The sequence below is a fragment of the Kogia breviceps genome, chromosome 18 (assembly GCF_026419965.1).
Source record: "Kogia breviceps isolate mKogBre1 chromosome 18, mKogBre1 haplotype 1, whole genome shotgun sequence".
In the NCBI taxonomy this organism is placed as follows: domain Eukaryota; kingdom Metazoa; phylum Chordata; class Mammalia; order Artiodactyla; family Physeteridae; genus Kogia; species Kogia breviceps.
In genome coordinates, this window is record NC_081327.1 from 57976438 (window position 1) to 58218475 (window position 242038).

General features: G+C 53.8%; 2 protein-coding genes, 1 non-coding gene and 1 pseudogene across 23 annotated transcripts; 1 reads left to right on the forward strand and 3 right to left on the reverse strand.

Moving 5' to 3' along the window:
* Positions 1-17365: 17365 nt before the first annotated feature.
* LOC131745485 (small ribosomal subunit protein eS6-like) lies at positions 17366-18529 on the reverse strand (annotated as a pseudogene).
* A 5170-nt stretch (positions 18530-23699) lies between these two features.
* ANKRD11 (ankyrin repeat domain containing 11) lies at positions 23700-194064 on the reverse strand. Of its 21 annotated transcripts, XM_067019502.1 has the most exons (18): positions 193170-193260; positions 121406-121487; positions 107644-108874; positions 105255-105544; positions 101989-102274; positions 93507-93714; positions 54903-55044; positions 48935-49073; positions 41372-41542; positions 41056-41259; positions 40226-40368; positions 37562-37709; positions 30827-37281; positions 28534-28632; positions 28319-28462; positions 26886-26978; positions 26619-26693; positions 23700-24669 (listed from the first exon to the last, which is right to left on the reverse strand). In XM_067019502.1, exons 7-18 carry the CDS (start codon positions 54987-54989, stop codon positions 24484-24486), a joined length of 7944 nt encoding a protein of 2647 aa, XP_066875603.1. In that variant the 5' UTR covers positions 54990-55044; positions 93507-93714; positions 101989-102274; positions 105255-105544; positions 107644-108874; positions 121406-121487; positions 193170-193260; the 3' UTR covers positions 23700-24483. The 21 variants fall into 21 exon arrangements, 20 of the variants coding, with proteins under 20 accessions (XP_066875603.1, XP_066875601.1, XP_066875600.1 ...); XM_067019500.1 differs by lacking the exon at positions 93507-93714 and having other exon boundaries at positions 101989-102702; XM_067019499.1 differs by lacking the exons at positions 93507-93714; positions 101989-102274 and adding an exon at positions 114632-114811 and having other exon boundaries at positions 54903-55047.
* A 13986-nt stretch (positions 194065-208050) lies between these two features.
* On the forward strand, positions 208051-238901 carry SPG7 (SPG7 matrix AAA peptidase subunit, paraplegin). Its single transcript, XM_059045897.2, has 17 exons — positions 208051-208297; positions 210659-210761; positions 211936-212025; positions 218991-219232; positions 221746-221885; positions 222861-222963; positions 224069-224194; positions 224449-224611; positions 224843-225016; positions 231078-231202; positions 232526-232628; positions 233240-233350; positions 234498-234613; positions 235711-235867; positions 236373-236539; positions 237048-237125; positions 238577-238901. Exons 1-17 carry the CDS (start codon positions 208115-208117, stop codon positions 238847-238849), a joined length of 2454 nt encoding a protein of 817 aa, XP_058901880.1. The 5' UTR covers positions 208051-208114; the 3' UTR covers positions 238850-238901.
* LOC131745676 (U6 spliceosomal RNA) lies at positions 210330-210436 on the reverse strand. The gene has a single exon (XR_009332409.1). It is a non-coding gene; the product is annotated as a U6 spliceosomal RNA (small nuclear RNA).
* Positions 238902-242038: the final 3137 nt, after the last annotated feature.

The following is a 242038-nucleotide window of genomic DNA, read 5'->3' on the forward strand; positions in this document are numbered from 1 at the left end:
TTGCTTTACAATGGTGTGTTAGTTTCTGCTTTGCAACAAAGTGAATCAGTTTTACATATACATGTGTTCCCATACCTCTTCCCTCTTGCGGCTCCCTCCCTCCCACCCTCCCTATCCCGCCCCTCTAGGTGGTCACAAAGCACCGAGCTGATCTCCCTGTGCCAGGCGGCTGCTTCCCACTAGCTATCCACCCTACGTTTGGTAGTGTATATATGTCCCTGCCACTCTCTCAGTTCGTCCCAGCTTACCCTTCCCCCTCCCCGTATCCTCAAGTCCATGCTCTGGTTTCTCTTCAGAACGCATAAATCTTTCGCCTTTTTCTTACTCAGGTTTTGATTTGCATTTTCCTAATGGCTAGTGAGATGTCGGGCATCTTTGGATGTGTGTGTGTCTTTGGAGAAATCACTCTTCAAATCCTTTGCCCGTTTTTTACTTGGGTTACATGCCTTTTTGTTGTTCAGTTGTAAGAATTCTTTAGGTGTGCTGGATACTAGACATCAATAGATACATGATGTGCAAATAGTTTCTCCCATCCTGTAGGTTGTCTTTTCACTTTCTTGATTGTGTCCTTTGATGCACAAAAGTTTTTAACGCTGATGAGTTTCAGTTAATTTTTTCTTTATGCTCATGCTTGTAGTGTCGTATGTAAGAAGCCATTACCTAATTCAAGATTATGAAGATTTACACCTATGTTTCCTTCTAATCGTTTTATAGTTTCAGCTCTTAGATTTAAGGCTTTGATCCAATTTGAGTTAATTTTTATATGGTATGTGATAAAGGTTCAGCGTCATTGTTTGGCATGTGGATGTCCAGATTTCCCAGCACCATTTGTGGGAAGGCCTGCTCTTTCCCCGTTGAGTTGTGTTGGCACCCTTGATGAAAGCAGTTGTATGGTTAATATCTGGACTCTCAATTTTATTCCAATGATCCCTATGTCTGACCTCATGCCAGAAGCATAATGTCTTGAAAACTGGAGCTTTGTAGTATGTTTTGAAATTGAGAGGAGTGGGTCCTCCAGCTCTGTTCTTTTTTAAGATTGTTTCGACTATTTGACTGTTTTTCACTAGCAACTCCATATGAATTTTAGGATCACTTTTTCTATTTCTGCAAAAAAGAACGTTGGGATTTTAGTAGGGATTGTGTTGAATCTATAGAATGCTTGGGGAATATTGCCATCTTAACAATATTAAGTTTCACAAAATGTCTTTCCATTTATTTAAGTCATCTTTAATGTCTTTCAGAAGGGTTTTGTGGTTTGGGGTATACAAATCTTGGACTTGACTGAATTTATTCCTAAGTATTTTATTATTTTTGATGCTATTGTAAGTGAGGTTATCTTATAAATTTCCTTTTCAGATTGTTCATTGCTAGTGTATAGAAGTACAAGTTATTAAAAAATACTGGTCTGGTATCCGACAATTTTGCTGAATTTCTTTATTAGGACTTTCTACATATGACATCAAGTCATCTGCAAATAGAGATAGTTTTACTTTTTCCTGTCTAATTTGAATGCCTTTTATTTCTTTCTCTAACTAGAACTTTTACTATAATAGTGAATAGAAGTGGTGAAAGTGGACATCCTTGTCTTGTTCCAGATTTTAGAGGAAGAATTTTCAGTCTTTCATCACTGATTATTATATTAGCTTTGGGTATTTGGGATATTAGCTTGGGGTCTGCTGAGGTATTCTCCTTCTATTCCTTTTTTTAAAAAAGATTTATTATTTATTTTATTAATTTTGGGTTGTGTCTGTTCTTAGTTGCGGCACGTGGGATCTTCGTTGAGGCATGTGGAATCTTTCGTTATGGCACGTGGGCTCTTCATTGCGGTGCGTGGGCTTCTCTCTAGTTGTGCTGTGCGGATTTTGTCTCCTGTAGTTGTGGCGCCTGGGCACCACGGTGCGTGGGCTCTATAGTTTGTGGCACGCAGTTTCTCTAGGTGAGGCGCTCGAGCTCAGTAGTTGTGGTGCGCGGGCTTAGTTGCCCCGTAGCATGTGGGATATTAGTTCCCTGACTAGGGATCGAACCTGCATCCCCTGCATTGGAAGGCGGATTCTTTACCACTGAACCACCAGGGAAGTCCCTATTCCTGGTTTTAAAATGTTTTATCATGAAATGATGCTGAATTTTATCGAATGCTTTTTCTGCATTAATTGAGATGATCATGTGGTATTTTTTCCCTTCCTTCTATTCATGTGGCGTATTACACTGATTGGTTTTTGTGTGTGGAACCACCCTTCTAATTCCTCAGATAAATCCCGCATGATCGTGGTGTATAATCGTTTTAATGTGCTGCTGGATTCAGCATGCTAGTATTTCCTTTCTTTTTTAAAAACTATCTTATTGATTTATAGCTGATTTACAATGTTGTGTTAGTTTCGGGTGTACGACAAAGTGATTCAGTTATACATATACATGTATCCATTCTTTTTCAAATTCTTTTCTCATAGAGATTATCACAGAATATTGAGGAGTGGTCCCTGTGCTATACAGTAGGTCCTTGTTGGTTATTTAATATATAGTAGTGTGTGTGTGTTAATCCTAAGCTCCTGATTTATCCCCCCGCCCTGTTTCCCCTTTGGTAACCATAAATTTGTTTCCAATATCCGTAAGTCCATTTCTGTTTTGTAAATAAGTTCATCTGTATCATTTTTAAAAATTAGATTCCACATATGAGTGATATTTGCTAGTATTTTCTTGAGGATATTTGCATCTGTATTCATAAGATACTGGTCTCTAGTTTTTTTCTCTGGTGTCTTATTCTGACTTTGGAATCAGGATTATGCTATCCTCATAACTTAGGGCATGTCCAATACCTTCAGAGGTGTTCCTTCCTCTTCTGCTTTTTGCAAGAGTTTGGAGTGGATTAGTGTTAATTCCTTAACGCTTGGTGGAATTCACCTGTGAAGCCATCTGTCCCTGGGCTTGCTTTCTTGGGATGTTTTTGATTACTGACTCAATCTCTTTATTTCTTACAGATCTATTCTTATTTCTTCTTGGGTCAGTTTGGGTAATTTGTGTGTTTCTAGGTATTTGTCCATTTCATATAGGTTTTCTAACATACTGCCGCTGTTTATTGTATAACCTTATTTCTGCAAAACCCATAGTAATGTCCCTTTGTTCACTACTGATTATAGTAATTTGAGTCTTCTCTTTTTTCTTAGCCTCCATAAAGAATTGTCCACTTAATTGATCTTTTCAAAGAACCAGCTTGTTTTGCTGATTCTGTTGATTATTTCATGTATCTCCACTCCAATCTTTATCCTTTAAACTAAACCCGAAGTCTCACTTCTACTGGCTTTGGGTTTAGTTTTCTCTTCTTTTTCTTGTTCCTTAAGGTGTGAAGTTGGGTTATTGATTTCATTGTTTTTTGTGTAGCAGACATTTACATCTATAAGATTCCCTTGGAGTACTGTATTCACTGCGTCCTATAAGTTTTTCATTTTCTGTAGTCTCCAAGAATTTCCAAAATTTCCTTTGCGATTTCTCCTTTGACTCATTGGTTATTTAAGAGTGTGTTCTTTAATTTCCACGTGTTTGGAATTTTCCACTTTCCTTTCTGTTACTGATTTCTAACTTCATTCCAATGTGGTCAGAGAAGATCATTTGTGTTATTTCAGTCTTTTCAAATTTACTGGGACTTGTTTCATAGCCTAGTGAGTTATCTATTCTTGAGAATGTTCCATGTACATATGAAAAGAATGTTTATTCTGCTGTTGTTGAGTGAGATGTTCTGTGTATGTCTGTTAGATCTAACTAGTTTATAGTGTTCAAGTCCTCCATTTCCTGACTGAATTTGTGTCCAGTTGTTCCATCCATTATGAAAGTGGAGGAGTGATGTTTCCAACTATTGTTGTACGACTATCTATTTCTCCCTTCGATTCTGTCCGTTTTTAGATCATACGTTTTGGGGCTCTGTAATTTGGTGTGTGTATGTTTATGATTTTTATATCTCCTTGATGGAGATATATATATATAGATATAGATATAGATATGTACTCTTAAAAAGTCAATATATAATGTCTTTCACTGATTCTTGTAACAAATCAATATATAATGTCTTTCACTGATTCTTGTAACAATTTTTAAATCATCAATGTATAATGTTTTTTTAAAAATCAATATATAATGTCTTTCATTGATTCTTGTAACAGTTTTTAAGTTACATATACATGATAATAGTATAGCCACCCCAGCTCTCTTTTGGATTTACTTCTACATTTATTTGTTTTATGTATGTCTTCTGTGTGTGTGATTTTGTTGTTGTTGTTGTTCCTTAGTTCTTCCATTACTGTCTGCTTTTGTATTTAATTTTTTTAAGCATACCATCTTGATTCCATTTTCTTTTTCCATATGTTTTTTAGTTATTTGTTTGTGGTTACCTTGGGCATTACAGTTAACGTCTTATGACAACCTAGGTTAAACTTATTTAAATAATACCATTTAAATGGCATTTAATAATACCATTTTTGTATTATATAAATAATACCAGTTAGTTTCAATAATATACAAACACCCTGCTCCTGTATATCTCTGTCCCTCCTTTATTTTATTTTTTAAATTATTTTTTTAAATTAATTAATTAATTTGTTTGTTTTTGGCTGTGTTGGGTCTTTGTTGCTGCGTGCGGGCTTCCTCTAGTTGCAGCGAGCGGGGGCTACTCTTCATTGTGGTGTCCGGGCTTCTCATTGCAGTGGCTTCTCTTGTTGTGGAGCATGGGCTCTAGGCACACGGGCTTCAGTAGTTGTGGCATGCAGGCTTTAGTAGTTGTGGCACACGGGCTCTAGGCGCGCGGGCTTCAGTCGTTGTGGTGCCCGGGCTTAGTTGCTCCACGGCATGTGGGATCTTCCCGGGCCAGGGCTCGAACCCGTGTCCCCTGCATCGGCAGGCGGATTCTTAACCACTGGACCACCAGGGAAGTCCCTCTGTTCCTCCTTTAGATTGCTATTTTCACAGATTACATCTTTATATATTGTGTTCAAAGATTTATAATGATTATTGTGTGCATTTGTCTATTAAATAATATTAGAAAAAGTGGAGTTATAAACCAAAGTTCAATAATAGTGGCTTTTATGCTTACCTATGTATTTACCTTTACTATTTGCTACTGACTGAATTGTGTCCCCCAAAATTCATGTGTTGAAGCCCCAACCCGCAGTGGGATGGTATTTGGAGGCGGAGCCTTTGGGGGTGAGTAGGTATTGAGGGTAGAGCTCTCAGGATGTGATTAGCGCTCTTCATAAGAAGAGACACAAGAGAGATCTCTTTCTCTCACTCCACCAGGTGAGGACACAACAAGAAACTGGCCTTTTGCAAGCCCGGGAGAGGACCCTCACCGATCTGCCAGCACTCGGATCGCAGGCTTCCCAGCCTCCAGAACTGAGAGGAGTAAATGTTGTTTAAGCCCCTCAGCCTGTGATAAAATGTTGTGGCATCCGAGTTGACTGAGACACTGGTGTTCCTTATTTTACTTATGGCTTTGAATCACAGTCTAACATCCTTTCATTTCACCATGAAGAACTCCTTTAACATTTCTGTAGAGCAGGTCTGCTGGCAGTGAACTATTCCAACTTTTGTTTATCTGGAAGTGTCTTAATTTCTCTTTCATTCTTTTTTTTTGGTTTATCAATATATTTTTTGTTGAAGTATAGTTGACTTACAGTGTTGTGTTAATTTCTGCTGTACGGCAAAGTGATTCAGTTATATGTATATATACACACACGCATTTTATAGCATTCTTTTGCACTGTGGTTTATCACAGGATACTGAGTGTAGTTCTCTGTGCTATACAGTAGGAACATGTTGCTTATCCATTCTCTATATAAAAGCTTACCTCTGCTCACCCCAACCTCCCACTCCATCCCTCCCCTATACCCTTCCCCTCTGGCAAACACCAGTCTGTTCTCTGTGTCTGTGTTTCTGTTTCTGTTTCATAGATAGGTTCATTTTTGTCATATTTTAGATTCCATATATAAGTGATATCATATGGTATTTGTCTTTCTCTTTCTGACCTACTTCACTTAGTACGATAATCTTTAGTTGCATCCATGTAGCTGCAAATGGCATTATTTTGTTGTTTTTTTACAGCTGAGTAATATTCCATTGTATGTATATGTACCACACCTTCTGTTCCTCGGTCAGTGGACATTTTGGTTGTTTCGGTGTCTTGGCTATTGTAACTAGTGCTGCAGTGAACGTTAGGGTGCATGTATATTTTCAAAGTATAGTTTTCTCTGGATATAATCCCAGGAGTGGGATTGCTAGGTCATTTGGTAATTCTATCTTTAGTTTCGTGAGGAACCTTCATACTGTTTTCCACAGTGGCTGCACCAACTTACATTCCCACCAGCAGTGTAGGAGGATTCACTTTTCTCCACACCATCTCCAGCATTTGTTGTTTGTAGACTTTTAAATGATGGCCATTCTGACTGGTGTGAGGTGGTACCTCGTAGTTTTGATGTGCATTTCTCTAATCATTAGCAGTGTTGAGTATCTTTTCATGTGCCTATTGGCCATCTGTATTTCTTCTTTGGAGAGATGTCTATTTAGGTCTTCTGCCCATTTTTCAATTGGGCTGTTTTTTTGTTGTTGTTGAGTTGTATGAGCTGTTTGTATCTTTTGTAAATTAAGCCCTTGGCAGTCACATCATTTGTAAACATTTTCACGCATTCTGTAGGTTGTCTTTTTGTTTTATTTATGGTTTCCTTTGCTGTACAGAAGCTTGTAAGTTTGATTGGGTCTCATTTATTTATTTATTTTCTATTGCCTCGGGGGACTGACTTAAGAATAGGGTTAGGGTTGATAGGGATCGCACTGAATCTGTAGGTCGCTGTGGGTGGTCGTGACATCGTAGCAACATGAAACCTTCCAACCCCTGATCATGGGCTTGTGTGTCCATTTATTTATGTTTTCTCTCATTTCTTTCAGCAGTATTTTATAGTCTTCACTGCGTAATTCTTTCACCTTCTCGGTTAAGCTAATTCCTAAAAATTTTATTCTTGGCGAAGCTTTTGTGAAAGAAATCTTTTAAGTAATTTTCTTTTCAGATTGTTCATTTCTTTTTCTTTAGCTTTCACTAGTTTGATTATGATTTGTTTAGATATGGCTTTCTTTCGGTTTATCTTCTTCAGGGTTTTCTTAGCTTCTTCAATCTGTAAGTATATATCTTTTGCCCAACTTGGAATGTTTTTCAGCTTTTTATTTCCTCAATTTTTTCAGCACCATCTTCTTTCTCTCCTCCTTCTGGGGCTCCGGTCACATGAACGTTAGACTTTTTGTTTATGTCCCCCAGGTATCTGAGGATCTGTTCATTTTTAAAATTTAAGTTTTCTCTTTGTAGTTCAAATTGAATAATGTCTATTGATCTCTCTTCAGGTTCACTGAATCTTTCCATTCTGCTGTTAAGTGTATACAATGAGTTTATTGTGCTTACTTTATTTTTCAGTTCTGAAATTTCAACTTGGGTATTCCTGATATCTTTTATTTCTTTTATGAGACGTTCTATTTTTTAGCCTTTGAAGAACGTTCGTGATTGCTTCTTGAGAGTATTTGCATAATAAACACCGTATTTGTCAGATAATTCCAACGTCTTTGCCATTTTGGCCGTGGTATCTGTTGACTGTGTTTTCCTCTGTGAATTGAATTTTTGTGGTTTTCATATGCTGAAGAATTTTTAAACTGTATCCCAGATGTGTGAGACCCTGGGTCTTATTTAAACACTATGCAGACAGGTACTTATGTTTCACCAGGCAGCCCACCTGGATAGATTCAAGCAGTAAGTTCCAGCCTGCTTCTGTGAGCGGTAGTTCGCTGTCAGCTCAGTTCAGAGCCTTTGTGGTTTTCTTCTGATCTGTCCCAGGTGTGCGTCACGTGATGGCAGTTTGTGGTCTGGGTGTGCGCGGTCTCTGTGTTCCCAGGGTTTGTAGTGTGCTAATTAGAAACAAACCCATGCGTGTATGAGTGGGGCTGAGCCCTGGAGTAAAAAAAGACACTTTACGGCATCACTTTCCTGGACTGCTCTCCATCCCCGATCTCCTGGCGCTTTCTGCGCCGCCCCTTTTTGGATCCTCTGGGCAGAAAATTGGGCCTCTAGTTACCCTGCTCTGCTTGAACGGTGTTTGGGTCCGCATCCAGGCCCACGTAGTGGGAGGAGAGAGAGGGAAAGACGCAGCGGGAGTTGACCCCACCCTCTTGGTCTCAGAGCTACTCTGAGCGGAAGAAGTTTTCCTTCCTCAGAATACTGACCCCGCCCCCGCCCCGCCCCGCCCCCGCACCAGCTGCAGCCGGTCCTGCCACAAAATTGCCTGGACCTGGCACCTGAGAGGACGGAGGGGAAAGGGAACGGAGGGCTTTCCGTGCTCACTTTGAGCGTCCTCCAGCCAGAAGGGAAGGTTTCTCGTGGATCTCTGTCTGCGCCACCTCCTGCCTTCTGGATTTCAGACCGCGTTAAGTTGAGGCTCGGTGACCCTGGGAGAAAAGACCGTCGTGAACTCAGTGCCGGGTGAGCAGCACTTCAGACCGTGGTGTCTGCCGGCTGCGCTTGCCGCCGTTCCCTTCTCCGCCCTTAGCTCGCTGTGCCGTCGTCCGGGCTCAGCGCTGCTCTCAGCTGGAGGGAAGGGTAAGGCGCGTCCGCTGCGTCTCACCCGGAGCCCGAAGCCTCTGTTCACGGCTCTGGCCCCAAGGATGTCCTCCGGCCCAGGCCCTGCCCTGGCTGCCTCACTGGCTCCGGGGTCTCAGTGGGCACCCCGCCCACATACTTCTTTTGCTAATTATGCAGTGAATTAGCTCAATTTGTTTTTTCTGTCAAATCACCTCAAAGTATTTTCTCATTTCCCTTTTAATTTCTTCTATGAATATTTATGAGTGTGATGTCTAATTTCCACATATGTTTTGAATTTTCCAAATTCTCTCCTGTTATTGATTTCTGATTTTATTCCATTGTGGTTGGAGAACATACTTTATATCATATTATCTCAGTCCTTTTAAATTTACACAGCCTTGATTTATGGCCTAGCATATGATCCTTCCTGGAACACGTTCCGTGTGCACTTGAGAAGACTGTATGCTTCGCTGTTGTGGGTGGGGCGTCCTGTAGGTGTCTAGTTCGTTTATGGGGTTAAGTCCTCTGTCTCGTTGTTGATCTTCTGCCTACTTACTCCAGCCGCTGTGAAAATGAGAGGAATGAAGTCTGCAGCTACGACGCTTGCCTGTCTGCTTCTCCTTTCTAGACTGCCAGTTTTTGCCGAGTCTCTTGGAGGTAGCATATAGTTGAGTCATATTTTTTAAAAAATCAATTCAGTCACTCTCTACCTTTTAATTGGAGAGTTTAATTCATGTACATTTAAAGTACTTACTGATAAGACTTCTGACATTTTGCTCTTTCTTTGTGTTGTCTGTTTCCTTTGTCAGTTCCTCCACCACTGCCTTGTTTTGTTAGATAGTTTTTGGTAGTATTCCATGTAAATTCCCATTTCTTTTACTATATTTAAAAAAAACTGGTGTGGGGCTTGCAATTAACATCTTAATGAAAATAACCTAGTTTGATTGAACAGTAAGGGAATTTCAGTAGCATCCAAAAACTTTGTTCCAACATAGCTATCTCCTTCCTACCTTTGTGCTGCAGATTACATACAAATTACATCGTTATACATTGTAAATGCATCAACAGTTTTATAATTATTGTTTTATGTGGTTGTCTTTTAAATAAAACAGAAGAGTTTAAAACAAAAATGCATTTATACTGTCTTTTGTTTACCTGTATAGTTGTCTTTAGCAGTGTTTTTTATTTCTTTATGTGAATTCAACTTTTTATTTAGTGATTTTCATTTGAGCCTGAGGGGCTCTTTTTAGTATTTCTTGAAGGGCAGATATGCTATAGCAATAATCTCTGTTTTTGTTCATCTGGAAATGTCCTGCTTTCTCCTTCATTTTTTGAAGGATGGTTTCACCAGGTAGAGAATTCCTGGTTGACAGTCTTTCAGCACCTTGAATATATCATCCCACTGTCTTCTAGCCTCCATGGTTTCATTTTCTTTTTCAGTTTATTTTTTGTGTGTGTGGACCATTATTTTTAAGAAGTCTTTATTGAATTTGTTACAATATTGCTTCTGTTTTACGTTTTGGTTTTTTGGCTGCGAGGCATTTGGGATCTTAGCTCGCCGACCAGGGATCGAACCCACACCCTCTGCACTAGAAGGTGAAATCTTAACCACTGGACCTCCAGGGAAGTCCCTGGCCTCCATGGTTTCTGACAAGAAGTCAACTGTTAATCCTATGGAGGGTCCATCCGGTGGCCTGAACTGATTTCTCTTGCTACTTTCAATATTTTTGTTTTTTGCTTTTGACAATAAGATTCTGATGCATCTAGGTGTGGAGCTCTTTGAATTTATCTTCTTGTAGTTTACTGAGCTTCTTGGAGATAGATTAATGTCTTTCATTAAATTTGGGTAAATTTTGGCCATTATTTCTTCAGATATTCTTTCTGCCCCATTCTCTCTCTCCATCTAGGATTCCCACTATGCATAAGTTGGTACACTTGATAGCAACCAACAGGTCTCTGAGGCTCTGTTCATTTTCACTGTTTTTCTTTCTTTTCCTCAAATTAGACCAAACTAATCGACCTGTCTCCAAATTTGCTGATTCTTTCTTCTACCAACTCAAATTTAGCTTTTGTACTTTTCAATTATGGAATTTCCCCTTGTGTCTTTAAAAAATTTTGTTGTCTCTCTTTATTGGTACCCTGTCTTTGGTGAGATACCATTCTCTTAACTGTCATATTAATTCTTTAGACATGATTTCCCGTAGTTATTTGTACATATAAAAGCTGATTTTGTCTTTGTCTGGTGTATTACGGTTCTCCAAGGAAACAGAATCATAAGAAGATATGTAGCTGGATGGATAGCTCAATGGTTAGGACTTAGTTTCTCTGACTGTGGAGGTTGGCAAGTCCAAAATACCCAGGTTAGGCTGGCAGGCTGAACCCAGGGCCAGGGGATGCTGCATTTTGAGTCTTCAAGCAGTCTGGCTGTCAGAATTCCCTCCTCACTGGGGGACATCAGTCATTTTTGGTTAAGGCCTTCAAATGAGTGGATGAGGCCCTCACGTGACCTCCATAGTATGGAGGACAGTCTGCTTTGCTCAGCTTCTAGTGATTTAGATGTTAACCACATCTTCAAAAAAACCCTCACAGAACATCTAGAGTAATATTTGACTGCAATTCTGTGTACTGTGGCCCAGCCAAACTGCCATAAAATTAACCATCTTTCTTCCCGTTTCTCCCTTTCTTTCTAGGACTCCGTGTAAGCATTATTGGTGCCCTGGATCATACCCTGCTGGTCTCCGAAACTGTTCACTTTCCTTGATTCGTTTTTTTTCCCTGTTCCTCACATGTGATCATCTCAATTGACGTATCTTCGAGTTTGCTGGTTTTCTGCCCACTCCAATTTATTTGATGTACTTTTCAACCACGGAATTTCCATTTTCTTTTTGAAACAATTTTTTTCTTTACTGGTATTCTCTATTTGGTGAGAACCATTCTGTCATATTAACTCCTTAGACATAATTTCATTTAGTTCTTTGAAGATGATTTATGAAAACTGACTTACCTCGTATGTTTAACATCTGGGTCTACTCAGAGATAGTACCTATTAGTTGATTTAAAAAGTATATAAATTTACATACATACACACACACGTTTATTTATTATTTATTTATTTATTGTTGGCTGCATTGGGTCTTCGTTGCTGTGCGCGGGCTTTCTCTAGTTGCAGCGAGCGGGGGCTACTGTTTGTTGCCACGTGCGGGCTTCTCATTGCGGTGGCTTCTCTTGTTGTGGAGCACGGGCTCTAGGCACGCAGGCTTCAGTAGTTGTGGCATGTGGGCTCAGTAGTTGTGGCTCACGGGCTCTAGAGTGCAGGCTCAGTAGTTGTGGCGCATGGGCTTAGTTGCTCCGCGGCATGTGGGATCTTCCCGGACCAGGCCTCGAACCCGCGTCCCTTGCATCGGCAGGCGGATCCTTAACCACTGCTCCATGAGGGAAGTCCCCTATTAGTTGATTTTTAAAAACGTTCCCCAGTTTCTGGGTCGTACTTTGTTTCTTTGCATGTCTCCTATTTTTTTTTCCAAAAGTAGACATTTTCTTTTTTCTTTTTTCTCTTTTTTTGTGGAGGCCGCACTGTGTGGCATCTTAGTTCCCCGACCAGAGATTGAACCCGTGCCCCCTGCGCTGGACGTGTGGAGTCTTAACCACTGGACCACCAGGGCAGTCCCCAAAGTGGACATTTTAAATAATATAATGTGGTGACTCAAGAAATCAGTTTCCTACTCCCCAGACTTTCCGCTGTTGCTGTTGTTGGTTGCTCTTGCTGCTGTGGTTAGTGACTTTCCGGAACTAATCCTGTAAAATCTGAGCTCCCTGTGGTGTGTGGGTTGTGAAGTCTCTGCACACTTAGCTTGTTACTCAACTAATGATTAGACAGATTTCCTTAAAAACCTTGATCCAGTAAGTCATCTACCCTTTACCCAAAGACTCTTCAGTATTCCAGCAGCTTACAGCTCTGCCTTGGCCTTTACTTCCTGCTTCCACAAGCCCTCACGGTTAACCAAAAATGAGAAAATAGGATGTTCTCAGTTATTTCCTATGCATGCACACAGACCTGCACATGTGCATGGACCTCTGTGTCCCCAGAAGTATGTCAGAGCATTTAAGAGTATTCATGGGCATTTTATTCCCCAGATCTTCCTTTTTTTCCCCCACTTTATGTGTGTATGTATTTTAATTGAAGTATAGTTGATTTACAATGTTGTGTTAATAACTGCTTTACAGCAAAGTGTGTCAGTTATACATACATATTATTTTTTTATATATTATTTTCCATTATGGTTTATCATAGGATATTGAATGTAGTCCTCTGTGCTGTACAGTAGGACCTTGTTGCTTATCCATTCTGTATATAAAAGCTGACATCTGCTCACCCCAACCTCCCACTCCATCCCTCCCCCAGCCCCTCCCCCTTGGCAAACACCGGTCTGTTCTCTATGTCCATGATTCTGTTTCTGTTTCATAGATGGTTCATTTTTGTCATATTTTAGATTCCACATGTAAGTGATAACACATGGTCTTTGTCTTTCTCTTTCTGACCTACTTCACTTAGTGTGATCATCTCTGCTTGCGTCCATGTTGCTGCAGATGGCATTATTTCATCCTCTTTATGGCTGAGTAGTACTCCATTGTATATATGTACCACATCTTCTTTTCCGTTCATCTGTCAGTGGGCCTTTTGGTTGTTTCTGTGTCTTGGCTATTGTAACTAGTGCTGCAGTGAATGTTGTGTTGCCTGTGTCTTTTCAAATTATAGTTTTCTCTGGACATATGCCCAGGAGTGGGATTGCTGGATCCTATGGTAGCTCTATTTTTAGTTTTGTGAGGAACCTCCATACTGTTTTCCATAGTGGCTGCACCAATTTACATTCCCACCAACAGTGCAGGGGGGTTCCCTTTTCCCCACACCCTCTCCAGCATTTGTTATTGTAGACTTTTTAATGATGGCCATTCTGACCGGTGTGAAAGTGGTACCTCATTCTAGTTTTGATTTGCGTTTCTCTAATCATTAGCAATGTTGAACATCTTTTCATGTGCCTCTTGGCCATCTGTATTTCTTCTTTGGAGAAATGTCTATTTAGGTCTTCTGCCTATTTTTGCGATTGGGTGGTTTGTTTTTTGTTGTTGTTGAGTTGTATGAACTGTTTGTAACTTTTAGAAATTAAGCCCTTGTCGATTGCATCATGTGCAAATATTTTCTCCCATTCTGTAGGTTGTGTTTTCATTCTGTTTATCATTTCCTTAGCTGTGCAAAAGCTTGTTAGTTTGATTAGGTCTCCTTTGTTTATTTCTGTTTTTATTTCTATTGCCTTGGGAGATTGACCTAAGAAAACAATAGTACGATTAATGTCAGAGAATGTTTTGCCTGTGATCTCTTCTAGGAGTTTTATGGTGTCATGTCTTATGTTTAAGTCTTTAAGCCATTTTGAGTTTATATTTGTGCATGGTGTGACGGTGTGTTCTGATTTCACTGATTCACATGCGGCTGTCCAACTTTACCTGCACCACGTGCTGAAGAGCCTGTCTTTTTCCCATTGTATCTTCTTGCCTTCTTTGTTGAAGATTAATTGACCGTAGGTGTGTGGGTTTATTTCTGGGCTCCATATTCTGTTCCATTGATCCATATGTCTGTTTTTGTTCCAGTACCATGCTGTTTTGATTACTGTAGCTTTGTAATATTGTCTGAAGTCTGAGAGGGATATGGCTCTTGCTTTGTTCCTTTTCTTCAGGATTGCTTTGGCAATTCTGGGTCTTTTATGCTTCCATGTGAATTTTAGAATTACTCATTCTAGTTCTGTGAAAAATGTTATGGCTAATTTGATAGGGATCACATTAAATCTGTAGATTGCTTTGGGTAGTATGGCCATTTTAACAATATAATTCTTCCAATCCAAGAGCATGGGATATCTTTACATTTCTTTGAATCAGCTTCAATTTCCTTTATTAATGTTTTATAGTTTTCAGTGTATAAGTCTTTCACCTCCTTGGTCAGGTTTATTCCGAAGTATTTAATTTTGGGGGGTGCAGTTTTGAAAGGTATTGTTGGACTTCCCTGGCAGCCCAGTGGTTACGACTCCATGCTTCCACTGCAGGGGGCACGGGTTCAATCCCTTGTTGGGGAACTAAGATCCTGCATGCCAGGTGGCACAGCCAAAAAAAAAAAAGAAATAGGTATTGTTTATTTAAATTCCCTTTCTGATATTTCATTGCTGGTGTACAGAAATGTGACCCATTTCTGTGTGTTAATGTTGCATCTTGCTACCTTGCTGAATTCGTTTATCAGTTCTAGTAGTTTTTGTGTGGAGTCTTTAGGGTTTTATATATATAGTGTCATATCATCTGCATATAATGACAGTTTTATCTCTTCCCTTCCAATTTGTTTACATTTTATTTCTTTTTCTTGTCTGATGGCTGTGGCTAGGACTCCAATCCTATGTTAAATAGAAGAGGTGAGACTGGGCATCCTTGTTTTGTTTCAGATTTTTAGTGGGAGGGCTTTCAGCTTTTCACCATTGAGTATTACGTTGGCTGTGGGTTTGTCATAAATAGCTTTTATTATATTGAGATATGATCCCTCTATACCCACTTTGGTAAGAATTTTTATCATGAATGGATGTTGAATCTTGTTAAACACTTTATCTGCATCTGTCGAGATGATCACGTGGTTTTTGTTTATGTGGTGTATCGCATTGATTTCCATATGTTGAACCATCCTTGTGAACTTGGAATGAATCACACTTGGTCATGGTGTATGATCTTTTTTATGTGTTGTTGGATTTGGTTTGCTAATATTTTGAGAATTTTTGCATCTATATTCTTCAGAGATATTGGCCTGTAACTTTTGTTTTTGGTGGTGTCTTTGTCTGGTTTTGTTATCGGGGTGATGGTGGCTTCATAGCATATCTTTGGGAGTGTTCCCTTCTCTTTCATTTTTTTGGGAAGAGTTTTAGAAGGATCAGTATAAGTTCTTTTTTGTATGTTTGGTAGAATTCACCTGTGAGGCCATCTGGTCCTGGACTTGTGTTTGTAGGGAGTTTTTTAAAATTACAGATTCTGTTTCACTTCTAGTGATCAGTCTGTTCAAATTACCTATTTCTTTCTGATACAGTTTTGGTGGGCTGCATGTTTCTAGAAACTTGTCCATTTCTTCTAGGTTGTTGAATTTGTTGGCATACACTTGTTCATAGTAGTTTCCCTTACGGTTTTTTATATTTCTGGGGCATCAGTTGTTATGTTTTCCTATTTGGGTTCTCTCTCTCTTCTTTTTGGTGAGCCTGGCCAGAGGTTTGTCCATAGCGTTTATCCCTCCAAAGAACCAACTCATGGTTTTGTTGATTTATTTCTATATTTTTAATCTCTATTTTATTTCTTTCTTCTCTGATCTTTATTATTTCCTTCCTTCTGCTGAATTTAGGTTTTGCTTGTTCTTCTTTTTCTAATTCTTTTAAGTGGTAGGTTAGGTTGTTTGAGGTTTTTCTTGTTTTTAGAGGAAGGCCTGTACTGTTATGAACTTCCCTATAACAACTGCTTTTGCTGCATCCCATAGCTTTTGATGTTTCTGTTTTCTTTTTTTAAAAATTTTTTCAAGGTATTTTAAAATTTCCTCTTTGATTTCATCATTGACCCATTGGTTTTTTAGTAGCATGTTGTTATCGTTTTTTTCCTATTTCTTTTTTTTCTTTTTTTAAAATTAATTAATTTAGTTTTGGCTGTGTTGGGTCTTTGTTTCTGTGCGAGGGCTTTCTCTAGTTGGGGCAAGCGGGGGCTACTCTTCATCGCAGTGCGCGGGCCTCTCTTGTTGCAGAGGACAGGCTCCAGATGCGCAGGCTCAGTAGTTGTGGCTCACAGACCTAGTTGCTCTGAGGCATGTGGGATCCCCCAGACCAGGGCTCGAACCCGTGTCCCCTGCATTGGCAGGCAGACTCTCAACCACTGCGCCACCAGGGAAGCCCCCTCTTTTTTTTTTTTCTAATGTCTGATTTTATTTGTTAGAACATCTCATTTAAAAAAAAATTTGGTTAGTTTCATGTTAGATAATGAATATTTTCTCAGTTTTATTTCTTGTTTTAAATTTTTATTTTATTTATTTGGCTGCATCAGGTCTTGGTTGTGGCATGCAGGATCTTTGTTGCAACGCACGGGCTTCTCTCTATTGGCACACGGGCTCTCTAGTCATGGTGCGTGGGCTCCAGAATGCACAGGCTCAGTAGCTGTGGTGTGTGGGCTCTGTAGTTGTGGCGCACAGGCTCCAGAGCACGTGGGCTTAGTAGTTGTGTCATGTGGGCTTAGTTGCTCTGTGGCATGTGGGATCTTAGTTCCCCAACCAGGGATTGAACCCACATCCCCTGCATTGGAAGGTGGGTTCTTTACCACTGCGCCACCAGTGAACTCCTAGAACATCTCATTTTTTAAAAATAAATTTATTTATTTACTTTATTTTTGGCTGCGTTGGGTCTTCATTGCTGTGCACAGGCTTTCTCTAGTTGTGATGAGCAGGGTCTACTCTTCGTTGCGTTGTGCAGGCTTCTCATTGCGGTGGCTTCTCTTGTTGCAGAGCACAGGCTCTAGGCACACAGGCTTCAGTTGTTGTAGTACGCAGGCTCAGTAGTTGTGGCTCGGGGGCTCTAGAGCGCAGGCTCAGTAGTTGTGGTGCATGGGCTTAGTTGCTCCGCGGCATGTGGGATCTTCCCAGGCCAGGGCTCAAACCCGTGTCCCCTGCGTTGGCAGGCAGATTCTTAACCACTGCACCACCAGGAAAGTCCAAACATCTCATTTTTGACTGGACTCAGAGGTCGAAGCTCTCAGAGTCAGGACAGCCTCCATCTCTTGACAGTCTGTTCCCAGCATTTTTCTTTGGCCTTCTTCATTCTCTTGGCCAAGAGTCTAGCATATTCTGCAGTCTCTGCCTTAGTTTTCCTAAAATGTTGTTTCTTCAGAGCAATACACCGACATTTGTGTTGTAGAACACATGGAGCAAAAAGACACTGAATCTTGTGTGCTTTGGTCCTAGATTTCTTACCTTTGTTTAGGGGGTTTCTCACAACATACTGGTGGACATCATCATCTTCAGAGAGAGTGAAAAGTTTGCGAATTCTGCTAGCTCTTTTTATTGATTGATTTTTTATTTTTTGGCTGTGTTGGGTCTTTGTTGCTGCATGCAGGCTTTCTCTAGTTGTGGCGGTGGGGGGGCTACTCTTCGTTGTGGTGCTTAGGCTTCTCATTGAGGTGGCTTCTCTTGTTGCAGAGCATGGGCTGTAGGCGCGTGGGCTTCAGTAGTTGCAGTAGTTGTGGCTTGCAGGCCCTAGAGCACAGGCTCAGTAGTTGTGGCTTGTGGGCTCTAGGTACGTGGGCTCAGTAGTTGTGGCTCGTGGGCTCTAGAGCACAGGCTCAGTAGTTGTGGCGCACGGGCTTAGTTGCTGTTAGTTGCAGTATGTGGGATCTTCCTGGCCCAGGGCTCGAACCTGTGTCCCCTGCACTGGCGGGCGGATCCTTGACCACTGAGCTACCAGGGAAGTGCCTCTGCTAGCTCTTTTGGGCCCCAGGCGATGAGGCACAGTATTAACAGTGAGTCCAGTGATATTCTTCTCCCTTTTTTTTTTACGAAGACCAAATTGAGAGCACTCAGATTGGCGTCCACAGTGCAACCCCATATGGACTTGTGAATTCTTTCTCCAGTTCTCCTTGGTCTGTAACAGGAATGTCCCTTACTCAGTAGCAGGTGGATGCGGCCATGGGTTAAGACACCCTACTTTATGGGGAAACCCTGTTTGTCTTTCCCACCACTGATTCGGACCACATAACCCTTCCATTCTTCACCCAGAGCGTCAGCAGCAACTTCTTTGGCTTCTCATAAAAGGTACGGAGTTTTCATTCCTCATCCACTTCAGTGAGTTTCTGGCAGCCAATGGCCAGGAAAGAAATGTTCAGCTTCATCCTGAAGTGGCCAGCTGCATCCAGGGCACCACGTAAAAGAGCTCTCATTTCTTCTTCTGTGGTTAATTTCTAGTTTCATGCCATTGTGGTCAGAAAAAATGCTTGATATAATTTCTGTACTCTGAAATTTGTTGAGGCTTGTTTTGTGCCCTAGTATGTGGTCAGTCCTATGTAATGTGCCATGTGCCCTTGAAAGGAATGTGTATTCTGGTTGTTTTGGCTGTAATGTCAGTTAAGTCTTACTGTTCTGTTGTATCATTTGGGATCTCTCTGGCCTTACTGATTCTGTGTCTAGAGGCTCTGAGTGGGGTGTTAAAGTCTCCTCCTACTCGTATTATTGTATTCCTGTCATTTTCTCTCTTTATGTCTGTTATTTGTTTTACGTATCTGAGTGCTGCTGTATAAGGTGCATATATGTTGACGGGTGTAATATCCTCTCCTTGTATTGATCCTTGTATCATTATATAGTGTCCTTCTTTATCTTTCTTTATGGCTTTTGTTTTGAAGTCTATTTTGTCTGATATGAGTATTGCGAACCCCCACTTTCTTGTCATTTGTTTCCATGAAATATCTTTTTCCATCCCCTTACTTTCAATCTGTGTGTGTCCTTTGCCCTAAAGTGGGTCTCCTGTAGGCAGCATATTGTAGGCTCTTTTTTTAAAAATCCAATCTGCCACTCTGTGTCTTTTGATTGGAGCATTTAGTCCATTGACATTTTAAGGTAATTATTGACAACTTTTTGTTTCTCCTTTTGTGGTTTGATGATTTTTTTTGTTTGGCCATGCCATGTGGCTTGTGGGATCTTAGTTCCCCGACCAGGGATTGAACCCGGGCCCTTGGCAGTGAGAGCTCAGAGTCCTAAGCACTGGACCGCCAGGGAAAACTCCCCGATGATTTTCTCTTGTATTATACTTATGTCCTCTTCTTTTTGGTTTTTGTGAATCTATTGTATGTTTTTGACTTGTGGTTGCCCTGGTTTTCAAGTATGTTAACCCCGTCCTATATCTACTTGCCTTAGACTGGTAGTCGTACAGGCTCAAACACATTCTAGAAAATGAAAAAAAAGTCTACATTTTGGGATTTCCCTGGTGGCGCAGTGGTTGAGAGTCCGCCTGCCAATGCAGGGGACACGGGTTCGTGCCCCGGTCCGGGAAGATCCCACGTGCTGTGGAGCAGCTGGGCCCATGAGCCATGGCCACTGAGCCTGCGCGTCCGGAGCCTGTGCTCCGCAACGGAAGAGGCCATGACAGTGAGAGGCCCGTGTACCGCAGAAAAAAAAAAAAAAAAAAAGTCTACATTTTCTTACTATCCTCCCCCCACATTTTATGATTGGATGTCCCTTTTTACATCTTTATGTTCAGCCTTTGCTGTTCATTCTGGTTATCATTCACTTTCACAGAAATTGTTTGATTTTTAAAAAATCGGTGTACTGGCTTATTTAAGTGATTTACTTTCCAATTGTGATTTTTCTCTTTCCTATAGATTCTTAGTTCTGTTCTATTTAGAGAGGACCTTTCAGTATTTCCTTTAGGATAGGTTTAGTATTGCTGTATTCTTTTAGTTTTTGCTTGTCTGAGGAATTCTTTATCTCTCCTTTATTCTAAATGACAATCTTGCTGGGTAGAATGTCCTAGGTTGCAGGTTTTTCCCTTTCAGGACTTTGACTCTGTCTTGCCACTCCCTTCTGGCCCACAGTGTTTCTGTAGAGAAATCAGCTGATAGTCTTAATGGGGGTTCCCTTGTCACTAACTCTTTGTTTTTCTCTTGCTGCCTTTAGAATCCTCTCAATCTTTAACTTTTGCCATTTTTATTATAATATGTCTTCATGTAGGTTTATGTGGGTTTACCTCGTTTGGGACCCTCTGTGCTTCCTCTACCTGGATGTTTCATTCTTTAGATTTGGAAAGTTTTCAGCCACAATTTCTTCAGATACATTTGTGATGCCCTTTTCTCTTTCTTTCCATTCTGAAATCCCTGTTATGTGTAGATTGGCATGCTTTATATTCTCCCATAGGCCTCTTATATTGCTTTCTTTTTTCTTTCTTTTTTTTTTTTTTCATTTGGCTTTCTCTGCTTTTCTGATTGGGTCATTTCCTCATTTGCATTGTTCTACCTTCACTTTTCATTCTTCTGCATTATTCATTCTGCTGTTCATTGCCTTTAGCTCAGCTTTTGTCTCTGCAAATGAGTTTTCTAATTTTTTTTGGTACCCTTCAGAGTTTGTTTCTTTTTTATAGTACTCTGCATTTCTGTCAATAGCCTTTTATTTTATTTTATTTTATTTATTTATTTTTGGTTGCGTTGGGTCTTCGTTGCTGTGCACGGGCTTTCTCTAGTTGCAGCGAGCGGGGGCTACTCTTCGTTGCGGTGTGCAGGCTTCTCATTGCGGTGGATTCTCTTGTTGCGGAGCACGGGCTCTAAGCACGCGAGCTTCAGTCGTTGTGGCTCGCGGGCTCTGGCGCGCAGGCTCAGTAGTTGTGGCGCACGGGCTTAGCTGCTCCATGGCATGTGGGATCTTCCCAGACCAGGGCTCGAAACTGTGTCCCCTGCATTGGCAGGCAGATTCGTAACCACTGCGCCACCAGGGAAGTGCCCGACAGCCTTTCTTATTTCCTTAATTTCCTTTTGAATCAGTGTCTATTGGAGTGAAGAGGTCTGTGTTGTTTCTTTCAGCAGAATTCTCTTGGTCTTCTAACTGGGAGTGGTTCCTCCTCTTCTTATTTCTCTTACTCCGTGTGTTTAGGAGAAAGTTATCTCCGGTGGTTTTGGAGGGCTGCTTACGTGGGGGGCATCCCTGTGCAGCTCTCGTGGCTTTACTGCATTTGGCGCCAGGGCTGTTTTTAGCACGGATGCCCGTCGGCTCTTGCCTCAGTGTGCGCTGGTGGTTACCCCCGTGCTCGGGCTGTGCAGATGCGGCGGCTGGTGACCGGTCCTGGGTTTCTCGACAGTGGTGGCAGCTTAGGCACACCCCCAGAGTGTGCGATGGGAGTGGAGGTGGCTCGCGACCGCTCCTGAAGCCCGTGCGGTCAGCATCCCGCTCTCTGCGATCACACACGCGGGGGAAAAGGCTACCGTTGCAGGTCCCGCTCCTCCTCTCACGCGCCCCGCAGACAGTGGTGCCCGGACTCCAAGGCAGCCCAGGCTTCCTCTGCAAACACCCTCAACTGCAGGTGCACCAGATTCCAGCCCCACCCCCCAGGCTGTTTCCGCACAATCAACCCAAGTTTTCTTCCCGGGTCTGACCTCTGAAGCCCGAATTTCAGCACCCATTCCCCCCTGCCCAGGTGACCACCGTGATATTTTCTGTCTCTCTGATTTTGACTACTCAGAGTACCTCGTATAATTGGAATCGTACAGCATTTATTTCATTTAGCATAACCTTGTAAAGTTTCGTCCATGCTCTAGCATCTATCAAGTACCTCCTTCCTTATAAAGGCTGAAAAAATACCAGTGTCTATATACGCTGCCTTTTCTTTATCCGTTCATCTGAAGTGGGTAGCTGGGCTTGTTCCATGTTTTAGCCGTTGTGAATAGTGCTGCAGTGAACGTGGGTGTACAGGTATGTCTTGGAGACGCTGGCTTCAATTCCTTTGGGTATGTACACACAAGCGGGGCTGCTGGATCACATGGTGAGTGTACGTGATGAACCCCACGCTGTTCTCCACAGTGGCTGCCGCGCCGTTCTACGTCCCTTGTGCACCAGCAGTGCACAAGCGTTCCACCCTCTCCGCAGCCTCAGCAAGCGCTTGTTGTTTACTCTTGTCGTCGTTAGCAGCCATCCTAACGGGTGTCGGGGGGCATCAGATTGTGGTTCTCCTCTGCGTTTCCCTAGCGATTAGTCGCGTTGAGCATTTGTCCGTGTGCTTATTGACCATTTGTATATCTTCTCTAGAGAAAGGACTATCAAGTCCTTTGCCCATTTTTGAATGTGTGTGTGTGTGGGGGGGGGGGTTGAGTTTTACGGGTCCTCTGTTTACATCCTGGATACTAACCCCTTTTTGTTCTCTGGGGCCGTTGTCTCTCACGGCAGGAAGTTACACGCACAGCCAGGAAAGGGACGCCGTGATGTCACAACGTCATCGTGGTGTAGACGCGCCAGAGCATGGGGCACACCTCCAGACGCGCTTGCTGCAGCGGGACCAGCTCCTACAACGGGCGGGACCTCTCTGAGTGCGCGGTCTCTGCGGGGCGGCCTGAAGTTGCTGACGCCAGGATGTGCCAGATGAACAGGTGCGACCTAACTCATGCTGTTTAGAAAGTCGCTGGGCAGTGACGGCTCTGGCCCCACCCCAGGGTCACTCGAGGGACCAGCGGGGCGGTCGGGTGGGGATTCGCACAGGGGAGTGCAGAGTCGGGGCGTCTCTGAGGCAGAAACCGAGAGCCTGGGTCGGGCCAGGCAGCCCAGAAAGAGGAAACCACCTCCAGCTGGTCTGGGGCACCGTCAGGGCTGCTCTGTGGGGCATGCTGGCGGCACAGGGCTGGGCTCTCACTCCCGGGTGGGGTCCCGTCTGCAGCTCCCCCCACCCCCAGCCAGGTACAGGAAGCACGGGGAAGGGAGCGAGGTGCCCTAGGACTTGGGCAAGGGCTAGGGCCACCCCAGCCCCCCTGCCTGGCCCTGCAGCCTCCACCCCTGGCCCCCCAGCTCGAGCCAACCGTTGGGCGGGAACCGTGGATGGAGCGGGCGGGGCGGACGCCTCTGCTCAGAAGGGGCCCCCGGTCCGGCCCTGTGCACGCCCTCCTTGGAGAGCAGCACAGACCCCAGGTCACGCTGGGCTCAGATCTCCGACTCCTGCCCCCCGAGCTGGTTTTCAGGCGGAACACGCGTCCCGCGTCGGGACTCCCACGTGGCAGCCCCACGGGGTGTCGGGGACGGTGGTCCCTCCACAGCCACCACCCAGGGGACCTGCTGCCTCAGCGCACTCCCTGCCCGTCTCCCGCCCGCTCTGATGGGCCCTGGGAAAGAGCCTCTGGGCAACCCCTGCCGTCCCGGCCAACAGCCCCAGTCGTTCGTTGAGTGGAGACCAGGAAAGGGGTGGGGGGTGGGGGGGAGTATAATTTGTTCCAAAATTAAAAGCGACTCATTTGGTAGGAAAAAAGTGGAAGGCACTGGGATCCCCACGTCGGGAACCGCCCCCCTCACAGCCACGCCCACCCTCCGGAGGGGCCTGTCGTGTACGAAGAGCATTTAATTAATTTATTTATTTCTTTACACATAACTGAAGTGATGTTACAGTACATAAGTTATTTACAACTGTGCAGTAATGTGTTGCAAAATAAATTATCTAGAAGGCAGCAAAAGTACATTGTGAACGTGTATAAAACTGTACAGCGTTTACGGGTACACTTTTTATATGATTATTGGCTCTGTAGTGTTTCAAGTTATGTTCTCAGAAAGAGAAACAAAATGCCCAAGATTAAAGGAAAAAGTATACAAACCACGTGGATTTGACTCCATTAAAAACACAACCCGGAGTCCTGCCTGCGTGTCCCTGTGAGGCGGGCGGGCGGCGCAGCCAGGCCCTCACCCGGCCCGGCGTCCCAGCCCCGGTCTCGGGCCGGCACCGTTGGCAGCTTCGTGGCGACGGGACGGCAGCCGGCCCGAAGCTCTCCCCACCCTCCGACCCGAAGGCCGCTGTTGCTGAGGGGTGGACGCCTTAATTTATTCTCTTTAGTCGATCAGAAATGGAACAAGGAATTTAAAAAATGCTCTCCGTCCTGCAGCTCCTGAGATGCCCGTGCAGCCGCCGGAAAGGGCCTGAGGCTGCCGTGTCCGTGCCCGCGTCCCCGGCTCCTCGTCCTCCCGCGGCGGCGGGTGTTAAGAGAGCCGCGTGCCAGGGGCCCAGCGCGGGCTTCTCCCTGGGTGTCCCCACCGGGGACATGGTCTCCTTCCACCGCCCGGACTCGGCGGCGGACTCGGGGGGCTCGCCTGTGACCCGGGCAGCTGTCCCACCGCGTCAGGCCGGAAGGAGCACGAAGTCATCGTTGACGTCGACCATGGGCACGTAGAAGGACGGCACCTCGTTCACACACAGGGACTTGTGCCCGGCGGGGTCCAGCTCCTGCACCTTCAGCTGCCACTCCATCCTCTGCACGGCGTTGAGGGCCGCGGCCTCGTGCTGCTGCCGCATCAGGAGACACGTCTACGCGGGAAACGCAGCAGGTGAGGGGAGGGGAGGCAAGACCCCGACCGCCCCCCCGCCCCCCCACTCCCCCTGCCGCAGCGCCTCCCGGGAGGTCGGGGCGGGGGACCCATTCGCGCTCTGGCCTCAGGATGACCTCTTGCGTCTGGGTCTCGTCCTGCGCGGTGAGTGGCCCCGGTGACCACACGGGGGTCCGTCCATCATCCCTGCTCTGTGCCCCCACCCTGGGGGTTTCACCACAGCCTCTAGCCGGAATTTATAATAGCTGTGCCCTTCTGTTTTCATTTTCCATTTTATCTTATTTATGGTTGGTGACGTTGGCTTCACTTGCATTCACAGTGGAAATTAGGCCTTTTAGAAATGCACTTAGTTTTTAAAAATTAATGTTCACGTGTTTACTCTTAAGCGAGTACTAAGTAAGGTAAACAGTTATACTACTCTAGGGGAGAATGGGGCTTCCCTGGTGGCGCAGTGGTTGAGAATCCGCCTGCCGATGCAGGGGACACGGGTTCGTGCCCCGGTCCGGGGAGATCCCACGTGCCGCGGAGCGGCTGGGCCCGTGAGCCGTGGCCGCTGCGCCTGCGCGTCCGGAGCCTGCGCTCCGCGACGGGAGAGGCCACAACAGTGAGAGGCCCGCGTACCGCAAAAAAAAAAAAAAGGAGAATGTTGAAACTGAAATAATGACGGTACCTGGGTTACCGACAGCACGTGGTGTGGGGGTGGGGGGTGGGCAGTGTTTGGGGTACAAGGCGGGCGACACAGGGCGCAGCGGGTGGAAGACCAGACTTCAGGTGAGCGGAGTTAACGGCGTGACAGTGTGTGCGGGAAGACCATCTTATTCTCTTAGATGTGCACACAAGCCTTGTAGGGCCACGTATCACAATTTCTGATTTGCTTAAAATAGTTCAGTTTAAAAACGTGTTCTGAAAACAACCCCACGTGCTCCAGCGGCCAGCCGTGTCCTCCTCGGCCCGCCTGGGCACTCATCACCCGCAGGGAGACTTGAACAAAAAGCGTGACGGCTCCGACACCCTCAGGAGTCCGGCGGCTTTCACCTAATTTAAAGTGTTACATGGTGTTTCCCTCTCTTGACTAGATCTCGATGGGCCGCTGGGTTTCCGCTGTACTGAACTGTACGTACCCGTAAGTACCCCTGAGTTTCCAGTGACTAAAAGGAAATTGCTTGTTAGGCTAAATCCCGTGAAACATGACCGGCATGTCCGGAGAGCTGTCCCAGGGCTGCAGGAACTGAGGGCGGGCAGCCTGTCTCCTGAATTTGTCCACCCCGTGCTCTGAGGCCAGTGGCCACGCGGGTGGCCGTTCCGTGCCCCTGCACTCTCCGTACTTCACCAATTCCTTTTTCTATCCATCTGTTGCGCTTATTGGTTTGTACGTCCTTGGCACGTTAAGGAAATGAGACTTACGTTGTCTTTGTAATGTACCAAACCTAACGTTACTTTGGTCAGAAATTATTTCTCTCTCTAGCAAAGTTTCCCGTGCAGCTCCCTCAGGCTGGCTGGCGGTGGGAGGAGTGGCCGTGGGGCCCCCCAACGGGCACCGTGGAGCTTGTTAGAACGGGCCTGGGCCGGGCCTCAGCAGGGCCTGCACGCCCTGTAGGCTGGTTCCTCTCTGCTCTGGCCTCTGGCCTCCCGGCCGCCCCTCTGGGTGCGCTGCCGCAGGGCCGGAGGCAAGGGGTGAGCCTGGGTCACGCCTCCAGCAGCTCCACGCAGCGGGCCCTGCCTCCTGGGGCTTCCCGGTGGTGCCGGCGTCTAGGCGTTAATTCTGTAACGGGCACGTCACTGCCGGTCAGCGTTCACGGGGGACCCCGGGTGCAACCCTCGCACCTGCAGACGAGGACTTGCTTCTCACTTGCTATCTCTCTCTATCCCCCCACCCCGTCCTCTGCCCGCTGCACAGCCAGGGCAGGGGCGATGGGTGGATGCTGTGACCTTTGAGGAGGGCTCAAGGTGGGGTCCCACAGAGGTCTGACCGCCAGCTGGTGACAGGAGCTGCTCCCCGCACACCTGGACAGGAGGGAAGACACTCTAAGAGGCAACATGTGGGCGGGGAGGCCTCGGCTCCCTCACTGCCAGCTGGGCTCAGAGCGAGTCTGAAGCTGCCTCCTCCGAGCACGGCCCCGCCGCCGCCGCCGCCGCCCCCGCCCCGAAGAGCCCTGGCCGCGCCGCGGCCGCCGCCGGGGCCAGGCCGGCGCTCACCTTCATGCGGTCGTACTTGTCGTCCACGTCCTGCAGCCACGAGATGAACTGGCGGGCGTTGAAGCGGTCTCGCACCGACTTGTTCTCGTCACCCTGTCGGGAGAGCGAAGCACGTGGGGGCGGCCGGAAGGGCCGGCCTGCCCGGCTCGGCGCTCAAGCCCCGTGTCCCCCGGTCAAGGGCCGACCAGCAGGGCCTGCCCTCCCTCCCCCACCGTGACTCGGGACCCCGGCGGCGCCTCCGGGCTCCCCTCTGTCTCCTGGGGAGGCCCCAGGGCGAGCCGGCGAGGGTAGAAAGCGCCAGTGACCTTTCCTTTGAAAGGACGCCTGCCAGGTGGCAGCAGGCCGCCCACAGTGGACTGTGGTTACGAGCAGGGCAGCCTCGGGAGCAGGAGGTCCCCACGGGCTCCGGCTGGGCCTGCAGGGCCTCCCGGGTCTCGGGGCAGGAAAAGGCTCCCTCTCGCCCTGCCACACGCAACCACCCGCTTCCCCCAGGCCCCACTGCAAAGGGGCTTGAGGGGAGGAGGCTGCAGCCTGAGAGTCCTGTCTCCTTGACGTTCAGAGGAAACCCACAAGGAAACCCAGCAATCCCTTGGAGGTGAGCAGATTCATTTTTTTTTTTTTTTTTAACATCTTTATTGGAGTATTCTCTCAGATGCAAAAAGCAAAAAAGCAAAACTTCCACCCAATCCCTAAAGTACTTTGTGGACAAATGTTTTTGCTTTAGGGAAAACTCGTCGCTACGTATGTTACACGCGTATCCTTAAAGGTTACGTGTCAGGACCCTTCAACGCACTAGGAAGAAATAAGGTTTAACTGAACCACCGTCCGTCACCACGCGGCCAGCCTGGGAATGCCGCTCAGACACCCGGGGTGCACGTGATCCACCTGTGGGCCTGGCGCCACGAGGGGCCAGCACCGAGGCCCGGCCCAGGCCCAGAATGACACACTCTGGGCTGAGAGTCACAGTGGCTGCGGGGGAGGAGGGAACATCAGGGAGGACAGGAATCGACTTGCTTTCTGCACATTGTAGATCTGCCGTGTGTCAGCGGATGGGGTGGGGCCCTTAAGGGCACAGGTACCACGGGGTCGGCTGGGGAAGGCTGTGACCTCACCGGACAAGCACAGCCCTGGGGGCGGAGGGAGGCGGGCTGGACTCTGGAGTGGACAGACGAGGCACACCGTGCGTTTCAACTGATGGGCGCGCCCTGGGCCCGCATGCCCTTTGGGACGGCGGCACTGTGGTCCCCGTCCTGACAGCCTCTCTGGGGCCTTCGCTGAGGAAGCCCTGGGGCAGCAGCTTCACTGCTGCGCGTGCACATCGCACGTGAGTTTCAGGCGGAACTCTCAGTAGAGGCCCAGCCCGTGACCCCAGCGCCCCCTCCAGTGCCGAGCCGTCACCCGGCGGGGGCACGCCCCCCCCCCCAGGCACCCACCTGGCTCTCGAGTGGCATGTTGTACACCTCCGAGTCCAGCAGCATGGTGCAGGCGCTGAACGGCACCGCCTGGTTTGCGATGGTCCTCGCCGCCCGGCAGTGAACCCGCAGGATCTCCTGTTCGCAGGAGACGATCAGCTTTTCCTGGAGGAGAGGAGCTGGTGAGCTGAGACCCACCCAGGCCGGGCGACCTGGGCCCGCGGCTGCCCGCTTACCCGCTCGATGCTGTGCTGCAGGCGCAGCTTCCCACGCACGGCCTCCTGCTGCTTGAACAGCTCCTTCAGGGGCTCCGCCAGGGAGGGAGGGGGCGCGATCTGCAGTCACAGGGGGGAGACGGGGGTCAGCGGGGGCCGTGAGTCACCCTAGCCGCCCGCTCGCAGGAGTCACCCCGGAGAGGTCCCGTGAAGACGCAGACGCGCTAGTCGATGCCTGTCCCGCAAAGGAGGTGAGCGCGCGCCCGCCCCGCGTGTAGCTGGGAGGAGGGCGGGCCGGGAGGGGCGGGCAGAGATGGGGGAAGCGAGGGAAGCTAAGAACAGAGGAACAGAAGGCACCTGCACCGGGGCCCAGAGGGGACGGGGGAGGGGCAGGGTGTCCTCTGTTTACCGAGGGCTTCACGCACCCTGAGTAACCAACCGTGAGACCCACCGGGACAGCTGCCCAGAGGCCTCACGAACAGGACACCTGGGCCCGCCCGGCTTCCCAGGGCGTCGGCCAGGGAGAGGGCTCGCCCGGGCGCCACCCCCAGATGCCGGAGACCACCCTTGAACCCGGGAGAAGAAGCCGGTGCTTCCGAAACACACAGGAAACGTGTCACGTGTCACAACAGCACCAGATGGGCTGGAGCCTCTCGTGCGGCCAGGAAGCAGGGGACTGCCGAGGAGCCCCTGGTGGCCGAGGCCAAGTAGGGCGCGGTGGCTCGTGTGGCCACGAGCGTGGGCTGGAGGGGAGGAATAAATAGCCCACGGTACGGTGGCCGCCACAGACAAGACCCTCTGAGGGGCTGGACTTCGAGGCCCAAGCTCAAGGTAGGTACAAGCTCGTCGGTCTAAAATTCTCAAAACCCAAGATGAAACCACCCAGCCGGGTCTCTCTGGCCGCACGTCCAGCCCATCGTGCCCCCGGGGCCCAGGGAGCCGGCCTCCCCTTGCCTCTTGGGCGCCTGCGGTGCTCTCTGTACGGGGGCCTTGCTTGGGGCTGCCGTGGGTCACCTCCGTTTCACCCTCCCCGGCTGCGGAGGGTGTGGGAGTGAGGCCTGCCCTCACCCCCGACAGCCTGGGCCTGGCTGGGGGGCGAAAGGCTGTGAACCGGAGCCCGCTGCCAGAAAGGGCTGAGCCCCAGGAGACGCACAGGCTGCTGCGGGGCGAGCTCGGGTGGCGGGGGCCCAGGGGGAGGCAGGAGCACAGCTTTCCCTCTAGTTTCCAAATGTTCTACGGTGGCCACGGTGCTGTTTGTCTCAATTTTAGTTACTGAAACCAAACAGCAAAAAAGTCTCACTGACCAGGGATCCCCGGCCAGGTTCCCCCGAACCCAGTGCCTCGGGCTCCCCCTCTCGGCTCCACTTCCTGCCTGGGAACAGGCAGCGCCGGCCGAGGTCTGACAGCAGGTCCCACGCGTGTGACGTCGCCCCACAGAGGGGGCCCGTCCTGTGCAGCACTGACGGCCGTTACGGGGGCTTCTTCCAGGCCGGAGAGACACAACCAGCAGAAAGCTGGGCTTTTCCTCACCGGGGTGGGGGTGGGGCGGGCTGGTCAAAAAATAAGGCAAGTCTGCCCCACGGGTGTGGATGGGCAGCCCCTGGGGAGCATCGCGAAGCCTGGGGGGCGGGGCCGGGGGCGGGGCCTCTGGCTACCACTGAGCACAGGTGGCTGAGATCAGCTTTACTGGCCGCCACGCCGGTGCCTGCCGGGGGCGCGGGGGCGGGGCAGCAGCACGTGGAGGAGGCGTGCTCGCCGCGCGGCTTCGCATAACAGGACCTGCCAACGGCCCGTGTCTGGGCGTGAAGAGGGGGTGGGGTGTGCACAGCGGGGCTCGGACAGGTCACATCTGCACAGACGTGGGGCGAACCACCCAGGGGAGGGGCACACGAACAGACGGCCGAGAGGTGGGGCGCGGGCCCGACCGGGCGGGGGCGGGGGGGGAAGCCCGGAAACCCAAGGAAGGACCCGCTCTGAGGAGGCAGGAGCTCCGAGCGGGAGAGGTGCCCTCAGGCCTCTGGGGGAAAAGGACTGGGCTCTGGCCTTGGTTTGGCCCCGTGGGGCCGCTGGGGGCCAGGGCTGGAGCCTGGGGAGCCCTCGGGCGACTGAAAGGGGTGGAGGGGGCACTGAACCGGAGAGGGGGCCAGGCGTGCCCCACGTGGGTGGAGCCTGGGTCAGCCGAGGTCCAAGCACGCGGACCGGGTGGGAGCCGACGCGGGGCAGACGGGGAATGAGCGGGAGGGCGGCGCAGCGGGTCCAGGGTCCCGGGCCCTGGGCGGAGGCGCCCCCACCCCCACCCCGGGCGGGCACTCACCACGGGGATGTGCAGCTTGCTGAGCGGCTTGCCGTCCAGGAGGTAGGAGCCGGTGTAGGTGACGTACTCGGCGTAGCACTGGGGCGCCTGCGGGCTGATGTAACAGAGGATCTTGCGCTTCTCCTCAATCTTCTTCCGGATCTGCAGGTACTCGAAGTACGGGTTGGACCTGTCGCTGTGGTAAGGCTCGATGTCGTCCAGCTTGATGGCGTCCACGATGGCCGCCAGCGTCTGCTGGATCACCTCCCGCGTCTGACGTGTGGACGTGTGCATCTGCTGGGCCAGCTGCTGGCTGGAGCGCTGGAAGCGGCGTTTGCGCGGGTGCTGGGCCTGGGGGTCGTCGTCCTCCGAGCCACGGCCCTTGGCCCTGGGGGCGGGCGCGGCCGCAGGCTCCTTCTCGGTGGGCGGCGAGCTCTGCTTGTGCTGGTTGGCCAGCATCTGGGCCCGGGTCCTCGTCATGCGCTGGGGGATCTCCTCCACCTTGGGCGCCTTGGGGGCTTCAGCGGTCGCCTTGGGTTCCGGTTCGGGGGCCTCAGGCTGGACGCCGTCCGCAGGCCCCTCGAGCCCTGCACTGTCCTGGGGGCCGGCCCCATCCGCCGCGCGGGCCTGGGCCGAGCCGTCCCCGGGGGCGTCGGGAGCACTGTGGGGCGTGGCCGAGGGCTCGGGGCCCCCGGCCCGATCGTCCCCACTCCCCGGTGGACGCTGCTCCGAGGGGGCTGGTGCGGGGCCAGAGCCAGGGTCGGAGTCCTCGGGGGCCCTCCCCTCCGGCCCGGCCCCGGCCTCCACCGTGGCCTCGGGCAGCGCGGCCGGCTTCGGCTCCGCTGGGGGCTCCGGTGCAGGCTCGGCAGCGAGCCGGGCGGCCACGTGGTCGGGAGGCAGCACCAGCTGTTCATCAGCAGCTGCCACCGAGGCGTCCCCGCCGCCGGGGAGCGCGGGGGTGTTGTCCAGAGCAACGAGAGGACTCTCTTCCACAGGCTCTGCCTCGACGTCAGAAACATCCTTCGTCTGGAGAGGAAGCTCCGGCAGCGAGAAAGGTCCCAGGTCGAGGTCATCCTCGGTGGCGGGGAAGGCACCGGGCCAGGGCACCGGCTCCACCTGGCCGAGGGCAGGCAGGTTGTGGCCACTTTCCAGGAAGTTACTCTCCAGGGGACCCAGGGCCTCCACCTGAGCCACGGCCGTCGTCACACACGCAGGCTCGGGGGGCGCGTCGGGGGGCACCTCCGGAAGGGACTTGCAGTTACTGAAGAAGGACTCCAGCCTGGAGGGAGGGGCGAACGCGGCCGGCTCTTCTGAAGCAGAGACCGCGCCCGAGCCCGCCTCCCCGGCCTCGTCCTTGACTTCCAGTCCCGGCTCGGGGACCGACAGAGGGTATGAGACGGGGGACACCGGGTAAGGGGGCTCCGGGGGGAGGGACTCGGCAGGGCAGAAATGTTTCGGGGACTCTGGGAACCTCTGTGGGGACTTCAGCAGGAGGTCCGACCCCACGGGCCAGCTGGCAGGGTTTTCGGGGGCGCCCCCGATGAGGCCAGAGGGGAGGCCCTGCTCCACAGCGGCGGGGTGCGCCCACGCCACTGGCTCCTCCGTGATGACGGTGCTGAAGGGGCCCTCGTCCAGGGGCTCCAGGAAGCTGGGCTCTGGGGGGATGATGGCCGCGGTGGCCTGCTGGTCCTCCGTGGCATCCAGGGGAATGCCAAGGTCAGGGGGAAGGGCGCCCTCCATGGACGGGGCCAAGAGCTCGTCTCTGTGTGAAGGGGGGGACTTTGTCGGCAAGCCGGAGAAGGCGCCCTCGGGGGAGGGGGTGATGTTGGCTGCGGCCGCAGGCGGGCAGTGCAAGGCGTCCGCTTTGGGGGAGGGGATGCCATAGTCCGGGGAGTAATAGCCCGGAGACAAGCAGGCGAACTTCTCGGTGGGTGCTGGGGGCCCCGGGGCCTTGTCCTCCGGGTGCTGCCCCGGCGAGCTGTAGCTGGGCGCAGCAGGGACGCTCTGCTGTCTGAACAGCTTGTCCCCGAGTCCGAACTCTTCCTCGGGGGTCCTCCTGATGTCCACGGACACCGAGCGGTAAAGGTTCGTGCACAGCGGCCTCGTAGGTGTCTGGCCCGGGGTTTCTGACATGCCGCTGGCGGCCACGGAGAACCTGTCAAAGAAGGAGGGCGAGCAGGCGCTGGCGGGCGTGCTGGACGCGGGCTGGGGGTCCGGGCAGTCGAACACGAGGTCGGGGTAGTCCTCGGCGCTGCAGGACGGGGTCCGGGGCGTGTGCATGGCCTCCTCGTAGCTGGGGCAGGACACCACCGAGGCGGGGGTGGGGACCCCGGTGGGCCGGCCGTGGTCTGGCCTGGGGGAAGCGGGCAAGACCTCTTTCATGTGGGGGCCTGCCAGCCAGTCTCGGGGGTCCACAGCGGGCCCCGGGTGGGGCTTGTTCTCGGCGGCAGGGGCGGCAGGAGCCGACTCCTTGAGCTTCCTGTCCTTCGGGGCAGGGTCCAGCACCAGCGGCTTCTTCGGCGGGCCGTCCAGGCCCTTCTTCCGCCCGTCCTCGGCGGGCCTGGCCTTCTCCTTGAGCTTGGGGTCACCAGACCGGTGGCGCAGCTTCTCCATCTGCTTCATCCTCTCCTTGTGCCGCTTGTGGCGCTCCTCGATCTCCAGGTCCTTCTGGGAGAGCATGCGCTCGAAGCTCGTCATCATCAGGTCCCCGTCGCCCAGGAGCTTCTCCCGGGGCCGGGCGTCTTTCTTCCCGGGCTCTCTGAGTGGGAGGAGCCTGTCGTTCCCGTTGCTGAGCTTCACGGGGTCGCCCTTTTCTTTCTCCAGACTCTCCCTGACCTTCTCCTTCAGCCTGGCCTCGCCGAGCCTCCCGCCCTCGTCCTTGGGCTTGTCCCGGAAGGGGCCGGGCGCGTTGTCCCTGTCCCTGGCCGCGGCCTTGAGCTCCTCCCGGTGGTGCCGCGGGGGCCGCTCCCTCTCGTCCCGCCACCGCTCCCGGCGCTTCTCCCGCCGCCGCTTCTCCTTTGGGAGGCTCACGGTACTAGAGCCGTAAGGCCTCAGTTCCTTCTCGACCTTCTTGGGAGCTTCTCTTTCGGCATCATTTTTCTCCTTCTTTTCGGAAGAGAACAGCTCGATGGTCTTCTCTAACTCGTCCTCTGCGTCGGCCTTGATGCTGTAGGAGAGGCCGTAAGCGTCGGCCTCGGGGACCTCCTTCTCGTACTGGCCCGCGTCCTTCCGGCCGGCCGCGTCCTTGGCCTCGTCGCTCTTCTCCTTCTTCTCGGGCTTGTCCTTCCGGACCCGCTCTCGGTCGTGGCTCTTCTTGGAGGAGGACGAGGCGTGCCGGTGCCGCTCCCTGTCCCGCGCCCGCTCCTCCGGGGGCTCCGGGAAGGGCACCTCCAGGAGGGCGCCGAGGCCCGGGTCGTGGCCGCGGTCGGGGAAGCCGTCCGACGACGCGTCGCTGGCCTTGTCGTTGGAGTCCTCGCGCAAGTCCTGCAGCGCCGCCTCCTCCAGCCGCTCCAGCAGGCTCTTCTCCGCGTCGGCGCCCTTGCTCGCCTTCCTCTCGCGGCCCTGCTCCCGGTCCGGCCGCTCCCGGTGCCTGCTCTTGGCCTTGTCCTCCGCGGGGGGCCTCTTGTCCCCCCTCTCGGGCAGCTTCTGCTTGGTCCTCCTGTCCTGGGTGGAGTCCGCCGACGCGCGGTCCTTCCTGTCCCTGTACTTTTCCGCGGACTCCCTGTCCTTCTTGTCTTTGTGCTTCTCCGAGGTCTTGTCCTTCTTGTCCTTCCCCCCGTCGGCGGCGGCGCCCTTCTCCTTCCTCTTCTCTCTGATCTCTTTGTCTTTCTGCTTCTCCGCGTGCTGCCTGTCGGCCGAGGCCGAGTGCTTCCGGTGCCTGTCGGGGGCGTGCGGCTCCCGCCCGTCCTCCCTCTCGGGGGGGCCGTCCCCCCGCCCCTCGCCGGCCTCCCCGACTTTGAATCCGCTCGCTGTGTAATCATCTTTTTCATCTTCGCTCTCATCAGTGAAGATATCTGCAATGTACCAGCTTTTCTCTTTGCCCTTCTTCTCATCTTTTTTTTCAGAGAAGTCCTCGGAGAGAATTCCGGGGAAAGTCTTCTCCCGTTTGTCCTTACCTGGGTCGAGAGATGCTTTTCTCTCTTTGTCTTTGCCATGCACGTCTTTATGCTTTTCCTTGGTGTCCTTTTTCTCTTTGAAACACTTCTCAAACTCTCTGTCCTTCTGACACTTCTCCGGGATCAGTTTCTCGTTTCTGTCCTTGTCACTGGGCTTCTCTTTATGCTTCTCGAGCTTTAGCCTCTCCTTCTTCTCCTTCTCCCTCGCCGGGTGATGCCTCTCCCAGGGCTCCAGGCTCTTCCCGAAGTCGCAGTCGGGCCTGTCCTTGAAGACTCCCTCGCAGCCGTACTCCTTCAGGTCCTCCCTGGGCACCTCGTCGGGCTTCGCACGGCCCTCTCTCCGCTCCCTGGCAGCCTCGGGGGGCTCCTTCCTGTCCCGGCCGCCCTCCGCAGACTCTCGCCGCCTCTTGTCCTTCTCGCAGAGGTAGCCGGGCACGGCCCTGTGCCTGTCGGCAGCGTGCTCTCGCCTCCGCTCCGAGCCCCGTTCCAGGCAGTCCCTGTCCTTCTTCCGAGAGAAGATGTCCTTGTCCACGCGCTTCTCCCGGGCCTTGCTCTCCCGCCTCTTCTCCTTACTGTCCTCCTTCACCGTCTCCAGGATCAGCCTGGCCACAGACTCGCTCTTCAGGTCCCTGTAGTCCGTCACCGGAGAGTCCCAGCCATCTTCCCCTTTGAAATCGAAGGATGAATCGGAGAAGTCAGAAAACCACCGACCCTGATCATCAGAAAGACTGAACTTAGTGTCTTCGTTCTCCAGAAACTGACTTTTGTTGCAGTATTCGTCAAAGGCAGAATCCTCCCTGTACACTTTTTTGAGTTTGTCTTTATCCTCTTTGAAGGTCTTCTCCTTCTCTTTTGAAATTTTATCCTCTTTAAAGTCATTCTTCTTCTCTAATTTTGAGGGCCTGTCTTTGGACTTCTTCTTCCTTTCCTCTTTGTAGAGCCTCAGCTTGTCCTCTTTGGGAGATTTTTCCTTCAGCGATTTCTCCTTGTCGGCTTTGATGGAACGGTCCTTCTCCTCCCGGAAGGCCCTGCCCCCCTCCTTGTTCAGGTCCCTGATTCTCTTGAGTGACTTCTCCTCTCGGGAGGCCTTGATCATCTCGTCCTTGAAGAGCCACTCTTTGTCCTCCGCCTTGCTTCTGCCGAGCCTCTCCTCTCTCTTGCGATGCTCCCGCTCGTGCTTCGGGCCCTTCAGCTTGCTCTCGGCGGGCGCGTCATCCACGAGGGCCGCCTTGTCTGCCCTCTGCTTGGAGTCCTCGTACTCGAAGCCGAGGCTCCGCAGCTTCAGCTCCTGGCCGACGGAGCACAGCCCCTTCTCCTTGCTCTTGTGCTTATGTTTCGTCTTGTGTTTCTTGACGACTTTGCCCTCCTTGTCCAGCTTGGGGATGGCGCCGTCCCCGCCGGGATGGAAGGAGTTCTTCCTGTCGGGCAGTGTGCCCTGCAGGCCGGCCCTCTTCCTGTGCTCCTGCCTCTTCCTGGCCGGCTTCAGCGACTCCACGCTGGAGGCCTCGGAGCAGCCGTCAGACTCGCTGCTCAGTCTCGTCCTCGTGGAGTCTGATGAGGAGCTGACCTCGGACCAGGCTGGAGAGGAGATGGTTTTCCAATTGTCTGTCCGCCAGTGCTTGGCGTGCGGATCCGCGTGGCTGGGGTTATGCTTCGGGGGGGCGGAGCTGCCGTGGGACGAGGTGGAGGAGGCGGACAGGGAGCTGAACAGGGCAGGGTCCTTGAGCACCAGCGGAGACCCCTTGAGGCAGCCGGGGCTCCCCGCCGAGTCCCCGCCGTCCCCGCCGCTCTCCGAAGACTCGCTCTCGGACTCGGAAGAGCAGAACTTGTCGCTCCTCTTCCCAAACCGTACTTCTTTACCCTTGATTTCTTTCTTTCGCTTCTTTTTCACTTTATTTTTCTCCTTCTGCTGCTTGGAGTTGGAAGGCTCCCGTGTCTTGTTACCAGGCAGCATCGTGTGAGCCGAGAGTCTCAGCTTCTCCCCGGTCCCCACGGCGACACCGACGTCCTCCTCGTCTGACGTGTCCGACAGGATGCGATGAGACGCCTTCTTTGGTGCAATCGTGCTGTTTTTAGTGTAACTTTTCACTTCCATTTTGGGTATAGAAATAAAACTATTGGACTTGGTTTCTTTCCTGTAATCCTTTTTCAGCAAGTGTTTGTCGTCCACGGGGGGGATTCTGTCCTGCTCGTCGTCCTCGTCAAACTCATACTCGTCCTTGACGGGGGTCACGGTTTTCTGGGGCTCCGGATTCTTAGTCTTGTGCTTCAGGCCTTTCTCAAACTCGGAGTCCGTGTTATTGCCATCGACTGAGCTGGAAGGTGCGAACGAGGGCGCGTCGTCTTCCTCCTCAGAGCTCTCTGCGGGGACAGGGAGGAGGAGGAGGAGGTCAGAGGGGCTGCAGGCAGGGGCTGCGGGCGCCCGCCGAACAAGCGCATCCCCTGGCTTAGTTCACGATGAGGCCGGCCCCGGGCAGAGGGGCTACACCGAGGTCTGCACGGACGCCCCCCACCCCAGCTCAGGGGGGACTCCTCCCGGTCCGGAAGCTCCCGTCAGCAGCAGGCGTCCAAGCAGGCTGCCAGGAGAGCCCTGCTGACCACGGCGGCGCCACCTGCCCAGCCCGCTGCCCGCAGCACTGACCGGCCGAGCTCTCCTCGCTGGACGTGTAGGTGCCCTTGCCCAGCAGCAGGTTCACCATGGTCGGGGAGCTGGCCACCTTCAGCGGCGTCTCGCCCTTCCTGTTGCTCTGCTGAGGGTTCCCTCCATACCGGAGCAGGAGCTTCACCACCTGCGGAGCAGTGAGAGGCCCATCAGGGACCCTGAGAAACACTGAGCGGCCACCACGCCGCTGCCCAACTGCGGCCCCTTCGCAGGGCCAAGGGGTGGAGGCGGTTCGCGTCCGCGCTGCCTGCGAGGCCCCTCCCACCACAGACCCACCACTCACACAGGCTGCTCCCCTCGCGCTGCCGGGTTCCTGCAACTCGGGGGGGAGGCTTTTATGGGGGGTGGGGGGTTGGCGGGGGCATGTTACACGGTAGAGAAAAAAAAGACCAAGCTAGTGCAAGCAGGTTTATTGCATGTTTTCGTTTATTGCAGAAAATAAGATCACCTGTCGCTAAGCCATGCCTAGGACCCACTGACCGCAAGGACGGCAGCAGACCTCACTTTACTGCGCTTCAGATGCCGTGTTGTCTACAGACTGAAGGTCTACTGGCGCCATTTCCCCAATAGCATCAGCATCTGCTCGCTTGGTGTCTCTGTGTCACATTTTGGTAGTTCTCGCCGTACTTCAGACCCTCCGCCAGCAAAAAAGATCACGACTCCTGGAGCTTCAGGTGACAGTTACATTTTTTAGCAATAATGTCTTTCTTTCTTTTTTTTTTTTTTTAAGGCCGCATGGCACGGCATGCAGGATCTTAGTTCTCTAACCAGGGATTGAACCCGTGTCCCATGCAGTGGAAGCGTGGACTCTTAACCACTGGACCGCCAGGGACGCTCCGCAATAATGTATTTCTTAGCGAAGGAGTGCAAACTGTTTATAGATACCGCTATTGCACACCTAACAGCAACTGTCCAGTGCGGACAACGTCCAGATGCACCGGGAAACCAAAGAATTCTGTGTGACTCGCTCCATCTCGATCCTCGCTTCACTCGGGCGGCCGGGGCAGAACCCACGGCCTCCTCCAGGGGCCTGGCAAACGGGACGGCAGCCTCCACTTCAGCCTGGACCGCACGCAGCTGCACCTGGGTCTGCGTGGTGGGAGCAGGACGCTGCTTCCTGGGCAGGCGCTCCCCTGCCCTCCGACGAATCACCGCGGTCTTGGACAATCGTGGGGCCAGGGTCAGGGCTGTGGTCCCGTGTCCTTGCTGTCTGTCAGCCGAGGAACACCCCAACCGCTGGAGGCCACCACATTTCCCGGCTACGGCCCCTCCCTCTGAAACCAGCGACGCAGGTTAAGTCCCCTCACGCTGCCCTCCCTCCGGCCGAGAAAGGGTCTCTGCCGTATGCAGCCCTGGAGGCCACCAGCCCGCTCGGACAGTCCAGGGTCACCTCCCACCTCCTGGCCCTCAGCCTTCTCCCCTCTGCAGAGCCCACACCTGTCCACGGCTCTGACTGCTCCCTAATAAACAAATTTAAAGACAATTACAAAAGCAGAGATTCGGGTGGCGGCCCTCTCCCTCCCAGCTTCATCACCTACCAGCCAGCCAGCCTCATTTCACCCATACCCCAAACCTGCCCACTACCCAGGGTATCTTTTTTTTTTTTTTGGCTGTGTCGTGTCTTAGCTGTGGCAGGTGGGACCTTTCGTTGCAGCGTGTGGGCTCTTTGCTGTGGTGCGTGGGCTTCTCTCTAGTTGCGGCACGCGGGCTTAGTTGCCCCGTGGCATGTAGGATGTAGGATCTTAGTTCCTTGACAAGGGATCAAACCTGCATCCCCTGCACTGGAAGGCGGATTCTTAAGCACTGACCACCAGGGAAGTCCCTGCCTGCCCCGGTTATCTTTAGCAAATCCCAGATATCTCATAAAGTTTTTCAGCATACTTCTCTAAAATGGCTCTTAAGAAACAGTAACAACAAAAACCCCATAACACCATCGTCTTCCCTAACACGTTAACTGATTCCTGATGTCAGCTCTGTAATCAGTGCTCAGGTGTCCCAGGTCTCTCGGCACCCTGAGCTCAGAGCACCTCCCAATCTCTCCCCGCGCCAACGCGTCATTTTCACACTGGCCGCACCGCCGGTTCCCTGACGGCCGCCTACAGTGACCAGCGGGGCCGCCACGACAGACCAGACGCACTCAAACAGCTGCCATGTGTCCTCGTCACGCGCGCCGTCCCGTGTCTGGCCAGGGGCCCCTCGGACGCTGTGGTGATGACCGCGGCCAGACCCTCACCTACACGTGCGGCTCCTGCATCGGACCCAAGGGGCCGTGCCCCAGGCGCTTGCGGCTCCTGGGCTGCTCACCCCACGTCGTCTACCCCCGTCCAGGCTGCCGGCTCGGGCAGCAGCACAGGGACGAGGACAGACAGAGCTCCCCTTCCTCTGGGTACGGGTACGACCACTCTTGCCTCCTGACGGCCGACCGCATGTGAGCGGCCGGGGCCCCGACACGCAAGCCACAGGCGGCGCGAGAGGCCTCCCAGGTGCTGACCCAGGATGAGAAACCTGGCCGGGGGGGAGGCGGGGCCCGTCAAAGAGCACTTCCTGGTCACTCCGCAAACAGGAAGGACAGAGACAGGCGGCTGCGGGCTGGTGCGCAGTCCACCGGCGGGCCTGCCGTGGGGTCTGCGGGGAGGCACCCACCTTGTAGTGCCCATTGTTGGCGGCGTCGTGCAAGGGCGTGTCGTCATCCAGGCCCTTGGTGTTCACCTCTGCGCCGGCGGCCAGCAGCTGCTTCGCGACATCGTAGTAGCCCCGGTTACAGGCCTCGTGCAGCGCAGTCCAGCCTGGAAACAGACACTCGGCACGTACGTGATTTAACCCTCAGGAAGGTTACTCCCGCCTCTGGGTGGCACTCGGGAAGCGCTAAGGACAGGACAGAGGCCTGGTGGGCACCCAGCCTAGAAACGCCGAGTGGTCTTTACTTGGGCGCCTCTGGGTTGCCGGTGACCTCCAGCGGTTAACCCTACAGACTGAGAATCTGCGAGGGGGACGTGGCCCACCGGGCTGACAAGGGCACAGGATCAATGAACACAGGGCGTCGGGCACCAGGGGCAGCCTCAGCCCAAGTCACCTGTCAACACACAGGGAGGATGGGCCCCGTCTGCAGACAGGGAGGCAGGCAGAGCGGTGGCCACGGCCGCGGGTCTGGAAGGGCCTCCGTGAGCACGCGCTGAGGCCTCGCGGGGAGCGGCTGGCGCACGTCGGCGCGCACACAGAGCTGCCCCGTGGACAGACCCCAGGGCTTTGGAAAAATGCAACTTAGGAAAATCGCTTTTTAAAAAGAAAAGAAGTGCTAAACTAGGTTTAGGTCCAACACCCAGGGCCGTGGGAAAACCTAGGATTCCACACGGGAAGGTCTCCTGGTCTCACATACGCTCCTCTCTCAGTGCACAGCTCTGGACACACAGAAAGAGCAAATCATCCTACGTAAGAGGGGGTTCTGCCCCGCAGCCCTCCCTCCGAGCTCTCACCTGCGAAGTCCTTGACGTTGACGTCCGCCCCCTCGCTGATGAGCTCCTTGATACGCCGGGCATCCCCCCGGATGGCCGCACGGTGTAGGCGGGTCTCTCCACGCTCATTTCTCTTGTTCACTTTATCTTTGGTTTTTGAGGCAGAATTGGGCGTCCCCTTCTGACACACTGTCGACTGGGAGGGGTGCTTTGGTGTCGTGTCCACTGCAGGCCGAGGAGAGGATGGGCGGAGGTTACCGGGGGGGAGCTGAGGGGCTGGGCCACTGGCCCGCGGGAGGGCCCCCCGGCCCCAGGACCACCCGCCCCCGGGGCTCACCTGGGCTGTTGGCAGACTCCTCGGCCGTCATCTGCATGAGGAGGGCCACCTGCTGGCGCTCTGAGAGCGGGTAGCCGGCGCGGATCCCGGACAGCCCCATGCCGAACAGCAGCCCGGCCTTGCGGGTGACGGGCTCCTTCTTAATCCTCTTCCGCTCGGGACCCTGCTTCTCTGCGAGGCGTGGAGGAGAGAGGGGAGACTTCATGCCACGGAGCCCTCGGACTCCGGAGCCTCACCTGCAGCACGGGGCCCCCGCCTCACAGCCTGCGGGGGAGGGGAGGGACAGCTGGCGATCCCGTCATCACCTCTTCCGGCGGGAGCTGTGCTGGGGACACGATTCCGACACCTCGCCACCAGCCACTGAAGCCAAGCCTGGCCCCCACCGACCGTCCACTGCTCCAGGTGCCTCCCCGGACCGTGCCCTGCGCGCCAGGCGGCGGGACGGACGACCCCGAGTCCCGGCTCGCGCAGGACGGGCCTCGGTCTAGCAGCTCCTAGTGTCTGTGATCCAGGTCCTCCTCCCCACCCCGCCTCCAAAGAGTTCAGATGTAAAATGCAAACACAGCTTAGAGACCCGCGGAGAGGTCAAGGCTGACTGGGCGGTACTGTACCTTTCTTCTTGCTTCTAGGAGCCTCCATCTCATGCCATGGCGCTTCGAGGAGCGAACCAGCCTTGCAGTACCACGGCGTGGACTGAGCTGGAGGCATCTAAAGGCATCAACACAGAGCACTAACGAGATACGGGGCCAGCCCGGCGCCCCTCAGCCTCCTCACAACAAGCGTACTGCGCTCCTCTGGCCCCTCACCTAACACCCTGCCGGCCTCAGGCAGGAACACTGCGCTGTTTCCTTCACAGGGGCAGTGGGGACGGAGAGAAAAGACACCCCCGACTCCACGGATCAGGAGCCAAAAGCTCACTCTGCTCCACACTCACCCTCCTACTCACAGGAACTGGGGCTCTGTCGAGTCTCAGACCCCTCCCCTGCTGCCCTGTGCGTTCTGGGGAGCCCGGGGATGCGGGGGCGCCTAGGTCATGGGGGCGGACCACGGGGAGGGAAGCTGGTTCGCCACGGGGCCCGGGTCTCTGAGGGGCTCTCCCTGCTCTCCGCGTCCCCGGGCTGGGCTGCTCTCCACCTCGGGCCCCACAAGCGTGTCACGCTTTCCATTTTCCATTACCGAGGGTTTTCTGTAAACGGTTATTTCCTTAAAAAGTACCTTAAAGCTGCCTTTTTAAAGACTAAAGGGGTGCCCTGCTGACAACGCCGATCTGTGCGTCTTAGGTGATCAGCCGCAAGCACCCCAGGCCACCCCGCCAGCAACAACTGGCGTTTAACCAACGCACGAGGCACAGGCCCAAGCGAGGAGGAAATTCAGAAACGATGCTCCTCGGGGGTGACCAAGGACACCGCTCGCCTTCTCCCCCGCCCCCAATTCCCCCACGACCCGGCAAAAGCAGAGAGGAAAGGGTGGCACGTGGCCCCGGCTCTTCGGGGAGGCCTCTGCACAGGGCACAGCTGGCACCCGGCAGCTTCAGGGAGCCCCGAGAGACCCGGGCAGGGGCCTGGCACAGCAGCTCTCCCAGAGCCGAGCGCCACGCAGACGGGTCTGGGCGTCGGGGCAGGGGGAGGCCGTGTGGCCCCGCCCGCTCCCTGTGACCTGGGCCCTGCTCGGCCCAACCTCCCAGGAAGCACAGCCTGGCCTCAGACACTTGGGGCAGATATCTGGCCTCTCAGGGGCTCCCCGCTCAGCCCTGCCCAGGGGAAGTGGAGACACGAAGCCCCCAGAGAGGAGGACGGAGGCAGGAGCTCAGCGAAGCGCGTGACCCCCGCGGCCTCCCGCTGGCTACACCGGGTCACCTCAGGGGTGGGAGCAGGCAGACCAGCCCCCTTCGCCGCGGCGCATGGGTCTTCAGGACAGACGCGCCCGTGATTTGAGACGCCAGAGGAAGCCAGCAGAAGGGCCACAGCCACCTCTGTCTTCAAGTGACCGTGCAGGCAGTGGGCGCCCAGGGCCGGGGAGGCGCCTCGGAAGTCTCGCCTGCGCTGCCGTCGAGTGGCGGCGAAGAAGCGACTTCTGCCCGGAGACCCTGATGCCAGCGGCAGAGCTGGGCCCTGTGGCACCGGCCTGTGGTCTCAGGAAGGGGCTGGGAGAGCTGTAAGGCTCAGGCGCGAGTCCACACCCGCCCAGGGGCCCCGCTCACCCCACACGTGGAGGAGAACAGGCTATAATCCTCTGGCCTCCCCAGGCTCAACACAGGAGAAACCCCCAAATGGAACCCCACCTCCTCAGACGCCAACTGCTCGGCGGCGGAGCACACTTTTCTACAGGTGCCGCAGCTGCTGGGATCTGCAGAGCCCACGCCTGGCCGGGCTAGCGGTCCTGGGCGGAGCGGGTACCCACGGAACCCTGGCCACAGAGGAGCGGAGGTTGGGGCGCTGGTGCCGCAGAAGGGTCCCCCTTCCCAGCCACTGAGTCCTGCTGGCAAGGGCCAACCCGGGGGTCAACCCAGGTGAGACCTGCAGAACCTCCTTCCTGCCCTGCCCTGAGGTGGGCGACAGCCCCACCTGCCAGCGCAGGGATGGGGACACGGCAGAGGAGGTGCCCGGGCGACGGCCCGACTCCCTCAGCGCTCTGCGAAGGTTTTGTTTCTCACATCCAACCGGAAGCGGAGCAGAAGTTACGCGAAGCCCAGGCGGCGCGTGTCAAGCTGTAGACTAGAAAACCTGCAGGTCCGTGTGAGTGGCGAGCGAGGCCCAAGGGTGCTGTGGAGGCGCAGGGGCTGGAGCGCGCCCTGCCCCCTCGTTCGCCGGGGGCGCCAGCTGTGCCGTGTCCCCAGGGCAGTGGGGGGAAGGCGGTCTCATGAGCCTGGACAGTCCCCCCCACCGTGAGGAAAGCAAAGCACAGCCCTGTGGCTCGGCCTGTGTGTCCACGGCGCCTTGGTTCCCGTGCTCGCTCCCCTTGCTGGTCCTCTGTGAACCCGGGGCCGTGTCCGTCACCTCTTCCTGGGACACGGTCGCCCAGCAGCAGACGCGGGGTCCCCAGCCCCCCAGGCCGTCCCTGGGTCTCCCCCAATGCCGTGCCTGTCACCCCCGGGACGCGACGCTGCTCCCCTCCCACAGCCCCCGTGGCCTCTTCTGGGGCTGGGCCTCCGTTTCATGAGCCAGCAGCATCCAGAGTCCACTCCTCCCGGGGAGTTTCACTCCCCAGCAAAACCGACGGCATCCAGTGGAGACCCTCCCCAAGTCACGGCGAATCCTGGCAGCAAAGACACAGAGCGAGCTTCTGGCTTCCGGGACGTGGTCTGCAGACACCCTCCCAGCCGCCTTCTGTGTCCCCTCGGGCGGTCCCGCGGTTCCACACGACGCCCTGTGCGGACCCCGGCGGCGCCGTGTGCTCCTCCCGGACCCCGGCCGCAACTCTCCTGCTTCCTGCTGCGCCTCAGCCGAGGCGGCGTCTTGAGTTTCAGCAGCTTCCAGCTCACTCATCCTGCTCACGGTGGACCCGGGAAGCGCCAGAACCTGTCCCCCAAAAGCTTCGTTTCAGCCATCATTCCTGCTGCCTTTTGCTCCGTTTTACATCGTGAAGACCCTGCCTGATCTTCTGGACGCCGTGCTGCGTCTGCTCGGGTGTCTTCCTCGGGCCGCGGCCATCTCTGGGTCCGATCCTCGTCTCCGCCCTGGGGCCTAGGAAGGCGCACGGAGGCCCAGGGAAGGCCAGCCCCGTGGGGGCCGGACGGTGTGAGCCCGGGGACCCCTCTCGGCGCCCAGGCTGGGGGACGGCGTCTTCCAGCCGGAGGTGTCGGCAGGCACGGCTGCCCTCAGCCCGTCCGCTGCCACCAGAAGCCCCGTGGCGGACAGCCAGGGCACGCCACGCTGCTGCCAGTGGGAAGTCTATGACACTGCTCAGCTGTCACCATCGTCACGGCTCTGCCCCGTGGTGAGGAGGGGGCGGAGGAGGTCCTTGGTCCCCCACGAAGTTGCAGGGCTCGGCCCACGGCAGGCTGACGGGAGGTGGCTGGTCTGCACTGGGACCTGCTGTCCCAAGAGCGTCCCCCATCCCTCGGCCTCAGAGCACACCTTCCACACCACACAGGGCCTGACCTCCACGGTCAGTCACAGACACAGGCTTCTGACCAAGAAGCCGGCCCAGGCACAGTCCACATGTGACAGGTACCCCGTCAGGCAACGGGCCGCACGGGGTCCTCCCCGCATTACACTCCAAGCCTCCAAGTGACACTGGGCCCACACGGGCACCGTCATTCAGGCTGTGGTGACGACCGGCTTTCCTTCCGGTTTCCTGCTCTGTATCTCCTCCTTTTCCTTTCTGAGAAAAGTTCCAGCGTTGATCATTTAAAGAAAGCGGTCTGTGTGGCCTTCAGCAAGTCCCCGGGCTGAGAGGGACAGGCTGGACGCCCACGTCTCACTCCCCCCGCGGTGGCTGCTCCAGCTCCAGGTAAGGGGGACCACAGAGCCACCCCACGGGCGACCGTGATCAGGAGGCCAGAATCCACGGAGGTGAGGGGGCAGAAAGGGCCCAGACAGAAGGGCTTCCCAACCACTGACCCCCGCTTTCACTACAGCAGCAAATCACAATCCAGACCGCCAGCAACGCACGGACAGCATCGTCCATCCCGCTGGTCCCAGCCTGCCTGGGGGCCTCCGACCACCCCTCAAGCTCCCCACACCCACACCCGGGACTTCATCGGGTGCAGTGGCCACCCTGACCCAGACCGGAGAGAAGTGGGCCCAGCCACTCCCTCTAGACTTGGCCCGGGATGGAGGTGGCCAGCGTCCTACACCAGTCCTGCCCGCTCTGGGGTCCCGAGAGCTCCAGGGTCACAGTGTGGGCGGCACATGCCCTCCCAACCAGCGACTCACAGCGTGTCATGCCTGGCAGGCGGCCAAGCCCCTGCACGGTCACCCACGTGGCCTCCAGCACTCGGCAGGGGGCGTGCTCAGAACCCAGCGCCAGTGAATCCCCGCACGCAGGGCACCTTTGGCAGGAGTCCCAACAGGCCCTGCCCACCAGCGAAGCTGCGTGCCCACCGCCTCCATCCCCAAATCCCAGCCCTAGACGGGTGAGCTGCTTACACATCCTCACTGCAGAGCCAGCACGAAGTAGAAGCAAAGAAACGTTGGGAGCTGAGGACAGGCCCCTCTCTGGAGGGCCCTGGGGGCTCCCGGTGGGAGGTGGGGAGGGCTGCTGTCAGGCTGAGCGAGCAGCCTGCAGGGCTGCATCCACACGGACCTCAGCAGGAGGTGTGTGGGTGTGTGTCCGTTTATGCTGCGGGGATATTAAACACACAAGCAGCAGGCAGCAGAGCAGATCGTGGTCCCACCAAGACTGGCACCGGGCAGGAGGGCCCCCTCCCGCTCCCTGCCCGCAGGTGCCCGCCCACTGGTGGCCTGAGCTCCAGGGAGGACACCCCAGCCCAGACTAAGCACTGTGGGCCTCCTGGCGACCAGGAAACAGGAGGATGCTCCCGGGGAGCCCGGGGTCTCTGGGGGAAGAAGCTCATCAGCCTGCCCCTCTCAGCACAGCCGGAGAAACTACTGGCCACTTGGAACCACCGCGTGAGCGCCAGGCTGCATCCTCCCAGCAGGGGGCGCTGCAGGGACACGGCAGCAGCCAGTAGGCAGGGAGGGAACGTGGGAACACGGGGACCTTCAGCCGCCCTAGCTCGGCGCTCACCAGAGTTGGCACTTCCGTACAAGAGCCTCCCCATCTGCCCTGGGGCGGGCCGGCAGATGGCACCTGGTGGAAGCACGGCCTCTCGGGGGAAGAGCTTCACTCCGCCCGGCCCGGCGGCTGGCTGCTCACCAGGAAGGGCAGGGAGGGGGTCAGTGCCCAGCGCTTCAGGCGAGGTGCCCAGTCCTGGCCCGAAGGATGAGACGCTCCCAGCTACTGGAGACCAGTTATGCCACATGACCAAAGCAGATGTACAAGAAAGCTGCACGGTCGGCCCCTGAACCCCGGGGGGCCGGATGGGCAGGACACAGTCACCCGGTCGAAGGCCCCTCCTCCTCCTGCACTGTGTACTACTGAAAAAACCGGCACAGAAGTGGGGCCATGCAGCTCCCAGCCGTGCTGTTCAAGGGTCAATGGTACAGTAAAACTGGCCCCCAAAGGGACAGACAATCAACAGTAAGGGGACAAATGCTGTACCTTCCATATATTTAGACTTTGTCCCTGCCTGGAAAATCCCACTTGCAAAACGTTCTTCAGTTTCCCACCTGCCTGGAGCCTCGTGCTGAGGTGCCAACTGTCCCCCAGGTCTGCTGGAGGCCACCTTCACACCAGCACACCGCAGAGAGCCCCGAGGACGCCCCGCCCGCCTGTGCTCGGGCAGCAGTTCCTCCCGGGAGCGGGCAGGAACATCCCGGAGGAGGACACCGACCTGCCGACCCCCAGCATCCAGGAAGCCCGCAACCAAACAGCGACGCCACACCCTCCAGGACCAGAACTGGCTCGGGCACCCAAGCCTGAGCTTGGCCTGTCTCTTCTGCACCCAGAGCCCGAGGCACAGGGTCCCTGGGAGGACTCCCACCTCCTCTGTCCTCCTCGCTGGCCCACCCCCTCCCCTTGCGAAGGACCCCGCAGAGGTTGAGCCTCCTGCCCCGGACCCCAGCCATACCCCAGCCATACCCGTCGGCACCACCAACCCAGCCAACCTGCTTCACCAGCCTGCAACTACCCCAGGTCTCTGCTCAGTGGCTGCGGGCGCGGGGGGCACCCGCCTGGGGGGAGCCGCGTGCAGGAGGCATTGTGAGTGAAGACGTTCATTCCAGGCTGTCCCCTGCCATTCCTCCCAATTCTCTCACATTTTTCTCGTTTCTGTGCCTGCCGTTTTCCTGAGACCTGACAGAAACCTCACGTGCAGCCGAGCCCCCCCGCCCTCCGCCCGATCACGGCAGGACCTCTGCTCCTTCCCCCGTGGCTGCATCCTGGGGGACCCGGGCCCCCCTCGCGGCTCTGCGGATCCAGCCCACACCCGCCCTGGCTTAGGGGGTCTGCAGTCAGATGACCAGCAGGCAGGGAAGGCCCGGGACACCAGGACCCAGAGGAGGAGTGTGAGCCGGCTGGCTCTGGCCTGGACCCAGCACGTGTCCCTGCAAGTAGCTCAGATGGAACCAAGCTGAAAGCGCGCGCACCACGTGGTGGTGACCAGCACACCCGCAGCGCGCACGCGCAGGAAGGCTGCATGGCTCCTGCTCATTTTCACAGCCCCCTCTGGCCTCTATTTCAAACAACTGGGTTTAATTTACGTGCTTCTGTAGCTCTGAGGGGAAACACGTTTACCCTCCCGTGTAAAGCTCTCCAGAGGCCCTCCTTGAGGGAGAGGAGCCGCTGTCATACGCATGCACGGGAGGCCCCTAGGCAGGCTGGGGCTGGGGGACGTGGCTTCTCTGCACACTTGCGGGAGCTCTCTGCCAGGGAGTCTCCCCTGGCGGCCCGGAGCCGCCGTCCAGGGTCTGCGCGGGGCGGGGGCGGGGCCGGGGGCAAAGGCGGGGCCGGGGGCGGGGGCGGGGCCGGGGCAAGGGCGGGGCCGGGGGCGGGCGGTACCTGTGTCCGAGTCCTTCTGCTCTCCATTGGCGCCCACGGTGAAGGGCAGCTTCCGCTTGGTCGCTCGCTCTCTCACCTCCTTCCCGCCATCACTGCGGTCCAGCTTTGGGGTCTTGGTTAGAGAAACTTTATCTTTATCCTGGAAAAGAGAGTGACGCTTTCAGCCGTTGGCCCCCAAGTTAGACTCTCAAAGTCCTCAGGTCTGCTAGGACTTCACGTGCCAGGAGAGCAAGTCTCTTATGTGGGCAGTAGACACCCTCCTGCCCACCAGGCTCAGACGCACCCACGGCCCTGCCACCTTGCTGCCTCCCGCCTCGTGTTCCCAGAGACGTACTCAGTAACGGGGAAAAAGCACCTTCAGAGGGGCCTGCTGACAGACGGAGCCCGCCCTCCACTGCAAACTCTCCCCCCGTGGCCGTGAACGAAGGGGCCCAGTCTCCCACCGAACGGGAGAGTATGTCTGCACTGAGACGCTGGCTCCCCTCCAGCGTGTCATCCCTCGCCTGCCCTGTGCCTGAGCCACCTCTGGCCACCACAGGCCTGTGACACTGCAGGGCCGTCTTTGGGACGGATCCTACAGCTGCAGCAGCCCTGGAGCAGAGCCCAATGCAGGCGGCCCAGCCCAGAGCAGGAGCTGGCTGGAGGGCGGCCGGATCGCGCCCGGCCCTGCTGACCTACAAGGACCCAGGAGCCCGAACTCCAGCCTCAACCTGGGAGGTCCAGCCGGGCGTCTGCCTCACCTGCCACCTTGGGGGGGTCAGGGGGGTCAGGGGGCTCGGGACGTGACATGCCCCGCCCAGAAAGGGCAGCACGCGGAGCCCTGAGGGTGGGCTGCGGGCGCTCAGCGGGGCCTCAGGCTAACCAGCGCCCGGCTCGTCAGCCCGCGGCGCGGCGCAGCGCAGCGCAGCGCACCGCACGGGCCGGCCAATTTGCCTTGCTGACGTGGAGGACGGCACTGCTACTGCCAGGTGGCCCCTTCTCCAGCGGCAGGCTTTCTTTCTGGAATCCACCCTGGGGAGGCGGAGGCAAACACACGGCCCTCACGGCAGCCCTCACGGCAGCCCTCACGGCACTGGGGGATCGGGTGCTCCTGGGAGGGGAAACCCAACCCTGACTTGACTGCCACGCCGTGCCCTCCAGTCTCCGCAGGCAACGAGACACCCTTGGGTGACCAGGAGTACCCCGCTACAACACGCCTCCAGCTCTGAGGGCAGCTGGAGCGCAAAGAGGGACCGGCAGGCAGAGCCCGAGCCTCGGCCGAGCCGGTGCCAGGAGCACCAGGACACAGGCCCGCTTGTCACCACCTGCACGCACCTGTCCCCCCCGCCGCCCCCCCCCGCCACCCCTGCCAGGAGAGCAGCACCCACCAGTGAAAGCCCCAAACTGTAATAAGAAACCTGCCACCAAAAAAACTCCTGGCCCAGTTGGTTAATCTGATCGACAGACACAAAAAAAGATAACACAAATCACAATAGCAACGTATTCAGAAATGCAAGAAATTTAAAAATCAATGTAATTCACCACATTAAGAAAACAAAGGACGGGGACACTTCCCTGGTGGTCCGGTGGCTAAGACTCCACACTCCCAATGCAGGGGGCCCAGGTTCGATCCTTGGTCAGGGAACTAGATCCCACATGCTGCAACTAAGAGTTCGCATGCCACAACTAAAGATCCTGCAGGCTGCAACTAAGAGCCGGTGCAGCCAAATAAATAAATATTTTAAAAATGCTTTAAAAAAAAAAAAAAAAAGGCTGGAAAATTATGATCATCTCCACAGCTGCAGAAAAGGCCTGAGGTCTTGAGACCAACTCCCAGCACACCGTGGGGAAGGACGTCCCCCACCTGACACAGGTTTGGTGCAGAAGATGGGGTGCCGCCCCCCGAGAAGGAGTTCAAGGCAGGAATGCCTACACTCACCACATCTACTGAAAAACTAAACCTTTTTTTAATGAGCAAAAGATCTGAAGCCGCACTTGTCAGAAGAAAACATCCATACAGCCATTTAACGTTTGGAAAGGTGTTGGGCGTTGGGAAAACGCCAATTAAAACCAGGAGGCCACGCCAGCACTCCCACGAGAACGGCTGACCGGACCGGCAGAGCAGTGGCCTCGGACGCTGCCTGGGGCCACTCAGAGCTTCTAACAAGGTCCAGGGAGTGAGTGACGTGCCACACAAACTCAGTTTTGTTCATGACGGTAAAAGAAAGAGCGAGCGACCGCCCATCAAAAGGCAGATGGGTGCATCCCCTCCAGGGCAGCCACAGACGGAACATCCCACAGCTGTGGGAAGGTGCCACCCGCCGCGACAACACGCCTCGGGGGGCGGGGTCTCCCCCACGGTCAGACGGGGCCAGCCCCGCCCCCTCTTCTTCCTGAGGGCTAACAAGGAGTATTCACCTTACCATGCTGTGGTTTTACACAGGAAAAAATCCAGAAGAATTTACAATTAAACTCTTCAAATCAGGAAGTGAATGAGCAGCTCAATCACACAGAAAGTGGTTGGTTTCTATATACTACAAACCACTAGGAAATCATGCTGAAATATGACGTATTAATATCGAAAGACATTAAATACATAGGAATGAATCTAACAAAAGGTGTTCAAGCCCTCTACACAGACAATTACAAACATTACTGAGAAAACAGAGATTAGACTGATAAAAATGGAGGCCCACTTATGGGACACTGTTCAATACTGTTAGCACAGCAAATCTCCCCAAACTCATCTTTACATTCAAAGCGATCCCATCAAAATCCAGTAGGCTTTTCGTGGAGATCAACCAGCTTTTTCCAAAACGTACATGGAAACGCAGAGGGTCAAAAGTAGCAAAGACAATTCTGAAGAACAATGCAGATGGGCGAATTAAACTGCCAGGTGTATCAAGACCGTACAACTACAGAGTCACAACAGGTGGTGCTGGACCCAAGGGCCAGAGGTTCAGAGCAAAGAGCAGAAGCTGAGCCCCACCTGACTGGTGACAAGGGCTCCGCTACAACCCAGCAGGAAAGGACAGTCTTCCCAGTGACAAGGACCACGTGGATATCCACAGGGAAGAAAAGAAACCTTGACCCTCCCTTACAGCACAAAACAAAAAAATGAGTCCAGATGGATCACAGACGGAGAGCTTGCAGAGGACGGTACAGGAGACCAGTGGACGACAGAAAAAAACACATTAAACTGACATCACCGAGTGTCAGCACGGATGGGCCCACCTGACCTAGGCTTTGGGGGTGCAGAACTGTGCAGTCATTCTGACCAACTATTAAACTCTTATCTGCTGCCTCCACAAAAAAACCCCAACGTTATGGATGTTCACATCACACCCGGACTGGAAAGAACCCAGATACGTATCAGCACAGGAATCGGCAGAGAAGCTGCTTGAACGTCCTTCCGACGGACACCGCGCAGCCACACTGGAAGAGCCTCCTTCCAGCAGCGAGGGCCTGTCCGTGGGAAGGAAGCAGAGATCCCCGCCACGAGTCCGCCTCCCCTGTGGGCGGGGGGTGGGGTGTTACCGCGGGGGCTGCTTGCAGGGGAGGGGGGTGTCCTGAGAGCCTGGTCTGGATCACCGTGATCCCAGGCTCTAGAAAGGAAATGTGCATTTCTACTTCACTAAAGGGGCTCACAGAAAGCTTTTAACCCTCAGCCAGAGCAGAGCAGGGCAGAGCTCGCTGAGCCCCCCTCACTAGTACCCAGGCACCATCACAGGGACCAACCGTACACACTCCACAGTGTGTTTATTTCCTCAATGCTAAAAGGATATCTAGACGTCAAGTTCGACCTCTATCAGGCTCGACCTCTATCAGTTCAACCTCCGTGCCAGACCCTGGCACAGCCTGCAAACTGCCGGGGCGGGGAGACAGGTGCAGCCCGCGGCCCCAGCCGCCAGTGTCCCCACGGATGCTCAGTCAGCTCCCACACACCACGTACAGACAGATGAGGGCTGGCTGTTAGCCCGCACCCCACACGCCTGCCCTGGAACCACCTTGACAATGACTAACTGAGTCTTACCTGTAAACGACCGACAACGACAGAACCCAGCAGGAATGCGGACTCTACCAGCCACCCGAAGCGGCACAGAGAGGCGGATCCGACCGTCCCACCCTCGTGTGCTGAAAAGATGACCCTTTCCCAACGGAGCGGCCTCAGCACCTTGTACTCAAGCAGCTGAGCACACACTTGGGTGCCTGTGGGAACCCTGCTCCCCAGGACAGCTGCGCACCTGTCCCCACCGCCCCGCAGCTTCACAGCCAAGGCTGAGGGCCTCCGACTCCCTCCTGCCTCTTCAAGGTGGCTGTGGTTGTGGCCAGGTCCTCTGAATGTCCACGCACACTTCGGAAGCAGCTTATCCGTTTCTCCCCAGAAGCCCTCAGGGGCTCGGGGCGCACCACCACGGCTCTATGAGACTGGCTGGGGGAGCGCTGGCATCTGAGCACCGCGGAGCCGCCCGTGGCCCGCGAGCCCTGCTCCATCCCCGCGGCTCGGCTCGGCTCGGCCTGAACTTCCCACAGCGCAAAGCTCTACAGGCCTCGGGTGCACATCTTTCATCCGGTTAAGCCCTAAAGGGTCTGTAGCTTTGCCGCCACGCTACCACACGCGTGTTTTTAAACTTCCACATCCGACCGCTGGCTAACAGAAAAGGCGCTCCGCATGCTGCTCGGGCCGCAGCCTCGCTCCCCGGGCCTCGCTCCCCGCGGCTTCCGTGCGCACCTCCGGGGCCTCCTCCACAGACGGCCCTGTCGTCTGCGGGCACGCAGCCGCCCTCCCCGCTCCAGTCAGGGCGCTCCTCTCTCTCGAGGCCTGACCCGTCCCTCCCCTGCGAAAGCTGCGTGCACACCTGCGGTGTCACACGGCCACGCCCGGGGAGCGCCCAGGGCGGACAGCACTGCCCTGTGGGGGGCGGGAGTCGCGGGGGGCGCGCAGAGAGCGGGGCGGGCGCGGGGCCGACGGACGGGGAGCAAAATCCCCCAGTGTCACTGGGACCGCAGGAGTCCGCCTGGGGCGGCGACACCCTGACCCCTTCGCTGCCACCAGAAGGCCTGTCTGGGGCCCTGAGAGGAGCCGGGGCTCCCAGGGGCTGTGGATCCACGGACCCCAGCCCCTACCACCCTCGCTGTGAATTCAGCATCTAGACGTGGCCTCCTACTCTCTCCTCGGAGGACTCCTCTGCGATCCCGGGAACCAGCGCTCCCAGAGTTTCCCAGCGCTGGGAGGAGCCGGGAGCCCGAGGCCTCTTCCCAGACCTGCTCGTAAAACCACGGGGCAAAGCAGCAACAAGCCACACCCAGCGTCCTCCTCCTGTTTCGAGGGGGGCCAGGGCACGGGTCACAGCACCCCACGCAGAGCACGGGCAAGGCCGCCTTTGCAGGTGGGCCCTCGCTCAGGAAGCCTGTGAGTCTGTAACTCCTGCAGACCAGCCTGGGGGTCCCTCGAAGAACAGTCTGGAGGGAGCACGGGGTGTCACAGCTTGTGGGGCACACAGCACACACCCCCGGGCCCAGGGCACCAGCACATGGACAGGACACCGTGATGCGTATTTACAACCCATTCTCCTGTTCATGTGGGCCGCAAGCAGAGGGGGAGCACCATTACCCAGCAGCGTCTCAGGTCGGCGCCACTCGCACGGCAACCGTCAGATTCGGTCTGCCAGCAGCCATGTGACAGGAACCCACGGTCCTGAGGGACAGACCGTGGGGCCGAACCGGGGTTCTCTCAGACAGCAACTTCTGTCCACGGACCTACTGGTTAAAGCTCCACTTTGGCCCGCAAATAACAAACACATCCTTAAAAAAAGCCAGACGTGTCCTCCGCGGCCACCCAGACCACAGCAGTTCCTCCACTGCCGCCCGAAGAGGGTCTCCGGGCACAGACGTTGCCCGCTGCAGAGGGACAAGCGACAGTGGCAGCCCTGGCCCTCCCCCGGTCCAGACGAGGCCCACGCGGAGGGGCGCGGGAGGACGAGCTCACCTTTTTCCCGGGCTGCTTCTCCACCATGTCGCTGCTCAGGGAACGCTCTTCCTGCTGTGGGGTTCTAGAACACCCACCCTTGGGCATCGTTTCCTCCTCACCAGGCCTTCATTCACGCCGCCATCGCGTCATCGTCAACCGTCTGCTTCAAAACAGAGGACACGGGGTTAAGGTCCGTGAAACACACGACACCCGGGTGCTTCCAGCCGGTGATGCGTGATGCACGGACGCAGCAGCCTTCTGCAGGGGCCGCTCGTGACGCGCCGGCCGGGCAGGCAGCCCCGGCAGCGGCACGTCTAGCCTCCGCCACGGAGAACAGCAGAACCCCGGGGTGTGCACGCGGGGCCTGCTCCGGGGGTCGGGCGCCACACGTGCTCGGCGGCGGCACCCTCTGGCCACGGGCAGGCTCACACCTCGAGGCCCAGGGGATCACACCCACCACCCTCTCGGCCACCTGTGTCACCTGCGGAACAGCCCCCTGCCCCCACCCCCAACAGAAGGTCAGGATGAGGGCTACTCTGCCACCCAGAAAGCAGCCAGCACCCCGAACTCCCCAGCTCCCGCGAGGAAAACGCCCAGAAGGCAGGCAAGTGACACCGCTGGGGAATGTCAGGGCCCTCGGGCTCTACCCTACCCTGTGCCCCTCCGCCGGGCGGAGGATGTCAGGCAGCTGTGGTGCCCAGTCCTGCACGTGGGCCTGAGGCCTCGGCCCCTGCATTTTCCAGGACACGTGCTGTGGTTATCGTGTTTTCCGTATTTTATGATGTTTTGGCACCTTCAGTTTGCTTTCTGGGGACAGACCACCCTCCCACCAGGGCCAGCCCTTTCTTGGCAATGGCGAAGAGCCCCCCACAAAACCACCCACCACCCCACCTACCTCCCACACACAAGCCGGCGACTCCCCCAAACAGAGGCCACCCCACAGCCTGCGGAACCGTCCACTCCGTCCACCGCCTTCCCCGCGGAGGCCCCAGCGGAGGCTCCGGCCGACTGGCCTCTCAGTCCTGCCTGCCGCTCCCGACAAGCCTGGTGCCTCCCTGGCGGCCGTGCCGGCACGGCCAGGCTCTCGGCACCTGGGCGTGGAGTCCTCGCTGCCTGTGGCCACACTGACCCGCCCGCCCCTGCCCGACGTGGACAGCCCCCCCCCGCCCCCGTCCTCCTGTGCTTGCTCCACGCAGCACATCCGGGGCGACTGCTCCGCCCTCCTGAAAGCCTTCCTCTCAGACGTCCTCCGTGCAGTCAGGGTCGGAGAGCAGGTCACACTAAGCGGGTCACACCGCTGGCGCCTCGCAGCGTCGGATGAGGTGTTTTGTAAATAGCTCGGCCGGACTTAAACAGCCCCTCCTCTGCTCGGTTTTGGAAACCCACTGCTCAGAAGCGTTCTGGAGTGGCAGCTCCGAGCCGCCCTTCCCCAGCCTCTGGAGAACGTGTCTCCTTTTCCACGTTAACGGATAAAAGGTTCCCAGAGCGTCCCCTTGGTTCTTCACTGGCCAACACACATCTAAGTGCAGTCGACGGAGGGACCACGCCAGCTCCTGACGCTGCCTCCACCGTGCACCACGCAGGTGGGCCGGGCTCTGCCTCCACACGTTCCCCACGGCTGCGGCCGGAAATGATGTTTCCTATCTGTGCTTGAAACTGTGAACGCCAAGCTCTCTTCCAGCCTTCCGCTACAAAACTGGGCTGTCTCAGCCCGAGGAATGGCATGTCAGAGCCTGACTCAGGACAGCTGCTGGATCTCAGGGCTATCGGGGAACTCATCAGCAATGTTTCCATAGAAATTCAAAGATGATCCGGAAGTTGAATTTTTAAAAAAACTCCTGACTGCCTGCTCCCAAGATGGACACTCAAGACAAGGAGCCATGGGACACTCAACCCTCCTGCTCCCAGACGCGAATGCCCTGAGTCTGTGGAGCGCAGGCGGTGGACGCCGGGCAGAGCCACGAGTCCTGGAGCCTGACCTTGCCGCGTCCAAACCAGGAGGGCACGCGGAGGGCCGGTCCAGGCCTCAAAAGCTGACGTCACCAAGTGTCCCGTGTTGGCTCTGGCCTTTCCTGGGAAGCCCTGCACGAGCTGCCCAGAGGCTGGGGGCAAGAGGGGGGCCCTGCTCCTCCAGGGCCGCGGCACCCAGAGCGGCCCCCCCAGGCGCACCCCCAGCTTCCGGGAACACCTGCAGGCCCGGCGGCTCCTCTAGCACCTCCTGCTCCGCTGCTGTCGTCGGCGTGAAATTTTAACACTACACCCGCGTGCAAGTCTCCAAACCGGGCTCCGGCACGTCCCCGCCACCAGGAGACAATCGCCACTGCCGTCACTTGGGGTGCAATCCACCGGCTGACAGAGAAGGCCCGCGCCTCACCGGAACGTCCGTGTCGGCTGCCGGCCCCAAGTGCCAGGTCTCCACTCACTCCGGAGGAGGGACAGGGATCGACGGGCCCAGGTCCGCCCCAGCTGTGTCCCGGTCTCACAGGCACACTTCTGTCCTCTCCCTACTTGCCCAGCGGGACCCTCCCTGAGGCTTCCCAGTCCCTCGGGCTCTACCCCACCCTGTGCCCCTCCGCTGGGCAGACTCTCCTTCCTGCCTGCCTGTCCTGGGCCCGGAGAGATGTCGTCCATTCAGAGGGGCCGGCAGGACAGACATCCCTGTCAAGAGGCTCGTGTCACAACGAGGCGTGTCCCTCCCCAAAGGCGCCCTGAGCGCTGCGGGCAGACCCAGCCCCTCGGGCACCGCAACAAGTGGCTGCCCCGACCGTGGAACCCTCCTCCTTCCCGACACAACACGACCCTGCGAGTCCCTCTCCGTGGGCAAGAGGCGCAACTCTTGGGGAGGAGGCTCCCTCCAAGCTAACCCTGAGGAGGACGGGAGCCCGCACCCTCGCCACGCCGACCGTTCAGCAAACTCCTGCCTTTGCAAGCGACCAGCTAAAAGCAAGACACGAGCGGGAACCTGAAGGCAACTTTGCCGGCCTCATGGGGATCAAAGCCGGAAGCCGAGTGGAAGAGGCCACAGCACCGTGGGCCCCAAATCCACGGGCAGGGAGAGCCCGGCCCAGCAGCTCCAGGAGGGAAATCGCAATGGGGAGGCCTGCCGACCTGTGCCCGCCCCGCCGTCACCCCCCACCCCAGCGGCCTCTTCCCCGCAAGCTGCTACCACAGGGGCAGAGACGGCGGCAGGGAGGGAGGCTGAGCGCACAGCCCGCAGCAGGAACCGCCCCACCCCTGCCCGCCCGCCAAGAGCGCGGTGAGCAGGCGCTACGAGAGAGACAGAGTCAGCAGCAACCTTCGCTTCAGGAGAGTCTAGAGAAATTCAGAGACAGAAGAAAAGACTCACAAATTTTAAAACGAGAGAAAACGCTAAGTCCTAGAGAGGCGATCCAGAAAGCCCACTGTCACAGCCAGGCAGAGCGGCTGCCCGAGGAGGAACCAGAGACAACAGCCCTGGACAGGACCCCAGCCGAAGGTTAGGAGCCCCCTGAGCCCCGCCTCTCCCGCACACACGGGGGCCTCTGTGCGGCGGACGCGGACACAGCGCGGCGGCGGTCCCGAAAAACGCTTTCCAGACTCAAACACCAAATGTAGCCACAACAGCAACCAGGGTAACAGCAAAAGAAAGGCACTTCCAAGCCTGCAGAAAAGGCCCCCTGCCCCTCCCCTCCTGCGAGCCTGGGGGTGGGGGGTTGGTCAAGGGCAGCCGCAGGCCCAGCCCAGCCTCTCCTGCCGGGTCAGAGCTGAGCTCCAAGAACGGTTTGAATTTAAATCCTTGGGGGACAAAGAAAATCAAGACTAATAGTTCGTAAACCAGAAAAACTGCATGGAATTAGGATTTCTGTGTCCGTAAGTGAGGTCTCCCTGGACAGAGTCGGCACCCAGAGCGCTATCCTGGGCTCCGCAAGGGACACTGTGGCCTATCGGTGTCGCCCGGGGGCCCCAGGACGCCCCCAGCCCTCTCCGGCCGGCGTGGCCCAGCGCCCGCTGCCACATGGCCGCGGCGAGCCCGCCGATGTCGCTGTCGCTGCCTCTGCCTCGATAAAGCAGCAAGCGCCGTCTACTCTGTCGCTCTGCAAACCCTGCCCCCCTGTCCTCCTGACGCTCTGAGCAGACAGACGGTGAGGCTGGCGGGGCCGCGCTGGGCTCTGCAAAGGCCCCTGCGGCGGGGCTGTGGCCACACCGGCCGCGTTTTCATGCGGCACAATTGCCACTTGAAAGACACTCTCAGACAAGCTACGGTTATTAAGGACTGGTAGGTGTTTTCTCAAAAATGAACAAACTGAGGCCAGTGCTCCAAGGAAAACTAACCGTAGTTGTGGCCAGCAATAACATCTGAGCTTTCACATGAATTATGGGAAACTCGTATCCCTTCCATTGGCTTCCTAGCACCCAGCCTGAGGATGGGTCAAATGAGGCTGGTGGTGGTCATGGACCGTCCACATTTGGGAGACCCACACACCTCAGGGGACCAGCGCTTCACAAGGGAGCCCCCAGGGTCTTCAGAAGCCCCGAGTCCAGTCGGGGGAGAGCCCACCCTCACGTGGAGGCTCCCAGGAGACTCCCTGTTCCCTATACATGTCTGTGAGATGCTGGATCGTTTTCACACACTTTAAGCAAAACCGCAGAATGCAACAGACGGAGTAAAGGTGCCAGGTATTAGAAAGAGCTACAGCTATATGAAACAATGCCACTCTTCTCACTAAACTTATGTTTTCTTTTATAAGATACTTTTCAGTAAAAGTTCAGTAAAGTTTGCTGTGGGGTCCTCACTGCAAACCCCCCGGGTGTGTAAGGGACTCAGGGCCCAGCAGCTGAGCACCGGTACAGAGGACCCCAGGCACAGGGAGCCCAGCTGCAAGTACTTGCTGTCAGGAAACCATGAGTGCAAACCGGGAGCAGGGGCTGGGAAACCATAAAATGACTCCTGTACAGAAGCCCAAATTGGCATAAGAAGAAAAAGGAAAAGGTCATTAAAAAAGAAAGAACTTGGAGCTTCCCTGGTGGCGCAGTGGTTGAGAGACCGCCTGCCAACGCAGGGGACACGGGTTCGTGCCCCGGTCCGGGAAGATCCCACGTGCCGCGGAGCAACTGAGCCTGTGTGCCACAACTACTGAGCCTGCGCGCTAGAGCCCATGAGCCACAACCACTGAGCCCGCGTGCCACAAACTACTGAAGCCTGCACGCCTAGAGCCTGTGATCCGCAACAAGAAGCCACTGCAATGAGAAGCCCGCGCACCGCAAGGAAGAGTAGGCCCCGCTCGCCACAACTAGAGAAAGCCCGCGTGCAGCAACAAAGACCCAACGCAGCCAAAAACAAACAAATAAATGAATCTTCCTTCAAAAAAAAAAAAAAAAGAACTCATGCTAATAAACTTAAAATAAAAAGGACCTCAAATTGCATAAATAAGTATTAATTTAAAAAATTAAAGTTAAAAAGCTGAAGAACAGTACTGACACAGCCTGATGCTGACAAGGGCCGACCAACAGGCCAAGCGCATGTGCACGGTGACCTGTGTTTCAACCAAGGACGGCAGAGTCCATGCAGAGAAATGAAGGTGATTCCCACTCACCCCGACACAGAACCCAAGTCCAGACACCGAAGACCAGAGCAGAACAGGCTGCTGGACAACAGGGTAGAGAACACCTTCACAACCTCAAGGTAAAGAAAAAGCCCACACAACCAGAAACACTAACCGTAACAGCAAAGTCTGAAAATTCTGACTTTATTTTAAATTTTTATTTATTTATATATTTATTTTTGGCTGCATTGGGTACTCGTTGCTGCACACGGGCTTTTCTCTAGTTGCGGTGAGCGGGTGCTACTCTTCGTTGAGGTGCGCGGGCTTCTCATGGCGGTGGCTTCTCGTTGCAGAGCATGGGCTCTAGGCATGCGGGCTTCAGTAGTTGTGGCACGCGGGCTCAGTAGTTGTAGCTCACGGGCTTCATTGCTCCGTTGCATGTGGGATCTTCCCGGACCAGGGCTCGAACCTGTGTCCCCTACATTGGCAGGCGGATTCTTAACCACTGTACCACCAGGGAAGCCCAGATTCTAACACTTTAAAAACAAGTTTTGTTCATTAAAGGTCACCTTCCCACAAAAGAGAGTATTTTCTACACACGTAACTGACAAAAATCTCTTATCCAGCATCTATAAAGAACTCCCACAAATCAGTAAGGAAAAGAGAAAACGTCCACTACAAAAGATGGAAGTGAGACTCAGGCCTTTCACAAAAGAGGAAATAATGATCAGCTTCTTTAACCCACAGGAAAATGCAAACAAAAACTAAAAGAAGCTACAGAGCAACAGCGAAGATGCAGAGGAAACGACGCATCCTGATGGGAGCGCGAGCGGAGCCACAGGACCCACCGTGCAGGCGCGCCCAACAGCCCACAGCTCCTGGGGCGACCCCCAGAGGCCACGCCAGCGCAGGATGCAGGCCTGTACCGCATGCGCCAGCGGCCCCTGTGGGAGCCTGCAACTAGCCAACCATCTCACAAGTCAAGGCAAAAAAAAGTTACATTGTATGTTTCCCTAAGTTCCTGAAAACAGTGCTGAGGGATGCACGCTCAGCTGACAAGACTATTAAAAACATCAAGCAGTGAGTCATTCCTGGGAGTGTGACCTGGAGTTTTCTACACGAAGGTCACACGCGTATGTTCTTTGTGAGCATGAAATTGTACATTTTTATTTTGCAGACTTTTGGATATTATGTTACATTTCACAATAGTAAAGTTTAAAACGCGGGGTATGTACCTGCTACACCCTGGCAGGTGCATAGAAAATGGAGGGCTAGTTACCAGACCCTGTTCCCGGGACCGTCTCTCTTCACGGGGCCCCGCGCCCTGTGCAGAAGCGCAGCTCCCTGGACACAACGGGGCAGCAGCTCAAGGCTCCCAGCCTGTGGCGAGACCCCCCCTCCCTTGCACAGAGCACACAAGCCACGGGAACTGCGCGGCCAGAACGGAAATGAAAACCTGATCAATTAACAGTGCACTAGAAAGGCAGGGAGGTGGTTTAAAACAGAGGAGGAAAAAGATGTCTTACAGAGAAGGGACCAAGCTGCAGAATAAACGTGAGGAGAAGACAGGGACAGCCCGGCACCCCGAGAGCCCCACAACCTGGTGACCAAGAGCACAACAGGGGACGAATCCACACGCCTCCACGGCCGCTCCACAGACACAAAAGCACAAGCCAGAGAAAGAGCAGCCTGAGAACCCAGAGGAGGACATCCCCGGGCAGGGACAGGGTGGGCCAAGTGGCCCTGGGCCGGCACTACACCCACCCAGCCACCAGGCGGTCCAAAGGGGGAAGATCCAGCACCAGCCGCCACGTGGAGAAGGCGGCTGGAGAGGCCGGTGCAGCTATGCTCGTGTCACAGACACGCAAACCTGGCTCTGTGTCTGCAAACAGATCAACGCCATCGACCACGTTAACAGGCCAAAGAAGAAGCATCACACGACCCTAACCACTGGCGCAGAGAGAGCGTTTAACAAACATCACGGCTCTCGGCACGACAGGGCTCCAGGGAACCCCTGAGTGAGCAAGAGGGTGGACGGCATGGTCGGCCAGCATCACCCCCAACCGCGAGACACGGGACGCGGCTGCCCTCCCACCACTGCTCCGGGACGTCTTACTGGAAGCACTGGCCAGAGAATGGGGAGGAAAGGAAATAAAAGGCAAACAGCCTGGAAGGGAAGAAATAAAACTTTCTAGGTGATAATGATGTGACTGTCTAAGGAAAAAATTGCAAGGAATCTACCAAACTCCTGGAAACAGTGAGCTCAACAAGGTTGCAGAAACCAGATCGACACGGGAAAATCCACCACATGTCTATGAATTAGCAAGAACATGTGGAAATAGAAATAAAACACAATACCATTTACAAGTGCGTCAAATAAAAATGAAATACTCAGGTATAAATTTAAAAAAAAAAAAATTATGAAACCTGTACAAATTGTAGGAAAAAAAAGAAGAAAATCTTTAAGACCTCGGGCTAGGCAAACAGTTCTTAGACACGACACCAGAAGTACCGTCCATTCACAAAGGGAAAAACTGGTCAACTGTATCTCAGCAAAATTAAAACCTTCTGCTCAGTGAAAGACCTAGTTCACAGGATGAAAAGGCAAACTGCAAATCACAAGTCAAAGGACTTGTATGAATAAAAAATAAACAACAATCAAAACTGTAAACAACAAACATCCAATTAGAAAACGGACAAAAGACATGAAGAGACATTTCATCAAAGGAGAAACATGAGAGTGAGAGCAACTCTGGGAACGTGCCCTGCAGACACAGCTCACCTACTGGGGGTTTCCAAAACCACACTCAGTCCCACAATGGTTTTAGCATGTTCAATAGCCACTTGCTAGAAAGTGAAATAACACAGAACAGAAAATATCAGGAGGCACCACACACACCATCCCATGAAGAGTTATTTTGTGAACATGTTTCCAGGGTGTGTGTTAAGGGCAAAGACAGAAATAGACTGTTTTCCTAAATGATGAGAAGTTGTCAGGACACTTCAGAAACACTGGCCTAAGTAGTTAAGGACACAAATCTGTTGCTTTTCTATACACTAATAATGAACTATCAGAAAGAGAAAGCAAAAAAAAAAAAAAAAAAAAAAAAAAAAGTCCATTTTGAATTGCATCAAAGAGAATAAAATACTGGGTTGCCCAAGAAGTTCATTCAGGTTTTTCGGTAACATCTTACAGAAAAACCCAAACGAACTTTTTGGCCAATCCAATACCTAGGCATAAGCTTAACTATGGAGGTGAAAGGTCTATACTCTAAAAACTATAGAACACTGATAAAGGAAATTTGAAGATGATGCAAAGAAATGGAAGGATATCCCATTCTCTTCGGTTGGAAGAATCAACACTGTTAAAATGGCCATATTACCCAAAGCAATCTACAGATTTAACGTAATCCCTGTCAAGATATGTCTGACATTTTTCACAGAACTAAAAGAAATAATCCAATCCTAAAATTTACATGGAACCACAAATCTTGCCTAATTGCCAAAGCAATCTTGAGGGGAAAAAAGAACAAAGTGGGAGGTATCATGCTCCCTGACTTGAGACCATACTATAAAACTCCAGTAATCAAAACAGTATGGTACTGACACAAAAACAGACACTTAGGGACTTCCCTGGTGGCACAGTGGTTAAGAATCTGCTGGCCAATGCAGGAGACATGAGTTTGAGTCCTGGTCTGGGAAGATCCCACATACCTCAGAGCAACTAAGCACATGCACCACAACTACTGAGCCTGCGCTCTAGAGCCCGCGAGCCACAACTACTGAGCCCGCGTGCCACAACTACTGAAGCCTGCGCACCTAGAGCCAGTGCTCCAAAACAAGAGAAGCCACTGCAATGAGAAGCCCATGCACAACAATGAAGAGTAGCCCCCGTTCGCCGCAACTAGAGAAAGCCCGTGCGCAGCAACAAAGACCCAACACAGACAAAAATAAACTGATTTTTAAAAAAACAGACACTTAGATCAATGGAACACGATAGAGACCTGTGCACCTATGTTCAATTAATCTACCACAAAGGGGACAAGAATATAAATGGAGAAAGGACAGCCTCTTCAATAAATAGTGCTAGAAAAACTGGACAGCTACATATAAAAGATGAAAGATTAGAACATTTCCCCACACCATATACAAAAATAAACTAAATATGGATTAAAAAACCTAAGCGTAAGACCACAAACCATAAAACTCCTGGAAGAAAACGGAGACAGAACTTTCTTTGACATATATCATAGTAATATTTTTTCTGGATCTGTCTCTAAAGGCAAAAGAAATAAAAGCAAAAATAAAGAGGATCTAATTAAACTTAAAAGCTTTTTCATAACAAAAGAAACCATTAAACAGACAATCTACTGAGTGGGAGAAAACACTTGCAAATAATACAACTGAAAAGAAGTTAATATCCAAAATATATAAACATGAACTCCCTCGCAGTCCAGTGATTAGGACTCTGTGCTTTCACTGCTGAGAGCGCAGGTTCAATCCCGAGTCGGGAAACTAAGATCCCACAAGCCTCGTGGCATGGCAAAAAAATATATACGTGTGTGTGTGTCTGTGTGTGTGTATATGCACACGCACACACACACACACACCATGTACATACAGCTCACACACTTAAATATCAAAAAAAACCAAACCAACCCAATCAAAAAATGAGCAAAAGAACTGAATAGACATTTTTCCAAAGAAGACACATATACAGCCAACAGGCACATGAAAAAAGATGCTCAACATTGCTAATTATTAGAGAAATGCACATCAAAACCACAATGAGGTATATCCTCACACTGGTCAGAACGGCCATCACCAAAGCCTACAAATTACAAACGCTGGAGATGGTGTGGAGAAAAGGGAACCCTTTTTACACTGTTGGTGGGAATGTAAATTGGTGCAGCCACTATGGAGAACAGTATGGAGGTTCCTTAAAAAACTCAGAATAGAGCTACCATATGATCCAGCAATCCCACTCCAGGGTACATATCTGGAAAAAAATGAAAACTCTAATTTGAAAAGATACATGCACCCCAATGTTCACAGCAGCACTATTTACAATACCCAAGACATGGAAGCAACCTAAGTGTCCATCAATAGATGAATGGATAAAGAAGATGTGGTGTTTATACACACAATGGAATATTACTCGGCCATAAAAAATAATGCAATTTTGCCACGTGCAGCAACATGGATGTATTTGGAGGGCATTATGCTAAGTGAAATAAGTCAGACAAACAAAAACACACACTGTATGAGATCACTTACATGTGGGAATCGACAACAAACTAGTGACTATGACAAAAAACAAGCAGACTCGCAGACACAGAGAACAAACCAGTGATTACCAGTAGGGAGGGGGAAGGGAGAGGGGAAAGATAGGGGGAGGGGGTTAAGAAACACAAACTACTATGTATAAAATAAATAAGCTACAGGGATATATTGCACAGCACAGGAAATTAGAGCCAATATCTTACAATAACTTCAATTGGAGTGTAATCGGCAAAAATACTGAGTCACCTGAAGTATATATAACATAACATGGCAAATCAACTATACTTCAATGCAGAAAAAAAAGAGCCCTGGGCTTGTGGTTGGATGTATCTGTTTCTCCATCTGTAAAATTTGGAAGTAAACCTCCCTCACGTTAAGAGCTCAGGATGACACCTGCCACCTGCCCAGGGCTCCATCAGTGACCGCTGGCGTCTCTCAGGCTGGGGAGGTGGGGGCTGAGGATGGAGCCCTTGAAGCCAGTGCTCCTCCAGGGCACTTCCAGATGCTTCTCCCAAAGGAACACCTGGTTACGGGCTTCTGCCTGAGAGCCAAGGTGTGCCCCCCTCTCCGAGGAACCAGTCTCCTCCTGCCATCACCTCTCTGCCCCCGAAGGGTGAGGCCCCACCACTTCCGGAGAAGAGCCAGAGCCGTGGCAGTGACAAGGGGCGGGCAGGCACAGGCTCCGCCCACTGTCCGGGGGGGGGGGGGGGGGGGGGTTGTCGCCCGCGTCTGCCCCAGGCCTGCACGTGCCGACGGTGGGGAGCAGACACGCAGCAGTGGGTGGCTGGACGCTGCCTCTGCCGCGCACCTCTGTGAATGCGACCGTGGGCGCGCCCCCCTCTGCCTGATGACACCCGTGGGTAGATCTTTTATCAGTTTCTAAATTAAGACGTGATGGCGACGTCACAGGAAACTCGACACTTTTCCTGCCAGTTGGTTCAAAAAAGCCTTAATTGTTACTTGGAGAATGGGTTTCTGGCCACGTGACCATGCAGCCAGGAGGCCTGAAGACTCAGAACCACCGTCCTGATGGGCGGTGGAGGCCCAGGCCAAGGACACTGCTTCCACCAGAGCCTGAAGCAGCCTGGCTGAATACACACACGTTCAAGAGCACACAGCACACTCACCCCTGAAAGCTGGACAGCCAGGCCCCGTGTGAACATGCTACCCCCTCCCCACCTCCTGGCACTGCCCCACGGGGCTCAAATAATAGCCACCACCACCGTGGGAACCCAGACTTCCACGAGGCTGCAGGCACCCTGCATACAAAGGTGCCTTCCCAGGAAAGGGAGGGGGCCGCGGCTGACGTGGCCCTGGGGGTCCTCTCACTCTGCACAACCCTCAGCACCTCCGTGTCCCCCCAGGATGGTCTATGTGGCCAGAAAAACCAAAGGGCAGGTGACAAAAGGATTTCGTACAACTGTAACATTTTGCATATAAACGGACATCTTCCCATCAGGAAACAGGACAGATGGATGGAGACACCAAGCAGAGCATCAAGGTCAAAGTCGAGGTGCTCGCACAGCTCCTGCTGCGCAGATGCACCGAGGAGAGGGACCCCGGCTGTCCTCTCCCTCCTCCGGTCTCGGCCCGGTGCCCACACACGGGCAGCTCTGAGCAGGGGCTCGTTTCAGGAGACCGGGGAGCCATGCATCCTGTCCTGCAGCCCACGCCCCGCAGTGCGTCCCACAGCACGTCCTCACCGAGGACGTGAGGCGCCCAGGCCCCGCTCCTCCAAAACCGCTTTTTAAAAAAGGTTGTTCAGGGCTTCCCTGGTGGCGCAGTGGTTGAGAGTCCGCCTGCCGATGCAGGGGACGCGGGTTCGCACCCTGGTCCGGGAAGATCCCACGTGCCGCGGAGCGGCTGGGCCCGTGTGCCGTGGCCGCTGAGCCTGCGCGTCCGGAGCCTGTGCTCGGCAACCGGAGAGGCCACGACAGTGAGAGGCCCGCGTACCGCAAAAAAAGAAAAAAGGTTGTTCACGTCAGCCTGCTGGGCCACACGCTCTTACGGGCACACGTGGCCCGTGTGGCTAGCGCCCCGCAGCTGGTTATCGGCTCCGCACGTGCAGGCGCGGGTGTGTGTGCGCACTCGCAGCGTCTTAGGAAGGACTGCAGCTCTGCCTCTGAGCCAGTCCAGGAGGGCGCCCTGGCCGGCCGCCAGAGCCGGAGAAGGCCTCCTCCCCTTCCCTCTGTTCTCAGCCCACAGCACAAGCTCGGGCCTGGCGACCGCGGCCGCCGAGGCGCACCTGCCGCCGGACACGCTCGGTGCGACAGCGTCACGAAGTGGCCTCACGGTGTCACGGGACCAGCACCAGCACCCGCGTCAGGGGTGGGCGATGTCCCCAGACGCGTCCTCCGCTGGGCCCCACGACACACTATCCCCTGTAGCCCTGCCCGTCCGCCCGTCCGGGCCGCGCACCGCCGAGGCCGCTCACCCCACCGGGTGCTGCTGAGGTCTCCCCGGGACACAGCCCACCCCAGCCTGGTCATCTGTCACAGGGGACACAGCGGCTAAAGTCACACAGCAGCCTGGAAGAGACCTGTCTGTGCTGGCAACACTGTGTCCGCCATACTCTCTGGTTCCTGCAACAGAAAGTCTTCTGCAGAAGGCTACCAAAAGAACGACTCTTCCCTTACGTTTAAATAATCGGCTGGTAATTTCCCTCTTTGAATGGCAAGTTTGTCAAGGGGATGCTTGGAGCAAAACAAGCCTAATTAGCAACAACTAAGTCATCCAGAAACAAACCCATAATGAAGCCACCTCCTTTGCCCCAGAAGTCACCATCACCTGGCCTGCGCCCGGAGTCTCATCAGACTTGGGAATGAGAAGCCAGGGAGGGACACGTGTCCGCGCCTCCTGACGCTTCACCTCGGAACCTGAGCCGAGGGACGTTCCGGTGACTGTTCGGGGCAACTACACTCGCGGCGAGGGAGCGTAAGCAGGCTTCCCCGCACCAGAAACGAGCAACTCTGCGCACACACCCCAGTCGCAAGTCCTGTCTGTAGTGCTGGTCGGCCACGTTTCACGTGCTGTTGCTGTGTGCCTTTGTGACAACGGGGGGCGCTGGCCCCAGGGCGGGCAGGCGGAGGTCGTGGCCCTGCTGCCTCCAGGGTCCCGGGAGCACAGGGCACCTCTCCCAGGTCTCCCCGCCCTTCCTGGGCACTGGCACCGCCCACTCGGAGCGCAACACACGCTGACACTCGCCCTGGACCCACCTCCTCCCTGGGCTGCTCACTTGGGCAAAACCCAACAAAAAGCCTCCCCTGGATGGAGCGGCGGGGCTCCTGGTTCTTGCTTAGTAAGAGGGCACTGAGAGAATACGTCGAAGATGCATTTACCCAGACACCCTACTTCCCGCGGGAGGGAGCCCTGTGCACGACGGCCGCAGACTGCAGAGCACGTGTCCTCGAGCGAGCGGCGCCGGGTGCCCCGTGCCCACAGGGCAGCGCCGCCCAGAGGCAGGCCCCCCACAGTGGGGTCCGCGGCGTCACGCAAGTGCCCTCGCGGTGGCGTTGAGAGCCCCGGGGGCGGGCACACTCACACTGCACACCTGAGACCTGTGCGTCTGTTCACGTCGACATTACACATGAAAGAGGAAAGAGAAAAGCTACACGGTTACCTCCAGGAAGCAGCAGCAGCGGGCGGAACGGTAGGCCCGCTCCCAGAGATCTTGCCACGCAGCACTTCTGAGTGTGACCTTATGTGGGATAAGGTGACCCAGCGCAGGACCTCACGACGAGACCTTCCGGGATACTCGGGGCAGACCCTCACCCCAACGGCGAGCGTCCTCGTGCGAGAAGGGAGACAGTGCCGCGGCCACGAGCCGAGGGAGGCGTGGGCCGCCGGGAGCTGGAGGAGACCGGGGGTGCTGCCCGGGGGCCTGGGGAGGGACTGTCCTGCCAGCACCACAACCTAAAATCCTGGCCTCCAGAACTGTGAGGACGCACTCCTGCTGCCTACACCACCCAGGGCGTGGTGACTACCACAGCAGCCCTAGGAACCAACACAACACCTACGCGAGATAAACTCATGAAGCGTCCTACGACTGGCCACTTGCTCCCCAAGGCCGAGATAAACGCCCTCTCCCTGTGTCCTGCAGACCAACAGAGGCTGCACCCCGCTCTCCACCCTGCTTGGTGGGGCCCCTCGGCGGCACACCAGCTTCAGGGGTCACCTCCACCCCGAGGAAGGGCCCCAGGCCTGGATCGCTGGCTGCTCCCCTCAGCCGGGGAAATGGGCTCTGAGCATGGGGGCTCCATGCCAGGGAATGCTCATCACAGAAACTGGGATTTCTTCACAGTAAACTCAACAAGGGCTCAGCTGAGCCCAAGGCAAGAAGCTGGTGGACACTTGCTGCCCCTCCCTGGACAGGAGGGCGGCTGGGAGGGGGCCCAGAGCGGCCCTCCGAACAGTCCTCACACCGCCAGCGCCAGCGCAGGCTCTCCTCCCTGCTGGGCCCGCCCCGGAGCCACCAACAATGCTGACACCTGTAAACGGCGATACAAGTACCCACGTGACACCTTCAAGGCTGCCTGCCCCTTAGGTTGCGATGCCTGAAATATTTACTCTCTGGCCCTTTAAGAAAAAGACAGCCAACGCTGTGCTAAACCAAGGCACGGACAGACACGGTAAAAAGCAGGTCCTATCAGCGGTCACGGGGGAAAAGCCTGTTTCCACACAACAGCTCCGAGATCCGAAATGGAAAGGTAAAATACGTTACAAGATAGGAGGATCTCATTTTTGCTAAAATATAACATGTGATAATAAAATAACAATTAATCCACGAAACGACTCCAGAAGCTAGTGACACAGGGACCCCCGCGGGAATGTGCTTTCAGTCTTACTTGTATTTTATGATTTTCCACCATGCACATACACTGCCTCTATCATCTGATTACAGAATCAAACATATGGAATTGCAAACTGCATCCACAAACCTTATTTAACATTTCATGTTTTACTAACCATTCTACCTACATGATCTGGAAAAACCCTACGAGTTCTGTCCTAGGACAGATATTTCACAGGGTGAAAAACGAAATCCGCACGGTGGGAACGACATGCCCAGAACTAGCAAGGAGGATGCTCAGAGAGTCCAGAGTAGAAACCACGTCCCACCTAGAAACTCCCTCCAGGGCCACCGTCTCAAGTCCCATTCACTCAGGGTCAGAACAGAAGGTGACGTCTGACCACTGTGGTGAAAGCCTGGACTGGATCATGAAAGGACCCGGTGGGCTTCCCCTGGACACAACCAAAGGCATGGCGAGTGGCCAGCTCGGTTCGAACCCTACCACCTGCCAATTAAACACAAACAACAATCACAGACAAAACACCTCACCTATGAAACTGTAATAAAAAAACATTACAGACTGGGCAGGCCAGTCAACAGCAGTAAACTGAGGTCAGATTCTAAATTCTCCAAGCCCGTGGCACACATTCTTTGAGTCACATTTTCACAGTGTCGAGGGTAAAAGCAGTTCTTTTTCAAATCGTTCCAGGAATCCGGAGGCCCCTAGATATGTTTAAAATGGGTTATTACATTTTATGATTTCCTCAACAGCAAATATTTTATATCCTTGTCATTTTATAACAAAGTAACAATGGCTAATGTTTTCATTAAAATGCAGAAACATATAGAAAAGTATGAGAAATAATGTAAGAAACATTCATGTATCCATCGTCTGTTCATTTTGCCATATTTGGTTTGGAATTGTTTTATATAAAGATATTACACACACAGTTGGAGCCCCTTGAACCCTGCTATCCTTCCTCCAGAGATTTTGGATTTTGATGCCAATCGTCACCATACATGCTTTCACACTCGTGCTACATGCTACACTGTAAACCTATAAACATGATACGTGATCTTTTTACAAGAAACATGCTGCACGGACCTCCATACACCGTCTCCCCTCCAGATTATGCTTTGGGGATTTATCTGTGCGTCTGTTAAATGTAGCTCTGCTTTATTGTAACTGCAGTGTGGCACTCATTGTCTGAAAGGAAAAAACAAATTCTCTTATTGACTGGCATTTATTTTGTTCCAGCTCTTTGGCAGCGCAAACCATGCTACAATGAACATTTGTCTTTACGCTTCTGTGCGTGTATACCTAAGAGTTTCTTTCAGGGTTCACAACTGGAAATGGAACTGCAAGAAGCTAACTAAATTCTTCTAAAAAGCCTGAGGCAGCTTCTCACTGCCCAGTCATTCACACCACGCCCTCTGTTACTTCTGATGGTGGCACACGTCTTCAGTTGTGAAATTATTAAGAGCTCTTGACAGAGAAAGGGGGGAAAGGCATTTTGCACGTGACAGAGCCTTTTGAGGAACGCGATTAGGTTCTGCCCCGAAAGCCAGTAACCAGGAACTTTCATCTAAATAGAAATTGTAAATTCGAGTGATGATAGGAGACCCTCCCTGGGCCAAGCCTCCGAGACGAAGTTCAGGGCCGGCTGAGGCGAGGGGACAAGGGTCTGGAGAGCCCCGAGGCTCCCGAAGCCGCGCAAGAAAAGTGAGAGGATCTACAGCTTTTGACCCGATCCCCAGGGAGTCCATGACCCAAAGAAGGTTGACAGTTTTCTCTTCCTGAAAGTGCACAGTGACGTGGTGGGTGGACAGAAGGCCGCCCCAAGGGAAACACGAGGACGCTTCACCGTACAAATTCAACCTCTTCAGAGACAAGGGAAAGTCACCAACGCGCCCGGAGGAGCATCGCTGCAATATGCAAGACTTCAGACTTCCTCAACCCGGGGGGGAAAACCCACAAATCACAACCCAGGTCACATGACTACAGTTGTGTATATGCAATACTGTAAAAACGTTTCAATGGGTATTTCCACTGACAAACATATGAAGCCCGAGTTGGTCACTGTGTCTCTAAGGAGGTCGGCTGAAAACCGCCACAGAAACGAAGCAGGTCCCCTTCTCTCCATGGGAAGCACACCGCAGGGAAAGCAACCAGGCAACCAAGCTACAGGGGGGCAGACAACGGGACAGCCTGGGGACCCTCGCGGGAACAGATCCCGCCAAGCGCCCTCCGCACGGAAGGACTGTGTGGGCAGGGAGACGAGGCTCGTCACCTTGGCAACAGCTCTAAACATATGTGCAGTGATACCAGATGATTCCTGAAAGCTGTAAATAGAGGATAATGGCATAAAAATTCCAGATTAGAGCAAGGACCCCCCACCCCCTCCCCTCACTACCTGCCCACAGCTTAAACCCCACTAACAGCACTCAGAGCAATTCCATGTATGCAGACGTGCTTTTAATGCCCCGATATACCAAACACCGCAAAATTATGGACCTACAGAAGCAAAATATAAGGCCCCCAGATTAATCAGCTTTGTGCAAACTCGTGTACGGACGTGAAGTGGCCATGAGACGGCAGCGCCTACAGCCCACGGCGTGAGCCCACGGCGGCTGCAGTCACCGCAGGGACCTCTGGGTCTCCCCACACGGTCACCCGAGCCTCCCCGGGCCCTGGGGGCCGAGGTTCCTAGGACCGACTCAGACCTGGCTTGCAAGGAAGAGGTGGAAGTGGGGGCGGGCCCGCAGCCGGAGGAGACCCGAGGGAGGGTCCAGGCCAGACGCTCCAAGTTCTGAGGTCCGGCCTCAGAACCCAGTTCCAAGTTGGTTTGAAAAGCACAGTCCATTTCATCTTTGGAGAGTTTGAGACTCTGGAACCAAACCACGCAGTCCAGGGTGAACCAGCGGGGTAAGTAGGTGTGCTCTTGACAGGCTTACAGCGAGACGGCCGACACGAACCCAACCGAGGGCGCGAGGCGTGACTCGGCAGGACCGCAGCGGCGTCTCCGGGACGTCGGCACTCACCCCGTCATCACCTTTGGTCTTCTTCCAGCACGTGCTGTGGTGAAGGAGAACATGTTCCTCCTGCCACGTTTTTAAACCATCGTACGGAACTAGGCAACTAGATCCCCAATCGCGAGCTGACATTTTTAAGAGGAAAACCAAATTTGATATTTTGTGTTGCAACAATCTATTTATGGGCCCTACAGATGCACTTCTCAAGACAGTCATCATTAAAATTAAATACTAAATATTCCAAAGGAAAAAAGCAATTGCATGTTAAAACAGAGATGTTAAAAATGTTCCAAGAAATTGTTTTTACAGAATAAGCAAACTTTCGTTTACTCGAAGTGTCCCCCGTGCTGATTTCCACCCACATGGCAAAGGGGTGGAAGAAAGGGAGCAGGTGCAAGGCAAGGAGGCCTGGGCCATCACACGTTTAGAATCCTGGACTCAGGATGCAAAACCAGGAGAAACCGCAGTCACGTCGTTTGCAAATCTAACTTCCTGAACAGATATACAAAACAACGTTTACAAACTCCAGTGCTTTGTTTTAAAGATCCAGCTATTAAACTGCATCTGTGGCAAATTCTTTCAAAGTAAATACCAACTCAGATTTGTCTTTTTTGTGAACTTCCTTAAAAGTCACAGTACGCAGGTATTCTTCTGCACAGGGCTGGGGAAAGGGGGCGGGTGCAGGCAAGCCCCGTGTCTCCTCTCAACAACCTGCTCCAAAGAGAGGACCTGGCCCCGAATCCACTCCAGGGAGTAAACTCACACGAGTGAAGACGTGTCCACAGGTGCCGCCTGACAAGCAGCGTCTGATAAGCCCTGCACCAGGGTCACTCCCAAAGCTCACTGCTCCTGGTGTTCAAGGAAGTGCCTTGGGCCCTGAGAAAGGGAGCCCCGGGGCCACAGAAGGCTCCCTCCCCCTTTCTTGCTTCAAAGCTGATGTAGTAGAGGGAAGGCAGGCCTCCGGGAAACGACGATGACAGGGCTGTTTCCGGGCTGCTTCAGGCCAGGGCACCTGCAAGTCAGACCCTCACAACCCGTGGTGCGGTGTGGCCGTGGACCACGCAGCAAACAACCCGTGCTCTCTGGCTGAAATCGTGAGCAAGCCTTTAATCCGCATCTCGGTCTCCTTGCGCGTAAATCAGGAAAAGAACCACTGTCCTGCAGGAGGGCCACGTGGAACGCAGTCAAGTGCCCCGTACACACAGCAACTGTAATTAATGACAACGCCCCACCCCCTTCCGTAAGGGACTGGGTTTAATGATCCATTTCCAATTACATTTGCACGGTGCTTTACTCGCGTATGTCATTTTATTTAGAGCCCCGAACTAGCCTCAGCTGAACAGATGGTACTGTTTCCACTTTACAAAGGCAGGCAGGGGCTCAGATCATCGCGGGGGGGCCCGGCAGGGCCTCTGAGGACCATCTCTCGGGGTCACGGCCACAGGGTCAGCAGCTCCAAGTGAACCAACCGCAGCAGATTTTATCCCCTCGGGGATAAAATAATTCCATCTTCCAAAATTACCCCTGAATAAAGGAGTCTTGCCCTTCCGTCGTCTACAAGCTGCCTCCGAGTACTGAGGACAAATGCGGGCGCTACTCCGCAGCCCGGCGAAGGTGCCTGGGAGACGTCGAGAACCACGGGCGGAGCGAGGCTCACGGGCCGGCGGAGGCTCGGCCACGGCCCGGCACACGGCAGAGGCCCCGACCCTCAGCCCCGTCTTCACCTGCAAGGAAACACCGAAGTCCATTTCTCCGGTTTCATAACGAAGGTCCTCAGGAAAGATTCCAGTAAAGGAGATCAATCGGAAGAAGTGGCAGTTATAGGTGAAACTATATAAACACACACACAACGCAATCGAAACAAGAATGGACACGAAGTGCGAGGAAAGGCGACCTGGGGGGTGTCCCAGGCGGTCTGCAAAGGCTGGCTGGCTACACATCACGCTAACGTCCAAGGTGACCACAAAAAGGGTGTAATTCCCAAATCTGTAGAGGAAACAAAAAGGGAACAGAAAAAGATCTAAAAAGGCAAAATAGGAGAGAAAAAGAGACAGGAAAGTCAGAATAAACAAATACAATGTGAAAGAACTAAATGTTTATTAAGTACTAAAGTAAGAGGACTAAGAAACACAGCTAAAAGACGAAGTCTGTCAGACCGGAACGAGCAAGGGGTAGCAAGAACCTAACAGCCTAGAAGGACTTCGAGAGAAGAGAAGAGACACACTGCTTAAACGGCGAGGGAGGAAGTAAGGCTGCCACACGGCCCGGCCCAGGACACGGTGCAGTGTGTCGCCGCCTCACAGCAGAGGCTCCTTTCACCAGACACAGACGACAGCCTCAGAGTAAAGAGCAAAACCGGACACAACAGGGAAGACAGAGCCACCACCACAGGAAAGGGCTTTAAAGCAGCTCACGGGCCAAGGAGACAAGGCCAGCAAACACTAGAACACAAGAGACTGCCACACAACAGCCAGCTTGACCCAATGAGCACACACAAAACATCCCGGTCGTAGCTGCACAACGGCCATGCTTTTCAAGGACACGGGACAACTGGTCACGAAAACTGGCCACGCACCGCCCAGAGAGCAGTCTAACAAATCTGAAAGGACCAACTTCTTACGCCACAATACAGTGTCGATGGGGGGCGGAGAGACCACGGACACCTTAAATCTGAGAGCTAAGAAATGCACTTCCAAGGACAAGGGTCAGAAAGGAAAGCAGAGTGGGAATTAAAAGCTTCACAACTGGGGAGGACAAAACGCTACACAGTAAACTGGGAAACACCAGTATAGTGCTTCTCAGAGGAAAATGTCTTTATTTCCAAAAGGTATCTCGATAAAGAGGCTTTCAAATCAGAATATACCCCAAAGCACAGAAGGAACGTGTGATAAAGGTAATTACACAAAACCAATAAAAAGCAAACGTGTAACAGAGTCCAAACAAAGTCAAAGGTGGATTTTCATTTTAATGACCCATAAAATAGGCAAGCTAAACGGCACAGGACGAGGTACTAGTGCAAAAGGAGAGCAGGGAGGTAGGGCCAGAAAGGGAGGGCTCTGTGGGCAGGAGCAGGGGCAGGAGGTCTCTCCATGGCCCACACAGTGGACAAGACAGGGCTCACTGACATGGAAGGTGGCAGCCACTGACTGTGAAAAGGGGACTCTATAAATTACAAGTATACATTACACACTCGTATCAGGTCAGCCAGGGTCAGCCAGAGACACAGACACACATGCTAAGAGACCTACTGCAAGCAATCGGCTCGCAGGGCGGCAAGCACGGCCACCCCCCGTGGGATCAAGCCACCTCTACTCCAGCCACTGATCACTGGCCACGGGGCAAGTGCCCCACAGCAGCACCTGGACCCCGTGGGCCACCTGGGCCCCAGAGCCTCCCACACACAATGCACACATGCACATGTGTCAGCACACACACACACAGAAGATCTCTTCTCCCGGCAGTGAAAACGTGGTGTTGTATGCTTTTTATTTTTCCTTATCAGTATTTCCTAATTTTCCACAATGCAGAGTATTGCTTCAGTAGTAAAGGTTATTTCTAAAAAGAGAACAAAAGAGGTGCCAGCAGCAACCCACTTGCACTTGGCATTACGAGAGAACTCAGCTGTTCACATTGCAGTACCTGCAGCCACTGCAGGGACCCCTGAAACCCACTCATCAGACTGAGGCAGCACCTTCCGTTCTCACTTTGTAGTGTTTTTTATTGTGAAGGGGAATGGAATTTTGTCACTTTTATTTTCTTTTGCATCTTTCGAGATGATCTCACGGTTTTTCTTTTTTATTGCGTCAATAAGGCAAGTTACAGCGATTGATTTTTGAATGTTAATCCAAATGTGAGTTTCTGAGATAAACCCTACCTGCATTATCCTTTTAAATTGCTAAATCAATTTTGCTCCCAAGTAAGGATTTTTACAGCCACACTGACAGGGGAACTGGCTTGTAGTTTTCTCATCACATCCTCCTCTGATTCTGGTATCAAGGTTATCCTGCCTCACGGACATGTGGAGAAACCTGTGTATGACAGACATTCCCTGTTCTCTAAGGGGTGGTAGAAATCACCAGTGAGGTCACCGGGGACTAAAGGTCTCTTTGTGTCAAGATTTTAATTAAAAATTCAATTTCTTTAATAGATACAGGGCTACTCAGGTGATCCATTTCTTCTTGAGTGAGCTTAGGTAGTTTCTGTCTTTTAAGGAATTTGTCCATTTCATCTAAGTTGTCAAATTTATTGGCATAAAGTTGTTCACAAAATTCCCTTATCTTTTTAACACCTACAGGATCATAGTGATGTTCCCACTCTCATGCTTGATCTTTTTTTTTTTTTTTTTTTTCGTGGTACGCGGGCCTCTCACTGTCGTGTCCTCTCCCGTTGCGGAGCACAGGCTCTGGACGCGCAGGCTCAGCGGCCACGGCTCACGGGCCCAGCCGCTCCACGACACGTGGGATCTTCCCGGACCGGGGCACGAACCCGCGTCCCCTGCATCGGCAGGCGGACTCCCAACCACTGCGCCACCAGGGAAGCCCGATATTGAAAAGCTGTGTCTTCTTTTTTCCCTGATCAGTTTCACTAAAAGTCTATCCATTTTATTTCTTTTCAAAGAACCAACTTTTAGTTTCACTGAATTTTCTCTATTGAATTTTCAAAAATTATCATCTTGACAGGTAAAAAGAGCATAGGACAAACCTCTACTCTTGTTTGCCTTAAACACTGAGCTAACTAAGAAGAAAACTTCGTCAACCTAATAAAGGGAACCTGCTAAAACTCAACAGTAACCCACTGAACTGTGAAAGACCGCACACACCAGCAGTGCCCTCTCAACACTTCCCTTCAGCACTGGGCTGCAGTACTAGACGGTGCAGTAAGACAAGAAATACAAGGTACACAGAATGGAAAGGAAAACATAAAACCGTCTCCACTCCCGTGTGACAAACATAAACACACAGAAAATTCTATAGAACGTTTTTGGTTTTTTTTTGCGGTACGCGGGCCTCTCACGGCTGTGGCCCCTCCCGTTGCGGAGCACAGGCTCCGGACGCGCAGGCTCAGCGGCCACGGCTCACGGGCCCAGCCGCTTTGCGGCATGTGGGATCCCCTCGGACCGGGGCACGAACCCGCGTCCCCTGCATCGGCAGGCGGACTCTCAACCACTGCGCCACCAGGGAAGCCCAGAACGTATTTTTTAAAGCCTATTACAATAAGTGAATTTAGCAAATTTGTAAAACAGGTCGCTACTGTAAAAAAAAAAAAAAAAATCAATTATATGTATATGCAGTACCAACAAACATTAGAAAACTGACATTTTAAAAGATCAAGACGATTACAATACAACCCCGAAATTACCTAGGGATAAAACATGTGCAAGTCCTCTCTAAATACACGTAACATTCCATGTTGTTAAGATACTGATTCTCTCCAAATTCATCTACAGACTTAACACAACCTCAATCAAAATCCCAGCTGACTTTTTTTTTTTTTGGTAGAAACTGATGACCTGATTCTGAAATGAACATGGAAAAGCACACAGCGCAGCCTCAGCAGTGCTGTAAAAGAGCAATGTGGAAAGACGTCCACCACCTCATTTCAAGACTTACTACAAAGCTACAGTCATGAGGACGGTGTAACACTGACCTAAGGGCCGACATGCAGATCAGTGGGACAGAATGGGGAGCCCAGAAGTGGACCCACATATACAGGCAGCTAATCTTTAGCAAAGGTACAGCCACCACATGGCAAACAGTCAGCTGGTCGGCAGGGGGTGCTGGAATAACTGGATATCCTCATGTGCAAAAGAACCCAAAAAAACCAAAAAAACAAAAAACTTTTAACCTTATACAAAAAAGGATCTCAAAATGGATTGTAAGACTGAATATAAGAGCCAAAACTACCTAACTTCTAGAAAAAAACATAAGAGAAAATCTTGTGACACTGCGTTAGACAAAGATTTAAGACCCCCAAAGCATGAAGTATAGGAAAAAAACTGTTAGGTTGGACTAAAATTAAAATTTTGGCTCTTCAAAAGATACTTAAGAGGGCTTCCCTGGTGGCGCAGTGGTTGAGAGTCCGCCTGCCGATGCAGGGGACGCGGGTTCATGTCCCGGTCCGGGAAGATCCCACGTGCCGCGGAGCGGCTGGGCCCGTGAGCTGCGGCCACCGAGCCTGCGCATCCGGAGCCTGTGCTCCGCAGCAGGAGAGGCCGCGACAGTGAGAGGCCCGCGTACCGCAAAAAAAAAAAAGAAAAAAGAAGGGGAAAGGACAGCAGCTTGCGTGCCCATGCACACTCCATGCTCAGCCCTCCAGTGACAAAGCAGGGGGCTCGGTGAGGGGACGGGAGGGGAGGGGAGGGGACGGGAGGGGAGGGGAGGGGAGGGGAGGGGGGCCTCCCGGAAGGTCCACAGGAGCGGGAGCCGGGGTCTGTGGCACAGCCGAGGCCCGGCCGAGGCCTGTGGGGAGGAGGCCGCCTCTCTCAGCCCAGCAAGTGAAGGGCTGGTGCGACGAGCACAAGTGCAGCCTCACTTTAACAGGATCAGACCACACTTTTAAAATGAAACATCAGATATAATCTCTGTAACACGTCTGCAAGTTACATTCTACACATCTGGGTTCTTCCCGTGCTTCTGCCATCACAGACAACGCATTCCTGACACGTGCCCAGGTGCACACGTGCGTGTTTCTCCGTGGTAGCAGAGTGTGTGATTCCAGCACACGCCGGGTCCAGAAGAGGCAAACCCTCGGAGACGGAGAGCAGACGGGTGGCTTGCTGAGGGCGGGGGGGGCGGCCATGAGCAAGGGGCGCGGCTTCGTGCCGGATGTGCCGGATGTGCCTGGGCAGCCGTGGGGACACAGAGGCGAGGCGGGGCTGCGTGGTGTGCCGGCTGGATCTCAGCAAAGCTGTTACCTTCTTCAGAAAAAACCATGAGACAAGGGTCCCTAGAGATAGACGGGTCAAAGAGACAGGGCCTTGTGACAGGCGGGCCACCGTGCACCTCAGCAGAGCCCCGGCGCCCGCAGCCCCTGCGAGAGTGGCCCCTGGCGCTGCGATCAGGGCCGCCCCGCCGACGCCGCACGGCCACGCCACCACCTCCCCCTGGGGCCGTGGCGCGGCCAGCAAGGCCTGTGGCTGAGGCCACCTCCGCCCCACCTGTCCAGACCACACGGCAGCTGATCTTCGGAAAGCCCAGCTCCGGCCACGCCACCCCTCAGCACGGACGCCTCCTGTGGAGGCCCGTCCACTGGATGACCCAGCCTGCACACTGAGCCCTGCCGGGCCGCACGGGGTGCCAGGCGCTCAGAGGAGCCCTCTGGGTGGCCACCCCCACCCGCCCACGGACCCTAAACCTCTTTCACGCCCTGCGGCTGCTCAGCAAGGGGGACCATTGGAACCAGCTTACTTCTAATCACAAGTTTGGAGGAAGGAGATGGAATGATTAAACCTTAAGTATGGAAATACAACTGTTACAGGGGTCATTTACTTCATGCGAACACATACGTCAAATTATAAAACAAGAGAAAGTAAACAGGAAGCTTCTACCTGTCTCTAAAGAGCATCTCGAAGGGCCACAGGCACTAGCAGGAAGACCCCTCACAAACGAACACCAGCCCCGGGCAGCTGGACAGAGCTGGTTACAGGCAGCGCTTCTAATGACAGACACGGCCAACACAACGGCACCCCCGGCGGCACTGTGACACCAGAACAAGGCCCTGAGCGCGTTGCCAGGCTGGCAGGACGTGCGGGGGCCGGGCGGAGCCTCCTCAGCTGGGCGCCCCTCTGTGAGGACAGGCAGGGGCCCGGTGCCACCCCACCAGGGGACAGCCCGCCCCCGCCCTCACGGTCCACCCGCCGCGTCATTTCACTGCTTCTCAGCGATACGTGGCACAGTGGCTGAAACACACACCTCCCCTCCCGCACGTCTTGCGAGGCACATGCATCTTCAAGAATTAACCTTACGTGCGGCAAACAAAAAAATGCTCTTGTTGAAGCACGATATCTCACCCTAGGATTTGACAGTGTCCTGTTGCCTCCTCCCTCTGAATTTAAGTGAAAGGAAACTCTGAGAAATGACTTCATGAATATTAGACAAGTCACCAAATGCTTAAGAGGCTGAAGACGGTCAGTATTCCAGCAGGCGGAGCCGGCCGAGCAGCGCCGACCCTGTGAGGCAGCCGGTCTCCTGCACCAGCAGCCCCATCACCAGGGAAGGTGCCAGGGCCACCACAAGCACGGGCAGAGGCCCGGGTGGGCCCGGGCAGCCCACCGCGGGGCTGCAGGAACCAGGGGGGTCGGTCCACCTGCAGCTGTTCTGTCATGTAGCTGTGGCGGGGTGACATGGCAACGTCCGTTCTACTTCCTTTAAGAATGAAAAGCCCCGGGCTTCCCTGGCGGCGCAGTGGTTGAGAGTCCGCCTGCTGACGCGGGGGACACGGGTTCGAGCCCCGGTCCGGGAGGATCCCACGTGCCGTGGAGCGGCTGGGCCCGTGCGCCACAACTACTGAGCCTGCGCTCCGCAACAAGAGAGACCGCGATAGCGAGAGGCCCGCGCACCGCGACAGAGTGACCCCCGCTCACCACAACCAGAGAAAGCCCTCGCACAGAAACGAAGACACAACACAGTCATAAATAAATAAATTAAAAAAAAAAAAAAAAAAAAAAAGAATGCAAAGCCCCAGTGGCAGGAGGGGGCAGTGCGGGATGGACCCTCAGAGTTCCAAGGGGTTCAGAAAGCAACACGCCGCAGACTCACTAGAATACATGAAGGAAATCTCGGGGTCGCAGTTTGTTTCCATCTAACGTTAGAAAAATTTAAAGGTTACCAAGTCTTCCCAGGCACAGGGACGCTGGCTGTGTGTGTAGCTGCCCGTGACCCCAAGGCCAGCACCAAATCTGAAGGAGGAGCGAGGGGCAGCGGAACCCCACCCTTTCGCTCGCTCCAAGCTTCCTCCCAGCCCGAGCAGGCCCTGCTGCCACCCTCGGCAAACCTGCAGGATCACACACACAGCAGCAGCCACAGCAGGGCAGAGCTGATGGTCCCACTTCCGAGATTTTAAAAGCAAAGTTTCTGTTCCCACTTCTGGCATTTTAAAAACAAAGGTTTGTTTCTGTTTTGTTCCATAATGGACAAAAGAAAAAGCAAAGATGCTTATTTTTACTTAGTCTTGGAATAAGCAGAGACACACTGAGGGTGGCTAGTTTCTTAAGGGCCAAGTCACAGCGAGCACTCACGCTCCTCTCAACGGGAGGCACGGCCCCCCTTGTGGACTGTCTCGTGGAGCCATTAAATAACCCCAAGAAACAAGGAGACGGGGAACACACACATCATCCTCATCCACAGCAGGGAGGTCCGTGACTTGCCCAAGATCACAAGAAACAGAACCCAGAGAAGCGGCGAGGCCTCTCCTGCCTAAGCCCTCCGCACCAGAGCTAGTGCGCCCTTGGCCCGGAGCAGAGGGGCAGGCCCCGGGCAGAGACCAGAGCCAGACTGACCCCGCCCACCGCAGGGAGGTCCCCACCCACCAGAGGGAGGCAGGCAGTGTGAGGCTGTGCGATGAGTTTTTAATAAATAATTAAAGGTCCCTCACGTTACGACCGCAGAGAGCAAACAGAGGACTGCAAAAGCATTTTGAAAACCTTACCGTGAGCTGGGGCTGCTTTTCAGTAACAAAGCACAGCATTTTCTTTATTCTCAAGTTTCTGATCCTTACCTTTGTAAAAATATGACATTATAGATCGCAAATAATAGTCTGTTGTGAATTTTTAAAAATTATTTATTATTGATTCTCAACAACTCCACATGAGATGTCTGTGAAGGGAGTGAAATGGAAACTTCCAATGATGAGCACAGGCCTCCCAGGCCGCCATCGACTGGACCCAGGGACGCTGGATGTCAGCTGACCTTGGTCAGAAGAGGAAACGAGCTCAGGAAGCTGCAAGGAGCAGAACGGGCCTTACAACCAGCATGCGGTGAGGAGCATGTTCCCAGAACGACACTGCTGATTCAAGCGCCAGCTCTGTGAAAAAGGTGCAGTGCAATTCGGGGGACCTCCCCAAAAGGACATTCTGCACATGATAAATGTCAAGAGAAGCCAGGGTGTCACCTCCCAGGGCTGCTCCAAGGCCCTTCAGCCAGCATCTCCAACGGGTCAACTCCTGGACCCCTGGGTACACTGCTGGTGAGAATGTAAGACAGTACCGCTGCTGTGCAAAACAATATGGCAAGTCCTCAAAAAGTGCAACTGAGAATTGCCATGTGACCCAGCAATTCCACTTCTGAGCATACACCCTCCCCCAAACGAGAGCAGGGTTTCAAAGCGATATTTGCTCTGCCATGTTCACAGCAGCATTACTCACAAGAGTCAAACACAACATGGAAGCAACCCAAGTGTCCATCGACAAATGAATGGATGGAAAAAAAATGCGGTTTATCTCTACAATGGAATATTCATTATTCGGCCTTAAAAAGGAAGGAAATTCTGCAATATGCTACCACACAGACTGCAGAACATTGAGGACATTATGCTCAGTGAAATAAGCCAGTCACAGAAAAACAAATACTATAAGATTCCACAGATATGAGGTCCTTGGAAGTGTCAAACCCACAGGGACACACAGTAGAGGAGTTGACAAGGGGCCGTCTGTAACCGCTGGCATCACAGCCCAGCCCGGCCCACCTCCTTCCCCCCAGAACAGATGGCCCTCTCCTGCTAAGAGGGGGAGCACAAATGCCAGGCTAAGGCCTGCCCGAACCCACGCCCAGGTCCTCCGGCCCCAGGTCCTCACCAGGGTGACCCGTGCAAGGGAGGCAGGAAGGGGCCATGCCTGTGACAGAGTAAAGCAGGGGGTCACCGCAGCCAGCCCCCTGGACCCCTCTGCGGGGAGGGCCCACGGCTGCTCCTGCTTGTGGCGGCATCTGGGAGGGCAGAGCAGAGAGCAAGCCTGGCCGGCACTCCAGGAGAGGGGGGCCCTGGGGTGCGGCCGACGACACCCCCCCTCCCCCACCAGCCCTCCCCCACCAGCCCTCTCCTGCTCGCCAAGCTGGAGGCTCCATTCAGGGCAACCTTCCTTTCTATTCTTTTTGTAAAGAACACTGGGGTGATGGGACTTCCCTGGTGGCGCAGTGGTTAACAATCCACCTGCCTATGCAGAGAACAGAGGTTCGATCCCTGGTCCGGGAAGATTCCACATGCCTCAGAGCAACTAAGCCTGTGAGCCACAACTACTGAGCCCGCGCTCCGCAACAAGAAAAAGCCCGCACACCGCAACTAGAGAAAGTCTGCACATAGCAATGAAGACCCGACGCACCCCCCCGCAAAAAAAAAAAGAAGAAGAAAAACACTGCGGTGAAAGTAACAGAAGCAGGAAGTCCTTTATAACACAAGTCAGGCATCGTGACTGTGCTCAACTCCTGACATCTGTCTTTAAAAATGGTCCTGTGGGCTTCCCTGGTGGCGCAGCGGTTGACAGTCCGCCTGCCGATGCAGGGGACGCGGGTTCGTGCCCCGGTCCGGGAGGATCCCACATGCCACCAGAGCGGCTGGGCCCGTGAGCCGTGGCTGCTGAGCCTGAGCTCCGCAACAAAATAAATAAATTAATTAATTAAATAAAATAAAAAATAAAAATGGTCCTGTGGGCTTCCCTGGTGGTCCAGTGGGTAAGACTCCACACTCCTAATGCAGCGGGCCCCGGTCCAACCCCTGGTCAGGGAACTAGATCCTGCACGCCGCGACTGAGAGCCCGCACAACCAAACAAATACACAAACATTACAACAAAAACCGGTCCTGCGGATGGTCCTTTTCCCTCTCTGAGACCAGGCCCATTCCCACAATCACAGGCCCCCGGGGCTTCTCCAGGCAGGGCACCCGGAACTATGTGCCCTCCTCGAACACCACCCGGGGACAAGCACATCCACAGCCTTGGGTCCCAAAGACCGCCACCCCCACCCCTGCCCACCGCTCGTTTCAGTCACAGAGGAAGTGAGGGATCAGAACCCCTCGTCACGGGTCACTAGGAAGGGCCGAGCTCTTGCCCACGTCAGCGCGGGTTTCACGTCACCCATACCCGCTTCCTGCTTCTACGCGTGTGCAGCGCAGCAACGGCGCAGGCAGCGGTGCAGGCGTGTCTCGGCCACTGATACCCGGTTTCCATGCTAGGTTTGTCACCGGCACCTGGGAGCGACCTGGGTGAGACCTCCCCGTAACGACTGTGCCCGCGGGCCTCTCTCAGAGGTTCTGTCTCAGCTGAAGTGGGTGTTCAGAAAAGTCAAAACACGCAGCCCCTGGAGCCGCCTCGGCTTTACCAGCAAGGGAGACCAGCGGGGTCACCTGCGTGGACGTTCTCTAAACTTCATCTCTTAAGGCAAGAGCAGCCAGGCCCAGAGGCTTCCGTGCTGGGAGGGCGCCGCGCCCCCGCCCCCGCCCCCGCCGGCACCAACGCTCGCTCGCTCCCTGCAGGTCTCAGAAGGTGATGCTCTGAAAGCCCCAGAGGGTGAAGAAGAAAGGCAGCCTCGGACAATGGACAACCAGACAGCCTGACACCAAGGCACTTTCCCGGGTCAATCGCCAGCTTAACTACCTGGACACAGGGTGCCGCCTGCAGCCAACTTCACAGCCATCAAAAGTGCCGGGCGCGCTCTGCCTGAGACGGGCGCTCACGGCCAACGCTGGAGAGCACGCGGCAGGCCTGGATGCCAGCCTCCTTCAGCCAGCCAACTCGTGCCTCTCTGAGAGTTTTACTTTTAGGGTCAGTATCTGCGCCCCCCCTCCATTTTTTAGACTAAGATTCTGGAGCATTGTTCACAGCCATTTAAACCTCTGCTAGTAAAACACAAGAGGACGGCCAGCTGAATGAGGATGCAGGTGCCATCCACTCTGCTTCTGCAAAACACCACAGGCGACCAAACACGGCATACAGGAAACAACGGTGACCGCATGTGCGTGACCCTCACAGGCAGGAGACGGCAGCCCCTCCACCTGCGACACAACACCCGCCCAGCTGTCCGTCCACAGGCAGGGCTGAGCGACGGCAGGAGTCCCGTGTCCCACACACGAGCCCTTCTCCACGTGTCCTCTGCTCCACGCGCCCCGAGGTCCCCACAGAGCCACTGTCCGCGTCCTCCCTCGAGGACGCCTCCGGAAAACACAGCCTAGAAACCAGACCACGGGCGCAGCCCCCACACACCACCGTGCCGCCAGGAAGCGGGTGCCAGGCGCCGAGGGCTCGGGATTCCTTCTTATTTTCAGCGAGGACCAAATGAGATCACCCAGGAGCCCGCTGCTGCGGACACCGCACCAGACCTGCCCTGCCGAGGGCCTCCCACCTCCTCCCTCGGGTCCAGCGTCTGGACGGTACGCTAAGCCCACACCCCGAGGCCAGGCCGCCAGAACCCTTCTTCGTGTTTCAGTGCCTTCTATGCCACAGAGGCAACCGTCCGCCCCTCTGCCCCTTGCCGTCAAAGTGCAGCTGGAAGGTAATTTCACCAGTGCCACCTGCATCCACCTTCACACCCACAATGAAAGGCACAGCACACCCTCAATGGTGCAGAGAGGAAAATGGGAGGGCATTCACCACGGTTTTGTGTGAACGCTACAAAATCCCAAAGTGCGTGTCACAGATGCCAAAAGCGGCACCCCGGACTTTAGTCAGCTGACCGACAAGCCCGGAGCAAGCAACGAGACTCCAGAGCTGCGGCCCTAAACCGAAGGCCCCAGGCCTGGGTCCGCCTCCGGCCAGCGCAGACACTCCAAGAGTCCCCGCCCCTCGGGGTACAACAGCAACACAGCATGGACGGCAGTGAAAAGGCCTCCAGGGACAGCCACCCTCGGGCGAAAATGCACGTCACCAACATTCAGCTGCCTCATCTAATGGACAAGGGCCCCTTTCTCTCTCTCTCTCTCTCTCTCTCTCTCTCTCTCTCTCTCTCTCTCTGTGGGTGTGGGTGTGTGCGTGTGTGTGCGTGCGTGGGGAGCTATGGAGAGAAGAGGAACAGAGTCACATCCACCAAGAACTTCCACAAGAGAGACCCAGGTAGTGAAGCATCCTGCTCAGCTGGCCTAGAGCCTGACCCTCAAGGTAAGGCCCATGGCCAGCCTCGGGGCACTGGGCTATGCCTCCCAGGGCAATGCAGCCCACTACAGCACAGAGTGAGTTATTCCAAGCCTGGGCCCCCTGCCTGCGCTGCTCAGCGCCACCCACCCACCTCTCTTCCCTGTGAAGACCCCCTTGGGCCTTGCCTTCTTCCTCCAAGTCTGAGGCCCTCTCCACACAGGTGGGGAGCCCTGCCTGAGGCCCGCCCAGGCCCCAGGGCAAACCCCCACAGTTATAGCTGAAAACACTGAAAGTGTTATCTTTGGTATCCCAGGGCATCCTCATCGGCAGGGAAGCGCCCACCACCAGAAGGCTCCACCCAGCAGCACCAGGGCTGTGTCCCACGTCTGTTTAGAAACAAACCAAAGAGATAAGCGTTGCAAAATGAAGCGCAACACTGAGGCCTGAAGGAAATGAAACACAAGAAATATTCACCAAACGTAACCCAAATCCAAGTTGGGAAAATATATCTATCAATATTTCTTTAAGACATACAATATTTCCAGGCTAAAGAATTCTGGTCAGAAATAGGTAGATTTCCGGGATTTCCCTGGTGGCGCAGTGGTTAAGAATCCACCTGCCGATGTAGGGGACGTGGGTTCGTGCCGCGGTCCGGGAGGATCCCACGTGCCGCGGAGCGGCTGGGCCCGAGAGCCGTGGCCGCTGAGCCTGTGCTCCGCAACGGGAGAGGCCACAGCAGTGAGAGGCCCACGTACCGCAAAAAAAAAAAAAAAAAAAAAAGAAAAAAGAAAGAAAAAATCTCTAAATCTACCCTGTAACTTGACAATGCATACAAATTTGTTAATATGCTTAAATGCCAGGCAAGGGTTAAGACAGTCTTACAAAGTTTTGAAATCTCTTAAAAAAAAAAAAGAAAGAAAGAAAAAGAAAAACCATGTTTACATTGTCTACAATTCTGTGGCCAGAATTTAGGGAAATCAACCCAAATTTTCTTTGCATTCTATTAAATTCACATGCAATCTCTGTGCCAAGTCTGGCTCAATACTTCTACACACCAAACAGCCCACACTTACTTCTGTCACACACCCCAGCGTAGTCTGGGTAACGGGCCACCACGTTCCCACCCCTGCCCATGAGGGAGGGAAGGGAGCCTCTTCCCCAGTGCCTGGGCCCCAGGGGTCTCGGGGGACACTCCAGGCAACCCACCAGCTTTCTGTCGCTGCAGTGACCTCTGGCAGGACCAGCAGAAAGACCACCTAGGTGGGGTGACCTCTCGGGAGGGCGGGGTGTCTGCCGGCCAAGAGACCCTGCAATGCACGGTGGCTACTGGACTTTCTGGAACTTGCCTTCCCGAAGACCCCAAGCTCGTGTGCGTTGTGCTTGCCCCCAACTCCTCCCGCTCTGCGTCCGCGGACACAGGGGACCGTACTCAGGGAAGTCCAACACAACCCTGTCTTCATGATAAATCGGCTGCAACTTGCCGGCAACCAGCGGACTCTTGCTAAAGACTGGGGCTCCCAAGCCAGCCCCTTCCCAGCTGTGCCACGTGGGTGTTGGCACGTGCTCACAGGCAGGTCAGGGCCACTTAACGGGACAGAACCCGCGACGTCAGTTTAACAGAGCAAGTCCCCGGCGCTGGCCCCCCAGCTCCGGGCACCCCACATGCCAAGCCTGGTCCCAGGAGGCTGGCTCTGGGGAGGGCCAGACGGAAGCCCTGTCGCCTCTGCAAGCTGCGCTGCTGTGAACAACTCGTTACAAACATGAAAACCACCCTTATCGATCTGGCTGTACAAACTCAGGCCACAGATACAAACGCTGTCCTGTGGCCAACGTGCAGCCCAAACCCCTCGCCGCCCGCCCCCCCCCACCGGGGCCCTCCACCAGGAGACCCGACAGAGCCCACCGCGCGCGGGGACACCGAGAGCGCCCCGCCCCGCCCCCAGCGCGCCCTGCGGTCCCAGCGTGTGCGGCTCCCCAGACTCACGGGCTGGGGCTGAGCCCAGGGTCCCCGCTCTGCAGAGCGGGCTTCCGCGGGGGCCAAACCTGAGACCGCCCTGCACGGCAACCCAAGGAAACCAGAGGGGGCTTTCAAACCATCCCCCCGAGAAGCGTGGCTGCGCGAGGCAACCCACGGCCCCTGCACGCTACCTTCAGGGGCACCTCCCCACCCACCAACGTCCTGATGACGTCCGGTGGCTGAGCACGTGCCACGCTCCCACGCCACCTCCCTCAGACCCAGTCCAGCGCTTAGAAAACACCTCCTAGACACACCTCGTACACTACTACTTACTCCTAATTTTGGACTAAAACCACTTCTCCTTGAGGGAAGTAACATTAAAACAGTAACCCGAAGCTAGAGAGCACTTGTAAATTCCCTGTTTCATTCATACGGCAGCAGACAGACTTGCCGTGTGTTAGATGTTCCTCATCTGCTACTGGGAACCCGCCCTTGGGGCCCAACAGTGAGCCCCACATGGAAAGATCTCTCTGGCAGATGCTGCACCTGCAGCAAACGTCTCTGTTTACCAAGGGGCTGCCCTTCCCTGGCTCCCAGTCTGTTCACAAGGCCTGCGTTCAGCGGTGTCACCAACAGGCCCTCAAACCAGCTTCCAACATCCCTTTCAACACACATCTTGTCCAGGCTTTTCTCTGTAGCACTTTCTCTTGCTCTCAAATTAATTTCTTGCTCAACAGGAAAATTCAGAGCAACGGAAACCCACGGGCCAGGGGCGGCGGGATGGCCGCAGAGCGCCCTAGCGTCTTCCAGAAGGATGCGAGCCACCGGCGGGAGAGCCCCTGAAGGCCTCCCTCAGCCCTGGCAGCCCATGCCGGACTCGGCAAGATGCGCAGGCACCCCAACCTCCACGGGCCTCCCCAAAGAGAACGTGACTCTCTCACCACCAAAGGCTCCAGTCACAACAAAGGGCAGAGCAACATGTCCACTCCTGGTGTAGCTTGAGACAAACACACACGCACACACAAACCTATGTGCTCGTGTCCGCAGCTGCACGGGGTTCACGGTGGCCAAGGGGAGGAGACGATTCAGGGGTCTTTCGACTCACGAACGATCACCAGGATGTGGGTCCTGCCACACGGTGAACTATGACTTGGCCACAAAAAGGAACGGCGCCCCGCTACACAAGATGCGGGTGAATGACAACACAATGCTCGTGGAAGCTCCCAGACAGAGGGGACGTTTATGGGCAAATCTACAGAGACGGGAAGCAGGTCAGCGGTTACAGGTGACAGACAACATCAGGGGGTCCTCGTGGTACGGGAGCTGTTCCTGTGTCCTGACTGCAGTGCCGCATACAGGGAGCCAAGAACACACACGCATCTAGATATCAACAAGGCGGTCTGAGTAAAATCAGAGGATTTGACCAAAGCCGGTGTGCTACCCTGGTCGTGATGTTGTCCAGTTTTGTAGAATGTTACCATGAGAGAAACCAGGCCAAGTGTACAAGGCTCTCTGTGTTGCTTCCTACACTTGCACGTGACTCCACAAAGACCTCAAGAAAATCAACACATACACACACACACACACACACACACACGCCCAAGGAGCCAGCCCATCTCAACACCCAGGCACCAAGAGCGCACAACCCCCAGCCCCACCGCTAGGTCCCAGCTGAGGGCTTGAGCTCTGAGAGGCTGGGGACATCCCCCAGGATCAGTCCATGCTCTCGTGAGAAGAAAGCAAACCTTGTTTAGATTCAAGCATCAGGAAGAGCAGGGAAAGGGAGGGGCCATTTCAATCAGGTGTGATGAGAAGGGATTGGTGGTCAAAGCCCTAGAATCAGTAAAACCAGCTTCTCTCCCTTTTCAAGTATCTGCGTGCTTGGGTTTCCCTGGTGGCGCAGCGGTTAACAATCCGCCTGCCAACGCAGGGGACATGGGTTCAAGCCCCGGTCCGGGAAAATCCCACATGCCACAGATGGAGCAACGAAGCCCGTGCGCCACAACTACTGAGCCCACGCGCCACAACTACTGAGCCCACGCACCACAACTACTGAGCCCATGCACAACTGCTGAGCCCACGCGCCACAGCTGCTGAGCCCACGCGCCACAACTGCTGAGCCCATGCACCACAGCTACTGAACCCACATGCCTAGAGCCCGTGCTCCGCAATAAGAGAAGCCACCGCAATGAGAAGTCCGCGCACTGCAAACAAGAGCAAGCCCCGCTCACCGCAACTAGAGAAAGCCCAAGCACAGCAACGAAGAGCCAACAATTAAGAAAAGAAAAACAGAATAAAATGATTTTTAAAAAAAGAAAAGAATCCGTGTGCTCCATCTCAGGCTTTCTTCTCGGGGCTCAGCACACTCCGCTGAAAGGACCTGCATCCCAGGGTGGCCAACGTGCATCCCCACAGCAGCTCGGAGGACACGCGTACAGCCGTGGAGGCCCCCGTGGAGAAGATTCCCGAAGGGCCTGTTGCCACATCTGGCAGTCCGATCTGCTCCCTGGCCTGAGGGTGCTCGTGGGGCAGCAGCCCCTGCCCCCAGGCCAGGGAGCGAGGCCGAGTCCCCGTGGGGTCCAGCCATCACCCTGGAGCCCTCAACAGCCGCTGTGGGGTCTCATCGGCATCCCCACGCCCTACAAACCGGGCCATACGCAACGCCAAAGGTGCGTCACTGAAAACCACTTCTTCAAAAACCCTATGAAAGCTCTAAAGGTGAGACCAGAGGGATGACGGGCTCGCGAACGCAGAGGCAGGAGCGAGGGTCCGCCCTGAGCCCGGGGCCCCTCCCACCGGCTCCAGCTGCAAACCGAAGGACACAAAGACCACCGATGATGGCGCCTGACTCTCACATACACAGAAGGTTTCAAATTCAGTTCTGAGAAAAACTACCACTAGAGTTCACACCCTTATGAGGAAAAACCAACGATATGCATCGCAAGACAGACCATAACACGCGAAGCCTAAGGAGAAGGCCCTGCACGGCGTCTGTGGAAGGTGCGGCAGCCGGCAGGCGGGCCCGCAGCACAGCGCCAGCGCTCTTCAAGCATCACCGCCAGCAGCCGCCCTCACCAGCCATCGCTAGAAGCTCCAGGGGACGGTTTTCAGTCTTTCACTGTCAGACTTACTACTGAAGTACATGCAGGTAACGTGATATGGTATCACAGATTTACTTTAAAATACTAAAACTTTAAAATTTTTAAAAAAGAAGGCAAACAAAGACGCACAGAAGCAGGGGAGGAAACAGAACCAAATGCTGCTAATTGCTGAAACTGTACACGGAGTGTGTACGACTGTCTCCGATTCTGGGAGTGCTGGGAAACGGAAGGTGGAATAAACACGCCACCTTTACGTGTGCTGTGAGACCGCACGTGCCGGGGCTCCCGACAACACGCCGTCCACCCTCAGGCGGCCAGAGGTGTCTGTCCATCCCTAGACTTTTCCCGAACGACCCGGTCACCTTCAGAGTCACTCACAGAATGGCCGCATACGTGCTCCTCCGCACGCGTGCACACACACACACAAACACACGCGCGCGCGTGCACGCCTGTGGAGAACCAGAGAAACCAGTCCATGTTCTCCCCACAGGAAATGAACTCTGAGGCCCCAGCCGTGCCCTCCCTCAACGTCACCACCATAAAGGGCTCTCCCAGCCCGCCTCCAGATCACGGCCAGGGGACAAGGCGCTGTCGCACAGTTGGGGGTGCAGAAGGCCTTCCGAGAAAACAGGTGGGTAACTTTCCCACGATCCTAAAGCAAGCTAATGGTTCGCCTTAACAGAAAAACTGCACTGCCAAAATCACACCGAAGTCAGTCACGTGGCTGTGAGGTCATCGACAACGCCCACCTCACGCCAACCCTGGGTCCGCGCCGCCGGAAGCCTCACGGGCCAGCCCCGCGCGCCGCAGTGGCACTGACAGCAGCAGCCGCACGCGTGTGTTCTGGTCCCTAAACACACGCGTGGACAAGTGGCACCCGTACCTGCCGCGGGCACCAGGAACACGGCCGTGCTCCCCCCAGGGGCTTCCTGGAGAGCAGGAGGAGGGCAATCCGCAGATACGGGAACCTCAGTCCCCAAATCCAGGTGCGTAATTGGGGGGGCGGGGGGGGATGCTGAACTGCCCTCCCGGTCACGGGGCGACACCGTGGCCACCGACAGGAGACATGGCCTTGCCGGAAACCAGCCACTCTGGAAAGAAAGAAACTGGCGTGAGACCATAACAGCACCTGACATTTGTGTTCCATGAGATGCTTCGCTTACCAAACATCAAAACACTGAGTAACCCTCACATTCACCCAAGACCCACAGGCAAGCTCAGCGCACGCACGTGTCTACCCGCCTGCACACCTTTTACAGTGACCCGACCAACACGGTCAGGACAATTACTCGTGATGAAATCTGCTGATTCTGTGCGTCTCACAGAAACAGAGGTGGGGCTCAAGTCTCGGGAGGCGGTACCAGCTGGGCAGGAGGCCCGAGTCCCGGCCCAAGCGGCCTGTGTGCCCATGCAGGCCATCAGCTTCTCGAGAAGAGCGTCAGGGCCTCTTCCCCGCCCTGGACAGAGGTTTTAGGAGCAAGCAAGCACCTGCCGACCTAGGACACATCCCCGAGGGCGCAGGGCTCCCCCACCAACCTCTCTCCTTTCAGCCACAGACACCTCTTCTCCGGCCCGTGGCAGAAAGGCGGAACCAGGACACGGGGCGCCCAGGTCCAGAGTCTTGAAACTAAGGGGGGCGCTCAGGGTGAGCTCTGCCGCCGCCAAGGCCCTCATACCTGTCCATCCAGACCCAGCGGGCACACCAAAGGCGATTGCTCCTGCTTCCCGGCAGGGCTTCACGCTTTCCCATCCAAAGAGGAGAGCTGTGCGAGCCGTCCCCCAAACCCCTGCCTACTTCCAGCCTGCGCTCTCCCGGCCTCACCCACGGGGGTGGAGTCGGCGCTCTGCGGGCAAGATGCGCGCCTCTGGTGGCTAGGGCTTCGGGGTCCAAAGTTCCCCAACGCCCTCTCTCACCCCTCTGTTCCCTCCCCAAGCCCTCAGGTCCTCTCTGGAAATCCCTTTCCTCTGAACTTCTATTAACCGTGTTTACTATTAGTGTACTTATTTAGAAACCTGTATTGCTGATATTTTATGAATCATTTCACGAACTAATCTGTTGAACCATGAGAATCCGGGGCCTCAAAAAATACTTAACACAGCACTTAATACTCAGCAAGTGTTCAAGAAAAGAACAAACTTGATGACTGCAGGCTACATAACACCAGTCCCGGGCGCTGGTCCTCTGGAACCCTCTTACTTCTTTGTGCTTCGCAACAAAGTTAGACTGATACATGGTCGTTTTCCTACCCACACTTCTACAAAGTGGCAGTGAGAGCCTCGCTGGCTTACAAGTGAACGATGGGGGCAGGGGGTGCAAGAAAGACACAACTTGTAACTCATTATTTTACTGGTAACTGCCTTCACCTTCTCTCCTCCCCGGGACTAGGAAACACCACTATCAGCTTTCACAAGCGCACAGGATCGCAGCAGAAACCGCCCAGATGGCGTGCTTCTGACCCTACAGGCACTCTCTTCACCACGTAGGCCCCGAGCGCGAGCGCGGCTCTGCGTGACAACGCTCGCGAGCACACACGTCGCCGTGGCCGCTGCTGTTCTGCGCCAACAGAGACTTGACGGCCAGCAAAGCCGACCGGCCCAGACAGAAAGGGCCAGGCCTGCTCAGGGCTGCCTTCCTCAGCGAGGTTCGTGAGAGAGGCAGACACCACCATGTGTAATGAGCCAACTTCTCCCTATGCTCCCAGACCACGCCATCCAGGCAGCACCCTCACCAAGAAAACCATCACTCGGGCCCTTCGGCTTAGATGAGAAAAGCACTTCAGGAGCTTTGTCCAGATATGAAACGGGAAAACACCTATCCTTTCAAGTTTAATGCCACATGAGTAACATGTATACATGCATGAATATAATGATTTTATTGGAAAGGGAAGTCTACCCTCTTGATCACACTGATCTAGAACCAATTCTTGATACTAATTTCAAATCACGACACTTGAGCTTGACCACCATAATGACCTCCACAGAAAATCACAAAAATAGAGAGCTTAAGAAAATATCAAACTAAGTTTATGTGTTATTAGGCCACAGATAAAGCAGGTTGAAAATAACAGTAACAGGATTATAAAGCCTGGTTAACTTGCATATTTTCTCAGGCTTTCTTGAAGACACTGGTGTATACAAGGATCCTGAATATGAACAGGCCAAGCAAAATGCCTCTAAACTTATTCATAAGCCTGAGTCATAAGCCTAAAAATACGCAGAAAGAGTCGGAGCTTAGAAGTGGCTAGAAGCTCAGAGAGGCTCAACCAACCCACCGCCGAATCACTTTTCTAAGGACTACGCCCCGCTGAGCCTCCACGTGCGCAGCACCCCCGGGCTCCCCAGCACGCACAGGGCAGGGACCACGCGTGCCACAGCCTCTGATCTGTGGCCTCCCCACTATGGTTAGGAAGCACTCGTGCGACAAGCCCAACTTGGAAAAGCAAACACCGGAGAGGAGACGCAGTCAGGAGACACAGGAAGACGGAGGAGGCAATCTCAGGCACTGTCTTGGTTTTTTTTCCTTTTGTGCGTGTTTTCTGGGAGGGGTAGTGGGTGGGGAAGGATTGTGCACAGTTGAAAGTCTGTTCAGAGCCAGATCATCATGAAGGGTGTGGATGGCACCCAGCAGTGTCAGGGCATCCGTGTAGCCAGAGCCAAGCCCAGACCCGGGTGGGGTGGCGGGACTCGCTGAACAGCATCACTGAGAGCGCTGGCGCTCCCTGACAACGACCAGCACACAGAGGGAGACTCAACGCGTGGGCTCAGCCGGGCCCGCCGGTGTCCTCAGAGCAGCCGGCCCCAGAGCGTGCGAAGGCAGGACGCGTGTGGAAAGCCTTTGTGACTGGCTACAGGGAGGCGGAGCAGCCCCCACGCCTGCCCCACGCCAGCCGGGAGGCAGCTCAAGGAGCGCCTGCAGGGGCGGGGCGCGTGGGGCGACTACCCGTTTCTACGCGAAAGGAAAACACAGACAAGCAGATGAAACGTCAGCAGCGAACGGGGCTCTCGGTATGACGTGAAAACTGAACGTGGGGTTAGGAGGCCGCCAGACCGCACAGGCACAGCCTGGACGCGCGGACCAAGCGCTCCAGACGCTGGGCCTCTGCGCAGGGCGGGCTGCTCCGTCACCGCGGCCCAGGCGTGTGTGCGGTGTGCGCGCTCACGCTTACGGAAGTGGGAACCAAGGTGGAGGGCAAACGAGGTGCCATTTGTTTGTTCCACTCACATTGTCATTGTTTTCAATAACTGCCCAAGAAGTATTCATCAAAAATTCTTGTAAATACAGAAAAACAACAAATTTAGAAAGAAATAACCTGCTACGGACACTTGCCATTTCACAGTTTCCTCATTGCTCAAAAACATACACCTCCATCTTTATTCACCAAACACTCTATTTTCTGCATCTCCAAACGACTCAAGTCCAAATATAAAGCAAGAAGTTCACTATGAAGAGATGTTATTTCTGGCACCCCAGGTGCAGAACGCCAATGTGGTTTTAGCTCCTCTGCTCCCAGGTTGCTCGAGTGCCACGACCCCCAGGGCCGGGCCATGGAGGAGGGAGGCGCTCTGGGTGGCGGAGAGTCAGCGTGTGTGCTGGAAGCCAAAGCCGTCTCTGCCGAAAGGCAACGACCGGTGCACACGGGCTCACTAGCAGGCAGTCCAGAGAAGACGGCTGCAGCTGTAAACAGGGCACTGAACGGCCGCTGCATGTGCCGCCCAGCGTGCTCTCCAGGGAGGAGCACAGACCGGGAAGCACGCCCGCCAGTCTCCACGCCAAGTGACCAGCACGACGCCTGGTATCTAAAGGAGGAGAGAGGCTGTGAGGTTCTGGCCCCAAACGTCCTCCTAGTGACAAATGCCCACAGCTCCCCTGCGCGGGCTCCAGAGGAGAGCTCGGCACAGACGCGCCAGGCCCGGCACTGACGGGGGTCCCAGGGCCCAGCCCCGAACAGAGGGCAAGTCACCAACCTCAACAGCAGGGACTGCGGGAAGACACCCGCCCAGAAACCGCCAACATGTCTGGCTGTGCAGCCCGAAGGGGCCGCGCCTCTTGCACTGCACGACCCCCAAGCCTCAGCCGTCAACAGAAAGCCACACGCGACAAGCGCTCTGCCTATAAACCAGGTGAGAGGGCTCCTCGGGGGGACCTGCTTCCAACTCTGAGAGAGAGATGGACTTAATCCTGTGCCAGGGCCCACGGGGGACGGGCAGCACAGAGCCCCGGCTCCCAAGAGATGACGGATGCCCACTCACAGCCCCTCCGCCCTCGCTCCTGTCCTCTGATCACCACAGCTCCTCTGCATTGGCAGCTGGTTCCATCTGAAGCAGCCTCAGGATGTGTCCAGAAGAAGCCTTTCGGGCAAAGGGGAAACCGCACCTGAACCCAGATCCGCTGCTGCCCTCGACAGGATGCGACAGGGCGGGGGGAGAAGACTGGGCTCAGGGCACACTGTCGGCCGGCCTGGGTCATTCACTTGGTGCCCACAAGGCAGCCACACAAGCTCTCTGGGCCGTGGCCTCCCAGCGGTGCTCACGCCATGTCTGTTCTCTTCCCCCAGACAGCTCGAGACCTTTCAAGTCCAAGTGCCGCGCGGCAGTACTGTGGAGGGCCAGGAAGGCAGCGGCCCCCTGCTCTGACCCACCTCCTCCGGCACCTGGAACCCAGCAAGCTGGCCCAAATGCTTCAGACAGTGCCCAGTGCAGGGGAGGCCCTTTCAAAGCCTAGAAAGCAACAGTTTGTCCCTGCCTTACAGCCTAATAAAGAAATAAAGAGTGCAGTCTTTAAAACACAAGTCCAGGGCTTCCCTGGTGCCACAGTAGTTAAGAATCCACCTGCCAACGCAGGGGACATGGGTTCGAGCCCTGGTCCGGGAGGATCCCACATGCCGCGGAGCAACTAAGCCCATGAGCCACAACTACTGAGCCCAAGAGCCACAACTACTGAAGCCCATGTGCCTAGAGCCCGTGCTCCGCACAAGAGAAGCCACCGCAAGGAGAAGCCTGCGCTCCACAACGAAGAGTAGCCCCCGCTCACCGCAACTAGCAAAAGCCCGCACACAGCAACAAAGACCCAATGTAGCCAAAAATTTAAAAAATAAAAATAAATTTATTTAAAACACACACACACACACACACACACACACACACACACACACACACACACACACACAAGGCCATGTGTTTATTCAACTATGCCCTGTCAAATAACTGTTTCTTGTCCGGATTTTTCAAGTTTCATACCACTGTCAGTTATTTTAAAACGGTTAACAGAAGTTACTAGAACCCATTCGATGGATACACGAACTCAGGCATGACTCTGACCCCCGTCCCCCTGCACCACAGTCCAGGCTCCGGGCTCAGGGGTTGGGGACAGGAAGAGGGGTGAGACGGGGTCTGTCTTTTTTTAAACAACCATAATGTAAGCAGCATGTTTTTTCTTGCAAAAATTTAGATAATACTGATACACTAAAAGAAAGAAAAACTAAAAGGAAGTTTAAAAGAAACTAAAGACAAAAGAAAACTGAAGACCAGTCCCCACCATCGGGTCTCCTCCAGCCAAACACCGAATCAACACTCCCCCGCCTCCGTGTAAGATTACAAGTGTTACCCGTGAGCAAACTTTCCCTAACTTAACATATAAACCCACGACTGATTCCCCAAACCTGCTGTGCACTGTCCCACAATAATTGATAAAGCCACGGGACCTGTAATCAGAGCCTCGCAGGGTGCAGGGCTGCCGTCCACACAGGACAGAAGGCGAAGCACACCTCAGGAAGCAAGCGAGTCCTGCCTGCAACATCTTCCCCTCGAGCGCAGGAGGCCACCTGCTCTGAAGCTGTCCTGAGCCAGTGAGACTAAGGTGTGAGGCTCGGCTCTGAATCGAAATCGAGCTGAGATCCAGAACACAACATCTACACACACACACACACACACACACACACACACACACACACACACACACACACACACACACACACACACACACACACACACACACACACACGTCAATTATGTCTCAATCACACTGGGGGGAAATAAAACATAGAAATTTTTTTAAATTAGAAAGGGACAGAATGATTTTTTCCCTTCCTTTTACCTCTATCAGGTGGCCTTTTGATCTTACAACATTTTACAGTAACCCACATGTAAGATCAACAGAATTCAACCCTAACGAGAGCGCTGTGGTGGCAGAAGCAGGGAAGGTCGGTGAGGAGTCTGTTGGCAGGTGTGTGAGCGCACGCGAGTGCACAGCCAGAGGCAGCTTTTCACGGCGGAGTCTGCAGGATAGAAGAGAGCTTCCAGCCATAAAAAGGCTACTCGGGACTCGTCTGCTCACCAGTCCTCACAAAAGCAGCACGGAGTCCCGTGTTCACGTCCTCCAGCACCAGGCAAGCGTGTGGCGTGGGAGTCACAGTGGCCGGAGCCCTCCCCATGGTGGGGACCCCCCTTCCTAGGAAGTCGGGCTGGTTTCCAGCAAGAGATGCACCAAGTATGGGAAGGTGACAGCACCCAAAGCCACCCCCAATTCTGCCCGCAGAAATGCAGTTAACTCCCAGCTATTAAGCAACAAACAAAACAGATGTTTTATGCTATCTATAAACTTTTATCTCTTCATTATTTTTTAATCAGACCACTGAGTTGAGAAAACACCAACTAAATGCTTTGTAGGCAGCAGCCCTGAAGCTAACACCTTATAAACAAAACCTTTCTATCATTCTTCTGCTGTAGCTTTTTTGAAAACAGGTTCCGAGAGAAGATTCTAAGAAACTCCAACTCTCCATGGCCGAGACTCGGAACGCCTGAGTAGACGGCACCATTACAGACACGAGGACCAAGAGCTTTCCCAGCGACCACGGCAGCTACGGCAACGCAGGTGGCACTCGCACTGCAAGGTCTCGGCCTTCGGAGCCCAGCAGAGCCCTCCCCGCCGGCCCAGAGACGGAGGAGTCCCCGGCAACAGCAGGGAAGCTCGGAAGGGCCCGCGTGTCCTGGGCTGGCCGAGGGCCACCCTCCGTGGCGAGAAAGGAGGTGGAGCGACCAGTGCCGACAAGAAAACAAAACCAAAGGACCGGGTCTTCACTCCTCAGAAATTACATGTGCTTTAGGTACAGCCTACCAGCCACAGCCTGGAAAGAAGACCGGCCCCCGCAGCAGCGGCACTGTCCGTCCGAGTCCCAGGAAGCCCTCCTCCAGGCCATCAAGCACGGGGACACCGGTCCACTTAAGAGGCAGCTGTCGTATCCCCCGAGCTACCACCTGGGCCCCAAACCTGCCCAGACAAACCATGGAATCTTTGGGAGATTGGGATTGACATAGAGACACTCATATGTATAAAACAGATAATAAAAAAAATTATAAAAAATACTTAACCAATCTTATTTAAGGAGAGAAGTCACTCTAAGCTCTCAATTGACTTTAAAAACTTAAGGAACACAGTCGTATTTGTCAGCAAAAGAAGCAAAGAGGCTGCCAGGGTCTCTATTTCTCAGATTATAGTTGTTGAAGTAAAGCCCTTCCTGATTGGAAAACATAATGTGGGACTTTATTTTTTTTTTATAAATTTATTTATTTAGTTTTGGCTGCATTGGGTCTTTGCTGCCGTGTGCGGGCTTCTCATTGTGGTGGCTTCTCTTGTTGTGGAGCACGGGCTCTAGCAGAGCAGGCTTCAGTAGTTGTGGCATGTGGGCTCTGCAGTTGTGGCTCGTGGGCTCTAGAGCACAGGCTCCAGTAGTTGTGGAGCACAGGCTTAGCAGCTCCGCGGCACGTGGGGATCTTCCCAGACCAGGGCACGAACCCGTGTCCCCTGCATTGGCAGGCGGATTCTTAACCACTGCGCCACTACGGAAGCCCTAGAAAGTCACATTTTTAAACACTTTATTCAACTGTAGTTGGTTCACAACTTTGTGTTAACGTCTGCTGAATAGCAAAGCAGCACGTCACACTGTTAACAGTGTGACGCGCAGGACGGTCCACGGAGCCTGTCCGCCTCCTCACGGCCGCACAGCCGGTTCCCCAGACGCAGCGTGCCAGGCAGCCACTCCACCCTCCACCCCAGGAAGGCCTGGCCAAGAGATCACAGCCACACACAGCCACTGTGGACGCTCGCAGACCAGCCTCTCTTCTGGGCTGTGACAGCACAGCACAGCTCCCGGGCAGGGCGAGGCTTTCTGAGACCACGGTCTCTAGTCTAGATGGACCCCCCAGAAGGAGGGCTGCAATTCGGGGGTGGGGGGTGGGGGGGCAGCTCAGAGCTGCTGACACTTATCCCAAAAGGTACCTGCCAGGGAACAGTATTTCTAAAAGAACTTCAGGACACAAATAATAGTGATAAAACTGCAAGTCGTGACCTGAAACAGTTTACCTCTTACCTCTGGTGGGTGGAGAAAGCAGATCCTTTTCCAAGTGACAAAACGTTCATTTAAGAAAATAACAGTCTTGACAGCGTGGATGACATCAAGCAAAACAAACGCTTCAGACGTTCTCACATGATGCAATGAACGCTTCGGAAAATGGAAGCCTGGAGACGCTTCCAGCCCGACGGGACTGCAGGCGCTCCTCACCCAGGCAGCCGCGGGGCCAGCCAGCACCCCGACTGGACACGACGAGCAGGCACTTCTCCTCTGTGGTCGTCCGCCTCCCAAACCACAACCCCGTCTAAGGAGAAAACATCAGAGGAACCCACACGGAGGACATTCTCTAAGAAACACCTCACTGGTGGTCCTCAAAACTGCCCGGGTCACAGAAGACCACAAGAGACTGAGGTGACAGGACCACTGAAAGCGATGGGGTGTGCCGGGCAGGGCCCTGGGACAGAGGGGGCGTCGGGCAAGGAGTGAGGCTGAAGAGTCTGAGTGCGAGTTAACGCAACGCACCAGGGCCAGTCCCGGAAGGACAGACCGCCAGCGCCGACCCGGCGATGCAAACGGGCCCGTCGACAGCCCCACGTGCAGGGCTGCCAAGGAGCCCAGAGCCTGCGCCTCTGAACCATCCAACTCCTGGAGCAGAAAACTGCCCAGGGCTCCTTTCTTCTGAGTACCATGTCGGAGAAGAGGAACACCGGAGACAGAGTCTAAGCCATTCCCCTGCAGAAGACAGGAAACCACTTTGAGCGAGCCTGCGTCGAATCCCCGCCGGGGACCCTCCCCGTCGCCCTCACCCAGGTGACCCGGGCACCTTCCTGTCCACGGAGTCCTTCCCTTGTCCCCAGCGCACAAAGTTTAAAGCCAAGGAATCCACAAAATGCTCCCATATCACTGTGCAGACCCAAGAGGCAGCGACGGCCAGGTCTCGGTCAGGCAGAGGCGCCCGAGCCCGGACGCCCACCCCGCTCCACCCCCGTCCAGCCCTTCCGGTGCCCGCTCTGCTCAAGCCGGCATCACGGAGAAGACGCGTGAAAGCGTCCCCTAATCCACACGGCTCTGCAAAAACTAACATCTGTTCTTGGTGACGCGTAAATGTGCCAACCGAGTTAGAAAAGGGACGTCCCCAAAGGTCTAAAACAGCCCCAGCGGAGCCGTGGGGACTGGAGGCCGAGTGTGCTCTGCTCTGCGGCCACCCGCTCCACCTGGCACGGCAGCCCGGGGGGTCCCGATAAACCTGCAGTCTCCGGGCTTCAGGGCGGGGCTCTCAGGCCTCTGGTCCGGCCGGCCTGCCAGTGCTGGTGTTCACTACTTTTGCTGCTTTCTGGCTCACCGGGTCTCACCCTTCACACTCCCCAAAACTGAAGGAAGTCGGCTTTACAGGAGCTTTACAGGAGGCAGGGAGGGGGGCTTGATAAAGAGTACAAAGCCATTTCAAGTTGAAGCAAACAGCAACCAGTACACGGGGGTTCCAAGCTGCGTAAGCCTCACCACAACTACCTAGAAGTGAGAGCGCACTTCCTGGGCCCTTCTGCGGAGGCTTCAGTCTAAGCACTTCATTGTTGCTGGCCCTTCAGACCGTTTAAAAACCCAAAAGCTGCTAGTGAAAAAAGCAACACGAAGTCCCTGTGAGCTATGCTTACTATGAGATTTAAATACATAATAATGTACAGACTAGAACATAAGGCACCTTATTTCCCAAAACAGGAACGTGACCTAGACAACCACACATCATCCATTCCAACAACCTACTGCTTACAGTGGAGAAACCACTTTTATAGCTGTTCTTTTCATTTCCATCTTATAAAAAGTAAACGTGCCCGCTGAGGACCACTACATCACGCGGGGCGCTCCGGGTGGTTTGCTCTGGGCGCCCCCTGTCCTCCTGAGCACCCCCCCCCAGCACACACCCCCGTGACCGCGGGGCCCCGGCCTACTGCCTGCTGGGTATCCCAGTCACCCTCCTCCCGGCCCCTCAAGTCCCTCGTGCCCAAACACTGCTCCTCCCATCGGCCCCTCCTCTCTGTGTCCCCCGTCTCTGCAGCGACACTGCTCTCCCTCCAGTTACCGAGCTGAGAGTCTGGTTCCCCACTTCCCAGCCCCTGAGCAGCCTCGGAGATGGGCCCGCGCCGGCTCGCTGGGCTTCCTCCCCGCCCCCCTTCCCAGACACCCCTTGGTCTGGTGGCCCAACCTCGCCTGCACCCCAACCTTTAGACACACTGGACTCGCAGCTCCAGACTCACTCTGATTCCTTCACCCGAAAGCCCTTTTTTAAACACCACGGCCATTTGTTCTAATTATACTTATTACTCAAAGCCCACCCAAAGCTACCTCCTCAGTAGGGAGCCTTGGTCAAGCTCAATCCACAAGAGAAACAGTCTCCCCCTTCCCACACACCTCCTTCTCACAGGTGCTTCCAGAGGGTCTCTCTGTGCGTCTGACATCTTTCTGAGAGACTCAAATGCCTTGAGATTCACTCGGGCTCACAGGTGACGTCACAGCCTCACGGAAGAGCACCCGCTGGGGCTGCTGGAGTCCCACGCACACACGAGACTCCTCCTTCCTTCTGCAGGCAAAGTGAGAACGCCCACCACAGGGGTCCGTTACGGATTAAAAGGGGGAGCAGCTGGCCCAGTGCTGCTGGGCAGTAAGCAGTCCAGCAAGGCCATTACTCTTCATGCTGGAAATCCAGTCGAGTGTTACATGGCATGTTGCACATACAGGTGCTAAACATTGACTAAATAAAAGGGAATACGTCAGACAGTGAGAACTACCATTCTGATCTGCGCAAGTTTGAAGTTTATGCCAAAGAAGAATCACCAAGAAAGTTATGGCACAGACTGATTTAATTCTGAGGGCCAAAAATAAGGGAAGCTCCAACCACAGTGTGTCAAAAGTGGCAGTGGGTCCCGACACACAGCTGTGGTCACACAGATCCAGCAAAGCCACAGCCCACAGAGCAGGAGCCAGTCCAGAGCAGAAAGCGCCGGGCAGGGCCCGCGCGGGGTGAGGCGCTCCTGGCCCGGCTGTCCCCAGCGCAGGCGCGCTCTCAAGACTCCGTTCCAACCGGCTTCCGCGTCCCTGGACACAAAGGGCCTCTACTCCACCAAGCTTGCTGTACTCCTCTCAATAATCAGGAGACCCCTCCCGATACAAAAATATCTCTGACAGACAGTTAGTATTTTCCCCTCCTCATCTCAGTAAAACCTGAAAAAGATCACTTTCATATACAGGTGTCATGTTTTACGATAAAGAACTTCATTAAAGATGCTTACCGGGTTGTACACCAGTTTCATAGTAAACGGCCTGCAGAGTTACATCCAGGAGGTCACTGAGTTATTGGGAAAAGGCCCAGCGTCCTCACTTCCAATTAAAGCAGATCGGCCCCAGCATTATTAGAACGTCAGTCTCAAGGTCCCTTCACAGTCAATTCAGAGACAGCAATTTCTTAGAAGACTAATAAAAGTTGAGTATACAGAACTCCATAACTTTAAAAAGTTCTCCAAACCAGCAAATGTGTACCGATATATTTCGAGTCATTGCAATCCAGATCATCTTAAAAGGTCTGCAAAATTTGGGAAAAAAAGACAGATTTTTAGATCAAGTGACCAGGCTGAACTACAGAAGACAAAACCAAAGTGACCCAAGAGGAAGCTACATGGTTCAAATGATCCAAGAGAATCAGGGTCTAAAACTATGAGATGCGACGTCAGTTTGGAGGCAGCGTCTCAGCAGGAAGAATTACGCAAGGAAACTGGAGGAGGCCCAGGGAAGGGCTGTGTGCTGCCAGAGGAGTGGCTGGACCTCGCCCAGCAGCCTGTCCTGGGAGCAGCGTCCGCACCCCCGAGAGCGGCTGGCACACGGGAAGCCCGGCCGCGCGGCGCTGCCTTCCGCTGCTGGTCTGCACTGGAAGAGGAGATCAAAGGAAGGGAGCCAGCTTAGGGCACCCACACACAGCTGAGGGTGTGTGCTGAGTCTGTGAGCATGCGCCAGAAGACATGCACAGACCTACTTTAAAGGGGGGGGGGGCCTGCTGTTCACATTTCTGTGAGAACTACAGGAGGGATGCTTATTACCAAGGGTCCGCTAAATCAGGAGCCCTCTGAAAATGCACACGAACTCGTGAGCTTACGCACTAGGGAGAGGTCATGGACACCATCGGATTCTCCTAAGGCTGTGGAATTTTGAGAGACCGATAAGCATACAGGCTGACCTGATTTGTCCAACTACGATTTCTCATACATGCTGAAGAGCTAAGTACAGCTGTTTACAAAATGTGGTCCAAGGACCCTTAGGAATTCCTGCAGCCCTTTTGCAACTTTTTTCATAGCAACACTGCCTTTTTAGCTGGGGTGATATTTGCACTCATGATGCAAAGGTGATGGTCCAATTTGCTTAAGAACCTCCATGATGAACCATTAATTAATGAATTATTAATTTCATTACATACCAAGCCTTTCCGTACTTGTCTTTTTCATATTCTATGTAACAAAATGTGAAATGTACATGAAGCATTTCTGCTGTGTACCAAATAATAGCTGTCTCCAGCAAAAGCATTTTTATATGGAAGAATGACTGATATACAAACGTGGGTATGTGGCAGACTGTTTCTAGAAAATGAACAAAATGAGACTGCCACTTCAAGGAAAACACCTGACCTAATTTATTGATTTTTGGCCACGACGTGCAGCATGCAGAATCCTAGTTCCCCAACCAGGGATCGAACCCAGGCCCTCAGCACTGGAAGCTCAGGGTCCCAACCACTGGACCGCCGGGGAAGTCCCAGCACCTGACCTGTTGTATTGCCAACGCTGAAATTCAAGCATTTGGTCAAATATTAGAATTTTGGAAAACGCCATGAGCAGATAGCTTTTGATGGCTTAAAGGCTCTTCTGATGGGACTGGTGATAAGAGAAACCAAAGTAGCAAAATAAAATACATCAGCATCTGGAAGACAGAAATAACTGAGCAAACCACAGTTGACCAACTGCCAATGCACAATGCTGCGAAATCCAACACAGGTAAAAGGTCCAGTTACAGTGCAAGACAGACCAGTGGGTCGAATACGGCTGAGACCCAGTGGAGGACGCATGCTGCCAATGAGCTGATATCACCACACGACTATTCGTTGGGTTTCAGTGTCATATCAAATAAAACCTCCACAATTATATCAGAAAGCTATTGAATTCCCTGGCCGTCCAGTGGTTAGGACTCGGCGCTTTCACTGCCGGCGCCTGGGTTCAACCCCTGGTCAGGGAACTAAGGTCCCCGCAAGCTGTGAGGGGAGGCAAAAAAAAAAACCAAACTATTCAGATAGTCTTCCCTATTCCAACTACATTTGGCGGGGGGGCCCATACTTTAACCAAAGCAACATATGAGTTTTTCATTTTGGAAAGTACAGTGATTTAGAGTAAAATGCAATGGATTTATTACTCCTACTTTTAAATGAAATTAGTAAATAAGCATTGTATTGACAGACGCCCCTATAGAGATAGAAGTTTTCTGGGCCCCCCTGTGTTTACCACATGGGGAGTTCCTGAGATGACAGGGCCCAGGAACAAGGGCGGGCAGGAGACACAGCTCCTCCAGGCCCCCACTCCACCACAGACCCCGCCAAGACCCTTTAATCCGTGTGCCCCACTCCCTGGATCCCACCATGATCACCGTCAACTAGACGAGAAGAGAGAAAACATGAACATATACAAAATCTGAGCGTTTCTCTCAAAGCAGCACTGGCTTTCTGTCTGTCTCCCTGCTGGCAGCCGACGCCCAGGGCCGCGTGGTTCCACATCAGGAGCACAGAGGAGACTGGAGCAGGGTGGTGGGCCTGGCCCGCCTGGTCCGCCTGGTGGGCCTGTCTGTCCATTCGGCTCCCCTTGAGACTTGTGGAGGCCAGCAGAGAGTGCCCGCCGGCTGCGGGACGCGGACACCGACACGAGGGGCCCATGTTCCCCGGGCTGGGGCATGACTGGGACTTTGTCCTTTTTGCTCGGCAAGAGTAAGATGCACTATTCCAGATTTTACAGCAATCTTTTGTAGACCCTGACCCAGGACTATCCTCTGAATGTCAAGATGAAAAGGATCCAAAATCATCTCATTTACAGATGGGGAAATGAAGGCCTAGCGGTGAGGCTGCAGCACAGGGGTGAACAGACCGGGTCCAGGTCCAAGCAGCCCCCACGCTGGCTACCAGAACCTCCGGGCGGGGCTCTGCTTCAGAACGTGGCTCAGGGCCCCGAGCGTCAATCCTACTGCTGAGTCCAGAGGCAGAGCTCACTCTCAAAAACGCAGTGTGTGGGTTGTGTTTGGAGAATTTGGCGGCATTCTGAAATAGCTACAGACCCCATGACACTCTACGTGTTCTAAGCCCAGGTTAAGAATTACTGGTCTTGTCTCTGAAAGGAAAATTAAGTGGTGTAGGCAAAGGCACATTGGCTGGACAGGCACAGAGACTTCCCAGGGAGCCCAGCGAGGGCCTTGCACCGCCTCTGGCCTGGGGTGCGCACCCTCGGGCCCCAGGAGACCACAGCCCGGGGCCGTCCTTCTCCCTGTCGCCCATCACCAACTCCGCAGTGTGTCACCGCTGTGGGGATGGTTTCCACGTGAAGTGTTTCAGGTGTTCCCTGAACAGAAGGCTGCATCGTTCTGGAGCAACGTCCTGCACAGTCCAGGGCTCTCGGAACTGGGGGACAACACGGTACAAGCGTCCGGGCGGCAACACCCCCTCTTCCAGGCAACTCACAGAGAGGTCAGAGGTCAGCAGCTGGCTTTGCTTACTGGCTACTTCCCATCAGAGAGGACCAGAGAGACAATTAAAAGTGATCCAAGATGCCCTTCAGGGGGCGAATGGGTAAATAAACTGTAGGACATCCAGACGGCGGACTATTATTCAGCGCTAAAAAAAAAAAAGAGAAATGCGCTATCAAGCCATGAAAAGACACGCAGGCACCTTAAATGCACATTCCTACGCGAAAGGAGCCCACCTGAAAAGGCCGTGCGAGCCCAACCACATGACACTCTGGAAAAGGCAGAACTGGAGACGGTGAAGAGACGGAAGGGTGAACAGGTGGAGGGAGAGGGTTGCAGGGCGGTGAGATGAGCCTGTGTGAGGCTGTGATGGCGGAGACGCATCATCACACACTCGTCCAAACCCACAGGACCGACAGCACTGAGAGGGAAGCGGGATGCAGACGGTGGACTCGGGGTGACACCATGTCTGTGCAGGTTCACTGCTTTCTACAGACCAACCGCTCCGGGTTGGGTGGGTGGGGGTGGAGTGTATACGGGAAACCTCTGTACCTTGCTGCTTGATTCTGCTGTGAGCCTAAACCTGCTCTAAAAAATAAAGTTTGCTTAATAAAAAAAGTCACTGAACTGCCACAAGCTCACCTCGCTGGGCCGGGAGGCCCCCAGGAACAGAGCGCCTGGTTTAACATAACAAAGGCAGCCACATCAGGCTGGGCCGCCAACCCCCAGCCCAGCCTCCCACCTCCTGAAGCCCCTCCCACCTCACCTGCGCCCCTCCCAGTCCCCAGGCTCCGCTCAGTGGGACCCCCTGCTGCGTGAGGGCGGACAGTGTGCAAGGGGACAAGGCCCCTTTTTTCCAGAAAACGTGAAAATCATAATTTCATCAGGCACATTATATACACTGCTCTCTAGACTATGTAGTCTCTAAAAGTCACATTTTGAAGTTTCACGTCATCAGAAGTTAATGCTAGGTTTTAAAGTGCAGAACACGAAAGTTTATATACAGTCTGATCCCTGTTTTGTGAAAAGTACGTAACGTATTCACAATTTTTAATTTGTATGTTTATCTTTGAGGGACAGGATTACACATGATTTTTATTTTATTCTTTTTTTTGGCGGTACGCGGGCCTCTCACCGCTGCGGCCTCTCCCGTTGCGGAGCACAGGCTCCGGACGCGCAGGCTCAGCGGCCACGGCTCACGGGCCCAGCCGCTCCGCGGCATGTGGGATCCTCCCGGACCGGGGCACGAACCCGCGTCCCCTGTATCGGCAGGTGGACTCCCAACCACTAAGTCACCAGGGAAGCCCCTATTCTTTATATTTAACTTTATTTACTGGTAAGTGTTATTATCTAAATTGTGTCCCCCCCCAAAAAAAAGGTTATTTTGGGATCGTAACCCCCAAGTACCTCAGAATGCGGCCTTATTTGGAAACAGGGTCTTTGCGGATGCTGTCAAGATGCGATCGTGAGGGTGGGTCCTCACCCGGTACGACTGGTGCCCTTATAAAAAGGGGAAATTTGGACACAGACGCAGACACGCACACGTGAAGATGGAAGCAGAGATGGGGGTGACGCTTCCGCGAGCCACAGAACATCAGAGGTGCCAGCAAATGCAGCAGCTGGGAGAGGCCTGGGGCAGGTTCTCCCTCGGCCCCAGCAGGGACCAGCCCGGCCGGTACCTCGGACTTCCGGCCTCCGGGGCTGTGGGGGAGTCTGTCTCTGCGGTCTGAGGCCCCCGCTCCGTGGGTTTGTTACGGCCGCCCCAGCAAACTGATACACTGAGTTTTGGTCAATGTGCACAAACTACTTCAATCATGGGGAGCCCTAACTTTTCTCTAAGACACAGAAGAGCATAACTCTTAGAATAAAGAAAAGATCTGTACACTTCACTACACTAAGAAACTACCCTTTCAACACAAGAAAGCAACGTCGTGTACAATTATGTTTGGCGACCTACACTTTACTTTAATCCGTTCTTTGTAGAAAAGGTAGGGGTTCTCTTGCTGACAGCAGTTTCCCTGCAACCTCAGCAAGTGCAACACGGCCCGAGACCACGGCTGCTGTCAACCGTCAGGCAGGTGTGCGCACGGGAGCCTGTCAGCTGTGGGGTGAAGACAGAGCTCACTCCCGGGAGCAGTTCTGCTCCCGCAAACCCCAAGTCCTCCCCCATCTGCCCCAAACCCCACCCACCCCCAACCTCCCATCAGCAGCCAAAAACTTATCTTTTGTTTTAAACGCGAACAACTGGCAACAGCCTGGGCAAACTCCAAAGGCCCCAGGCCCCAGCCCCTTGAGAAAGGAGCTTCGAGCTGAGCTGAGGCCAAGGGCGGCCCAGACAGCGCCCCTGGAGAGGGATGGGGGCGGCGTCAGGGAAGGGGGAGGCCCACTGAGGGTCCTGCTCGCTCCCCACTAAAGCCCCAGCAACTCTCAGCTGAGCCTCTGTGACTGGGCACTGGCCCAGAAGGCCCCCCACGGCCGTGAACGGGCACCTGAAGGGGGACCTGCCCCTCCGGCCACGCGGATCCCTGCTCGGCACAGGCTCAAGGGCGTCACCCTCCCAGGTCAGGCACCTCGAGGCGATCCCACACTGAGAGGCGCCCTCACTCCTTCCGTGTCAGACCACAGACAGGAAAAACGTCTGCCGGGTCAGCTCAGCCCACCACCTGGCCCGTCTCGGAGCCTGTCCGTCCCGCCGTATCGAAGGGCGCGTGGCCTCCGGGACCGAGCATACGCTCCGCCAGGCTGACCCCGTGCCCACGGGTGTGCTCCCTCCCCGCAGCCTCCCACGCAAACGCTAACAGTCACGAAACACTACGCTGTCCTCCTAGTGTCCTGCAGAAACCGCAGCCTCAGAATGGCAGCAGCCCTGAGCCGCTGAGCCTCAGTCCAGGGTGGTCACCACACCCTTCGCTGGGGGGCGCTTCCAGAGCATGAAAGCCAAGCCAGCAGCCCTCTCCCAACTCGCGGGGCTGTCCTAGGACCCAAGACTCTGCGCAGCCCTGTGGAGATCCACTCCTCAAAGCGCAGCCCGCCAAGAGCCACCCTGAGCTCGCACGGCCAACGCCTGCCCACGGGCCCACTGGGAGGGGGAACCGAAGTCGTGAGCCATCGGGTGGAAACCACACCCCCTAAGCACAGTTTGTGTTTTAAATAAAACTGAAATCGAACTTCCAAAAAGAAACATCTCACAGTCTCTCCTCTCCATACGCCAGCCCAGGGTCACGGTTAAGACCACAGCCCGAGGCCACTGTCACAGGCTCTCGGTCACGACCACCCACCGGGTGGCCTGGTGAGGCTGCTGGGAAAAACGCTCTCCTTTAATACTTCTCTATGGCTATTTCTAAATGAGTTTCAGAGAAGTTCTTCCCTCCAGAATCTGTGCTCTCAAACAACTTTCACTAGCTTATGACAGGCACCCTCCTTAAGTAATACAGGGAAGAGAAAAAATTTTGTAGCACACACTTGCAAAACAGCCCTTGGCAGCAGCCTGTCCTCACGCAGTGACTTTCCAAGCAGCTTCCCGAGTACAGACTTGATTACGTCCAAGGCCAGGCTGCCCCGAGTTCCTTATCAGGAAATGTGCTACTGGAATTCCAGAGAGTCCTCGGGACCCACACAGAGCCCCAACCCAGGGCTCAAATTCCTCACACGATCTTCCCAGGACTGTTCGACGCACAGGATGCACCACAGTGAACCTCAAGGATCTCCAGCAAAACTTCAGCCGGTCACCAAGGTCCTGAACACAGTCAGGAACCGTGCTTCCCGTTTCCTGACTCCAAAGCCCAGGAGGGGTGAACGTTGTGCGCAGGACACCCTTCAAGACCAGGTGCTCTGGACTGCGGCTCCTGCGTGGCAGGCTCCAGGCACTCACGTTCGTGCCCACCCTGAGCCCCGAGCAGAAATGTCCCCAGGCTACACACGCGGGCACAGGTGCACACGGCACACCGGTGCTCCCTGCGGGGAGGGGCCCCAGTCCGGAAGGCCCAGGCTGTAGGCACCTGCAGGTGGTCTTGGAGGAGAAGTGAAGGTTCGCAGTGCCCAGAAGGACCCAAGTGGCTAAGATGCCACATGAGCCACGGAAAGAGGACAGCTGCAGAGAAGGAGACAGATGTGCCCCAGTGCGGGGGCCTAGGAGACAAGGAGACAGACAAGGAGAGCAGACACGGAGTCCCCAGGCGCAGTGTCTGCCTGGATGGAGGAGGAGGACAGAGCCTTCCTTGAAGACAGGCCTCCACGTCTCTCGGAGCTCCCAGGGAGACCAGCGAGCCTGCCCGCCAGCCACAGCCCCACTGTGGCCCCACTCTTTTTTTTTCAATTCACAATAAGTTTATTTTATGTTAAAAGAAAAAGCCTGCCATTAATGAAAAATTCAGTAGAAAACAGTTCTGCTTTAAGCTGGGGCTCAAAAGTAGAAGCTACTTATTAGTGAAACCTCAGTAGAAAGACAATTTTGTAAGAAAACATTCTTGGCGTGAAAGCTTTAACATAAATTCTGTAATGAAATATTTACCATGCACTTTTATTGGCAGAAAGGTCAGTTTCTGACGGCTAGTATTTTCTTTTCAGTCTCTTAAGACATTAACACGAAAGATACGTAAACCTGCTTTATTAAGAGTTAATAAAGGCCACCCGCAGCGCCCTCCTGCCCCAACCCCGAGGGCGTCTGGGCCGCGGGGCAGCACGAGAGCACCAGCCTGCAGCTCCTCCGTGCGCACCACACAGCCCCATCTCCTGCCGAGCTGACGACCCGTCAGGTCACAAACGAGGGCACCGTGGCTGTCCTTTCCCCGCCACCCCAGCAGGGCCCCCTGGCACTGCCCCCCGCCAGGGTGCCGGGCCTCACACACTGGCGGCCAGGCAGCCCCGAGTGGTCACCAGCTGGGAAGCCTCTACCGGGCACCTTCTCCAGGGGCTGCAGGCCCCACGACCCCTCTGAGGCCACTGCCCTCGGGACACGGACCGCAGTTCACTTAAGTCTCAGGAAAAAGTGTGGAGGGGTCGAGAGTGAACAGAACAGCAACTCCTTCCTTGGACAAGAAAAGGACAAGGATGGCAGGTGCGAGGAATATGGAAAACAGGCTCCGCTGCCGACCTAGAGCAGTGGGCCCAGTCCTGTCTCTACTGTGCCCAGGCCTCGCCCTGCACCCGGCACAGTTCAAGCACATGACCTCTGCCCCAGGGCTGAGCACCGGGTGATGGCCGGAGGCGCCCCACCGCGTCCCCACCGCGTCCCCACCGCACACACACCAGTGCCACACGTACACCCCGCCGCACACAGTCCACCATAAAGCCACACTCACCCACCCCCCCACCACACCCCCCCACACCCCCTGCAGCACAATCATGCTACAAGTGTGAAGCGGGGCCCAGGGAGTGCCATCGCCCAGAGCTGATACACCAGCACGCCGTCTCATTCACTTCCTGCCCTCTGCTCAAGTCAGACGCCAGCACTGTGATCTCCTGTCTTAGCGTGAGAAGGAACCCAGGGTGCACTCAGTCAGCGGCTGATCAGCTATGGAACCTCGAAAACCCTACTGTTAAACATCTTTGAGGCCTAGAATCTTTTAATAAAAATGTGGAAAACGCCACCTACTTTCTTGGGTTTCACAAGGGAAGAAAAAGAATGTAAGTGAAAGTATCTGGAGAGCCCGTGCCTCTCACAGACCTTCAGGGTTCCTGGAAGACGCAACTCAGCAGCCAGCCCCGAGTGGGATCCCTCCCGCGTGGCCCAGGGCATCGTGGGCCCCAGGGCTTGCCGGCAGGAAGGCAGGGAGGGCAGCGCACACGCGCCTCCCGTCTCCGCTCCCTGCTTCTGTCCACGCAGAGGCCCCGGGGCGGGAGCCGGAGCACAGGGGAGGAAGGGAGAGAACAGGAATGGGGTCTCGGGGCGTCGCATGGCACGTACCGTTTCTGACTGTGTGGGCCTTCTGTGAAGGGGTAGCTCGCTCACTGGAAGAAAGAAACCCCGGGGCCCTCATCCGCCTCAGAGGGCGTTGTCACGCGTGAAGCCCAGGGCCGCCCAGACACTCTGCACAGAGACCTAGAAGAGCAGCCGTCACTAGATGAAGAATGCCCGAGAAACGTCCTGTGGGGCAGGGTAAAAAGAAGAGCCTCAAACACAAAGAAAAGGGATTTTTAAAGAAAAGTGAGGTGTTAGCTTAAGGAGGTTAGATGAGCTTACACACCTGATTATAGCTTTTCCCATAAAAAATGCTCAAAAGAGGGTTAAGCATTCCCAGCTGTACCACCCCAGGTTTGGCTGCAAACCTCTGTCCTACCCCTAACCCATCTATCTCCATGGGCCTCAAGCCCAAAGACTGCATCTGAGATGCTAGTGTGAGACTGGGCTGCAATAAAGCCTAACTCCACAGGCGCCAGCACCCGACTCACACACACCCTGACAGAGACCCCCTCCCCCAACACGGCGGCGGGGCCTCCCCATCCCGCTTCTGCAGCCCGGGCTTCCTGCAGCCCTCCATAAGTCACCACTCTGCCAGAGGCCAAGATGAAAATACACGGGGGTGGAGGGCACAGGGCCGGCGGGGGGGGGGGGGGGGGGGCCGCAGAAGCTAGATGGTAAACTTTTCAAAGGAACAGGAAAATTCAAAATCTAAAAAAAAATGCTTGTTCAAAAAATTAACAAGAACAGGGACTTCCCTGGTGGTGCAGCGATTAAGAATCCACCTGGCAAAGCAGGAAACACAGGTTCGAGCCCTGGTCCGGGAAGATCCCACATGCCACGGAGCAACTAAGCCCGTGCGCCACAACTACTGAGCCTGCGCTCTAGAGCCCGTGCTCCGAAACAAGAGAAGCCACCGCAATGAGAAGCCCGTGCACCTCAACGAAGAGTAGCCCCCGCTCGCCGCCAACTACAGAAAGCCCACGCGCAGCAACGAAGACCCAACGCAGCCAAATTAATTAATTTCAAGAAAAAAAATTCACAAGAACAAGTTTTAAACAGAGGTTGACCACAACCAGGAGATGGAGAAAATGGACAAGACGACTTGTGAAGGATGTGCTGGGATCAGACGGTGGGTCCTCACACCAGATGCAGATGCGCGGCCCACGCAGCTCCCAGCCCCACCCCCAGCAACACCCAGGGTCCAGATGGCAGCCCCGGGCTTCACGCGTGACAACGCCCTCTGAGGCGGATGAGGGCCCCGGGGTTTCTTTCTTCCAGTGAGCGAGCTACCCGTTCACAAAAGGCCCACACAGTCAGAAACGGTACGTGCCATGCGACGCCCCGAGACCCCATTCCTGTTCTCTCCCTTCCTCCCCTGTGCTCCGGCTCCCGCCCCGGGGCCTCTGCGTGGACAGAAGCAGGGAGCGGAGACGGGAGGCGCGTGTGCGCTGCCCTCCCTGCCTTCCTGCCGGCAAGCCCTGGGGCCCACGATGCCCCGGGCCACGGCCGTGTACACACCCAGGGCCAGGGAACAGACCGCTGCTCTGCTCCCCTTTCAAACTCGCTACCCTGGCCAGCCCTCAGCGCCGTCTGCAGGGTCCCCCACCCAGCTTGGGGGAGCCCCAGTGGCAACCACGGGATGGTGCAGATGACCCGCCGGACCAAACACAGTACACCGCAAACCTCACCATCACCTTTCTTTTCCTGGCACTAAGAATACCCAAATCTCCACTCCCAACGGGCAACACAAATAATGATCAAGGTATGTATTCTATGATATACACGCAGTGCTATATATAAAATAGATAACTAACCAGGACCTACCGTATAGCACCGGGAGCTCTACTCAGTACTCTGCAATGACCTATATGGAAACAATCTAAAAAAGAATGGATACGGATACGTATAACGGATTCACTTTGCTGTACAGCAGAAACTAACACAACATTGTAAATCAACTATACTCCAATAAAAATTAATTTAAAAAAAAAAAAAAAAAGATACCTAATCTAGAGTGCACAAGGCCAAGTCATGAAGGCGCCTCCCTGATTCTGTCCTGGTCGACCCCATAGAACAGCCCACCGGCCTGCAGCCCCCTGCATCACCTTTCCCCTGCCTTCTTCCTCCTCCCACCAAGACCCAGGTGGGCTGCACGGGCACTCCCGCAGCAAACATCTGTAACTGCACAGAGCCCTCGTCCCCTGAGGCACAGCAAGGAGCAGCAGGAGGGAAGGTGGGGTCCCAGGCTGGTCCAGCAGTCAAGTTCAGCTCAGTTTTAACAGAACCTGTGGAGCTCTGCTCTGAGCCAGATACAGGCAAACCTCTTCACCCTCAAATATAAAACTTGGAGGAAATCCCTTGAGCCAGCTTTTAAAATTTGAAGGTATTAAAAATAAAATGGGGATGGGCTTCCCTGGTGGCGCAGTGGTTAAAAATCCGACTGCCAATGCAGGGGACGCGGGTTCGAGCCCCGGTCTGGGAAGATCCCACATGCTGCGGGGCAACTAAGCCCATGTGCCACACCTACTGAGCCTGTGCTCTAGAGCCTGTGAGCCACAACTACTGAAGCCCGTGCGCCTAGAGCCCGTGCTCTACAACAAGAGAGGCCACTGCGGTGAGAAGCCCACGCACTGCAACGAAGAGTAGTCCCCGCTCACCGCCAACTAGAGAAAAGCCCTTGGGCAGCCATGAAGACCCAATGCAGTCAAAAATGAATAAATAAATAAATAAAATGGGGAGCTCCCTGGTGGTCTAGTGGTTAGGATTCGGCACTTTCACTGCCGTGGCCCAGGTTCAAGCCCTGGTCCAGGAACTGAGATTCCACAAGCCTCGCGGTGCAGCCAGAAAAATAAAAACATAAAAAACAAGTAAAAAATAAAATGAACACTGGCTCCATGAGAATCCCTGTAGCTAACGATGGAAGGAAAATAATGGCAATATTATAAGCAACAAATGACGTGCTACAAACAGCCGACAAGCCCTTCCAGTCGCGAGCAGAATCTCCACATGCCTTCCTGCCCAGCACAGCTGCGGCACCAGAGCCCAGAGGACAGTTCAGCTAGAAACGTCCAGAGGGAAAGGAGCTGGGGCACAGCCTGGGCTCAGACCCTTCCTTCTGCTCTGCCCTGCCTATTTTCCAAACCCTGTTCTTGGGCATGTGCACTCTCCAGGCAACTCCAATGTCCCAGAATAAAAGGACCCAAGTCCTACCGACCAACAAGGGCTGTGGTGGGGAGAGCAAGAGCTTTCTAGAGAGGTGTGTGAACACAACTGCCAATTTTTATATGAACAAAAAGCATGCATTTAGTGAAATCTAATTTAAATGACATCTACTACTCCATACTTTGTATGTATTTTAAGGGAGCCTAGCCAATGAATATTCCCCAGAACTCTAAAATTACAATAAAATTTTACTGTACTCAAAAATCCGGAATACATAAGTTTTATTGGTGTAATCAGCTAGGCATATTTCTTAGAGAAAGAAACAAAAGTGTGCTCTGTGGGCTTCCCTAGTGGCGCAGTGGTTGGGAGTCCGCCTGCCGATGCAGGGGACACGGGTTCGTGCCCCGGTCCGGGAAGATCCCACGTGCCGCGGAGCGGCTGGGCCCGTGAGCCATGGCCGCCGACCCTGCACGTCCGGAGCCTGTGCTCCTCAACGGGAGAGGCCACAACAGTGAGAGGCCCGCGTACTGAAAAAAAAAAAAAAAAAAAAAAAAAAAAAGTGTGCTTTGTTATCTATTTTTAAATCCTGACAAATATCCTTGTTAGAAAGGCAAATGTATCATTAGCATTAGTATCTACAAGCTTCTTACCACCTGCAAATCCAACCCAGCCTTCCGCCCTGCAGCCAAGGCACAAGACTGTAGCCCCCCAACCACGTGTGCCGTGACTGTGAAGTGCCACAGTCACTAGTGGCCGACCAGTAGCTGGGTGGTGGCAGGGTCAGCAAATCGCCACTCCTACCATATGAGGGGCACGGAGAGACCTGCCCAGAAGAGCTGCATCACCAGACGGCAACACGTTCTCCCATCACGAGGGGCCCCAGGCCCCCAGCCCGCACCTGGACAGCAGGCGGAGGGGGACTTGGTTCTGCCGCTGACAAGACCTGCAGCTCCAGCGCTCACAGCTCCACGGCGAGCACAGCGTGCTCCGGGCACCGGGACGCCACAGACAGGGCGTGTCACCGCCCCACACACCCCAGCAGGTCGAAAGGGACCACTCGGCAGCAGCCGTAACGTAGCGTTTCAGTGTGTGCATCGCCACGTCGTACTCCTGTCACCAACTACAGAAGTTTTAGGTACCACACAACAACCGCACTTCCATTTTAGAAAGTGATCGCTTTTCTATTTTTTGTGGAGGTGTTCAATCAAAAACGTAAACCGCTGGATCCAAGCCCCCATTCAGATAGACACACTGCTTTTATTACTCTAACAGCCACTTCCAGAAGCCACGCTGTTTTTGGAAACATCACTCAGAACTCCTGTCCACAGGAAGCGACTGCACCACCCTGCGCTGCCCTGGGGTCCCTGCTGCTGACAGCCCTCGGCGGCGGCAGCCACGCCCGCACCGAACCCTGGCGAAACGCGTGCCCCTGGGAGCCATTTCAGGCTCACCTCTCCCGCAACCCTTGCGCTTTACCAAGAAAGATGTTAACACAGTGAGGATTACACCAGCCGTCAGGCGACACTCGTGTTTTATGGTAGAGAAAGGAAAGCCAAGACTAAATCTATTTTAAAGCTTCTATGTTCACTGAGCTTTATCTCCATAAACAGTGTCACCTAAGCTCTCGGGAAATCCTTCTGAAGTACGGCCATCACCGCCTCACAGGGGAGGGGAGCCGAGGCCCAGCAGGACCTGGGCCCACGGTCCAGAGCTGGCATCGGCCCGCCCCCTCCCGCCCCCAGCCGGACCCTGGAGCCACAGCCACACCTGGATCACCTTAGGGCAGGGCCGAGAGCACAGCAGTGTGCACTGAAGGAGCTTTAACAAGCCCACCTCCGTCAGAAAAAGTGATCTCAGATGTGATCAAAATGGTTCATATTCCACCTTACGTGGTCAAAATGAAAATTAAAAATAATGAATGATATAAATAACAATGAACAATTGTTAGAGAGCCTGCAAAATTATTCTGTTTTCATATTTGTGCGTTTTGATGCCAGGAAAGGTCACGGATCGCAGACCCCGGCACCTGTGCCCACACACGCAGGCCCCGGAGGCGCCCCCGCCCCCCGCGATCAGTCACAGCAGCACCTTTATCTCTGTTCCTTCCACACACTGTGGATTTTTTAAAGACAATTACAATTAATATTTACTGAATATTTATGGTTCACAAAAGTGATAAACGGCATTAGACACTGTGGATTACTGCCATGGGATCAACTGTCAGAGAGCCAGCCCTCCACACGTCAGAAAACCTTCCAAGTATCACCACACAGCCCACCAGAACAACTGGGCCAGCCCCAGAGTCTGTCAGCAGAGTTGCTGGTAACTTGTTTCCTTTTAATCAGGCATCACCAAATGCTTGTTAATAGCCTAATTTAACCAGCATCTTGTTCTTCCTCGTTATAAATTAAGGCCAATGTTACCGTTTCCCAACAAAGGCCAGGCTCAAGCCTGCAGTGCTGGTGGGCCTGGCAGCCCCTCGGCGCCCAGCTCACCCCCCGCTGCGCTGAGTCTCCCAGTGGCTGCCCCACAGCCCGGGACAGCCGACCCGAGTGCACGGGCTCAACCTGGAAGCCCGGCTGTGGGAGCGCCCCGAGCTTGCTACAGGGCCCACCGCGGCCCCTCACCACCACACCCCAGTGGCCGGGCTGCCTTCTTTCCAACCCCAGACCACCCTGCAGACTAAGATCTTTCCATCATACCTCACCCCCATTTCCAAGGAAACACTTCCTCAAGTCAAAGAGGCCAGCCAGGTGCATTTCAAAGTGGCCGGATACAATGCCGGCTGAGATAGAGGACGGGGTCTGTGAGATTAAGTAGCAGGAAAGGTTTCTTTCCTGTCTGCTAGAAACAACACAAAACAGAAAATACACTTTGGCACTGTTTGCTTTAAAACACTAACTAATACCTGGCCAAGGTGGGAAACATGCAAAGGAGCCAAGAGTTTTCTTTCCAACATGTCCCAGGGGAGGGGGGCTCTGTCCTAGAGCAACGAGTGCCCATCAGGCCCCAGGCTGCAGAACTGCGGCTGCCCCTCCGGCCACAGCAGTGCTAGGAATTCCCGGCGGGAGGCAAGGCTCAGGGCAAACGAGCCAGTAGCCCACTCCACACCCACCAACCACACACGCTGGCCTCGCACTTCAGGAAAACCACGTGTGGCTACCAGTTGGCCCACACACGGGACACAGAGCGGAGCACAGCCAGGCAGCCTGCTTCCCCGGAGGAGGAGGGACAGTTCTCAGACGGCGTGTGTGCAACACGCCCAGAGCACAAAACAGGCACCACAAGCAGGTCCTATGGGCTCCAGACCACTTGGGGACAGAGCCAGTAAGACGGCAGCAGTTGACAAGAAACCAACTTCTTTCACAGACAGGCTGCCAACCTGTCTTAATTTGTCCGCAGAATGCCTCCCGCTGGGACACCACACAGCTCACTACCGCCCTGAAGCACCCTCACGTAAGTGAAATCCAGGACAAAATCCAAAACACTTCGCCAAAACTCTATCAAGCCCAAGAAAACCAATGTGAAGACTTAAGAAATATTTTGATACTTCTTTTTACAAACCAATGAAAATAACACAAACTGATGAGAGAGGCAATACAATAAAATATTTACCGAGTCCATCGCTAAAAGCCGAGGTTGATGACTGTAAATTAAATCCAACAGAGGCGCGTCCCAGAGCAGCGCTGAGGGTATTCTGAAAGAAGAGAGCACAGTTAGCTCATGTAAATAATAATTTCTACTCAGTTCATTTTATAATGTCAGTCTCCCTCCATTTGGACCACACTACAACCTTCCCTTACTTCACGGAACTCCAGACAAGCAAGAGGCTTTTAGGATGTCTGGCTGGCTGCTCTGGGCTGTAAGGGGACAGGACACCAGGAGAGGCACTCACACCCGGTGGTTTGTGGGAGGACGCTACCCAGGTGGAAGTCTCTGCTCTTGATCGTGGTTCCTGGACAGCAGTGCCCAGAAAGGCCCAGTTAAGGAAAGAACACTCCGATGGGCCGGTCATTCTCCCCAGAGAAGGGGCTTGAGGACTGGGGCCCTGGAAGGGCCGTCCACAGACTTTCACCTTACTTGGAGTTTGACAGTCAACCTTGGTCGAAGTCATGCATTTGCATCTTCTACGGACCCCCGTCACACTCAGAGTAAAACGTGAACTCTCCTTTTGGCTCACAAAGCCCCGATGGCTGGCCCGTCCGCCTCTCTCCACCTGGAGGCCCTCTCCCAGGCTCAAGCTGTGCTCCTGCGGCACCCAGATGGGCCCGGTTCCAGCCACCCTGTATCCTCTCCACTCCTCTCTCCATCCACCTAGGGATCCATCCTCAAAGGCAAAGGACCATAACTCAGACCACATAAGCTTCCCGGGATCCCAGGTCAGAGACATGCCTCCAGCATCCACGGCAGGAGAAACCGGAGGTTTGGGGCGGCCCCACAAGGGCTGGCACACTTCGTCAACATGACTAAGAGATATCGTCTGGGGGTGGCAGCACACGGGCCTCGTGCGCAGGCCAGCCGCGGGCAAACAACCCCCTTACTCGTGAGTAAGCTGCAGCTACACGTATCAACATCAGCGAATCTCAAAAACCGTTAACAGTGAGTGAGAAAAGGTCTCAGAGGAATATAGTGACTACATGTGGGTCTTTCAAAAGTACATGAAACTTAATATATTCAATTTACGATGTATACAGTAAAAATCAATGAAAAGGGACTTCCCTGGTGGCACCGTGGCTCAGAATCCGCCTGCCAACTCAGGAGACACGGGTTCGAGCCCTGGTCCGGGAAGATCCCACATGCCGCAGAGCAACTAAGCCCGCGAGCCACAACTACTTAGCCCGCGAACTACAACTACTGAAGCCTGCGAGCTAAAGCCTGTGCTCCGCAGCGAGACGCCACCTCAGTGAGAAGCCCACACACCACAACAAAGAGTAGTCCCCGCTCGCTGCAACTAGAGGAAGCCCGTGCACAGCAACGAAGACACAATTCAGCCAAAAATAAATAAAACTAAATCTTAAAAAAAAAAAAAAAAATCAATGAAAAGCAAATAATCATAAACTATAAATCTCAAAATAACTGTTCCTCTTGGCAGTCAGGGTGGGGTGGATACCAACCGGGAAGCACACCCAAAGTCTCAGCAATACTGCTCAAGCCAGGCAGGCCAGGGCCCAGGGCCTGGAGAGTTGGTTCTCACGTTTACACTGTGAGTCTTCCCCGGGTCCAGCAGCGACCTCGTCCCCTCTGCTGCCCTGACAGGGACCGGAGAAGAGGATGAGAGGGCCGTGCCCACTCCTGGGACTGTGTAACTGGGCACCCTTCCATTTTGTCATTAATTGAAATAATCTATTTCCATCATTCAAAACTAGGAGTTTAAAGGCACAGAGACAACTAAAAACATCTTTTCATCCATCAAACATTTTTACATCAAAATGTAGCAATTTCATATTTGAAAGAAACCCACAGTACAGTATCAAAAGAAAAGCAAATGGCACAATATACAATCTTCCAAAATCATTATAAAAAGAAGAGCTTTTATTGAAAAGCCTCTCCAAAGACCTACATGTCCGAAATCAAATCAATTAATCAAGGAAGCCTGCGGCCTGGCCATATGAACACAGTGACACTGCAGGGTCCTGAAGAAAACAGACTGAAGAGAACTGTAATCTGCCAAGAGAACTGTGAGATCCCAAGAATAAAACAAACCAGTATTATTCCATTCACACCCATTTTTCCACAATCCCACGGGAATTCCACAATCCCTTCAAGCTCGCTCCCGTCTCCAAATGCACCAGCCATGCAGCATCAGGACCAGACACACACACGCAGACAGCAGATGAGCACAGCTGCCAGGACACAGTGCTTATGGAGAGCAGATTTCCAAGGTCTGCACTCGGTTTCCAAAAGATCTAAGTGGTTTCCTGACCTGTGCTTACAGATGTGTATGTGTGTTTTGCAAAGATGGGTTTAGATTCTTCTGTCCTTATGTTGTTGGTACACAATTTTTTGAAGCTGACATTATCAACCTCAAGGACTAGAAAAGCAGCTTCCAATCACCACACCTTGGTTTTACTGAAAAGCAACAAGTCACTAAGCTTTTCAATTTTCCTATAAAGACAGTGAAGGAACAACACAGAGTTTATGATGAATGTCTACACCTGGAATGCAACAAATAATACAACCACTATTCAGTTTTGAAGGAAACTTGAGTTTCTCAAACCCAGCACAACTTACCACCTGGGGCCACATCATCCTCTGCCATCCTGGGCACCACAGGGTGCTGAGTATCCCGGCCTCTACCCACTGCATGCCGGGAGCACCTCCCCAAACTGTGACAGCTAGAACATCTCCAGACACTGTCCCAAGTCCCCTGAAGGGCAAAATCACATGGGTAGAGAACAGTGCTCTACTGGGCCCAAGTTAAGTGAAGTTAAAAAAATAAATAAATTTTCGGCCTTCCCTGGTGGCACAGTGGTTGAGAATCTGCCTGCCGATGCAGGAGACACGGGTTCGTGCCCCGGTCCGGGAAGATCCCACATGCCGCGGAGCGGCTGGGCCCGGGAGCCGTGGCCGCTGAGCCTGCACGTCCGGAGCCTGTGCTCCGCAACGGGAGAGGCCACAGCAGTGAGAGGTCCGCGTACTGCAATAATAATAATAATAATAATATTTTCAAGTTGTCTGAGGTCATGCAGGGAATTAAAAGCCAATTGGAAACAAAATCCAGGGCTTTGAAATCCTAGTCTAAAGGTCTTTTCATTTTAAGAGAAAATACTTAGTAATTGACTCAATTATTCCTAGAAGACAACACAAATTAAGAGCCTCTAAAATGTTTATACCTTGTGACAAAGTAATCCCAGCTCTGGGGACTGCCCATCGAAGAAATATCCTAAAATATGAAAAAAGCTTCGTGTTGCACACACATTCACACCAGAACCACAACTATAATCAAGCCACATGTTCACAAGGAAACACAGCAGACTACACTTCACTGTCAGAGCGACAGCGTTCAAGGAGCACGTTCCCAGCCCAGAAGGAGAGACCAGTGAGGACAGAGTACAGACGCAGACCCTGACAACATGAAGCCAGCGTCAACCACGGCTAAGCCCATGCGCCACAACTACTGAGCCTGCACTCTAGAGCCCGCGAGCCACAACTACTGAGCCCACGTGCCACAACTACTGAAGCCCGCGTGCCTAGAGCCCGTGCTCCGCAATAAGAGAAGCCCACGCACCACAACGAAGATTAGCCCCAGTGCAGCAACGAAGACCCAATGCAGCCAAAACTAAATTAATTAAATAAATAAATTTACTATTAAAAAGACCCAATGCCGCCCAATTAATTAATTAATTTTTTAAAGGCCTATGACTGCTAATTGCAGTTTCCGCTCAGCGTGAGATGAGCACTAGGCAGTTCTGATCAGTCGCACAGAAAGCACAGTCCCCTCAGCTGGCCCACACTCTGGGTTTGTTTGAGGTTTTGTTTTTTTTTTGCGGTACGCGGGCCTCTCACTGTCGTGGCCTCTCCTGTTGAGGAGCACAGGCTCCGGACGTGCAGGCTCAGCGGCCACGGCTCACGGGCCCAGCCACTCGGCGGCACGTGGGATCTTCCCGGACCGGGGCACGAACCCGCGTCCCCCACATCGGCAGGCGGACTCCCGACCGCTGCGCCACCAGGGAAGCCTACACTCTGGGTTTTAAAGCACCGAGCCCCGCCCTGGCCTCCTTGACCGCCTGCCTGTGCCACCTTTCCAGATGCCGGGAATCCAAAGTAGCCAAAGCCTGGTCTTGCTGCACTGGCCTCAGCCGGAGGTCTTAAGACACAGACCACTTTTCCAACCCCAAGCTCCCAGGGACCACAACACTCCCTGGCAGAAGTTCGAGTGTGGATGCGAGTGACGGCGCAGCCCCGTGTGGGCAGACGCCCCCCACACACCGCGGGCGGAACCAGTGCGAGGACACCAGGGTGCTGGAGAGTGGTCGCACCAACAGGGCGGCGGGACCGAGCCCGCGTCTGCCTTCCCTTCCCTGCTCCCCAGAGACGGCGGCCACGGGCTCCTGCGGTAACGCTCCAGGCCAAGGGGCTCGGGGTTGGGTGCAGCGGCCAGCACAGAGCTCAGCCTTCCAGAGCAGGAACAACTTATTCAGCAGTTTGGACACTGGCACAGAGGAGGCAGGATGTGTCTTGAGGTCTGCGCACAGACCAGCTAGGTCCACGCGTCCACACACCCGGCAGAGGGCAGGGCGCCTCTGGGGACTGGACTGGGCCGTCAAAGACTGCTGTTGTGATGGGTCAGAAATGGTCCAGTAACTCCCACAGAATGTTTACAGCAGTTTTACTCATAATTCCCCCAAACTGGAATTAGCACAGATATCCTGCAACAGGTGAATGGTAAACCGTGGTCTGCAGGGAACAACACTCAGAAACACAAAGGGAGGAAAGCTGTTACCAGCGTGGCAACAACCCCGATGGATCTCAAGGGGCTTGTACTGAGCCAATCCCCACAGGTCACATTCACAGTTCCATTCCCATGACGTTCTCAGAGACAACATTTTAGACATCGAGGACAGACTGGTGGTTGCCAGGGTTAAGGACAAGGGTGAGGCAATGAAGCAGAAGGGAAGTGGGTGTGATTATGGAAAAGCAAACAGGAGAGCCTCTGGTGGGGATAGTGGACACAGGGACCTACACGTGACGGAGATGCACAGAACTGCACGCGCACACGGTACAAGGAAGGCCCGCCTGAATAAGATTAAGGTTCGTGGGCTGTATCCACGTCAATACTCTGGTTGTGATATTATACTATAATTTGACAAAATGTTCCCATTGCAAGAAACTAGGCAAAGTAGCCAAGGGGTCTCTCTGTATTATTTCTTACAACTGCATGTGAATCTACAATGATCTCAATTTTTTTAAAAAAAGTCTCACATTAACAATTTCATATTGTTTGGCCTAACCTCATCTCTGAGGCCCTGTGAAGGTGCACAGCCTCACCAAGGTCCCCCCAAATCGGGGGCCAGGACTCAGACCAAGGCTGACTCCAGAGCCCACACTCAACCACCACCTCCCTGAAACTGGAAACGGAGAACACGTGTCCCTGCTGTTCACACTGAAGCTTTAAAAACCCCCTTAAGTACTTCCCTGGTGGCACAGTGGTTACGAATCCACCTGCCAATGCAGGGGACGCGGGTTCGAGCCCTGGTCCGGGAAGATCCCACATGCCGCGGAGCAACTAAGCCTGTGTGCCACAACTACTGAGCCTGTGCTCTAGAGCCCACGAGCCACAACTACTGAGCCCACGAGCCACAACTACTGAAGCCCGCGTGCCACAACTACTGAAGCCCGCGTGCCACAACTACCGAAGCCCTTGTTGCTCCACAACAAGAGAAGCCACCGCAATGAGAAGCCCACACACCGCAACGAAGAGTAGCCCCCGCTCACCACAACTAGAGAAAGCCTGCGTGCAGCAACAAACACCGAACACAGCCAAAAACAAACAAACAAAAATTTAATTAAAAACAAAACAAAACAAAAACCTTAAAATGTAACCGAGAGGACTGAGGGCACTGTTTGAAGAACGCAGAGGTAGCCGGGCCTCAGTCACAGAAGGACAGGACAGACTGAGTTCTATCTGCAGAGTTACAAAGCCTCCCCTCCCCAGCCCGCCACAGGGCCCAGAGTCCAGAGCTCAAAGCCTCACTCTGCCAGGGGGCGGGAAGGAGGGCTGATTTTTGGTGTTGCTTTAGGATGGGTGCTATCTGTCACTGCTTCCTTGGCTAGATTGGAGAGAAGGCTCAAGGGAACAAGGGGGGGCGGGGGGGGCACAGGGCATAGCTGAGGCAGGTGGGGAAGGAGCTGGAGGGAAAACGAACGCCCCCATGTACAACTTCTCTCTTCAACTCAGATGCTTCTTTTCACCAGAGGACAAAGCAAGCAGGAAACAGAAAATTAATATTTCCAGACAATTCGCTTTTTGCCCCTGAACAGAAAAAAGTGCAGAATGAACAGACACGGGCACACGGGGAGGCGGGAGAGCCTGAGCTGCTGTGCAGGGACCAGTGCCGACCGAGCCGCCAAACCTAGGAGAGGACAGAAAGGGGTTTCTCAGGTAACGAGCCACACAGCTATGAAGAGAAACCCCAGGGAAAATGCAAACCAGGCCTGGGCAACTCCTGAAAGCTGGGGTGAGAGCGCAGACTGCAACTAGGGGAAGCGGGGAGCAGACTGTGAAAGCAGGCCCCTAACGGCCGGAGGAGGGCACAGCGCCGCGCCCGGCAAACAAGCTGCCCGTTCACGGCAGGAGTGACCCGGACACCACCGAACCTTCACCAGGCTGCCTCTGAGTCAGCAAGTCCACACTCAGGTTCGCAGGCTCCTCGCTCCCTACGCACCGTCCACACAACAATCCACATGGAGAGCAGTCCTTCGGACATCACAGGCACACTTGAAATCCTGACTAACAAGATGGGAGACTCCTTTTCTGAGGGTTTAAGTCAGGAAACAGATGACCAGTGTCTGTAGCTCTTAGCAAAGTCAAGACTTCCCAGCCAGCATCATGCTCTCCAGAGACAACAGGATGCTGTCACCCACCGTGGTCAGGGTGCACTGGGACCCCAGAACTGGAGATAAGGTCACAGGAACCAGGGCTGTGGCTTCCCCACTTCACTCGTGTCAACAACCATGACTGATCTCAGCCTCTCACCACTCCCATCTGCTTTATTTCTACAAAAGGAACAGCCCAAGGAGGACAGAGCACAGGACCCTGGGCACCAGCCTGCCTCCTGTTAACGGGAGCACAGAACCAGCCCAGCTCCATCAGGTCACCATGCTCGCGCCCCACGAGTCTCACCACAAGCATCCACATGACAGTGCTTGACAGCAGCGGTCCACCAACCACGCAGGAACGCAGAAAGAAACCACAACAGGACACAACTAAAGCTTGAACTCAACCAGGTTGTCCAGCTAGAAAACTGACCTTAAAAAGGAACACAGAGACTTCCCTGGTGGTCCAGTGGTTAAGAATCCATCTTGCAATGCAGGGGACACCAGTTCGATCCCTGGTCAGAAAACTAAGATCCCACATGCCATGGGGCAACTAAGCCCACGTGCCACAACCAGAGAAGCCCACGCGCCTCAAGGAAAGATCCTGCATGCCTCAACTAAGACCCGACACAGCCAAAAAATAAATTTAAAAGAATAATAAAAAAAAAGACTATAAAACCCTAGAGAATCTACAAGAAACCGTGAGAGCTAAGAAAAGAGTGCAGCGGAGCAAGGCTGCAGGACACAAGATCAATGTGCAAAATCAGAGTTACTTCTAACATGTCAGCAGGGAACACTCTGAAAAAGAAAATAAGAAAACAACATCATTTACAACAGCATCAAAAAATATATATATATATATAGGAATGGATTTAGCCAAAGAGATGCAAGACTTGTACACGGAAAACCCACAAAACACTCGTGAAAGAAATTACAGACGACCTGAACAAGTGGGAAAGCACTGTGTCTGGGCTGGGAGACAAGACAGTTACGAGGGCAGCCCTCCCCAAGGAGGAGCCCACACCGCCTCTCCCAAAGCTGGCCCAGGTCCTCACAGCCACACCCAAGCGTCATCAACGCTTTCCTTTAAATATCTCAGATGCTTGCAACTTACAGATCTACAAAAGTTCCGCAAAAGGTTTTTTGAGAGCAGGCAAGGAAGACATAGCTGAAATGTCTAGTACTCCTGAGTTGCCAGTTTTTTTTCCCTAAAAGGGTGATTTAAAAAAAAAAAAAAAAAAACTGACAAATTCTTAGAAAGGTATAACCTTCCAAGACCGAACCAGGAAGAAATAAAAAATATGAACAGACCAATCACAAGTAATGAAATTGAAACTGTGATTAAAATTCTTCCAACAAACAAAAAAGTCCAGGACCAAAATGGCTTCACAGGTGAATTCTATCAAACACTTAGAGAAGAGCTAACACCCATCCTTCTCAAACTCTTCCAAAAAATTGCAGAGGAAGGAACACTCCCAAACTCATTCAACTTATTTTATTTTGTTTTTTTAACATCTTTATTGAAGTATAACTGTTTTACAATGGTGTGTTAGTTTCCGCTTTACAACAAAGTGAATCAGTTATACATATACCTATGTTCCCATATCTCTTCCCTCTTGTGTCACCCAAACTCATTCTATGAGGCCACCATCACCCTGATACCAAAACCAGACAAAGACACTACCAAGAAAGAAAATTACAGACCAATACCACTGATGAATATAGATGCAAAAATTGTCAACAAAATACTAGCAAACAGGATCCAACAACACATTAGAAGGATCATATACCATGATCAAGTGGGATTTATCCCAGGGATGCAAGGATTCTTCAATATATGCAAATCAATCAATGTGATACACCATATTAACAAACTGACGAATAAAAACCGTATGATCAACTCAATAGATGCAGAAAAAGCTTCTGACAAAATTCAACACCCATTTATGATACAAACTCTCCAGAAAGTGGGCATAGAGGGAACCTACCTCAACATAATAAAGGCCATATATGACAAACCCACAGCAAACGTGATTCTCAATGGTGAAAAACTGAAAGCATTTTCCTCTAAGATCAGGAACAAGACAAGGATATCCACTCTCACCGCTATTATTCAACATAGTTTTGGAAGTCCTAGTCATGGCAATCAGAGAAGAAAAAGAAATAAAAGGGGGCTTCCCTGGTGGCGCAGTGGTTGAGAATCCGCCTGCCAATGCAGGGGACACGGGTTCGTGCCCCGGTCCGGGAAGATCCCACATGCTGCGGAGTGGCTGGGCCCGTGAGCCATGGCCACTGAGCCTGTGCGTCCGGACCCTGTGCTCCGCAATGGGAGAGGCCACAACAGTGAGAGGCCCGCGTACCACACAAAAAAAAACAATAATAAAAAAAAATAAGAAATAAAAGGAATACAAATTGGAAAAGAAGAAGTAAAACTGTCACTGTTTGCAGATGACATGATACTATACGTAGAGAATCCTAAAGATGCCGTCAGAAAACTACTAGAGCTAATCAATGAATTTGGTAAAGTTGCAGGATACAAAATTTATGCATAGAAATCTCTTGCATTCCTAATACACTAATGATGAAAAATCTGAAAGAGAAATTCAGGAAACACTCCCATTTACCACTGCAACAAAAAGAATAAAATACCCAGGAATAAACCTACCTAGGGAGACAAAAGACCTGTACGCAGAAAACTATAAGGCCCTGATGAAAGAAATTAAAGATGATACCAAGAGATGGAGAGATATACCATGTTCTTGGATTGGAAGAATCAATATTGTGAAAATGACTCTACTACCCAAAGCAATGTACAGATTCAATGCAATCCCTATCAAATTACCAATGGCATTTTTTTTACGGAACTAGAAAAACAAAATCTTAAAATGTGTATGGAGACACAAAAGACCCCGAATAGCCAAAGCAGTCTTGAGGGAAAAAAACGGAGCTGGAGGAATCAGACTCCCTGACTTCAGACTATACTACAATGCTACAGTAATCAATACAATATGGTACTGGCACAAAAACAGAAACATAGATCAATGGAACAAGATAGAAAGCCCAGAGATAAACCCAAACACCTATGGTCAACTAATCCATGACAAAGGAGGCAAGGATATACAGTGGAGAAAAGACAGTCTCTTCAATAAGTGGTGCTGGGAAAACTGGACAGCTACACGTCAAAGAATGAAATTAGAACACTCCCTAACACCATACACAAAAATAAACTCAAAATGGATTACAGACCTAAATGTAAGACGGACACTATAAAACTCTTAGAGGAAAACATAGGAAGAACACTCTTTGACATAAATCACAGCAAGATCTTTTTTGATCCACCTCCTAGAGTAATGGAAATGAAAACCAAAATAAACAAATGGGACCTAATGAAACTTAAAAGCTTTTTGCACAGCAAAGGAAACCATAAACAAGACGAAAAGACAACCCTCAGAATGGGAGACAATATTTGCAAACAAATCAACGGACAAAGGATTAACCTCCAAAATATATAAACAGCTCATGCAGCTCAATACAAAAAAAACAACCCAATCCAAAAATGAGCAGAAGACCTAAATAGACATCTCTCCAAAGAAGACATACAGATGGCCCAGAATCACATGAAAAGCTGCTCAACATCACTAGTCATTAGAGAAATGCAAATCAAAACTACAATGAGGTATCACCTCACACCAGTTCGAATGGGCATCATCAGAAAATCTACAAACAACAAATGCTGGAGAGGGTGTGGAGAAAAGGGAACCCTTTTGAACTGTTGGTAGGAATGTAAACTGATACAGCCACTAGGGAGAACAGTATGGAGGTTCCTTAAAAAACTAAAAATAGGGCTTCCCTGGTGGCGCAGTGGTTGAGAATCCGCCTGCCGATGCAGGGGACGCGGGTTCATGCCCCGGTCCGGGAAGATCCCACGTGCCGCGGAGCAGCTGGGCCCGTGAGCCGTGGCCGCTGAGCCTGCGCGTCCGGAGCCTGTGCTCCGCAACGGGAGAGGCCCCAACAGTGAGAGGCCCGCGTACCGCAAAAAAAAAAAAAAAAAAAAAAACTAAAAATAGAATTACCATATGATCCAGCAATCCCACTACTGGGTATATAACCAGAGAAAACCATAATTCAAAAAAACACATGCACCCCAATGTTCACTGCAGCACTATTTACAAAAGCCAGGTCATGGAAGCAACCTAAATGCCCATTGACAGACGAATGGATAAAGAAGATGTGGTACATATATACAATGGAATATAACTCAGCCATAAAAAGGAACGAAATTGGGTCATTTGTTGAGACGCGGATGGATCTAGAGACTGTCATACAGAGTGAAGTAAGTCAGAAAGAGAAAAACAAATATCGGATGTTAACGCATGTATGTGGAACCTAGAAAAATGGTACAGATGAACCAGTTTGCAGGGCAGAAGCTGAGACACAGATGTAGAGAACAAACGTATGGACACCAAGGGGGGAAAGCCGTGTGGGGGTGGGGATGGTGGTGTGACGAATTGGGAGATTGGGACTGACATGTATACACTGATGTGTATAAAACTGCTGACATTAATAAGAACCTGCTGTATAAAAAAATTAAATTAAATTAAATTTAAAAAATATATACCAGGAAACAACCCTCAGATTGTTAATCCATAAAACAAGGGGATTAGGTTTGATAATCCCTAAAACACCTTTCTTTTGAAAAGTTTAAGGTTCTTCGATATCTAACGTAAAATTGTTTCCTTTAAAAATACATCATTTTCCCTAAATGTGTGCTACTCTTTTCACTGAGAATGTGAGCTCACACCAATAATCTGTACAGGTTAACATCTAAAATACAACGAATGTGATTGGGGTGGCGGTGTGGAGCAGGCAGGGAAGAGCACCCCTAACACTGCAGAACCAAGATGCAGCGGGGGCAGGCGGCCCAGCACAGAACAAGGACAAAGTCTAGGAACTGCTGAATGGATGACTTAGTACCAGGTGTCCCGCACTGCAGGCCCCACCCCAGTCCTGCTGGACAGGCCCACCTTCTGCAAGTTCCACCAATGCACCAGCTGCCCAGCCAGGAAAGAAAGGGACAGCACCCAAATGAACTAAACAGCTCTCTTCAGACAGACAGAAGGCAGTGCACGCTGTCTGGAAGCTCTCCAGCGTCTCTGGAGATCAAGACGGGAGCCGGCGCCCACCACACCTTCCCACGTTCGCGGGCATCACAAGCAGGGCACCTGCAGCCTCTGGGCAGGGAGGCGCAGGCGGGAACCCAGACCCAGCCCAGCCTCTCAGGAGAGCTTTCCCGACGGCGGACTGACACCCAACTCTGTCCTCCCAGGAACCCACAGTGGGTCACAGAGCTCTCGAGCAGCAACGGTGGGTGGAGGGGCCAGCTGGCCACACGCCTACCATGTCTCTGTGCCATCCGCACACACTCTGGCATGCGTCCTGCACAGAAGGGTAGCCCTGCCGCCCCACAGCTGCCCACCCCTGCCCTGCACCTGCTCTCCCTACACTGGCTCATTGAACCCTCATGACAACCCTGACAGTAACAGGATCGGCTCCTTTTTTTCTGTTGAGAAACCAGATTCTGAGATGTTGAATCATTTGCCTCAAAGTCAGGATCAAAGTCAGGCTGCAGAGCCTGTATCCACGAAGGTCACTCACACTACCACCCCCAACCCCACTGGGCACTCACAGCTTCCGGGACGCAGCTGAAGTCTAAAAGTGACCAAGCCCTTCTGACCCAAAATACCGACACAAGGCTGGTATTCACAAGACAGTTCTCAGCTCAGAAATCCAGGGCATGCTGAGCTCCTCCTCCCTCCAAACCAGGATCATAACTGATGCTGCCCTGCCTTGGCCTCTGGGCAGCACCCATCCCGCTGGTCAGCGCCCCACCCAGCCTCTCTGCTGTCACTCCACCCACTCCTGCGGTGTGGGGTCTTCCCGGCTCTCCTGGGGCCATCCAACCTGCCTCTGAGGCTCTAACAACCACACGGGTAGATGCCAATTCCCATTCTCCAGCTCAGAGCTCCCCACTGAACTCACGAAGTTCAGCCACACCACAGACACATCCACAGCACACACAAGTGCACATATGGAGCCCCAAGGCAATTATGACTGTATTTCCTGCCCTGGTTCAGGGTACCACTTTCTAGAGGATCCTCCGACCATCGAAACCCAGTCCATTCCAGCTCCAATTCATCACTCTCTCCCCGTCCCTCCACACCGGCCCAACTCCTGACTCAGGCGCGGTATTTCCCCACCTGTGTCATCACCACAACTTGATTCTCCCCACTTCCCACCACACCGCTGAGAGGTGAACGTGGCACGTTAGACTCACCCCTATGCACACCGCACTCCGCCTACGGGAGTCACTGAGCTCATGAGCAACAGATCCGTGTCCAAACTTCAGACCCCCATCATGGCACAGCACACGCATACATGCACACACACAGCTGAGGAAAAGGCTTCAATGAGGGACAGGAGCTCTGTCCTGCACGGCAAGCACCCCAGCGTTTCCTGTCGCGCTCCCGGAGCTGGCGGGGGTCGGCTCTTGCTGCAGGTGCACCCACTCAAGGTGACCTCACAGCCATCAGTGCCACCACCCTGGTGGACAGCCCCAGGGATACAGGTATTGAAGGATGCTGTCCTCAGCTGCCACCCTGGCAACTCCAAACCTCTCCAAGTTTCTTGGAAACATCCCGTGTCACTCACAGGAGGCTGGCTGCCTCTCCCCCGCTGCCCACCTGGGCAGGTTCCTCTCCACCCTCAACAGCATACTCAGGCCCTCGCTTTCTTCCTTAACCTGTCTCTACTGTCCAGGCCGGCTTTCTGTTCTTACGTCACGTCACGATCATGCTGAAGGCCCCACGCTGCACCCTGGTCACCGGCAGGCACGCAACGGGAGGCCCCGTGTGGAGGAGACCCTGGGCCTCAGCGGCCCCGGAAGAGCACAGCTGATCAGTGGGCAGGCGGGTGTGCAAAGGAGGCACTTCCCAGAGGCACGGTCAAGCGCCCGGCCCCGCACCTCCAAGCATCTGCCCTTTCAATCCACCCAGCTCACAGTCACCCTGTGACACCGATAAAAATTCACCTCAAATCCATGTGGTTTACGAACAAAATTAATCAGAGGTAAAAATACGGACAATAAGAAGCCCTCCCCGGCCAGCGTGTGTCCCTGCGAGCCCCAGCCGAGCGGCCGTGCCTGGTGGGCTCCTGAGCAGCCGCTCGAAGTCGCTGGCCCGACGCTGCCTCACCTCCAAGTCAGTGCGCTTCCAGGATGAAGCGTCCACGTTCTCCTTTCCACAGTCACCAGTTCCTGACAGCACCGCACAGCCCTCCTGTGCGCCACCCCACACACTACACTCCTCCTCCGCCTCACTACTGCCACGAGCCTTTCAAACGAGATCGTTATCGAATGCAAAACAAGTTTTGTTCACTAGCCCCAATTCAAGCAAGATTAAGCGCTCAGATTGACAGCTGTCCCTCAGGGAGCAGTGAGGGGTGGTGTGGGGTAAGGGGACACCGCCTCTGGCTCCGCCTGCAAGGGCTGGGTAAGAAAACAGCTACTTAATACACACCTGTTCTCTTCTTTAACCACAGTACCTGGGGTGAACGACACCAACAGGACACTGGCCTCTAAATGCAGGGGTCTCCGCTCTCACCACTTACACTGCGTCCCACCCACCAGGAATTTAAGATCCTACCACCACCTGGCCTCTTCCACACTCCAGGGGCAAACACATGGCCCGGAAAAAAGAACGGGGCTGCTCGGAAGATACGCCCTTGGATTTCAAAGACTTAAAGTCACCCGTGACTTGTCTCCTACACATTCCCACCCCCGAAAGATGCTTCAGATTCTGTGTATCTGGGGTAAGCGTTGCAAAACTGTACTGTTTTGTTTTTAATGCTTTCCAAGCAAATCTAATAAATCATCACTGGTCTAGTCTCATTTGCCCATCCAAACCCCCAACTGCAAAACTGTGGAGACAGTCACCAGAAAGCGGTGTTCCTTAGCCTTGAGAGCTCTTAGCACGCTATCGCTCTAAAGTAAGTTGGAGAGGGCCGGTTTAAGAAGGAAGGCCGCAGAAGGGAGAAGGCTCCACAGAAGTCACTGAAGCAGGAGTAGCAGGGCTGTGAGAACCCACACACCCACAGAGCGCGGGCTGCCCCGAGCTCCGAGGTAACCCACAGCCCCGTTCGTCAACACAAGGAGACAGGGCTGCTGGCTGCGGGTCCACCAACCATGCTGCTTGGCCAAACAAAGGCCGATCCAACAGCCTAACACTATACATGCCACGAGAGACGTCTCCTGGGCCCAAAATCTGCTTCGAGGGGCAAGATCCAATCCTTCCTTATTAAAGGGTAGAATGTGGGCGGGCTAAATAGACTCCTATGGCCAAACCACTCATGTGAAGTTAGGACCTGAATCGAGATCAGCTTTGGGTTTCCAGTGATTCAACGTGTGGTGAGTGATCTATGCTGTGATCCAGGCAGGAGAGGGTGCCCCCACCCTGACGACCGCACAAACACAAGCACAGCAGGGCGCCCTGAGACGCCTCCGCACAGGCTGCAGGGTACGGGTGCGGTCTAATCAGCAGGTGTGTGTGTGAGCAGGGCGACCCGCCCCCGGGAGCCCAACACCCTACCGCCAGCCCCCGGTCGCCAGCACTGCGCAAACGTGCTTTCAACTTGTCAAGTCAAGGAGTGAGGGGTCTTTCTCACTTCAGTCTCTACGTTTAATTCAGTATGTGCTGGCAATGTTCTTCATCTCTCAACCACCTCTAATTTCCAGAAGAACAGCTCTGTTCCAGTGCCAGTGCTGAACTGTTAAAGAGATGTGCTCATCAGCCAGCAGGCCCTGCTACCAAGCAGGGAGACGCTGGCCCTCGCCCACCCCCCAACTCTCCCAGGAAACCCCTCACGCAAAGAGTCTCCATTCTGAAAAGTGGAGTAAAAGTTTGTTCTGTTAAAACATAAAAATCCAATTTTCTTTCCTGGTAGATGACCCTCGTCAACAAGAGAAACTCCAGTAGAAAACACACACTCTTTCCTAACAAGAAGTATTACTCAGACCTCAGGATGATCATCCAGCAAGAATAAACCTAAAAGGACTTCCCTGGTGGCGCAGTGGTTAAGAATCCGCCTGCCAACGCAGGGGACACGGGTTCGAGCCCTGGTCCGGGAAGATCCCACGTGCCGCGGAGCAGCTAAGCCCACGCGCCACAACTACTGAGTCTGCACTCTAGAGACCGCGAGCCATAACTACTGAAGCCCGCGTGCCCAGAGCCCGTGCTCCGCAACAGGAGAAGCCACCACGGTGAGACGCCCGCGCACCTCAGCGAAGAGCAGCCCCCGCTCGCTGCAACAAGAGGAAGCCCACGCACAGCTATGAAAACTCAACACAGCCAAGAATAAATAAATAAATAAATTTTTTTAAAAAGTGACACTTATGGATCCTGTGAGCGAGAATACAAGAGAAAGGCCACCCAAAGTCTTCCATTATACACCGAGACTGAAGCACTGTTTGCCTTGGTGCCTGCCTTCCTCCCCAGCAGCAGGCACCAGGCCTGGAAGGGAGGCGCTTCCCCCAGGGCCTCCTCCCAGCAACTGCTCTCTCCTCCACCAGCCCCCGCACCCCCCACCAAGTCCCCACCGGCACCTCTGAGCAAGCAGCCCCTCCCGGGAGGTCCCAGTCCCTCCCAGTCCGGCTACACACCTCCACTGGCTTTGTGGACGCAGAGCTCGGACCCAGGCCTCCCGGCCTGTGGGCTTCACTTCCACGGCTCTGCTGCCCCTGACACCTCTGTGGGCGCCAGCTTGTACCCTTCCCACAAGTCGCCCTCCGATGCCCCTTCATGCTGCAGCCAGCCTAGTTTCCTGAAGCTCAGCATGGGGCAGTGCACGCAAGCTCAGACCAGGGACAGCGGAGTGTGACGGCAGTCGTTAACATTCTGACCCTGCCACTGCTTTGGCAGTGACCTTGGGTACGTTCTAACAGCCTCTGTCATTCTTAAGTTTTCTCATCTGTAGAAAGAAAAGTTCCTGCATACAAAATATAAAATGAATATACACAAGCCAACTGCATTTCTCGACACCAGCAACAATCAAAACTTATGATGAAGACAGGGGACTGTGTCACCAGGATAGACAAGCTGACCAATGGGACACACAAAAGCTCCAACACAACGTGGGCACACGCGGGGAGACCTGATTCCTGACAGTCAGCAATGCAGGTCAGCGAGCGAAGCACAGCGCACTCACGGACAAGGCTGGGCCGGCTGCTTCCGCAGGGAAGACTGGGAGCCGCCAGCGAGTACGCAGACGTCAGTCTGGGGCAGATTAAAGGCTTCGGTGCAAACAGCAAAAGTACAACATTTTCAGAAGGTACAGGAAGCTACCTCTATGTCCTTGGCACAGGAAAAAATTTCTTAACTAGGAATGATGGTTCATGATCCACGGTTTGAAGACACTGTCCTAGAGGATGTGGCACAGATCCTTCTAAATAAAAGGATTCAATATTGTCGCCAATATCTTAGGCAACAAATCTAAGTACATTTTTCTGTTCATCTCAGGGGTAAATATCACGACAGAACATCACCTTAACGCATGACAGTTGTTCAAAATGCTCGTATGTGCACAACAACAACAAAACTCTTACCTTTCCTACTCAGCACTGAAGGTTCAAGTAAGTCCCATTGTTTTTGGTAAACAGAAAAGAGTTTTGAAAAAATGGACAGTATTTAGGTATAAGCACCTCTATGTATGAGTCATGAGCACAATTATATATGACCTCTGAATATATAACAGTAAGTTAGGGCTTCCCTGGTGGTACAGTGGTTAAGAATCTGCCTGCCAATGCAGGGGACACAGGTTCCATTCCTGGTCCAGGAAGATCCCACGTGCCGTGGAGTAGCTAAGCCCGTGCACCACAACTACGGAGCCCACGTGCCACAACTACTGAAGCCTGCATGCCTAGAGACCGTGCTCTGCAACAAGAGAAGCCACCACAATGAGAAGCCCGTGCGCCGCAACGAGGAGTAGCCCCCGCTCGCCACAACTAGAGAAAAGCCTGCGCGCGGCAACTAAGACCCAACGCAGCTGGGGATGTGGAAGTCTACTTATTTCTAATTAGACAGAATCAAATACATGTGCCCTTTTAGTGCTAAAAACTGCACCAAAGGGAAAAACAAGTGACGAAGGTCTCCATGAAAAACAGTGCTTTACGGATATAAGTGAGGGGAATTTCCTGGAGGTCCAGTGGTTAGGACTTGGCACTCTCACTGCCAGGGGCCCAGGTTCAATCCCTGGTCCGGGAACTAAGATCCCATAAGCTATGCAGTGCCAGGGTGGGAGGGCGGGGTTTGGCTGCTGGCCCGAGTCTGGGTTGACGTGATTATTAAACAGTTAGTAATAAAACTTTAAAAAGCGGGGGGGCGCCTTCCCCAGTGGCGCAGTGGTTGAGAGTCCGCCTGCCAATGCAGTGGGCATGGGTTCGTGCCCTGGTCCGGGAGGATCCCACATGCGGAGCAGCTGGGCCCGTGAGCCATGGCCGCTGAGCCCGCGCGTCTGGACCCTGTGCTCCGCAATGGGAGAGGCCACAACAGTGAGAGGCCCGCGTACCGCAAAACAAAACCAAAAAAACCCAAAGCGGGGTTGGGGGGGGGGGGGAGGATGAGAAAACTCATCTAAAATGCAAAGCAAGATGAAGTTGAAACCTACAGGAGAGAGCCTCAGTACGCAGGGCTGTGAAAATGACCACACCGTCCACGAAGGAGTGCCTGTCCTACTCGGCACCCACATCAGCCACACTCAGCACCAAAGGCAAACCCAGCCCTGTGTGACATCCACGCGACGCTGTCACCCACGGACCCCAGGCCAGCTGAGCAGTAGCCACGGCAGAGGTCAGCTGGGTCTGCACCACAGCTGGCCTGAGGAGGCGGGGTGTGCGGCACCGCTCGCTTTCTGACACGGCACCGCGGCCCACGCCCTCTGCTTGTCCTTGCTGGGAGCTGAGTCAAGTCCACCATTTCAACTCTGCGAGCTGTGACTTTACTCTCAGCAGAAGAGCCGCAGAGGGACTCGCTGCGAACCAGGACCAAGTCCGCAGCATGGAAGTACCCTTGCTTCCAGCCCTGCGCTCCTTCTCCTACGCCCTTCTCCCAGCCTCCTCCTACTCTCTGGTCTTCAAGGGGACAATGGGATGATTCACACCACAGGCCTGCTCCGAAGAATCCAGCAGGCCGCTGCTGAACAACAGGCGGCTAACAAATACATTAATGTAAAACGTGGGAACATACGTTTATGTGTAACTGATTCACTCTGTTATACAGCAGGAACTAACACAACCTTTGTAAAGCAATTCTACTCCAATAAAGATGTTAAAAAAATTTTTTAATTTAAAAATTAAAAAAAAAAAAAAAAAGTCAGTGGTCCCGGGGGAGGGGCAAATGCGAACAGGAGAGCTGAGAAAAGACAACCACCAGACAACAGCAAGCTGGACTAAGGGCCCATAACAGTCGGACCCAAACAGCCGCAGGGGCAAAGCCCTGGAGAGGGCTGCAGGGGCCAGCAAGGGGGCTGCCCATTCTGGGGGCCGCAGTCTCCCCGGAGCACCGTGCATGTGCTAAAACTCCCCGGGAGGCAAGTCCTAAAATATTTAAATGAGTTTTCATTCTGAAGAGACTAAAGAAATTCTCAAAACAGAGTCTATTACAGATTTTTAAAAATATTTTGCAAATCCAATGTCAGAATACATTCTGCCACCCAATAACAAATGCAAACTCATGAAAAAAATCAGTCTTCGAACGAAGAATTATTTCAGAGATGTGCAGACCTGATACTAAAAAATTAAACCTACCCTGCATAATTAAACAGAAGCCGCGCGCAGCAATCTATGTAACCCAGTGTTGCCATAGTGAGCCCTTGGTGCTGGCCAATTACAGCCACTCACGGAAAGCTGCCTTTCCCACATCCTCCCTGCAAAATGCTTCCCTAAAATCAGCCGAGATCTCAGTCTGACAGTGCATTTGTTGGAAGATTTCAAAACAATTTATTCTAGCTTAAATAACTCCAAATTAAAAGTCTGTCAGTTACAAATCCTTGCACTGGAAGCAAAATCAAGATGAGTTGTGACTAAGATTCTAGAAATACACTTTTTTTTTAAGCGATCTGCGAAGGGTTAGATAGGCCTGAATGTCCTTGGTGGACGCCACGAGGGCACCACACAGGACAAGGGGTGCAGGGACCGTAAAGGAAAGAGCAGGGAGGTAGGCAGCTGGGCAGACGCAGGACCCAAGTGACACCCACAGACGGTGGTGCCTGGGGAAGGTGCCAAGCCCTGCCTCCGTCCTTCTCCCCGGAGCTTAATCTCAACAGTCTACATTCTCCTCTAACTCTTTAAAACATAATTTAAAACTATGTTTTTGGACATGATAGATCTTATGTAGACAACGCTTTGCAAACTATCTCAGAAAGCTGCCTGTTAACAAGAGACCAAGACTTCTAAGACTCTTTCTTTTCCTTTCCCTAGAGTTTTGCTCAAAACTGAGGCTGAATATAGAAAATTCTAGGGAATTCCCTCGTGGTCCAGTGGTTAGGACTCAACGCTTTCACTGCCATGGCCAGGGTTCAATCCCTGGTCGGGGAACTAAGATCCTGCAAGCCTGTCTTCATCTCTCTCTCTCAATTCCTCTAGGTTTTTGGCCAAAACAAATCCATTTTTACTGAGCTGGAGCGTGTCATTCAGGAGCGGTTTTACACACCCTAAGACTTGTTTCCAAAAGACGTTTGTAAGCAGCTCGCGGAGAAGCCTGCATCTTAAAAAGGGCAGACTGGGGCTTCCCTGGTGGCGCAGTGGTTGAGAATCTGCCTGCCAATGCAGGGGACACGGGTTCGAGCCCTGGTCTGTGAAGATCCCACGTGCTGCGGAGCAACTGGGCCCGTGAGCCACAGCTACTGAGCCTGCACGTCTGGAGCCTGTGCTCCACAATAAGAGCAGCCGTGATAGTGAGAGGCTCACTCACCGCGATGAAGAGTGGCCCCCGCTTGCCACAACTGGAGAAAGCCCTCACACAGAAATGAAGACCCAACACAGCCATAAATAAATAAATAATTTTTTAAAAAAATCTCAACCACCGAATTTGGTTAGAAACACAGTTAACGCTTAAAAAAAAGGGGGTGGGGGCCAGGGCTTCCCTGGTGGCGCAGTGGTTGAGAGTCCGCCTGCCGATGCAGGGGACGCGGGTTCGTGCCCTGGTCCGGGAGGATCCCATGTGCCGCGGAGCGGCTGGGCCCGTGAGCCATGGCCGCTGAGCCTGCGCGTCCGGAGCCTGTGCTCCGCAACAGTGAGAGGCCCGCTACTGCCAAAAAAAAAAGGGGGGGGGGGGGGTGCAGACTGGGGCTGCTTCAGCCCCTCCCCCCACCCCATCTACCAGGAATGCTGGTGGATTCCAGATTCTCACAGGAGACCCGCTCTGCGGTGCTGGCGTGTGCCCGCGACACCCCACCCCTAGCAGCACGAAGGCCTGGGCTCCCAGCAGCCTCCAAGCTGTCACCACCACTCCTTCCCGCTGGCTCTTGGCCACTGTTAGCAGCACTTCACCACAAGAGCCAGTCTCTCTCCCTCTTTCACTAGAAAGATAAATAGGAATTTTTACTCTAGCCAGGAAATGTGTCAAATGTGAAGCATTTGATACTAGACTTGTTCTTAGTCAGCAAAAAAAAAAACAGGTACCTGGCACGCCAGGGCATCCGGTGCCCTCCAGTCAGTGGGGGGTGACACACAAGGAGCAGGTGGGTCCCCAAGGCATACACCCTTCCCCAGCACCGCCCCTCACGTGTGTGAGGAGGCAGCCACACACCTTACCTGCCCACTGCGCAGGGAAACTCTGTAAGCAACACCCTCCCCACCCAGGGCCTACCAGACCTGCTAAGGCCTTTCAACAAGTTTTGCAACCAAGAGAAATGAATTAAGGACACTGTAGGGATGAGTGAGAAACACCCTTTTTTTACATGTAAAGATATACAAATGGGACAAATTAAATGGGGGCACAAAACAATGACCTGTTACCTAAAGAAGTTCAGAAGCAGGTCTGCACACGTGGTGAGGGATGGACCTCGAGCACTTTGAGAACAGAGGTCTGTCCCTGGAGGACAGTATGAAGCGAAACTGTGCTAATGTGTAAACTCTGTGCAGGGAGTAAGCAAGGACACAGCACCTGCCGGGCTGGACAGGTGATCAAGTCTCAGGGTCAGGTACATGGCCTTTCGGGGACATTCAAGGGCACCAAGCCTGGGTCAAAAGTTGATGGAAAGTTTAAATCTGAAATCAGTAATAACTCGCTTAGATATTTTACTAAGGAAAGTAGTTAAATAAGCTTTACACTCCTGCGTGAAACAGTAACAAGACTCGAAAAAGATAAATAGGGCTGTGCAACTTTTTAAATTACAAACAAAATAAACAACACACTGTACTGCAAGCCTCCACGTCAAAAAGCAGTGAGCACAAGAATTTAGCAGTAAAAAAGGTTTTCATGCCTAGAGATACTCTAGTTATAATTCCCCCATGAAATATGACTCTGAACAGACGGAAAACTGCAAGTGGCTGCTTGCCCAAAATTTGTTGTGCATAAAAGGCTTTCTGCTGGAAAGGGCAGCTGAGCGTGAAAACATGCTTTCTTCAGACAGCCTACTTCTGGGAGGGGGGTGCAGGGGGGCCAGCTGCCAGCATCAGCAGCTTTACCCACTACAAAAGCCTGGACCTCGGCCCAGAACCCCGTCCGTCTCTGGACCGCACCTGAAATCCGACCAGACCGAGAGCACCGAAGGAGCCAGGCAACCACCCTCTGTCCACTGCCTCTTCTCCCAAACGCGGAAAAAGAGAAGGAGGCCGGTCGGTGTGGGCCGCCAGGGGACTCACCAGCACGCAAGCCCTCTTTCCTGAACTCTAACAAACAGAAATCAACCCCGGAGCACCGACCAGAGACCCCGGCTACACTTGTCCCTGCAGGGCACGCATCCGGCCGGCCAAGGGGGTCCTGGGGGCGTCCACGAGAAGATGGGCCCCGGACCACGCAGGCACCCGCACGGCACATGTCAGGCACCGGCCGAGCTCCGAGGCCGGGACGCGGCACGGGGTGCCCAGGCACTAGCTTCCCGAACCCGGATCTCCTCACAGTGGGCTGACCAGAGGAGGCGACTGTGGACGACCGACTGCTCCCTGGAAAGCTGAGACCCTATCTGTGTGGCCTGCTCACCAAAGGCAACCCGGCGGCCTGGACAGGGAGAGGAGCACCGCGATTCCACCGGACACCCGGCGGCCGCTTCGGCTCGAGCGCTCCAGCCGCACGACCCCACGCCCGGAGCACCGGCCTCGCAGGCCCGCGCGCACAGGAAGCACGCACCCCACACGCGCCTGCGCACACACGGCCAGGCCGCCGCCACCCCCCCACCTGCCAGCTTGGGAAGCACCTCCCCACACCCCGAGCAGCGAGAGCACAGCCTTTTCGGTGGAACACGGGGACAGGCAGGGACCCAGGTGGACAGGACACGGGGCAAACGCCGAGACACAGCACGGGGAACGACAACGGGCGTCACGGAGGGAGGCCCCAGCAGAAGACGGCTCCGGGGCACCAGGGCCGCCATGCAAGTGCCACCACGGACCCCGCAGGCCCAGGGAAGAACCGACCAGCTCTGTGGAGCCCAAGCTGCTGCCCCTGGAGTCATGGCCTACCACCCACGGGCAGCCCTAAGCCCCCAAGCCTCCCTAGGACCACTGCCCGAGCCCCCAGGGATCACTCCCACCTCCTCCAACTGCCAGAAACAAAAGAGAGGTCATCACAGGCACAGTGACGACATGTCGCCTCACACCCCATCCCCACTCCTACGCTGATATCCTGACAGCCTCTTGACTAAAATCAGTAAACAGGTGTGTGTGTATGTATGTATGTATGTATTGGGGCTGTGTTGGGTCTTCGTTGCTACACATGGGCTTTCTCTGGTTGCAGCAAGCGGGGGCTACTCTTGTTGCGGTGCCTGGGCTTCTCATTGCGGTGGCTCCTCTTGTTGTGGAGCACGGGCTCTAGGTGCATGGGCTTCAGTAGTCGTGGCACACGGGCTCAGTAGTTGTGACTCGCACGCTCAGTAGTTGTGGCTCCTGGGCTCTAGAGCACAGGCTCAGTAGTTGTGGCACACGGGCTTAGGTGCTCCGCGGCACGTGGGATCTTCCCAGACCAAGGCTCGAACCCGTGTCTCCTGCACTGGAAGGCAGATTCCCAACCACTGTGCCACCAGGGAAGTCCCCAGTTTTTTTTTTTAAAGAGAAAGATTTTTTTTCAAGATTTTTTAAAAGGAAGGACTAGCCTAACCGAGCGTATGTTTTGCTACAAGTGAACAGCAAAGAGAATATGAAGTTTTGTTTTTGAGAAGAGTCTACCTAAAACCACTGTCCTGAGGAACAATGCCCTTACAGCTCTACAGTAATTTTCAAAGGGCCTCCTAACCGCATTTATGGAGGATCTAAGAAGCGCATGGTCAGCTCCTAGTCAGACATGATCTCAAAGAATACACCGCCAGGACAGAGAGCCAAGCGGAATCAGGCAGAGGCCCCCCAGGCTGCACTGACCCTGGAGGGGGCACCGGAAGCCAGACCTGAGGTTTCCAGGTACAGCAAGGGCTGAGATGTAGAAAAGGTCTAACACATGAGCTCTGAACAGTCCCCTAACGCTTGGGCCAGAATCACAAGTGGTGAGAATAAGGAAAAAGAGGTGAGGTTTTCCTTGGCACTCGTGCCTAAAAGGAACTTTTAAGACAAAGTCAATCTGGCAACCAGGTCACTAAGGGCTTCAAGTGAGCTCATGAAATCCCCTGGCAGGAACCTGGAGGTACACCGAGGGCACCTCCGAAGCTCTGCCCAGGCGGAGCCCCCCACACCGGGCCCTGCACGCGGCCTCTGTCCACACCCATGGTCTGCACCTGTGCGCGCACGAGTGCGCCGCTAGGGGCCCCTCCTCCTGGCCCCCGTCCTGGTTAAGGCCTCCAGGGAGCAGAGCTTGGGAAGAACACAACGTGAGGCCCGGCCCACAGTCCAGCTGCCACCGACGACAGCACCCGACTGGGCCTGGCCCCAGCATGGCCTGAGCTGTCCCCACAGGAAGGGCACGTCCAGCTGGCCACTGCAAGCTCCGTGCTCAACTCCAGTGACCCGCCCACCTCCAGTCCACGCTCCTGCCCTCCCACCCAGCACCCCCCCGTGCACTTTACCCCGGGGGACTCTTACCAGCAAACACCCTGAGGCCTCCCCTGCCTGTCACTGAACCGGCACGAATGCCAACAACGGGGCCTGGCAAAGGGCTGCAGGAACGTCACACAAGTGCAGACTGCGGCGTCCACACCGTGCGGGCGCCCCCATAGCAGGACTCCTGCTGGCCCCAGGGCCCCTGTCACACCTCGGCAAGTCCCAGAGGCGTCGCCCTACTCGACCCGGGCGCCGCCTCTTCTCCCTCTTCCTAAGCAAGTGGCATGCAGGCCCCCGGCTTCTGAGACAGCTCGCCCTGCGCTCTTCCAGGACGGACAGGGACCCTTCCCGCCTGAGGCCAAGCCTCCCCAGCAGCCTCCTCTGCCAAGCTTCACCTTCTGCACCTTGCGCTACACCACACTGCCCTAACGCGTGGCACCAGGGCCTCTGTAACTGTAACTAACTCCGTCCTCCCCGCGGTCCTCAGAGCCCGCTGCTTTGCCCCGGCTGCCTCCCCCGCCCACCAGCACCCACCAGCACCCACCCGCCTCAGCGCTCACCACGCTGTCCTCTTCTCCATGCTGACCAACTCTGGCCCCTTTGCACGCCTAGGCCCCTCGGCCATTCTGTCCACTGGTCACCTCCTGACTCATCCCACAGAGCCCAGGTCAGGAGCCCCTTTCCTCGGGACACATGAGGACAGCCCCTAAGCTGAGGTGATCGCCCCTGCCCTGGGCCACTACTCTGCCTTCATGCTCATTTCTAGGACATTTCTAATGTCACACAGTACATTCATCTGTCTGAAGATTCCATCGAGGACGTAGCTGCCAATCAGGCGCAACCACGCCCCCAGGACGGTCCCGTTGAGCCTCTGCTCCCCTCAGCCGCCCCCAGGGAAGCGGCCGTCTCCTCCTGTCCATGGTGGCGGTCCTGGGGTGTCACGGGCACGCTTCAGTTACAAAGTTCGGCAAACGCTGGTTAATGGGTTCCACAAAGCACTCAACTGCTGCTTTGCAAGACACAGAAAATTGCCGTCATCGGGCCAGTGCTGCCCGGTGCCTTGCTGGCAGGAACCAGCGCCTTCTGCACACACAGGAACCTCCCACTTCCAGGCCCAATCTTCGTGTCACCCTTCAGAAGACATTCCAACATCAGCTGTACTGAGACTTTTACTACCGAAATATACATAACAACTAAATTTAAGCAGTTTAAACAGCAATGACGAGGTCCAGCCAAGTGCAGGAAATTACAACTAGTTAGGACTGCTGCCCGCGTCCAAGACATCCCCTTCCAGAGCTGTAAAAAGTCACACATCTTGGAATCAACATGAAAAGACAGCAGTGATGGAATTATAAAAACTGTTTTCTGACAACAGGCAAAGGGCTCCTTAGGGGCAGCACCTGAGCACCGCCGCCCAGGGCCTGGCACCTAGTGGGCTTTCAATACATACTTGATGAGAAGCTCAGCAAAGCAGAGTCTCAAGAGGTGGAGAGTCCCTTCAAGGTCACTCAGGCCAGGAGCTCTCAAACTTTTCCACACATAATCCATGGTGAGAAACACAACTTACACGCTGACCCAGGACATACTACACCCAAGCAAAACAAAAATAGACACAGTATTTCCATACAGTATGTGTGACATTCTGATGTTTTCTAGTCTATTACCTTAAATTTTTAAAAACTGGCAAGTCCCACTCAGCTGTGCTATCCTCTTCCCTATGCAATGTTTGCAAACTCACTCATCTACGTACCGTATCCCTAAGTTTTTGCCATAATCATGCATTCATTACCCATGCCACCATTTACCTAGGTTGTTTGTTTTGGGTGTTTTGTTTTTTTTTTTGCTGCGTTGGGTCTTCGTTGCTGCGCACGGGCTTTCTCTAGTTGCGGCGAGTGGGGGCTACTCTTCGTTGCGGTGCGTGGGCTTCACATGGCGGTGGCTTCTCTTGTTGTGGAGCACGGGCTCTAGGAACACGGGCTCCAGAGGGCAGGCTCAGTAATTGTGGCGCATGGGCTTAGTTGCTCCGCGGCATGTGGGATCCTCCCAGACCAGGGCTCGAACCCGTGACCCCCTGCACTGGCAGGTGGATTCTTAACCACTGTGCCCCCAGGGAAGTCCCATATCTAGTATTTTCTTTAAATAGAATAACTTTCTTATTTTAATGAAAATAACTCTCCTTTCCTAAGCGTGCCATGGTGAATGGGAAATGAGCACCACTCTCTGTACAGAGACAGAACTCTACACTGTGCGGTGCACCTCACCTTCACAGCCGCGCCCCCTACGTGGCAGCAGCCCTCAGAGCCCTCCCGTTCCCTTCAGGTGAGCCCCTCGGCCCCAGGCCCCAGCACCGCTTCAGCACGCTCCAGAGCTGCAGGAAGGAATGCAGGGCTGCTCAGCCCTGCGCCCCCATCACCACCACACACAGTGCCCAGGTAGCAAAGGCACGCGGGCCTCCAAGACTCACCCACCCGGCCCAGGGGTCCCCACAGCCCTGTGCACGTCTCTCCTCATCCTTCCCAAACCCTCCAGCTGCCTGGTGTCAAGTGCGTCTCCACAGGCAGGCGGCCAGCTCCTGCAGGCGGAGACCTGGGCCTCCCCTCTTGGCGGTCCCCACACTGAAGCACGGCACAGCCACACAGGCCTGATGCCCCGCTGCACGAGTCCAGGTGGGGCCACCGACCGAACATCCACCCTACAGGTGCCCAGGGACTCACGCCGGGCTATGTTTGGACTTAGGTAGCAAATACGTGCATATACTGCACAAAAAACACAAACAAGACGGTCTCCTTAAGACCTTCTCAGCCACAAAACTAACATACACAGTCCTCTCAAACCAAAAATTGAAATTAAAAACATATATAATAATATCTAGAAAATACTAGATATGGAACTTCCCTGGTGGCGCAGTGGTTAACAATCCACCTGCCAATGCAGGGGACACGGGTTCGAGCCCTGGTCCAGGAAGATCCCACATGCCACAGAGCAACTAAGCCCGTGAGCCACAACTACTGAGCCTGCGATCTAGAGCCCGCAAGCCACAACTACTGAAGCCCACACAGCTAGAGCCCATCCTCCACAACGAGAAGCCACCGCAGCGAGAGGCCCGCACACCACAATGAAGAGGAGCCCCTGCTCAATGCAACTAGAGAAAGCCCACACACAGTAACTAAGACCCAATGCAACCAAAAATAAATAAATAAAACTGACTCATGATAATAAATAAACAGGTAAGACTGATTCTTTTAAAAAATAAATAAAAAATAAAAAACTGTACACACATATGGTACATATACACTCCCATGTTACATGCATACCCCACACGTGTGTTCCATACACACCCACACCTGCTACATGTGTTACATATACGTCTGCACATGTTACATGTGTGCCCGCACAGTACGTCGAGTCACATGTGCGTCCACATAGATTACACATGTACACCCACGTTGCGTATACACTCACACTACATATACACCCCACACATGTATGTCATATATACACCCACAAGTGTTACATAAACACGTGTTGCATGTACACCCACACACATGTTACATGTTGGAAAGGAAGTGAGCATCTTTTAAGGCACAGCACACCTCCTGCCCAAGGTCAGTCATGAAGTGAAGCAGAGGGGAGCAGGTGGCGGCGGTTCAGTCCCCGGGACGGGCTGACCAGCCTGCGTGAGGACCCCTCCTGGCTCCCTCCACCTGCTGACCCACAGGGTGACCCCTGCCATGGAGGTGGGGAGCACATGACTGCAGGCTTGGTCCACGCGCATGCATTTGCATGCATTTACGCCCTCCTCAGTTACAGGGAAAGCAGATGGCTGATAACACAGTGGGCGGTTCTAACCTGATCCCTTTCCTCTTCCCCTCCACGCCCACATCTTGCATCACACAATCACGGCAGATCCCTCACTGTGACCCAGCCCCACACAGCTCAGTCACTGAGCTATCACGAAAATTTCTGCCTGAAGGACATGAAGTAAATTATTTTTAATCATTTAAAATTCAAATACTTAAAAAATTCATCCAAAAGTTACACTGCTACATATCAAACTTAAACTTATTACAAACACAGTGGGGCCGGGATCAGGCCTCAGTATCTGTCAAAGCCATTTTTTAGTTCCATGCATCACTTTCCTGGTTCCTTGCATTAGGGGTTCTACATAACTTACCTCTAATTCACTGATTAACAGTAAGATAATCCCATCTTATTGTGCTGACAGAATCACAAACCTTCCTCACTTGTGCTGTCTTCCAGGGACAGTCAGCAGCGATTCTAAGAGAGGATGCTGATTGATGCCAGAGGACCTGTGAGTAGTGCACACATCACAAAAAGCTCTACTTTGGTGAGGAGTGGAATCACTGAAGGTGCCCAGGATGACTACTTATGTGTTTTTATAGAAATTCAGGTATAGATAAAAACGGATGAAGATCACTTCATCTTCTTCCTGCAGTTCCTTAGACACAAGAAGTTATCAGAAGAGAAAAGTTAAAATATTTGAATTGCATCAGAATATAATTAAATTCTGCCCCCAAAGAAATCCCAGAAAATCCCAAAGCACGTCTCAATTCTACAGCACACAGCCAACTGCCCTAAGTCCCACCCGATGCTGCATTATGCATTAAAGAGCAGAGATAACTCAAAGCCAGTCAGAAAACCACCCGGGGCTCTAGTCACAAAGTGGAAGCCGACTTACACAGGGTCCTCGCTTTTAGTCATACTCCCAACGTCCTCCAAATGCCACGTTAAGAAAAACAAAGGCCAGAAACCTAACACCCTGAAATGATGGGGGGGGGGGGGTGACGAACTCGGAGGTCTACACTCTTACTTCACTTCCACCTTCATCAAAAACCTCTCTATAAACACGGCTCAGCAAAGCACTCCTGCAGGAAGTGGCTGCAAAGCGCCCCAGCACCTGGAAAGCATAAGCGCGTGCATTAAAGCCTAAGTCATGTCCCATGGCCTGTGTGTCCCAGGAGCCACCAGGCAGGGGCGGGAGGATCACAGGGCTGGGGAGACCTCCTCAAGGACCCAGATCCCTGCAAGCAGGGGTCGCTGCCCCAGCACCTGCCAGGGGAGACACCTGTGAGGTGAGGAGGGGCAGGCTGCACTCCCTGACTTTAAAAAAATCATCCTGTTTTTAATGCTATGCTGAGAAACTTCTGTATTCTTTCCTCATATCCCAACTGAACGTGTAGCAATTCAAGATGTGGTGAAGAGATGTGCACAATATAACAAGATTGGAAAAAAGAGAAAACAGGGTGTCTGAGCATACAAAGGCCTGTGACCTTCGTTCACGTTTTTTAAGTTACATTTTAACGTGTACACACACCTGTTCTCACGGGCCCGGGATGGGCACTGCAGCCTCCACGGGAAGACACAACCAACGCCGCTCTGCGCCCTAGGCAGTGGGACCACACGTGCACAGCCAGTGTGTGCGATATACGCCTCACTGTTGCTCAGAACACAGCACTTTCACAAATTGGAGAAAGGAATTTTTCCACTTTATAAAAAAGTAAATATAAACTGAAGACTGAGACAGACCAAGAGCACACCCAGCTGGTGGGGCAACTCCCACAGCGACGACCCTCCCCCGGGGAAAAGGGGCTGCAGGCCCAAACACACGCTTGAGGGCACAGAAGGGCTTGTTCTCCCAGTTAAATGTAACTAAGCAATATTCAAAATTAACGAGTTTGGGGGACCTCCCTGGCGGTCCAGTGATTAAGATTCTGTGTTTCCACTGCACCGAGCATGGGTTCGATCCCTGGTCAGGAAATTAACGCCCCATATGCCACATGGCGCAGCCTAATTAATTAATTAATTAATAATAAAATTAACAAGTTTTAAGTTCCAAACCCATTCATTTTCACATTTACTGCTGATGAGTGCTTGTTTATGATCCTACAAAACCCAAATCCTTTCTCTTGATTACCATTTACAAATTCTCTTTCTAAAACTTACTACTATACATGCACTCCTCAGTTCCTCATTCCTCTGAATCGTCAGGACCATCTAAATTCTCGCTTTCTCTTCCCAGATATCCTCACATTTTACACAATTTCATATGTCCCCAGAAACTAAGTATGCTCTCCATCAGCCACCAACGTGTCACATGACTGGAGAAATGTCCAAGCTCGGCTTCTGCAGGAAGTCTCGCTGGCCCATCCCATCTTGGCCGTGTGACCACGATCAGGGGGAGCCAGTGCCTGGCTCTGTAAAGGGTTTTCCTGGAACACGGCCACACCCTTTCCCTCCCCCGTTACCCACGGCTATTCTCCTGGTTCAACGGCAAAGCTGGGTACCTTCGACAGACACAGAGCCCAAAATACTGAGCATCTGGCCCTCTACGTCAGATCCCGAGGCTTTACTCAAGCAAAGATTAAATGTGCCTTCATACAGACAACTGAGCAAGGTGCTACTGCTGCGTTTCAGGGTGCTTACGGGTTTGCACTTTAAAGTTACTTATCTGCAAAGACAAATCTACAGAGATGGGAAGCAGACTAGCAGCTGCCTGGGGGTGGGGGCAGAAACAGGAACTAACTGGAAACAGGTAAGAGGGATCTTACTCAGTAAACTCAGGAAAAATCACTAAATTATACACTTAATATGAGTCCATTTATGCTATGAAAGTTACAACTCAACAAATAAAGAAAAATTTTAAGTTAGTTATCTGTATAACTGTGATTTTGTCATCTAAGACTGAAGCTCAGGGTGCAATTCACAGTAATTCTCTACAGATTCCTCCCAAACGTGTGTCCTAAACCTTAACCCTGTGACAGCACACAGCTCACTGTGGCTGGAGGGACAGGAGCGCACATGAGCCCCCTTCCCGGCCAGGCAACCTGCGCGTGGCCCACCCCAGTGTCCAGTGCCGCCGTGAACGCCCAGCTCTCCACCCTCCACCCACCCGAGGGCTCGAGGGCTAGGGTATCCACGTTCTGGACCCGGCTTAACCAACTAACGCCTCGCTCTTAGTAACCACAGAGGTGAACACAGCTGTTTAGCTGTCACAAGTCAAGAATACTTCGTCAGGAGAAACACATCTTCAGCACATTTTCAATATTCTCTACTATGTTAGTAGTTAAAAAAAAAATCACCCTTTGTCATCAAATTTTGTTTTACTTTGCTGACATCAATGTTTCAAATCCAGGAAGTAAGATGATTATCATTAAAGGTAAATACTACACTTTTTTTTTTTTTCTTTTTGGTCACGTTGCATGGCATGTGGGATATGGGATCTTAGTTCCCCAACCAGGGATTGAACCCACGCCCCTTGCGGTGGAAGTGCGGAGTCTTAATCACTGGACCATCAGGGAAGTCCCAATACTCCACTTTTTTTTTTTTTTTTTAAGTCTTTATTGAATTTGTTGCGATATTGCTTCTGTTTTATGTTTTGGTTTTTCTGTCCGCAAGGCATGTGCGATCTTAGTTCCCCGACCAGGGATTGAACCCACGCCCTCTGCATTGGAAGGCAAAGTCTTAATCACTGGACCACCAGGGAAGTCCCCCAATACTCCATTTTTATATCAAAATAATTCTAACTTAAAACTGAAGCAGGCCCACACCTCTACGGTCAATTAACCTATGACAAAGGAGGCAAGAAAATACAATGGAGAAAAGAGAGTCTCTTTAGCAAGTGGTGCCTGGGAAAGGTGGACAACCACATGTAAATCAACGAATTCAGAACACTCCCTCACATCACGCACAAAAATAAACTCAAATGGCTTTAAGACTTAAAACATAAGACACGACACCATAAAACTCCTGGAAAAATACACAGGTCAAACATTCTCTGACACAAATGGTACCAATGTTGGGACTTCCCTGGTGGTCCAGTGGCTAAGGCTCCGCGCTCCCAATACAGGAGTCCGGGCTTCAATCCCCGGTCAGGGAACTAGATCCCAAATGCGTGCCGCAACTAAGAGTTCACATGCCACAACTAAAGATCCTGAGTGCTGCAACTAAGACCCGGCGCAGCCAAATAAATAAATAAATTTTTTTAAAAATTTGTCCCAATGTTTTCTTAGATCAGTGTCCCAAGGCAAAAGAAATAAAAGCAAAACTAAACAAACCTGACCTAATCAAACTTACAAGCTTTTGCAAAGCAAAGGAAACTGTAAATAAAACGAAAAGACAACCTACCGAATGGAAGAAAATATTTGCAAATGATGCGACCAATAAGGGCTTAATTTCCCAAAGATACAAGCAGCTCATGCAGCTCAATAACAAAACAAAACAAAAAAAAAAAACCAATCAAAAGATGGGCAGAAGACCTAAATAGACATTTCTCCAAAGAAGACATACAGATGGCCAAGAGGCACATGAAGAGATGATCAACAATGCTAATTATGAGAGAAATGTAGAAAAACCACAATGAGGTATCACCTCACAAAGGTCAAAATGGCCATTATCAAAAAGTCTAAAAACAGCAAATGCTGGAGAGGGTGTGGAGAAAAGGGAACCCTTCTACACTGTTGGTGGGAATGTAAATTGGTGTAGCCACCGTGGAGAACAATATGGAGGCTCCTTAAAAAACTAAAAACAGAGTTACCTTATGATCCAGCAATCCCACTCCTGGGCATATATATCTGGAAAAAATGAAAATTCTAATTTGAAAAGATACATGCACCCCAATGTTCACACCAGCACTATTTATAATACCCAAGACATGGAAGCAACCTAAGTGTCCATCAACAGATGAATGGATAAAGAAGATGTGGTATTTATACAAACAATGGAATATTACTCAGCCATTAAAAACGAAATAATGCTGTTTGCAGCAACATGGATGGACCTAGAGATTATCATACTAAGTGAAGTCAGAGAAAGACAAATACCATATGATATGACTTATATGTGCAATCTAAAAATTAATACAGGGACTTCCCTGGCAGACCAGTGGTTAAAGACTCCGAGCTTCCACTGCAGGGGGCATGGGTTTGATCCCTGGTCAGGGAACTAAGATCCAGCATGCTGTGTAGCATGGCCAAAATTAATTGATTAAATTAATTAATTAATACAACTGAACTTGTTTACAAAACAAAAACAGACTCATAGACAGCAAATGTATTATTACCAAAAAAGGAGGAGGGAGGGATAAATTAGGAGTTTGGTATTAACACATAGACGCTACTATACGATAGTCAACAGGAACCTACTGCATGGCACAGGGCACTATATTCAGAATCTTGTAAAAACCTATAGCGGAAAAGCATCTGATATATATAGACACCTGCATCACTTTGCCGCACACCTGAAACTCACACACTATGGTAAATCAACTACAGTTCAAATAAACAAACCAACTGAGGCAGGAATCCCTCACACAGCACCTATATCTATCCCTGTTAACAGTTCTGAAAAGAATTTACAGCTGAGTTAAAGTCCTCATCAGCCCAGTAAAAGTTCTCTCCCTCTACAAAAAGACCCTTCTACCAGCCAAGCTGCCTTCCCGTGAGCAGGAACGGGCTGCTGAGGACCCCCTGGGCCAGTGTCCCCAGCAGCTCAGGGCAGCAGCACCGGCTACGTCCACAAGCACGGCCAACCCAGGAGCCAAGAGATGTTATGTTACTTCAGTAAGAACATGAGTTGTCCTTTCGCCACCAAGAGTGTAAGTGGGAAAGCACGAGACCAAACCGTTGTGAGAAGACGTTCACTCGGCGCTCTACTACCTGCTGCAGACACAGCTGCCAACACAACGAACGGTATTTACCCGCCCAAAACAGTGCGGGGAGGCGGGCAGATTATTACAGAACGTGGCCGGACGTGGGACTCTGGAGCCAGGCTGGCCTTGCTACTCATGACCTGTGTAAGCCCAGGCATGTGGTCCAGCCTCTCTGAGCCTCGGTTTACTCACCTCGACAACAGAGAGATGAGGAGGTCTGGACCTATGCCTCAGGAGTCACCAGGCTTAAATGAGTTGATCTTGTGAAGCACACAGAACAGCACCCCGGCAAGGAGCGCGTGTTTTATGACTGTTCCTTCAATAACGAATAGAAATGATGCGCTCACTAAGTGCACAAGGTACACCGCTTCTCAAAGGCCTGGACGCGGGCTGCCACGCAGACACGGGGAGAGCTGCTCTCAGCCACCCACGTCCAGGGGCCAGAGGTCAGGACGCAGCGCAGCGCCACCGGGAGCAGACAGAGCAGGCGGCCCCGCGGCCTCGGCCACAGTGTGGGGAGCGGGCCTGCACCTGGCAGCACTGGCAGCACCTGAGGACCGCACTTCACCCAGACCAGAGCCCGATCCTTCCATGAGCACTCTTCACACACCATAACCCAACCTGCTTAAACGAGCCTCTACAGAAAAACGCTCCAGGCAAGACTCCTCAGCAATGACCAGGATCGCAGGGTCCTCACCCCGGCTCCGCGTGAGCCACACAGCTATGTGTGTCTCCTCAACAAGAAGAAGTCACAAAGTACCAACACAGACGCATCTCAGAACACAGGCCAGGTGAAGATGTCACCACAAAGGCAGAACAGGGGACCCAGCAAGTGCCTCCCTCACAAGAAAGCAATGGACAAGCTGGCAAAAACCATCAGGATCAACTTCTTCAGAACTATGTAACCATGGGATCCAACCGAAAGCTCCCACCCGTGGGGACACATACTGAGACAGCTCCCGAGTTTCTGTGGCAGAGCACTGACGGGGGGGACGGGCCCGCTCACCACGCTTCGCGCAGGCGGCTGACGCCAGACAGGGCACCGCACACCCCATCCCCAAAGGACTGCGGTTGTGCTTCTGACCTGTATGGTAGGCGTGTAAAACGGTGTAACTGTTGTGCAAAAGAGTTTGGTGATTCCTCAAAAAGTTAATAACAGATCTATAAAAAGTTTAAAAAAAATTTTTTTAATCACTAGGGACTTCCCTGGTGGTCCAGTGGTTAAGACTCCACGCATCCACTGCAGGGGTTGAGGGTTCAATCCCTGGTCGGGGAGCTAAGATCCCGTATGCCACTCGGCACAGCCAATAAATAAATAAATAAAAATTAAATTTAAAAAATTAATCACAGAACTGTCACATCACCTGGCAATTCCACTCCCAGGCACACACCTACAAGGTGTTCAAACAAAACCTTATACACATTTGCTCACAGCAGCACTATTAATTATAGCCAGAAGGTGGAAACAGCCCACATGTCCATCAACAGATGAATGTAAACAAAATGTGGGTATCAGTACAATGAAATACTTTCCAAACATAAAAAAGAATGGAGTTCCACCACCTGCTACAACGAGGAAGAGCCCTGAAAACATCCAGGTGCAAAAGACCAACCTTGTAAGATTCCCTTGACATGAAATGTCTAGAACAGGCAAATCCACAGAGAAGCGAAAGACGTGAGTGGCTGTGAGGGGCTGGGGGAGGGGAGCATGAAGAGTGACTGTTTATGGGAAACTCTAAAACAGGCAAAACTAATCTATGCCAAAAGCGAAATAGGTGGTGGCTTAGGCTGGGCCTGGGGCATTAAGTGTGACAAGGAACTTTTGGGGGTGACAGACATGTTCTACATCAATTTTGACTGTTGGCCACATGGGGTAATACAACTGTCAAAATGCACCTAGCCTGGCTTCCCTGGTGGCACAGTGGTTAAGAATGCACCTGCCAACACAGTGAACACGGGTTCGAGCCCTGGTTCCGGACGATCCCACGTGCCACGGAGCAACTGAGCCCATGTGCCACAACTACTGAGCCTGCGCTCTAGAGCCCGCGAGCCACAACTACTGAGCCACGTGCCACAACTCATGAAGTCCAAGCTCCTAGAGCCCGTGCTCCGCAACAAGAGAAGCCACCACCATGAGAAGCCCGCACACCACAATGAAGAGTAGCCCCCGCTCGCCACAACTAGAGAAAAGCCCGCGCACAGCAATGAAGACCCAACGCAGCCCAAAATAAATAAATAAATAAATAAATTTTTAAAAAATACACCTAGCTATAGATTTTAGCACAAGCCCTGTTACTGTCGAGACCATACCTGTAGAGATGTCACTAAAACCATCAGGCACACTAGTGATCACCCTGCGAAACACAAACACGTGCCGGACGGACATGAGAAATGACACACCCTGGTTAAGGTCGGGTCAAGTGAAGGGCCAGAGGCCCCACCTAAGAACAGCTGCTCCCACAGACTGCCCCCCCCCGCCAGAACCTTGGAGGCTCTCCTCCTTGGAAGACAGCCCACCAGCACAGCTGCCGTCTGTCCTCAGAGGGACGCCACTGCTGCAAGGCGACCAAGGGGAAGGCAGTGATGCTAACAGAAAAGAGTTTTGTGAAAAGTTGTTGTGTGGGGGTTTTTCTGGCTCTGCTGGATCTTCGCTGCAGCATGCAGGCTTCTCTAGTGGCGGCGCGTGGGCTTAGCTGCAGCATGTGGGATCTTAGTTCCCTGATCAGGGATCAAACCCGGGCCCCCTGCACTGGAAGCGCAGATTCTTAACCACTGGACCACCAGGGAAGTCCTAAAATGATGTATTTTTTAAAGTTTATTCAAAATAAATTCCAGTCAACGTCGTTCTTCAAAGTATATCCCCTGCTCCTGCATGAATTCAGCACTCATGTTATGTAATTCAGGTCTGCGGCAGGGCTTTAATTGATGTCACAATTCCCCTAGAAGACACAACATCACTCTGCTGAGGTCAGACGTCTTCCACTCATCTGCAAAGCTGCCGCCACAAAGAAGCCTCTGCATTCAACAACACTTCTTTCCACAAAATCCAGACTTGTCTTACCTAAGGTAGCAAAACTTGATTAAAATTCCCACAAAGGGAAATAAACCCACAGTGTATCTTCTCCATCTTAACAATATCTCAAACCCGGCCGGTCCCTCAGCTGTACCGCCAGCCCTTCGTGGTCCAGTTCCACCATTACTGCCTCTAGACACGGTCTCACCCACATGCGCCAGGCGGGAGCTCTGAGATCAGAACCAGGTCCGAGCAGAAAGGACGAGTCTTCTCCCCGGAGTCAACACCTGCAAGGCGGGCACAGCACGGCCGCTCCGCACGCGTGCAACTCTACGTGCAGTGTCACTTTACGATAACAACGCTCATTCTCCTGGATCAATCGGTAAACCTTAACTTTGCTAAACTTCGACACTGAGGGCCACACTGTCTTAATACTGTGACAGAACTAAAGAGGGCACGAGGCACACCTCCTGAAGACACAGGACGAGGGTTCCCTGCACCAGGCCCTCGCGCTGCTGTCTGAGCTGCACCTGCTCGTGGGGAGCCCAATCTGACTCCAACAAACAACTGACAAACTATAGTTTTTCAAGTAAACAACTGTCGTTCAGGATCTGTTGTCAATTATAACATCTAAGCTTTCAAGCAAAAAATATTAAAATTCTGGAAAATTTCTGTATCAGCTTCCACTCTGACCAAGATGGCATAAAAGGAACACATCCACCATCCCCTTAGCCCTGGACAAAAGTATGGTTTCCAAACTCTGGACACCAGGTAGTGAGGAGTGACCCCCCAAGAGGTGAGAAGCGGGGAGAGCAAGAAGGAGAGGGCGCGGCAGGGGCAGGGGAGCCTGAAGAGGACGGAGCTGGGTCCAGGTGGGCACATGGGGGACATGTACAGGGACAGAGCTCCAAGGAGCAGAAAAACATGCCCTGGACTGAACGCTGCTCTGGTCCCACCTAGCAAAGCTGCAAGTAAAGAACTGAAAGCAGCAACTGCTTCAAAGGAGCTTAACTACGCCCCAAGAACAAAGCCCAAGGACGTTTACAGTAACACAAAAATATCCAGCAATGACAAGGTACCATTAACAATGCCTGGCACACAATCAAAACTGAGCAACACACAGAGGAGCAGGAGAGCGTGGGCCACAACAGGGGACAGCAGCCACGCACAAGTGAGAGGCCAGCCGCGCCGGATGGACACGGACCCGGACGCTGAAGACCCATGTGCTGATCAGACAGATGAAGATCTAAAACGACCCAAATCAAACTTCTTGACAAGATAAAACTACAAGGTATGAGGTAAAATTTTCTGACAAGAATGTGTGTCACAGTAGACATGACAGAAGAAAAGCAGTGAGCTGAGAGACACAGCAACAGAAAGTGCCCGAAGTGAGAGAGAGGGCACAGGGCACCACCGTCCTGGGTGACCTTTCAGGCAATCTCATAGAATTAAAAGTGGAGTCTCCAAAAGAGAAAGGGAGGGAAAGAAAATTATTTGAAAAAATAACGGCCAAGAGTTGATGGACACTAAACCCACAGACCCATAAAGCTCAACAAATGCCAAGCACGAGACACACGAGTGACACTGCTCTGCGCTGCCTCAGAAACCAAGTGACTCGAACTCTCAACAGCTTCGGAGGAAACAGCCACACTCCACACAGAGGTCTGAGTACCCGGGGGACAGCAGATTTCTGGCTGTGAACAGTACACGTCAGAATCAGTGAAGTGACAGGACTAAAGCTCGGAACACTGGGTCAGCCTCCAAAACACCTCTCAAAACAATGGCAGAAGAAACACACAGCGAGGCAGACAGACGCTGGAGGAGCTCGTGCCCGAGTCCCCTGTGGGAACGCCACACAGAGGAGTGAAGAACACCAGAAAACAGAAAGCACCCAGTTTCTCTGCAGTTTTACTCCTGCAACTCACAGATCGGCAAACGATACCGTAAGATTTAGGTTACCCACAAAACTCTTCAAGTCTAGGTTTTAAAGTTTTTCAACTTATTATTTAAATCTACTTAGAAGAAAATTCACCATTAAAGTAAAAACAACGTAGCGTGTATTCCATAACGTGTAGAAGATGCATCACGACAGTGACACAGAGACCGAGGGGGAGGGAGAATGAAGAGCAGCGCACAAAAGCAGAAGCGCCGCTCACAACACCGGCGGCCCACGGGTGGGCAACAGACGCGCCCCACGCGGCCCACCAGCACAAGGGAGCGGGATTCTACGGCCTGGGCGAGCCTTAGCGACAGTACGCTCGATGAGGCGAGCCAGACATAGAAGGACAATGCCATCTGACCCCACTCACTTGAGGTCCCTGGAGGAGTCACATTCACAGACACAGAGCAGCGTGGGGTCCGGGGAAGGGGGCAAGTTGACAGTGTCCTGGGGACAGAGCTTCAGGCAGGGAAGATGAAAAAGTTCTGGAAATGGGGGGTGGTGCTGAGAGCTGCACAACAATATAAGGACACAAAACTGTACCCTGAAAAATGGCCAGGGGCTTCCCTGGTGGTGCAGTGGTTGAGAGTCCGCCTGCCTATGCAGGGGACACGGGTTCGTGCCCCGGTCCGGGAAGATCCCACGTGCCGCGGAGCAGCTGGGCCCGTGAGCCGTGGCCACTGAGCCTGCGCGTCCGGAGCCTGTGCTCTGCAACGGGAGAGGCCACAACAGTGAGAGGCCCACGTACCGCAAAAAAAAAAAAAAAAAAAAAAAAAGGCTAAAATGGGGCTTCCCTGATGGCACAGTGGTTAGGAATCCGCCTGCTAATGCAGGGAACACAGGTTCAAGCCCTGGTCCGGGAGGAGCCCACAAGCCATGGAGCAACTAAGCTTGCGAGCCACAACTGCTGAAGCCCGCGTGCCAGGAGCCCGTGCTCCACAACACGAGAGGCCTCCTCAATGAGAGGCCCAAGCACCGCCAACGAGGAGTGGCCCCCGCTCGCCACAACTAGGGAAAGGCCAAGTGCAGCAGCAGAGACCCAATGCAGCCAGAAATAAATTTTTTTTTTTAAATGGCTAAAATGGGTTATGTTATGTGTACTGTACCGCAATAAAAAGAAAACTCAAGTTGGCAATAATCCAACATTAATGCAGTTTTACTAAAGAAAGAAAAATTCACAGAAGCATGAACGGTACCATCCTGTTTTAGCTGCCTAAATTCTCCAAACTTTTTCCCTTAATCTAGGAAAATAAGGCCAAATGCCTCCTCTAACTAATCACCATGGTCATTTCTACTACACTATAAAGCTGTAAACACTAGGGCTCTCCTCTAGGCCATGGTCACTGACCAGCAGTGCAGCTCCTGGACGCCAGAGGACCAAGTCCCAGCCCCTCCCCCACCCCACCCCGCCGTCCAGTCGTGAGGCACCGCCCAGGATGTGCAAAGACCCCTCAGCATCTCTGTAATCAGTGGGATACTCGGCTCATCACAGCGTCACTTCACAAGCAGCCTCGTTAGTACCAACTCAATCATCACAAATACTTCATCCCAATGTGTTACTCCACAGCAAAGCGTTCAGTTCACATTTAATTCAAAATTAAGTCCTTAGGCTGGCATACATGCATGATGACTGTTAGTAAGTTTAATATTCCCACAGCTTTCTACTTAAGGAAAAAATTCATTTCTTCTGTACAAGTCAAAACACACTTGGGGAAAAGTGCTTCCTGTTCAGAACGCAACTGTGTTTACAAAAAGATCAATACTAGTAGATCTTGATGGTGGAATGTATCCCCTTAGCCTAAAATTTCTGAGAAGTGACAAACATCTTAGAAAAAAATCATAGAAAAAATGAATCTAAAACAGCACTGAAAAACAATGATGTATCAGTAGCTGACCAGCTCAGATGGACAAATAACCCACATCTAGGGAAACCACAGATCAAACTATATAGAAAGACCAAAGTCAAGACACTGCTGCAGTTAAAAGAAAGCTGCAAGGACAAAAATCAGCGAATTTATGCACTTCCAAATTCATCTGGTATGACAGGGCTGTGCACGCTGGGGCCAGAAGGCCATATCTGTCCCACAGCTGTTTTTGACACAGTCCACAATCTAAGAATGGTTTTACATTTGTATCTGATTGAAAAAGAAGAGAATATTTTGTGACAACAGAAAATTACATGAAATTCAAATTTCAGTGTCAATAAATAAAGTCTTACTGGAACACAGCCAGGCTCCTTTGTTACATATGGTCTATGGTTCCCTCATGGCAGAGCTGAGCAGGTGTAACGCAGACCATGCAGCCCCAGAGTCGGCAAGTTACTATCAGGCCCCTTATAGAAAACCTTTGACAGATAAATAAAAAAGGACAAGTTTGCATATTCAAAGAGCTACTAAATACTGACAAGATGAAAAAGTCCAATCCAAACCCTAACAAATACATGAAATTCCAGACTCCCACAAAAAGGCAGAAAACCCTACAAGTTACCATAAAATCCTAAAAGATTACCTGCAAAGGATCACGAATCAGATTGGTGTCAGATGCCACATGACACAGAACAGGGGTTTGGAAAGCTTTGACGTTCAGGGCACCGGTGCTCAGCCACTCGGACCACACCACCGCGTGCTGGCCCGGAGAACAGCTGCCCCGGCGGGCGGGCGGGCGGGCAGCTGTGCTCCTACCCCGCGCTCCTCCAGCACGCCCATAGCCAGCAACAGCCACACGGCTCCTGATGACAGCTCCAGGCACCATCCACACTCTCAGGAATGTCAGGGCGCCCACGACAGCAGGGACCAGGAGGAGCCTGCACCTGAGCCCGGCAAGATGCCGGCTGTGGGGCAGCCACGTGACGTCACTGCACAAAGGACACGCTCGGGCTCTTTCTGTAACGAGCCCGACTTTGCTGCCAGTTCAGTAGCGTGAACAAGAAATGATCCTCTGATTTATCTAAAACCTGAAAGCCTTACTCCTTAACCTCTTCACTAAGGCTCGGTTTGGTCAGCAGTCAAGCCCACAGGACCATCGGGGGATACTGAGTACTTGGACGACGCCTGGCACACAAGCAACTAAGCGCCTGGCAAGCGCTAGCATTATGTGTTGGCTAAAAGCTAAGTAAATTTTGGAAGAAAATCACACTGACATCAAAGGGAAAAAAACAAAGCTTAACTGCTCCCTAAGCTTTGGAGAGCCAGACCAAGGCCCTCAATGAACATTCTGACCTCGATAAATTCAGCCTCAAAGCAGCCATCAGATTAGAAGGAACAGTGAGCCTTGCACAGGGCCAGGAACAGCGTCTGTCCCCACCAGCCCACCTGCACACACACACGCGTGCAGACATACACATCTCCACACGTGGATACATAATGCAGGATAATACTGTATGTTTATAAACGTCACACACAACAACTGAGTTACTTACTACCCATGTTCTTTCGGCCATGCCACACGGCCTGTGGGATCCTAATTCCCCAACCAAGGACTGAACCCGGGCTCCGGCAGTGCGAGTGCCGAGTCCTAACCGCTGGACCGCCAGGGAAGTCCCGCTAACCCACGTTCTTTAACATCCCTGACTCTGTAGTCATGAAACCTGACAAGAAGGAACCATTAATGTTAACACGAAAAGGAAAACCAAAGCACAGAACTAGACAGTTGTTAGGAAAACCACAGCAAAAATGAGAGGATCTGGGTGTGGGCCGTCGAAACGACTGTGCCCCACAGCGCACCGTGCACAATGCACCTTTCCTGCCTCGCCATCCACACCTGCAGGGTGACTCCCAGCTCCGCCCGTCAAGAGGCGGCGTGGCCACAGCTATTTCGCACCCCTTAAACCTGGGCTGGCCTCACGATGAGGTGGGCCCAGCAGGACGGGGCAGAAGTGACATGGTGCAGCTCTGGGCCTCGAGGGTCACACCGTGCTTGCCCTCTGGTCCACTGTCCTGGGCATGGTGACGAGAGGCGCAGCCCAGTCACCTGTCAGCCAGCCACCAAGATGGCCGAACAGCACACGGAACCAAGGCTTTAACCCTAGAATACAAGACTGGTTTCATGCTCAAGAAACAATCCATGTAATCCACAGAGTTTACAAACTAAAGCAGCAAAATCTTAGGACCAACTCGACTGGTGCAAAAAGTTTCTGCTAAAATCCACCATTCATTCCTGATAAAAACTCAGCAAATCTGGAATAAAAGGGAACTTCCTCAACCTATGAAAACCCTACAGCTAGTATCCCAGTTAATGGTGAAAACTGACAGCTTCCCCACAGTCAGAACAAGCCTCAAATGGGAAGCTACTCTCCCCGCTTCTTTTCATCACTGCACTGGAGGGTCTGTTCAGGGCAGTCAGACCAAGAGAAAAGAAAGAAAAGGTATCAGAGTAGAGAGGAAGGAGTAAAGCTGACTTCACATGTGGACAGCATCATCATCTACTACACAGACAGGCCAACCAAACCTAGCAAAGAGACACCAGAACCAGCAAGTGAGGTTTAGCATGGCTGTAGAATACAAAGTTAATAAAAAGTTTTTTGACATCTCTACTTAATACAAAATATAGAAATTGGGGAATTCCCTGGTGGTCCAGTGGTTAGGACTCCGTGCTTTCACTGCCGAGGACCCAGGTTCAACCTCTGGTCAGGGAACTAAGATCCTACAAACCATGTGGAGCAGCCAATTAAAAAAAAAAAAAAGAAAGAAAGAAAAGAAAAAGAAATTTTTTAAAAACAACATTTATGGACTTCCCTGGTGGTGCAGTGGTTGAGAATCCACCTGCCAATGCAAGGGACACTGGTTCGAGCCCTGGTCCAGGAAGATCCCACATGCCGCGGGGCAACGAAGCCCGCGTGCCACAACTACTGAAGCCCGCACGCCTAGAGCCCGTGCTCCACCTCAAGAGAAGCCACCACAATGAGAAGCCCGCGCACGGCAACGAAGAGTAGCCCCTGCTCAACGCAACTAGAGAAAGCCCGTGCGCAGCAACGAAGACCTAACGCAGACAAAAATAAATAAATTTATATACATATTTTTTAAAAAGTCCTACAACAACAAGACAGCCCCCACAGCAAAAACAAACGAACAAACAAAAAACAACAGCATCAAAATATGAACGACTCGGGCTTCCCTGGTGGCGCAGTGGTTGAGAATCCGCCTGCCGATGCAGGAGACACGGGTTCGTGCCCTGGTCCAGGAAGATCCCACATGCCGCGGAGCAACTAAGCCTGTGAGCCATGGCTGCTAGGCCTGCGCGTCCGGAGCCTGTGCTCCGCAACGGGAGAGGCCACAACAGTGAGAGGCCCGCGTACCGCAAAAAAAAAAAAAAAAAAAAAAATGAACTACTTTACGGGAAAATCTGACAAAAGATGTACAGTATTCCAAGCCTGACAAGTGAAGCCCCACTGAGGAAGACTGCAGGACAAAGTCAGCAGAGAGCGACCCAGTGTCCAAGGCTGGGAGACTCTGGTCTGCTCACCCCGAGAGCCAATGCGACCCCAACCAAAACCCCAGCAGGCGGGGCTTCCCTGGTGGCACAGTGGTTACGAATGCGCCTGCCAATGCAGGGGACACGGGTTCGAGCCCTGGTCCAAGAAGATCCCACATGCCGCAGAGTAACTAAGCCCACGTGCCACAACTACTGAGCTCTCGTGCCACAACTACTGAAGCCTGCGCAGCTAGAGCCCAAGCTCCCCAAAAAGAGAAGCCACCGCAATGAGAAGCCCTCGCGATGCAACTAGAGGCAGCCCGCGCACAGCTACGAAGACCCAATGCAGCCAAAAATAAGTAAATAAAATGAATTTTTAAAGAAAAAGAAAAAAAAAAAACCCAGCAGGTTTCTCTGAGCAATGTGACATAAGACAGAAAATAACCAAAACAAGTCTGAAAAAAGAAAAACGAGTCTGCAGTACTGACACCCCAGGACGGCAGGCCTCATTGTACACCTACAGGAACCGTGACGGGTACTGCGGTGCGGGGACAGACGAAGAGATCAATGTGACAGAACAGAGTCCAAAAACAGACCCACCCACACACAGACAACCGATTCTCTACAAAGATACCGAGTCAGTGAAGAAAAAAGATTACATTTATATAAAATTCTAGAATATGCAAAGTACTCTACAGAAAATCAGGAGCAAGGGAGGGCTGCGGAAGGGGGGATTATGAAGGGGTCCTAAACTTTGGGAGGGTGATAGATATATCCGTTATCTTGAGTGTGCCAAAATTTATCAAATTGTGCACTTTAATAAGTACAGTTTATCGTACGTCAGTAACACCAGACTAAAGCTGGAGAAAAAAAAAAAAATAGCAGTTACCAGGCATCAAATGTCACCCTTGGCCAAGCAAAATGGGGGGAAAATAAGTAAAATTATTGTTTAGGGCTTATGTGCTAGTCACTGTGCTGGCTGCTTTAACAGTCGTCAGCTCACTGAATCAGAGAAAAAAAAGCCCTGAGAGGCAGATGTAATCTCAATTCTCATAACAAGAGAGATGCAGTGACTTGCTCTCAGTCCTGGCTCTGACCCTGCCTCTAACTCCTGCAGAAGAAGGTCAAGATGCCACAGCACGCGGCACAGGGTAAACCCTCGCCGCGATTCCAGCCACAGCTGGAGCGCGGCAGTCTTAGGACGGGGCACCGAGTGGCCAGGCTGTGGACAGGCAGCCATGGGCTTTGTGTGTCCAGACTAAACGTAAGTAAGGGAAACTAGTTAATCTACAAGATGGAAAAGCAAACGCAGAGTATCAGCCTCTAAGGACCAATCGTCTCTCCTCTACATCCTAAATTTAAAAGCTCTATTGAACTCCAAACCAGAGACTCTATGGACATTCTAACAATTTCCATGTCATAACCTTCGAGCAGCTGAACACAAAACTTAAAGGACTGGTAACCTGAGTCCCCGAGCATCCATACTTCATACCCTCAGAAACACAAATCTGAGACAGGTGATTACAGCACGTCAAGGAAAGCTCACAGCACAGCAAGAACGCACCAAACTGCCCCAGAGGCCTGAGGGAGCCCTGCAGGAAGCGATCCTCTGCCAGAGGCTGCTCGGAGCAAAGCGTGCAGTCACGACAAAGCCACCAGGGAGGCGTTAAAGGTACAACTCACCAACCAAGTCGCACACTCAACTCCCATGCAGCACCACACAGAAGAGGGAAAAAGGAAACACTCCTCTCACCCTGTATTTTAAGGACTTGGCACCCTAACAGCCGGTCCCTGTCCACCATGCACGGGGCAGCTGGAGGTGTACACAGGTCCCTGCCAAGCACTACGAAACTCACTTTATCTTGATTTTTATAATAATTTTTCTTAATTAATTTTTTTTTTTTCCGCATTGAGTTTTCGTTGCTGCGCACGAGCTTTCTCCAGTTGTGGCGAGCGGGGTCTACTCTTGGTTGCAGTGTGCGGGGTTCTCATTGCGGTGGCTTCTCTTGTTGTGGAGCATGGGTTCTAGGCGTATGGGCTTCAGTAGTTGTGGCTCACAGGCTCTAGAGCGCAGCCTCAGTAGTTGCGGCGCACGGGCTTAGCTGCTCTGCGGCATGTGGGATCTTCCCAGACCAGGGCGTGAATCCGTGTCCCCTGCATTGGCAGGCGGATTCTTAACCACTGCGCCACCAGAGAAGCCCTATCTTGATTTTTTTAAACTCTCTGCCAAAAAGTAGCTGAGTGGTAAACTGAAAATAATTAGCACTGTTTCCCACTTACCAGGCGTACGTCATCACTCACAGAAAGACAGACACGTTTCTGTAAAACAAGAGGCCGGAGGACCCAGGCTGAGATCTCCTCCCGCTGTGCCATCTGCCCAAGCAGGAGGGAGCACGGGGACGGGGACAGAGACAGAAGAAGGCACCTGGTCCAGGTCCAGGTCCAACAGCAGGTCTCCCACCGTCTTTCTGAGGCTGAAGCTGCCACGTGAACACACCCAGGGCACAGAAGCGACAGCTCAGCAGGAAGCCAGAAGGCCATGAGCTCCCTTCTCCACGTGCCAAGTCTGAGCACAACACACATTCTTATTTTTGCACAAAAGTGGGAAGAGGATACCTACATCTCTAAGTTGGGTGCAACATTTAGAAGATGCGGACAATAACTAACAGAAGAAATCATTCTGGACTCACACAACAAACCCAGCAATGAAACAAGGAGCCCAACTGACACACGAAGCGACTGAGAGGCAAGGCGGGTCCAGATAGCCACGATCGGCAGGCACAGCAGCTGGCACGGCCAGGAGCTGCAGGCACCTGCTCCAGCAGGAACCCACCGCGCTCGCCAGGACAGCTTCATCGGGTGGGAAGACAGCTGAGTAAAGGACAACTACAACACAGGACGATAATATGACCAGAGAGGGGAGCAGAGACGTCCCCCTGGAGACAGAGGATGAGAATCTAGCCGGCAGGGGCCGAGGGCACAGCCGACAAAGGAGCAGCCGTGAGATGCAGAAGGCTGCCTGGGGAGCTGAGGCCTGAGGGTGAGCGGGCGGCACCAGGCAAAGTGGGAAGAAGGGACTCCCGGGCAGGAAGCACCCCATTTAAGACCTGGAAGAGGGCAGTTTCCTTAAGGAAGGGAGTAACAGAGTCAGATCTTCATTTTAGAAAATCACTGTGGAAATTGTGTGGAAGTGCCCGTGACTGGTGACAAAAGGGAAAGAAGAACCAACAGCAACAGAGGGACGATGGGGACAGACCTAAATGGACAGATGGGAAGGAAGGTGTTTACGAGGGAGAACAGAGAGAGGCTTCAGAGGACGCCCTGCGCCGACCCCAGCTGGAGGAGCGGGAGGTCGGAGAGCCACGGCCGGGCAATCACCCTCCACTGACTCCCGAAAAGGACCAACCGCGGCCTGGAGAACACAGGAGGGTTCAGTCCAGAGCCCCGCCCGGGGTTCCCTGACACACCCCATCACCCAGCCGTCTCCACCGGCCCTGTGAGGTGCACGCTCGAGCCGCCCAATCCCACGCGTGTGAGCAGGCCCAAGAGGGCAGTGAGAACAGGCACCAAGGCCACAGTCCGATCCGGGGAACCAGAGTTCTCGAAGCCCCCATCCCAGGGGCCACCAGGGGCAGACAGCCCAGCACGTGGCCGGGCCCGGTGTGGACGCCTCCTGGGGCAATGAGGCAGCTGGCCTGAGGCTCGAGCTACGAGCTTGGGAGGGGGCTCCAGGGCCAGGAGCCTGCAGGGAGAGGTGGCACAGAAGCAGGGACTTCTCAGATACAGGGAGGGGACCGCTCCCCTCGCTGCCCGGCCCGTGACCAGGTGAGGCCCAAGCAGAGGACCCCAGATGCCGTGCAGCAAGCAAGCCAGTATCTGCAGCTGCCACCTCCTCACACGCACAAATGACCAGGCAGGTGCTGCCAGAAGCGTGCGGGCCTCTCGGACGCTAAGTCCAAGACCAGAACGTCAGAACCCAAAGTATTCTCGACAGCCTGTCATTCAAAGGGAGACCAAGGTCTTTACAGATGGCCTCATAGCTTCCAACGGCGACCACACGGCAAGCTGTGTGTAATGGCACAGAACGCTGCTCTCCAGGGGGAAGCGGGCCACCACCTCCAACCACAGAGTGACGCGTGACGAGCCGAAATATACACACCCGTAGTCCACAGAAACCCCAATGAACCCAGGCTACGTCTCCAGCGTAGCCGCGCCGGCGCTGTCAGGCGGTCTGGTCTCCCCCACCGCCACCCCCAGCAGCGCGCGAGGCCATCCCTGCCCTCGCTTCCTGCCCGCTGCTGCAGTGGCACAAGGACCTCAGTGAGGGCTCAGCAGGCGAAGCTGCACAATTCAGGACAGACGTGAACACTTTTTGTTCAAGAAGTCACTTTCAACAGGCCCTCCTGAATGCTCCCTGGGAGGCAATCTTCCAGGCCAGGACGAGAGGCTGGAAGGGTCTTGGGCAGCAGGTGGGGTCGCACAGATCGACTCAGGTAGGAAGGAAATCCATGCCCACTCAGCCGAAGAACAAAAGCCCCTGGCACTTAAGCTGGAGGGAAAGAAAGTCACGCCGTTCTAACCTCCAGGACCTGATGCTCTCGTGACCCAACAGGAGAAGAACAGCGGACAATGCAGGGCCCTCCCCGCGGAGCTGCGCCATGGCTGCGGAGAGCCCGTGATGAAGGCCTGGCAACTCAGCACTCGACTAGTACTCACTATCAAGCTGGACTGTTTCCACAGCAACCAGAAAGGAACTCAACCGGTTTTACATGGAAATTATTCCCCATTACAATAAAATGTTGCAGTCAGGAAAAGCATTCTGACGAACAACTAGGTAGGCAACATCAATAACATTAATGCTAATGATTTATTCACCATCCGTACAACTTCTCCTTAGAGTCTAAAATTACTTTATATTATATTATTCACACCAGAAGTTTGAAAGCTATTTTATGAACACTAAATATTACCAGCAATAAAGCACGCTGGGTCTTCCATCTTTAAATCAGGAAAAAGTGGCAGAAGATATCACAAGAGCAAGTCAAAAAGTACAAAAATACAATGAAATCAAAGTTCTGATCTTTGCCCTAATATCTACATCAAGCAAGAAATGCCCTCAGAAGTCTGAAGAAAGATCAGGAACATAAAAACAGCTGAGCAACACAAAGATGAAAAGAGAGAAACAAGTAAATTCTGAGAACAAAACCACCTTAGCCAAGGCCTTCCCACATCAAAACCACCAAGCTCCAAATCCAACTGAGGCGCATCAACCCATTTTCAAAACCTGGAATCAAATTCAAAAGCCCCTGTCTTCGACATCCCTAAAGCTACTGCTAACGTGTCACAATCTGAGGAACTCAGCACAGTGGGGACACTCACGCCGCCCTCGAGAGAGATCAGAACGCTAGTATTTCACAGTATCCTCTGTTCTTAGGCTGTTCACAGAACAGAAAGTGATTTGTTTTGTAACGATAAAATGATTATTTACACGTTAACATGAGGAAGAAATACAAAGCAACACCTAGGCACACCAGGAGAGGGGTCCAGGCCCTGCTGGGCCATGCCTGCCTCCAAGCGGCCCTCCCCACCGCGGCGGCTGACGGGGGACTGAGCTGCCCAGAAAGCCTCTTCTCCCCGATCCCCACCTGACTGGGGGAGACCGATTCTTCCAGAAAGAGGCTCTAGCATCTCACCTGCCAACAGCACCGTGACCTCCGCCAGTCCTCGCACAGGCCAGAGAAGAGGCCAGGGCTACCCACAACCCCCTGACCGAACACAAGGCCCACCACCCACCCCTCCTTGATTGGTATTCGTCCCCCAGACCCACCTGTACCTCTGGAAACTCCCTGACCCAAAGAGAACAAGGTACCTGCGAGATGCCTTCCCCTTCCTCCTGACCGACATGCTGGTTTAAAGGTGACTGAATCCGGGAGGTGACGAACCGCACACCACTCACCATGGTTACACGCTCCTTGTGGTCCTAAAGGACTTTCATGATCTGACACATGTGCAGATGCTGCCAGGCGTAACTACAAACTAAAACCATGATGACTTTTAATAAGATTAACTGTCTAACCAGTAACTTTTTCAGCCTTTTCTAGACAGAAAGAGAAATCTCTGTAAGATACAAACACCCACCAAACAGCAGTCCCTCAATGCATGAAAGCTTTCTACCTATTCAGAAAGGCTGGCCATCCTGACGCTCCTCTCAAAAGGTCAGAACTGTGCTGCTTTAAAAACAAATCACAAGCACTCAGACCTCATTGGTGAGCGTGAGCCAGCCCAGTCTCAGCAGAGAGCAACCAAAACGTCAAATGCCCATAACCTTGACCTTGGAATCCTAGGGACGGAACCAACAGATGACACACCAGAAGGATGCACAAGGATGGCATTCTGACACAGTGAGGTGCTGGAAACAAGAAAACGTCCGTTAGGAACAGGCAGGTCAGCTAAGTTGTGGCACATAGGTGTTATGAGGATGGAAAAACCTGAGGCAGCTCCCCAAGTACTAACACAGAAGAAACTCAAAGAATAAGTGGAAAAAAGCAAAGTACAGAAGAACATATATCTGCCACTCGTGTAAACCACTCTGCACAGACTCATACACTTGTATACGCAGGGCCACCCCTGCAAGGACACCCAAGGGATGGGAAGGAAGTGGCCTGGAGCTCGGCACAGGGGGCCAGGAGCCAAGGCTTCCCGGGCCAGCCTACAGAAAAAACCACTGTTTTCAGTGGAAAACCAAGCATAAAGACAAAAGCAAAACAAAACTGTGGGAGGATCAAAGAATACACAGTTTTAGTCATCACAGCAGAATCAATGTACTCCATCACCATGGATTTTAACAGTCCGAAGCAGAGAAGTTTTTGTTTTCTCCTATTCGATCTGAAAACCCTAGCCAACCTCTATCTGTCCAACTGTTGGAGTTACTTACATGTTCCCTCTAATGACACACCTGACACACACCCTGGATGTGTCCCCAGCTCTTCACTCACTGTGCTCACAGCAGAGCGGGCCTCAAGTCCCAGGGAACCAGGGTCTCTCAGGGCATTAGCAGAGCTGGGTGGAGACCAAATGTGGGTATGCACTTCAGAGTCATTCATTCATTCATTCATTCATTCATTTATGGCCGCGCTGGGTCTTCGTTGCCGCGCACGGGCTTTTTCTAGTTGCGGGGAGCAGGGGCTACTATTCGTTGCGGTGCACGGGCTTCTCACTGCGGTGGCTTCTCCTGTTGTGGAGCACGGGCTCTAGGCGCGCGGGCTTCAGTAGCTGCGGCACGTGGGCTCGGTAGCTGTGGCGCACGGGCTCCGCTGCTCCGCGGCATGTGGGATCTTCCCGGACCAGGGCACGAACCCGCGTCCCCCTGCACTGGCGGGCGGATTCTCAACCGCTGCGCCGCCGGGGGAGTCCCCGGAGTCTCTATGGGCGGACACAACACGCACGCACGTGGGTGCACAGGCTGGCAACTTGCACCACATGAAGCCAGTCAAACGGGTGCAAGTCTGCCCCTTAAGTGTCTTCCCTGGCCTCCTCCACCACAGAGGGGGCAGCAGGTCAGCACCAAGGACGTCGCCGGATGTGGACGCAAGATGACGTGGACGAGCGTCACCTACAAAGGGCTTTTCCAACGCGAGAGGCCAGCAAGGCCCCCCCACACACAGCACAGTCCCCTGCCAGACTTCCCCAACTACAAATCATGGGGGCAAAGAGTAATCTACAAACCACGAAATCATTCTCACACCTAAGCAGGTTTACAATTCTCATTATCACCTGACATCTGGTTCATATATGTCCAAGTGTCCCCAAAACACTTATTTAAATTGAGATCTAACTGAGACATAGCTCAAAACATTTTTTTAAAGCCCTTTTGTCCACTCCCTCCGAACCAGGATCCAAGCAAGGATTCCTCACTGCCTGTGGTCACTAACACAGATGCAGGATAAACATCAGTAAGAACAGCTCATAGACAAAGCCGTGAGTTGGCATTAGTGATGCTGAGCTAGAACACCTGGCTAAGGTGGGACCAGCAGGCCTTCCTACTATACTGACACACGAGTCCTTCTACAACCAAGAAGTCATCGGTGGGGTGACCCTTTACCAGTACATGAATACTTTGAACCAAAAATTTTAACCACGAAGGTAAAAAGGTTTAATCCAACTCTAATCCAGCCTTTCAACCTAACTTCCAGTTAACAGGAAACACAGGACAGAGGAGGAACCAGTTAAGACCCCAGAACCCGCACAAAGCCAGACAACTCAAGAATGCCTTCCATCTACGGGTGACCAGTCTCAATTCAGGAAGAAGAAACAAAGGGGGAGGCCGACGCTAGAGACCCAAAGGAAAGGTGCGAACACAGGATGGAGTCTGCCAGGACCCGAGCGCGGCCCCACAGGCTGTCCCACAGCGCACAACGCTGCTGCTCGCAGGAGACTGTCATTATTTGAAGGCACCCCTGAGGGGGACGTGTCAGGAGGCTACATCTTGCTTCCAAATTGTCAGGTAGTGCACACACCCACAGACGAAGCAAACAGGGCAAACTCAGCAAGCGCTGAACCCAGATGGTAGCACGTGGGTGATCACGGTGCTCTTGCTGCCTCTCCATAGTTCTGAAAATTGTCACGTTAAAAAACTGGAGAAAAACTAAAACCTTCGTTTTTTGCGCTCAAGTTTGCTGGACTAATAAGAGGTACTTACAAAATCGACTAAAAATACTCTTTACGCTAGGTATTAGGGACTTCCCTGGTGGTCCAGTGGGTAATAATCCATGCTCCCAATGCAGGGGACCCGGGTTCAATCCCTGGTTGGGGATCCCACATGCTGCAGGGCAGCTAAGCCCGTGTGTCACAACTACTGAGCCCGTGTGCCTCAACTAGAGAGCCCTCATGCCGCAAACTACAGAGCCCACGTACCCTGGAGGCCATGAGCCACAACTAGAGAGAGAAAACCCGCACGCCACAATAGAGAGAAGCCCGCATGCTGCAACTAGAGAAGCTCGCCGCAACTAGAGAAGCCCGTGCACCACAACAAAGAGCCTGCACACTGCAACAAAAGATCTCACATGCCACGACAAAGATCCCACGTACCACAACTAAGACCCGACACAGCCAAATAAATAAATACGTATGTATTTTAAAAAGAAAAAAGACTCTGCACTTCCAACACATGGGGCACAGGTTCAATCCCTAGTCAGGGAACTAAGATCCCACATGCCACGGCACACCCAAAAAGATTTTTTTTTTAAAGGGTAAACTACTTCAAGAAAATAATAATAAAGCAAACATGGCAAAATGCTAACTATTAAATCTGACACACAGGATGTTCATTTTACCATTCTGTCCTCTTTTCTGCACTTTATAACAAAAAGTCAAAAACGAGTGTTCCTTTAAAAAAAAGAAGTGTTACTGGTACAGCTGCTGTGGAAAACACTCTGGCAGTTCCTCAAAAAGTTAAACATAGAATCACCATATGATCCACAAATCCCACGTCTGGGTGTGCACCCAAAAGAACTGAAAGCAGGAACTTGAACAGATATCCGCACACCCATGTTCATAGCAGCATTACAATAGCCAAAACATGGAAAACTAACCATCCGTCAAGGGAGAAATGGATAAACAAAACTTGTTATATACATACAGTTCAGCCTAAACAAGGAAGGAAATAATGCTACAACATGGATGAACCATGAAAACATCACGCTAAGCGAAAGAGGCCAGGCACAAAAGGGTAGACATGCAGTGTCCATGCCCAGGGGTCTCTGTGGATAGACTGCTTCCGTGAGGGAAGGTGAAAGAGTTCTGAAACGGACAGCAGTAATGGTCATGAGAACAGTGTGCATGTAATTAATGCCACTGAATTGGACACTTCAAAGTGGTTAAAATGGTCAACTTTGTTATGTACATTTTATCACAATAAAAGAAGGATGAGAAAAGTTTAAGAACATATAGATCAAGGTAACACCCCCAACTCTACACCAAAGAGTGCCTAGAGAGGACTGCAGCTAAATATGAACACATAAAAGGCAAACTCAACACAGTATGCAAGAGCTTCCTAAGCCACTCCCAGAAAACACGGTTCAGTGCTACAGTACCTAAGACGAGGGTCCCCCCTTTCCTAACAAGCTTGTTTCCACTACAGCTGAAGATACCTCTTCACTGAATCCACACGCCAGATACAAAGCGCTTACCCACGAGTAAGAAACACGAAAACATCCTTGATGAGGAGGAGCAGGAACGACTGCCTCAATCCCTCCAAGCACTGCACCCTGACCTCCCTGGATGGAGCGGAACTGTGGGCACAGAGCCAGAATTCCCTTCTCTCCCCAACCTGCATTTCTTTTCTTTTTCCTTCACCAAGTTTTCAGAACACTGGTGATTGTACATCTCTGAATATGATTAATTGTGCTCCATGGGAAAACAGGTCACAGTAAAATAGTTTTGGAAATATTAAATATGGCTGATATATTTTAAATGTTAAAAATTAGACCTCGGGACTTCCCTGGGGGCGTAGTGGTTAGGAATCCGCCTGCCAACGTAGGGAACATGGGTTCGAACCCTGGTCTAGGAAGATCCCACATGCCGCGGAGTAACTGGGCCCCGTGCGCCACAACTACTGAAGCCCGCGCGCCTGGAGCCCGTGCTCTGCAACAAGAGAAGCCACCGCAATGAGAAGCCCTCGTACAGCAACGAAGACCCAATGCAGCCAAAAATAAATAAATTTTTAAAAAATTAGACCTCATACTTGTTTCTTGGTATGTATTCTTCTATTTCCAATTTATTACGGCTTCAAAAGAATGCAAGGAAAGGGGGGGAAATGGCTTCTTATGGGGAGTGCTTGATAAGCTGGTTCTGCGTCTTCCCCTTTCAGGAACAGCTCCTAACCAACTTCAGTCTTTACTAGGATACCAACGACAGAGCGCAGCAGCAGCGGTGACCTGCTTGGCCAGCCCGGACGTGGGTTCTGGGGAGCAGCGCGTGCGGGGCCCTCGGGGACGGCAGGTCCCCGGGACTTGAGGACCTTACTTTTGCGGCCAACTCTGACAAAACAGAGGGCACACATGAACAGTCACCCTAATGCACACTCTGACTGCAAAATGAAAGAGAGGGATAGACAGAAACTGGAAGGTAAGTACAGCCAAAGTTCTAGAGCTGTTTTTTCTTTTGAAATCCCTCAAAGCTGTCTAAAAATAAGACATCCTATCCCAAATATCTCAGTAGAAAAGACAGACCCTACACCCTTAACCAACCTGCTGCCTGCATCCCACATGGGAACTCATGGCCTGGCTGCCCCCTGGAAGCAACCTGGACGTCCTGCCCCCACGAGCAGCGAGCAGCATCCCTGCTGACAGGACAGTCACACCGGCAGGGGGCTACACCCTGGCCCACTCCCCTTCTACCGGGGCGGGGGGAGCGCGGCACCCACGTGCACCCACTCCTGGTAAAGTCTGCCAACAAGCAGCAGCTGTTTCCTACCTTTGCCATCAACGATTCTGGACGCTTAGTGAAAACCCCTCACTATAACTCTAACTCTAACCTCCAAGGACCACATACCTCAACAGAACGAAACCTTGATTATTCTGAAGTTTTCCAGGATGAGGTAGCCTGGAAAGCTCAACGTGCCTGAACTGAGACGTCCCACAGTGACACACTTGAGCCCTCGCATTCAATGACTCCCAAGCAGGTAAACATCCCACCAAGGGTAACTGCGTGGATACCGCGTCCCCTGCTCCCCGTGTGTCCCCCACCCAACACTCGGTCCCTGGAGGATCAGTCCTTAAGGGCTTTGCTGTCAGATAACCAACCTCAGGAAAAGTGTAGGGTCACTAGAAGGCAGGTTTGCTCCTGCAAGAAACAAGTATGACCTGATACAAAAAATATCTCACTACTCAGAAGTGACTTTTAACAAAACTGAAGGCTATTTAAAGCAGCCCACTTCCCTAGACTAATCAGCACTTGATATTTGCTTTTGTATAAACTCAGTTTATGAACTATTTGTGTTTACCTTTATCATTTTAAGTGAATGCATTTACAGGTATACTAACAAGCCAGCAACAAGGACTGGGCGGGGCAGAGTGGTCGCAGGGCACCATGGAGAAGGGGGGAAGGCGGCCCCAGCAGAGCGCGAAGGGCCGCATCCTGTGCAGGAGGTTTCAACGGCGCTCCCAGACTAGATCTTGTACTGAACTTCTGTATTCTTTCCTCGTTTTACTGAAAAGTAACTGACTTCCATCACTGTATAAATTTAAGGTGTACAGCCAGCTGGGCTGACTAACATACATTGTGAAATGACTGCCACAGGTTCAGCTGACATCCATCTTCTCATACAGACACAATAAAAACAAAAGGAGAGAAAAGGAAAACCACCTTTCTCCTTTTCATGAGGACTCTTAGGACTCAGGCTCCTAACAACTCTCCTGCAGACTGTTCGGCAGTAGCAGCTACAGCTACCAAGTGGTGCACCACACCCCCAGGACTTACTTGTCTGGTAGCTGGAAATTTGTACCTTTTGACCACCTTCCTCTAATTCCTCTCTCCTCACTCTCTGCCTCTGGTCTCATCTCTTTGTCTATGAGTTTAGTGTTTTGTTTTCTTTTGTTTTAGATGCCACATATAAGTAAGATCATACAATGTTTGTCTTTCTCCGACTTACTTCACTTACATAATACCCTCAAGGTTCATCCATGTGGTTGCAAACGGCAAGATTCCCTCCTTTTTTACGGCTGAATAATATTCCATTGTATATATGTACCACATTTTCCTTATCCATTCATCTATCAACGGACATTTAAGTTGTTTCTATACCTTGGCTATTGTAAATAATGCTTCCATGAACATGGAGGTGCATATATCTTTTCAAACTAGTGTTTTCATTTCCTTAGGATAAGTACCCAGGAGTGAAATTGCTGGATCATATGGCAGTTATTTGATTGACTGACTGACTGACTGATTTAGGTCTTAGTTGCAGCACGCAGGATCTTTTACTGGCAGCACACAGACTTCTTAGTTGCGGCATGCGTGTGGGATCTAGTTCCCCAACCAGGGATCAAACCCGGGCCACCTGCATTGGGGGCGCAGATTCTTACCCACTGGACCACCAGGGAAGTCCCCATGTGGTAGTGCTGTTTTTAATTTTTTGAGGAACCCCCATACTGTTCTGCACAGTGGCCACACCAATTTACATTCCCACCAACAGTGTAAAAAGGGTTCCCTTTTCTCCACGTCCTCACCAACACTTGTGAGTTGTCTTTTTCATAACAGCCACTCTGACAGGTATGAGATGCTACCTCACTGTGGTTTTGATTTGCATTTCCCTGATGATCAGTGATGAGAGCACCTGTTCATGTTCTCTGTTCGTCATTCATGCTATTCTTTAGGAAAAAGTCTACTCATGTCCCTTCCCATTTTTTTATCTGAGTTACTTGGCTTTGTGCTATTGAGTTGCATGAGCTCTTTTTCATATTTTGGATATTAACTCCTCATCAGATACATGGTTCACAAGTATTTTCTCCCAACTCCATAGGTTTTCTGTTCACTTTGGTAATGGTTTTCTTTTGTTAATCGAATTATTAATATAAATTCATTAACATCTAGAACGAACGAGACTTTTACATTTTACATCGGAAAGAGTAGTTTTCCTTATGTAATCAGTTTGTAACATTTGCAAGAGAGGCCATGAAACCTACCAGCACCGCCTCACCCACACCAAATTCTACCTACCTGGGCCCCCAGCGCACACCCACCTCTGGAGAGGAAACTGGCGTGCTCTCCCCTGTGAGGGGGGCCAGGAGAGCCTTTCCTCCCCTTTGATGCAGTGACAATACCAGGAGAATCTATTCAGCAGACAGTATCAACAATTAACAATGAGGGCTTACTTCTCTGAATTACATGCTAGGCTTCCAAGTCAAATTGTGAATTTATTTCAAGGGAAAAAAGTCATGTGCGCTGAGTCTCATCTATGTGACTATCACCTCTAAATCTTATTCGGTGACAAGTTAGTTATATTTTCAGCCGTAAAGCTACAGTTTAGGAAATGTAGCCACTAACGAAAGATATTATTTATGTGGGAAGTTTAGAAAGTTCCTGCCCTAGCTTTTGATGAGGACACAGGTCCTCGTTCAAACTCTCAAGTGGCTGCCCTGTAAACAGAGGTGTGGGCTGGGGTTAAACACCCAGACACCAGGCCACGCAGGAAATAAACTCATCCTCATTAGTCTGTTTGCTACAAATCTCTCCGCCTCCTTTTAGAGGCCCACAACCCACCTCCAGCCTCCCCTAAGAGGGATGCGGCGAAGTTCGGCCCCCCAGTAGTAGGTACCTGGCACCCCTGCAGCTGTTATTTACTGCTCTCAGGACTGCAACCTGCAAGCAACTCAGAAAGAGCAGAGTCTGAGAATGAGGGGAGCACAGACTGTTTCTCTTCTTAAAGCAACAGCCCACTTGCAAACACCTGGAAACCAAGTAGCCTTGGCCCATTAACCTTAGGTTGTTTTTACAGAACCCTCTTAGCTCTCAAAAGCATCCCTGGACAAAGAAACAGTACCAGGCCAGCCTCGGAGAGGGTGAGAACAGGCCAGAGGGCAGCGCAGCCACTTGAGTCCCTGCCCCACCCCCGATCCCCCATCTCCGCGGTAATGGGGCAGCCATCAAACACTGCAGTCAGGGTCACAAAAACAACTATAGCAACTTGTTCTCTCCCTCAGGGAGAGGGCAGTTGTCAGCCAGTAAAATGGTAAAACGCTTTAATGTTATGGAGAGGCGGTAACAAAGGGACTTAGCAGAGCTAGGAGCCTTTAAGTGAGAGTGAACGTTCAAAGCCAAGCACAACACAGCCAAGCGGCCCAAAACATCCACTTCTGCTCTCCGTTTATCTCTCCATCTGCAACTAGACTGCATGCAATTCGGGGCCCTGACTGTACTGCTGGCCCAGTAAAGCCCAGAAACCATCCCCCACTGAAGGCTCCAGGGCCAGACGCCCTGAGCGTAACTGCTGCCGCCCACAGTCCAACCAGAGGACGAAGTCCTCGTGACACAGCACATGACAAGCAGGCAGTGACAGAGCAGGACAGAGGCTCTGTTCTGACGGCCTGAAGCAAACCGCACCTACTCTCGCGCGAGCAGACAGCGGCGCAGCGTCACTGGATGAGGAGCTCCAGGCACACAGGGCTGTGTATCTCCTGCCAGATGCCACTCCTCCCTCAGCCTAGAGCCGAAGTTTAAAGAACCGTCTTTCAGGCCAATACTGACTAGGTATCTGATCATACGTGCACAACATGTGTGTAGAACTATGGGAAATACAAAACAGATGGCGTGCAAGAGAAGCCTAAGATATCCTGGCCTTTCTCCTCTCCACCCACCCGCCTTCACCGCAGGGTGCTTCTCCAGCTTCAAGTTCTCTAGCCCCTCCTACCCAGACTGAGAGCTACTCTCCTTGACCTGCAGTTTAACTGTCCGGGAATAAGACGTGCAGGAGCCAATCACAGGCTCCCGGGGAGCTGCCCACTCCTCCCTGCAGGGGGCAAGCACCCCTGCACGGACAGCCTGGGACACCCGGGTCTGTCACAGCTCCACAAGACAGGAGACCTTTTATATAACTGGCCATCCCTCAGGTATTTACATCAACACTTGCCAGTAGGGACTTCCCAGGTGGCACAGTGGATAGGACTCAGCGCTCCCAATGCAGGGGGCCTGGGTTCGATCCCTGGTCAGGGAACTAGATCCCACATGCATGCCGCAACTAAGAGTCCACATGCCAGAGTTGAGGAGCCCGCCTGCCGCAACTAAGAAGCCCTGGAGCCACAACTAAGACCCGGTGCAACCAAATAAACAGTCTTCGCATCCTGTCCAGGCAGCCCGCTCTCAAGATCCCCAGGTGCCCTGAGGGCGGCCTCGATGGAAGGCCCTCCCTGCCTCGCGGTGTCTCTGCCGGTCATTTGAACTCAGGCATCATTTTCCTACAACAAAATCTCAATCCCATCATCCATTTCTACCGCTCATCATACACTCTTCCCTAGAAAACGGTGTTCCCACTGCCGGTAACAGTTTCCAATGAGACCTTTCTAAACCAGACATCATCCAAAAGCAGAAGATGGTGGGGCTGAAAGAACGGGCCAGAAGACAAGGCAGGGGCCCCTCGTGAGCAGCGGCCGCCCTGGCTGGCGCTCACTCCCTCCACCCAAGCCCTAGACGCCACCCCTCTCCTGGCAGCCCAGATTCAGGCATCGCCAGGCACTGGCCTTCCGCTGGCACCAGCAGACCCCACGCACAGCCTCTGCCATCCCTCAGCAGGCCACGGCCAGGGCCCTCATCCTAAGTCCCACACACTCGGGCTGTACTCCGTTTCCCTGGCTTCATCTGCTACCACCTTCTTTCATGGGCTCCCTGTTCAAACAGGCTAAGTTGACATTCTCACGTTACAACCCGCCCTCCCGGCCCTTGTCCAGAGCCTTCCGGCCATGACCCTGCTCTCTGCACGCCCACCGACGCCCACCAGAGCACTGCCTGCATCACCCCCCAGACCTGGAGCCAGAAATGCCCTCGCCCCTGCGTGCGGCTCTGGCCCCACATCTTGCCTTCCTCTCTGTGCTTCCCCCACACAGGCCTGCACACAGTGAGCAACCAACAAACATCTGACTAAATCAGCGGGACGTGGGGAGAGCTGTCTGTTCAGTCTTAGAAGCCCCTCCCTAAAACATGTTACGCATTCCAGTTACAAAACGACACCAAACTGTTCTCCCCGTATACAGCAGGCCACATTCAAGAAAGCAGTCAAAGAAACCAGAAGTCAGCTACACAACTGCCTATACACAGTTGCTTTACAACTGTGCCAAATGGGTGAATGGTTACAAAGACAGAAAAAACAAAGACTGTACTCTTCACAACTGCCAAGGTCATGAAAAACAAGGAAAAGACCGAAAAACTGTTACAGACAGGAGGAGACCAAGACAAGGCAACTAAATGCCATGTGTGATCCTGGAGCAGTGAAAGGACATTAGTGGGAAAGAAGTGAAATCTAAACGAATCTGGGATTCAATTAACAGTATAACGCATCAATGCTAATTTTTTTTTTTTTTTTTTTTTTTTTGTGGTACGCGGGCCGCTCACTGTTGTGGCCTCTTGTGCGGAGCACAAGCTCCGGACGCGCAGGCTCAGCGGCCATGGCCCACGGGCCCAGCCGCTCCGCAGCACGTGGGATCCTCCCAGACCAGGGCACGAACCTGCATACCCCGCACCGGCAGGCGGACTCCCAACCACTGTGCCACCAGGGAAGCCCTAATTTTTTTTTTTTTTTTAATTTTCAGCCACGTTGGGTCATCGTTGCTGCGCACGGGCTTTCTCATTGCGGTGGATTCTCTTGTTGCAGAGAATGGGCTCTAGGTGCATGGGCTTCAGTAGTTGCGGCTCGAGGGCTCTAGAGCGCAGGCTCACTAGTTGTGGTGCAGGGCTTAGTTGCTCCGCGGCACGTGGGACCCTCCCAGAGCAGGGCTCAAACTCATGTCCCCTGCATTGGCAGGCGGATTCTTAACCACTATGCCACCTGGGAAGTCCCAATGCTAATTTCTTAGTTTTGCCAACCTTACCACTGCTACGTAAGATGTTAACCTTAGAGGACCTGGGTAAAGAATATAATGGAACTCTCTGTACTACTTTTGCAACTTTGCTGTATATCTAAAACTATTCCAAAATAAAAATTTATTTAAAACAAGACCTTGGGACCTCCCCGGCAGTCCAAAGGTAAAGACTCCACAGTTCCACTTCAGGGGGCACGGGTTCAATCCTTGGTCAGGGAACTAAGATCCCCCATGCCATGTGGCACAGCCAAAAAAATTAAATTAAAAATAAAGTAAAAATTAAAAAGAATAAAATAAAAATTAAAAAATTAAACAAAACCTGTCCAGGACATGTGTTTCCACCATATCCACTAATCCCCTATCAATGCCAAATTATGCTGGCTGACGGACGGCACTGAGTCTCTCTAAGAGCCAAGACAGTTCTGGGGAACCACGGCCAAGCACCAGAGCCTGCTGCACACTGACCCGGCCCAACCTCATGCGTTACAACAGCACCGTGGACTCCCGGTGTGGTTGGCAGAATATCGTCCCCAAGGGGTCCGCGTCCTAATCCCTGGAGCCTCTAGATACCTCAGGCTACTCATCAGCAGACAGGGGATGAGTCTGCGCCATCCAGGTGAACCCCACATAATCACAAGGGTGTTTAACAGTGGAAGATGGAGGCCGAAGAAAGTCAGAAGAGAGCTACGTTCTTAGCTGTACTTTTAATTCTTTAATTTTATATGAAGGTTTATATAACACTAATGAATGTACCCAATAAGGTAAGGGAATGAAGATAGTGACCTGTGATAAGTTTCAATGAATTATGAAAAGTAAGTTTAAATAAACGTGCTGTGTTTTAAAACAAAACAAAACAAAACAAATCCACCTTGGAAGGTCAGCGAGACACAGGTTGCTGGCTTCAAACACGGAGCAAGGGGCCATGTGAAGAGCCTCCAAAAGATGGAAGAGGTGGGCTTCCCTGGTGGCGCAGTGGTTGAGAGTCCGTCCGCCTGCCGATGCAGGGGACACGGGTTCGTGCCCCGGTCTGGGAAGATCCCGCATGCCGCGGAGCGGCTGGGCCCGTGAGCTATGGCCGCTGAGCCTGCGCTCCGCAACAGGAGAGGCCACAACAGTAAGAGGCCCACGTATCGCAAAAAAAAAAAAAAAAAAAAAAAAAAAAGATGGAAGAGGCAAGGAAATGAAGTCCCCGTGGAGCCTTCAGAAGGAACCAGCCCTGCTGACACCTTGCCTTCAGCCTAGCACGATCCACGCCAGGCTTCTAAACTGCAGGACTGTAAATAAGAAAAAATCTATATTGTTGTAAGCCTTTAAATTTCTCGTCATTTGTTACAGCAGCCACAGAAAACAGTGACAGCCCTGAAATATAAAAACCACCAGGGTTTCTCCAGACTGTGAGAGCGTGCCTTCCTTCCAACCTTCACACCCTCCTGCGGTACCTCTTCAAATCCTCTGTCTCCCCTCTGTTTCCTATCTCCCTCTAGATAACATATTTGGAGCCCAGAAGAAAACTATCAAGGTGAGGAAAACGAGATGCTGTGGGTCACATTCGAAGAGATTCCCTCCCCAGCGTTCTACAACTTCATCGTGCCCTTAGTCTTTGCTTAAATAACTTTTTTAAAAAAAGATTAGTTATTGCTTAACAGTCTTCTTTAAAAAGTTTGTCATCTGATGAGAACCCAGGTTCAGCAGAATCAGATCTAATCACTTCACCAAAGAAAAACAAAGTTCACATGTAAATCTCGTTAAGGTTATATCTGCTGAAAATTACTTCAGCTGTGAGTGAAAGCACGTATCACTTTTCTAAGCTTCATACTAAAAGATAAGAGACACAATTCAAAGATCACCTTTCCCAAGTATTTAGGGGAAATTTTTCCCATAAGAAAACATTCTGAGCTTTAGCATATTTAATATATTAGCTGCTAGACTAAAACACTTCAAATTCCAGATGGACTCTTCTCAAAGTAATGGAAATACCTATGTAGGTAAGCTAAAGCTAAACGGAACAAATCATACACCTCAGCAAAGAAAGAATTCACAAAGTCTAAAAATTCTTTGAAATCAGAATCACCTGAGAGCTACAGTTTCAGACCCCTAAAGACTGGCTTTTCGGGACTTCCCTGGTGGCACAGTAGTTAAGAATCTGCCTGCCAATGCAGGGGACATGGGTTTGAGCCCTGGTCCGGGAAGATCCCACATGCTGCGGAGCAACTAAGCCTGTACGCCACAACTACTGAGCCTGCGCTCTAGAGCCCACGGGCAACAACTACTAAAGCCTGCGTGCCTAGAGCCCATGCTCCACAACAAGAGAAGCCACCACAATGAGAAGCCCGCGCACCGCAACGAAGAGTAGCCCCCACTCGCCGCAACTAGAGAAAGCCCGCTCACAGCAACGAAGACCCAACGCAGCCAAAAATAAATAAGTAAAGTTATTAAAAAAAAAAAAAAAGACTGGCTTTTCTCCTCTGTAAGCATCCAAAAAGGCAAGATTTCTTATAGTGTTCTGCACATCCTTTAATTAGTCCAGTGTTTTAGTAATTTTTTTTAAGTTAATTCCTTCAAGAGTGCTGCTTTGGGGTTTTGTTGTTTTTTTATTTTTACTTCCTGTTTTACAGGATGTAAAACCGCATTTAGAAACATGGTACATACCAGCAAGGCTTAATTTCTTAAGAGTAATAAGGTTCTTCTCTGCTTTTCTCATACTCTCTAGTTTAGATAAGTTTACACAGACAGCCATAATATTCTCAAGTCTACATTATCACCGAGAATTAAATGAAAGTCTTTTTTATTTTACTGGATATGAATGCAGTTTAAAAAACACAAAAAACAAAAACCCACTATTCATAACTTTAGCCCAAACCTTATGAACAAAGCACCTTCCCAAAATGTTCTCATTATTTAGAAATGTTCATTATTCCAGGACATTCGCATTCTGGGTCTGAAGACTGCCACTGGAAGGGGGAGAGGAAGGGACACTTAACTACTAATAAGTTGAGAAAAGAAGTCTATTTGCTACATTTTGGATACAAAGTAATCTCTGATATCACAAAGTTATTAAGCATTTACAAGTTAAATTTCAATCCCAGCCATTCTTAAAGGTCACCTTTTTTTTTTTAAACAGGTAACTGAAAAAGGGGGGATTTTATGAATTTTATTTAACCTTGACAAAATACTTTTCTTTGACCTAAGTAATCAAAAATGTTTTAAGGGCTTTCCTGGCGGCGCAGTGGTTAAGAATCCGCCTGCCAATGCACGGGACACGGGTTCGAGCCCTGGTCCGGGAAGATCCCACATGCTGCAGAGCAACTAAGCCCATGCGCCACAACTACTGAGCCTGCACTCCAGAGCTCACAAGCCACAACTACTGAAGCCCATGCACCTAGAGCCCGTGCTCTGCAACAAGAGAAGCCACTGCAATGAGAAGCCCGCACACTGCAACGAAGAGTAGCCCCTGCTCACCGCAACTGGAGAAAGCCCGTGCACAGCAAAGAAGACCCAACGCAGCCAAAAATAAATAAATAATTTTTTTTAAATGTTTTAAGTTGAGCAAAGGCCAACATTCTTATTTTGTGAAGAGGTGCACATTGGTTTCTTTGCAAGTGGAAAAAGAGCACCTACAGATTTTCAGGATAATAAATAATTCACTGCACAGATGCCAAAGGCAGGACTGGACACGTGGGTCTCACCCTCAGCCAGCAGCAAGGACGCTCTAACTCAGCACCACTCCCGACGGCCACCTACCTCCATCCTGGCTGCGGAGGGGGCATCACAGAAGAATTTTCAGTCCTTTCAGCCTTGGAAAAATCTGAGGTATATTAATAGGCCAGACTTCTTCTATTTTCACATTGAAAACCCACTTAACTCTTTATTCAAAGGACCAGAGTCTTTAAACGTTTTCAACAACCACCAATTCCCCTCACCCCTTACCACCGAAAATGTTAAAACCACACAAACCTACTGTTATCTATACCAAGAACTCAAGTCTTTATCACCTAAATTATACCCACGATTAGGCTTTTCAATAACAACCTTTTTCCAAATACATAAGTTTCATTTTTAAAATTTTAGAAAACAGAAACATAAAGGGGAAAAAAATAACACAACTCCATTTTGGTGTATTCCCCCCAAAGAGGTTTTTTTTTTTTTTTTTCATTAAAATGCCAAAACTAGGGACTTCCCTGGTGGCGCAGTGGTTAATTAAGAATCCTCCTGCCAACGTAGGGGACCCGGGTTTGAGCCCTGGTCCGGGAAGATCCCACATGCTGCGGAGCAACTAAGCCCGTGTGCCACAACTACTGAGCCTGCGCTCTAGAGCCCGTGAGCCACAACTACTGAGCCCATGCCCCACAACTACTGAAGCCTGCGTGCCTAGAGCCCGTGCTCCGCAACAAGAGAAACAGCCATAAAGAGTAGCCCCTGCTCTCCCCAACATAAAGCCCACGTACAGCAACGAAGACCAAATGCAGCCAAAAATAAATATAAATAAATAAATAAATTTTTTAAACACCAAAACTTGGCAGGGGTGAGGCAAAAATGTTAAGGGGCCCGCCTCCATTCTGGAGAATTTATATTGCTTTGGCCTTTTTTATTACAACCGCTTAGGAAATAAAAAACATCAATCAAAAAATGTTAAACCTGGGCTTCCCTGGTGGCGCAGTGGTTGAGAATCCGCCTGCCGATGCAGGGGACATGGGTTCGTGCCCCGGTCCGGGAAGATCCCACATGCCGCGGAGCGGCTGGGTCCGTGAGCCGTGGCCGCTGAGCCTGCGCGTCCGGAGCCTGTGCTCCGCAACGGGAGAGGCCACAACAGTGAGAGGCCCGCGTACCACAAAAAAAAAAAAAAAAAAGCTAAACCTTTCAGAGGACTCCACACTGTTCACATGACAGGCGGCCAGAAGGTGCCGAAGGTCTCATCACCATGAGCAGCAGCAGCAAACGACACCTGGCGAGCCTCTGACTGTGGCCCCCACACAGCAGTCCTACTAAAGCTGCTTTCACAGAAAGCATCCTTCTTCTTGCACAAAGACAACCGTTACTTTAATTATTTCCTTTATCTCTCATTCTGTGCCAATTTTAAAAGCCATGCCCCACACCTTTCGCAAATAAACTTGTAATAACAAAAAAAAAAAAAAACTTGTAATAACAACGAATAGGAAAATGGCTAAAATGTACATAGAGTAATTCCTAGTCAATCAGATAAGTTCATGATCCTAAGTATGTGCTTGCTTTCTTTCTCAAACACTTCCATACATGCCTTTAAACAATTCAACAAATACTTCCTGAGCCAATTCTAAGCCCAGGGTTCATGCCTAGGCTGGGCCCTGGGTGACAAAGAGACCGTGCCTCTCTTCATTCAGTTTGGAGCCCTGCGATCACACATTTGATCAACTGTGTTGATGGGGGAGGGGGGGGTTGAGGATTTGCAAAGGAGACAATGATGGACATTCAGCAAGATCCTGGTCCAGACAGAGGGTCACCTAGGAAATTAAAGGCCAAAGGAAGGGGAGCATGAGGAGTTGAGAGGACTTGGGTGAAGGACATTGGGGGGGGGGGGGTGCGGGGTGTCACAATCAGGGTTAGGCCAGTTAATAATCCTTTGGGACACTTTCATAAAAATAACACTTGTAGTTCTAGCATATATATAAAGCACTATTTGGCTGAAAGATGAATTTAAAGAAAATTTTAAATATGGGGAGGGAGGAGCGGGAGTTAAGAATACTAACAAAAACATACACTTAACGTACACAGCTGAGTCTGACTCTGGCTTAAAAGATATCAAGAATATGATGCATCAAACAACAAAACAAAGAACTGCTTAGAAACAGAAACATCTCTATAAGAATTAACAGAAAATAAAAGAATTACCAGAGAGTTGTTGAAGCGGATCATTTCCTAAGCCTTTTTAAAAAGGCTTTCTATACCGATTATCTCTAACTGCCTGCGTTCCAGGTGCTGGGGATTGACGCCATCTTTCACAGAGTTTAAGATAAAACTGAAAAAGTTGAATTGTACAGAAATTCCATTTGAAATTCAAATTAACAGAACACACATGAAAACATTTCAAGGCAATAACTTTTATTTGCGTTCATTTGATTTTTGTATAAAGTTTATAAAACAGGCCAAACTCAGTCCCCACAGAGCACCGACTGAACAGCAATAGTGAAATGACCCAGCACACAGCCAGGCAAGCAGTGCGGCGTCATTCGCACCTATTAACTAGCAAGTATCTTGCTATTCAAGGAAGCTCATCCATTATACTTACATTTGAGAGATGAAGGGACTTACATGGACTAATGGACAGATCAAAACACTTATTTTGGCAACAAATGCAGACCATGCTCTGAACCAGCATTTACTGGCGCTCTCTAATTATGTTATTTAGTCGATGATGGGCTCACTGCCATACTATGCAAAGTAACTCTCCTCTCACATTGGATGAAACGTAACCTTACTGTGTCATATGTACTTAAAAACTCAAGGCACGCAACGCAACGCCTCTTGAAAAATATTCTCCAGTACAAATAGCACAGCTTCTTTAACTCTATTTGTAGAAAGTTCTACTTGTCGCTGTATCAACACTGTAATTAGAGCTAAGATGACAGCCACTAGTCACAAGCAGCCCATCTGGTTTGGAGAGATGAAAGGCCTGCTGTGCAGTGCGATTATCATGGCTGGCCCACAGCACGCCCAGAAGAAAACATCCAACAGTGGCAGCACAAAGGTACAACTGCAAAGGAGGAATTCAAGACGATGTGACACCTTTAAAAACAAACTTCTGGTAAATTTTGTTATGTGTATTTTCCCATGATAAATAAAAACGTTTACAAGAAAAAGATCTTCTCAAAGTTTCAAAGCTGGGTCAAATTGGGCACTATCTGCGGGGAGCTTTTTAACTAACTCAAGAGGCACACACAAAGGACAGAGGAAAATGTCACAGCAACTTGGTCTTTGTTTCCTCCGTTCAGAGAGCCAGCCTATCAAAGGCGAGCCCGCTCCTGAGCGTGACACCACAGAGGGAGGACAACAGCTGAATGGAGGGCGGGGGATGAAGGGTCACAATCTAAGTTGAGCAAGATGTGTTCCCTTTTTCCTTTCTAACTACGGTTTCAAAGTAACACCAGAGTACTTGTGCAATCATTCTAAAAAACACAAACAGAACTCCAGGTCTTCCAGGACAGCAACACGGATTAAGCCCAATCAAGGTCCTGAAGGCATCACACACAGTCTCAGGGTCTCTGACTTAGAACTATCCAAGTTATGCCATTGACTGGGTTCACACAAACCAAAAATAGTAACTGTTTCAATGGCACTTCTTCTACAAGCAGTATCATCTTACATCTTTTGGCTGAGAGCATTTCATCACCCCCCCCAATTCAACAACTGCGCGCACTCTCACTGCTCAGTGGAAAAGGAATGTTAAGGACATTGTGCAAAATCATTTCAGAAAACTCTCTCACCGTAGAAGAAAGCCTGAAATTTGACTTCTCTACTGAGAAATCCTGTTCCTGCAAACGAATACAAAACTTCTCATAACCTTCAGAAACCATGAAACCTAAGCCTGCTGCATCTGAACTCTTAGAAAGAAAATGGTTTTGAAAGCACAGGGCCCTCTTAGGACAGCTTAATCTACCAAAGCCTCTTCCAAAACTCTTCGGAAGCTGGGATACGAGACTAGCTTTCAAAACACAACACAAGCAAAAAACCTTGATGAGACACCAGAAAAAGAGCAGCCCTCAAGAAAAATTAAGGCTCCCCCCAAAACGGCAGAGATACAAGATTCAACAACACAATCCCTCTTTGAAAGGGGACTGAATCCATGTGGCAGGGCCAACCCTACACACACACACACACACACACACACACACACACACACACACACACACCACACATACATACACACACACACACACACACGCACGCGCTCTCACAGCTACCGCCCTGCCAGGGGATGATGAAATGAGGAACGGAAATTAACATTTCAGGCAACGTCTCACATTGTTCCTTGAGGCCAAGGGCTGCTCTTGCAGCCGCCGCCGCCGCTTCCCTCCCACCCGCCCCCCCAGTCCCGCCTACCCTCCCCCCGAAACACCCCCGCACCGCTGCCCCGCATTCCTGCCCCTCCGCGGGCCCACGCGCCTCCTGCGGCCCCAACGCCCCCTCTCCCTACAGGGCCCCGGATCGCCCTCCCCCTCCGGCTTGGAGCCCGAAGCCGCCTGCTCCCATTTCAAAACAGCGATAATAATAGGAGGCTGGGAATAACAACTACAGCCTACATCGCGAAGGCGCCCCTCCCGCGGGTCAGAGGTCGCCAACCCGCTCCCCAGGTGCCCGGGGCCCTCCACAGCCCACGGCCGGCCTCTCAAGGCTGCCCGGGCCCCCCAGGCCCGCCCGGAGCCCCCAGCGGCCCGCCATCTGCCCCTCACTGCTGCCCCGGGACCCCAAGGTCCCCACGCCCACCTGGAGCGCCCCGTCGGCCCCTCCGGCTCCCCAAGCTCACCCAGAACCCACCCTCAGCCCCCTGTCGGCCCCCCAGGCCTGCCCAGAGCCCCCGTCGGCTCCTCAGGCCCCTCGAAGACCCCCGTCGGCCCCCGCCCGTCCAGAGCCCTCCCTGGCCCCTCACGACTGTCCCAGAACCCCGGTAGGGCCCCCAGGGCCCGAGGCCCACCCGGAGCCCCCCGTCGGCCCTCTGGGCCTCCCAGGCCCATCGAGAGCCCACCCTCAGCCCCTGTCTGCCCCCCAGTCCAGCTTCAAACCCCCGTCTGCCCCCCGCCCCCAAGCCCGTCCAAAGCCCGCCGTCGTCCCTCCCGGCTACTCCCAGGCCCTCACGCCCTCAGGCCCACCCGGATCCCCCCCACAAGCCCGCCCGGAGGCCCGTCACGGCTGCCCCGGACCCCGGACCCCGGACCCCAGGCCCGCCGAAGCCCGCTGCGCTGCTCCGCCCGGCGCGGAAGGCCTGCAGGCCGCAAGGCCGCCCCACGCCCCGCGCCCGCCCCAACCCCCGTGCGGCCGCGGCTCTCACCGGCTCTGGCTCCGGCTCCGGCCCAGGGCTCAGCGGCGGCGCGCGGGCGAGGCCATGCAGCCCCGGGCCGTCCCCGGCCCGCGGCCCGAGCGGGAAGGCGGCGCGGGCTCCGAGCGCCGGCGCGGCGGCGGCGAGGCGGGCAGAGGCGAGCCCGCCCTCGGGCTGCGCCGTGGCGGTCGGGCGCTCACTGAGGGGGCGTCGGGCCGCGCGCTCGGCCGCGCCTCCCCGCCTGGGGCCCTCGCTCCATCGCGCTCCGGCTCGGGCGGCCTCTGGCTCCGGGACCCGGCGGCGGCTGCGGCGGCGCGGGCCGCATGAGACGTTACCTCCCATTGGCCCGCCGTATCCACCACCGCCATTGGCCCGCCGCCGTCGGGCACAGGGCTGCGCACGTCACGGCGTCGGGAAGGAAGTGCGCGCGGGGCCACGGGGGACGACGAGATTGACAGCATCTAGCGCAGGCCTGGGCGGGACCAGAAGCACGTCCGGGGACGGATTGGGCAAGGTCTTGCGTCCAGGCGCACGGGACGCTGGGGTAGCGAGCAGCTGGATTGGGTAACTGCGTTGCGGAGGAGGCGGGTCTTTTGTTCTCGGACGTGACGATTGGCCTTCCCAAGTGCCGGAAGCGCCGAGGGGAACGGTCGGGAGCGGGTCTGGGCGGAAGGCGCTGGAAGGCGCGGTGTTGCGGTGCGGTCGCGGCTCTAGCTGGTCCGGAGGCGTGCCCGCGAGGACAGGGCCCGGGGCTGGGGCCATCGGTGCTCTGTCCGCTCACAGCGAGTCCGTCTTGCGTTGGCTGCACCTGCCGCTGTCCAAGGGGTGCTGGACCAACCGTGCAACAACCGAGTCAGCTCTCAGACCTGCTTCCTTCCAGGAAACTAAGATCCGCAAGCCGCGCGGCGCGGCCTAAAAAACAAAAAGAAAAACACTGATCTCAACCAAATAGAGAATTTAAAGTAGGAAATACGAATAAGGAGGCAATTTGCCTTGAAATAATCTGAAAACATACTGAGGCAAAAAAAGCAAAGCGAAGTTCCACAGAAGCAGAACCTATGGGTAAAAATATACAGTAGAGAAGAGGAAAGAATTAAGCCACTGAATACATTAATTCACAAATGTTTACTGAGTGTCTGCTATGGGCCAGGCACTAAATCAGGCACTGAGAACGACCAGGAACAGTAGGTAGTTCATCAAATAGCCATACAAGTATCTAATTACAGGCTGTGATAAGTGCTTTGAAAGAGAAGTGTAGGAAGTTAAGAATACTGAGTGAAAATCAGGTCTTGTCTGGGGGGTGGCTTGCAGGTTTCCCTACTTAAGTATTGACACTCAAGGTGCTGACAGAAGGTTAAAGAAGAACTACCAAGTAAGATGTGGTGGAGAACATCCAGTGAGGCCGCCCCAGCCACATGTGACAAGTCCAGGTTGACATGGGCTGTGAATATAAAATACTGGATTTGGAAGACTTAGTACTAAGAAGAAAAGAATGTAAAATGTAAAAAAGTAAATTTGGGGGACTTCCCTGGTGGCGCAGTGGTTAAGAATCCGTCTGCCAATGCAGGGAACACAGGTTCAACCCCTGGTCCGGGAAGATCCCACATGCTGCGGAGCAACTAAGCCCGTGAGCCACAACTACTGAGCCTGCGCTCTAGAGCCCATGCATCACAACAAGAAAAGCCACTGAAATGAGCAGCCCACATACTGTAACGAAGAGTAGCCCCCGCTCACCACAACTAGAGAAAGCCCGTGTACAGCAACAAGGACCCAACGCAGCCAAAAATAAATAAATTTTTTTTAAAAGTAAAGTTTTTGTATTTACAACATGTGGAAATGATAGTATTTGAGACAGTTGCTTTAAATAAAATACAGTGTTGAAATTAATTTTACCTGTTTCTTTTTTCTTTTTAATTGTGGCCACTTGGAAATTTTAAATCATACCCTGGCTGCATTCTGTTTCTGTTGGACAGCCCTGGGCAAAGGGGCAGCCTAACCCGTGTCCTTAAGGTGGAGAAAGGGACAGCACCTCTCCTTTCATGGTGTCTGGAGGGATAACACTCATTGGTTCAAAACACATTGAGGGCTTTTAAGTGCCTACTGTGTGCCTGGCACCATTCTAAGGCCTGTATTAAATGTGGAGTAATGGGGGCTGGGGAAGGACTCAGATAAGATGACCTTTGAGCTGAATCACAGAGTGAGGAAGCAAGGCAAGTGGATTGAGGAAGAACACCGCAGGAGGGGGCAGGAAGGAGCCCCGATGGGCACAGAGCAAAGTTGGAGCAAATGAGATGAGGGAAGTGGCTGGTGAGGGTCCCAGTTCAGAGTTGGGATTTCACTCTGAATGAAAAGTAAGCCACAGCAGGTCCCAGGGAGGTGAAGGGACCTACTGTTGAATGGGTCGCTGGACTTCCATGTGGTCCAGTGGGTAAGGCTCCGTGCTCCCAATGCAGGGGTCCGGGTTCCATCTCTGGTCCGGGAACTGTATCCCGCACGCCGCAACTAAGATGCCCATGTGCTGCAACGAAGATCCTGCAGGCCATAACTAAGACCTGGTGCAGCCGAAGAAAGAGAGAAAGAAAGAGTCTCTCTGGAGATGATGGGAACACAGAGGAGCTGGCAAGAGGTGGCAGTGATGTCTGGACTGGTGAGACAGTGTGATCTGGCATGTGTTTTCAAGACAGAGTAGGCAAGATTTTGTGGCCTGTAAGAGAAAGAGAGGTGTCTGGGATGGAATCGACATTGGCTGGAAAGACGTGGCAGGGGAGAGCTTAGTTTTTTGGATTTTTTCTTTAACTTTTTTTTTTTTTTTTTTTTTTGGTGGTACACGGGCCTCTCACTGCTGTGGCCTCTCCGGCCGCGGAGCACAGGCCCCAGACACGCAGGCCCAGCAGCCATGGCTCACGGGCCCAGCCGCTCAGCGGCACGTGGGATCCTCCCAGACTGGGGCACAAACCCGCGTCGCCTGCATTGGCAGGCGGACTCCCAACCACTGCGCCACCAGGGAAGCCCGAGAGCTTAGTTCTGTACAGTTAAGTCTGAGATGCTTGGGCCTCCTTGTGGGGCTCTAAGGGGACAGCAGCAGAGAGGTGGCCAGGGCCTGCAAGGCATCCAGGCACAGGGTGTGTCTTAGCCTGCAAGCGGCCCCTGCGGTGAAGGGCTCAGGAGCAGCGCTGCTGAAACAGTGTGAACAGGACAGGAGGCCAACAGGGAAGCTGTCATAGTAGTTCCAGAGAAAAGAGACCCAGGAAGAGTGACAGGGACCTAGTGAAGGCAGACGATGGCAGGGTGGTGGGAGAGGGGTCAGAGGCCAGCCGCCTGCTGGGCCAGGGGGACGGAAGGGGGCTGCCGGAGCCAGCATTGCCATGTCTTCCAGTTTTTTACTGGAAATTAAATTTTTATTGGACATTTCAACAGAAGGAATTAATTTGCCAAACTTCGTGTGGCCAAGCAAAAGTTTAGATCTACAAATTCCTAATTTTGATCTCTAAAGAGTAGTGCTCCAGCCCTTGCATGCTTTCTTTCATGCAGTTACCCGCTCACGCCCCAGGATTCTGACTTGGAAACTCTGGAGTGAAACCCAGGGCACGCAGCCACGTAGCCCAGGGGCCACATCCCCTGTCTGCAGAGCGTCCCCCAGCCCGGGCAGGAAGGCCTGGCCCCGGCAGTGCCTGTGCTTGGATATCTCCTCTGATACTGCTCCTTGACTGGATTCATCACAGCCCATCCGCACCCCACCCAAAGCTCCTGGATCCATCTTGCAAACACTCGTACAGGGCCTTCTGTTTGCCAGGCACTGACCTGGGAGCTGCGGAGTTAGCCACGAACAAAACCAGGTTCCTGCCAAAGGCACTCACGCTCCAGCATGTCTGTGTCCCTGGAACCAAAAGGAGCTAATTGTTGACCAGACACAAGCCGTTCATGGCTCCAGAAAGGCCCAGTGATGCTGGATGCCCTCCGCATTAGAAATGATGCGTCCTACCTGGTCCCCCACTGGGCGATGGCACAGAGCACCTCTCCACACTCCCCTGCCCACCCACACCCCTGTGCCGTGGCCTGGGAGAGCCGCGGGGCTGCTGCACCTGCTGGGCTCCTCCCTCCCTTGCCGAGTGGCCAGAGTACGCCCACAGTCTGGCACCTCCCTTCTTTCTCTTCCTTGCGGCCGTGTGATAAGAACCGACATCTGGGTTTGGGCCCAGCTGGCCCAGCCTCAGCCCTGTGCTCGACCCCAGCTTGCCAGCATTCTCAGCATTAGAATTTGGAACCCAAGCTCATTTCACAGTAAATTATTATGCGTTTTTTGTTTTGTTTTTTTGCGGTACGCGGGCCTCTCACTGTTGTGGCCTCTCCCCTTGCGGAGCACAGGCTCCGGACGCGCAGGCCCAATTTTTAAAACTCTGTACCCAGTACTTTTCCTGTAGTCCTACCTGCTTTGATGTCATGTTAGAGTCAAAATGTCATGATGGGGCTTCCCTGGTGGCACAGTGGTTGAGAATCTGCCTGCTAATGCAAGGGACACGGGTTCGAGCCCTGGTCTGGGAGGATCCCACGTGCCGCGGAGCAGCTAGGTCCGTGAGCCACAACTACTGAGCCTGCGCGTCTGGAGCCTGTGCTCCGCAACAAGAGAGACCGCGATAGGGAGAGGCCCGCGCACCGCGATGAAGAATGGCCCCCGCTTGCCGCAACTAGAGGAAGCCCTCGCACAGAAACGAAGACCCAACACAGCAAAACTTAATTAATTAATAAATAAAAACAAAAGACTAGTCTTTAAAAAAAAAAAGTCATGATGTAGTCTTTTCTTTTATGAATTCATCAGAAATCCAACTAGGAAGCTTGAGAGTAAAAATGTCTTCCTAAGGCTTTTCTCCTAGTAGGGCTGTCCCACACTTGCACAATGTGTTTTATGTGATTACATTTTAGCCTGCAGAAGGCAGGGGCCTCGCTCAGCTGGGAGATGAACGTGAACTCATTCAGCAAACGATTGGATGCCTGCTGTGTGCAGGAAAGTGTTACAGCCACAACAAAACAGGAAGATCTCTTCACGCTTTCACAGTCAGTCAGGACTTGAAGCACCGTTTTGTGATAATGTAACTGGAGTAGAATATGCCAGAAGCTTTGCTAGGCAGACACATTCAAGTAAGTGACGTGACACCGCCTGCAGCCCCTCTCATTGGATTTGTGAAAGAGCCACAGATGTCCCTTCAGGGAGGCCGTGCTCCTTGCCATCCCTGGAAAGCAGCACTTGGAGATACATCTGAGCTCCGCTGGTGATGGTGGACTGGGACAGCAGCCCTCTGGCTGGTACCAGTTCTGCAACTAACTACAGTGCTTATTTTCCAGGATGGTAAATTCAGAAACTTTTAGTAATGCTGAATTCAGTAAACACTTTATATTAAAAACAAATTCCCCAAATTGTCCCTTGGTACTTGAAGTCATCTTAGCTGGAGAAGGGCCCAAAAGGAATAATCTTTTTTTTTTTAATGGTCTTCTTTTTTTTTTTTAATTGAAGTATAGTCAATTTACAATGTTGTGTTAGTTTCAAGTGTACAGCAGAGTAATTCGGTATACATATATATACATATACATATTCTTTTTCAGATTCTCTTCCATTAAAGGTTATTACAAGATATTTTATGTACAGTAGTGTGTATGTGTTAATCCCAAACTCCTAATTTATCTCTCGCTCCCCCCAGCCCCTTTGGTAACTGTAAGTTTGTCTTCGATGTCTAGGAGTCTTGTTTTCGTTTTGTAAATAAGTTTATTTGTATCATTTTTTAGATTTCACATATAAGTGATATCACATGATGTTTGTCTTTCTCTGTTTGACTTACTTCACTTAATATGATAACCTCTAGGTCCATCCAAAGAATAATCTTGAATCTAAGTTCCCTTGTTAAATGTATGACGCTCATGGGGAATTCCCGGGTGGTCCAGTGGTTAGGACTCTGCACTCTCACTGCCCAAGGCCTGGGTTCAATCCTTGATCAGGAAACTAAGACTCCGCAAGCCACACGGTGTGGCTAAAAAAAAAAAAAAAAAAAAAAATGTACAACACTCATAGATATCTTTGGTAAAAAAATAATTCTAGTTACATAAGAATTGCCACGTTTGCCTTAGACCACAGCTTGCAAAGCGAGGTTCAGGGGGAGGCCCCAAGACCCTGTGTGGGTGTCAGCAAGGTAAAACTCTCTTCCCGACAATACTAGGAGGTGCCTGTTTCCCTCTGCTCCTCAGTGCACGTGCATGATGCGGGGTAACGATGTCCCTCTGACAGCTGAGGAACATGCCTTCTTGTGTCTTAAACATTTCTCAGTTTTGATATGAACATGGTAAACATCAATAGACACAACCCACATAATCAAAAAGTCTTGGGCTCTTCCGTAGTAGAATCTACATATTTAAAGGCTTAGCTGGAGGCAAGGGTGGTGCAGCTGTGAACGCTCCAGGCCTGCAATGACCAAGCACCACTCATGCCAAGGTCAAGTCCCAAAGAATATAACAACATTTTAAAATAATGCATAGGGACTTCCCTGGTGGCTCAGCGATTAAAGAATCCACCTGCCGAGCTTCCCTGGTGGTGCAGTGGTTGAGAGTCCACCTGGCGATGCAGGGGACACGGGTTCGTGCCCCGGTCCGGTAGGATCCCATATGCCGTGGAGCGGCTGGGCCCGTGAGCCATGGCCGCTGGGCCTGCGCGTCCGGAGCCTGTGCTCCGCAACGGGAGAGGCCACACCAGTGAGAGGCCTGCGTACTGCAAAAGAAAAAAAAAAAAAAAAAAGAATCGCCTGCCAATGCGGGGGACACGGGTTCGCACCCTGGTCCGGGAGGATCCCACACGCCGCGGAGCAACTAAGCCCGCGCACCATGACTACTGAGCCTGCGCTCTAGAGCCCATGTGCCACAACTACTGAAGCCCGGGCGCCTAGAGCCTCTGCTCCACGAGAGAAGCCACCGCAGTGAGAAGCCCACGCACCGCAACGAAGAGTAGCCCCCACAACTAGAGAAAGCCCGCGTGCAGCCAAAAATAAATAAATAAATAAATAAATAAAACAAAATAATGCATACTGCGTATTTAATACATGAGCAGCAAGATGACCGTGACGACGGACTTCGGAGTGGGCGTGCGCTCCGTCTTTTGTAGACAACTTCCCACGGATCCCTCTCCCACGACAGTAGCTCTTAAAAGCACACACTCTGGCGCCAGACCGCTTGGACTCAGACCCCAGCTCTGCCCCCTATTAACTGTGACCCGGGGCAGCACGTTCACTCAGGGCCTCGGTTTCTCCACCTGCAGTGGGGGATGAGAGCACCTACCTGGCCGGATTCTCACGAAGAATAAGCCATCCAGCACGGTTTGCACGACGCAGCCGACACCTGTTAACCGTGACCGCAAACCTAAGGAAATGCTCCCATGAGTGCTGGGAGTGTCCTTCCGCATTTCATTTCTAGAGTTACCCTGCACCAGGCTCCAGTTCTCGAATGCCCACGGAAGCGAGCAGGGTGCACAGATGCTCAGCAGCCTGGGGGCCGTGGCTGGCCTGTGGGGACGGCTGTTCTCAGAGTCCTGGGGCCCAGAAGACGGAGCTGTGTGCCACCAGATGGGCGGGCGGAAGCACGGCAAGGAGGGCCAGAGGAGGCTCGGCCCTGGAGATCACGGGGAGACCGGAAACCGTGACGCGGCGCATAAAGGTGGGGCCTAGCCCAGCCTCAGTGGCCCGTGGGCTTGCACGTGGCCCCGGAGCTGTCCCGCGTGTCACTCACGCACCTGCCGATGGGTTTGCTGCGGAGGACGTGCCCTGCCCAGGCCCGGGCTGCGGGGTCTGGACGCCAGCCGCCCAGCTCCCGCCCTGACCTCAGCCTGAGAACCGGCCCCTGCCTGCTTCTCGGGGTCCTGGGCGGGTGTGGGCTCGTGCACCTAACTCCCGCGATACGGTTATCTGGGGACAGCGTGGGCATTAATAGTTTGTCACTGAAACCCAGATTTACTTCACAACTTTAAAGGAGATTCTAAAAAGACAGATGTGCATGTAGAAGTGCTCTGGCTGCCCCTGGGCTCCTGTGTTTGGGGCTGTGACCCCTCTTGCATCTGCGAGGTCTGGCCAGGCCAGCTTCTCCCCATCCACCCTCAGGGTGCTTTAGTTCTTCCCTTCTGCCAGTAGAGATGGACTGTAAACACAGCCTACGGGATTTGTTTTGTTTATTCTGCTTATTAAACTGTAACCTCATATAGGATTGCCTTAGGGCCCAAGTAACAAATAAACTGTCAAACGAAATAAAACATAAAGCAGCAGGGGTGGAGACAGCAAAACCCAAATTGCACACTGCAATCTGAGGCATCTGTGAAGCCAAAGTATCCTCCTGTCTCCAAATAATCTCCAATTTGACCTGATCAACTCTTGAGCCCTCTCCAACCAGGGCCGGCTGGAGGGGGCACAAGAGGAATTCCAGAAACACAGGACCCCTTGGGGGAAGCTGCTGGGAGATCCTGGTGCCCAGCCGCCTGTGCTGGTCTATCTTTTCAACAACCCACGGGGGAGGGGGGAGTATGTGAGCCGTGATTGAAATTCTATGTAGAAGCGGCCACCTCTTCCTCTGTCAAATCAACCCCGTCAATCACAGAGAAAAGGCAGCAGTGCCTGCACCCCTGAGCCTCATGGCCGCTGCCGCCGCAGCCTGTCCTGGAGGGAGGCCTGTCTGAGCGCTCAGCCCTCACCTTGTGCCACATCTGTGCTGAGGCTGTCCTGTGCGCGCTGACCCTGTGCTCGGCCAGCCCGGCCCCCCTGGGAGTGCGAGTCAAGCCAAGCCAAGCCGCTGGGGGACACTGGAAGCTCCCCAGGTCTCCAGGGCCTCCTGGAGACCAGCGCCTGTCATCGCACCTCCCCTCTGCCCACACAGGGTCTTCCTGCCCTCGCCTTCCCCCCCTCCCATCTGTCTAGAGCCTGCTCTCCACGAAGCAGTCCAAATCATGCCTATAAAACCGAACAATTGGTCCTGGGCTCAAAACCCTCCAGCCCCTCCAGTACAGAGGAAGGGTCCGGACCACTGGGCATTCCGGCCCTGGCCTGAGCCCAGCCCTGCCTCCCTCCGCCTCCCTCCACCCAACCCGGCCACCGAGCACCTCCCACCTGCACGTTCCCAGCTTCTGCCTTCCCTTCCCCTTCCAAGAGAGCAGATTTTATGTTATGCATATTTCACCACAATTTTTCAGATGTTCCCTTCTCTGTGGAGCCTGATCTCCCCGCCTCAGGGCTTGTCACTAGAACGGGAGGCCACTGAGAACAGCCATCACTTTGTTCACGGCTGTGTCCTCAGCACCCAGGACACAGCCACGCAGTAAACATCTGTCAAAGGCACTTTCCATTTATACCACAAAAATCTCCCTTTCTCTCCGGTTCCTTCCTTCTCTGCAACTGCCTTGGAGGCCTCTCACCAATCCCCCAAAACTCGCCCCCAGCCTCCTACCCCATCTCCCCATCAGCTTTGCTTTGGACCAGTAACAGCACTGGTGTGTCTTCCCTGTCCTCTGCCTCTTTCATTCTTTCTTTTGAGCTACTTTTGTCCTTTGTCTTTCGGTTCTGCCCTACAGAATACCGAGAATGGGCCAGCCACCTCTGAGTGCGAGGGAACGGGACAGGAGGTGGGAGGAAGGCAGGTTTTCCTCAGTGGGCTGGCAGGAAAGGCCAGGAAAGCTCTGCAAGCACTTGCTCGTCCCTGTCTTTTCCCCGTTTTGCTGTGACTGTCCAACTTCAGTGTGGTTTGTGGAACATCTGCAGAGGCAGGCCCACCACAGATGTGCTGATAAACCATTAACAGCCACAGACCTCTGGGGTCCACAAGCAGCCAGCCGGCGGCCACTCTGTGTCTTAACATGGAGAAGCACAAAGGCCTAGGACCGTCCTCCTTCCGGGAGACAGCATGCTCTGTCCAGCGGGTGAAAAGGAGCCTCTCGGTGACAGCCGCTAGCTGTGTTATGGGCACATAATCTGACCAGTGGCTACAGGATCCCAGAGCATCCTGTTGGCTACAGGGCACGTCCAACGGGGAGCTCCCGGGAGACAAAACACAGAACAGCGATGAAGCCTTCCTTCTTTCCTTATCTTACCATCTCCCTAACAGGTAACCCGAGGGAGCAGAGACACATCAAGCCTGTAACTTTCCGACACTGGCTATAACATGGACATCCAGACACAATCCCTCTTTCCTGCCAGCGGGACCCAGACAAGGCTTCTGAACCTGGCTGTGGCTCCCCAGTGGCTAGAGAACCTGGACAGGCAAACCGCAATTGGAACAGACAGAAACCCCACTGCAAACTCGCACTGTAGGAAAGGGGCTGGCCCCTGACAAGGGAACGATGGGGGTGCCCACTCACTGTGACTGGATCTGGGGCGCACTCCGGGCCGTCTGGAGGCTCCCTTGCAGCCTCCCCCTTTGCTGGAGGTGCGTCCGCTCCAACCACAGCTCAGAGGGTGCTGGCAGCACTGTCAGCTCACGTCTCTACTCCGTGACCCCAAAGGCAAAGTCCTCTCCCCGTTTGCAAACACGACTCCTAGGAACTCCCTCACGGTCCAGTGGTTAGGACTCGGAGCTTTCACTGCCGGGGCCCAGGTTCAATCCCCGGTCAGGGAGCTAAGATCCCGCAAGGCATGTGGCTCAGCCAAAAAAACAAACAAACAAACACCTATGAGTCCTAAGGAAGGACTTGGGGGGTGGCTGTCCTCTCCCTGAACTAACCAATGTGGTGACTGGTGACTAGTGTGACGATACGAAGGGCTAGGGCCACACGGTGGGTAGCGAGGAACCCAGCGGATGGGCTTTACTGAGCAGGTATGAACAGCAGACATGTTCTCCAACCATCACTGCGGGCAGCGGCCTCCAATCTGGCTGTCCCTGCCATGTGACACCACATTATGTGAGAAGCCCATGGAGTCACACGGTGAGGAGCTGCTGCCACCTGCCAGGAGCCAGGCAAGGGCGTTACCTTGCACACTTGGCAAGTTTCAAGCGACCACAACCCCAGGTGTCACCTGCACTGCAGCCTGGAGAGGCCAAGCACTCAGGAGCCATGCGGCAATAAACACTGGTTGTTCTAACTTGCTGAGTTTAGGGTAATTTGTTACACAGCAATGGATAACTGATATAATCAACAGAGCAAGTGGTTAAATTAATGAATTTGGCATGTGCTGTCCAGAACTCTGGGTGTTAACACAGACCTGCCCTTTCCAGGACCCTCCTAAATGTCTGTCCAGAATCCCACACCCACATCTGGAGAACTATCGAGGAATACATAGCTACTTAGTCACGTGCGAATTCCTGGACAGGTTTTTGGCTAGTAATCATGGACTTTTCCCCTCTCGAGAACAAATCTGATATTATGAAATCTTGTTGTACCTGTGGGTAAAACCCAATGAGTGAGCCATGGGGGAAGAAATCGTTTCCTAAGAAAGATGTGCAGGCCAGAAACACACTTTACCAAAATTCAGGGTATGATGACTTTATTCAAACATTCCACAGGGGAGTGTATTTTATAGATGACAACCTAATATTAGGCAAAGATCTAGGTATAGGCCAGGTCATTCAAAGCTGCAAGACAGCCTCAGGCCAGCAGCTCACCATTATGGGTGCACTTACAGTCATTACCTTATGCGACAGCCAAAGGGTTCCAAAGACTAGGCCCAAGTGTGGAGTCACTATGCTTTTTAAAAATTTTTATTGAAATATAGTTGATTTACAATGTTGTGTTAGCTTCAGGTGTACAGCAAAGTGATTCAGTTATACATACATATGTATATGTATATATATATATATATATATATACTTTTCTCTTTTAATTTTTTTAATATTTATTTATTTGGCTGCGTCAGGTCTTAGTCTTCATTATGCTGCTTGGGCTCCAGAGCCCGCAGGCTTACTTGCCCCGAGGCATGTGGTATCTAGTTCCCCAACCAGGGATCGAACCCCCGTCCCCTGCATTGGAAGGTGGATTCTAAACCACTAGACCACCAGGGAAGTCCCTATCTATTCTGTTGTTAGATTCTTTTCCATTATAGGCTATTACAAGTTACTGAATATAGTTCCCTGTGCTATACAGTAGTTCCTTATTGGAACTGTGATTTTTTTTAAAAAAGTTTAGCGCTTTAGTTGCAGCCAAGCTGCATAATTTGCGAAGAAGCAAACAATTATTTGCTCTGATATTAATAACGAAGCTTATATCTTAAAACCAAAGATGGCCCCAAAGATGAACCTCTGTCCCAGACTGCTAAAGTGTTATTCCTATTTTACAGACAAGGGGATGGACAGATGTCGTCAGAGCAGCTTGCCCGAAGCCCCTCGGTTGACAGCTGGCGGCACAGGAGCCCAGCAAGGGTCAGAGGGACAGCAGCAGGGCGAGGGGCCTTGCTCCCTGCCCTTCTCGCCTGGTGTCAGGGAGGTGATACAGAGGCCTAGACAAGCCTGGCCGCAGCCAGTTCACTGTGATGGCCTCTGACATAGTTAAGGGAAGCCAAGCCCAAAGGTCCTGAGGTGCACAGGGTTCCGAGACTGAGGAAGTAGAACTGAGTAAACACAAGTCACAAGGTACAGAAAGAACAGAGAGCAGGTGACAGGTAGGAGTGGCTCAGGAAAGTGAAGGCGGTGCCTCAGGAGTGGGGCCCGGGAGGAGCCGGGTCTGCTAAGGGCACCCCCACCCCTCCGCAGGTCCTTCTCTTCCAGGGTCTAGGCCACTGGGTGTCTGAATTCTCTAAGTGAACCCCCATCGCCCAAGGCCACTGCAGTGGTGGGACTGAGCAGGGTGGGGTTCAGAGTCAAGGTCCACCTCTCACCTGAGGCCTGGGTTGCAGCCAGCTCTCAAAGCACAGTTGCTCAGTAAATGTGTTTGGATGAGTGAATTAATATTTCCCAGAACCTCATTTCCCACGACATCCTGGATGTGGACGGCTTCCCAGCCGATGAGCTGCTTTCACGTATTTTTATTGCATTTTATCTTTACAACAACCCCGTGGGACACCCGATATCAGCCTCCCTCTGCAGATAACTTTATCCCCATTTTACTGATGAGAAAATTGAGGCTTGGAGAAGGTAATCACTTGCTCAAGGCCACAGACTCAGGACAGAAGCCAGCACTCCTTTCCCAAAGCCCAGCTCCTGCTATCACCCTGCACTGCTTCCAAAAGAACCTCCTGCAAAGAGCTTAGATTCCAATAACACTTTGTACTTGTAACAATGTTAACAGGACTGCATCTTACACGTTCTCGCCACGTTCAAATTTATTAGAGGCTGTGAGTCACCAATTCTCTGTGCTGGGTTAGGAGGGAACCGGGTGAGGGCGGGGCTCAGCCACTTCCTGTTAGAGCAGCATTGCACAAGCTCTGATAGGGTACAAGGGGGCAAGAAACTACTTGGAAGCCTGGTCACGGTTATGGGACTGGTCTGGGGAGAGTGGACAGCAGCATGTGCGTGGGACAGATTAACCAGTGAAAGAAAAACAGTGAAGGAGGACACCGGAGAGGATGGATGGATTGTTCAGAGAAAGTGAGAGGCAGGCAGTCCAGCTGCGCAGGTCAGGGGCAGCCCCCTCTCCACAATCAACCACACTCAAGAACCTGGCTGCCAGAGCGGGGACCTATAATCAGGACGCTGCATTAAAAAAAATGTCCCTAAACCTTTGCAGCTTCAGGACCGAGGGGGGAGCACATATGACCTTTACAGCCATAGGACGAAGAGCACAGGCCCTGAAACCAGTCAGACTGTCCCTGAAACTCTGTGCCATTAATTCTTAGCTGTGACCTTGGAAAGGTTACTTTAAAGTGTCCTGAGTCCGTTTCCTTATCTGTAAAATAGATGTAAAAGCATTTCCTTCGCACACTTGTGAAGATTAAAAGAATGTTTGATACACAGCCAGGCACTAGCTGGCATTCAGAAACACCGGTTATCGTCTAATGACCTTAGGAATTGGGGGATTACAGAAAAACACACGAACAAACTTAAGTCACCATAACACAATCAGCAGTCTCAGAGCTAAGCGTTCAAGCACCAGACCTCCGGGGGACCCTGGGGTCCGGAATCCCAGCGATAAAACCACAGACTCCCCCCAACCCCCGCCTCCCAGGGATAGAGCGGAGTACGTCCCCCGGGCTGTGATCCTGGTCTCCAGGGCTGGGCACGACTTCCAGAGGGGGTCTGCCTGCCTCCAGGAGAAAATAACAGTGGACGAGATGGTTACCTCTCCAAAATTAAGCGTCTGTAGGCCAAGATTGCCAGCCGCCTGCGCCGGGGGGCTCAGCTACCCTCTCCTGAAGTCCTTGCTCTTACCCTAAGCCCCTTCCTCATCCGCTCCGTCCGTAGGACCCTCCAGGCACCACCCGGGCAGGCTCTGAGGCCAGAGCCCGGACCAGCGAAGCCCTCCTCCCCTCGGCAGCACCCTCTTCGCGCCAAGACCGCGCCGGGTTCCAAGGGTCGGAGTAGGGGTTAGGGTCCAGGTCTGAGGGTCGGAGTCGGGGTCAGGATCCGGGTCTGAGGGTCGAAGTCGGGGTCAGGGCCGCGGGCGGCCCTGCCATCTAAGCACGCTCCGCGCCCCTCGGGCTCCCTCGCTCGCTCTGAAGCCCCGCGACCCGCTGCGCCAAGTCCCTACGGGAGCGGCGGCTCGGCGCGGCGTTCCGATGCCCTCCTTGGCTGCAGCTCTACTCTAGGTGCTCCGCACGAGGTGGCACCTCAAACCGCTAGAGAACTCCAGCTGGATTAGGGGTGCAGCGGACGCCACGTGCGGCGCCAGAATCCGCGAGCAGGGGACTGACGTTTCGCAGGCCTGACCGCGCAGGTGCACCAACGAGGCCCGGACCGCGCAAGCGCCCCGAGGAAACCTCACCCCCGCCTCCCCCCCCACACACCCTCGACCGCGCAGGCGCCCCGAAGAGACACCCCCCTCCCCCCCCCGACTGCGCACGCGCCGCTTCCGGGTCAACATGGCGGCCGCGTATCTGCTGTTGCGCGCTCTCCGCCTGGGTCCGGGGCCAGGGCCGGGGCGGCTGCGGGGCCCCTACTCTGGCTGGAGCCCAGGCAGCTCCGCCAAGACCGGGTGGAGGTGGCCGTATGTTGTCCACAGGCCTCTCATGGGAGTCGTCGGGCCTGGAGGCCGAGTCCTGCAGGTAATGTGCGGGGAAGATGCCCTCCCGCCGCCGGGTCTTCGTCGTGCGAGAGGCAGCTTTCGGGCCGGCAGCCCGGGGGAGGAGCGGGGGCCGAGGCGGGCGGGCGGGCGGGCAGCCGAGGGAGGGGCCGGGGGCGAGGCCGTACAGTTCACTTGGACTCTTCTAGTCCTTGTTTCGTGTGTTGGTATCTTCTGCCCGTCTTCCTGGCGTTTTGAAATTGAATCGAGAAAGTTTTCATCAATTTCTGGCAGAGAACTATTAGCTCATATAGATCAGATCCCAACCAGATGAATTCCAGCACCTTCCAGATGCTCTAAGTGGGCTGCCAGAAAGTGTTTTGTGTGAGCAAAGTACCTTGTAACTGTGTTTTACTTTTGTCGTGTAGCTTGACATGTTATGGTTCAAATTCATAGACCCTCTGTGTGAAGGGTGTGTTCCAGGCACTGTTAATGTTAACATTTCACTCTGAAAACAAAGACCCTAAGTTCTAAGCTGAAAAATCAGCCTTTTTCGCTGATTTTTTTTTTAGCCCTCTCTTAGGACCTCGACACTCACATTTTAGGTTGTAGTGTATTATTACTGTGTTTCACCATAACTTGAGGACCAATTTCGTATCATAATCCTATTCTACATTCCTGGCCACCTTTCCCGAGTCTGAGGGCAACTATGGCTGCATTACACTTGTTTTTGTTTTTGCTGTTTAGTTCTATTGAGAAGGAAAATCATAATTTATTATTTTTAATCAGATTCTTTGATTATTCTATGAAAATAAGTAAGAACTGAAGTAGGCAATTCACGCATACTTATGAAGTCTAAACAGGTAACCTCACCAGTACCTATAATAGTAATAAAGTCGTCTGGTTTAAACAAGCAGTGTTGAGGGCTGACTTTGAAGAATGACTTTTTTTCCCCCATTATATCTAACATGCTGATGTTTCTCAGTTATTGGGCCCAGTCCACACTCTCTGGTCCTCCCTTATATGCCTCCTGGTCATCACTGAGCCAAGAATAGTAGTATTAATTAAATGGGACAATAATTGTACGGACGAGGAAGTTTTAACCCGCTGCTAACCGGAAATTTCATGTAATATACTCCTTTGGTAAGGAGTTACTTTTCTCCATAATAACAGCAGACCAGGGATGAAGTAAGGGGAAAAAAATTAAATATGAGTAAATAAAACAGAAATGAAGAAATTGCCACCACAGAGATACAAGAAATGAAGATGGACCGTTGACCATAACATAAAACACATTCAAGCGGGAAACTGGTGGATTACCTGGGAATGTTCTACAAGGAATACTCGTCTGGAGTTGTGGGGAGCAAAGGGTCTGGGCAGCCACTGTGGCCTTTGCTCCTTGGGTCTTGCAGGAGAGCTGTGAGCCTTGGCTCACAGAATGGCAGCCAGGGTTCTTCACCTTGAGTATCAGCATTTCTTTGACTTGCTCGCTTGCTTTTAAGGTGTTTTGTTTTGTTTTGTATCAACATCCCCATTTTATTTTATTTTTTAATTTTTTTTTTTTTTTTTGCGGTACGCGGGCCTCTCACTGCCGTGGCCTCTCCCGTTGCGGAGCACAGGCTCCGGACGCGCAGGCTCGGCGGCCACGGCTCACGGGCCCAGCCGATCCGCGTCATGTGGGATCTTCCCGGACCGGGGCACGAACCCGTGTCCCCTGCATCGGCAGGCGGACTCTCAACCACTGCGCCACCAGGGAAGCCCCCCATTTTATTTTTAGTGGGTTTTTTACTATTTTTTAACATTTTTATTGGAGTATGATGCTTTACATTGTCGTGTTAGTTGCTGCTGTACAACAAAGTGAATCAGCTATATGTATATATATATCGCCATATCCCGTCCCTCTTGCATCTCCCTCCCGCCCTCTAGGTGGCCACAAAGCACGGAGCTGATCTCCCTGTGCTATGCGGCTGTTTCCCACTAGCTGTCTGTTTTACATTTGGTAGTGTATATATGTCCATGCCACTCTCTCACTTCGTCACAACTTACCCTTCCCCTTCCCCATGTCCTCAAGTCCTAAAAATATGGAACACTTGACGAATTTGCGTGTCATCCTTGCACAGAGGCCATGCTAATCCTCTCTGTATCGTTCCAACTTTAGTGTATGTGCTGTGGAAGCAAGCACTGCTTTTAAGGTTTTGATGTTGTCGTTTGTTTTTTTCTTTTGATGTTATGTTACAACTTTGCAGTAATGCTCAGACTTGCTTCATATTTCAGGACAGTGTAAATATTACAAGTAGATAAATATCAGAGCTTTTAGGAAAGATTTTGCAGCAGGGAATCAGTGTGCATTGCCTGGGTGTGCTGTGGGGTCGGTGTGACTGAGTCTCTGTGCTGCTCTTTTCAGAGTCTCCAGTTGCGACGGCTGACGCCCACGTTTGAAGGGACCAGCAGATTGTTGGTGAAACAGCATCTCGTCCAGAATCCAGTCGGACTCTGGAAACTTCTAGGTGTGTATCTTTTGAAGACGGAGGTGACGGGCAGAGCCTGTGGCCTTTGTGGATAAATTCAGAGAATGTGCTTGTTTGACATCATCAGAAAAACGAGATCACGAAGAGGCCCTCTGGCTGCTACTCACTGTGAGCCCTCGATGCTCTGAAATGAAGTTTATGAGGAGGAGATTTGTCTAAGGTCTGAACAAGCCATTTTCGCTTCTTTTCAGTTGTCTTTCTTTTTTTCGTTTTTAATTCTGGTAAGAGTTGGGCTACTTGACAGAGGTTTTTCTTGTGCTGTAGCCCACTCTAGGAACATTTAGTAAGGAGCTACAAACTGGCTGTGTGTATGGATTACGTACAGAAGGCAAGTCAACACAGCCTACAGATAACGTGCCTTTACACTGGAGTTGCACCGTTTAATGAGATCTTGTGACATCCTGCTGTCTCTTTTGATCTTAGGTCAAAGGACCAAGAGGGTTGACACCTGTACTTTTACCCCCCCCCCCTTTATTCAGTTGGAACAGGGAAAAAGTGAAATCTCCCACTGCTACATACGTGCCCACCCCGGTCACGGCAGCCTACACGTGCCCCCAGTGGCACTGCCGTCACCCTCAGACACCCCCGTGTCAGGTGGACCTCGAGGCAGTTTTATCTGTGATTCTCTTAATGTGTATGAAGAAAGGTGCAGCCCAGTCACGTTGTGAGGTGCCTTCCCCCGTTTTAAGCAGTGGTTGGTTCAGACCTTGGACGAGTCGGAGCCTTTGGTGTGAGGAGTGGTCCGGGGGGCGCGTCTCGGTGAAGGTGGTGGCCCGGGGCTGCTGTTGCCGCATCGTGCGGAAACCACTCGCCACTGTTCATTTGTTTAAATTCCTTTAAAGTGACTGCATGTCTTGAAAGGGCTGTTCTCCAACCATTTCATGACACTTTCTCAAGTTTGTGTTCATCATTTTTATTCCCTCACGTTGGTTAACTTAAATTACAGAAACACTTACTTCAGTTGAAGTAGTTGATTATTTATAATGAGTAGATATTAGAGTAAGAATGATTACCCCAGCTTCTAGCGCCTGTGCACGTAGCTTTCAGATAGTTTCTGTTTTGTTTTGCTTGTCTGGGAATACACTCTTCTCCTAAGGGTTCCCCTGTAGTTGCAAGCCTGATTGTTGTGAAACACTTTCCCTATTCCTTGTAGGAGGCACGGACTACTTTAACACCTCAAGGTGGAAGCAGAAGACGAAAGGCAGTGACAAAGCCAAGGGGAGGAGCCCTGAAGATGACGAAGGTATATCCATGAGATCTTAAGCGATGGCTGCCTTGGCCGTCTGCACGTGTGTGCTCTAGTCTAAGGAGTAGGACGCCCACCCTAGGACCACACCTGCCCCCGTCGCTGATGCAGCTGCTGGGTTCTTCCTGCCCACACTTTTAGGGACGGCTTCATCAGCACCTGTGTCCCTTGTTCAGAGTACCTGAAGGTGGGTGGGGTTGCTGTGCTCTGTGTGGAGAGGGTGGACCTCGGATCTGCCCTGGACTCAGAGCTCTGGGGGAGGAAGGCTCCAGGACTCCCCGGCCGAAGCCCCGCTCTCGGGCACACCTGACGGGTGTTGGCACTGCCTCCGGGCCTGAGGAGCAGCCCCGGAGGACAGGATGGTGCGGGGCATGGCCGTGGGGAAGGAGTGGGGCCCCAAGCCCCGGGGCACGGCGAACGGTGGACTTGCAAGTCTCCTCTCGACTCTGGAATTAGGACTCGATGATTGTGTGAGGGGGAGGGAAATGAAAAGGGAACTTTGGACTGAATTGACCTCCAAGATGACAGCTGGCTGCGGGGAGCTGATACATATGGAACTCGCTCGGCCTTAGCAGTGGTTGGAGCACTCCCAGCACTGTGCTCAGTGATTTGCGTGCCCTCTCTCCAGAGTGACCCTGTCACTGGCCCTTTCTACATACAAGGACGCTGGATGCCTGCTCTTTGCCGGGTCCAGGGAGGGACACACGCGTGGGGAGGCGGCGCCGATTTTGACGTGGCTGCAGTGGGCTGTGGTGCAGGGCCCGAGGCCCGGGGGCCCTGGAGGAGGTGCTTTCCCCAAAGGCCAGCCATGCTCAGAACCAGGCTCCTGTGAGCCCCAGATGCCTCAGGGGGGATGGCAGCCTGAGAAGCGCTTTCTTTATCGGACCCCGGGCCTGTCACCAGAACTGCACACAGACTGCTCCCGTTCCCCAGGCTCCGTCTTTCCAGAAGGGCGCAGCCACCCTGGCAGCTTAGTTGGAACAACACGACTTCCCAACCAGGTTTTGGGAACTGTGAGGAGGACCTTCCTCCCTAGTCTGGTCCAGAAATGTCTTCAGGAGCTGGGGGTCTGGAGGCCCGGCCGCAGAGCCCACCGGTTATGGGGTGAAGCCCCTTGTGCTCGACTTTCTAGGAGGGGCTGTGTTTTCCTGATGCTCACGTCCATCCTGCGCTGGCGGCCCCTTCGTTTACCTTGAGAGGAGCTGTAACTTTCCATTGGTCGTGACTCCCACAGTGCCCTTGGTTGGGTTCAGATTAGACGTTTCTGGTTGTCGACCTCCTGGCCGCAGGCTCAGGGAGTGTGGGTGCTGTAGGCTTCCTTCATCATCACCCCCGGGGAAAGGCCCCCAGGGGACTTGGCTCTTCTTTTTTTTTTTTCTTTTTATAAATTTATTTATGTATTTATTTATGGCTGTGTTGGGTCTTTGTTGCCGTGCGCAGGCTTTCTCTAGTTGCAGGGAGCAGGCTTTTCATTGAGGTGGCCTCTCCTGCTGCAGAGCACGGGCTGTAGGCCTGCGGGTTTCAGTTGTGTCATGTGGGCTAAGCAGCTGTGGCTCACGGGCTCTAGAGCGCAGGCTCAGTAGTTGTGGCACACGAGCTTAGCTGCTTCGCGGCATGTGGGATCTTCCCGGACCAGGGCTCAAACCCGTGTCGCCTGCATTGGCAGGTGGATTCTTAACCACTGCGCCACCAGGGAAGCCCTGACCATGGGTATTTTTCTTTATTTTATTTTATTTATTTGTTTATTTTTGGCTGCCTTGGGTCTTTATTGCTGTGCACGGGCTTTTCACTAGTTGGGGTGAGCAGGGGCTACTCTTCATGGCAGTGCGTGGGCTTCTCATTTCAGTGGCTTCTTTAGTTGCAGAGCACGGGCTCTAGGCGTGCGGGCTTCAGTAGTTGTGGCTCGTGAGCTCAGTAGTTGTGGCTTGCGAGCTCTAGAGCACAGGCTAAGTAGTTGTGGGGCACGGGCTTAGTTGCTCCACGGCATGTGGGATCTTCCCGGACCATGGATCGAACCCGTGTCCCCTGCATTGGCAGGCGGATTCTTAACCATTGTGCCACCAGGGAAGTCCCCCCATGCATTCTTAAGCATTTCACTTCATGACCTTTGACCATGGGTATTTTTCTTTATTTTTCCTACTTTTTTCTTTCCCCCGTCCGCACCTTGCGGCATGTGAGATCTTAGTTCCCAGATCAGGGATCAAACCAGTGGCCCCTGCACTGGGAGGGCCAGGGAATTCCCTCCTACAATTTTTTTTGATATTATTTTTTTATATTTTTCCTACTGTTTCATTGGTTTTGTCAGCAGTTGCAGGTCTCTTACTCCACACATTTCCATGTGAATTTACTTTGCAGATTATACTTCTTCTACCTTCCTGGGGTGTAGCGCTGGCAATCCCAGTTTTCCCCGAGGTCTGTAAGCACCTGACCGTTGAAGGAGATCCCAGTCAGAAGCGCTCTGCTCAGCGTTTGGCAAGTAGCACTTTGATAGTAATTACTTGTAGTTTATCACCGAGATCATAGTTTTCCTTGAAAGCTAATTGTTTGAACACGTGTGTCTTCATGTTCTGAGATATGTGATGTGTCTTCAGGTGTGTCATTCATTTCAGAGACATTCTGAGCTGGAGGAGGAAGGTGAGGGCTTGCTTCATGAGAAAGTACGCAGGGTTACGGAAAACAAACCCTGAGGAGGCTGATACTGGCAGATGTGAACATTGTTTCCTCCCAACAGGTCAATGCTGGGTCCAGTAACACATAGATTAATGGAACAAAGTAGGAAATCCAGAAGCAGAGTCTAGTTTGTCTCTAAGAATTAGCAAGGGGCTTCCCTGGTGGCGCAGTGGTTGAGAGTCCGCCTGCCGATGCAGGGGACACGGGTTCGCGCCCCGGTCCGGGAAGATCCCACATGCCGCGGAGCGGCTGGGCCCGTGAGCCATGGCCGCTGAGCCTGCGCGTCTGGAGCCTGTGCTCCGCAACGGGAGAGGCCACAACAGTGAGAGGCCCACGTACCGCAAAAAACAAAAAAACAGACAAACAAAGAATTAGCAAGTAACTGAAGTGGCATTTCACACGGTGGCAGAAAGGGTAGATTGTATGAGAAATGGTTTGGAACCGTTGCTTCATGGTTTGGAAAGAGATTAAATTAGACTCTCGTTCCGAATACCAACATAAGTTCTGAGTGGATTGAATCCTTCAATTTAAAAAGCAAAACTGGAAAAGAATTAGGAGAAGGTAGAGGGGACCGTTCCTTAACTTGAAACGGGCGAAGCCTTTAGAAGGAGAAGGTCGGTGGGCCGGAGCAGCTCCTGCATTTGCCTGGCCTGCGTCCCGTCTCTCCAGCTGGTGCGCGGTCCTGCCCTGCCGTGGCTGCGGACACGTGTGCTCCCGCCGCTGAATCCCGTCGCAAGCTACCGTCAGGCACGGTAGCGCCGGGGGCCGGAGACAGAGTCAGTCTGGAGAAAGGGCCGCGCTGGCGCCTTCCCTCCGCCCGCGCCGCCGTGCACACCTGGTGCACTCCTGATGAGGCGGCCGCCCTGCCGTGGGTCTGCACCTCCCCGCCTCCTGCACGTGGTGGTTGTGTGTTTGTTCATTTGGGGCCGAACTGTAGCTCGCCTCGAGAAAACGGGATAAAGCTCGTGTCCGCTAAATTTGCATTCGCCGATACTTGCTTGCCTAACCGAAGATTTCTTTCCCGTGAGGGTGTCTTCTGGACTGTGCGGGAGTTGACCGGCCCGGGAGCTCTCAGCTCCGCGGGCTGCATGCAGGCAGCGCAGCCCAGTGTCCCGCTCAGCCCTGCCCTCTGAGGGCCTTGAATGAGAAAGGCCAGTCCTGAAAGGCGATGTAGCGCTCTGTTCTCCAAACGCAAAGGTTACAGAGCGGGAGGGCGGATTAGCGGTTGGAGTGACGGGGTTGTCGTGTCTTGACTGGAGACGGATGCGCAGACGTTGACCTGTGATGCGGTCGCACAGAGCTAAGGCCACACGGCGCGCGGGTCACAAGGGGTGGCCGTGTCAGTATTGTCCGCTTTTTGCTTGTGATGTTGTTCCCGGTTTTGTCGGATTGACTGTTGCAAGGCCCTGAGTGAGCCCGGTAGACGTGGAAGAGGGGCCTCTGTTACTTCTCACGAGTACGTGGCGCCTGCGGTTACCTGGTCGTGAAAGGTTAACAAACAGCGATGGCTGGCGTTTCCAGAACACGTTTTGTGGACGGTGTCCCTTTATCCTCTGTGAGGTGCACCTCCTCTCCATCTTCAGGTTTCTGTCCGGGCTGTGGGTCAGGACCAGCCCCTTGGCGGTATTAACAAGAGCCGGGGTGTTCACGGCACAGTGCTCGCGGCCGGGGCGAACGCCTCGAGGGCTCCTGCAGTGCTCGCCTGCACGTTCAGCAGCGTTGTAACTTGGCTTCAGGTGGCTGGTTCAGGTGACTCACTGCAGCAGTTGACATCCTCCGACCCCCAGGAAGGACTCGTGGGACCATAGTTTTCCAGCGGTCCCGCAGGCTGCTGTCCAGCGGGTAGACAGTCTGACGGCTTAGGAGACAGCAGCCTTTCCTGGGTGCCCCGGACAGTAGGGATTTTGGGGTGACCCTCAGCTCTCCGTGAGCTGGATATACGAGGAGCGGCCGGCGGGGGGAGCTGTGCTCACGAAGGCGGGTTCACCCCCCGCAGACAGGACGCGGGCGGAGGCGCTGGTCGGCAGCGTCGTGTCCCCGAGTCTGGAGGGATGATGGACTTGGTGGGAAGGGGACGGGGCCCTCGGAGTGGAGGGAATGTCCTTTCTGCCCAGAGCGTTCACACGCCTTTCCTGGGTAGAGTCTCAGGGTCACAGATCTTGTTTCAGCTCTTACACCTCAAGAATCTTCCGTCTGTTTAGCCGACCCTGTGTCTCACTTTCGTGTCTTCCCCGAACTGTTGTCCTGTTGTCTTTCTTGGAACAGGCCTCATGATTTCGTACCTGATCAGTACTACGGATATATGTTTTGTTACATTTGGTTTCCTTACGTTAAAGTTTCAGAAATAGAACTAGTTCAACCAGTTCAGGCTGGCCTGGCAGGGCTTTCCGGCAGTGCGGCTGCCAGGGTCGATTGTCCCCACTGGGCTGTTAGAGAGCAAGGCTGCAGGTTAAATATTGGAGAGAGATGGCTTCTCACCTGAGAACGTCAGTCTGCTGTCCACAATCACAGTAAGTGGTCGCCTTTATGAGCTTGAAATATCAGATACACCGTTGTAATCTATTGTAAGGGTAATACCTAAAACGTACCTTCGTGTTTTCAAAACGGCTGCTGTGACAGTCTTCTCAGGCTTCAGGTTTTTCCTTTTATTTATTTTTTATTTTTAAAATGTTTATTTATTTGGCTGCGTCGGGTCTCAGTTGCGACACGCGGGATCTTCAGTTGCAACGTGTGGGATCTAGTTCCCTGACCAGGATCGAATCCGGGTCCCCTGCGTTGGGAGCGCGGAGTCTTTTTTTTTTTTTTTAGCATCTTTATTGGAGTATAATTGCTTTACAATGGTGTGTTAGTTTCTGCTTTACAACATCGTGAATCAGTTATATATATACATACGTCTCCATATCCCCTTCCTCTTTCGTCTCCCTCCCACCCTCTCTATCCCACCCCTCTAGGTGGTCACAAAGCACCGAGCTGATCTCCCTGTGCTAGGCGGCTGCTTCCCACTAGCTATCCACCCTACGGTTGGTAGTGTGTATGTGTCCATGCCACTCTCTCACCTCGTCCCAGCTTACCCTTCCCCCTCCCCATTGGGAGCTCGGAGTCTTAACCACTGGACCACCGGGAAAGTCCCTCAGGCTTCAGGTTTCTAAACCGATTTAAAATGCTTTGGCCTCTGGTTGGAGAAGCAGGTGGTGTGTGTGGGTGGCTGCACCTCCAGGCTGTGCAGAGGGCAGGGGACCCCGAGCCCCTCCACAGCCTGTCCTTGGAGAGGTGACCGCGGCCAGCTCTGCCGTGTGCCGGCTTGGCCTCTGGGGAGGGTGAGTGAACAGCGGAAGCTTTGGTCGCTGGGACAGGCCTGTCTCGGGCGGAGCTGGTGAAGAATTGTACACGCCTTTCTCAGAAGGTGTCAACCGCAGGTCTTGCAGAAGCTGCCTGGAGTGTTAGGAAGGATGGGCCCACCCTGCACAGGTCAGCGAGGCCGGGTTGTCCCAGGGCCTCCTGGGCTGTGGATGGGGTGTCCGGGGGGCGCAGGGGCTGGGGAGGTGGGCTCCTGGGGGCGGCGGGCTAGCGGGACCATGTGAAGTGCTGGGTGGGCAGCACCGTGTCCATCAACCGCGGCCCGTTCGCCCTTGTGATTGGTGCGAGGAGCGCCGTGGCCTGGCCGGTGCTGGGCTCTTTCCCATCTGTGCTGCGGGCCCGAGGGAGGTGATGCCCCCAGCAGCGCCTGTGTCGGGTGTGAATCCGGGGAGTTCGTCTGACGGTTCTGGTAAAGAACGGCTCTCCGGACTCGCTCTCGCACTTCTGGGTGTGCTGTTTTTCCAGTGTTTCTGTGGTGAGTGCCGTGCAGCTCGCTTGCGTGTCAGTCCCAGGTGGTCGTGCGGGGGGAGGGCAGGTGGTGGTGGAGAGGCTGTTGTTATCAGGGACGTGGGCGTGTGCCACAAGCGCCGGGAGTGGGTCGCTGTCTGGTCGAGCCTGGAGGGCCCGCGAGGGTCGTGGTTGGGCAGATGTGCTCTCGGTGAGACGTGGCGTCACCGTGGAGGCGGGGAGGCGCGCTGGTCCTGGGAGGCTTTTGACTTTAAAATTGGTTTCATGTTACCCGAGCAGGTGGGGCCTCAGAGAATGGGATGTTGGTGACCTTGAAGGGCCTGTAAGCAGTCATTGTGTTGAAGCATCGGCTAAGATGCAGCATCATACCGGAGACAGACAGACACTGGCGTGGGGACGTCGAGCCCCCCGGACGTGGGGGGCGGGGCTGCGCCCTGGTCTCACATCCGCCCCTCCCCCCCCCACAGAGCAGCGGCGGCGCCGGGAACGCGAGGACCAGATGTATCGCGAGCGGCTGCGCACGCTCTTTGTCATCGCCGTGGTCATGAGCCTGCTCAACGCGCTCGGCTCCAGCGGCGGCAACATCTCCTGGAACGACTTCGTGCACGAGATGCTGGCCAAGGGCGAGGTGCAGCGGGTACAGGTGGTGCCTGAGAGCGACGTGGTGGAGGTGTACCTGCACCCCGGCGCCGTGGTGTTCGGGCGGCCTGTGAGTGCTGGGCCTGGCGGGGGTGCTTAGAACAAGCTGTGAGTGTCTAGATTTCAGGAGGAGGCCTGGAGGCTTTGAGAAGGGGGCGAGGCAGTGTGGTCCCGGCGGGGGCTGTGCAGAGGGGAGGTGGGAGGGCGGCAGGGGCTCCGGGCCGAGGGAGAGGGGGCAGCGGGCGTCCAGGCTCTGCCTGGCGTGTGGCTGGCTGGCGCCCAGCAGGCTGGTGACGGAGGGGATGGGGTTGTCCGGGTGGAAACCCCTTGGGGCCGGAGCAGGTGGCTGAGAGACGGGTGGGCAAGGGCCGGCCCTGGCCTGGAGCAGGAAGGAAAGGGGGTGGAGGAGAGGGGCGCTGCGAGGGGGAGGGGAGGCTGCAGGCTTCATGCCAGGTCGAGGGCTGGGTGTCAGGGAGAGACGCCCAGTGACAGCGCTGCTGTGAAGCAGGTGGGTGGGCGCGCGGAGAGCGGCTGTGCAGACCCTCCTGCGAGGGTGAGTCAGTGTCCAGCCTGCCTTCCCGTCTCCGACCCCTCGCGTTTACCCCCAGGGACACGACACCAGCCTGAGGCCCTGGACAGGCGACATCGATACCAGAATATTTTCTTTTTTTCTTTTAATATTTTATTTATTTATTTATCTGGTTGTACCGGGTCTTAGTTGCGGCAGGCAGGCTCCTTAGTTGTGGCATGTGAACTCTTATTTGCAGCATGCATGTGGGATCTAGTTCCCCAGCCAGGGATCAAACCCGGACGCCCTGCGTTGGGAGTGTGGAGTCTTATCCACTGCACCACCGGAGAAGTCCCCCAGAGTATTTTCTAACACACTTATCCTGTTTGTGTTTCCCAGGTGCCTCTATACTGGCCTGAGAGCCTTTTGTGTTAGTACTTTTTTTTTTGGGGGGGGGGGTACGCGGGCCTCTCACTGTTGTGGCCTCTCCCGCTGCGGAGCGCGGGCTCCGGACGCGCAGGCTCAGCGGCCACGGCTCACGGGCCCAGCCGCTCCGCGGCACGTGGGATCTTCCCGGACCGGGGCACGAACCCGCGTCCCCTGCATCGGCAGGCGGACTCTCAACCGCTGCGCCGCCAGGGAAGCCCTGTGTTAGCATTTTTAATCCAGGACCCAGTCAGGGATCATGAGTTATACTTGACTGTCGTGTTTCTTCCGCGGCCTTCCCCCCTCCTGTTAAAGTTCAGACGGTGGGGAAGCAGGCAGTTTTCTCCGCGCCGGGAGGCAGAGGGCTTTCTGGTTGCACTTGCTCTGCTCGCCGGAGCTCAGGTTTGCGCCTCCTGGCGGAGAGCTTTCTCCCTGGTGGCTCACTCTCACGGTGCCCCAGCGCATGCCCCACCGGCACCCCGGGCGCTGCTCTGCTTCTGGGCCGGTTGGGTGCTGGGGTGAGGGGCTCATCCTGCCCGAGCAGGCGTGGCTATAGCCCAGCCCTGTGAGCCTCTCCTTCTTCACAGCTGGGCAGATAGTAGAAGTTGCATTCCAGTGCCCTTGAGAGGCCAGGGGCAGTGGTAGCCGCTGCTGGCCCGAGGACGGGCGGCCTGGAGGCTGCCGCTGAAGCGGCTGATTTGGGCACAGGGGATCAGAGAAGGCTTCACAAGATGTGGGGTTGAAGGGGCTTCTGGAATCATACGTTTTGCCTTTGGATTTTGACATAGAAGGAGGGTCCTTTCTACGTTTTTCCCTTCCCTCCAAATTGGCCAGCGCAGGTGTTTGAGTGACCGAGGGTCGATGAAGTTCAGACCAAGCGTTTGGGGTCCGTTAGGTCAATCCAGCCACTAGGGCCAAGGGGCGCTCCAGTGCAAAGCTTGGTTATGACTGGTGGGCCCCCTGTGTGCCCCTCCATCTGGCCGTCGTAGCCCACACAGTGGAGCCTGACTGGCCACTCATAGCGATGGTCACCCCGCAAGACTTCCAAGAGGCTTCAGAGCAGCGGGAAATCTGGTCGCTCCATTTAGATTCCAGGAGCGTGCTTAGAATCAGCCTGGAACAGTTTCACGCTGGAGAGCGTGGGCCCGGCTGCCGGGATGATGAGGACGGGGGGTTGGGGTGGAGGTGCTGAGACTGTCGGTCCCAGCAGCTCCGGGGGATGCCGCCTGCTCCCTCTTCCTAGTCTCCCGTCTGCCCGAGGACGGAGGCGCCCGCTCGGTTGGCCGTGAGACCCGGCCGGTGGTTAGACAGGGAGCCTTCGCAGGCTGACCGTGGGTTTGGTCCAGCACTGCGGGTTCCTTGCCGGGCTCTGCTGTGCCCCCACAGCGGGGGGCCATCCGGGTGCTGGGTTTAAGACACACGTGCTGCCCTCCGTTTGCTTAAAACGTTTTTTCATGAACGTGTCCCTGTAATTGTGTTTGAGAGAACGAAGACTCCCTCGACGCGGAGGCGGTTTCTGGGTGGCAGGCGTCTGCGTCGGAAGCCCTGCAGCTGTCCGCGCACTGTGGCCGGGCCACCGTTCTCTGTCCTCAGGGTCAGCGGTCTGACCTGTGCGTCGTTCTCACCGTCCCTCTGCTTTCTGCTCCCAGCGGCTGGCCTTGATGTACCGCATGCAGGTGGCAAACATCGACAAGTTTGAAGAGAAGCTTCGAGCGGCTGAGGATGAGCTGAACGTCGAAGGCAAGGACAGGATCCCGGTGTCCTATAAGCGGACGGGATTCTTTGGGAAGTAGGTTGGTCGTTTCTGGGTGCCTCTACACTAAACCGGGCCTGGCTTTGTAACGTGAGAAACAAAGCCCAGTACAAATCTCACACTGGCTGTGCCTGCAGTGAGCCAGAGCCCCTCGGGGGAGGCGGGCGCGTGAGGGGCGGCCTGAGGTGGGCCAGCTTGGACTCACTTCTAGGCACCACTTCCGCTGTCTGTGGCGTTTCCGAATTCAGCCCAGGTTGGGTTTGCTGTTGCCTGCAAACAGGAAGATGAGGCAGGAAAGGGAGAAGCCGGGTGTCCGGTGGAACTTCTTGGTTCCGTGCTGAAGAGAGGAGTAGAGACCGTGCAGGGCCTGCGGGCGGCAGGGCCTGCAGACTCCTTGGTGGGAGCACGTTCATCAGCGGGTCACGGGCCGTGTGTCTGGACGCTGCTGTGTGCAGAGGTCTGCGAAGTGCGGTGTGTCTGTCCCACGGCCTCTGGCTCCTGAGGGTGCAGGGCCCCTAGGCCGCACCTCTGCTTGTTGTAGGGAATGGGAGGGCACACCTGGATGGGTCCCCCTCTTCGCCTGGGGGGTGATGCCCTACGGTTTTCTCTTTGTTACTGTTACACCGATTTTGCCTTGGTGACCAAAATTGATGGCCTCCTTCTGACAAATAAAATGCGTGGAAGGGGACGAGCTGCTCTTGGCGGGCGTGAGTTACCCCGGGGCTCTGGACGGCAGGTGGCGTTCTGGCTTCACGCCGCGGTCGGGTTCTGCGTGCCCCGCGCTGCCGTGCTCCAGATCTGAGGCTTCGGGAGCGCTTGATGCGGGAGGGCAGTTGATGAGAATGGGACAAGGAAACCCCTTGTTGGCGCTGGTCCCACAGGTTGATCTCAGAGGGAGGGAGCCCTTCGCGTCTTGGGCGTGTCTGCGGGCCCAGCCTGTGCGAGGCGTGGGTGCCGGCTGCCCGGCGGCCGGGCCTGAGCCTGTGCCCACCTTTCTCTCTCATGCTGTAGTGCCCTCTACGCCCTGGGGATGACAGCGGTGGGCCTGGCCATCCTGTGGTATGTTTTCCGTCTGGCTGGAATGACAGGACGGGAAGGCGGATTCAGTGCTTTTGTAAGTTGTACAGATCGTCTCCCCGAGCGTGTGTTCCTGAGATCCGTCTGTCTGTGCTGACCCTTTCCCGTCACCTGTAGGATGAGTGCACGATGGACGTCGGCCTGGACGTCGTCTATCAGCTCTTCTTTCCTTCCGCTTGGCTGACCTGGGGGGCGCAGCACTGGCTCCAGCCGAGGCCCCTCTCCTGGCACGTGGACGCCTGAGCCAAGGGGTTCACGCTGCACTGTGTTCTGCGTTTTGCACTCTCAGCTGGCCGTGACTATTTGGGGGTCTCCCCTGCTAGCTGAGACAGCTTTAAAGGTTGTCTTTAAAAGGACAACCTTTATGCACTTTAGCGTATACTTCTGCTGTCATGGCATTCGTTGTAATGTGCACTTTTCCCTCCCGCTCAAGTCGTACCTGGCCTGTCAGCCACACCGGCAGAGGGCAGTGGAGGAGCCCCTCCTGGGGACCGGCCGGGGGGCAGAGCGCCCCAGTTTCCCCCTGGACTGGGGCCCTCGGAGGCTCAGGACGTGCACGCGCACCGTCAGTGGTAGCGTGGTGTCCCATGGGGTGCGCCGTACCTGGATCAGCCAGTCTGATGGTCCTTGCACGCTTTGGGCTGTTTGTTGTCGTATTTAAATAATACTGTGGCGAATCCCACGCAGCTGCGTCTTTTGAGAGCCCGTGCTGAAGGAGGTCGTGGCTGAGGTTGAGCCCCGCACCAGGAGCTTGTCTGTCCAGCCAGATGGCGCTCCAGAAATTGACCAAGTAGTAACTTTTTTACCAACACTCCCCAGAACTGCGTGTCGTTACGTAACTCTTATAATCGGAAAAAGAAATCACGCGATAGTGGGGAAGGTCACACAGAGAAGTCAGGTGGCTCACAGAAAGTCGTTGGTTTGCCTAGTTGACGTGGGGAGTGTTTTCCCTTAAGGCAGATTGCCGGCCACCGGGCAGCTTTCTGGCGGTCACCGCCCTCGTGTGTCTGGACCCTGCCCGTAGCTGCCGTCTGAGTGAGTGGGCACGGTGGGGCGGGACATGCCGGGTGAGCCGCGCCCAGGGCTCCTCTGCCCCGCCCTCCTGGGCTGCACAGGGCTCCGCCCTTGGTCTTTCCGCCCAGAATCAGCTTAAAATGGCTCGCTTCACGGTTGTGGACGGCAAGACGGGGAAAGGAGTCAGCTTCAAAGATGTGGCAGGAATGCATGAGGCCAAGCTGGAGGTCAAGGAGTTTGTGGATTATCTGAAGGTGAGCAGGGGGCGGGGCAGGGGGCGGGGCAGACTGCCCGGGCCGGTGCTGCGCTACACGGTGAGCCCCCTGCTTGGCCAGCACCTACGTGGTGGCTTCCGTGACCACGGTGCCCTGCGCTGCCTGTCACCCGTCACCGCAGAGGGCTCCGCTTTCCCAGAGCCACGTGGACGTGACCCAAGCCTCCCGAGAGTCACGTCCCGAAGGTTCTTTGGAGCGCCGGGGCTCAGTGCGTGTCCTCTGCCGCCTTCTAGAGCCCAGAGCGCTTCCTTCAGCTCGGAGCCAAGGTCCCGAAGGGCGCCCTGCTGCTCGGCCCCCCCGGCTGCGGAAAGACGCTGCTGGCCAAGGCGGTGGCCACAGAGGCCCAGGTGCCCTTCCTGGCGATGGCTGGCCCCGAGTTCGTAGAGGTCATTGGAGGTGGGCCCCCCGACCACGTGTCCGGGGCGCGCTCCTTCTGCAGTGGCCGGGTTTCTCTAGGGAGTTGTGGGCGTGGAAGGAACGGGGCGCTGACGTTTCGGGGAGCCGTGGTCTGGGGGGTCCAGGAGGGAGGGGGCCGGCAACGTGCAGCAGGGCCCACCTGCTGGGGTTTCTCCGAGAGCAGGGTCCGTGCCCCTGACCCGCCTGCTTCCCCGTCCCCTGTGTCCTCAGGCCTCGGCGCGGCCCGCGTGCGGAGCCTCTTCAAGGAAGCCCGCGCCCGGGCCCCCTGCATCGTGTACATCGACGAGATCGACGCCGTGGGCAAGAAGCGCTCCACCACCGTGTCCGGCTTCTCCAGCACGGAGGAGGAGCAGACGCTCAACCAGCTGCTGGTGGAGATGGACGGTGAGCGCGGCTCGGGGGCCGGTCGGCGGGGTGGCTCGGGGGCCGGTTGGCGGGGCGGCTCGGGGGCCGCGAGGGTTTGTCAGCGCTGGGGACTCTTTCTCCGGAGGTGATGACCAGAAACACAGCTTTCGCTTTCCCAGAGTCAGGGCAGTAGTACAAAAAGAAAAAAGAAGAAAAGGGGGGATGCCATGCCGGGCTGGGTCGCGAGGGTGGTGGTCAGTCTCAGAGGAGCCCAGGGGGTCTTGCTGCTGTGAGAGTCTGTGCCCAGCGTGGGTGCAGCTGGTGCTGCAGATGATGCGCGGCCAGGGGTGCCGTGTCTGCTGCCCTTGAGATGACCTCTGGACTGGCTTCCACACCATTTCTTTTTCTTTTTCATGGAATTGGTTTTTTTTTGAGCTACTCCTGTAAGACCCTCTTCGGAGTGTGTGTGTGTGTGTAAGTAGATATTGTGTTTGTTTTCATTGTGGTAAAATATACGAAACATGCATTTTACCGTTTGAACCCTCTTTAAATGCAGAGTTTAGGGGCAGTAAGTACATTCCCGTTGTTGTATGACCATCACCACCATCCGTCTCCGCAACTTTCTCATCCTCCCAAAAAGCACAAATTGTCCCCATTAAATACCAACTCGGCATTCTCCCCTCCCCCAGCCCCCAGCCCCCACCTTCCTACTGCTGTGTCTGATTTAAGTGGGCTTGTGCAGTGTTTGTCCTGTTGTGACTGGCTTATTTCACTCAGCATCGTGTCCTCAAGGTTCATAGGGTCTTAGTTCCCTGACCGGGGATCGAACCCACACCCCCTGCCTTGGAAGCACAGCGTCTTAACCACTGGACCGCCAGGAAGTCTCAGAATTCCCTTCCTTTTTAAGGTTGAGTTATGTTCCCAGGTGTGGATGGACCACAGTTGGCTTATCCGCTCATCTCTCGACGGACTCTTCTGGCTGCTGTGAACACGGGCACACAGATATCTTTTCAAGTCCCAGCTGCGTAGGATCCATTTTTAATTTTTCTTAATCAGAATTCTAGTGCTGTTTTAGGTATTATAGATAAGGAAGACACTTTTATCTCAAAGTAGTTTTCGTCTAAGAGAACCATTTATTTAATTTAAAAAAAAATTTATCGTTTATTTTGGCTGCACCAGTCTTAGTTGCAGCATGTGGGATCTTTAGTTGCAGCGTGTGGGCTCTTAGTTGTGGCATGCGTGAGGGATCTAGTTCCCTGACCAGGGATCGAACCCAGGCCCCCTGCATTGGGAGCGCGGAGTCTCACCCACTGGACCACCGGGGAACCCCCTATTTGTGTACTTATGTTCCTCTTTAAACTATTCTCAGTGTTGGGGATGGTGGATCTGGTGGCCAGTGTGTGGATAGTGGAATCTGATTGTATGTGGCTAAGGGTGAAACTTTTTTATTTAGCCTTTCATTTTCAAATCGTTTCAGACTTACAAAAACAATGGGAAAGCAGTCAGAGTTCCTATAACTATTCCCTCACCCCAGGCAGCCCAGAGGCCGGCATGGATGAGGCCTGACGCGGGTGGGTGTCCAGCAGGTGCCTCTGACCTGCAGATGTGCCCTTTCCGGCCCAGGGTCCAGTCCAGCCTCACGTTGCTTACCTGTCCTGTCTCCTTGGTCTCCTGCAGCCTGGGCCTGTCTCTGTGTCCTTGTCCTCGTGACTGGCACTTCTTCCGGGCCAGGCCCGGGAAAGGACGCTCCGAGTGAGGCTGAGCCCCGCATGTGTGGCGGGAGCTGCGCGACAGCCTCGGTGGCGTCGCCGGGCACGGCGGTGCCCCCATGCCCCGACTCTGGCGCTAGGACGCGGGCCTGCAGCGCTGGGCAGGTCGGGGGGTGATGCAGGGGAGGCGTTTCGTCATCTGAAAGCTCTGCAGGTTGAAAATCAGAGTGTGATTTCTCACGGCAGAGGAAAGGGCTGCCTCGTGAGGTCCTGAGAATGGTTTGCGTCTGGAGCTGCCCCCGGAGACCTGCGTCTCCCTCTCGTCCGGGTGTCCGTCAGGATGGCTCAGGGGCTCGGCCCCGTGGTCACGGTCTGAGGAGCAAGGTTCCTGGGGAGGACGTGCCTGGGAACTTGGTGTCTGTGCTCCAGAGACGAAGCTCTGGGGGTCGCTCCCTGGAGGTGGGCCCTCCTGGGGCCCCTCGCCCACCCCCGCTGCCCCCCGCTCTGACCAGCCCCTCCCCGTGTGCCGGGCTGGGAGCCGCTGGAGCCCGAGCGCGCCGTCCGGTCGCCTGCGAGTGCGACTCCGAGTCTCCGGAGACCCCGTCGCGGGGTTTGATGAGCCTGTTGTCAGAAGTGCTGCATCTCGGCCGTGGCGTCTGCTTCTCTTGAGAAGGACGGGTAACCCGGGTGATGCTGTGGGACACGACAGAGGGTCTCCGGAAGCCCCCGTCGAGCTCCCCAGCCCTGGCGGGTGTGCCAGACTCATGTTGTCCTGCAGTGCCCGCCCGAGTGCTGGCCCCGGGCGGCCTGTGGGCCGTGGGGGGGACGCGGCGGGCGCGTGCCCCTCCCCTCCCCCGCCCGTCCTCCGAGCCGGGGTTTCCTGACGTCTCGAGTGAGGCTACAGCGCGACCTCACCTGTAGTTGTGACCTTGTGTGCGTGACGGTGGGGCTCCCGCGTGGCCCGCTGTGGCCGAGCACCTGGGCCCCGGGAGCAGCACCCCCCTCTCTCTGCTCCTGTTGCTTTTGTCACTTAAAGCCAGAGACCACCCTTCCGGGTGATGTGCACCCCCAGGAAACGTTCCCAGCTGGCGCCTTCTCTGATGGGCCCCTCTGTGCCCCCAGGAGACGAACAGCTTCCACCGGCTTTGCTGCAGCCGTGGGCCCCCCAGGACCCGCCCCCCAGACCCCCGAGCCCCCCCCCCCCGGAGGCGCTGGCAGGGCTGGACCGCCGCCAGCAGGCCTTTGTACACAGATGCAGCTGAGCGTCTGAGGAGCCTTTGTCACCGCTCAGGGAGGAGCAGTGTCTCATCCAAGTGCAGAGCGCGTGGTGGACCTGGTGCCGGCGTTGGGGGGGCCCCACCGCACGGGCAGGGGCGGGGCAGCTGCGTTCCCTCTCACGGCCCAGTGGGCACAGGGACGCTTCACTCCTCGCACCCCGCGATGGGCGTCTCCATCCGCACCCCGCGACCTCGATTCTGCCTGGGGTCCGTAGAAAGGCCCGCGTACCTAACCCCCAGGGACCTGCTGTGTAGCTTAGGGAACTATATTCAGTGTCTCGTAACAACCTGTGATGGAAAAGAATCTGAAGAAGAATATAGATACATATACACGTGAGCATAACTGAATCACTGCGCTGTGATCCAGTGCTATGCCTGAAGCGCTATAATAAGGTGTACTTCATTAAGAAAGTGAAAATTAAGGAAAAAGGGGAAACCGCAGGTAGCGCTCACACGGCCTTTTCCGTGTTAGTCCGTGACCCGTGCTAAGTGAATTTCTGCGCGAGGCGTGAGGCTTGGTCACAGCTCACTTTGTGTGTGCACGTCCAGCCTCTCCAGCACCTCTTGTTGCGGTGCCGTCCTGCCTGCACTGCACCTTCACCGTTGCGTGAGCCCAGCCGGGCGCCTCTGGAGAGCACGTTTTCGCGGCCCCCGGCTGCTGGCCCACGCCTCCGTCCTCCTCACGCACACGTCCCTGTTACTCAGCTGTGCACTCAGTCCCGGAGGTGGAGTCAGTCCTCTCACTTCATTCAAAATAGCGGCAAGAGCAGACGTGGTGAGGATGTGAAGAGACTGGATCCCAGGTCTGTGCGTGAACCTGGACCCCAGTTTGAGTGAAGCAGCCGTGAAAACGCATCTGTGAAGCAGCAGGGGAAGCGAACCTGAGCCCCTGCGGCGGGAGGGGGAAAGCGTGCAGCCTCCCGGGAGACAGCTCGGCCAGCTCCGAACACGCTGGACACGCGGCACGTTGACCCGGTGTCCACGGAGCGCGTGTGCGCCAGCGCTCGTCACTGGTAGCGGCTGAAAGCTGGAGAGAGGCCGTGTGTCCTGCGGCGGGAGCGTGGCTGCGCCCTGGTGTGTTCCCTTGGGGGCGCCGGGCAGCGGTGAAGAGGCACTCACTGTTGTTAGGCCCCACCGCCTGGCTGGGTCCCGGGGTTTAGGCTGAGGGAAGAAGACCAGCCTCTAGAGGCTGCAGGCCGCGTGCTTCCGTTTACGTGAGACCGTGCAGGTGACCGTTCTGGGAAGGAGGCCACGCGGGCGGCGGGGGGGGGTGGGGCTGGGCAGGGAGGTCTCTGTGGTGCCGGGATCTGCCTCGGTCCGGGGTGGAGGCCGGGCACCGCGCAGGGAGACGCGTGCCCGGCAGACGGGGTCGCGGCAGCTTCGGCTCCACGTGGGAGTCGCCTGACGCGCGGCCACGGGGACGTCTGCGCAGCGTGTGCCGCTTGCGGTGTGCCTGCAGCTGGGCCGAGCCCTAAGCAAGCCCCGTGGTCCGCCTGCTGGCACAGAGGCCACAGCCGTTCTGGGGGCGTCCCCGCCTGGAGCTCCCGGCTCAGGCTCACCCCGGCCCGGCCGCTGCTTGCTTCCGCAGCCGTTGTTCCTCCTGTTTTTCAACGTTTTCTCACTGTTGTATAACCTCGGGATTCTGTGATCACGGCCCCGGCCTGTGGCAGGCAGGCAGGCGCTGGGGGGATGTGAGTGGGGAGCCCCGGCAGGCGTCCCAGGTAGCGCTCTGGGACTCGAGGCGGAGGGGCTCCTCCATCCCCAGGTGCCCCAGGAAGGGGACCCGGCCAGCTCTGCCCAGGGCCCCTCCCTCCAGCAAGCCTCCCGTTTCCATGTCCGAGTTGCGCTTTTCCTAAAACGGAGCACGGGCAGTCGGGGCAGAGGGGCTGGTGCCTCGCGCACGCTGGGCGGCGCTTGTTTTTGTCTGAGTTTATTTCAGAAGTCTGAGTGATTTTAAGATGCCGCCTCTGTGTTGGGAAACAGACGCTTTTCTGCACTGTCCGCGCTCGAGCCGCGAGTGGGACCAGGCTCCGTGAGGGGTCCGGGCTCACCACATCCCAAAATGCAGAGCCCAGGCTGGGAGCCTGGCCTCTGGGAGACGTTTCTTTGACGTTCTGGAGTGATCTCCTTGGCGCTGGGTGTGGTTTGGGCTGTCCTGGTGGCGTCAGCCCCTGGGCGAGGTGGGTGCCGTCCCTGGGTCGGGGCTTGCTGGGCCCCTGGCCGCTGTCCTGGGATCGTGCAGTGGAGTGAAGGGCTCCGATTTCACTTCCGTTGAAAGACTTTGTACAGGTGATTTGAAATTGTATTTGTCAGTGTGCGTTTACTACAGATTAAGGTAGCAAAAGACGGATCGTGCCATGTTGATTTTTTAAGCTTCGTGCTATGGAACTTTTCCGAAGCGGCGGGGGGGCCTGCTTTGAGTGCCGTGCCCCAGCCCAGCCTCGGCGCCTGTCGTAACTGCGGCCACGGTCCCGTCTGCCAGCACCCCTGCCTCTTCCGCTGTGGGTTAAAGCAGACCCAGGGTTCTGCACCTTCACCAGGGGAAGTAGCTCCATATCATCGTAACACTTGTTCTTTCTAGCGTCTAACATCCAGGCGGGGTCAGACCGCCCCCCCCGCCCCTGGCTGCTTCGTGGGGCGTTCCTGCGATTGCTTCATTCAGATTAGCGTCCAGCCCAGGTTCACACATAGGTATGGGCCGTCAGTGATGGTTTCTGGACTTGCTTTTGAATTCTCACGACAGACCTGGGGCCCTCAGTCCCCGTGTTGGAGGGGACATGTCCCCGATGCCCCTGGCAGTGGGGCGGGGAGGTGCCCCTCGCTCCCCGGGGACGCTCTTCCTGCAGGGCTGCTGTCTGGACGTGGAGGATGGCCTTGGAGGGCAGAACCGGGTTCCGACCTGCGGTTCCGCCTCTGGGCCGCGGTCTGGGAAGGAAGCGCTGGGTTCTTGCTCTTGTGGTTTTGGTGGAAGCGCTCAGGAGGGACGGGCCCGGGTGGGTCCACAGCGCTGCGTTCAGGTGCCCCGCCTCTCCCGCCCCGTGTCCCTCGAGGGGGTCCGTGGGGAAGCTGCCGGGTTGGGGGCCCCACCCTAACGGCTGCTGTATGTTCCTTCAGGAATGGGCACCACTGACCATGTCATCGTCCTTGCGGCCACCAACCGAGCTGACGTTTTGGACAACGCTCTGCTGAGGCCAGGCCGACTGGACCGGCACGTGTTCATCGACCTTCCCACACTGCGGGTCAGTGCGGCCTGGCTGGTCTCTCCGGGCCTCGGCTCCCTGCTCTTCTGGGTTTTTTGTTTTTAATTTTATCTATTTATTTATTTTTATATATTTTTTGGCTGTGTTGGTTCCTCGTTGCTGCGCGCGGGCTTTCTCTAGTTGCGGCGGGCGGGAACTACTCTTCGTTGCGGTGCGCGGGCTTCTCATTGCGGTGGCTTCTCTTGTTGCGGGGCACGGGCTCTAGGTGCGCGGGCCTCAGTAGTTGTGGCACGTGGGCTCAGCAGTTGTGGCTCGCGGGCTCTAGAGCTCAGGCTCAGTAGTTGTGGCACGCAGGCTTAGTTGCTCCGCAGCATGTGGGATCTTCGCGGACCAGGTCTAGAACCCGTGTCCCCTGCGTCGGCAGGCAGATTCTCAACCACTGCGCCACCAGGGAAGCCCCTCTTCTCCTGTTTTTTTTTTTTTTTTTTGCGGTACGCGGGCCTCTCACTGTTGTGGCCTCTCCCGTTGCGGAGCACAGGCTCCGGACGCGCAGGCTCAGCGACCATGGCTCACGGGCCCAGCCGCTCCGCGGCATGTGGGATCTTCCCGGACCGGGGCACGAACCCGCGTCCCCTGCATCGGCAGGCGGACTCGCAACCACTGCGCCACCAGGGAAGCCCCTCTTCTCCTGGTTTTGATCCTTGTTGTTTTCCTCTTTATTCTGAGACGTCTGGGCCGAGTTCTGCGGCAGTCTTTGCAGAGCCCCAGAACCGCGTGCTGCATGGCTTTGGAGCACGAGCTGCATGGCTGCCCTGATGGGGTGGAGGGTGCGAAGCCCCAGGGACCTCTCGGCCCCTCTGGCCCCGCTGCCTCTGGCCTCTTGCTCGGACGTGCACCTCCAGGGGCTTGGGCCTTCGTGGTGGCCCCCGAGGGGGCAGGAGCCCAGCGTGGTTGAGGACCCAGCGGGGGCAGGGAAGGGTTTGGAGGGTGAGCGCAGCAGGTGGCTGGTGGGGTAACGTCCCCGCAGAGACTGACGTGGGGGGCAGGGCTGGGCCCGGGAGCGCCCAGCCTTGTCCTGTCTTAGGTTGTGCCCCGCCGCTCCTTCCGAAGGCCTGGATTCCCATCTTCCCGACGTGTTACACAGGATACAAAATAACCCTTGCTACCTGTGATGTGTGACGTGCTTTATCTCCTCCTGTCTCCTTTTTTCCTTCCGGTTTTGAAACGCCGCCTGTATCCCTGAGTTGGTTTCTCGGAGCAGAAGTTGACCTCATGGCCGGTGGCTCCCGCCTGCAGGGCAGGCCTGGGGGCTCCCCAGTGCCCGTGTCCTTTGACCCGTGTCCCCTGTCCCGTGTCCCGCAGGAAAGGAGGGAGATCTTTGAGCAGCACCTGAAGAGCCTGAAGTTGACGCGGGCCGGCAGCTTTTACTCCCAGCGGCTGGCGGAGCTGACGCCGGGCTTCAGCGGTAGGGGCGCTGGTCTTTGTCTGGGGCTGGAGAGGGTGCAGGGGGCCTCCCCAGGGACCTCCTTCCCCCCCTGCTCTGGGCCCACGGCCAGCTCAGCCGGGGTGGGAGTGAGGTGTATGCGCAGCAGGCAGAGGTGAAAGGACTCTCCTCCCCGACGACCTGTCACCTGTGCACGCCCCCACCCCCACCCCCACCCCCACCCCCTGGCAGTCCGGTGGTCCTGCCTTTGTTCCGCTGCTCCCCACCGGGGGCTGCCCTGCAAGGCCGCGTCTCCCCCCGGGCCCCCCACTGCCCTCCCCCGCAGTCTCCACGTTGTCACACGTCAGGTTTCTTTTCTGTATGGCTCCCGTTTTACAGGGTAACAGAAGTAGAAACCCCTTTTATTGTGGTATAAATTTCTTCCCTTTGGACTTTCTTTAACGTCCTGAACTAGAACCTCATGGGTGTCCGAGAGCCTTTCTCATCCCTCGACGTGCATGTGGAACGCTAGGTGGAGGAGACCAGCAGGGGTCCAGAGAGGCGGCGGCTCGAGGGGGATGGGTCAGCCCCGCCTCCGCCCCCGTCTCTCTGTGTCTGCTGAGTGCCCCCCACCCCCCCGCCCGTGCCCACAGGCGCTGACATCGCCAACATCTGTAACGAGGCCGCTCTGCACGCCGCGCGGGAGGGGCACACGGCCGTGCACACGTCCAGCCTGGACTACGCTGTGGAGCGCGTCGTGGCCGGTACGTGGGCGGCCCGCGACGCCACGCGACGGCATTATTGCCCGAGAGGGAAGGCAGGTCAAGTGTTCCTGTTTTCACGTCAGGCCTCAACAGTGTGACTTACTCTGTTTGTTTAAGATACTGTCCAAACAGAAATATAAAAGGGGGTCGCAAGCTCAGGCGTGAGTGTCCTCGGCCCGTCGGCCAATGTGCGGGGCCCGAGCGCCGGACAGGCCCCTGCCTGCGTCGCCAGGGGTTGGCAGCCGCCCCCCCGGGCGAGGAGGAGGCCTGCCCTGCGGGAGGCTCCGCGCACTCCGTGTCGGGCAGGGGCCCTCGGCCTTCTGTGAGGGGAGCGGGACGAGCCCCCGCCGCCCAGGCCGTCCGTGCGCCTCGTCCTCCCGCAGGGTTTAGACCAAGTCATTGAGGGCGGCGCCGAGGAGCAGGCCCCTCCCGCAGACGGGCCCGCCACCCGCAGTTTGAGTTCAGACCTAGGACAGGTGCCTCTGCAGCCTGGGCACGAGCCAGCGTCACGGTTTCTCACTGTCGGGGACGTTTTGTGTGAGCCCTTTCTTTTACGTGGACAGTGACGCGCTTACAGCGAGAGTATCCGAGCAGGAAAGACTAGGGAAAGCCCGCCCAGAATCCCGCCTGGGTGTGTGGTGCCCCGGGCGGGGTGCTCCCGAGCTGCAGCGGCCGCTCCTGGGCCCGGCTCCGGGTGGGGCGATCCGACCGCCGCAGCCAGTGTGTCTCAGGACGTGTCCCCCCACAGCAGGCGCTGGGGGTGGTCCCAGCCGCGTGATTTACCAAGTACCCGGAACGCAGAGCTTGTTCAGGGTGCAGAGATGGAAACGTGCAGCTGTGGGGACAGTTGGGGACAGGGGACGGGGCCTCAGCAGTGACTTGAGGGGGATGCGTGTAAGGTCGCGAGGTAAGGGGTCAGCTACTCGGGCAGGAGGACGAGAGCGAGGCCCGCGGCTGCCCTGCCAGGAGATCCGAGCTCGTTGCTTCGGCCCCGCAGCCCCGCGAGGGCCTTGCCGGAGGGGCTGCTGTTGGCAGCGTTTACACAAGCGGGGCGAGCGAGGCCTCGCTTTGGCGCCACGGGCGCGCGCCTGGCCGCGTATCCGGGGTGGCCGTGCACCTGAGCTCACCCTCCCCGGCGTTCTTTCAGGGGCCGCCAAGAAGAGCCAGGTGCTTTCCAAGGAGGAGCAGAAGGTGGTCGCGCTGCACGAGTCAGGCCACGCCCTGGTGGGCTGGCTGCTGGAGCACACGGAGGCCGTGGGGAAGGTGGGCGCGGCGGCCCGGGCGCGGGGGGCGCGGGGTCGGCGGCCCTGGCTCGGGGCGGGGCGGCCGCGGTCGCAGGCGGAGCCGAGGATCACCAGGGTTGCCGTCGGCTCTGGGACGTGCTGATTTCACGACTCCTGAGTCTAGAGAGCCGGGAGGTTAGCACACATTGTGTATTTGGCGGGCGTACCATCGTAACGCCTCCTCAGCTGTGTGCTTTCGTGACCGGGGGTCCCTGAGTGGCCCCTGCGGACGGTGCCCGTGTTTGGTGCGTGGGTGCCCCGTGGGGGGGGTTGTGACCGTGCCCTCCACGTGGGCCTGAGCTTGGGGCTTGGTCCCCCCAGCTGAGGAGGAGCCGCCTCGCTCCTTGTTCCGTGACCCCCGAAGACGGGGCTGTGCGGCAGCTGCAGCTTGCGTGTGGCATTTCCCGGGGATGACGGCTACGGCGGCGCGTTGCTAGTCGGGCTTCGTCGGCCGGTGTCCTGCTGCTTGTGTCCTGGGCAGAGGGCTGTGGCGAAGACCCGTGTGTGTGGAAGCCACCCGCCGAGAAGACCCAGTGATCAAGATCAATGTTTTCGTGCAGTATCTAGAAAAATTAACATGGGGGAAAAAAGCCCATGGTGAAGCCCATGGTGAAGTAAATGCCCTGGTTTAAAATCTCCTGTGCTTAGGGTCTTCCATCCGACGACAGAGAGGCAGGCAGGCTAATCGTGCCGAGAAAGCCTCCTTGCCCCTCTCGGCACTCTGCCAGGCGAGGTGGGGCCGTGTCCTCCTCGGAGCCTCAGGGAGGCCTCCTGCTGCCAGAACCCTGCCCCGTGGGCTCACCAGGCGCGGGCTGTGGGTGGGGCCCGGGCAGCGCAGGGCCCTCGGCGGGTCGTTGCGTCCTCGTCACCTTTCCTTCCCTCGCGGATGCCTGGTCGCGTGCAGGGGCCTCGCGCCCCGGCAGCGTGGGAGCCCTTCTCCGTGATGCCGTCATAAACGTGGGGACGGTCACGTGTGCTCCCTGCTTTGAACCCTCTGATTGAAGACGGTCTGACCGCACCCCCCGATCTCTGAGGCGCGCGTCCTGCGCGCTAAGCGGGGCCGTCTCTGTTCCGCAGGTGTCCATCGCGCCGCGGACCAACGCAGCCCTGGGCTTCACGCAGATGCTCCCAAGAGACCAGCACCTCTTCACCAGGGAGCAGCTGTTTGAGCGGATGTGCATGGCCCTGGGCGGCCGCGCCTCCGAGTCCATCTCCTTCAACAGGGTCACTTCCGGTGAGGCGCTGGCGCCCCCACGGCTTCCAGCCGTTCTGCGTGGGGTGGGGGCGTGAATCCGATGGAGGGGTCTGAGTAGCAGGTGCAGGTGCAGTTTTGAATTTCATTAAGTGTTTCTAAAAGATTGGAGGTTTGGAACTAAGCAAGACTTTCTGGATGAGGCAGTTGTTACGAAAGCTTTTCCCCACGTGCAGACTGTAAGCGGAGCTAGGTGGTCTCGCTGGGCCGTCAGGAGGTGGAGGAGGTTCTGGGAGACTCGGGGCCCGTGTTGTCAGCTGCCCCGTGGACCTGGATGGTGCCAGGTCGCTGCTGGCACCGTGAATCCATAGATGCATCCCGAGGAGTTGTTTTTTAAACAAAAGAGCATTTTCTTAAGTTTTAAGGACCAGTGACAGGATACAGTTGTCCCCAGGTACCCACCTCTGCTCTCAGGGGTCGGCAGGGCCCCGGGTGCCCCGGCCTACACCTCCAGGAAAGAACCCCCTTTCCTGACCCCTAACTCCAGGGGCGCAGGACGACCTGCGGAAGGTCACGCACATCGCCTACTCCATGGTGAAGCAGTTCGGGATGGCGCCCAGCATCGGGCCTGTCTCCTTCCCCGAGGCCCAGGATGGCGTCCAGGGCATTGGACGGCGTCCGTTCAGCCAGGGCCTCCAGCAGATGATGGATCACGTGAGTTCTCCCTGGTCCCGAGCTGCGTGCGGGTGGGAGAGAGGCCTCGTGTGTGCTGGCCGCGTGCCCAGAGGAGTTGGGCAGGGGCCTGCTGGCGCCCGGTGGGACCATAGACGACACAGGACTGTGAGGGACGTCAAATAAGTACGTGTCTCCCGTGACGGAGCCGGCACCCGTGAGCCCTGCAGCTGCCCCCGGGAGACGACCGCAGTGTTGCTGGCACGTAGGCAGCCGCGGGCATGGAGGACAGGTGTGGGTCCGGGGCTCCAGGAGCTGGCAGGCTGTCCGCTGGGCAGGCCCCTTGAACAGGGCGTTCCCGGGGCTGGGGCGGCGGGGGCAGGAGGCTGCTGACAGCCTTGCTCTCCTGTTCGTTGTAAGACACGAAAGACCGTGTGTTCCTGTACCTGTTTCTTCTGTGTACCTTAGCGCCAGGGCCGGGCCACGGGGGACCCCGCGGGCGGTGGGCAGCCACCCTGGCCCATCCCAGACTCTTCTCTTCCCTTTGCAGGAAGCGAGGCTGCTGGTGGCCGCGGCCTATAGGCACACCGAGAAGGTGCTTCGGGACAACCTGGACAAGCTGCAGGCGGTGAGCCCCCACCGCCCCCGGGCCCTGCGCCCCCCTGTCCCGCCAGCAGCTGGGCCTGCCGTCACCGCCCTGCTAACGCAGCCGCTCACCCCTGCCGTGCACAGGGCTCCAGAGAACGACATATCCAGCGAGGCCCACCCAGCTCAGCTGAGCGTAGCTCCTTGCGTACCTCGTTGAGCTTTGTATCATTGAACCTCTCGGGCCAGTCCCTTCAGAGGAGACGGAGGGACGTCGCCTTCCCTCCTGGGCCCGCTACCCGGTTTCAGCCAGTACTGGGGTCTGGTCAACGTTGTTTAGTCCTCTTCCAGCTCTTACACTTCTCCTGAACTTTTAAACTGAATTGTAAAGCGTAGCATAGTTTGAGGTGCCCAGGGAAGCGCCAGATACGGCACGGAGCCCTCTGCCCCCGGCTGGTCCCCTCGTGTTGACATCTCCCATCAGTGGGGCGCGCTTGCCACAACACGGTGACCAGCCGACACGGACACGGCGCCGTTAACCGCAGTCCACGCTTCAGCCACCTCGCCTGGCGCTCACCCCGCCTTCCGGTGGGTCCTCACGTCCGTCAGGCCCTCCTGGCTGGGACGGCTCCCGCTCCTGTTGCTGATGGCAGTGCTGGAGGGCTGCTCTGGTGGGTGTGGAACGTCCCCCAGTTGGGCTCTGTCTGGCGTGCTCATCGCAAGCCTGGGCTGTTGGGTTTGGAGGCGACCGCAGAGGTGAAGCTTCCGTGGACCCGGAGCGGGGGCAGCTCTCTGTGGACGGGCCGCTGTTCCTTCAGCGTGACGTTGCGGGTGTCGTGTTGTGGGGTCCTGAGAGCAGCGGCGCCTGCCCGCCAGGAGCCGGGAGCCGTGCGGAACCCGCCGGGACCGGCCCGCTGCCGTGTGGGGCTCCCGTGCGCACGGGCACCTGCTCGCGCCGGCCGGGCGCGCCTGGGCTGAGCACCGTACAGCCGGCGCCCCCGAGCGCCACCTCCACAGCCGGCCCTCCCTGCCCGTGATCCTGCATCTGCGGTCGTGGGTCTCATAGCCCCGCAGTCACGTTCGCTGAAGAAAGCCGCGTAGGAGCGGACCCGCGCGGTTTAAGCCCGTGTCGTCCCAGGGCCAGCTGTCGGAGCAGCCGGCGTGGGAGCGATGGGAACCCCTCAGCAGCGGCCGTGGTGGCGCCTTGTGGGTCCCTCCCCTGGTCCCCTCCAGGCCGTCCTGCACGCCAGCTCTGCCTGCGTGCTGACGCTCACGTGTTTGTAAAAGAAATTGAAGTTGCCCCAAATAAACACGTTGGGAAGGGAGCGGCAGCTGGCCTTGTCCTTAAGGTGGAGTCGGGGAGCGACTCTGCGCTCGGCCGCCCGTCCGGGCCGGTGGGTCCGGGGCTGGTCCCTCGCTCTGCCGCGCCCTGCTCTCAAAGGGCTCGCGTCCGGGCCCTCGTCAGCCGCTCACACTGCCCTCTTGTTCTTCCAGCTGGCGAACGCCCTGCTGGAAAAGGAAGTGATCAACTACGAGGACATCGAGGCCCTCATCGGCCCGCCCCCCCACGGGCCCAAGAAGAGGATTGCGCCGCAGCGGTGGAGCGACGCCCAGGAGGAGAAGCGGGAGGCGGGGGCGGCCGAGGCGGCCGGCAGCAGCGCCTGCAGGGGGACGAGCCACCCTGGCCCCGGTAGCTGGACCTCCTTGCTGACCGCCCGAGACGGACCCTCCTCTCGGCCCTCGCAGGTCTCAGCTCAAGGCCCCTGAGACCTATTCTTGGACTTCCCTGCCCGGGGCAAGTAAATGTCTCTGCAGAGCCGCACGGTTTCATTCGTGTCTGTGGGTCGTTCTCGCCTGCGGGAGGGTCACCAGTGCGCACGGAGCGGCCCCATCTTGTGGGGGCCCTGAAGGGCCTCGTGGTGCGGGGCCTGGGCCGGGCTCCTCCCGGCTCCTGTGACTTGGCCAGTTTGCTCAGGGCTCTGCTGTGAAAGGGCCTCCAAGCCCCTCATTGCCCGCCCTCCACGGGGCCCTGTCCTGGGCTCGCTCATCAGTGGGTCGGCCACGGGCACAGGCACTGGGCCTGGAGGAGTAAAGCACCGTCACCTGCTGCCGCGCGGACGGGTGCACACAAGGGGCTCTGAGGGGACACCCGGGAACTGTGACACTTCACTAATCAGTGCTGTGGATGGAGGCCTGTGTTTCCTGCGTGGTCAGCTCTGCCCTGAGGGCCGTCCTGGGTCACGGGTACTGTATTCACAGGGTGTGATGTCAGCTGCGAGGTGACCAGTTGGGACCCCTCCCTCTTGTAAGACTCTGGGAGGGAGGGCGTAGGACAGACGGACGGGTTGCCGTCGGCCCCCGAGTCCCCAGTGGTGTGACCCCCGTGGGGGCTCCCAGCTGCTCCTCGTTGCTCCCACCTCCCCCGTGCATCGGCGCCCCGAGGAAGCTCGTGGGGGCGGGGCAGCCCAAGAGGTGCTTCACCATCTGCCCCAGTTCCCCAGGTTCCTTCCCGAAGATCGGCCGGGGGTTCAGAGGGTGAGGCTGGCGTCTTCGCCATGGGGCGGCCGCCTCTGCCATCTCACGCGGATGTGGCCGTGCTCGGCCCCTCGTAGTTTACCATTAAAACGGCCCACGTCTGGTGACGCTTAGCCAGGAATAGGATGTAGGTGGCGTGAAGCGGGCTGCCTTGCTATAGCGGAGGCAGGTGCAGCCTGGCTTCCCAGGGCTGGCCAGCGAGTGGGCTCACGGCCGCCCAGCTGGGACGGCGCTCCGATGGACAGAGGGGAGTTGTGCTGGGTGACGTGACCTCCTGGTCCTCAGACACAGCACCCGGGGAGCACACTGGACACGGGGCCTCTGCTGCCTCTCCCGCCTCCCTCACAGGGCGCCTGGGGGCGGAGGGGGTTCTCCCGAGAGCAGCCCATGGTCCCCTGGGGCAGCCAGGCCGCGCTGGCGACCTGCCCCCGCCCAGCAGAGCGGGTGCATCGTGGCCCGACAGTAAATGTACACTTAATACAATCAGAGCCCCAGAAGACCAGTAAAGACTATTAGATGAATTAACTTAGAGTTTTTACATCATAATACAAGTTGTTTTCCACTCTCGTCTATGCTCATATAAACATGGGTTTTTGTTACGCTTTTTAAAAGTTTGTTTTTTAAATTTTTTTGTTGAGGTACATCATGTTAGTTTCAGGTGTGCAACGCAGTGGTTCCTATTTGTTTGTGTTGTGCCGTGATCACCACGGTTAGTCCGTTAACGTTGGTCACCACACATAGTTACGGAAGGTTTTTTTTTTTGTGATGAGAACTTTTAAGATCCACTCTCTTGGGGCTTCCCTGGTGGCGCAGTGGTTGAGGGTCCACCTGCCAACGCAGGGGACACGGATTCGGTCCCTGGTCTGGGAAGATCCCACAAGCCGCGGAGCAGCCAGGCCCATGTGCCACAACCGCTGGGCCAGCGCTCCGGAGCCCACAGGCCACAACTGCTGAGCCCAAGTGCCGCAACTACTGAGGCCCGTGCGCCTGCAGCCCGTGCTCCGCAGCAGGAGAGACCACTACGGTGAAAGGCCCTCGTGCTGTATCGAGGAGGGGCCGCTGCTCACCTCAGCTGGAGAGGCCCACGCGCAGCAGCGAGGGCCCAACACAGCCAAAGATAGCTTGATTAATTAATTTAAAAAGATCCTACTCTCTTAGCAACTTGCAGGTATTTGTGATTATAGTAACATACTTCCAGGTGCTCATTTACATTGGATGTCCCTCACATTACAGGAATCTCTCAGCCTCTATCAGGTTTACGTGCTGGCTGCGACTCTGGTAGGTTGAGAGGCCGGGTGGTCGAGTTCTGTGATGAAACACTGTAAAATTATCCTGTCCCTGCTGAGTTGTTCGGCTCCTGCTTTTCCTAATTCAACCAGCAGCCCATATTTATGACACTGTTAGCGTACTAATTTTTGCAAAGTGCTCTAGGAACATGACCTTTGTGTGTGTCAAAACAATAAAAACACGTTGCCGCTGTGAGATTAATTTTTTTTTAATTAACTAATTTTTTTTGGCTGTGCCCAGCGGCTTGTGGGAATCTTAGTTCCCCCACCAGGGATTGAACCTGGGCCTTCGGCAGTGACAGCACACAGTCCGAACCGCTGGACCGCCAGGGAATTCCCTGGGATTAATTTTAAAAATCAAGACTGTGTGTCAGGGACTTTCTGGTGGTCCAATGGTTAAGACTCCGCGCTCCCAATGCAGGGGGCCTGGGTTTGATCCCCAGTCAGGGAACTAGATACCACATGCTGCAACTAAGAATTCGCATGCCACAACTAAAGATGCCACGTGCCACAGCTAAGACCTGGTGCTGTCAAATAAATAAATAAATAAAAGACAGTGTGTCAAAAGGCTCCAGGAGCTAGTGTTGACTGTCTTTGGAGGGGGCCAGTCAGGTGTAGGTGTGGGGCAAGCAATTGGGGCACAATTACAAGGAAATGCTGGGAGGCTGTGCATACCCCACCCCTCCAGGGCGCTCCTCCAGGAACCCTGACCCCAGTGAGTGCTGAGTCCAGCGGCATTAACCAGTCCTTTCAGTGGCCCTTGCGGGCCCAAGCCCGGGACAAAAGACACTCGGCAGAGTTGTGCCCTGGAGTTCTGTGGCAAGGAGGCAGGGGCTGTCCCTCTAGCTGAAGACTTTTTTTTTTTCAATTTATTTTTGGCTCCGTTGGGTCTTTGTCGTTGGGTCCTCGTTGCTGCACGCGGGCTTTCTCTAGTTGTGGCGAGCGGGAGCTAGTCTTCATTGCGGTGCACAGGCTTCTCATTGTGGTGGCTTCTCTTGTTGCGGAGCACGGGCTCTAGGTGCATGGGCTTCAGTAGGTGTGGTGCACGGGCTTAGTTGCTCTGTGGCATGTGGGATCCTCCCGGACCGGGGCTCAAACCCGTGTCCCCTGCATTGGCAGGCGGATTCTTAGCCAC

Excerpts from the sequence above, each read along its gene's own strand:
- ANKRD11 (XM_067019506.1), bottom strand. The coding sequence starts at position 54,989 with ATGCCCAAGGGTGGGTGTTCTAGAACCCCACAGCAGGAAGAGCGTTCC. Across the intron at positions 28,463-28,533 it reads TGCAGCACAGCATCGAGCGG|GAAAAGCTGATCGTCTCCTG; the intron begins GTAAGCGGGCAG and ends CCTCTCCTCCAG. Across the intron at positions 26,694-26,885 it reads ACAAGTACGACCGCATGAAG|GTGTGCGGGGAGCAGCTCCT; the intron begins GTGAGCGCCGGC and ends CCTCCTGTCCAG.
- SPG7 (XM_059045897.2), top strand. The coding sequence starts at position 208,115 with ATGGCGGCCGCGTATCTGCTGTTGCGCGCTCTCCGCCTGGGTCCGGGG. Across the intron at positions 232,629-233,239 it reads GCTGACGCCGGGCTTCAGCG|GCGCTGACATCGCCAACATC; the intron begins GTAGGGGCGCTG and ends CCGTGCCCACAG. Across the intron at positions 235,868-236,372 it reads CTTCAACAGGGTCACTTCCG|GGGCGCAGGACGACCTGCGG; the intron begins GTGAGGCGCTGG and ends CCCTAACTCCAG.